This window comes from Triticum urartu, chromosome 7A, assembly GCF_056163025.1.
Source record: "Triticum urartu cultivar PI428250 chromosome 7A, HENAU_Tu73, whole genome shotgun sequence".
NCBI classification, from domain to species: domain Eukaryota; kingdom Viridiplantae; phylum Streptophyta; class Magnoliopsida; order Poales; family Poaceae; genus Triticum; species Triticum urartu.
This window is the reverse complement of record NC_141879.1, coordinates 268486045-268774402: the sequence shown is the minus strand read 5'-3', so window position 1 is coordinate 268774402 and position 288358 is coordinate 268486045. Positions and strand designations below refer to the sequence as shown.

Sequence of the window (288358 nt, the reverse complement as noted above, 5' to 3'; positions counted from 1 at the left end):
CCCTTTTAAGGGCAGTGTAGAGGAACCACATCGTGACGATGTGGAAGGGTTTATTGATACAATTGCTGTAGGGGAAACGAGGAAAGTTTCCGATGCAAGAATTACTAGCATACATTTTCCTGTTTTACGTTACTTTGCAATATTTGCTAGTAGATGCTTAATTGGTCGCGGAAACTGTGGCAACCTTAGTGCCCCTGATATTGTTATTTTGTGCCATGCCTTGTTCCGTGATGACACATTTAGTATAGGCGCTATTGTTGCAAAGCGGTTAAATCTTAACCGTACTAAAGGCTCCGTCCTTGGAGGCATCTTCGCCTCGCGCCTCGCTGCACACTTTAACATACCTATTAGGCATTATGAGAAGGAAGAGAAGTTGCTACCTCCTGTTTTCTAGACTATAAGAGTATGGTAGCACATGATTTTATCGTTAAGAATAAGGAAAAGATGCTTAAGTACAAGCTGATATTTGATAAAAATCACCCTGAGACTATTACTTTGCCTGCTCCTTCCTTGTTTGACTTATCTGCAGGCAAGTACCTTGTTCCGCCGGAGGCCATTCACGCCTACCGAAACCCCACACCAGCTACAGAGCCAGAGCCGGAACCACAATTTGATCCTCACCGGCAGTCTGTTTATCAGTGGAATCCGAAAGAGATCGCCAATCAGTGGCACCAGGGGGATTCTTCTCAGTACGAACCCAACTATTACTTTGGATATCCGCCAGGCCAACCGTGGCCATAGACCAACTTAGGCCAAAAGCCTAAGTTTGAGGGAGTACGTATTTCTCACTGACATTACATTCATGTTCACACACTCATGCTAGTTGTCGGTCCTCATACTTTTTCACTGTAATATCCATGCTAGTTTATTTTCCTTTTTATGCTTTCTTCTTGTGTGTTTGATAAACCTTAAGAAAAAACCAAAAAAAAATAGTTGTAGCTTTTAGTTAGTTTACTTTCCATGCATGTAGTAGTAATAATAAAAAGAAAACCCAAAAAGATTTCTCGTTCTTCTTTTGCTTGTTGGGAGCTTTCCCGTGTAAATAGTTTTATTTCTTTTCTTGCTCTTTGGGAGTCGAGAGGAGAAGACCATAATGAAAATGGTGAGTGGCTCTCATATGCATTATTGTTGATCTAACAAAGAGCCCATATTACCCTGTCTTCTCTCTTGAATTGAGTGCTTGCAGATTCCATCTTAGTCCAATGCACGTGCACTATTATTATTATCCACACTATTCGGTCGTGCGAGTGAGAGGCAATAATGATGATTATATGATGAACTTATTGAGATGAGAAAACCTGGTATGAACTCGACCTCTCTTGTTTTTGTAAATATGATTAGTCCATCGTTCCTGATTCAGCCTATTATGACAGAAACATATTTGCAATGACAATTAGAGATTGTAGTTGCTTATGCCATGCTTAATCATCTAGGAGCTTATAATGGTTTACCTTGCATGCCAACATGCTATTAAAATGGTTGTGATTTGGTATGATAGGGTGGTATCCTCTTTTGAACGATTCGAGTGGCTTGACTTAGCACATGTTTACGCATGTAGTTGAAACAAAATCAATATAGCCTATACGATATTTATGTTCATGGTGCATTATATCCTACTCATGCTTGCATTCAGTGTTGATTAATTTTAATGCATGTTCATGACTGTTGTCGCTCTCTAGCTGGTCGCTTCCCAGTCTTTTTCTAGCCTTCACTTGTACTAAGCGGGAATACTGCTTGTGCATCCAATTCCATAAACCTCAAAGTTATTCCATATGAGTCCACCATACCTACCTATATACGGTATCTACCTGCCGTTCCAAGTAAATTTGTATGTGCCAAACTCTAGACCTTCAAATAAACATCCTGTTTTGTATGCTCGAATAGCTCATGTATCAACTAGGGATGTCTGTATTTTCCATGCTAGGCGGGTTATTCTCAAGAGGAGTGGACTCTGCTCCTCACTCACGAGAAAATGGCTGGTCACCGGGATGCCCAGTCCCATGCTTTATGCAAATCAAATCAAAATAACTACAAACAAAACTCCCCCGAGACTTTTGTTAGTTGGAGGCACTCGTTGTTTCGAGCAAGCCATGGATTGATGCTTGTTGGTGGAGGGGGAGTATGAACTTAACCATTCTGTTTGGGAACCGCCTATAATGTGTGTAGCATGGAAGATATCGAGATCTCTCGGTTGTTATGTTGACAATGAAAGTATACCGCTCAAAATATTATTCATATCTATTTCAAAACCGAGCTCTGGCACCTCTACAAATCCCTGCTTCCCTCTGCGAAGGTCCTATCTATTTACTTTTATGTTGAGTCATCGTCCCCTTATTAAAAAGCACCAGTTGGAGAGCACCGCTGTCATTTGCATCCATTACTGTTAGTTTACATTGAGTATGACTTGAATGGATCTCTTTTACCATGAATTACAATGTCTAGTCAGTCCTTGATCTTTAAAGGTGCTCTGCATTTATGTTTTGCGGTCTCAGAAAGGGCTAGCCAGATACCATCTTGTCATATAATATCATGATTATTTTGAGAAAGTGTTGTCATCCAAGATTTATTATTATTGCTCGCTATCTGATTATGCCATTGATATGAGTAAACATGAGACCTAAATGTTATTGTGAATATGGTTAGTTCATAATCTTTGCTGAAAACTTGAATGCTGGCTTTACATTTTTACAACAACAAGAGCAAACAGAGTTGTAAAAGTCTTTCTTTATCACTTTTAGTTTATCAACTGAATTGCTTGAGGACAAGCAAATGTTTAAGCTTGGGGGAGTTGATACGTCTCCGTCGTATCTACTTTTCCAAACACTTTTGCCCTTGTTTTGGACTCTAACTTACATGATTTGAATGGAAGTAACCCGGACTGACGCTGTTTTCAGTAGAATTGCCATGGTGTTATTTTTTGCAGAAATAAAAGTTCTCAGAATGACCTGAAAATCAACGGAGAATTATTTTGGAATATATAAAAAAATACTAGAATAAAGATCCACGTCAGGGGGCCTCCACCTATCCACGAGGGTGGGGGCGCGCCCTACCCCCCTAGGCGCGCCCCCTGCCTCGTCGGCCCCCTGGTGCTCCACCGACCTCAACCTTGACCCCATATATTCACTTTCAGGGAGAAAAAATCCAGAGAACAGGATTCATCGCGTTTTACGATACGGAGCCGCCGCCAAGCCCTAAACTCTCTTTGGAGGGCTGATCTGGAGTCCGTTCGGGGATCCGGAGAGGGGAATCTGTCTCCATCATCATCATCAACCTTCCTCCATCACCAATTTCTTGATGCTCACCGCCGTGCGTGAGTAATTCCATTGTAGGCTTGCTGGACGGTGATGGGTTGGATGAGATTTATCATGTAATCAAGTTAGTTTTGTTAGGGTTTGATCCCTAGTATCCACTATGTTCTGAGATTGATGTTGCTATGACTTTGCTATGCTTAATGCTTGTCACTAGGGACCGAGTGCCATGATTTCAGATCTGAACATATTATGTTTTCATCAATATATGAGAGTTCTTGATCCTATCTTGCAAGTCTATAGTCACCTACTATGTGTTATGATCCGGCAACCCCGAAGTGACAATAATCGGGACCACTCCCGGCGTTGACTATGTGTTAATGCTTTGGTCCGGTACTCTATTAAAAGGAGGTCTTAATATCCCTTAGTTTCCATTAGGACTCCACTGCCACGGGAGGGTAGGACAAAAGATGTCATGCAAGTTCTTTTCCATAAGCACGTATGCCTATATTCGAAATACATGCCTACATTACATTGATGAACTGGAGCTAGTTCTGTGTCACCCTAGGTTATGACTGTTACATGATCGATCGCATCCGGCATAATTCTCCATCACCGATCCAATGCCTATGAGTTCTTCCTATATTGTTCTTCGCTTATTTACTTTTCCGCTGCTACTTTTACAATCACTATAAAACACCAAAAATATTACTTTTGCTACCGTTACCTTTTGCCACTGTTACCACTACTATCATATTACTTTGCTACTAAACACTTTGCTACAGATATTAAGTTTCCAGGTGTGGTTGAATTGGAAACTCAACTGCTAATACTTGAGAATATTCTTTGGCTCCCCTTGTGTCGAATCAATAAATTTGGGTTGAATACTCTACCCTCGAAAACTGTTGTGATCCCCTATACTTGTGGGTTATCAGTCCTCAACTGGATCAAGAGTTCGAGGGACATCATCAAGCTGAACGTGTGCTGAACACGGAGGTACCGTACGTTCGGTACTTGGATTGGTTGGATCAAGAAGACGTTCGACTACATCAACCGCGTTACTAAACGCTTCCGTTTCGGTCAACGAGGGTATCCCCATCTCATTGCTATGCATATCCTAGATAGATCTTGCATGGTCATAGGAATTTTTTGAATTACTACGTTCCCCAATAGTGGCATCCGAGCCAGGTCAATGCGTAGATGTTATATGCACGAGTAGAACACAATGAGTTGTGGGCGATAATAGTCATACTGCTTACCAGCATGTCTTACTTTGATTCAGCGGTATTGTTGGATGAAGCGGCCCAGACCGAATTTAAATGACCGCGTTCATGAGACTGGTTCTACCGACGTGCTTCGCACACAGGTGGCTAGTGGGTGTCTGTTTCTCCAGCTTTAGTTGAATCGAGTTTGGCTATGCCCAGTCCTCGTTGAAGGTTAAAACATCACACTTGACGAAAAATCGTTGTGGTTTTGATGCGTAGGTAGGAACGGTTCTTGCTAGAAGCCCGTAGCAGCCACGTAAAACTTGCAACAACAAAGTAGAGGACGTCAAACTTGTTTTTCAGGGTTTTCTATGATGTGATATGGTCAAGACGTGATGATATATAAATTGTTGTACGAGATTATCATGTTTTGTAACAGTTATCGGCAACTGGCGGGAGCCATATGGTTGTCTCTTTATTGTATGAAATGCAATCACCATGTAATTGCTTTATTTTATCACTAAGCGGTAGCGATAGTCATAGTAGCAATAGTTGGCGAGACGACAACGATGCTTCGATGGAGATCAAGGTGTCAAGCCGGTGACAATGGTGATCATGACGGTGCTTTGAAGATGGAGATCAAAAGCACAAGATGATGATGGCCATATCATATCACTTATTTGATTGCATGTGATGTTTATCCTTTATGCATCTTATTTTGCTTAGTTCGGCGGTAGCATTATAAGATGATCTCTCACTAAATTTCAATGTACAAGTGTTCTCCCTGAGTATGCACCATTGCTACAGTTCGTCGTGCCGAGACACCACGTGATGATCAGGTATGATAAGCTCTACGTTCACATACAACGGGTGCAAGCCAGTTTTGCACATGCAGAATACTCGGGTTAAACTTGACGAGCCTAGCATATGCAGTTATGGCCTCAGAACACTGAGACCGAAAGTTCGAGCGTGAATCATATAGTAGATATGATCAACATAGTGATGTTCACCATTGAAAACTTCTCCATCTCACGTGATGATCGGACATGGTTTAGTTGATATGGATCACGTGATCATTTAGATGACTAGAGAGATGTCTATCTAAGTGGGAGTTCTTAAGTAATATGATTAATTGAACTTTAATGTATCATGAACTTAGTACTTGATAGTTTTTGCATATCTATGTTGTAGATCAATAGCTCGCGTATAGCTCCCCGTTTAATTTTTGATATGTTCCTAGAGAAAATAAGTTGAAAGATGATAGTAGCAATGATACGGACTTGGTCCATGATCTGAGGATTATCCTCATTGCTGCACAGAATAATTATGTCCGTGATGCACCGCTAGGTGACTGACCTATTGCAGGAGGAGATGTAGACGTTATGAACGTTTAACAAAGCTCGGTATGATAACTACTTGATAGTTTAAGTGCACCATGCTTTACGGCTTAGAACCAGGACTTCAAAAACATTTTGAACGCCACGGAGCATATGAGATGTTCCAAGAGATGAAATTGGTATTTCAGTCTCATGCCCATGTTAAGAGGTATCATACCTCTGACAAGTACTTTGCCTACAAGATGGAGGAGAATTTATCAACTAGTGAGCATGTGCTCAGAATGTCTGGGCACTACAATCACTTGAATCAAGTGGGAGTTAATCTTCCAGATAAGATAGTGATTGACAGAGTTCTCTAGTCACTATCACCAAGTTACTAGAACTTCGCGATGAACTATAATATGCAAGGGGTGACAAAAACGATTCCCGAGCTATTCGCGATGTTGAAATCGACGAAGGTAGAAATCAAGAAAGAGCATCAAGTGTTGATGGTTAACAAGACCACTAGTTTCAAGAAAAGGGCAAAGGAAAGAAAGGGAACTTTAAGAAGAATGGCAAGCAAGTCGCCACTCCCGTAAAGAAGCCCAAAACTGAACCTAAGCCTGAAACTGAGTGCTTCTACTTCAAAGGGAATGGTCACTGGAAGCGGAACTACCCCAAATACTTGGCGGATACGAAGGATGGCAAAGTGAACAAAGGTATATTTGATATACATGTTATTGATGTGTACTTTACTAGTGTTCATAGTAACCCTAGGGTATTTGATACCGGTTTAGTTGCTAAGATTAGTAACTCGAAACGGGAGTTGCAGAATGAACATAGACTAGTTAAGAATGAAGTGACGATGTGTGTTGGAAGTGGTTCCAAGATTGATATGATCATCATCGTACACTCCCTATACTTTCGAGATTAGTGTTGGACCAAAATAAATGTTATTTGGTGTTTGTGTTGAGCATGAATATGATTGGATCATGTTTATTGCAATACGGTTATTCATTTAAGTCAAAGAATAATTGTTGTTCTATTTACATGAATAAAACCTTCTATGGTCATACACTTGATATAAATGGTTTATTGAATCTCGATTGTAATGATACACATATTCATAATATTGATGCCAAAAGATGCAAAGTTGATAATGATAGTGCAACATATTTGTGGCATTGCCGTGTAGGTCATATTGGTGTAAAAGCGCATGAAGAAACTCCATGCGAACGGATTTTTGGAATCACTTGATTATGAATTATTTGATGCTTGCGAACCATGCCTCATGGGCAAGATGACTAAGACTTCGTTCTCCGGAACAATGGAGCGAACCACTGACTTATTGAAAATAATACATACTGATGTATATGGTCCGATGAGTGTTAAGGCTCACGGCGGGTATCGTTATTATCTGACCTTCACAGATGATTCGAGCAGATATGGGTATATCTACTTAATGAAACACAAGTCTGAAACATTTGGAAAGTTCAAAGAATTTCAGCGAGAAGTGGAAAATCATCGTAACAAGAAAATAAAGTTTCTACGATCTGATCGCAGAGACGAATATTTGAGTTACGAGTTTGGTCTTCATTTGAAACAATGTGGAATCATTTCGCAACTCACGCCACTTGGAACACCACAACATAATGGTGTGTCCGAACGTCGTAACCGTACTTTATTAGATATGGTGCAATCTATGATGTCTCTTGCCGATTTACCACTATCATTTTGGGGTTATGCATTAGAGACAGTTGCATTCACGTTAAATAGGGCACCATCTAAATCCGTTGAGATGACACCATATGAACTGTGGTTTGGCAAGAAACCTAAGCTGTCGTTTCTTAAAGTTTGGGGTTGCAATGCTTATGTGAAAAAGCTTCAACCTGATAAGCTCGAACCTAAATCGGAGAAATGTGTCTTGATAGGATACTCAAAGGAGACCGTTGGGTAAACCTTCTATCACAGATCCGAAGAAAAGATATTCGTTGCTAAGAATGGATCCTTTCTAGAGAAGGAGTTTCTCTCGAAAGAAGTGAGTGGGAGGAAAGTAGAACTTGATGGGGTAATTGTACCTTTTCCCAAATTGGAAAGTAGTTCATCACAGAAATCAGTTCCAGTGATGCCTACACCAATTAGTGAGGAAGTTAATGATGATGATCATGAAACTTCGGATCAAGTTACTACCGAACCTCGTAGGTAAACCAGAGTACATTCCGCACCAGAGTGGTACGGTAATCCCGTTCTGGAAGTCATGTCACTAGACCATGAAGAACCTACGAACTATGAGGAAGCGATGATGAGCCCAGATTCTGCGAAATGGCTTGAGGCCATGAAATCTGAGATAGGATCCATGTATGAGAACAAAGTATGGACTTTGGTTGACTTGCCCGATGATCGGCAAGCCATAGAGAATAAATGGATCTTCAAGAGGAAGACATACACTGATAGTAGTGTTACTATCTACAAAGCTAGACTTGTCGAAAAAGGTTTTTGACAAGTTCAAGGTGCTGACTATGATGAGATTTTCTCACTCGTAGCGATGCTTAAGTCTGTCTAAATCATGTTAGCAATTGCCACATTTTATGAAATCTGGCAAATGGATGTCAAAACTGCATTCCTTATGGGATTTCTTAAGGAAGAGTTGTATATGGTGCAACCAGAAGGTTTTGTCGATCCTAAAGGTGCTAACAAAATGTGCAAGCTCCAGCGATCCATCTATGGACTGGTGCAAGCATCTCGGAGTTGTAATATATGCTTTGATGAGTTGATCAAAGCATATAGTTTTATACAGACTTGGAGTGAAGCCTGTATTTACAAGAAAGTGAGTGGGAGCACTACAACCTTTCTGATAAGTATATGTGAATGACATATTGTTGATTAGAAATGATGTAGAATTTTCTGGAATGCATAAAGAAGTATTTGAAAGGAGTCTTTTCAAAGAAAGACTTCAGTGAAGCTGCTTACATATTGGGCATCAAGATCTATAGAGATAGATCAAGACGCTTGATAAGATTTCTTAATGAGTAGATACCTTGACAAGATTTTGAAGTAGTTCAAAAAATGGAACAGTCAAAGAAGGAGTTCTTGTCTGTATTGCAAGGTGTAAAGTTGAGTAAGACTCAAAGCCCGACCACGGCAGAAAATAGAAAAAGAGAATGAAAGTCATTCCCTATCACTACTGCAGGATGCTGCTAACGCGACACTACGATCAGAGACCCTTCGAGAAACTGTGTGCGATGCAATAATCGCAAGCGGAGGTGTATGACAACCGTCAAAAAAGGTGCAAAACATTTGTGATGGAGGATGCATCAAACACGGGTCGGATTTTAGTTGCGTGTGCAATGAAGGGCATACGGTTCAGTTCAATTAACTGTTTGCGATGAGGAGGAACAAAAGAAACGGGCAGCCAGATGAAGGCGTGTGCGATACACACCATACGGTTCACTCGGATGAACTGTTTGTGATTAGGAAAAACAAAAGAAATGGGCAGCCAGATGAAGGTGTGTGCGATATACAACATACGGTTCACTCGGATGAACTGTTTGTGATTAGGCAACACAAAAGAAACGGTCAGCCAGATCAAGGTGTGTGCGATATACGTCATGCAGTTCACTCGGATGAACTGTTTGCATTGACACAAGGTGTGTGCGATATATATAGACACACACACACACACTCACTTATAAGGACATGCTTGCATAACAAAATTAAACATCCACTTACATAGGTGGCTACTACAACCATGGCATTTGCACACACCAAAGTAAACTATTACATGCATAATTACATAGGTGGCTACTACACACATGACATTTCCACACACCAACAATAAAGTAAACTATATATTACATGCATGATTAACTAGCATAAACGATCATCTGATCATCATCTACTTCTTGTGACGCTTGCTCTGCTTGTGGCTCGATCCGGGCTCGTCGATTTTGGTAATGAGGCACTTCCTCATGTCAACGATCCGCCTGTGCATCTCGTAGCATGTGTACATGCTCTTGGGCGCGAACCTGAGGTGAGGTTCATCCAGTTGCCGCATCCAGGCCCCGTGCTAGGATACAAGACTTGTTCTCTGGGCATCTTGCTTCATCTTTTCGTAGTGGGGGTCAATGATGGCCAAGGCGAGTTCGACCAGGGAGTCCTTCTTCGTGCTGCCCCAGACCCTGTAGGTCACGGATTTCGACAAGGTTCTTGCAGGCCAAGCCCGTAACACTGAGCGCTTTTACATCGTTGGTGGTATCCACCGTGGCGAACTTGTAGTCAGTGCTGTTGACAAGCCTGTTGAAACGGTCGCAAGGCTCTATGGCCATGTAGTAGTGGTAGATGAGGACATGATGGTGCACGCACAACTGGGCAACGACAACCTTCTGATCTGTGCCGGGACAACCGGCGGTGTACTGGAGGTCGATGCCGACCACCTTATACTTGTCTCTAGCAAGCAACTGCTCAACGATGTTGATGTAGTCGTCCACCACGGCCGGGTTGATGGTGTATACCACCAAGAGATCCGTCTCCCTCGCGTGGGTCTCCACTCTATGCTCGCCGAACTCCATTGGAGCGCCGCCGGACATGCCCTCTCTATGTGTCGTCGTGGGTGTGCTTGTTGTGTTGTGGGGCGCGATCGAAAGGTTGAAGAGACTAAGGTTATAATGGCCGCGAGAATTAAAGGGGAAGCCGAGCGGCCAGGAATATCGACAGGCCCTGATGGCAGTTCTAATTTGCAGCGCGTAACTCCAACGTGCTGCACGTAACTGCATCGCGTGGCAATGTGTGCGGCGCAACCGCATGCATATGGGCCCCCTGACGTGATCGTGTGCACACCCAACCGCTGGCAGAGCGCGCGCGGAGGGACGTGAGAAGAGCGCTCCGCATATAGCAGTCGAACACACAAGGAAAAGCTGTCCACAAGCCGAGCGCGCCGACGGACGCAAGCAGAGCGCGCCACGGCACCTAACGGCGAGCACAGCGCACTGCGGCGCCTAACGGCGGGATAGACCTTTACTCAAGCCAATCAAAATAATACTGGAACGGACATGTCTGTATTGAGCAAAGGGATCGCACATGTCTGTATTGACTGGAATGAGAATGCAATAGCAAAATAAGAATTAAGGCCACGATGATGCGATCGCAGTGGTGGTTACAGGAGGCGAGAAGAAAGATGCATCCATCAACGTACGACCTCCTCCTCCTCAACTCAGCGCGCCGGCCGGGCTACCGACCGGCGGCTAAGGAGTGGCGGCTTTTGTGGTGAGGTCAAGGTGCTTCTCAACAAAGGCATCCAAGGCTTCTAGCCGGCTGAAGAAGGCCAACATCGTAGCGTCCTCACTGGCCTTGTAGATACCTATGTACACGATTCGCTCATACACTTGGATGTCTAGGTTAACGGTTTCTTGCAGGGTGAGGCACCTCACGACGAGAGCGACCTCCCGGTGGACATTCTTCATGGAGTTGGCGGGCAGTCGCACGACCACCAGTGCTTGAAAGAGGTTCTGACCATGGAAGCCGATTAGGGTGGTAGGCAATGAGGAGCCTGGGCACGCGGGCTGGAGGAGTACGGCGATGTCGTCCGTGAGCTTCTTGACGACGGCGAACCTGTTAGTGGTGTGAAGGATCATCTGGTCCAACTGAGAGTCGTAGCTGGCGTCGATGGCGGCCATCCACCAGCCAGTCGCCAACACCGTATGGAGACGATCCACGGTGCCATGCCGCAGGCCGGCATCATGGACCATCTGGCACAGCCGCTGGCTGCTCGCGCGCATCGCCACCATGGGTCTGGAGTGGGAACTTTTGCGCTTATTAGTGTAGGTGCTTAGGCAAATGCTTAGGTGCGTACGATGTGGTAGATGCATTGGAATGGAGGGGCGCCTTTATACGATTGCAAACTACGTTGCATTCACATCATGTTGCCTCTCTTTTCCCGGTCCTCCCATTACTTCCCTCATGCATTCACACGATGCTAATTGAAGGAGGATGCATCATTGGCCGTTCAACATTTCGGGAACAGCTACCCTCTCCCTCGTCTGCATTAAAGCCATTTCGGGAACTGCGCCGCCCGCTGTCAAATCAAATAGTACTGCGCCGCCCGCTGCACACCTGGCTGAACACGCCTCTTCGCCTCCATCTATGCTTAATTACTGAATTTTAGTTGCAAAAATTAGATACTGCTAGTGATTTTTAGCTTCATATTTTGACAAATCGCAGTGTTACAAGGTTGACAAATGGCAATGTTACTAGATCAACAAATGTCAATCTTTCTAGTTTGACAAATGGCAACATACCCAATATGACAGATGCAAATCACACCAAATTGTTTGTCAGTGGTTCACACGGGTCATCCAAAAGAATTAGTGTTCAAGAGATGCACAAATCCTGCTCTCACTTTGCATATGGGTGTTCTATCTGAAACCATCATGCTTGTTGTGAGAAGCTCTGGATTGTGAGAAGCATATACCCAAACCTGCCCCAAATGTCGTGTAATGTGGTGTTCAACTAACTTCTTGGTTCAATTCTGCAAATGTGATGTTCAATTCTTTAGGGTGCAATATTTCCAAGTTGTTAAGCGGTTTGGTTAACTGTCTGATCTTCTATTAGGAGTATGTTATATTGTTTAATTGGTGTTTAGTTAACTTCTTGGTTCATTTGTTGTGGCTTGGTTCACTTGCTGTGGTGTTTAGTTAATAGCTTGGTTCAATTCTGCAATGCGATGTTCAATTGTTGTGGCTGCATTCTGTTATTGTATACCATGTGAGGAATAAATCAAATTTGGCTGTACTAAATACATGAGAAAAAAATACGATTGCTATATTTCCAAGTTGTTAAGCATGCTTGGTTTGGTTAACTGTGTGATCTTCTATTAGGAGTATTGTTATATTGTGCAATGTGGTGCTCAGTTAACATTTGGTTCATTTGTTGTGGTCTTTAGTTAACTGCTTGGTTCAATTCTGCAATGCGATGTTCAATTTGTTGTAGCTGCATTGTGTTATTGTATACCATGTGAGGAATAAATCGAATTTGGTTGTACTAAATACATGAGAAACAAATACAATTGCTATATTTCCAAGTTGTTAAGCATGCTTGGTTTGGTTAACTGTCTGATCTTCTATTAGGAGTATGTTATATTGTGCAATGTGGTGCTCAGTTAACGTTTGGTTCATTTGTTGTGGTGTTTAGTTAACTGCTTGGTTCAATTCTGCAATGCGATGTTCAATTGTTGTGGCTGCATTCTGTTATTGTATACCATGTGAGGAATAAATCTAATTTGGCTGCACTTAATACATGAGAAACATATACAAGTGTTATATTTCCTAGTTCTTAATCATGCTTGGTTTGGATAAATGGGTTTTCCATGTGGCTTGAATTAATCTGATGAATCTGCAATGTGCTTATTTTTCATCAACATATTTTACTGATAGCATGCGAATCCTTACTTAACCTGATGACTAACTACCTTATATGTGTTGTAGGGAAACAATGGGAAGCACTAAGGTTTACAAGATGGTACTAACTACTATACCTTGCCTTTTTTATTCTTTTGCCCCGTTTCCAATACAGAGAAGATATTTATGCACATCCTTGTTTTCAGTGTTCACTGATGATTACCTCTCAAACCACCTCTGTGGTCGGGAGGCGAGGAAAGTTTCCATACAACACCCATGATTCAATATTGAAGTGTTCCTAAAGAGGTCGGAGGATGGACGGTCAATCATCCACAGGCACTGGCCTAAAGTTGCAAATACCTTCAACATGAATGAAGGCTCAATATTCGCCTTCCGCTTCAGCAGTTTTCCAGATGAGATGCATCTCTCTATGTACCATCTATGATGCTAATTTCGAAAGGTTCTAGATGTTGCATGTGAAACTTGCTGCTGGTGCAGTTGTGTAATGGGGTAGCCGAGTGCTGAAGCTATATCATGATGTACTCCGATGTATTTCAATTATGAAATCCTGCTTCCTTAATATGGAAATGGAATATATTATGTGCTTAATATGAATGTCAATTAGATTAGTAAATGGATTACTAATAATAGGGCAATTAGCCCGCTAATTGGCTAATTAGCTTGCTAATTGGGTTTTCCTATTGCAAACGGTTAATGAGAAAACACCGTGAGCAATGACCTCAGGCAACACACACAGTTTCTAGGAATAAACCGTGTTGGATCAATGATCAATCACACACGACATTCTTTTTAAAACTGTTTGCGTTACGCCACCTTGCGCAATGTTTTCCTTGTATCAACTGTGTGGGATGTATATACGAACGGAAACATTTAGCGGGGACTGACTGTGTGGGATGTACTTGCGACCGGAAACAATTTCGCCGTATAATTGTATTTTTTTAGCACCACTGTACGTATTTCTGTATTTGAGCGCTCGTCGGTCGCACACGACCTCATTTTGCCAAGCGTGTGTGCCAGGAGGGCATATCCCCAACGGTTTCTGGGTCGTGTGGGAAGGACCCCCCTATTGCCCACACTCACTTGGCGACAGTTTCGAATGCCGTCGTGAAAAGGGGTTAAAAACCGTTTGTTTAGGACCGACGCGTACCAGCGTATGCCTCAGCGATAGGTTCTATAAAATATGCTATACTGTGTACCAGACCTATTGTGTACCTTGCCATGAGTTTGGCAAGGGGTACGATAGTGATCCAGGAGTGGATCACTAGACAACGGTCAAAGTTATCCTTAGTTACCTAAGAGGACTAAGGAAATATTTCTCGGTTATGGAGGTGACAAAGAATTTGTCGTAAAGAGTTACGTCGATGCAAGCTTTTTACACCGATCCGGATGACTCTGAGTCACAATCTGGATACATATTGAAAGTGGGAGCAATTAGCTAGAGTAGCTCTATGCAGAGCATTGTAGACATAGAAAATTTGCAAAAATACATACGACTCTGAATGTGATAGACTCGTTGACTAAACTTCTGTCACAAGAAAAACATGATCACACCTTAGTACTCTTTGGGTGTTAATCACATAGCGATGTGAACTAGATTATTGACTCTAGTAAACCCTTTTGGTGTTAGTCACATGGTTATGTGTACTAATCACATAAAGATGTGAACTATTGGTGTTAAATCACATGACGATGTGAACTAGATTATTGACTCTAGTGCAAGTGGGAGACTGATGGAAATATGCCCTAGAGACAATACTAAAGTTGTTATTTATATTTCCTTATATCACGATAAATGTTTATTATTCATGCTATAATTGTATTAACCGGAAACTTAGTACATGTGTAAAATACATAGACAAACAGAGTGTCCCTAGTATGCCTCTACTTGACTAGTTTGTTTATCAAAGATGGTTATGTTTCCTGACCATAGACATGTGTTGTCATTTGATGAACGAGATCACATCATTAGAGAATGATGTGATGAACAAGACCCATCCGTTAGCTTAACATTATGATCGTTTAGTTTTATTGCTATTGCTTTCTTCATGACTTATACATGTTCCTTTGACTATGAGATTATGCAACTCCCGAATACCGTAAGAACACCTTGTGTACTATCAAACGTCACAACGTAACTGGGTGATTATAAAGATGCTCTATAGGTGTCTCCGAAGGTGTTTGTTGAGTTGGCATAGATCGAGATTAGGATTTGTCACTCCGCGTATCGAAGAGGTATCTCTGGGCCCTCTCGGTAATGCACATCACTATAAGCCTTGCAAGCAATGTGACTAATGAGTTAGTTGCGGGATGATGCATTATGTAACGAGTAAAGAGACTTGTCGTAACGAGATTGAACTAGGTATGAGGATACCGACGATCAAATCTCGGGCAAGTAACATACCGATGACAAAGGGAATAACGTATGCTATTATGCGGTTTGACCGGTAAAGATCTTCATACAATATGTAGGAGACAATATGAGAATCCAAGTTCCGCTATTGGTTATTGACTGGAGATGTTTCTCGATCATGTCTACATAGTTCTCGAACCCGTAGGGTCCGCACGCTTAACGTTTGATGAAGATTTGTATTATGAGTTATGTGATTTGATGACCGAAGTTTGTTCGGAGTCCCGGATGAGATCACAGACATCATGAGGAGTCTCGAAATGGTTGAGAGGTAAAGATTCATATATTGAAAGCTATATTCGGACATCAGAATAGTTCCGAGTGATTCGTGTATTTTTCAGCGAACGGGGGAGTTACGAGAATTCACCAGGGGGAGTATTGGGCCTTATTGGGCTTTAGTGGAAAGGAGAGAGGGGCCACAAGGGGAGGTAGCGCGCCCCCATGCTGGTCCGAATTGGACTAGGAGTGGGCGGCGCCCCCAATTTCCTTCTCCCTCTCCTCCTCCTTCCCTCTCTCCACCTCTTGGAAAAGGAAGGGGGGTCCAACTAGGATTGGGAATCCTAGTTGGACTCCCCCTATAGGCGCACCCCTCCTAGGCCTGCCTCCTCCTCCTCCCTCCTTTATATACGGGGGAGGGGGAACCCCAAGGACACACCAAAGTTTCTCTTAGCCGTGTGCGGTGCCCCCCTCCACAATTACACACCTCGGTCATATCGTCGTAGTGCTTAGGCGAAGCCCTGCGCCGGTAACTTCACCATCATCGTCGCCATGTCATCATGCTGACAGAACTCTCCCTCTTCCTCAACTGGATCAAGAGTTCGAGGGACGTCATCGAGCTGAACGTGGAGGTACCGTACGTTCGGTACTTGGATCGGTTGGATCGAGAAGGCGTTCGACTACATTAACCGTGTTACTAAACGCTTCCTCTTTTGGTCTACAAGGGTACGTGGACACACTCTCCCCATCTCATTGCTATGCATCTCCTAGATAGATCTTGCGTGATCATAGTAATTTTTTTGAATTACTACTTTCCCCAACAAGTTCATACGGTGTCGTCTCAACGGATTTAGATGGTGCCCTATTTAACGTGAATGCAGCTGTCTCTAATGCATAACCCCCAAAATGATACCGGTAAACCGGAAAGAGACATCCTAGATCGCACCATATCTAATAAAGTACGGTTACACGGACACACCATTAAGCTGTGGTGTTCCAGGTGGTGTGAGTTGTGAAACTATTCCACATTGTTTTAAATGAAGGCCAAACTCATAACTTAAATATTCGCCTCTGCGGTCAGATCATAAAAACTTTATTTTCTTGTTACGATGATTCTCAACTTCACTCTGAAATTCTTTGAACTTTTCAAATGTTTCAGACTTGTGTTTCATTAAGTAGATATACCCATATCTGCTTAAATGATCTGTGAAGGTCAGAAAATAATGATACCCGTCGTGAGCCTCAACACTCACCGGACCGCATACATCGGTATGTATTATTTTCAATAAGTCAGTGGCTCGGTCCATTGTTCCGGAGAACAGAGTCTTAGTCATCTTTCCCATGAGGCTTGGTTCGCAAGCATCAAATGATTCATAATCAAGTGATTCCAAAAGTCCATCCGCATGGAGTTTCCTCATGCGCTTTGATACGTCTCCAACGTATCTATAATTTTTTATTGCTCCATGCTATATTATCTACTGTTTTGGACATTATTGGGCTTTATTATCCACTTTTATATTTTTTTTGGGACTAACCTATTAACTGGAGGCCCAGCCCAGAATTGTTGTTTTTTGCCTGTTTTAGGGTTTCGAAGAAAAGGAATATCAAACGGAGTCCAAACGGAATGAAACCTTCGGGAACGTGATTTTCTCATCGAATACAACTTAGGAGACTTGGACCCTACGTCAAGCCATGTAACAGGAGGCCACAAGGTAGGGGGGCGCGTCTACCCCCCCAGGCGCGCCCTCCACCCTCGTGGGCCCCTTATTGCTCCACCGACGTACTTCTTCCTCCTATATATACCCACGTACCCTCAAACGATCAGATACGGAGCCAAAACCCTAATTCCACCGCCATAACTTTCTGTATCCACGAGATCCCATCTTGGGGCTTGTTCCAGAGCTCTGCCGGAGGGGGCATCGATCACGGAGGGCTTCTACATCAACACCATAGCCTCTCCGATGAAGTGTGAGTAGTTTACTTCAGACCTACGGGTCCATAGTTAGTAGCTAGATGGCTTCTTCTCTCTTTTTGGATCTCAATACAATGTTCTCCCCCTCTCTTGTGGAGATCTATTCGATGTAATCTTCTTTTTGCGGTGTGTTTGTTGAGACCGATGAATTGTGGGTTTATGATCAAGTCTATCTATGAATAATATTTGAATCTTCTCTGAATTCTTTTATGTATGATTGGTTATCTTTGCAAGTCTCTTTGAATTATTAGTTTGGTTTGGCCTACTAGATTGATCTTTCTTGCAATGGGAGAAGTGCTTAGCTTTGGGTTCAATCTTGCGGTGTCCTTTCCCGGTGGCAGTAAGGGCAGCAAGGCACGTATTGTATTGTTGCCATCGAGGATAACAAGATGGGGTTTTCTTCATATTGCATGAGTCTATCCCTCTACATCATGTCATCTTGCTTAAGGCGTTACTCTGTTTTTAACTTAATACTCTAGATGCATGCTGGATAGCGGTTGATGAGTGGAGTAATAGTAGTAGATGCAGGCAGGAGTCGGTCTACTTGTCTCGGACGTGATGCCTATATACATGATCATACCTAGATATTCTCATAACTATGCTCAGTTCTGTCAATTGCTCAACAGTAATTTGTTCACCCACCGTAGAATACTTATGCTCTCGAGAGAAGCCACTAGTGAAACCTATGGCCCCCGGGTCTATCTTTATCATATCAATCTCCTACTACTTAGTTATTTACTTTGCCATTTACTTTGCCTTTATTTTACTTTTCATCTTTATCATAAAAATACCAAAAATATTATCTTATCATATCTATCAGATCTCACTCTCGTAAGTGGCCCTATAGGGATTGACAACCCCTATTTGTGTTGGTTGCGAGGATTTATTTGTTTTGTGCAGGTGCGAGGGACTCGCGCTTAGCCTCCTACTGGATTGATACCTTGGTTCTCAAAAACTGAGGGAAATACTTACGCTACTTTGCTGCATCATCCCTTCCTCTTCGGGGAAAACCAACGCAGTGCTAAAAGAGGTAGCACGCTTTGCACCAATATGACCTAAACGACAGTGCTACTAGTATGTTGCACTATCATTATCTACTTTGCATATTTTGGCATCAATATTATGAATATGTGTATCACTATGATCGAGATTCAATAAACCATTCACCTTGGGTGTATGACCACAGAAGGTTTTATTCATGTAAACAGAATAACAATTATTCTTCAACCTAAATGAATAACCGTATTGCAATAAACATGATCCAATCATATTCATGCTCAACGGAAACACCAATTAACATTTATTTAAGGTTCAACACTAATCCCTAGGGTTAAAGGGAGTGTGCGATGGTGATCTTATCTACCTTGGAATCATTTCCAACACACACCATCACCTTGCCCTTAACTAGTCTCTGTTCATTTTGCAACTCCTGTTTCGAGTTACTAATGTTAGCAACTGAACCGGTATCAAATACCCTAGGGTTGCTATGAACACTAGTAAATTACACATCAATAACATGTATATCAAATATACTTTTCTTCACTTTTCCACCCTTCTTATCTGCCAAGTATTTGGGGTAGTTCCGCTTCCAGTGACCATTCCCTTTGCAGTAGAAGCACTCAATTTCAGGCTTAGGTCTATCTTTGGGCTTCTTCACGGGAGTGGCAACTTGCTTGCCATTCTTCTTGAAGTTCCCTTTCTTTCCCTTGCCCTTTTACTTGAAACTAGTGGCCTTGTCAACCATCAACACTTGATGCTTTTTCTTGATTTCTACCTTCGCCGATTTCAGCATCACGAAGAGCTTGGGAATCGTTTCCGTTATCCCTTGCTTATTATAGTTCATCACAAAGTTCTAGTAACTTGGTGATAGTGACTAGAGAACTCTGTCAATCACTATCTTATCTAGAAGATTAACTCCCACTTGATTCAAGTGATTGTAGTACTCAGACATTCTTGGCACATGCTCACTAGCTGAGATATTCTCCTCCATCTTTTAGGCAAAGTACTTGTCAGAGGTCTCATACCTGTTAACACGAGCATGAGTCTGAAATATCATTTCAGCTCTTGGAACATCTCATATGCTCATTCAAAACATTTTTGAAGTCCCGGTTCTAATCCGTAAATCATGATGCACTAAACTATCAAGTAGTCATCATACCGAGCTTGTCAAACGTTCATAACGTCTGCATCTGCTCCTGCAATAGGTCTGTCACCTAGCGGTGCATCAAGGACATAATTCTTCTATGCAGCAATGAGGACAATCCTCAGATCACGGACTCAGTCTGCATCATTGCTACTATCATCTTTCAACTTAGTTTTCTCTAGGAATATATCAAAAATAACACAGGGAGCTACATCGCAAGCTATTGATCTACAACATAGATATGCAAATACTATCAGGACTAAGTTCATGATAAATTAAGTTCAATTAATCATATTACTTAAGAACTCCCACTTAGATAGACATCCCTCGAGTCATCTAAATGATCACGTGATCCATATCAACTAAACCATGTCCGATCATCACTTGAGATGGAGTAGTTTTCAATGGTGAACATCTCTATGTTGATCATATCTACTATATGATTCACGTTCCTTTCGGTCTCAGTGTTCCGAGGCCATATCTGCATATGCTAGGCTCGTCAAGTTTAACTCGAGTATTCTGCATGTGCAAAACTGGCTTGCACCCGTTGTATGTGAATGTAGAGCTTATCACACCCGATCATCACGTGGTGTCTCAGTACGACGAACTGTAGCAACGGTGCATACTCAGGGAGAACACTTATACCTTGAAATTTAGTGAGGGATCATCTTATAATGCTACCGCCGTACTAAGCAAAATAAGATACATAAAGGATAAACATCACATGCAATCAAAATATGTGACATGATATGGCCGTCATCATCTTGTGCCTTTGATCTCCATCTCCAAAGCACCGTCATGATCTCCATCGTCACGGGCTTGACACCTTGATCTCCATCGTAGCATCGTTGTCGTCTCGCCAACTATTGCTTCTATGAATATCGCTACCGCTTAGTGATAAAGTAAAGCAATTACATGGCGATTGCATTTCATACAATAAAGCGACAACTATAAGGCTCCTGCTAGTTGCTGATAACTTTTACAAAACATGATCATCTCATACAACAATTTATATCTCGTCACGTCTTGACCATATCACATCACAACATGCCCTGCAAAAACAAGTTAGGCGTCCTCTACTTTGTTGTTGCAAGTTTTATGTGGCTGCTACGAGCTTCTAGCAAGAACCGTTCTTACCTACGTATGAAAACCACAATGATTTTTCATCAAGTGTGTTGTTTTAACCTTCAACAAGGACCGGCCGTAGTCAAACTCGATTTAACTAAAGTTGGACAAACTGACACCCGCCAGCCACCTGTGTGCGAAACACGTCGGTAGAACCAGTCTCATGAACACAGTCATGTAATGTCGGTCCGGGCCGCTTCATCCAACAATACCGCCGAATCAAAGTAAGACGTTGGTGGTAAGCAGTATGACTATTATCGCCCACAACTCTTTGTGTTTTACTCATGCATATATCATCTACGTAAAGACCTGGCTCGGATGCCACTGTTGGGGAACGTAGTAATTCAAAATATTTCCTACAATCACGCAAGATCTATCTAGGAGAAGTATAGCAATGAGACGGGAGAGTGTGGCCACGTACCCTCGTTGCGGAAGCGTTTAGTAACGCGGTTGATGTAGTCGAACGTCTTCACGATCCAACCGATCCAAGTACCGAACGTACGACACCTCCGTGTTCAGCACATGTTCAGCACGATGACGTCCCTCGAGCTCTTGATCCAGTAGAAGATCGAGGGAGATTTCCGTCAGCATGACGGTGTGGCGACGTTGATGATGAAGTTACCAGCGCACGGCTTCACCTAAGCACTACGACGATATGACCGAGGTGTCAAACTGTGGAGGGGGGCACCGCACATGGCTAAGAAATTGTCTGTTGTGCTTTGGGGTGCCCCTAGCCATGTATATAAAGGAGGGGGAGAGAGGCCGGCGGCCATGAGGGGTGCGCCATGGGGGGAGTCCTACTTGGACTCCTAGTCCAAGCAATAGCAATAAAACTAAACGATCATAATGCTAAGCTAACGGATGGGTCTTGTCCATCACATCATTCTCCTAATGATGTGATCCTGATAATCAAATGACAACACATGTCTATGGTCAGGAAATATAACCATCTTTGATAAACGAGCTAGTCAAGTAGAGGCATACTAGGGACACTTTGTTTTGTCTATGTATTCACACATGATCAAGTTTCCGGTTAATACAATTCTAGCATGAATAATAAACATTTATCATGATATAAGGAAATATAAATAACAACTTTATTATTGCCTCCAGGGCATATTTCCTTCACCAAGCCCCACTACCTTGTCTGGGAACTCTGGAAGGCATCCTTGAGAAACCCTACCGAAGTACTTGGACTCAGACGTCCAGAATAGGCCGCACTTCGGTTGTCTGCTCCACCTCCGACCACACACCACCGTGCCTCGATCTCCCGCTCCAGCGAATCTTCGTTCCTTGAATCTAGTCTGTGGGCTTCGACATGTCCTCTTGATGCCTCCGTCGCCAACACGGACAAGCCGCGGGTCCTCAAGCCGCCTTCCCCGCCTCGCCGTGCTCCGTTGGCCGGTGGTGCTGATGAGGACGTCGCTCCAGTGCTACCTCGTCACATCCGAGCATGCATACATGGTCAAGGTGAGGCCCGCACCCCTTCCCCGCGTGGTCACATCCTGGCTCGACCAGCCCACTGCCCGCACCACCGTGTACGCCAGCTTCCGCAAGGTGGTCACCGTCTTGGTAGGAGGACAGGAAGAGCTCGCGTAGCTGGGATGAGGGCGCTTTCTCACCCATGTCGGGTGGGCTTCAGTGCTGAAGCGTGTGTCTGACGGCGTGCCACTATGTGTTGGCCTTTTTTAGTGACCAAAAGATGAACACACAGAAGGTGCTCGATGGAATGCCCCATAGATAGATTGTTGTGAAGAAGATGACCCTCTAATCATTGATGAGTGGGCCCACATCTTATTTGTCACATGAGGCGGTTAAAGTTTTTGGTCTTCGCCACGTCAACCTGACAAGTGGGGTCAACTTTCCTTGTTGTTTTTGTGTGCTTATCAGACAATCAGTGCTTCGCGTTAATGCTAGGCGCAGTTTTGATGATTTTTTGTGCCCTAACCCAAATATGATACCAAGTTGTTACCCTAGCCCCAACTATGATGGTTTTGGGTAAATAAACTCGAGGCGGACGAAATCACTTGAAAGATCGCATTGTGTAAAGAGGGTGCAAGCTACAAATTCTAACACCGAAATAGGAACTCCAGTAGCAAATGGAACTCCTAAGAAACTACTCTACACACGATATTCACACGCCCGATGTGTAGACGACAGTCGATAGGTAATCAAATGATTGTGCTGCACCTTGATCTTGTCATGGACAGTTTGATGACCTGTGTCGTCCAAGAGTCGGCCAAAAAATGTCGTCTGCCTAGCAACGCACAACTCCTAACGCGCCTCTTAAACTCATTCTGATTGCATTGACTCGTTGGCTGGGCAGCTGGATTAGCTGCCAGCCCGCCCGTGTTTGAGCCTCGGCTCTAGCGTGTGGTGCTCGCGGTGGTGGCGGCATGATCATGTCCAGTCTGGGGGGCCAAGGCGATCAGGGATTTTGGCAGAGCACAATAGAAGCACGCGGCTAGATGTGAATTGGTGTGTTGATCTCTCTCTCTCCTAGGCACGTAGCCGGGCTAATTGATTCTTCATGTAAAGTAGGTGTGCGTGGTCACTATTATGATTACATATTTTTTCGAAAATGAGGATTACCCCGGCCTCTGCATCAGCATGATGCACACGTTCTTCTTTATTAATTATTCACCAGAGCCTGACAAAATGAATACAAGGATCAACCTAAATCCTCCTTCTAGGCGGATAGAGTCGCTACACCAACAAGCAGCGGCGTATCCAGGCCTCAGCCAGGCAGGGCAGTGGCCTGGGGCATGAAGGTAAAACTCTTCGCGTACTATAGCTACAGTAGCGCACCATAGCTATAGTACATACTATAGCAACATGGCTGGCCCGTGGCGTAGCCATTTCCTGGCTACCGCACTGCCTACAAGTATACATATGTGCGTTTTCCGCATAACATACACAATCTAATCTAGTGGCCCTAAGACCATCAGGTCTAGGCGTCCCATATTGTCCACTGTCTGCGCACGTTGTAGGATCCGCCGCCATCATCTTCCGACATTCCGTTTTCAGGAGGAAACACTGCATAGATCTTGCCAACCACCGACGTCGCCACAACAACAGACACCGCCACCAATCTGTGCGCGTCGATCAAACCGTGTCAAACTCTAAGATTCCACTACTCCACACCATCAAGACCCATTGTCTTCATTGCGGTTGATGTAACACCACTCCACTTGCTGGCCTCTCTAGTGAACCTCTGCTCCAAGATGATGCCCCCGGGAGGGAGAACGACACAAAGTCTCCATCATCATCCGATCTGGGAGACCCAAATCTAGGGTTTCCCAGAACAATTGCTACTTGGAGGAAGAGTGGCACGCCATCTACAACTGCCCACGCACCCAAGCGGTGCCCACCGCCACATAGCTCTCATGATGTCGCCTTCAAGAAGGACACGACGCCATGAGTGTCGTTGCCGCCCTATGGTTTTCACCTGAGAGACCGTGGGGTGGGAAAAGGTAGGACGGACCCGAACGATGTCTCCAAGAAGAAAAACGGCACCCTCGGGTGTCATCGCCGGCGTAGCCGGCAGGAGACGACCTGGGAATTATCCTAATCCAGATCCCCACCTCTCGCTCCATCCCAACCCGGTAACTGGCTAGCAGCACGACCATGTAAGACAGGGTGCATGCAACATGGGTTGGAGGAAGGAGCAGCTCGGTGCCGTTGGCCGCTGGAGCAGCAAGCCGCGGCTCCAACCCGATGGTGAATCGCCGGTCACTTGGTTCGATCCCTGTCACTAGACACAAGGTTCATCCTAGGGGCCGCCGCCCCTAATCCAGGGCCCTCCACCCCCAGATCAGGAAGGCCTACACCAGCCCTGCCACCAAGGCCATTGTTGGTACGTCGGCTGGCCGCCACACCGTTGTTGTCCATCAGGGCGCCTTGGACCAAATTGGCGCCGCCACGATCTAGATCGGGATTACACCCTCGAGTTAAGGCGTCCGCGCCACCTATGGCCCAACAGGAGCGGCAGTACCTTCGCCGCCGCAGTCGAACGTACGGGCTTTGCCCGGCGCCGAGCACCAACGGTGGCAGAGGGGAGGGAGGGGAAGGGGGACCGGCGGCTGGGGTTGGTTCCCCTCGGTCGCAAACGTAATTATTACATGGACTGTCATGAGTTGGTTAGTATTATAGAATCCATTTGATTTAAGAATCAACAGTTATATATGCTTACGTATAATTTTTTGAGCATCTACTGGCTACTATGTTCGCCTCGGTCAGAAATGTCCAGCACACACCAATTCATGTGAAAAATATGTGAAACAGTGCACCAAGATAAACGTGAAACAGTGCACCAAGAAAAATATGTGAAACAGTGCATCTGAAAAATATGTGAAATAGTGGCTCTGATACCAAGATGATGTAGGGTGGAACCCTAGATGGCCGACCTTTCATGAAAGGAGCGTATGCCACGATGAACATGAAGAACACGAGGGGAAAACAAGAGGGGAAATCACAAAGGGGCACAAAGAGGATCACTCAAACCAACAAGAACGATCACACATGTGCTAGATCCTTGAAACACGAGAGGAGATACAAGATCCAAAGTCAACAGCGGACGATACAAGAGGTAACCGGTCTTCTCCATGAGGAGGTCTCGAAGTTCTTCTCCACAAGGAGGTCTTGAATCTAAAGGGATCTTCTCCGTAGAGGCCGCGGTCTCTCTTGTGGAGTAAATCCGATGTGGATGAGCAATGCTCTATCTCTAAATAGGAGCTAAACCAATGTTAAGCCTAACTAGAAGGAGGTGGGGGAGTATATATAGTCTAAGCCACGAAGGGGTAAGTGGGAAAGAGGGATACATGGGCCCTTGGCCCGTTCACTGTGCGCAGATAGGCGCCGGATGTCCGGGTTGGGGGCCGGATGTCCGGCTGTTCGCGGGTGGCCGGATGTCCGGGCTGGCGAGGCCGGCCTCGGTACTCTCTGGATAGGGGGCGCTGGATTTCCGGGCAGGCACTGGATGTCCGGCCCGTTGTGGGGCCATGGATGTCCGGGGGTCGGCCGGATGTCCGGCCGCTGTAGAGTCGCCTAGCATCGGTCTCTCTCTGGTCTTCTTCTGGTTGGTGGCGCCGGATGTCTGGCCGTTGTAGCTCCACGGCGACTCCACTTGAGGCACTTCTCGATCCGCTTCCGTGTGGACTTGTCCTATGCTTCGAGCATCTCCATGGTCGTCTCCTCGATTCCTGAGCACACGTAGTGTCTTTACATTAGGTAGCAACCATGTCTTGTACGAGTGGGAAGGGGACGCATTTAGGAACGGGTTCACCTTGTGTCCAATGGCGTATGCTTGAGTGTACATGGGGATGATCGTAGGATGCTCCGCATCATCTCCCCTCCCTTGGGGAAGATCCGACCTCAGATCGAAAGCCTCATCACCATGGAAACGGTTGTCGTGGACGGACTTGTAGTTGGACGAAGAGGAAGACATGGCGCAATCCAAGTACTCCAAAGTGTCGCCGGATGAGTATACATGCAAAAAGAGCAAACACAAACAACACTCAGAAATACAGTGGTTAGCGCACACAACGGGTCCATCATGTAAGAATGAGTTCGTTCGGCAAGATTGTTCGTGACAAAGCGCATGAAGCTTATGAAGATGATATAGAATGATATTCAAAGCATTCATGGGAACAATAGGATTTGTAGTATGCACAAAGGTGTGGTGAATGTGATCAAAGCAACCATTGTGAAAAATGATGTCATAATGGGATGGTTTATCAAAAGCATGAACATGGCAATTGATGCTCAATGTGATGTGATCATGCAATCGATGGTGGGCAATATGATCATCATGTATGAATATACCATCAAGGAAGATCACAACAAATTTGCTAAGGAAATGCACAAGCTCATATATCATGGATGACATGGGAATACAAGATGCAACAAGGCAATCATAATGTGAGTCAATCCATGCATAAGATGCAAATTTGTCATGTGTATGACATGTCCATTGAGCATGACATGTGCGAGCACAATCAACAAATATGGAGGTGTTGGTGTACCAATGCTCAATGTCGTGGCATGAGTGGAGGTTCAAAGGTGCATCCAATAAGTCCGAGCGCTCCTCAACTTGAAGGTCCAACGAGCCAATCTCCAATGTCGCTCCTCCGTTCGCGAGATGTATCATGTAGACAACAAGAAGGAGACAACAATGAAAGAGTGACCCATCCAATATGTGTATTTGAGGATGGCGCAAAGGGAATGCGTACACCTTTATGAGGATGTCGAAAATGTTGGTGTTGTGCAACATGTACGCCTTCACATGACCAATGTGTTTCATGACGGTGCCACCTTGTGAATCCTTTCAAATGAAAGAACATGACAAACACTCGGAAAAACAAATGAGGTTAGTGCAAATGCAACACCTATCATTCGAATGGTGAGATACCCAACAAGTGTATGTTGGGGAACGTAGCAGAATTTTAAAATTTTCTACGCATCACCAAGATCAATCTATGGAGTCATCTAGCAACGAGGGAGAGGGGAGTGCATCTACATACCCTTGTAGATCGCGCGCGAAAGCGTTCAAGAGAACGGGGTTGATGGAGTCGTACTCGACGTGATCCAAATCACCGATGACCTAGTGACGAACGGATGGCACCTCCGTGTTCAACACACGTACGGTTGGGAAGACGTCCCCTCCTTGATCCAGCAAGGGGGAAGGAGAGGTTGATGAAGATCCAGCAGCACAACGGCGTGGTGGTGGATGCAGCAGGATCCCGGCAGGGCTTTGCCAAGCGCAAGCGGCGAGGAGAGGTGTTACGGAGGGAGAGGGAGGCGCCAAGAGCAAGGGGTTGCCGCTGCCCTCCCTCCCCCCTCTTTATATAGGGGCCTTGGGGGGGCAGCGGCCAAGGGGTGGCTTCCCCCCCAAGCCAAGTGGGGGGCGCCCCCACCCCTAGGGTTTCCCAACCCTAGGCGTAGGGGAGGCCCAAGGGGGGGGCGCACCAGCCCACTAGGGGCTGGTTTCCCTCCAAATTCAGCCCATGGGGCCCTCCGGGATAGGTAGCCCCACCCGGTGGACCCCCGGGACCCTTCCGGTGGTCCCGGTACAATACCGGCGACCCCCGAAACCTTCCCGATGGCCGAAACTGGACTTCCTATATATAAATCTTTACCTCCGGACCATTCCGGAACTCCTCGTGACATCCGGGATCTCATCCGGGACTCCAAACAACTTTCGGGTTACTGCATACTAATATCTCTACAACCCTAGCGTCACCGAACCTTAAGTGTGTAGACCCTACGGGTTCGGGAGACATGCAGACATGACCGAGATGCCTCTCCGGTCAATAACCAACAGCGGGATCTGGATACCCATGTTGGCTCCCACATGCTCCACGATGATCTCATCAGATGAACCACGATGTCGAGGATTCAATCAATCCGTATACAATTCCCTTTGTCAATCGGTACGTTACTTGCCCGAGACTCGATCGTCGGTATCCCAATACCTCGTTCAATCTCGTTACCGGCAAGTCACTTTACTCGTGCCGTAATGCATGATCCCGTGATCAACCACTTGGTCACATTGAGCTCATTATGATGATGCATTACTGAGTGGGCCCAGAGATACCTCTCCGTCATACAGAGTGACAAATCCCAGTCTCGATTCGTGCCAACCCAACAGACACTTTTGGAGATACCTGTAGTGTACCTTTATAGTCACCCAGTTACGTTGTGACGTTTGGCACACCCAAGGCACTCCTACGGTATCCGGGAGTTGCACAATCTCATGGTCTAAGGAAATGATACTTGACATTCGGAAAAGCTACAGCAAACGAACTACACGATCTTTGAGCTATGCTTAGGATTGGGTCTTGTCCATCACAGCATTCTCCTAATGATGTGATCCCGTTATCAATGACATCCAATGTCCATAGTCAGTAAACCATGACTATCTTTTGATCAACGAGCTAGTCAACTAGAGGCTCACTAGGGACGTGTTGTGGTCTATGTATTCACACATGTATTACGATTTCCGGATAACACAATTATAGCATGAACAATAGACAATTATCATGAACAAAGAAATATAATAATAACCATTTTATTATTGCCTCTAGGGCATATTTCCAATAGTCTCCCACTTGCACTAGAGTCAATAGTCTAGTTACATTGTGATGAATCGAACACCCATGCAGTTCTGGTGTTGATCATGTTTTGCTCTAGGGAGAGGTTTAGTCAACGGATCTGCCACATTCAGGTCCGTATGTACTTTACAAATCTCTATGTCTCCATTTTGAACACTTTCACGAATGGAGTTGAAGCGACGCTTGATATGCCTGGTCTTCCTGTGAAACCTGGGCTCCTTGGCAAGGGCAATAGCTCCAGTGTTTTCACAGAAGAGAGTCATCGGGCCCGACGCATTGGGTATGACTCCTAGGTCGGTAATGAACTCCTTCACCCAGACTGCTTCTTGTGCTGCCTCCGAGGCTGCGATGTACTCCGCTTCACATATAGATCTCGCCACAACGCTTTGCTTGCAACTGCACCAGCTTACTGCCCCACCATTCAAAATATACACGTATCCGGTTTGTGACTTACAGTCATCCAGATCTGTGTCGAAGCTAGCATCGACGTAACCCTTTACGACGAGCTCTTCGTCACCTCCATAAACGAGAAACATATCCTTAGTCCTTTTCAGGTATTTCAGGATATTCTTGACTGCTGTCCAGTGTACCATGCCGGGATTACTTTGGTACCTTCCTACCAAACTTACGGCAAGGTTTACATCAGGTCTGGTACACAGCATAGCATACATGATAGACCCTATGGCCGAGGCATAGGGGACGACACTCATCTTTTCTCTATCTTCTGCCGTGGTCGGGCATTGAGCCGTGCTCAATCTTGTACCTTGCAATACAGGCAAGAACCCCTTCTTTGACTGATCCATTTTGAACTTCTTCAATATCTTGTCAAGGTACGTACTTTGTGAAAGACCAATGAGGCGTCTCGATCTATCTCTATAGATCTTGATGCCTAATATATAAACAGCTTCTCCAAGGTCCTTCATTGAAAAACACTTGTTCAAGTAGGCCTTTATGCTTTCCAAGAATTCTATATCATTTCCCATCAACAGTATGTCATCCACATACAATATGAGAAATGCTACAGAGCTCCCACTCACTTTCTTGTAAATGCAGGCTTCTCCATAAGTCTGCGTAAACCCAAACGCTTTGATCATCTCATCAAAACGAATGTGCCAACTCCGAGACGCTTGCACCAGCCCATAAATCGAGCGTTAGAGATTGCACACCTTGTCAGCATTCTTAGGATCGACAAAACCTTCCGGCTGCATCATATACAATTCTTCCTTAAGGAAACCATTAAGGAATGCCGTTTTGACGTCCATTTGCCATATCGCATAGTCATAGAATGCGGCAATTGCGAACATGATTCGAACGGACTTCAGCTTCGCTACGGGTGAGAAAGTCTCATCGTAGTCAACCCCTTGAACTTGTCGATAACCCTTAGCGACAAGCCGAGCTTTATAGATGGTTACGTTACCATCCGCGTCTGTCTTCTTCTTAAAGATCCATTTATTTTCTATGGCTCGCCAATCATCGGGCAAGTCAGTCAAAGTCCATACTTCATTTTCATACATGGATCCTATCTCGGATTTCATGGCTTCCATCCATTTGTCGGAATCCGGGCCCGCCATCGCTTCTTCATAGTTCGAAGGTTCACCGTTGTCTAACAACATGATTTCCAAGACAGGGTTGCCGTACCACTCTGGTGCGGAACGTGTCCTTGTGGACCTATGAAGTTCAGTAGCAACTTGATCTGAAGTTTCATGATCATCATCATTAACTTCCTCTCTAGTCGGTGCAGGCACCTCAGGAACATTTTCTTGAGCTGCGCTACTTACCGGTTCAAGAGGTAATACTTCATCAAGTTCTACTTTCCTCCCACTTATTTCTTTTGAGAGAAACTCTTTCTCTAGAAAGGACCCATTCTTGGCAACAAAGATCTTGCCTTAGGATCTGAGGTAGAAAATATACCCAATAGTTTCTTTAGGGTATCCTATGAAGACGCATTTTTCCGATTTGGGTTCGAGCTTTTCAGGTTGAAGTTTCTTGACATAAGCATCGCATCCCCAAACTTTTAGAAACGACAGCTTAGGTTTCTTCCCAAACCATAATTCATACGGTGTCGTCTCAACGGATTTCGACGGAGCCCTATTTAAAGTGAATGTGGCAGTCTCTAAAGCATAGCCCCAAAATGACAGCGGTAAATCGGTAAGAGACATCATAGATTGCACCATATCCAATAGAGTGCGATTACGACGTTCGGACACACCATTACACTGAGGTGTTCCAGGCGGCGTGAGTTGTGAAACTATTCCACATTTTCTTAAGTGTGTGCCAAATTCGTGACTCAAGTATTCTCCCCCACGATCTGATCGCAAGAACTTGATTTTCCTGTCATGTTGATTCTCAACCTCACTCTGAAATTCCTTGAACTTTTCAAAGGTCTTAGACTTGTGTTTCATTAAGTAGACATACCCATATCTACTCAAGTCATCAGTGAGGGTGAGAACATAAGGATAGCCACCGCGAGCCTCAACACTCATTGGACCGCGCACATCAGTATGTATGATTTCCAATAAGTTGGTTGCTCGCTCCATTGTTCCTGAGAACGGAGTCTTGGTCATTTTACCCATGAGGCATGGTTCGCACGTGTCAAATGATTCGTAATCAAGAGACTCCAAAAGCCCATCTGCATGGAGCTTCTTCATGCGTTTGACACCTATGTGACCAAGGTGGCAGTGCCACAAGTATGTGGGACTATCATTATCAACCTTACATCTTTTGGTATTCACACTATGAATATGTGTAGCATTAAGCTCGAGATTCATTAAGAATAAACCATTCACCATCGGAGCATGACCATAAAACATATCTCTCATATAAATAGAACAACCATTATTCTCGGATTTAAATGAGTAGCCATCTCGAATTAAACAAGATCCTGATACAATGTTCATGCTCAAAGCTGGCACTAAATAACAATTATTGAGGTTTAAAACTAATCCCGTAGGTAAATGTAGAGGTAGCGTGCCGACGGTGATCACATCGACCTTGGAACCATTCCCGACGTGCATCGTCACCTCGTCCTTCGCCAGTCTCCGCTTATTCCGCAGCTCCTGCTTTGAGTTACAAATGTGAGCAACCGCACCGGTATCAAATACCCAGGAGCTACTACGAGTACTAGTAAGGTACACATCAATTACATGTATATCACATATACCTTTGGTGTTGCCGGCCCTCTTGTCCGCTAAGTATTTGGGGCAGTTCTGCTTCCAGTGACCACTTCCCTTGCAATAAAAATACTCAGTCTCGGGCTTGGTTCCATTCTTTGGCTTCTTCCCGGCAGCTTGCTTACCGGGCGCGGCAACTCCCTTGCCGTCCTTCTTGAAGTTCTTCTTACCCTTGCCTTTCTTGAACTTAGTGGTTTTATTCACCATCAACACTTGATGTTCCTTTTTGATTTCCACCTCTGCTGATTTCAGCATTGAATATACCTCAGGAATGGTCTTTTCCATCCCCTGCATATTGAAGTTCATCACAAAGCTCTTGTAGCTCGGTGGAAGCGACTGAAGGATTTTGTCAATGACCGCGTCATCCGGGAGAATAACTCCCAGCTGAGTCAAGCGGTTATGCAACCCAGACATTTTGAGTATGTGCTCACTGATAGAACTATTTTCCTCCATCTTACAACTGGAGAACTTGTCAGAGACTTCATATCTCTCGACCCGGGCATGAGCTTGGAAAACCATTTTCAGCTCTTCGAACATCTCATATGCTCCGTGTCTCTCAAAATGCTTTTGGAGCCCCGGTTCTAAGCTGTAAAGCATGCCGCACTGAACGAGGGAGTAATCATCAGCATGTGACTGCCAAGCGTTCATAACGTCTTGGTTCTCTGGGACAGGTGCGTTACCTAGCGGTGCTTCTAGTACATAATCTTTCTTGGCAGCTATGAGGATGATGCACAGGTTCCGGACCCAGTCCGTATAGTTGCCGCCATCATCTTTCAGCTTGGTTTTCTCTAGGAACGCGTTGAAGTTGAGGACAATGTGGGCCATTTGATCTACAAGACATATTGTAAAGATTTTAGACTAAGTTCATGATAATTAAGTTCATCTAATCAAATTACTCAATGAACTTCCACTTAGATAGACATCCCTCCAGTCATCTAAGTGAAACATGATCCGAGTTAACTAGGCCGTGTCCGATCATCACGTGAGACGGACTAGCCAACATCAGTGAACATCTACATGTTGATCGTATCTTCTATACGACTCATGCTCGACCTTTCGGTCTTCCGTGTTCCGAGGCCATGTCTATACATGCTAGGCTCGTCAAGTCAACCTAAGTGTATTGCGTGTGTAAATCTGGCTTACACCCGTTGTATTCGAACGTTAGAATCTATCACACCCGATCATCACGTGGTGCTTCGAAACAACGAACCTTCGCAATGGTGCACAGTTAGGGGGAATACTTTCTTGAAATTATTACGAGGGATCATCTTATTTAAGCTACCGTTGTTCTAAGCAAATAAGATGTAAAACATGATAAACATCACATGTAATCAAATAGTGACATGATATGGCCAATATCATTTGCTCCTTTTGATCTCCATCTTCGGGGCTCCATGATCATCGTTGTCACCGGCATGACACCATGATCTCCATCATCGTGTCTTCTTGAAGTTGTCTCATCATCTATTACTTCTACTACTATGGCTAACTGTTTAGCAATAAAGTAAAGTAATTACATGACGTTATATGTTGACACGCAGGTCACAAATAAATTAAGACAACTCCTATGGCTCCTGCCGGTTGTCATACTCATCGACATGCAAGTCGTGATTCCTATTACAAGAACATGATCATCTCATACATCACATATATCATTCATCGCATCCTTTGGCCATATCACGTCACAAAACACTTGCTGCAAAAACAAGTTAGACGTCCTCTAATTGTTGTTGCAAGTTTTTACGTGCCTGCTATAGGATTCTAGCAAGAACGTTTCTTACCTACGCCAAAACCACAACGTGAATTGCCAATTTCTATTTACCCTTCATACGGACCCTGTTCATCGAATCCAATCCGACTAAAGTGGGAGAGACAGACACCCGCCAGCCACCTTATGCAACTAGTGCATGTCAGTCGGTGGAACCAGTCTCACGTAAGCGTACGTGTAAGGTCAGTCCAGGCCGCTTCATCCCACAATGCCGCCGAATCAAGATAAGAGTAGTAACGGCAAGATAATTGACAATATCGACGCCCACAACTACTTTGTGTTCTACTCGTGCATAGAAACTACGCATAGACCTAGCTCTGATACCACTGTTGGGGAACGTAGCAGAATTTTAAAATTTTCTACGCATCACCAAGATCAATCTATGGATTCATCTAGCAACGAGGGAGAGAGGAGTGCATCTACATACCCTTGTAGATCGCGCGTGGAAACGTTCAAGAAAACGGGGTTGATGGAGTCGTACTCGACGTGATCCAAATCACCGATGATCTAGTGCCGAACGGACGGCACCTCCGCGTTCAACACACGTACGGTTGGGAAGACGTCTCCTCCTTCTTGATCCAGCAAGGGGGAAGGAGAGGTTGATGAAGATCCAGCAGCACGACGGTGTGGTGGTGGATGCAGCAGGATCCCGACAGGGCTTCGCCAAGCGCAAGCGGGGAGGAGAGGTGTTACGGAGGAAGAGGGAGGCGCCAAGAGCAAGGGGTTGCCGCTGCTCTCCCTCCCCCCTCTTTATATAGGGGCCTTGGGGGGCGTCGGCCCTAGGAGATGGATCTCCAAGGGGGCGGCGGCCAAGGGGTGGCTTCCCCCCCAAGCCAAGTGGGGGGCGCCCCCACCCCTAGGGTTTCCCAACCCTAGGCGCAGGGGAGGCCCAAGGGGGGGGCACCAGCCCACTAGGGGCTGGTTTCCCTCCCAATTCAGCCCATGGGGCCCTCCGGGATAGGTGGCCCCACCCAGTGGACCCCCGGGACCCTTTCGGTGGTCCCGGTACAATACCGGCGACCCCCGAAACCTTCCCGATGGCCGAAACTGGACTTCCTATATACAATTTTTACCTCCGGACCATTCCGGAACTCCTCGTGACGTCCGGGATCTCATTTGGGACTCCGAACAACTTTCAGGTTACTGCATACTAATATCTCTACAACCCTAGCGTCACCGAACCTTAAGTGTGTAGACCCTACGGGTTCGGGAGACATGCAGACATGACCGAGACGCCTCTCCGGTCAATAACCAACAGCGGGATCTGGATACCCATGTTGGCTCCCACATGCTCCACGATGATCTCATTGGATGAACCATGATGTCGAGGATTCAATCAATCCGTATACAATTCCCTTTGTCAATCGGTACGTTACTTGCCCGAGACTCGATCGTCGGTATCCCAATACCTCGTTCAATCTCGTTACCGGCAAGTCACTTTACTCGTGTCGTAATGCATGATCCCGTGATCAACCACTTGGTCACATTAAGCTCATTATGATGATGCATTACCGAGTGGGCCCAGAGATACCTCTCCGTCATACGGAGTGACAAATCCCAGTCTCGATTCGTGCCAACCCAACAGACACTTTCGGAGATACCTGTAGTGTACCTTTATAGTCACCCAGTTACGTTGTGACATTTGGCGCACCCAAGGCACTCCTACGGTATCCGGGAGTTGCACAATCTTATGGTCTAAGAAAATGATACTTGACATTCGGAAAAGCTACAGCAAACGAACTACACGATCTTTGAGCTATGCTTAGGATTGGGTCTTGTCCATCACAGCATTCTCCTAATGATGTGATCCCATTATCAATGACATCCAATGTCCATAGTCAGGAAACCATGACTATCTTTTGATCAACGAGCTAGTCAACTAGAGACTCACTAGGGACGTGTTGTGGTCTATGTATTCACACATGTATTACGATTTCCGGATAACACAATTATAGCATGAACAATAGACAATTATCATGAACAAAGAAATATAATAATAACCATTTTATTATTGCCTCTAGGGCATATTTCCAACAGTGTATGCATCATGCTCATCATAAGAAAGGACAAGGGAGCATTTCATTGTATGGAGGCATATGATATGAGAACAACCAAATACAATAGGCGCAATCAAACAAGCATGCATCACAACTAAGATGTCCAAGTCTCCATGATCAATAAGCATAGCAAGTTGGCACTAAATACAAGTGGATATGAGAGATGCCACTAATGGAAAGAAGAGACAATGATCAAGACAAATCAAGTGAGAGGCAGGAACATATACGTCATCAACCCAAGAAAGCAAGTAGTAATGGAACATGGGTGATGCGACAAAGCAAGCAATCATATGAATCAAGGCAAGCAAGCTAGTAGTGCAAAGATGCAACGTACTAGAAGGAATCATGTCAAGTATGTCATGTGTGCAAATGGTGGGCATGAATAATGCACGTGACATATCACAAGCATGAAGGCAAGATATGAGCAAAATAGCATCAATAGCATGAGGCACATGATAATCATGGAAATAGCAACAAGGATCTCCACCAAGCATGCAAATACACATAGGATTAGTAAAATGGTGAATCATGGGTAGATGCAAGCAAGGGTCACAATTGCATGGCAAAGGCATAGAAGCAAGCATAGCATGCAAAGTGAACACGGTAAAATGAGCATGAAGCGACAAGCGGTATATAGCCCATAGCCGTGTGAGAGACAAGTGAGAGAGATGCGCGTAGTTGTTGCGCAAAGAGAGCAGTGGGAAGGATAGTTCACGGGATCCCAAGTCATCTTTGCTCTCAAGAGCTCGTTTCGTTAATTCTTGGGATTGAGAGGTTGACGAGTATACGTGAGTACCTACACAAAACAAAGACAAAGGAAAAATTGTTTGTGCATGGTATATGTACACATCATCCATCATGATGCGCACGTGCTTGTGTCGGTTAGTACGAGATATCCAATGCTCAAATAAATGATATGCGTGATATAGAAACATGTCATCCATCATGATAGGTTTGTTGTTATGTATGGCATAATGGAGACTCAAAGGATGTAATGCATCACTCGCAATATCTAGAGCATTGTGAGGAATGGTATGCATATGGTTCACACAAGGGATGTAATCATGCGATAGACAATAATTTTCATGGAATGGCATATGAGATGAATTATGCAAATTTTGCAAAGGAAGCATAGCAATATCATCGCAAGAGAAACAAAAGCCAATGACCATCATCTTGTCATCTATGCCATAAGTGCAAATGGGATTTATTGTAATGGGGCATGCATAGTCACTATGTTGAGATTGAAAAGATGCAATATGGGATATCTCACTCATAGCATATGACAAGGTTAATGGATTGTCAAACATGATGTGACCAAAAGAATTTTCACATGATATCCTCTGGAGTATAGCATCACAACTAGGCAAATCAACATGCTCATCATCATATTCATCATAAATTGGTAGGTCATGACATGAAGAATTCGCACTAGCATGAAGCATGGGAATAGGTGGATCAACATCATGCAAGCAATCATTGGTGAGATAGTCCACTAATGGGACAAGAGAAGCACCATCACCTATGTTACCTTTGGAGCATCGCTCATGTGTTGTAGCTGAGGTGTCGAAGACCAAGTCGTTGTCATCTTCATCTTGATGGAACCATGTGGGGGGTGCATCATCGTCCACCATGACCATCATCGTCTCCATTGGAGGTATGGACTCATCGAGGATAGGCGTGTCATCATGTAGGAGACCTAGCACCAAAGAAGAAAACACACTCGGAGTAGAGGTTAAGTCGTTAGAAATCAAAGGGGCCTCACATGTCGTCTCAACTACCTCACTCACTCCTTCTTGGATGCTCTCACTTATATGGTTGGTGGAGTCACTCAAATGGCTCTCAACCTCACATAGAATGTGTGGCATGCTCTCAAGTGTGGGGCTAGTGGTGGTCACACTCGTCCTCTCATAGGAAATGCTTTCAATGTCACGTATGATGGAGTCACTCATGTCACTCATGGTGGGGTGGCTCTCCTCACATGGAAATTGGGGCATCTCTTTATATGTGGGTGTCGGAGAGATGTTGGTGCAAATGTCTCCATGCTCAATCATGTCGTAGTTGTAGCCGTGGATGAAGGCCGAAGATGGCACATCATCACTCTCCTCTAAGACCAAAGATAAGGTCTCATGTCCGGTCTCATAGCTTGACTCGGAGTATGAGTCCAATATGGGCGCCGTCTTCATGTTGCTGAAGAGGTTCATGCTCGTCGCCGTGGTCGAAGGGGATGGCCCTTGCTCGACCTTCTTGTCGCCGTCTTGTTGTAGGAGGTCCTTATGATGTGGCACCTTGTAGCTTGTCTCCATGACCGAAGGAAAATTCCCATGCTCGGCCATCTTCCTTGAGGGGCTTCCAAAGATGGAAGTGTCGCCCTCGCTCGTAGGTGGTCGCCTTGTACTTGAAGATGTCGATGTAGGCGAACTCATGGGAAGTAGGCGAAGATGCCGTACGTCCAAAGGCGAAGATGCCTTGAGAACACTTGGTGAAGATGCCGAAGTGGTGGTGGTAGTAGCCGTATCGTGCTCTTGGTGGTGCTTGTCTCGCGGTCTTCTCTTGTGGTCATGAAGTTTGGACTTGGCGTGAAGTAGGGCTTGTTGGGATTTGTAGGTAGGCGCATCTCGAGCATCTTCATGTTGATGGTGTTGTTGTCATGCTTGAGCTCGATGGCGTTCGTCGTCGTCGTGCACATGATGCTTGGAGTTGACTTACCCTTCATGACGATGTGGATCACGAACATGATGGTGGTCTCCATGGAGATGTGGACGTGGACGACTTGCGCTTGCGTCTCTTGGGCGCTCCGAAGACGATTGACTTGTTCGTCGCCGCCTTGAGGATGATGAAGAGGAAGAACGTTTGGCCAACAAAGTCCGAATCTCCCCCATCCGTGCATCTTGCTCCTCTTTTGTGCGGAAAGCTTATTGTCGATGTAGTCCCTTTTCCTCGATTCGGAGTGGCGAATGTCAATGGAGAGGTTCTTGATGCGCTCTCGCAATCTTGATTGTGCGCCTTGCATTTGTCGTTGTAGATCGAAGATTGACGCTTTGGTGATGTAGTTGTTCACGCCGTCGTTGTTGTGGAAGACCGGAGATGAAATGCCTTGCCTATCCATCACTCCAAGAGAAAAATGTGAGTGGTAGAAAGAGAAGAACGAATACTAAATGTACCTTGACCGAAGTTGAAAGTGGATTAATGATCACTCCAATGTGGACAAGGAAATAGCACAATTGGTACCAATTATTGTCGGTTTCTCATACCTACACAAATAAGGCTTATGGTGGAGCTCAGTGAGGATAGTGGCACAAAAATTTGATGCGAAATGTTAGCAAGAGTCAATAATGTTGAAAGAGATTCACAAATTCGCAAGTGTAACAAGTAGACCAATAGCAATATATGGCACATGAAAACACACACACGGATAGATAAATGGGGTTGGGAAACCAAGGATGAGCACAAAATATGGAATCCATGGAAAACGCTCGTGTTGCACAACTCAAGAGAGACGCTAGCACGATTGCTCAATAGACGGATACGACACTTGTGCACAACCTATAAGATGCAAAATGTAACAACGTATATCCCAAATGTGCTATGTATGATGTTCCGATGGTATGATCCAAGATGATCGGATATGACAATCTTATGCAATGTGGTATGATGCTATGGCACTTGCTTACAAACTCTTTGTTCACTCTTTTGCTTAAAAGCTTATTCTTTTTTTATGTATGGCCACAATGCGAAATGCACAAACCAAGATAGCAATTGGGTATATACGGGAACAATCTTGTGACACAAGGGATGATATGATACCAATATGATATAATATGTATGCAATGTATGATGTAGATCACTAATGTGTACAAGTAACGTTAAATGGGTTAGGGGTTATCAATGCAATAGCAAGGGGATATATAATAAAGTGATACCACGATACCAAGATGATATGAAGGTTACTGTCCTTGATATCACGAGTCACGTTGATCTAGGATTCCATCTAGGATGGAACCCTAGATGAATTGGTGCTTCGTCACACACTCACCGCCTCCTCCGCGTCACCAACCTGAAGCACCGTCGCCACGGCCGCTAGCTGCCGACCATGACGAGGTCGAGCAGCACCACGCATTCTCGAGTGTTCGCCCTTGCCCACCGTATACAAGTCACAGCCGAGTAGATAGAACAGTATAGAAAGATGATTTTGTTGTCGGCGTGATTTCGGTAAAACGATAGCGTTTTTCTACTTTTTGCTATGTTTCCCTATCACCCTCATGAACAAACAGCACGTCCTTAATAAACCTACAAGTGAGAAATACGATGTATGAAGACGACACTGGAAGTTGAAGGTCACAAAAAAAGAAAAAGAAAAAACTACATATAAAGCCACATATAAAAACATTAGCTATAGTGGACAATAAGTGACAAAAATATGATTATACACAAAAACGTAACAAGTCAAAATTGTTAGGAATATGTTTTATACATAAAATAAGGGGTTGTCTATTTGACAGCCGGATGAAAACCAATTAGGTGTCATCCGTTTTTTCAACCAATTACAACTCGACAAGAGTTCCTGTCCACTGTACGTCCCTCTCCTGAATGTATGTCCGTTTCCTGAATGTATGTACGTTGTCTCCGTCAGTTACAATATCAAGTCTCTCCATTATAACAACATCATGAGGCCCAAATACAAAAGCGAAAGGAAGACTACAGTAAAAGCGAACACCTGAACTAAACTAGGAAGTGCAGCCAATGTAAAAAATACAGCTGAAACGACCAGTCTAATTAGTTTACACAATGGAATAATCACATGTCAGGTGCCCTCCCTAAATCACCTATCTTCCGGATGCTTCTGTCAAGTACATCAGTCCAACTGCAGCATTCCCTCATATCAACATGATGCTTATGAATCCTTTAACTTCTTTTACAATTTACAAAAAAAAGGAGAACATACAATAGTTAGAGACTGCAGCCGAATATAATAGAAGCACTTCTAACAGCTAGTATACACCAGAAACACATGTAGATCAAAATTGCATTGAACTTTAGAGAAAAAAAGGAGTACTGCATACCATATCTGGCCATGTACATGAGCCTACCAGACCTTGTAACTCATGTAAAAAACTACAGTGACAAACAACTACCCTGATTTATGAAGATAGAAAGAGAAAACATGAAATGCTTCTCCAAATTGAAAGAAAGGAACCAAGACAAGTGTACATCAGGAAACAGATTATACTAAGATTACAGGGAAAATAAAACTACTAGAGAATTGTAAATCATATATACATTAGAACTTTCAAACAGGAATGGCATAGAAAAGTAGAAATTATACTGATAAATGCAGCAGAAATATAAGACCTCGCTACAGGAAACTATCACATAGTTGGACTATAAGCAAAGTAAATGGAAACAGTAAATCATGTTATTCCAGTAACAATTACAGAAAAAAAGGGAACAACTACAGTAAACTTTTAAGATAAAAACCTAACCATCACACATGATGAACTGAACTCACACAGTTAAGTCACTCTGAAACAATACATTCAGAGTTGAATTAGAGTAGAAGACTGATTTACAGTTTGAATTACACTGTATTTTACAGTAGAATTGCAGTGTTAAATACAGTATAAACACAGTACAATTACAATGTAATTTACAATAGAATTACAGTGTAATTTACAAATAGAATTACAGTGTTTCAAATACAGTAGAAGTATGGCATAATTGTAGTAACTTAAAAAGTGTGATTTACACTGTAATTTCAGAAGATTTACAGTGTAATTTATAGTAGATTTACAGTGTAATTTACAATGAAATTACAATGTAACAAATACAGTAGAATTGCAGTGTAACCAGTAGATTAATCGTGTGATTTACAATGTAATTTCAATAGATTTACAGTCTAATTTATAGTGGAAATACAACTAGAGTAGAAATGTTGTGAGTTTTACAGTGTAACTGCAACAGATTTACAGTGTAGTGTAATATACAATCTAATCAAATCATAAATATAGTGACATTTTACATTAGATTTACAGAGTAAAAGGCAGTAGTATTATAGAGCAAATTACAGTTGAATTACAGTGAGATTTACAGTATACTTGCAGTTGAATTACAATGCGATTTACAGTGAACTTACATGTAAAACTGCTATAATTCCTCTGTAAATGTCACTGAGAATTTCAACAACTCTCTCTTCCTAACAACGTAAACTAGCACTAGCTGAACCACTAACTGAAAGAACACAAAACTGATAAGCATAGGCAACCCACTAGAAAATATAGAATGTAAAGGGTTCCCTGCTGCCTTGCTCATATGAAATGCATATTTAACAAGCACACAGGCAGACACAATGTTTTTTAGTTAAAATACTACTCCCTCCGTCCGAAAAAGCTTGTCCCTTAAAAGGATGTATCTAGCATCAAGTTAGTGCTGGATACATCCATTTGAAAGACAAGCTTGGGACAAACTTTTCCGGACCGAGGGAGTACATGCCAAACACTCGTAAGAGGAGAGGATCACATTTACACTGCAGCCACGTAGATAAAGGCTGCTTCTTAATTACTACTACTAGTGTTTCCAAACCCATTGCAAACACACATCAATCCACACAAGCAAGCGTTCAGGTGGATGCAAGCCACACTTCACACACCTATTAGCAAGGTCTGGGCATGTAGACACAGGCTCATATCAGTCATCTTCTTATTTCAGAGCTACAAAGGCGAGCGAGAGCCACCAAAAAGCTCACACCTAACACCCCTGAAGCTTTTCCTTCCATGTCCGAATTGAACAGCTAGCCAACAACCTGTAAGTGTCTAGCTATCCACGAGAACACAGTAGCAACTGTGAGTATTGCTCACAAAATGAATAGCTACTGTAAATAAAAAGTATCAGCTGAGAACATATTACTACATAGTACACCGATGAGCTACATAATACAGAAATGCACTGTAACAAAAAACAGTTAAAACTTGGTGGGATATTGAAAACTACAATAGCCTTTGCTGGAGAAATATAATAATGTGACAGTGTAATTATGCTTAATGCAAGAAAAATAGTTAAACGACCAACTAGAGCATGCAGAGGTAATGCAAGCAATAACCACCTCTACTCATAAAACAAAGTAACACTAAGTAACCACCTAATTTATCAAGGATTAAGAGCTACTCTCAGACTGCAATTCATTCATGAGGTACAACAAAATAACTTTTAAATGTTGTGGAAATTAACCTAAACATAACCTACAGAGACAACTCACTCAATTTACGGCAAAATAACAGAAAAAATTACGGAACAACCACTAAAAGATTCAATATGAGAAGTAAAATATAAGAACTAATAATAACCTTATAAAGTTAAATCAAACTCTTCAAAGACAGATATTACAGACAATACTCTAGAATTGCCCCAACATTACACATGCACAAGCACAAAGCCTGACGCAAACACAAGGATGGGAACAGCAAAAAGCAACACAACGTAGATGAACAACCTAGAATTCGAGGACCATAGCTCACAGATTCAACAGAGCACAGCCATCATCGGGCTCACGGAATTGTAGGACCATATCTCGCAGATCTAGAAAATAGAGTAATTGATGAAGAACAACAACAGGCCGTTGGGAAGAGAAAATTCCAACCAGCAGCTAGCCGACCGCAGCAATCTAAACTTCAAGCAAGGGATCCTTCCAGTGGATTTGAAGAGCTGCAAATTAAGCAAAAACATGAACAACCTAGGATTGGACGAGTGAGAGCTCACAAAATCCACGAATCGCGTCGGCGGAGATCTAGATAAAGAACAACGAATGGAGGGGAGAGAGAACAGATGCAAACCAGTTGGAGGAGCACTTCTAACCACCAGCGGGCGAAAAAACAACAACCGAACACCTGAAGCAACAAGAGAAGGAGAGCTGTGAATGGAAATAATCGCCGTCTCTCTCTCTCCCCTGCTCTCGAAATCTCTGTTTGAACGTCTGATGAAACAGCTACAGAGCGAACAGGACATTTCAAAGTCAAGAGGAAAAACAGGCAGCGACACGGGTTAACGGGCAGACCATAAGCAGAAGAGCGAACCCGATATAAACCAATAACGAGACGACCATTCACGAATCGGAGGGGCTAAAAATCAGTCGACTGATTTTTTACCAAGTCTCAGTCGATCCCCCACCCCCCGCATTAGATCACTAGGGGCTTCAAAATCTGTGCATGCTGTTTGTTTCTTGTGAAATAGGCCCGTGCAGGGATACAGCCGGCCTGTTTAGTGCTTTTTTTTGTTTGTGAAAGGTGCAGGTATGCGTGGTGGGCTTGGCATCTTCCACATTCCCCATTCCAGTGTGTGTCTCTTTCACCTGGCTACATTCGAAACCAAGCAATCCAACCTTTTTTTTACTCGTCTCCATTTTTTGTTAGTTTCTTTTGCCGGGTTATTTGGCATTTTTATGTGGCGTTTTCCTTTTTTTAGGGGAATGTGGCATTTTCCTTGATTCATTTGTTTGTCCCTTTTTATTTTATAGTTTTGTTTTCCTTCATCTTTTCTCGTAATATTATTTCCTTGTTTATTTATTTTATTTTCAGTTTTTCTATCGCATATTATTATAATTTTATGAAAAATAATATATCTCATTCACGTCCTTCTCTGCCTGACAAAAACACATTGCAATTCTTGGATTTGGTCACGTAACACTTAGTTCCATCGTGCGAGTAGTGCAGATAGGCATCATAAGCCGTCTTCTCTCTTTTTTAACACGGGTGGGATAAGGTTGTAGGCTTCTTATGTTGCATCCCGGTTATTTTTGCAGTGCAGCCTTTTTGTCCTCTTTATCCTGTTTTTATGGGAGATTTTGAGTCATCGGGTGTTTGTTGCCCTTATTTTTATTTTATTTTCTTTCTTTCTTATTTTCATTCTGTTTATTTTTTCTTTTTTTCAATTTTTTTGTTTATTTTATTTTTTAGATAGTTCTCTTTTTTTTCTTGGGCTATTTCTTATTTGTCATTTTCTCGATCGACAGAGAATTAGTTAGATCTCATTTGTTTTGGTAGCTATGGATTTTGGACATCAAGTTTTGTGTGTGGTTGACATGTGTGTTGTGTCGATGGCCTAGTACGTGTTGCCTGATTTTTTTTCACTCTCTAGTCAACTAGAAATCATATTATTTACATAGACCGTAAGGTTGTGGTGTTTTATTAGGGGAATGGGGCCTTTGCATGCTCGCCAATAGGCATGAACTTCAAAGTGTCACTCCAACTTCAATTGCATGTTCTTAACGCGACTTCAATTAAGTGGTGTTTTGTCGATAGAACGATGATTGCATGTCTACCACTAGGCACACAACTGCAAGTGTCACTCCTGATTGCACCTCGGTGATGTGTTGTTAGGGAAAGGTTGCAATAGCATGTATGCCAGTACGCCGCAATTTCAAATGCCCCTTCCCCCGATTTCAACTACATGTCTTCGAGGCAGTTGTAACTATGTGATGTTTTGTTCGGTTAGGGGTGAGCTGCATGTCTCCCACTAGGCCACAGCTAGAAGTGTCGCCCCGACAGCAATTGCATGTCTTCAACAAAAGTACAACTATGTGGTGTTTTTGTCCGACAGTGGTGTGTTGCATGTCTCCCATGAGTCCGCAACTGCAACTGTCACCCCCAACTTCAACTACATGTCCTCGACACAACTGCAACTATGTGGTGCTTTGTCCGGTCAAGGGAGAGTTGCATGTCTCCCACTAGGCAGCAACTGCAAGTGTCGGCCCGGCTGCAATTGCATGTCTTCGACGCAACTGCAACTATGTGGTATTTTGTTCAGTCAGGGGTGAGTTGCATGTCTCGCACTAGGTCGTAACTAGAAGTGTTGCCCACGGCTACAACTGCATGTCTTCGATGCAACTACAACTATGTGGTGTTTTGTCTGGTAGCGGTGAGTTGCATGTCTCCCATAAGGCCGCAACTACAAGTGTCGCCCCTGGTCAAGGGTGAGTTGTATGTCTCCCACTAAGCCGCAACTGCAAGTGTCACCCCGCCCGCAACTTCATGTCTTCGACACAATTGCAACTATGTGGTGTTTTGTTCAGTCAGGGGTGAGTTGCATGTCTCCCACTAGGTCGCAACTGCAGGTGTCGCCCCCGACTGCAACTGCATGTCTTCGACACAAGTACAACTATGTAGTTTTTTGTCCGGTAGTGGTGAGTTGCATGTCTCCCATGAGGTCGCAACTGCAAGTGCCGCCCCTAGTCAGGGGTGAGTTGCATGTCTCCCACTAGGCCGCAACTGCAAGTGTCGTCCCCGATTGCAACTGCATGTCTTCGATGCAACTGCAACTATATGATGTTTTTGTCTGGTCAGGGGTGAGTTGCATGTCTCCCAATAGGCCGCAATTGCAAGTGTCGCCCCAACTGCAACGACAAGTCTTCCATGCAACTACAACTATATGGTGTTTTCGGTCAGGGGTGAGTTGCATGTCTCCCACGAGGTCGCAACTGCAAGTGTCTTCCCCGACCGCAACCGCATATCTTTGATGCAACTACAACTTTGTGATGCTTTGTCAGGGAAGAGGCGACAATTGCATGTTTGCCCCTAGTCCGCAACTGCAAGTGTTGCCCCTGACTGCAACTACATTTCTTCAACGCAACTACAACCATGTGGTATTTTAACGGGGGCAGGGTGAGTTGCATGCCTCCCACTAGGCCGCAACTATAAGAGGCAATTGCATGTCTTCAACACTACCGCAACTCTGTTGTGTTTTGTCCCAGCATGGGTGAGTTGCATGTCTACACAGGCATGCAACTGCAAGCAGAGGCGGAGGATGGAAAAAAATTAAGGTGTGGCGAATCGATGAAGAAGTGTGATCACACTGCGCCCTGCTGGTCGTGGTGTGAAGGATGCGAAGTAGCCGCCGCTCGCTGCACCACTGCGCCTTGCGCGGGAGCGCCCTATCTCCCCACTGGCTCGACGCCCACCAAAGGTCACAGCCGCCGTCGTCCGCCACTCTGCCTCGTCCTGGCCAGCTGCTGCGCACTAGGGTTGCTGCGTGCCACTTGCGTGTGCGTCTCTATATCTGAGCTGGGGAGCTGGTTCTTGATCAGTTCGCTGAGAGAGAGCATTTTTTTAGAAGATTGAGAGCGGGAGCTCTTTTTGTTTTAGACAATTGAGAGCGAGAGCTTTTTTTGTTTTTTTAGACAATTGAGAGCGAGAGCTAGCCACCGTGAAGTGTAAATGGGCCAACTGCTTCTGGATGCCGTGTCTATATGTGGCCCAAATTTCAACTATGTCTAATCGGTCCATCCAACGAACGACCTCTCCCTTTATCCATTTTTTCAGCGACGAGATTCAGCATAGCCAACCGCGAGAAGTGTGGTATAAAAGTATTTTTGCACCGAAACAAGGTATGGCGGCTGCCAGACCTTGCCCACTGAGGTCCACCGCCAGTGACTGCAAGTGTTGGTCACGACTGAAACTGCATGTTTTCAACGCGACGAAAACTCTATGATGCTTTGTCGGGGAAGGGGGCAGTTGCAAACCCGTGTCTAGTGATGTTTTACCGGAGAGGGGTGGTTTCTTTGTATTTTTTTGCTTTTTTATTCCTTTGTTTTATATAATAGTTTTTTAAGATAATACGAAATGATTTGTTAAATTAAAAAAAAATTTAAAGCAAGCAAGAGGACAAAAGAGAACAGAAGGAACGACACATCACGAGCAATACGAACGAGCCAAAACAATGGGCTGATTCCAGGTCCATGTAGCGATCCTCGTGTAGCTGTGCACGTAAAAATAATCCTAGGTTCAAGTTCCAGCCAAAAAAGAAAAATTATATGATGACGTCAGCCGACTTAGTCTAAGTTGACTGAGACCTAGACAAACCCTTCACAAATCGTTGCGCAACGATTGAACGGACACAAAATCTGACCGAAAACAAATTGTTTTCAGCCGGATGAAAATTAGCAAAACCGTAAAATAATGTGCAATAAACCTAATCACAGTTTGAATGAAAAAAGATCACTACCAATGCCAAGTCAAAATTCTCTCAATATATTCTACAAAAAAAACTATAGTATGTATGTATAAATAAAGGCGTGCAAGGATTTTATATTTAATTAATTACAACAGTAAGGCCTCTTTTGGTTCATAGGATAGGATTATCATAGAAATAGGAATCTTGTAGGAAATGAAATGACATGTATCTCAAATCTTATGAGTAGGAATAGGAAACAAGATGTCATTTGGTTGACACCAAAGGAATTTTTTCATTGAGTCTAGGCTCTTTTTTATTTTCCTATGAAATGTGGGGGATAGGAACCAATTCTATGTAGGAATAGGAATCCATTCCTATGAACCAAAGGGCTCTAAAAGAAAAAGTCCTATAAAAATCCTATCCTCTAGAATCCTATGAAATTCCTCTAAACCAAAGGAGGCCTTGATACATATAATGCAATATTGCTATGGATTTTGGCCATGTAGTGAAACGACTGGAAATGACAAAAATGGATGGAAAAGCTAAAAATAATATAGAGAATAACCAAAACACAAAGCAAGAGTTTGTAATCCAACAAGGATAAACTGTCATACAATATCAACAAAAGAACCAAATAATTAAACAATGACTCAACTTTGCCATGCTTAAAATCCAAACATTTCGGATTTATCATTTCGGTAAAAAGAGCCAACAAGGTTAGCCTCGGGTTGGTCTTATTTTTGTTTTGAACTCCGAACGCGGAACACCGCCTCTTCGACGGCATGATGCCAGCACGCCGGCCGGATGCGTGGACGCCATGCATCGCCGCTACGACGATTAGGCTCCTTGACACGGCATCATCGCCGCGCTTTATCCTAATCACACGAAGAGGACACGTGTGGGCGCTCTCCTGCAAACCCTGCGCCCGCCCGCCCGGTTTCAGACGTCGTCGTCAAACGCGACAGGACAGGAAAGGAATGGCGACCCCACCAGAACGAGAGGTCAGCATCGCCCGTAGGGGATGGCCCACATCGTCTTCCTCCGCGCGGCAGCCGCCGACCTCACCGCCGGCAAGCCGTCGCTCGCGGGCGTGCCGTCCTCCGCGCCGCTCTCCGCGGCCGCCGCGGCCATCCCGTCGTCGCCGGAGGCCGCCGTGGCCGTCTGGCGCGACGGCGCCTCCCCGTTGGCGCCCCTCGCCGCCACCGTCGTCGGGCTGCTCAGCTCCCTCGACGTCGTCGCCTTCGTAGCCTCCCATGCCAGAGGAGGAGGCGCCGAGGCGGACGCAATGAGAACTCCGGTCGGTGAGGTGGTGCCGCGGGAGCCGGCGCTGGTCCGCGAGGTCGAGCCCGACGCCAGGTTGATAGAGATAATGGACCTGATGAAGCAGGGGGCGAGGCGAGTCCTCGTCCGCAAGAACTTCACGGAAGGATGCCCCATCAACAAGCAGCCCTTCGCGCCCTTCTACAAGGCCGCGCCCAAGATCACCGGCACGCCGCGCGCCGCCGCGACCCAAACGGTCAGCCGGTCGTGGTCGTCCACGTTCGGCTGCGACAAGTACTGCTGCCTGACGCGGGAAGACATCGTCCGCTTCCTCATCAACTGCCTGGGCGCCCTCGCGCCGATCCCGCTGCAGTCGATCTCCTCCCTCGGAGCCATCAGCCGCGGCTACTGCCACGTCGACGCCTCCTCGCCTGCCATGGAGGTCGTCTGGAAGATACCCTCCGACCCGCGCGCGGTGGCCGTCGTGCGGACGAACCGCGACGGGTCGCATGTGATTCTCGGGGAGATATCCGCTCACAAGCTGTGGAAGCGCGACCATGTGGCCGCTGCCGACGCGATGGCGAGGCTGTCGGCGCTGCACTTCGCCACCGGCATTGACGAGAACGGGGCGGCACCAGCTGCAGCTAATGGCGTCGGTGCCGGCGCACGACGGGGTGAGGTGGAGAATGATATCGTGCCTTCTCCAAGGTCTATGAGGTTCAGCAGCAGGAGAATCGGGTTCTCGGCGTGCCTTGCCAGCCAAATGGTCCCGAGTCACCGGGAGAACACGGTGCTCACCTGCAAGACCACGAGCTCTCTCGCCGCCGTCATGGCGCAGATGCTGGCGCACAGGGCCACGCACCTCTGGGTCGTCCAAGGTGACGACACGGAGGAAGCCATCTTGGTTGGCATGGTTGGCTACATGGACATCTTCAACGCAGTCACCAGCGGTGTTCTTGTTCTTCCTGCTTGATCGCGGGCAAATTTTGCAGAAGGAATCCGCTGCTTTCTTGATTGATTTCTGTTAAGATCGAGGAGGGAAACTTAGAGCAAAACAGGTAGGAGCAGAGCTGTTGGCACTGAGTAGGAAGGAACTCAAAACTCAACCACTATTGGCTGGTGAGAGTACATTGCAATTTGCAAGTCAGGGTATGTTTGGATTGTAGCCAAAATGAACATTACCAATTTTTTACACATGTCCAAATTTTTTGTCATTGTTTGGATGGTGGCCAGTTTTTTTGGCATGCCAATGCCTCCTCTGCTCCTCACTAGTTCAATTTCCTTGGCAATGTTGACCAACTCATGGGCCAATCTTCATTGGTTAGAGGCCAATGTTTTTCATACTAAAGTCAGCTCTTTGAAAATACAAAGGTGAACATATCACAAAATCCGCGTCCCTCTGCTCTCCCTCCATCTTTTTAACAGAGGAAGTAGTAGTGGTGTATAATATTATGACAAAATACATTGTCCATCTAACCAGCCTTGCAGCAGTGAGCAAACAGGTAGTGAAATGCATCTGACAGAAGAAAACTATAATTATCGTTCTGCTTGTGAAGGAGGCATGTGGCAAAGTAATGTTTTGTTGTAAACTTGTAATAATAGAGTGATGGCAAAGTTGTTTCAATGCCACTAAACTTTCCTTAGATCAATGTCATATCAATTAAATAATACTCCCTTCGTCCGAAAAAACTTGTCCGTCAAATAGATGTATCTAGCACCAAGTTTCCATTTGAGACACAAGTTTAGGACAAGTTTTTCCGGACGGAGGGAGTAACATGTTTAGGTATGGAGGCAATCTAGCAGCTACATTGCCATTGCACTCGTGATGGAACTGAACAAAGAAGGACAATCTAAGAATAGACAATCTTCAACCTCTTTTTAATGTCAGCTTTAAAATTTTCACCAAGGTGGGAACTAACAGGCTTACGCAGATTGCGCATTCTGTGATGCAGCCATCTCAAACTGCTTTCACACCGGACATAAACATTCTAGAAGGGGTTGTGGTCCTACATGAAACGCTTCATGAAATCCACACGAAAAAACTAGATGGGGTGATTTTTAAGATGGATTTTGAGAAAGCGTACAATAAGGTTAAATGACCATTTCTTCAGCAAGCCTTGCGGATGAAAGGATTCATCAGTCCTGGAGAAGCCAGGTAGATTCTTTCACGCAAAAAGGGAGTGTCGGAATCAAAGTGAATGATGACATATGTCATTATTTCCAGACACACAAGGATGTGAGGCAAGGAGACCCGATGTCACATATTCTGTTCAACATAGTGGTAAACATGTTGACTATCCTAATAGAAGAGCTCAGGACAATGGCCAGGTAGGCGGGCTCATCCCGCATCTAGTGGATGGAGGAGTGTCCATCTTACAATATGCTGATGATACTATCATCTTTATGGAGCATGATTTGGCAAAAGCAAGAAACATGAAGCTTGTGTTATGCTTATTCGAACAGTTGTCGGGATTAAAGATTAACTTCCATAAAAGTAAGGTGTTCTGCTTTGGAAGAGCTAAAGACGAACAAGAAGCTTACAAACAATTGCTCGGGTGTGAATTAGGTTCATTGCCTTTACGTATTTGGGTATACCAATTCACCATCGCAAGCTTTCCAACAAAGAATGGAAGTGCATTGAGAATCGATTTGAAAAGAAACTAAGCTGCTAGAAGGGCAAGCTTATGTCATATGGAGGCCGACTAATTCTCATTAATTCGGTACTCACGAGTATGACAATGTTTATCTTGTCCTTTTTAAGGTACCAGTTGGAGTTCGGAAAAGACTGGACTTCTATCGATCGCGCTTCTTCTGGCAGAGCGATGAGTTAAAACGAAAGTACAGACTCGCTAAATGTGATATAATCTATAGGCCAAAAGACCAAGGGGGTCTTGGCATTGAAAATTTAGAGGTGAAGAACAGATGTCTTCTCAGCAAGTGGTTGTATAAGCTATCTATAGAGACCGATGCCACATAGGCCCATATTCTGCGTAATAAGTACCTACATTCCAAAACCTTATCCCAGGTGATGGTCAGACCGGCTGATTCACCATTTTGGAAGGGACCGATGAGAGTGAAATCAGTCTTATTCAACATGACAAAATTTATCGTTGAAAATGGTACTACCACGAGATTCTGGAAGGATACATGGTTAGGGGAGACGCACCTCGGAATCCAATATCCTTCTCTCTATAATATTGTTCAGCGAAGAGACGCTTACGTTGCATCAGTATTACAGTCCAACCCTCTCAATATTCAATTTAGGAGGACTTTAGTGGGAAACCGTTGGGAAGCTTGGCCCCATCTTGTGAGAAGATTGATGGATGTTCACATTTCTCAACAGCCAGACCAGTTGCACTAGAAACTAACCAAGAATGGAGAGTTTTCGGTTAAATCCATGCAGTTGGATATTATCAACACTGGCTTTATACCTCGATCGAAGCATGTTTGGAAAGTCAAAGTGCCCTTAAAAATTAAATTTGTTCATAAACAAGTCATTCTAACTAAGGATAATTTGGCAAAACACAACTGGACAGGATCTAGAAGATGTAACTTCTGTGATCATGATGAATCTATCAAACACCTCTTTCTTGATTGCCCGATGGCAAAAAAACTATGGCGGTCTATCCACATAGCGTTTAACATTACTCCTCTGAATACCATCCACACGTTACTTGGGACGTGGCTAGATGGAGTAGAGTCAGAAACGGTGAGACATATCCGTGTAGGAGTATGTGCTTTACTATGGGCAATATGGAACTGCAAGAACGATTTGGTTTTTAATAGAACAACACATATTCATTTCTTGTAGGTTATTTTTTGGGCCACTGCACTGATCCGTATGTAGTCGCTACTCACTCCGACGGATGCCAGGGAGCATATGGTTACTGGGTCTATCCGGTGGGAGATGGTAGCCCGGGATATCTTCAACCGGTTTGGGTGGCGGTCATGTAATAGGATAGGTGTTTAGTTTCCTATCTACTTTTGTCTGCCGGTTGTGGCTATCCTGTTTTTTGTGTTATCGCTCTTTGTGAGCATTTTTACCTTTTTGAGACATGGAGACTTTGTTGAACCTTTTGCTTATTAATAATATGGCCATATGCATCGTTCTGATGCAGAGGCCGGGGGATAACCTCTTTTTCGAAAGAAAAAGTTAACACAATAGCAGTGCTCCATGTCTCCGTAATGGTGATTGATACGTCTCCGTCGTATCTACTTTTCCAAACACTTTTGCCCTTGTTTTGGATTCTAACTTGCATGATTTGAATGGAACTAACCCGGACTGACACTGTTTTCAGCAGAATTGCCATGGTGTTATTTTTGTGCAGAAATAAAAGTTCTTGAAATGACCTGAAAATCAACGAAGAATTATTTTGGAATATATAATGAATATTGGAAGCAAGATCCACGTCAGGGGGTGCCCCACCTGTCCATGAGGGTGGGGGGCGCGCCTGCCCCCCTTGGCGCGCCCCCTGCCTCGTGGGCCCCCTGACGCTCCACCGGCCTCAACCTGGACTCCATATATTCACTTTCATGGAGAAAAAACCAGAGGAGAAGGATTCATCGTGTTTTACGATACGGAGCCGCCGCCAAGCCCTAAACTCTCTCGGGAGGGCTGATCTGGAGTTCGTTCGGGGCCCCGAGGAGGGCAATCCATCGCCATCGTCATCATCAACCATCTTCCATCACCAATTTCATGATGCTCACCGCCGTGCGTGAGTAATTCCATCGTAGGCCTGCTGGGCGGTGATGGGTTGGATGAGATTTATCATGTAATCGAGTTAGTTTTGTTAGGGTTTGATCCCTAGTGTCCACTATGTTCTGAGATTGATGTTGCTATGACTTTGCTATGCTTAATGCTTGTCACTAGGGTCCGAGTGCCATGATTTCAGATCTGAACCTATTATGTTTTCATCAATATATGAGAGTTTTTGATCCTATCTTGCAAGTCTATAGTCACCTATTATGTGTTATGATCCGTTAACCCCGAAGTGACATGTAACACCCTGGATGTAACTTTCCCAATTTGTACTCCAACTCTTGCCGTTTTCGGCGTTAAGTTAATTTATATTCTCGGGTTTGGGTCTTTCTCTCCGTGTGTTGTTGTCATTGTCATGCATCTCATATCATGTCATCATGTGCATTGCATTTGCATACGTGTTCGTCTCATGCATTTGAGCATTTTCCCCGTTGTCCGTTTTGTATTCCGGCGCTTCGTTCTCCTCCGGTGGTCATTTCTAGCTTTCTTTCGTGTGTGGGGATTAAACATTTCCAGATTGGACCGAGACTTGCCAAGCGGCCTTGGTTTACTACCGGTAGACCGCCTGTCAAGTTTCGTACCATTGGTCTTCGTTTGATACTCCAACGGTTAACCGAGGGACCAAAAAGGCCTCGTGTGTGTTGCAGCCCAACACCCCTTCAATTTGGCCCAAAACCCACCTAACTCTGCTCCATCATCTAGAGCGTTCGATCACGATCGTGTGGCCGAAAACCGCACCTCATTTGGACTCTCCTAGCTCCCTCTATGCCTATATATACACCCCCTCCCGAAAATCCGGACGAAACCCTAGATCTACTCATCCTCGCACGCGCCGGACAAAATTCCTGCCGACGGACATTGTCCGGTCCGCCTCCCTGCCGCCACGTGGCACTCCGCCGTTCGCCGCCGCCGGATCCCGCCGCACCGGCCCACAGGCCCGCGCGAGGCCCTCCCCGGCCCGCGCGCCGCCGCCGCCTCCCTTTCTCCTCCTCCCGCACCGCTCGCCGGCCCCGCCGCCTCCTCCGAGCAGTCGCCGGCTGTCGCGCCTCCCCGCCACCTCCGCCCGGCCGCCGCCTCGACCGCACCGCCCGGCCGCCGACGCCGCCTTCCGCCGCCGCCTCGCCGTCCTCTCCCGGGCCGGCAAGCCCTCCGGCCATCTCCCTCCTCCGGCGATCCTCGTCTTCCGCGCTCGGCCGATCTAGATCCAAGTCCTCGGGTTAACTTTTCCCTCAGAAACCCTAGCTCATGTTGCATACTTTGACCTGCCGTAACTTTGCATCCGTAGCTCCGATTCATGCATATAGCATATCAAAATGTTCATCTCAGAGAGTACATCATTTCATTCCATTGCGTCATTTTCATTTGAGTTCATTTTGATGCCCGAAATGCTGTTAGAAGAGGGCTACTTGAGTTAATTGTCAGATCTGCTACTCCATTTAGGTTTTTGTCATTTTTGCCATGATTAATGTGTGCATGATATGCCCTGATGCTCTACATATGTTTTGTTAGGGGTTTTGTCATCTCTCCAGAGGTGCAACCCATGTATTTTTGTGATGTGTGTGGTGACTAGTGCAAGCTTGCAAAGTGGTGCACTTGCTAATTCTGTTTTCAGGGACTTAGCATTTCCACTAAGTCCTTGAACTGTTTATCTCATATGGCCATATGTTCATGTTGTTTCCTAGTGATCCGTGCCTCTTTTGAGGATGATCAGTAGGGGAGTTTTATTAATCTTGTAGTGCTCTATCCATCCATGCCTTTGTTTGCAATTATGGAGCACCCTAGCTTGATTCAATCGAGTTCTACTTTTGCTACTTTGTGAATCTGGGCAGATTGTCAACTTGTTTGCAATTTTGCCGATGATATTGTAGTTGATCCGTGCATGCTATGCTATTGTTCTTGCCATGTCTAGCTTGTATTTTGTGTATTCTTGATGGGTGTATGCTTGTCTTGCCATGGCTTGCACCGTAGCGAGTGCATCGAGCTCGTGAACATGCCTACTTGATATCTGTTTCAGCATGTGCCAGTTTTTCACTAAGTCTGAAAACTGATTATGTTTTTGCGATGTTCACGTGCTTGTTAGTATATTTTCTGATCCCTTTTGGCTCAAGGTCACTAAGGGACTTTTGTTAAGATATTTGAGTAGCTCCATGCCATGTTTCACTTTGCCATGTTCAGGTCCTGTAGCATGTAGTTTTGTTGCTCCGAAGAGTGCTACCTGATCTGAAATTCCAGACAAGTGTTAATTTCACTAAGTCTGAGATCTGTTTGCCATATGCATTTTTGCCATGCTTGTTTGAACCTGTTAATGGATGAATTGGCCGTAGCTCAGTGCTAGACTTTTGTTAAGCATCTTGAATGCATCCCTGCCATGTATTTTGTTGTCATGTTTGGGTGCTGTAGCATGTTCATCTCATTGCATTTAGATGCCTACTTGCTGTAAATCGCAGACCGGTGTCATTTTTGAATCGCTTGCCATTTCCAAACCGTAACTCCGATTCCGGCGTTATTTATATCGTTTTCAAGCGATTTCATCTCATCTTTCCAGTGGCATACTTGGATTTCCAAGTTGAGGTCAGGTTCATGCATTACTTGTCACATCTTGCATATGCATCCCGCATCGCATCCCGCATAGCATATCATCTTTGCATCATTTTGTTTGAGCTTGCACGTGGTTGATTGTGTCCCTGTTGCTTGTTTGTATTGTTTGGGTAGAGCCGGGAGACGAGTTCGCTAACGAGGAGCCCGTTGAGTTTGCTTTCGAGGATCCAGTCAACTATGACAACTGTGCAGGCAAGATGATCATACCCTCGAAATCACTACTATCTTTGCTATGCTAGTTTGCTCGCTCTTTTGCTATGCCAATGCTACGATGCCTACCACTTGCTTTCAAGCCTCCCAAATTGCCATGTCAACCTCTAACCCACCTTGTCCTAGCAAACCGTTGTTTGGCTATGTCACCGCTTTGCTCAGCCCCTCTTATAGCGTTGCTAGTTGCAGGTGAAGATTGGAGGCCGTTCCTTGTTGGAACATTTATTTACTTGTTGGGATATCATTATATTGCTATGTTATCTTAATGCATCTATATACTTGGTAAAGGGTGGAAGGCTCGGCCTCTCGCCTAGTGTTTTGTTCCACTCTTGCCGCCCTAGTTTCCGTCATATCGGTGTTATGTTCCCGGATTTTGCGTTCCTTACGCGGTTGGGTTATAATGGGAACCCCTTGATAGTTCGCCTTGATTAAAGCTTTTCCAGCAATGCCCAACCTTGGTTTTACCATTTGCCACCTAGCCTTTTCTTTCCCTTGGGTTCTGCAGACTCAAGGGTCATCATTATTTTAACCCCCCGGGCCAGTGCTCCTCTGAGTGTTGGTCCAAACCGTCAGCCGCCGGTGGCTACCAGGGGCAACTCTGGGCTGGCCTACCGGAAGTTTGGACAATCTGAGTGTGCCCTGAGAAAGAGATATGTGCAGCTCCTATCGGGATTTGTCGGCACATTCGGGCGGTGTTGCTGGTCTTGTTTTAACCTGTCGAAATGTCTTGAAGAACCGAGATACCGAGTCTGATCGGAACGTCTTGGGAGGAGGTCTATTCCTTCGTTGACCGTGAGAGCTTGTCATGGGCTAAGTTGGAACTCCCCTGCAGGGATTTGAACTTTCGAAAGCCATGCCCGCGGTTATGGGCAGATGGGAATTTGTTAATGTCCGGTTGTAGATAATTTGAACTTTAACTTAATTAAAATGAATCAACTGAGTGTGTTACCGTGATGGCCTCTTCTCGGCAGAGTCTGGGAAGTGGACACGGTGTTGGAGTAATGTTTGCGCAGGTTGTTCTCTAGTTTCTTGCTCGCGCTTTGCCTCCTCTTCTCGCTCTCTTTTGCGAATAAGTTAGCCACCTTACTTGCTAGTTGCTTGCTGCAGCTCCACATATTAACCTTGCCATACCTTTAAGCTTAAATAGTCTTGATCGCGAGGGTGCGAGATTGCCGAGTCCCTGTGGCTCATAGATTACTATTACACCAGATGCAGGGCCTGATGATTCCGCTCCAGGAGACGCGTTTGAGCTCAAGTGGGAGTACGACAAAGACTCTCAACGTTACTATGTTTCCTTTCCTGATGATCAGTAGTGGTGCCCAGTTGGGGGTGATCGGGACCGTGTCGCTTGTTGGGTTATCTTTTATTTTGGCGCCATAGTCGGGCCATGAGTGTTTGGATGATGTAATGTTATTTATGTACTTGATTGACGTGGCGAGTGTAAGCCAACTATGTTATCTCCCCTTTATGATTTATATTACCTGGGATGATGTGAAGATTGCCTAACTTGTGACATATGCCTTCAATGCGATTATGCCTCTAAGTCGTGCCTCGACACGTGGGAGATATAGTCGCATCGAGGGTGTTACAAGTTGGTAATCAGAGCCTTCCCCGATCTTAGGAGCCCCATTGCTTGATCGTTTTTAGCGGCCGAGTTGTGTCTAGAAAAATGTTTTGAGTCATTTAGGAATTATATATCGGAGAGTTTAGGAATTCTTTTTACTTCCCAGTCTCCTCATCGCTCTAGTAAGGCTTCCTGACGTAGAGTTTTGACTCTTCTCTTCTCAAATTTCACTAAATTTTTTTTAGGATCACGCGGGTATCTTGGAATCGTTCCGATGGTTTTATGATGAGAACATTGTCTTGGTGCCTCCTGTCAGGGGTTTAGTGGAAGTGTCTCGGGGAGTTGAGCTCTGAGGTGTTGTCATCATAATTTTATCGTTGCAGTTCTGGAATACCTGAGCTTAGTACGCCGACATCGAAAATCTCTTTTATGCAGTTCGTTGGTGAGATAACCTCGACGCCACCCAGTACTGGGGCGGGAGTTCGGGAGTATCGCCATAACTTGTATAACGGATGCTTTTCGAAGGTTGAGGTAGATGGTTTCCGAAGTTTTTTATTGATTATGTGTTGAAGGATGGATACAACTGGATGTAGGATTTGCTAGATTTGGGTGAGATATTATGCTTCCCCTGTATCCCCAACACCTGATTGCATAACCGGAAAGGTTCGGGAGTTTCATAAGTGGGAATTCTAGTAGCTCTAGTTCTTCTTCCACGGATATTGGTTTGAGATTGGGATTTCTTACCGATTATTCGTTCTTGATCCGTACCTTGTTGATTTATTTCTCTACCTTAATTCTAAGTGGCTTCTCAATTTATGGATATGTGACCATTTCAAGAGGAATGCATTCGTTCATTGTGTTCGGATGAGAAGACTATATGTTGCAATTTTCATTCCGTTGGATTCAGCTTCAATATTTATCTGTCAATGTGCTAATGGTGGTCAACCTCTTCAGGATGGCTCCTCCAACGCGCACGACTCCGAATCCTAATCCGCCACCACCTCCACCTCCTCCGGAGGCATGGCAAGCTGTGATGGCCGCAACCAATGCAAACACACAGTTGATCATGCAAATTCTTCAAGAGCGCAATCAAGGCAACCAAGGTAATCAAGGCAACAATCAGAATCACTTTGCTACACTCAACCAGTTCCTTGCTAATGGGCCAAAGACTTTCAGCAATTGTGTTGAGGCAACCGATGCTGACGATTGGCTTGTGGATCTGTGCAAGCATTTCGAGTGCAGTAATGTCAGGCCTGAGAACTTTGTCAAATTCGCTTCCTTCCAACTCAAGATCAAGCTGCAGAATGGTTCCAATAGTACAAAGATTCCCGAGGTGGACGTGTTATCACTTGGGACGATTTCCGTCGAGATTTCCGAGCTCATCATATTCCTCAGAGCGTGGTTGAAAGCAAGCATGAGGAATTCTGCAACCTGAAGCAAGGCTCTTTGTCTGTCTATGACTACAACAAGTTGTTCCAGAAGCTCGCCCGCTTTGCCAAGCAGGACGTACCTGATGAGAAGAGCATGGTATACCAGTTCAGGGGTGGTCTCAGAGAAGAAATTCAGCTAGCTCTTGTTCTCTTTGAGCCCTTGAGGTACGATGAGTTCTACAACATGGCGCTGAAGCAAGAGGCTGCTCAGTTGAGGTGTGATGCTTCCAAGAAGCGAGTCAGAGATGTTACTCCTTCTTCCTCTACTCAAGTGGCCAAGCAGCAGAAGTATTGGCTTCCTCCTCCTCCGTTCCGTCAGCCGTATCAGCAGAAGAGCAAAGGTGGCAGTGGTTCTTCCCACCCACCCAACCCTGGCTTTCAGAACAAGACTTCGTCTCAAGCTCCAAGATCGAGTGCTCCGTATCACCGTCCGCTTTCAGAGGTCACGTGCAACAAGTGCCAACAGAAGGGTCACTATGCCAACAAGTGTTTCAACCAGAGGCGTCTTCCTCCTCCTCCTCCTGTCAGATCGGCAAGTACAGCTGTGGTCAAGCATAACCCCAAGCACGCTAAGGTCAACTTGATGAATGCAGCTCAGACAGAGGATTCGTCAGATGTCATCATGGGTAACCTTCCTGTTAACGATGTCCCTGCAAAAGTACTTTTTGACTCTGGTGCATCGCATTGCTTCATCTCGAAACCTTTTGCATCTAAGCATGAGTTGACTTCAAAAGTTATGCATAAACCGTTAGCAGTTGTCTCTCCGGGTAAATGTTTGCTTGCTAACCATGAGATTCCGGATATTTCTATCATGATGGGTGATTTCAAGTTTCTGGCTTCTCCAATGATCCTTGGTAACTCGGATATTGATCTTATTCTCGGAATGGATTGGCTTTCTAAGCACAAGGCTCAGCTTGATTGTGCAGCCAGGCAGATTCAATTGACTCATTCGTCTGAGGATGTAATTGTGCTTGCCGCTCGGGATAATACCATTCGCCTGTTTTCTCTCAATGAGAAGGGTGAATTGGATGCCATCTCTCAAATTCCAGTCGTTTGCGAATATCAAGACGTCTTTCCAGAAGAGCTCCCAGGAATGCCTCCGCACCGGCCAGTTGAATTCATTATTGATCTTGAGCCTGGCACGGAACCTGTGTGCAAACGTCCTTACAAGCTCGGACCTGAAGAGTTGAAGGAGCTAAAGAAGCAACTCGATATTCAAGAGAAAATGGGTCTCATCCGGCCTAGTTCTTCTCCGTGGGGTTGTGGTGTTATTTTTGTGAAGAAGAAGGATGGAACGGACCGACTTTGTGTTGATTACCGTCCATTGAACAAGAAGACCATCAAGAACAAATACCCACTTCCCAACATCAATGATCTGTTCGAACAACTCAAAGGTGCCCAAGTATTCTCCAAGCTTGATCTCGGTATGGGTTATCATCAGATTCGTATCCGTGAGCAAGATATTCCCAAGACGGTTTTCAGGACAAGCTTTGGTTCATATGAATACACTGTCATGTCTTTTGGCCTCGTCAACACTCCTCTGACATTCTCTCGCATGATGAACTTCATCTTTAACGCCTACACCAATGACTTCGTTTTGGTCTATCTCGACGACATTCTAGTTTTCTCCAAGAACAAGGAAGATCATGCCAAGCACTTGCGATTGGTACTCGATAAGCTAAGGGAACATCAGTTCTATGCCAAGTTCTCCAAGTGTGAATTTTGGCTCGATGAGGTTCTTTATCTTGGTCATATCATCTCTGCCAAGGGCATTGCCATGAATCCTGAGAAGGTGTCTGCAATTGTGAATTGGGAACCTCCTCAGAACGTGAAGCAACTCCGTAGCTTCCTCGGTCTCGCAAGCTACTGCCGAAGATTCGTTGAGAACTTTTCCAAGATCGCGAAGCCTCTCTCTAATCTTCTCCAGAAGCACGTCAAGTACGTTTGGTCTCCGGAGTGTGATATTGCTTTCAACACTTTGAAAGAGAAATTGATCACTGCTCCAGTTCTGACTCCGCCTGATGAATCCAAGCCGTACGAGGTCTTTTGTGATGCCTCTCTCCAAGGTCTTGGCGCAGTATTGATGCAAGAGAATAAAGTTGTTGCTTATACCTCTCGCCAGGTGAAGCCTAATGAGAAGAACTACCCCACTCATGATCTCGAGTTGGCGGCAGTTGTGCATGCTCTTTTGACTTGGAGACATCTTCTATTGGGAAGAAAAGTGGACATTTTCACCAATCACAAGAGTCTCAAGTACATCTTCACTCAGCCTAATCTCAACCTCAGGCAAACTCGATGGGTCGAAATGATTCAAGAGTATAATCCGAGTATCGAGTATACTCCAGGCAAGGCCAATGTGATTGCTGACGCATTGAGTAGGAATGCTTACTGCAACAGTCTGATTCTCAAGCCTTATCAACCCGAGCTTTGTGAAGCTTTCCGCAAACTTAATCTGCAAGTTGTTCCTCAAGGTTTCCTCGCCAACCTTCAAGTCTCTCCTACCTTGGAAGACCAGATTCGCCAAGCCCAGCTTCTTGATGCTATGGTGAAAAAGGTGAAGATTGGGATTGCCAAGAATCAACCCAAGTACAAGTGCTACCGCCTTGATGACAAGGACACTCTCTTCTTTGAGGATCGTATTGTTGTACCCAAAGGTGAACTTCGTAAAGTGATCATGAACGAGGCTCACAATTCTCTCCTCTCCATCCACCCTGGGAGCACGAAGATGTATCAGGACCTTAAGCAGGCTTATTGGTGGACTCGAATGAAGCGCGCGATTGCTCAATTCGTGAATGAATGTGATGTCTGCAGAAGAGTGAAGGCAGAACATCAAAGGCCAGCAGGTCTCCTCCAACCTCTTGCCATTCCAGAATGGAAGTTTGACCACATTGAAATGGACTTCGTGACTGGGTTTCCTAAGTCCAAGCGTGGCAATGATGCTATATTCGTTGTCATCGACAAACTCACCAAAGTGGCTCACTTTCTACCTATAAAAGAGTCGACCACTGCAGCTCAATTGGCGGAACTCTATACCTCTCGAATTGTCTCTCTGCACGGTATTCCTCAAGTGATCTCTTCAGACCGTGGCAGCATCTTTACCTCAAAGTTTTGGGATTCTTTTCAGAAGGCCATGGGCACCAACATCCGCTTCAGCACAGCTTTCCATCCTCAAACTAGCGGTCAAGTCGAGCGTGTCAACCAGATTCTTGAAGATATGCTCAGGGCTTGTGTGATCTCCTTCGGCATGAAGTGGGAGGATTGTCTTCCTTATGCTGAATTCTCCTACAACAACATTTTTCAAGCAAGTTCGGGCAAGGCCCCATTTGAAATTCTGTATGGCAGGAAGTGCCGTACCCCTCTCAACTGGTCTGAAACTGGTGAACGTCAGCTGCTGGGTAATGACTTAATCACAGAGGAAGAGGAAATGTGCAAAGTCATTCGTGATAACCTCAAAGCAGCCCAATCCCGCCAGAAGAGCTACTATGATAGTAAGCACCGTGATTTGGCTTTCGAGATCGGAGATCATGTTTACCTCCGCGTCTCTCCTATGAAAGGTACTCGTCGCTTCGGTATCAAAGGGAAGCTTGCCCCTAGATACGTGGGACCTTTCAAGATTGTCAGCAAGAGAGGCGACCTCGCCTATCAACTCGAGCTTCCTTCAAACTTTGCAAATGTTCATGACGTGTTCCATGTCTCTCAGCTCTGAAAGTGCTTCAAGACTCCTGACTGCACCATCAACTTCGAGGACATTGAGCTCCAAGAAGATCTCTCTTATCGTGAGCACCTAGTTGCTATTCTTGAAGAGACTGAATGCAAGACTCGCAACAAGTCAATCAAATTTCTCAAAGTCAAGTGGTCACATCATTCCGACTGTGAAGCTACCTGGGAACGCGAGGATCACCTCCGTTCTGAGTACCCGGCGTTCTTTCAGTCCTAGATCTCGGGACGAGATCCTTTCGTAGTGGTAGAGTGTTGTAACACCCCGGATGTAACTTTCCCAATTTGTACTCCAACTCTTGCCGTTTCCGGCGTTAAGTTAATTTATATTCTCGGGTTCGGGTCTTTGTCTCCGTGTGTTGTTGTCGTTGCCATGCATCTCATATCATGTCATCATGTGCATTGCATTTGCATACGTGTTCGTCTCATGCATTTGAGCATTTTCCCCGCTGTCCGTTTTGTATTCCGGTGCTTCGTTCTCCTCCGGTGGTCATTTCTAGCTTTCTTTCGTGTGTGGGGATTAAACATTTCCGGATTGGATCGAGATTTGCCAAGCGGCCTTGGTTTACTACCGGTAGACCGCCTGTCAAGTTTCGTACCATTGGTCTTCGTTTGATACTCCAACGGTTAACCGAGGGACCGAAAAGGCCTCGTGTGTGTTGCAGCCCAACACCCCTCCAATTTGGCCCAAAACCCACCTAACTCTGCTCCATCATCTAGAGCGTTCGATCACGACCGCGTGGCCGAAAACCGCACCTCATTTGGACTCTCCTAGCTCCCTCTATGCCTATATATACACCCCCTCCCGAAAATCCGGACGAAACCCTAGATCCACTCATCCTCGCACGCGCCGGACAAAATTCCTGCCGACGGACATTGTCCGGTCCGCCTCCCCGCCGCCACGTGGCACTCCGCCGTTCGCCGCCGCCGGATCCCACCGCACCGGCCCGCAGGCCCGCGCGGGGCCCTCCCCGGCCCGCGCGCCGCCGCCGCCACCCTTTCTCCTCCTCCCGCGCCTCCCCGCCACCTCCGCCCGGCTGCCGCCTCGACTGCGCCGCCCCGGCAGCTCCGGTGGCCGCGCCGCCCGGCCGCCGACACCGCCTTCCGCCGCCGCCTCGCTATCCTCTCCCGGGCCGGCAAGCCCTCCGGTGATCCTCGTCTTCCGCGCTCGGCCGATCTAGATCTAAGTCCTCGGGTTGACTTTTCCCTCAGAAACCCTAGCTCATGTTGCATACTTTGACATGCCGTAACTTTGCATCCGTAGCTCCGATTTATGCATATAGCATATCAAAATGTTCATCTCAGAGAGTACATCATTTCATTCCATTGCATCATTTTCATTTGAGTTCATCTTGATGCCCGAAATGCTGTTAGAAGAGAGCTACTTGAGTTAATTGTCAGATCTGCTACTCCATTTAGGTTTTTGTCATTTTTGCCATGATTAATGTGTGCATGATATGCCCTGATGCTCTACATATGTTTTGTTAGGGGTTTTGTCATCTCTCCAGAGGTGCAACCCATGTATTTTTGTGATGTGTGTGGTGACTAGTACAAGCTTGCAAAGTGATGCACTTGCTAATTATGTTTTCAGGGACTTAGTATTTCCACTAAGTCCTTGAACTATTTATCTCATATGGCCATATGTTCATGTTGTTTCCTAGTGATCCGTGCCTCTTTTGAGGATGATCAGTAGGGGAGTTTTATTAATCTTGTAGTTCTCTATCCATCCATGCCTTTGTTTGTAATTATGGAGCACCCTAGCTTGAGTCAATCGAGCTCTACTTTTGCTACTTTGTGAATCTGGGCAGATTGTCAACTTGTTTGCAATTTTGCCGATGATATTGTAGTTGATCCGTGCATGCTATGCTATTGTTCTTGCCATGTCTAGCTTGCATTTTGTGTATTCTTGATGGGTGTATGCTTGTCTTGCCATGGCTTGCACCGTAGCGAGTGCATCGAGCTCGTGAACATGCCTACTTGATATCTGTTTCAGCATGTGCCAGTTTTTCACTAAGTCTGAAAACTGATTATGTTTTTGTGATGTTCACGTGCTTGTTAGTATATTTTTTGATCCCTTTTGGCTCAAGGTCACTAAGGGACTTTTGTTAAGCTATTTGAGTAGCTCCATGCCATGTTTCACTTTGCCATGTTCAGGTCCTGTAGCATGTAGTTTTGTTGCTCCAAAGAGTGCTACCTGATCTGAAATTCCAGACAAGTGTTAATTTCACTAAGTCTGAGATCTGTTTGCCATATGCATTTTTGCCATGCTTGTTTGAACCTGTTAATGGATGAATTGGCCATAGCTAAGTGCTAGACTTTTGTTAAGCATCTTGAATGCATCCCTGCCATGTATTTTGTTGTCATGTTTGGGTGGTGTAGCATGTTCATCTCATTGCATTTAGATGCCTACTTGCTGTAAATCGCAGACCGGTGTCATTTTTGAATCGCTTGCCATTTCCAAACCGTAACTCCGATTCCGGCGTTCTTTATATCGTTTTCAAGCGATTTCATCTCATCTTTCCAGTGGCATACTTGGATTTCCATGTTGAGTCCAGGTTCATGCATTACTTGTCACATCTTGCATATGCATCCCGCATCGCATCCCGCATAGCATATCATCTTTGCATCATTTTGTTTGAGCTTGCACGTGGTTGATTGTGTCCCTGTTGCTTGTTTGTATTGTTTGGGTAGAGCTGGGAGACGAGTTTGCTAACGAGGAGCCCATTGAGTTTGCTTTCGAGGATCCAGTCAACTATGACAACTGTGCAGGCAAGATGATCATACCCTCGAAATCACTACTATCTTTGCTATGCTAGTTTGCTCGCTCTTTTGCTATGCCAATGCTACGATGCCTACCACTTGCTTTCAAGCCTCCCAAATTGCCATGTCAACCTCTAACCCACCTTGCCCTAGCAAACCGTTGTTTGGCTATGTCACCGCTTTGCTCAGCCCCTCTTATAGCGTTGCTAGTTGCAGGTGAAGATTGGAGGCCGTTCCTTGTTGGAACATTTATTTACTTGTTGGGATATCATTATATTGCTATGTTATCTTAATGCATCTATATACTTGGTAAAGGGTGGAAGGCTTGGCCTCTCGCCTAGTGTTTTGTTCCACTCTTGCCGCCCTAGTTTCCGTCATATCGGTGTTATGTTCCCGGATTTTGCGTTCCTTACGCGGTTGGGTTATAATGGGAACCCCTTGATAGTTCGCCTTGATTAAAGCTTTTCCAGCAATGCCCAACCTTGGTTTTACCATTTGCCACCTAGCCTTTTCTTTCCCTTGGGTTCTGCAGACTCAAGGGTCATCATTATTTTAACCCCCCCGGGCCAGTGCTCCTCTGAGTGTTGGTCCAAACCGTCAGCCGCCGGTGGCTACCAGGGGCAACTCTGGGCTGGCCTACCGGAAGTTTAGACAATCTGAGTGTGCCTTGAGAAAGAGATATGTGCAGCTCCTATCGGGATTTGTCGGCACATTCGGGCGGTGTTGTTGGTCTTGTTTTAACCTGTCGAAATGTCTTGAAGAACCGAGATACCGAGTCTGATCGGAACGTCTTGGGAGGAGGTCTATTCCTTCGTTGACCATGAGAGCTTGTCATGGGCTAAGTTGGAACTCCCCTGCAGGGATTTGAACTTTCGAAAGCCGTGCCCACGGTTATGGGCAGATGGGAATTTGTTAATGTCCGGTTGTAGATAATTTGAACTTTAACTTAATTAAAATGAATCAACTGAGTGTGTTACCATGATGGCCTCTTCTCGGCGGAGTCCGGGAAGTGGACATGGTGTTGGAGTAATGTTTGTGCAGGTTGTTCTCTAGTTTCTCGCTCGCGCTTTGCCTCCTCTTCTCGCTCTCTTTTGCGAATAAGTTAGCCACCTTACTTTCTAGTCGCTTGCTGCAGCTCCACATATTAACCTTGTCATACCTTTAAGCTTAAATAGTCTTGATCGCGAGGGTGCGAGATTGCTGAGTCCCTGTGGCTCACAGATTACTATTACACCAGATGCATGGCCTGATGATTCCGCTCCAGGAGACGCGTTTGAGCTCAAGTGGGAGTACGACGAAGACTCTCAACGTTACTATGTTTCCTTTCCTGATGATCAGTAGTGGTGCCCAGTTGGGGGTGATCGGGACCGTGTCGCTTGTTGGGTTCTCTTTTATTTTGGCGCCGTAGTCGGGCCATGAGTGTTTGGATGATGTAATGTTATTTATGTACTTGATTGACGTGGCGAGTGTAAGCCAACTATGTTATCTCCCCTTTATGATTTATATTACCTGGGATGATGTGAAGATTGCCTAACTTGCGACATATGCCTTCAATGCGATTATGCCTCTAAGTCGTGCCTCGACACATGGGAGATATAGTCACATCGAGGGTGTTACATGACAATAATCGGGATACTTACCGGTGATGACCGTAGTTTGAGGAGTTCATGTATTCACTATGTGTTAATGCTTTGGTCCGGTACTCTATTAAAAGGAGGCCTTAATATCCCTTAGTTTCCAATAGAACCCTGCTGCCACGGGAGGGTAGGACAAAAGATGTCATGCAAGTTCTTTTCCATAAGCATGTATGACTATATTCGGAATACATGCCTACATTACATTGATGAACTGGAGCTAGTTCTGTGTCACCCTAGGTTATGACTGTTACATGATGAATCGCATCCGACATAATTCTCCATCACCGATCCATTGCCTACGAGCTTTCCATATATTGTTCTTCGCTTATTTAGTTTTCCATTGCTGTTGTTATCATCACTACAAAATACCAAAAACATTACTTTTGCTACCGTTACTTTTGCTATCTTTACCACTACTACCATATTACTTTGCTACTGAATACCTTGCTGCAGATATTAAGTTTCTAGGTGTGGTTGAATTGACAACTCAGCTGCTAATACTTTAGAATATTCTTTGGCTCCCCTTGTGTCGAATCAATAAATTTGGGTTGAATACTCTACCCTCGAAAACTGTTGCGATCCCCTATACTTGTGGGTTATCAAGACTATTTTCTGGCACCGTTTCCGGGGAGCATAGCCCTATTCTTTGAGTTACTTAGGATTTATATATGCTTATCATTATGAAGAACTTGAAAGATCCAAGAACCAAGATTTATCCCTCGACTACGAGGGGAGGTAAGGAATTGCCATCTAGCTCTACACTAGATTCATCTTCTGTTTTGAGTAAGCTTGCGACACCTATATCTACTTCTACTATTAATTCTGATATATCACATGTTATTGATGATGCCACTTCTGCTATGCATGATACTTATGATGAAACTACTTCTATGCTTGATACTACTGTGCCACTTGGTGAATTTCTTGATGAACAACTTGCTAGGGCTAGAGAGAATGAAATTATTGAAACTGATAATATTGATGAAAGTGATGATGATGATTCTCCCCCTAGATATGAATTACCTGTTGTGCCAGAGGGCTATGTTATGGATGAAGAAACTGCTAGAGATTTTCTTGCTTGCAATGATATGAGTGATCTGAAGAAATTATTAGCTAAGCTGAAACAAAAACTCTGAATGCTAGAATGAAATATGATCCTGCTTATGCTACTTCACTTATCTTTGTTACTGATAAGGATTATGAATTCTCCGTCGACTCTGAGATAATTACTTTAGTTGAATCTGATCCTTTCTATGGCTATGAATCTGAAACTGTTGTGGCACATCTTACTAAATTAAATGATATAGCCACCCTGTTCACTAATGATGAGAAAACTCGCTACTATTATATCCTTAAATTATTTCCATTCTCATTAAAGGGTGATGCTAAGACATTGTTTAATTCTCTTGATCCTAGTTGTGTGTGTAGTCCCCAGGATATGATTTATTACTTCTCTGCTAAATATTTCTCCGCTCATAAGAAACAAGCTATCTTAAGGGAAATATGTAATTTTGTGCAAATTGAAGAAGAGAGTCTCCCACAAGATTGGGGGAGGCTTCTCCAATTACTTAATGCTTTGCCTGATTATCCTCTTAATAAAAATGAAATACTTGATATCTTTTATAATGGACTAATCGATGCTTCCAGAGACCACCTGGATAGTTGTGCTGGTTGTGTTTTCAGGGAAAGAACACCAGATGAAGCTGAAATTCTATTGAATAATATGTTGACTAATGAAAATAATTGGACACTTCCTGATCCAATTCCTGATCCAACTCCTAAGCCAACTCCGAAGAAAAGGGGTATTCTATTTCTTAGTCCTGAAGATATGCAAGAGGCAAAGAAATCTATGAAAGAAAAAGGTATTAAAGCTGAAGATGTTAAGAATTTATCTCCTATTGAAGAAATACATGGTATTAACTTACCGCCTATTGAAGAAATACATGGTTTTAATCCATCACCTATTGAAGAAACACATGGTCTTGATAACCCGACACACGTAGTAAATGTAAATTCTCTCTATAGATTTGATGAAGGCGATATTCCTCGTTATAAGTCTGTTGGCCAATGCTTAGATGAGTTTGATAATTTTATTGTGAAATAAGAGAACTTCAATGCTTATGTTGGTAGACAATTGAAACATAATGCTTATATGCTTGAACGCTTAGGTGATTATATGGCTAATGTTAAAGGTGAACTTAAACTTATTAGTAAACATGCTTCTATGGTTACCACTCAAGTAGAACAAGTACTTAAAGCTCAGAATGATTTGCTCAATGAACTAAATAATTAAAATGGTAATCCTATTAGAGTTATGACTAGAGGTGGTAAAATGGCTCAGGAACCTTTGTATCCTGAGGGCCATCCTAAGAGAATTGAGCAAGATTCTCAGAGAAATATTATTGATGCACCTTGTCCTTCTAAAAGGAAGAGAAAGAAAAATGATAGGACTTTGCATGCTTCTAGTGAACCTGTTGACGACACACCTGAGAATCCCAATGATATTTCTATTTCTGATGTTGAAACACAATCTGGTAATGAACATGAACCTAGTGATAATGTTAATAATGACGATCATGTTGATGCTCAACCTAGTAATGATAATGAAGTAGAGATTGAACCTGCTGTTGATCTTGATAACCCACAATCAAAGAATCAACGTTATGATAAGAGAGACTTTGTTGCTAGGAAGCATGGTAAAGAAATAGAACCATGGGTTCAGAAACCCATGCCTTTTCCTCCTAAACCATCCAAGAAAAAGGATGGTGAGGATTTTGAGCACTTTACCGAAATGATTAGACCTATCTTTTTGCGTATGCGTTTGACTGATATGCTTAAAATGAATCCTTATGCTAAGTACATGAAAGATATTGTTACAAATAAAAGAAAGATACCAGAAGCTGTAATTTCCACCATGCTGGCTAATTATACTTTTAAAGATGGAATACCTAAGAAACTTGGAGATCCAGGAGTACCCACTATACCATGCTCCATTAAAAGAAACTATGTTAAAACTGCTTTATGTAATCTTGGAGCCGGTGTTAGAGTTATGCCACTCTCTTTATATCGTAGACTTGATTTGAATAAGTGGACACCTACTGAAATATCTTTGCAAATGGCTAATAAATCAACTTCTATACATGTCGGTATTTGTGAGGATGTTCCTGTTGTGGTTGCAAACGTTACTATTTTAACGGACTTTGTTATTCTTGATATTCCCGAGGACGATAGTATGTCTATTATTCTTGGAAGACCCTTTTTGGATACTGCAGGGGCTGTTATTGATTGCACCAAAGGCAATGCCACTTTTCATGTTAGTGGAAATGAGCATACGGTACACTTTTCGAGGAAACAACCTCAAGTCCACAGTATCAATTCTATTGGAAAAATTTCAACAATCACTATTGGAGGTTTTGAATTTCCTCTACCTACTGTCAAGAAGAAATATAACATTCTTATGGGATAATTAGATTTATGCCCCTAGTTGTGTCCCACTCGTCTGTTTTACCCCTAATTCTCAAAAGTCACTGGTTCTGTCCAAGTCACTTTGCTCCTATTATGCTTTTGCCCTTTTGACCGTTTGACCATCAGTTTGAAAACTTCATAACTAATTCATACTAAATCAGAAAAATGCAAATAAGATACCAAAATGTTCAGAAAAACATCACCTATATGTCAGTGTCATTTGCATTCATGAAAAAAGTGTTGGAAAGTGCCCATCCGAGTTTTAGCTCTTATGCTAGCACCATGAATAGTAAAATCTAAAAAATTTCAAAAAAAATAAAAAAAATTGGTGGCAAAGAATGAAAAATGTTTTAAGTGCCTGCAAAGTTTCATCAAGGAATAACATTCGTGGGTGCCGCGGCAAAAAAAAACAATCAGCACTCCAAAATAGATTATTTTTTTGCCACGACTTCCATGAATGCCGTTCCCTAATGAAACTTGGCAAGCACTTAGAACATTTGTTGTTCTTCGCCACCATATTTTTTTTGAATTTTTTTGATTTTTTTAGAGTTCACTATTCATGATGGTACCAAAAGAGCTAAAACTCAGATGTGCACTTTCCAACACTTTTTTCATGAATGCAAATGACACTGACTTATAGGTGATGTTTTTCTGAACATTTTGGTATCTTATTTGCATTTTTTGATTCAGTATGAATTAGTTATGAAGTTTTCAAACTGACGGTCAAACGGTCAAAGGGCAAAAGCATAAGAGGAGCAAAGTGACTTGGACAGAACTGGTGACTTTTGGGAATTAGGAGTAAAACAGACGAGTGGGACACAACCAGGGGCATAAATCTAATTATCCATATTCTTAGTGTTGGGGATGTGCATATCTCCGTTGAGGTAACCTAGTGTTACTCGAAAATTCTCTGGTTCCATGTTACTCGGAATGAGTTTGTTAACAAGACCTGATCAACCTTGTTAGTGGATTCCTTTTGATGAGCATGAGATGGATGAATTTAGAAAACACAACTCTCTGTACCATCTTTTTACTTTCTGTTATTTATATTAAATAACACAAAAATAGTAATTTCGGTCTGTTTTCTGAATTATCAATGCAATAAAAAATACCTCGAAAATAAAAGTTCTCCAAATGCCCTGAAATTTAAATATGATTTTTCCTAGAATATTTGAGAATATCTGGCACTGAAAACACAGCAGGGGGAGAAAGCACCTGGCCACGAGGGTGGAGGGCGCGCCCTACCCCATGGGCGCGCCCCCTGTCTCCTGGGCCCACGGTGGCTCCCCTCCACTTATTCCAGCTACTACACACTCCTTCCTCCCACAAACACCACCAACTAGCTCAAACCCGAGCCCAAACTCATTTTGCTGCCATTTTCGATCTCCTTGCTCAAAGCACCTCTCACAAAACTGCTTTGGGGGATTGTTCCTTGGTATGTGACTCCTCCAATGTTCCAATTAGTTTTTGTTCTAGTGCTTTATTCATTGCATATTTTTGCTGCTTAGGTGACCCTATTCTTGAGCTTGCATGTCAAATTTATATGGTCAAAAGTAGTTTTGATGCATGATATTGCCTCTAGGCACTTGTGGGAGTAGTTGCTTTCAATATTGTTGAGTTTGGTTCACTTTTATTTTGAAGTTACTAAAATTTCAGAAATTTTTCAGAGGAAAAAATATGCTTAGGAAAATGTACCAAGGTGGTCCTTCAAGGAAGCAAGGACCCAGGCTCGCAATGCCCGATGCTGACGAAGAACCACCGAGGGAAGCTCAAGTGCGGGCTTGTGAATGGCCTTCAGAGGACTTTATGGATTGAGCAGGAATCAAGGAAGAATTCAATGCATATGTGCGTAATGCTGATCTTGAGAGCTTCGAGGTAGAAAAATGCCGCCAGTACCACTATCTCACCGATTCCTTTGTGAGGAGGTTTGAATTTTCATCATCACGCAATTCTCGAACTGTCCTGTTTGATCTCTATGAAAATTCTTAAACTATGGACTTAGAGGATTTTAACACTGCTTGCAAACTTCCACAATGGGGTAGTCCTAATGAACCTCGCAAATCTGAATTTACAGATTTTCTTGCTAGTATAACTATGGGGGAATCTAGAGACATAACGCAAGCTACCATAGGGAGCATTCATTTTCTTGCTATACATTATTTTGTTCTCTTCATAGGTAGGTGCATAAATGGTAAGGATGAAGCATGTCACATGTGCGTTCTAGATCTTAGTGTTCTCAAGAGTGCTGTATTAGGAGATAGACAATATAAGTTGGGAGTCATTGTTGCATGTAGGTTGCATAATAATAGATTTAATGGAGATTTCTTTGGTGGAATTTATGCAACCCGTCTAGCTAATTTTCTTGATATACCCATACGCGGTTATGATATTGAGTTGCCTCCTGTTTATTTAGATTATGAGGCTATGGTTCGTCATCAGTTTGTTGAGAGGAACGATCAGTTCCTCCAGTACCAACTAATCTTTGACAGACGACGCACCTATCACGTCGCTCTCCCTGCTCCCGCTTTCTTTGACTCCCAGGCAAAAGGGAGATATGTTATAACCAGGAAGGAGGCAGACGAGTATAAGAGGAGGGCGGAGACGGCTCGCCTCCGAGCGGCAGCTCATGAGGCAATACCTGCTACATCTCAGTATGACCCCAACTATTACTATGGATATCCGCTAGGTCAGCCGTGGCCATAGACTAACTTAGGCCAAAAGCCTAAGCTTGGGGGAGTACATATCTCTCACCGACATTACATTCATGTTCACACACTCATTGCTAGTTGTCGGTGCTCATACTTTTTCATTGTATCATCCTTGCTAGTTTATTTTCCTTTTTATGCTTTCTTCTTGTGTGTTTAATAAACCTTAAGAAAAAACAAAAAAAATACTTGTAGCTTTTAATTAGTTTACTTTCCATGCCCGTTGTAGTAGTAATTAAAAAGAAAACTCAAAAATATTTCTCATTCTTCTTTTGCTTGTTGGGAGCTTTCCCATGTAAATAGTTTTATTTCTTTTCTTTCCTTTGGGGGTCTATAGGAGAAGACCATAACTAAAATGTTAAAGTGGCTCTTATAGGCTTTATTGTTGATCTAACAAAGAGCCCATATTACCTTGTCTTCTCTCTTTAATTGAATGCTTGCAGATTCTAGCTTAGTCCAATGCACGCGCACTATTATTATTATCCACACTATTCGGTCGTGCAAGTGAAAGGCAATAATGATGATTATATGATGAACTTATTGAGATGAGAAAAGCTGGTATGAACTCAACCTCTCTTGTTTTTGTAAACATGATTAATTCATCATTCCTGATTCAGCCTATTATGAATAAACATGTTTGCAATGACAATTAGAGATTATAGTTGCTTATGCCATGCTTAATTAGCTAGGAACTTATAATGGTTTACCTTGCGTGCCAACATGCTATTAAAATGGTTGTGATGTGGTATGATAGGATGGTATCCTCTTTTGAACGATTCGAGTGGCTTGACTTGGCACATGTTCATGCATGTAGTTGAAACAAAATCAACATAGCCTCTACAGTATTTATGTTCATGGTGCATTATATCCTACTCATGCTTGCGTTCGGTGTTGATTAATTTTAATGCATGTTCATGACTGTTGTCGCTCTCTAGTTGGTCGCTTCCCAGTCTTTTGCTAGCCTTCACCTATACTAAGTGGGAATACTGCTTGTGCATCCAATTCCATAAACCCCAAAGTTATTCCATATGAGTCCACCATACCTACCTATATACAATATCTACCAGCCGTTCCAAGTAAATTTGTATGTGCCAAACTCTAAACCTTCAAATAAATATCCTGTTTTGTATGCTTGAATAGCTCATGTATCAACTAGGGCTGTCCGTATCTTCCATGTTAGGCGGGTTATTCTCAAGAGGAGTGGACTCCGCTCCTCACTCACGAGAAAATGGCTGGTCACCGAGATGCCCAGTCCCATGCTTTATGCAAATCAAATCAAAATAATTGCAAACAAAACTCCCCCGGGACTCTTGTTAGTTGGAGGCACTCGTTGTTTCGAGCAAGCCACGGATTGATGCTTGTTGGTGGAGGGGGAGTATAAACTTTACCATTCTGTTTGGGAACCACCTATAATATGTGTAGCATGGAAGATATCGCCATGTCTTGGTTGTTATGTTGACAATGAAAGTATACCGCTCAAAATATTATTCATATCTATTTCAAACCGAGCTCTGGCACCTCTACAAATCCCTACTTCCCTCTGCGAAGGGCCTATCTATTTACTTTTATGTTGAGTCACCATCCTCTTATTAAAAAGCACCAGTTGGAGAGCACCACTGTCATTTGCATTCACTACTGTTAGTTTACATTGAGTATGACTTGACTGGATCTCTTTTACCATGAATTACAATGTCTAGTCAGTCCTTGATCTTTAAAGGTGCTCTGCATTTATGTTTTGCGGTCTCAGAAAGGGCTAGCGAGATACCACCTTGTTATATCATACCATGATTGTTTTGAGAAAGTATTGTCATCCGAGATTTATTATTATTGCTCGCTAGTTGATTATGTAATTGATATGAGTAAACATGAGACCTAAATGTTATTGCGAATATGGTCAGTTCATAATCTTTGCTGAAAACTTGAATGTTGGCTTTACATATTTACAACAACAAGAGCAAACAGAGTTTGTAAAAGTTTTTCTTTATCACTTTCAGTTTATCAACTGAATTGCTTGAGGACAAGCAAAGGTTTAAGCTTGAGGGAGTTGATACATCTCCGTCGTATCTACTTTTCCAAACACTTTTGCCCTTATTTTGGACTCTAATTTCCATGGTTTGAATGGAACTAACCCGGACTGACGCTGTTTTCAGCAGAATTGCCATGGTGTTATTTTTGTGCAGAAATAAAAGTTCTCGGAATGACCTGGAAATCAACGGAGAATTATTTTGGAATGTATAATGAATATTGGAAGGAAGATCCATGTCAGGGGGTGCCCCACCTATTCATGAGGGTGGGGGCGCGCCTGTCCCCCTGGGCACGCCCCTGCCTCGTGGGCCCCCTGACGCTCCACTGACCTCAACCTGGACTCCATATATTCACTTTTGGGGAGAAAAAACCAGAGGAGAAGGATTCATCACGTTTTATGATACGGAGCCGCCGCCAAGCCCTAAACTCTCTCGGGAGGGCTGCTCTAGAGTCCGTTCGAGGCTCCGGAGAGGGGAATCCGTCGCCATCGTCATCATCAACCATCCTCCATCACCAATTTCATGATGCTCACCGCCGTGCGTGAGTAATTCCATCGTAGGCTTGCTGGACGGTGATGGGTTGGATGAGATTTATCATGTAATCGAGTTAGTCTTGTTAGGGTTTGATCCCTAGTATCCACTATGTTCTGAGATTGATGTTGCTATGACTTTGCTATGCTTAATGCTTGTCACTAGGGCCCGAGTGCCATGATTTCAGATCTGAACCTATTATGTTTTCAACAATATATGAGAGTTTTTGATCCTATCTTGCAAGTCCATAGTCACCTATTATGTGTTATGATCCGTTAACCCACAAGTGACAATAATCGGGATACTTACCGGTGATGACCGTAGTTTGAGGAGTTCATGTATTCACTATGTGTTAATGCTTTGGTCCGGTACTCTATTAAAAGGAGGCCTTAATATCCCTTAGTTTCCAATAGGACCCCGCTGCCACGGGAGGGCAGGACAAAAGATGTCATGCAAGTTCTTTTCCATAAGCACGTATGACTATATTCGGAATACATGCCTACATTACATTGATGAACTGGAGCTATTTCTGTGTCACCCTAGGTTATGACTGTTACATGATGAAGCGCATCCGGCATAATTCTCCATCACCGATCCATTGCCTACGAGCTTTCCATATATTGTTCTTCGCTTATTTACTTTTCCGTTGTTATTGTTATCATCACTACAAAATACCAAAAACATTACTTTTGCTACCGTTACTGTTGCTATCTTTACCACTACTATCATATTACTTTGGCACTGAATACCTTGCTGCAGATATTAAGTTTCCAGGTGTGGTTGAATTGACAACTTAGCTGCTAATACTTGATAATATTCTTTGGCTCCCCTTGTGTCGAATCAATAAATTTGGGTTGAATACTCTACCCTCAAAAACTGTTGCGACCCCCTATACATGTGGGTTATCAGTGATAGTTTTTCATTTACTCGAAACCTGCTGATAATAGCCATACATAGAAATAACTGTTGTAATTAATTCTGAAAGAGCTCAAAAAAATTGATTTCCAAATGCTTAGGAAAAAAGGTTAATTTTACTCCAAATGAATTTTGGAGGGGCGCAACCCTATTAGGAAAAACCCTATAGACAGTCACCTAATAGCAGTGTCGAGTAAAGGGCCCGTGCTACTGGTAAGTAGCAGTAGCGCAGGGTGAAACTCCATGATGTAGGTAGAGTTTAGCAGCAGCGCTAATGGAGTGACCCCAGCTACCGCTAAGTGATCCCCACAGTGCCCCCGGTATAGGCCACGACAACAACGTTGGGTCTAAAACGCACGCTACAGCTAATAAGATAGTAGCAGCACGGGACATATGACCGGCGCTACTACTACGGATACATGGGGGACAGCTGGTGGGCCCCACTTAGTAGCAGTGCTGGCTATGGGCTTAGTAATAGCGCTAGCCCGTGCCTCGCGCTACTACTAATCCTAGCACCCTATTATCCTCTCACCGCCCGTTTCTCAACCCCTCTCCTCACTCTTGCTCTCTCGTCGTGGCTCTTCCTCCCACTGCTAGCCGTCGCCTGCCACCGCTCCTCCTCCCGCTGATGTTGTGGCCCGTCGTTGCGCCTCCTCTCGCTGTCGCCCCCTCCTCCCCCTTCCTCCTTCCTCCACTTCCTCCCCTTCATCCACTCCTCCTGTCGGCACTCCCTCCCATATTGCCATCGTCGCCCTCTCCATCCCTCCCACGCTGCCTCTACCCTATCCTTCCCTCACATCGACGCCGCCCGGTCCCTCCCTCCCACGTCGGCACCAATGAAGCAAGGTGAGGAGCAGCTTCACTTTGTTTCTTCAAATGTTGGCTTGTAGTATTGATTTTTTTTCAAATGTTGGCTTGCAGTATTGATTTTTCCCCAAATGTTGGCATTTAGTAGTATTAATATGTGACCATAGCATGTGAATTCATTGCTAAACATGACCATGGAAGAAAGCACTGCCAAATATGTGAGTTTGAATATAGTACATATACTTCATACACTAGTGCGTACAATTCATTAAAACAATGTGTGCCTGAGGTGCGATTCGGTTGGCTAGTCGTTTGTTAGGTAGGTTGTGTTGCATGCATGGGTACTGTCGGCTACCCACAAGTTGAAGTGAGCTTTGGTGGCAATAAAGACATCATGGTTCGGCCGGGCCAAGATGTGTTGCGATGAATGTGTGTGGTCATTGATGTAGCGATGAATGTGTGTGCCCACGATACATGATTTTGCAGGGAACACCTTCGAGTGGCCTATATTTTGCCAGAATATTGATTCATTCTCGTTCCGGCAAATTTCAGGCGCTCGATATGTTCTATTTTAGCAAAGGTCATGCTTGAATTTTTCGTCGATTTTGGCATGACTTGTGCTAGAAAGTAGGATATATCGAGTGCCCTACCCTGGGAGTAACTAGGAGTAGTTCTAGTATGGCTAGGAGTACCTATACTAGGAAAACGATAATAGAAAGAAAACGTTGCCACAGCAGTGAAAAATGATGATCCATGAAAACGCTGCCACATGTACGAAAAATGATGGTCCATTTGTTTTGTGTGCATTCTGTTATATGTAATGTTGATCGATCCTTAGGGTTGACTTTCAGTCTGATGGGGCTCCCTGTGTGATAGATTGATGTTCTTGGAGGAAGGATCCCGACTGTTGTCGTGGGGGTTGCTTCTCCTTCTTTTCATTGTGCTAGACCTTTTGGTAATGCACTAGGGAAAGGAGGAGTAGAGACCATCACCAATGGTCGAAATATCAATGAGAGAGTGTCCACCATATATACCATCACTTGAGAGATGAGAGTTGTTCAAGGGAGACTCGATAGACCGAAAGTCAACCCATGCTGAATAGTGATCCGTGTGTTCACTTTTAATCTTTCAGTTATGGACATAGCAAATGGATGACGACTTTAGGATCCCCGAGTGTGATGACCGTACCGACGATGCGTGTATGTGTGACAATCCTCACTTTGAAAATGATAAGTGCTTCTCCCTCGCGCTTAAGGAGCCCTTCGAATATTTTATGATATGTAACTTCTGCGGCACAAATTTATTCTTAATTAAGCATGGCTTAATATTTTTGCTTTAATGTGCAATTTTTTTATAATTCAACTAGTGCATCCAATGCTATGCAAGATGTTATGTCCTAGAGAAGCTCTCTTAGGATGACTAGGAAGAGGTGGATACGAAAAACTTACCTTACGAGGAAGCATGGTTTCATTTTTTTAGGTTAAGGTCTTAAATGAAGTAGGTCACACACATTTTGGTTGTGCAAATTGGATAGGATTATGCAAGGCTTACGGATTTGAGGAGGGTATGAGAGTAACCTTCGATATTGGCATTCATCAATATGATCCAGTCACCGGTCCTCAGCATGATAAAGACATTTAGCTGGATCTGGACATGATTCCAATTCTACCTCCGTGTGAGTTTGTTAAAAAATTGTTAAATAGTCTATATTGCTTATTTAAAAATTGTTGTTATTGACCCCTACTTATATTTATAATCGACAGCTTATTTCCTTTCTTCGAGAGATACACGGAATATAGTAGATGAGACCTATTACACCGCTGGCTCAGAGCTAACTTGGGAGGAGAAGAATTCATGATGCGGAGCCTCCTTCGGTCATCCCCATGGACACCACACCGACTCATCAAGCACCAAGTGGACCAATGACAAGAGTTCGCGCACGTGCCACCGAAAGCGATGTGAACTCACCCCTTTTCGAGCTTGACATGAATATGAATGGGACTTGGAACATTGTGTATCATTAGGTACGAGGAAAACCCCCACCATGGAGCTAAGGAGCCTCACCAAGTCCAAGAAGAAGGACGAGAATACTGCATGGAAGACAGAGGCCAATGGCAAGAAGAAGAAGTCACACCCAGATGACCCCATGCGCACGACCTCTATTGGACCCTATGCACATGGCCTATCAAGAGAGTTTCTGGATACCCCGTGCACACAGGCCTCCAGGACGCCATGCCCATGGGCCCTCCACTACTGCAGGATGGTCCAAACGTGACACTACGATCAGAGACCCTTCGACGAAACTGTGTGCGATGCCATAATCGCAAACGGTGGTGTAAAAACCGTCAAAAAAGGTGCAAAACATTTGCGATGATAGATGCATCAAACACGGTTCAGATTTTAGTTGTGTGTGCAATGCAGGGCATACGGTTCAGTTCAATTAACTGTTTGCGATGAGGAGGAACAAAAGAAACAGGAAGCCAGATGAAGGTGTATGTGATATACAACATATGGTTCACTAGGATGAACTGTGTGTGATTAGGAAACTCAATGGGAATAGTTCAACTGAACAAGAAGTGCGTGATACGCGGCACACAGGTCTGTAATCAGAAATGTGTGCGAAGACCAGTAATAACACAGACGATTGCTACTAATAAGCCGTGTGATTTGCTCTGTCTACAGAAGAATAACATGTATATATAACTGAAATAAACATCCAATTACATAAGTGACTATAGAGATCATTTGCACAGACCTCAATAAACAATTGGGTGCATTCTAAAGTAGGAGAAACGATCGTCTAGTCATCTACTTCTTGTGATGCTCCCGCCACTGCTCTATGGCTCGATCCCTCGTCTTGGGCAGGAAGAAGACAGTTCCTCATGTCAACGATCCGCCTGTACATCTCGTAGCTTGTGTATGCGTCCATGGCCACGTACTTGACATGTTGTTCATCTAGTCTCTCATGCCACACACTGTGCCAGGCGTTCTTGTCCTTATTGCTCTCATTCTTCATCTTCTTGTAGTAGGGGTCGATGATGGCCGAGGCGAGGTCAACCAGGGAGTTCAGTTTGTTTTTGTCGCTGTCCCAGACCTTGTAGTGGCGCTGGATGTTGACAAGATTCAGGCATTTCAAGCCCGAAACCTTTAGCGCTTTTACATCATTGGTGGTGTCCACCGTAGAGAAACTATAGTCGGGGATGTTGATAAACCTAGAGAAACGCTCGCAAGGCCTTGTGGCCAGGTGGTAGTGGTAGACGAGGACATAATGTCGCATGCACAACTGGGCGGCGACAACCTTCTGATCGTGCCCGACACGACCCATGGTGTACTCGAGGTCGAAGCCGACCACTTGGTACTTGTCCTCGGCAAGGAACTGCTCCATAGTTTGGATGGAGCTCTCCACCGAGACCAGATCATTTGTGTACACCACCGAGAGAGCCTTCCCCCTCACGTGGGTGTCCACGACGTGTTGCATGGTGAACTGCACGACATTGTCATCGTCGGCCGCTGGGAGCACCATTGGAGCCATGGGGAGCGCCATTGGAATCGCTAGATGTCCTCTCTGTATGTGTCCTCGTGGGTGTGATTATTGTGTCGTGTGAGACGAGAGATGAAGGTAAATGGCCGGAGGAATAAAAGGGGGCCAGGCGGCGTGCATTCTCGGCGCATCCGCATGGTAGTTTTTGCAGCGGGTAACTGCATCATCGCGCCACGCCCGGCGCAACCGCATGCACACGAACATGCGGATCGTGCGCCAGCCCCAAACACTGACACCGCGTGCGGAGGGATGAGGGCAGAGCACCCGGAGGGACGCGAGAGCAGGGCACGCATGGCGAGACGCGAGCAGAGCGCGCGGCGGCTGCCTGAACCGCAAGCAACCACACACACAGAGCAGTTGAACACGCAGGAAATCATCGCCTACAAGCCGGACGACAGTTTCATCGCTACGTAGAGAGCGGCCATGTGCTACTACCTCCGTCTAGTCTATAGTCCCCTTTATATTCTGTGCCATACTTTGCCCTCAAATTTAACCAACAAAATGTTAATGCATGTTATAAAAATTATATAATTGGAAAGTATGTTCAAATATGAATCCAACTATATAATCTTTGGCGACATGCATTCGTATTTTATTAGTTAAATCATACTTATAAACCATGACGGGGGTATAGTAGGTCACTAAATCGCAAACGTTTTTTTATTAACCGTGTGTGTACGTGGCCTTTCGGCCTCCTCTCGCATGTTTTGTCACCCGCTGCCGCAGACGGCTTACAGCGCAAGCTCGCACAACGCGCGGGAGCGTTCTTTTGGCCAAACATTGGCGCCAATGAATCGTCGGTGAGCCCGTTCCCGCGCAACCTTCCCGCCCGACTCGATGAAATCCCCCAAAATCCCAATGCTTACCGGCCTGCTATATATACCCTCATGACCGGCGAGTCCTGTGTCGCATTTTCCCCTTCCTCCCTGTAGCTTATCTTGTCTGCTTCTCCCACAATCGCCGATGGCATCAGTCCATCATACTACTCAGCCACTTCGCCGTCATCAGAGGACATCTCCAGCTGGGAGGCTACACCTTGGCGGCGGCACAGTCCCCGGCGTAGTGTAGTGCGTGTGGCGTCCCTGTTGGGTGTGCGTGGAACACCCACCACACACTCCTCTGCCGCCACCCGTCGGCAGCTGTTGCCGGCCGCTGTTGCCTCCACACCACCATCGAAAGCCAGGGCCATCTCCCGCTCCGCCGCCACAGCCCGAAGGCGGGAGGTGGCCGTCATGGCCGCCACCCCACTGCCGGCCATCGTGGCCATCACGTGCTCCGCCACCGCGGCCCGAATGCGGGAGGTGGTGGTCGTGGCCGCCACCCTATCGTCGGCCGCCGTGGCCGCCAGCCCATCGTCGGCAGCCGTGGCTGCCAGCCCACCGTCGACGGCCGGGGTCATCACCCGCTCCGCCACCACCATCCGAAGGCGGGAGGCGGAGGTGGATGCCCGCACGTGCGTCAGCAACCTTGCGCGCTACACCGAGTTCCTGTGAGAGGAGGAGGAACGCCTCGTCGAGCACGCAAAGAGCCTTACTGCCGCCGTGGCCGCGGCACACGCCGCCTCAGAGGCGAGGAATCAGGAGATCTACAAGGAGAACCATCGCTTCGAGAGGGGTCGTCTGGAGCGGCAAAGGGCGTTCGACGTGAGCGTTGCTAAAGCTGCAGCAGCTAGCACCGTATTGCAGTTGTCCAGCTCATCGGTAGGCTCCTCGTCCTCTGCCTCTTACTGAGCGCGCTTGGCAGAGGAGAGGCAGCCGGAAGTAGTACAAAGCCCCTTCGTAGTAGTATTTAGGGGCTAAATTGTTCAGTTCATCTGACTATAGATGTGGTGGAACTGTACAACATACTTAAAATTAGCTAGTATATATAGTTGAACTAGCTATTTCAGTACGTGGTTGGCAACAATTGGGAAAAAGTTTGGTCGGTTCAGCTGTCGAGTTGAACTGTTTGTATAAATTAAGAACGACTGCTTAATCTATGAATGAAATCTATGCTTAATTACTAAATTTTAGTTGCAAAAATTAGATACTGTTAGTATTTTTTAGCTTCATATTTTGACAAATCGCAGTGTTACAAGGTAGACAAATGGCAATGTTACTAGATCAACAAATGTCAATCTTTCCAGTTTGACAAATGGCAACATACCCAATATGACAGATGCAAATCTTACCAAATTATTTGTAAGTGGTTGCACACGGGTCATCCAAAAGAACCATTTGCTTTGAAGAGCTGCATAAATCCTGCTCTCACTTTGCATACGGGTGTTCTATCTAAAACGTTTGTGATCAACTACTGCACAAATCCTGCTCGACACATTTCCCCTTGGCTTCCTGGGGAAGCTGTCGGTTTGCATATGGGTGTTCTAAGTAAAACATTTGCGATGAGTGTTTTATATTTAAAAACCATCGACATTTTTTTCAAAAGGAAATTGTCTGATAAGTCTGCACATTAAGAGAGAACGCTCAAACCATATCTTTCATTCAGTCATACTGCGGATTTATATTCATATGATTGAGATACAGTATTAAACCAAGAAAAAATATTTCTGGCGGCGGTGAGGCGGCGTGCCGCGCCGTTGCTGTCGTCCTCCGGGACGCCGTTTTAGAAGTCTTCAATGCGGCGCTGAGAGGTAGCGTTCGACGGTGGCGTCTTGATACGTCTCCAACGTATCTATAATTTTTGATTGTTCCATGCTATTATATATATTCTATTTTGGATGTTTAATGGACTTATTTATACACTTTTATATTATTTTTGGGACTAACCTATTAACCGGAGGCCCAGCCCAAATTGCTGTTTTTTTTTGCCTATTTTAGTGTTTCGCGGAAAAAGAATATCAAACGGAGTCCATGGAATGAAACCTTCGGGAGTGTGATTTTTGGAACAAACATGATCCAGAGGACTTGGAGTGGACGTCAAGCAATCAACGAGGAGGCCAAAAGGCAGGGGGCGCGCCTACCCCCTGGGCGCGCCCTCCACCCTCATGGGCCCCTCGTGGCTCCACTGACTTACTTCTTCCTCCTATATATACCTACGTACCCCCAAACCATCGAGGAGCACCACGAAAACCTAATTCACTACAAAAAAAAGACACATCTGTGATATTTTGGGCCGAACGAATTTTTTTTCTGTCATACATATGACACTTCTATGACGATAATTGTGACAAAACCCGGTATCATCATAGATGTGGTGGGCTCCTACTTGTATGACAAAAAATCATGACAGAAAATGAGCTTTTCGTCCTGGGTGGGCCGGAGACGCAGCTGCATGACATTCTTTGGGCCGTCCATGACATAAAAAAATGTGGTAGAAGTGAGGGCGAGGAAAATTTCAGGGAGTTCCCGGTTATGGTGGGAGGTCGGGGGCCGAGCGATGCGCGTTTCTCTCGTACACGTACGCGCGTGTGTGCGAGGCGTTGGCTCTAACTGAACCCGAGCGAGGCGTTGGGCTCTAACTGAACCCGAGCGATTGCACTGCAGGCTACGCGTTACTGAACCCGAGTGATCGATCGATGGCTGTTAACTGAACCCGATCGAGCGATTCCTTCGCTTCTGGTGCTAACTGAAGCCGATCAATTGGATGAACAGTGAGCGTTGCGGGAGGGGGGGGGGGTTGGATGAACAGTGAGCGGTGGCGTTGCCTCTGGATGAACAGGACCCCGTGGTGTGGATGGATGGATGAACAGTAGACGGTGGAGGGGTGCCCGTGGAGGGGTGGTTGAACAGGACCCCGTGGTGTGGAGGGCTGGATGAACAGTAGACGGTGGAGGGGTGGTTGAACAGTAGCCGGTGGAGTAGTGCGTGGTGGAGGCTGGATGAACAGGAGCCCGTGGAGGCTGGAGGAGGTCGACGGTAGCCCGTGGAGGCTGGAGGAGGTCGACGGTGGAGATGAACAGTATCCTGTGGAGTCCCGTTTTGCGGTACGCCACACCCCTCCCAATGAACAGGACCCCTGTTTCGACCGTAGGAGGTCCGTTTTGTCCGTTTTGTGGTATGCCACACCCCTCTCGATCAACAGGACCCCTATCAGTGTCAAAACCGGCGGATCTCGGGTAGGGGGTCCCGAACTGTGCGTCAAGGCCGGATGGTAACAGGAGACAAGGGACACGATGTTTTTACCCAGGTTCGGGCCCTCTCGATGGAGGTAATACCCTACTCCTGCTTGATTAATATTGATGATATGGGTAGTACAAGAGTAGATCTACCACGAGATCAAGGAGGCTAAACCCTAGAAGCTAGCCTATGGTATGATTGTTGTATATGGAGTATATGTCCTACGGACTACAACCCTCCAGTTTATATAGACACCGGATAGGGTTAGGGTTACACAGAGTCGGTTACAATGGTAGGAGATCTTGAATATCCGCATCGCCAAGCTTGCCTTCCATGCCAAGGAAAGTCCCATCCGGACACGGGAAGAAGTCTTCAATCTTGTATCTTCATAGTCCTGGAGTCCGGCTGAAGGTATAGTCCGGCTACCGGAACACCCCCTAATCCAGGACTCCCTCAGTAGCCCCTGAACCAGGCTTCAATGACGACGAGTCCGGCGTGCAGATTGTCTTCGGCATTGCAAGGCGGGTTCCTCCTCCAAGTCCTTCATAGAAGATTGTAGACACCAAGAGTAGTGTCCAGCTCTGCAAAATAAGTTTCCACATATTGCCATAGAGAGAATGATATAAACACAAATCAAATCTGCTGACGTATTCCGCAGTGCGTCATCACACTACGGCCAAGTCCTTTACTCGAATCGTTTTTACTTTTCCACCTCAGCACGTTTTGCGAGGCGGTTTCCTTGGCACGTCTTGTCAAAGCAGAGATCGTGTACCCCCTTTACAGGATTCTCATCAATACGGACGTGGGTAACCCAACCGCACTAGATATCACGACGCTTGGGAGGCAAGCGAGTTTTACTAGGCTGGTGGGGATGCACAACAGCATCCGCCCATATAAGGGGATAAGGATCCACCTTTTTACCTATGCCTTCTTCCTCCTTTGCCTATCCATCTCCTGCGCACTCGAGCTCCAGCGCCCAAGCCCGCACTTCCCACCTCAACCTTCTCCAGCAATGTCCGGAGCGGGAGGCAAGTGGATGGTCTCCTCCTCTACGGAGGGCCAAGTCAAGAAGCTAAGGAAGGCCGGATACCTGTCTAAGGACATCGCGCACCGGCTTCCCAAAAAGGGACAGCTTCTCCCCACCCCAAGGCCCCATGAGAGGGTAGTATTTCTTCCCCACTTCCTCCGCGGACTGGGTTTTCCACTCCACCCATTTGTCCGGGGGCTCATGTTCTACTACGGCCTGGATTTCCACGATCTGGCCCCGAACTTCATCCTCAACATCTCGGCGTTTACTGTCGTGTGCGAGGCTTTCCTCCGCGTCCGCCCTCATTTCGGCCTCTGGCTCAAGACCTTCAACGTCAAGCCCAAGGTGGTGCGCGGCAGCCAGGCGGAGTGCGGAGGCGCCATGGCGGGCAACATGGCCAACGTCCTATGGTTCGAGGGCTCTTTTGTGGAGACCCTAAAGGGGTGGCAATCCGGGTGGTTTTACATCACCGAGCCACGTGCTCTGAACTGGATCGCAGCCCCCGAGATCCGATCCGGACCCCCCACACGGCTTATGTCCTGGAAAGAGACGGGCCTGTCGTGGGGTGACGAAAAAGAGGTGACCGGATTGCAAACATGCATCCAGTCCCTGGTGAACAAGCCAATCCGGCTTGTTAATGTAATCCAGGTTATGCTCGTCCGCCGGATCCTCCCGTGCCAACAACGGGATTTTAATCTGTGGGAGTTCGACCCGGCGCAGCACCAAACCCTTAGCAGGCTCTTTGACACGACGTACGAAGATGCCTGGAAGGTGCTATTCAAGGGCGCCGAGGCTCCCGCATCCGCTTCCGAGGACCGCGGATACAGCTCGTAGCGTCACGCTAGCGAGGTATGCTATCTTCACCTTTTACAGGATGTTAAGCTTTTTTCATAGTTTGATTCTATGCAGGATCTAAACTCCCTTACCTTTGACACGCTTGGCGAGCGATATCCGGACCGATTAACTGTCCGGCTCCGCTGCCCAAAGACCCAGCCCCAGCTCTACTAGTGAAGCTGCTGGTTCCGGCGCCTTATGTGGTGCCGGAGAAGAAGGCCAAGAGGAAGACCACGGGGGCTCGAAAGAGTGCCCGTAACGTGGTGGTGTCGGACTCGTCATCCGACGAGTCTGAGACGCCCTCTTCTCGTGAAAACGAGGAGGAGGAAGAAGAAAACTCTCCCCCCCCCAGCGGAGGGAGGAGAGAAGAGGAAGGCCGCCCCAACGGGGGAGGCCAAGGGGTCTAGGAAAAGGAAGACCCCTCCGCCAGACTACTCCCCTGACGCCGAAGAGGGCGGAGAGGAGTGGCCAAACAGGGCCAAGTGTCCGGCGAAATCGTAAGTTCGGATATCAGAGTAACTCATGATGTTCCTTTGTTGCACAGCTTTCCCTAATGTCGAACGTAATTATGCAGCCCGCCCCGGGCCGAATTCAACGAATCGTCGGGCGGCTCCCTGGACTCATCGATCGTGAACTCAGTTCCGCCCGCTGTCTCCCCCCGCACTGCAGACGCCGAAGTGGCGTCACGACAAGCTCCAGGGCAGGAGGTGGTGGTCCCGGAGGAGCCGCAAGGCAACCTCCCAGACTCTAGGAGTGAAGGGGATAAGGCCCCCCAGGGCTCCAAGTCCGGCTTTGTGCCGGACACCGCGCCGGAATCTTACACAGTTCCGGACCGCGGTAGGCGAACTCCTTCCAAGAGGAGCAAGCCTTCTGAGCCGGCGGCCTCCGTCCAACCGGAGGTGCCGGACAATCTGCTGGAGGTGCTCGACGGCGCCTCCATCGACGAGGGGCACCGTACTATTATGAGTACGGTGATCCAGAAGGTTCAGTCCGTCAAGAGCGGACTGACTGAAGCTTGCGCTAGCCTTCTAACAGGCTTCGAGGTAAGTAAAAATATGTAAAAATATTACCGCATAGACAGTAGCCCCTGATGCTCTGTTTGGCGTTCGGAAAGAAAAGCCGAATAGAGGATCTATTAAATATAGCAGGAGTCTAACAAAAAAGAGTCAATATGCGTATGCAGGCTTCGCTGCTATCTACCGCCGCACTGACTGCGGAGGTGGGTGTCTTGAAGCAGGACCTCGAGCGGACCGAGCAAGAGCTCGGCCTTGCCAAGCGGCGGCTTGAGGAGAAAGAAGGTAAGAAATACCTTACAGAAAAAGTGCCTATAAAAAGGCAGGATTGCAAAAAGATAATAGGATTGTACTGCTTATTGTAGGGGCCACGACTGAGGTGGCGACCCTTAAGCAGGCGCTGTCTGAGGCCGAAAAGAACACGGCCGTGGAGCGCACCGAGCGAGACAGACCTGGGGCTCAGCTCGGCGAGGTTCAGCAAGAGCTTCAGGCTCTCATGAAAAAACATGAGAGTTTGGAGCTTGAGTCAAAGGTGCAAGCATCCGAGCTCGCAACGGCCCTTGAGACTGCCAAGTCTGCCAATGCTGAAGCCCAAAAGGCCCTCCAAGAGTTGGAGGAGATGAGGAAGATAGCAGCGGGTAAGGCATTCTTTATGCAAAGCAGAAATATAAAAGTAAACTACTTGTTACTTACCCGAATCCGGAGCTCTCCAGGGGCATTCACAGATCTTCCCCGCAGCGTATCTGACGCCGCCGCATTCTACCGAGCTGAAGAGGGCAGCTCGACGGAGAAGGTGTTCTGGTCTCAGTATTCTGAGGCCGGACACCCTGTGCCCTTGAGCGACCAGCTAAAACAGCTGGTCGAGCTCCACAAGGCGGCCGAACAGGCCATGAAGGGCTTCATAGTTCGGCTGTGGCCCGGAGAGGCCCTGTCTGGGAGCTATTTCGGGCTGGTGCGGCGGCTGGTGGAGGCCTATCCGAGGCTCGAGGTCATCAAGCGCTCCGTCTGCATCGAAGGTGCCCGTCGGGCCCTTGCCCGTGCAAAGGTGCATTGGGGTAAGCTGGACGCTGAGAAGCTTGTGAAGGACGGGCCGCCGCCGGGGAAGGAGCATCGCAAGCCCGAGAACTACTACAAGGATGTTTTGCAGGTGCCCGCCTTGTGGCGGATGAACGTACCAAGGATGTGATTTTTGAATGAACTCGCTCGTGTTTATCCTGTGCGCTGAAAACTTGTTCATATGCGCTAAGCAATGCTTATTGAATTTAAAATATTACTTTCTGTGCGGCCGTTTATCAAAAAATTGAGAGATGGCCAGTCATTGGCTTCTGCCCCCATGCCACTAGTGCTGGGGTGTTTGGGATAAACCTGAGCGCTCTCTTTCCCATAGTTGGGTCCTTCGAGGGAGGCGCTCAGCACAACGAACCAGGCAATCGGACTATAATACTTGAACACTCTCACTTAGCCATAGAACTCTATAATTTTAAATTTCGGCGAAGCCCCTAGTTCGGAAGACCGAGTTCGGGGCGCTATCCACGCCTTGGACGGACAAAGCCAGCTCCTCGCTCAAAGCGGCATAAGTCTTTAGGGACTCAAAAAACCTCTCGAACAGCGACCGGTCTCTCGCCTCATCATGACAGTCAGTTTTAGCTTTCTCCACTGAGGTGCTTAACCCAGCTAAACCGGGGCACAATCGCAGTGGTTCTCCTAGTGCTACCTTAGCCGATATAGCGGAACGTAAGGAACCAAAACATAGGAGCCGGGCAAACCCAACTATTGACCCAAATCATGATTCGGAGCCGATGCATATAGTGCTATAAGTTCGGGGTGCCGCACTTGTGAAAGTGTATGGACTTCTCACACCATAATGAGGGGTACTGAAGCCCCTGGCGTGTTTTCCGTACCATGGTGTACGGGTGCAATCATGTCATTTAATAAACATATATGTGAAAAGAGGATAATGCGAAAAATAGACAAAAAACTATGCATTGTTTATAGAGAGGCTATTTATCAAAGCCAAACGATACAAATAGTGCGATAAGAAAAAAGATATTGGACTATTTAACATGTCCTGACCAGGGGCAGGCCGCGGAATTGTATTCAAAACAGGTATACCGCTCGTAACAGAGACCACCTGGGAGTTCCATAATGCGGCATGGCTTGTCTGCCTCCTTGGATCTTGCATCGTTTGTGCAGCAGTCGAATTGCCGAACAGGTCGTCCGAAGTATGGAGTCCTGAAAGTAAGAAAACATTAAAAAAAGAATCCGGCAGCCCCTAGTACGTTTTAAGCCGTATTTTGGGCGTGCCGTTATTGTGCCCCTTCCCCTGTGCCCATGGTATTTCGAGGGCGTAGTTATGTACGCGAGGCACTGGTTTCGCTATGTCGCGAGAGCTGGGGTTGGGGCCGCATTGCTACGCTTGCTCAGAACGTGCCAGGCGGTCCTGCTGTGGGTTACTCCGGGCGCGCTTGGCGGTGTCTGGCTTTTTAACGGCCGGATTGGAGAATTGCCTAAGAAGGCTACTTTGTACTTCCGCTGTGAGAGCCGCCGTGTGCTCCTTTGTACGGAGGGAGTGTTCGGTGTTTCGATTCATCGTGATTACTCCTCGAGGGCCTGGCATCTTGAGCTTGAGATATGCGTAGTGCGGCACCACATTGAACTTTGCGAATGCGGTTCGTCCGAGCAGGGCGTGATAGCCACTGCGAAATGGGACTATATCGAAGATTAACTCTTTGCTTTAGAAATTGTCTGGGGATCCGAAGACCACGTCAAGTGTTACTGAGCCTATACAGTTGGCTTCTACACCTGGTATAACGCCTTTAAAGGTCGTTTTTGTGGGCCTGATCCTTGGGGGATCTATGCCCATTTTCCGCACTGTATCCTGGTAAAGCAGGTTCAGGCTACTGCCGCCGTCCGTGAGGACTCTTGTGAGATGAAATCCGTCGATGATTGGGTCGAGAACCAATGCGGCGAAGCCGCCATGACGGATGCTAGTGGGATGGTCCCTTCGATCAAAAGTGATCGGGCAGGAGGACCATGGGTTGAACTTTGGGGCGACTGGCTCCATCGCGTATACGTCCCGTAGCGCATGCTTCCGCTCCCTCTTTGGAATGTGGGTTGCGTATATCATGTTCACCGTCCGCACTTGTGGGGGAAAGCCCTTCTGTCCATTGTTGTTCGGCGGCCTGGGCTCCTCCTCGTCGTCGCTGTGCAGCCCCTTGTCTTTGTTTTCGGCTCTTAACTTGCCTGCCTGCTTGAACACCCAACAATCCCTGTTAGTGTGATTGGCTGGCCTTTCGGGGGTGCCATGTATCTGGCACAAGCGGTCGAGTATTCGGTCCAAACTGGACGGGCCCTGAGTATTCTTTTTGGATGGCTTTTTCCGCTGACCGGATTTATAGCCTCTGAATCCGGCATTGACTGCCGTGTCTTCATTGCTGTCGCTGCTAACGCAGCGTTTTTGCTTATTCCAACGTGCCCTGCCACTTTTGTCCTTGGTATCCGAATTACCAGGGTTCTTTGATAAGTTGTTACTGCGAGCTAGCCAGCTGTCTTCTCCCGCGCAAAAGCGGGTCATGAGTGTCGTGAGGGCTGCCATAGATTTCGGCTTTTCCTGTCCCAGGTGCCGGGCAAGCCACTCGTCGCGGATGTTATGCTTGAAGGCTGCTAGGGCCTCTGCGTCCGGACAGTCGACTATCTGGTTTTTCTTTGTTAGGAACCGTGTCCAGAATTGCCTGGCCGATTCCTCTTGGCTGCTGAATTATGTGGCTTAAGTCATCGGCATCCGGTGGTCGCACGTAAGTGCCCTGGAAGTTGTCGAGGAATGTGGCTTCCAGGTCCTCCCAAGAACCGATTGAGTCCGCTGGCAAGCTGTTAAGCCAATGCCGGGCCGGTCCTTTAAGTTTGAGCGGGAGGTATTTGATGGCGTGTAGATCATCGCCGCGTGCCATGTGGATGTGAAGGAGATAATCCTCGATCCATACCGTCGGATCTGTTGTGCCATCGTATGATTCGATGTTTACGGGTTTGAAACCCTCTGGGATTTTTTGATCCATTACTTCACCCGTGAAGCATAGCGGGTGTGCGGCGCCTCTGTACTGGGCTATATCACAACTCATCTCGGAAGAGCTATGTCTGTTGTGTTCAGCCCGGCCGGATTTGTTGTATCCGGAGTGAAGATCCTCGTCACGTGCCGTAGGGCGCCTGCGCGATCCGTAGATCGATCTTGTTTGTCTTGCCTTATCCTCCAGTACGTCTCGCAGGTCTGGCGCATTTTCCCGTGCCTTAGTTGAGCGGCGTCGGGACATGGCTTGGGTGGAGGGCCGAGAGGCCTCTCTGTCGCGGCCGCGAGGTGGCCGGTCTGTCATGTCGTGCGCTGGTGATGTAGGTGCTTCCTCCTCTGATCGGGGTAGCGGCCTGTGCTTTGGGTAACTCTTGGAGGGGCGTTCAAGTTCGTACTCTTCGGCTGCAAGGACTTCAGTTCATCTGTCAGCTAGCAAATCTTGGTCAGCTCTAAGCTGTTGCTGCTTTTTCTTGAGGCTGCTTGCCGTGGCTAAAAGCCTGTGTTTGAAACGCTTTTGTTCGGCGGGGTCTGATGGTACGACGAATTCGTCGTCATCGAGGCTTGCCTTGTCTTCGGAGGGAGGCATATAGTTATCATCCTCGACCTCTCGGTCTGCCGCTCTCTCATGAGGGCTGGCTTCTCCATCTTCCTGTGCCGAATTTTGTTGTGGTGGGTGTTCTTCGGCGCTATCCGGGGTAGTATTATCTCCCGTGCCGGAATCACCGTTTTTGCTTTGGCGGGATTTAGAGCAGCGCCGCTGACGCTGGCGCTTTGGCTGTTTCTTGGAGGTGTCATCCCCCGCTATTCCATCGCCATCTCCATCTTTTGGAGTATCCACCATATATATGTCATATGACGAGGTGGCCTTCCAGCGCCCTACAGGTGTTGGTTCCTGTTCGTCTCCTACATCGTCGTCCATACCGTCGATGTCTTCGGAGCCGAAGTCAAGCATGTCGGTTAAATCGTCGACAGTGGCTACAAAGTGGGTGGTGGGTGGGCTTTGAACTTCTTCATCGTCCGTATCCCATCCTCGCTGACCGTAATCTGGCCAGGGCTCTCCAGATAAAGAGAGAGACTTGAGAGAATTCAGGATGTCGCCAAAAGGCGAGGGCTGAAAGATGTCCGTGGCGGTGAACTCCATTATTGGCACCCAATCGGATTCGATCGGTAGGGGCACGGGGGGTTCGGAGTCCGGAGAGGAGTCCGGACCCTCGGAGTCATGAGTCACGCGGAGTGTGGGGCCGGCGTTCGGCTCGATCACCTTTGAGATCGTAGCCCCTGAGGTGACGTGCATCCGCTCATCCTCGACTGACACAACTGGCTCCGAATTAAGGGTCAGAGTTGGTGCGTTTGCGGCCTCCGGGATACTGTTCGGTGACAGAGCTAGATCATGCCCCGCGAGACAGTGCGGCGCACTTGGTTGTGGCTCGAATCTGTCGAAGATCAAATCTCCGTAGATGTCTGCCATGTAATTTAGGCTTCCAAACCTGACTTGATGGCCAGGGGCGTAGCTTTCGATCTGCTCCAGGTGGCCAAGCGAATTGGCCCGCAGTGCGAAGCCGCCGAAGACGAAGATCTGTCCGGGGAGAAAAGTCTCACCCTGGACTGCATCGTTGTTGATGATCAAAGGAGCCATCGGGCCTAAAGGCGACGACACAGAGGAACTCTCAATGAAAGCACCAATGTCGGTGTCAAAACCGGCGGATCTCGGGTAGGGGGTCCCGAACTGTGCGTCAAGGCCAGATGGTAACAGGAGACAAGGGACACGATGTTTTTACCCAGGTTCAGGCCCTCTCGATGGAGGTAATACCCTACTCCTGCTTGATTAATATTGATGATATGGGTAGTACAAGAGTAGATCTACCACGAGATCAAGGAGGCTAAACCCTAGAAGCTAGCCTATGGTATGATTGTTGTATATGGAGTTGATGTCCTACGGACTACAACCCTCCGGTTTATATAGACACCAGATAGGGTTAGGGTTACACAGATTCGGTTACAATGGTAGGAGATCTTGAATATCCGCATCGCGAAGCTTGCCTTCCACGCCAAGGAAAGTCCCATCCGGACACGGGACGAAGTCTTCAATCTTGTATCTTCATAGTCCCGGAGTCCGGCTGAAGGTATAGTCCGGCTACCCAAACACCCCCTAATCCAGGACTCCCTCAACCCCCGTTTCGACCGTAGGAGGTCCGTTTCCTTCGTTTTGCGGTACGCCACACCCCTCCCAATCAATAGGACCCCCGTTTCGACCGTAGGAGGTCCATTTCCTCCGTTCTGCGGTACGCCAGGCCACGTTTCCATCGCCTATTCTGTCCAAGCCCTCCCGATGAACACGACCACGCATTCCGTTCCGACCCAGCCGGTTGGCTCCCATGCGTTCCATTGCCTCCCAATGAACACGACGCATTCCGTTGCCTCCCGATGAACACGACGCATTCAGTTGCCTCCCCATGAACACGACGCATTCCGTTGCCTCCCCATGAACACTATGCATTCCGTTGCCTCCCTATGAACACGACGACAACGCTGTTTCTCTGTTCCGACCCAGCCATGTACACGAGCCCTGGCCGTACGTCTGCGCGAGTAGGCGTTCGAGACCCTGCCCGTATGTACACATACATGGCCGTATTTTCTTTCTTGCACCCTGGCCGCTGTACATACGTGTACATGCTACGTGCACGCCTCTACTACGACACGTGCACGCCTCTACTACGACATGTGCACGCCTCTACATCGACCAGTATGTACGTACACGTTCACGACCAAAATGACAATGCTACGTACGCTTCGACCAGGTGGGTCCCGACTGTCAGGCACTTCCTTGCCTGCGAAGATGTAGTTGGTGGGTCCCAGCTGTCAGGGGGGCGAATCGTTTTGTTTTTTTGCCTGGACGCACTTCCTTGCGTGCGAAGGTGTAGCTGTTGGGTCCCAGCAGTCAGGGGGGCGAATCGTTTTTTTTGCTCGGACGCACTTCCTTACGTGCGAAGGTGTAGCTGGTGGGTCCCAGCAGTCGAGGGCGAATCGTTTTTTTCCGGACGCACTTCCTTGCATGAGAAGATGTAGCTGGTGGGTCCCAGCAGTCAGGGGGGCGAATCGTTTTTTTCCGGACGCACTTCCTTGTGTGCGAAGATGTAGATCGTGGGTCCCAGCAGTCAAGGGGCGAATCATTTTTTTCGCGAAATACGGTGGCCCGTCCGGTGGGTTCCCGCTGTCAGGTGGAGGAATAATTATTTTGCGCGTAATAAGGAGGCACTTCCTTGCGGCTACCGTGGACCCAGCTGTCAGCCTCTCCACGTACGGTCCACATCCGATGGAAGTCATTCCTTGACCACGTTGACCACGCCGCGCCGAGAGCACCAGGGTGGTGGACGACGGCGAGGCCTAAGAAGGGGACGACGCAGAGCCGGGGAAGACGCGGCAGTGGATGCACATGCGGAGAGGAGTATGAGGGTTCACTGGTTCGGCTGCGCTGCCGTCGCTGCAGAATAACAGGGGGTGTGGGTGAGTGGAGGGATGGCCTGGCCAGCGGTGGGAGTAGTAGGGGGCGGTGAGGCCTCCGTGGCGGCACAGCCGGCCACGGGAGGCAGGAGCAGGCGGCACGACCGGCGCTGCTTTGGGCGGCTGGAGCAAGAAGACCAGAGGTTGAAGAAGCACGACGACCGTTGGATGGACATCGTACGGTCACTGCAGTTAGAATCATTTATATTGACTAAGTTGACAAAGCCCTTGGTACGTCAACTTAGTAGGCCCACAGGTCAGCTTCCGAAACGGTGCACCCCAGATGTCAGGGGGAGGAATCATTTTTGGGCGGATGAAGCTAGAATATCCGAGATTGAAAAAGAAGCACGGCATCTGTTGGATGGACATCCAACGGCCACTGCTGCTAGAACCGTGTGTTGACTATAAGTTGACAAAGCCTTGCATACGCGTCAACTCTGTTTTTTAGGGGACACGTCAACTTAGTAAGGCCAGAAGTGTGTGGCAGAGAACTTATAGCCCATTTGAGATTTGTAAGAATGTGTAGCCCATTTTTGAATTCTAATGGAATTTACTACAGCCCATTTACAGTTTGTTAAAAGTACAGCCCATTTCAACCAACCAGTCAAAACAGAATTCAATAAAATTTCCCACATTTTGATGGGATCCGAAATATTTTTATCCTGAATTTCTAGTCAGATTAAATACAATTTCAATATAAATTTATATTATGTAAAAATCCAACAAAACATTGCGCTCGCAACAATTAATGAAATTAAAATTTTCAATATCCAAAAATAATATTTTATAAAGTAATCACGTGTTTGGTGCATTTTTTATAGTTACTGCCCAGTTTTTATAATTACATCCCATTTATTATTTCTTAAAGCCCATTTTCTTGTTAAGCCTAATGCATCCCTCCTAGGAAAGATTTGCAGCCCAGCGGGGCGGAGAATAACAACTTGACCTTGCCTGGGTATTCCTAAAAAAAGTATAGCTGGGCTAGCCATTTTCACACCACTACTGTCCACCATGGCTTCCTCGCGCTCCAGCGCTCTTCGGGACGGGCGGACGACAGACCACAAGGAGATGCAGCCATTGCTGCCGACCGGATGGCCGGCAGGCAGCCGAAGGACGACGACGTCCCAATGGAGAACATGGTAGTCGACGATCCGGCGCCAACCCCCTCCTCCGCGCCATCCTCATCGGTGCATTGCACCATGACCATCGGCGAGGCCCGTACCCAATATATGGACCGGGTGAGGCAGATGCATGAGGAGCAGTTCTGGGAGGCGCAGGCCGACGCCGCCTACAACCACCATCTCCTCAAGGAGCACCTGCAGGCGGAGGAGCAGATCATCGCGGAGCGGGTGGAGCAGGAGGCGCTGCTCGACTCGTACCGCTCCGTCCGCAAGGGCTGCCTCGAGCACTAGCGGTACCGCATGCAGGTGGCGGAGGCTGCGGCCGCCTACATAGAGGCTAGCAAAGAGGGCGATGAAGCGGGCGAGGCGTTGTTTGGCGAGACCGAGGACGAGGCAGAGGACAATGCCGGCTCCGACGAGTCCCCGCTCCGCTGGCGTCGACGAGGCCCTGCGGCGCCAACAACGAGGCAGAGGACACGGCCAGCTCCGCCGAGGCCTCGCCTCGCCAACAACGAGGCAAAGAACACCGCCGGCTCTGCCGAGGCCCCGCCCCGCCAACAATGAGGCAGAGGACATCGCCGGCTCCACCGAGGCCCCGCCCCACTGCCAACGAGGCCGCGCCACACAGAAAACGAGGAAGAGTAGAACACGATAGGTCACCGCCGCTCGGGTCCAAGTAAGGCCACCGCTGCTACCCTCTGGTTGAAGCCAAGCTAGGCGGGTTGACCATTGATGGCCGGTTAGCTTCTTGGCGGCGACGTGGAGTTGGAGAGCTGCGCTGGAGAAGAACGCTGTTTCTACTTAACTGCTGGTGCAGTTGGCTGACTGACACGTGGGCCCAACAGGCCACATGTCAGTTACGCAACTGCACCTGCAGTTAAGTCAGTGAAGCTTCTGTTCGGCTCAGCGGGACATAGGTGGGTAGCTTCAATTAATTAATTATACCTCTAGCGCACCCCTTTTTAGTTGAAGAATGTATGAAATGTAATGAAATCCGGCATGTTTATATGAAATCCGACCATGTATGAATGAATTTATTTCGATTAGTTTGAATTCATGTGTCACTAGCATTGGATGAATATGCAAAACAATACGTACTAGCATTATTCCCAGGGTGATCACCTCGTTTGCAGCAGTTTCACATGTACTCCCTCCGGTCCTTTCTAGTCTGCATACAAGTTTTGTCTGCAGTCAAAGTATCTCTACTTTGACCAATCTTATACCAAAAAGTATGCACTTTCACAATGTGCGAAGTAAAAAGGAATAGAAGGAGTACAAGGAGTTTGAGCAGCTTTTTAGCGTTTCTGTACATTGCAATCAAACACACAGGCCTGGCAATTCATAGAGAACATTCAAAACAATTGATGATTATGCATCTCAGCGACTCACACGTCAGAGGCAATATTTACTTCACAACTAAAGAATAAATAAAAAATTGATCGGCGCTGCTGATAGCAAAGGGCGCCCCATTCGAAAATATCAAACGCATGTCTTGCTAAAATCAATGAGCAAAATTTGACAAGGTTGTCCCATTCCAAAATATCAAATGCCTACGATTGTGGAATGGGCAGGGTTTGCCATCAGTTCGGACATTGACATGGCACCTCGTGCTAAATAAACCAGCTGTTCTTTTTGTGCAGTTCCACCAAAATCAACCAAATTCACGAGTAGCTTGTATGATTTCGCCGTTATATGTTGCAATGCCTTGAACTTATCAACACCTCCTTTCTTGTGGTGGAAATGAATGATTCGATGTATTCATGAACATTTTGTGCAGTTCCCATTGAAATCAAGCTGAGCACCCCTGTTTGCACAAATACAAAAAAGCGATTAGTATAAAGCAAACTATACTATGAATTGACAGTTTCAACAGGAACATACATGGTCCATGTAGAGCACACTTTTAGAAAAATAGAACTCACTAGAAAGAATCCTAGAACAACATTGTACTCGCGCATCACAGCAAAAATATGGAGATTTGTCAGTCCTTCTGAGCTGAAGTTAGTTTGGTCTTGTGGGGAGTAATGTAACCATCCTTCAACTACTCCTTCTGATGAGAAGATAGACAGGGCTTCTTCATCCTGGCATAATTGGAACTAGTCACTTCATGTACTCCATATTCTTCTTCAGAGGAAGATGATCCTGTTATGCAAAGACAAGAGGACTACTAAATGCTAGCATCCCTGTTTGCTCGAAAAAAGGAAAGGAAATATTTAAAACAGCATAGATGAAGCACTTCTCAAGGACAATACCACTTTTTCATGACAGTATCTAAACAGTAGCACAACACCAATAGAGATGACAAAGCTCAATCATATGGATGAAATCAGTGGGCGAGTACCAACCTTTGTCAGGAGGCTTATTGTGTAGAGCATACAGATGAAGCACTTCTCCGGAACCATCTGTTGCTATCTACGGTGGTGGCCATGCTTACTATATACTCCTTGATTAGTTTAATGTTTCCAACATCTAATTGTGCAGTTCCACTAAAATATATGGTATCTCCAAAGAAGATCCCTATTTGCACAAGTTGAGATAATTACATATTACATTAAGAGTGGCATCAAATCAGTGGCAAAACAATTGCTCATTCCAGCCATAGCAATAAATTAATATGAAAAACAATATCATTACTTGTGTCATCACAGTTCCAGTGCTTCATTACAGCACCGAGAGTTGATTTTTGTTTTTCTTCCGCTTGTTCTTCCCCTTCATCACTTGGTTCAATAACAGACAAGCTTCGCCTTCAATGTAAGATTTGGCATGTCAATTAGGGAGCACAAGTATAGTACTAAACTTAATTTCTTTGATGAAAGTGGCAAAATACAGGCCAGCAGTTGTGAAATATCCTTATCTTACCTCAATGGGATATTACGGTGCACATACAAATTGGAAGTCTTGTCTCCATTTGTGCAGTTCACTAAAATCAAGCAACATTATCGTACAAGTAGCACAACATATGAAAGCACACTGCAGAATCATGTGAAAGAAGGCTAGTACTGACCTCTTATGATGCGGAATTCAAACAACTCACAAGAAGAAGATATGAACCAAATTCGCCTTAACGGATAGGAAGTAAGATCTCCTCTTGTGCAGTTCCACTAAGATCAAGCAATCAAGCAACGTTGTCTGCGTGACATTTTGGTTGAACTGCACAAAACACTCTTAAAACAAAAGTGTTTTGTATAGTGCAACAAAATGTCACAATGGCATCGAGGTGAAGTAGATAACCCTATTTACACAGAGGTGCAAATGAAACAATTAGTGGTCAATAACAGTGGATGACACAGAAGCCAACAAAAAGAAGCATCTACCTTATCTAAATGGGAAAGAAAGCAAGACAGTAGCATTTCTCAAACGGTGGCATTGATTAATATTAACATAGAGATTATATTAACAATAAAATTCGTTAAACATGTAATTTGCTTTTAACTGTGGCATTACATCAATTTTCTAGCGGCATTATTAGAGGGTGTTTGTTTACAAGGACATTTTGGTGTAGGGACTAAAAAAACTCCATGTCAGTCCCATCTGAACCAAACAGGAGGGACTTTTAGGGACTAAAAGTGGGCATTTGGGACTAAAGAAAGAAGACCCTGAGGGAATCTTTTTGGGACTTTTTCCAACAGTTGTCCCTGCCACGCATCGCACCTTGTCTCTATTAGTTCATTACTAGGGGTAACATGGTCTTTTAGCATGTCATTTAATAACCTCTAGTCCATGTTTAGTCCCTGGAACCAAGCAGGTGGGGACTAGGGAGTTTTTAACCAAACATGGCCTTAGATTAACAACAGCTAATGAGTTGCACGGGACAGTGGACGCACCAGCACCATGTGCATCTACCGATGTACTGTGGTCATGCACAGTCTGTTGCAACAAAGAACAAACAACTAAGGAGTATATTTGTGTTGGTCCCAGTTTTGTTATCTTTAGACACCTTTCCCTATGTGAGCACATCAAATCTAGTCCTGCTCAAACTCTACAGCCTTGTCCCTTCCTTTCCTTTTTGAACTAGTACTTTCGCCCCTTCCTTTCCTCTTTGAACCACGTCCTAGATTTATGCGATACAACATTCCCCACTACTTTCCCCATTCCTTTCCTCTTTGAACCACATCCTAGATTCATGCTATACAACTTTCCCCCTTCATTTCCTCTTTGAACCACGTCCTAGATTCATGCTATATACAACTTTTCCCACTACTTTCCCCCACTCCTTTCCTCTTTGAACCAGGTCCTAGATTCATGGTATACATGCAGCTAGAGCAATGCATGTGGAGTAAGTAAATTATACCTTAAGGTTCTTGGGGCGTGGTTCGGTGGGCGACGGGACAGCGACGAAGAAGAAGGGGTCGGAGGCCCTCCCGCGCCGCCGCTGGGTGGAAAGTGAACAGCTGCGCCGGTAGTCCCTCGCTGACGGCGACAACGTTAAGCCTCCTTCCCTTCCCGATGGATGGATCCTGCCGGCTCTTTGAGCAGCAGTGAGGGGAGAGAGAGGCCAACGTAGTCTTGTTTAGATCTGGAGAGGGCAAGAGAGTGTGAAGAGAGCAACTACTCCCTCCATTCCAAATTACTCGTCGAATAAATGGATGTATCTAGAACTAAAATACATCTAGATACATCCATACCCGCGACAAGTAATTCGGAACGGAGGGAGAGGGCGGGAGAGTGTGAAGAGAGCAACTACAAGCGTTGAGGCTCCAGTGTGTATATATATACTGGAGAGAGAGTGTGAAGCGTGCAAACCCTAGAAAACATTTTGACCAGTCAAAGAATCCTCCTGGCACAAATTATGCTCAAGTGTAGTTATCGAACCCGAGACCTCAAGTTAGAAGGTGCAACAGGACCAAGGTGCGTGTGTGTGTGTGTGTGTGTTTAACAACATGTGTGTGTTAGAGAGAGCGACAGATCGACCTACTCCTACAGAGAGATGTTGTGTAGTGTACGATTTTAGCCGCGAGAGTCGGTGCATCCTCTCGTTTCTGGGCGTGTCCGGTACGAACATGCGGAAAGCTGCCACGCCCGCTCCTGACTAGCCTGGCCCACCCAAAGCCCCTCCATCGCTCGCGCGCGCTTCCCGCCCGAAACGGTCAGCGCCGCTCCAAAGAATCGGTGTCGCATTCATGCCCGGGCAGAGCGGACGCGACCTCTCACTGGCGCAAGAGTGATGGTTACTGCTGGGTCTATGTGATTTGACGGCTCATTGGTCTTTATTACTGAGGTGGTAGGACTGCTGGATGTCCCACGCTTTCGGTGAAAGGAGGTACTACTACTAGATTACAATTTTCTCCATTCTTACAGCGGAGGCGTGCAAGAGCAGTGAAAACACGCAGGCTCAGTGATTACATGGCCCACCTCACACTATCACCATGCGACACCTAACTCTTTACATAGTACTCCCTCCGTTCCTAAATATTACTAGATGAGTCCCCGCGCGTTGCCGCAGAACAGCGGTATATCTCTCTGCGCAAAATTATCGATTTCATATAACTAAAAAAAACTCTATAACCGCATGACAAATGTGGTAGCCAAACTAAATAAACTCCCATCATCATTTAGATCATCGCACGCAAGGAAAAAAGATCAGCCAACTCCTACTGCATAATGGGATTATATTTTTCTTTTTGACATGTTAATGGGACTTAAAAGCTCACTTACATGCATGCTACCGGTGCATGCTTGCATGCAGACATGTTGATGTGATTTAAAACCCACTCACATGCATGTGCCACGGTATTTCTGCATGCTTGCATGTGGCTTAGTGCAGAGCCTCTCAACGTCTAGATCAGACGGCTATTATGGACTGATTTACTTCATCTAACGGCTACATCAGTTTTGATGATGTGGCTCAAGGAGAGGATAGAGAATTCCTAGTAGTGGGGGCTAGCTATTACTAGTAGATAAGTCTTTGTAGAGATTCCACTACATACAGAGCAAAATGAATGAATCTACACTTAAAATGCATCTATATACATCTGCATGTGGTTCATGGTGAAATCTCTACAAAGACTTATATTTAGGAATGAGGGAGACGACGTACTAAGCAAGCTTCTCCTCGTTCTGCGAGTTGACGGGACACATCAAAAGTACTCCAGTGTATAGAGCCTTGCCTCTAAGGTAGGCCCCACATGGTTTGCCTCTTTTTTTAACATAACACGTCAAGTCGCAATTTGTTTGTTCACCCGTGGTAGACGATCCTCCCTCCACCAAGTGGACAACCAGTACACGTGCCAAATTACCATGTGGGCTGCCTTTTTCGTACAGAAATGAGCTCCACAGTGTACCCGCGCGGGTGTGGTTGGGAAAGAGACGGGAGTACGTGCGCCGTGCATGCACCTCTTCTCTTCGTGCACGTCCCCCACCTACGTGGGTGTGTGAGAGAGATACAAACCGCGTTCGTGAGTGTTTTTTGTTTTGGGGTGGAGGTGGGGTCGGGGGTTGATTTCGTGAATTATTTGTGGGAATATGTGTCGATGACATCTCAAACAAAATTTTGCATGCAATTTGTGTGAAATGGAGGCCTATCCATATCATACATAGAGGGTCGGGCATTCCACGAGAAGAGAGGGAGGGGTCATAGCTATCGATAGAGTCGAAGAGAGGATCAAGTGGGTGGGTGCGAGATTGATGAAGAGAGCCATCGAAATTGTGTGTGTGTGTGTGTGCAAGTCAAAGATATAGGGCGACTGGCCTACCGGAACGTTAGAGGGCACATGTCAAGTTTGTGTGTGGTAGGGAGACATGACTAGAGCGCTCGATGTATCGGTGTGTGTGGGGGGAGGGGGGTGGGGGAGGGGTAGGCAGAGGCCTAACTATAGAGGTAGAACGACTCGTATATGTGTTGAGAAGGAGAGACCCAGCTATGTCTTGAGGGAGATCGGTCGACATCCATACATAACTGAAGGACGGGAAATATGATGGGACAAAGAGAGAGAGGAGAGAGAGAGGGAGGGAGATGGAGGGAGAGGGGTAGAGTGCTGGATGGGTGATGGAGTTGCTTCTCGAAGATGGTGGGAGAGGCCTACTAGACAAACTGAGGGTGGAACTGCAATGTTATCAATAAGAGTGGGGATGTGTTTCTGTGTGTGCCTGTGTGTGATAGATCTGTCGGGACGCACCCATGGATGATGAAGGGAACCATGTGTTTGGTAAGCAAACCTAACTAGATCGGTAGATCAATTGTTGTTTGTCGGAGGAAGGGAGAGACACAACTAATGAGGTAGATCGATTGACATGTGGGTAAAAATGAGTTATAAGGACCTAGCTAGCTATATGTATAGCGAGAGATCGGTCGGTGTACGTCCATTTGTTAGAGGCAAATAAGGCCCAACGAGACGGATAGACAGAGAGAATGGAGCTAGGAGGTGGTGCGAGAGGCCCAACTACTAGCTAGATACGGGGAGAAGTGTGCGGTTGTGAGATCGATGAAAAGAGGGGCGAGAGTTTACATGTGTGTCTGACCGTATGAGAGACACGAGGCAAGGACACATAAAGGAGGAGATTGAAGGTGTGTGTGTATGTTGTAGGCAGGCATCGCTGGAGAGGTTTATCGATCGGTGTGTGTCGGAAAGGAGTTGTGGAGACTCTGGGAGAACGACCTAAAGAAAAAAAAATGAATGTGCCCGGTGTATAGAATGCCGAGGGAGGGGGAGGGCGAGGAGGGCGTGTGCATGCACGAGAGAAAGTTAGTGGTAGCTACAAAGGTTAGAGGATTGTGTGGGTGTAAGAGACTAACAAAGATCATAATTTGATATGAAAGCGGATTCATATATTTGAATAGGAGATCATAGTGTTTTAAACATTGCATGCATGAATATAGCGGTGATACACGTGTTGTGCACATGTTATACCATAATGTGATAATGCATGGCGTTTGCAACTCACAGCTAAATGTCGAACAATCTAAACCATACTATACATCAAACAATCTCACATTTTATTTGAATTTGTGATAATGTGTGGCGTTTGCAGCTTACAACTAAATATCGAACAATCTAAACAATACTATATATCGAACATTCTCACATTTTATTTGAATTTGTGGTAATGTGTGGTGTTTGCAACTCACATCTAAATACTTGTAGGCGTAGGGGGCGGGGCACCATACATAATGTGATAAACACATTATACATATGAGACATGGTTTAGATTATGAAGATCTAGCTAGAGGTAGAAATGTAATGTGACTTGAAATCAAAATAAAGTGGATTCAAAAAATCTAGTTCGAGTTCATATAGTACACATAGTTCATATGTAACTCGAGACTAATCATGTGGTGTGCTGTGAAGATAATACACAAACGATGGTTTAACTTGACAATAATGATGATTGTAGATCTTATTAAAACAGAGAAACGAATTCAAATGCTTTGACTTCACAACAATCATTACTGTAGATCTTATTCAAATAGAGAAACGAATTCAAATTTAGTTCATATTGAAGCGGTAGTACATACGTTTGGAATGCACTAAAACGTTCATTTGAGTAGTAGGTTGCATGCATTATACACGTAGCGAAATATTTTAATTGAACATAACATGAATTCAAAGTTTTGAATGACATTTGTAGTGCGCATTGATTTGGTACAGTACACGTTAGGCTTGTCCGGAAATTTCAACCCGCGCCTTGTTAGCCCGAAATATTTAAGATATATCTTTGTCTCGTTGTGCTCCGACAACTCCCTCCATCTCAACCCGCGCCTTGCTATTCCGAAATTACAACGCGCGCGAAAACTTCCACCTCCTGTGAAATCCTGACACGCGAAATTCCCGTGGTACCCCTAAACGAAAGAACCGCCTCAAATCGGTGGGGGTACTTTCGTAACTTACCCCACATTTCAGACAAGCGCGTCTCTAAGCCATGGTTCCCCACTGCCATCCCATCCGCCCACCCATTCGTACACCGAGGCCGCGAAAACACGTGACGAAACCCCACACCTTGCTCCGTCTGCCACCCAGCCGGAGCCTCTTCCCCGACGATGTCGTCCACAACAACACCTCGACGTCCCTCATCCACCGTACCGGATGAGGATCCGTCGTCGATCTCATCGTCCCGCCGGTTCAGCCACCCCGTCCTCCACCTCCAAGGAGCTGCCCTGACGTTCCCCTCGTCTTTCGCACCACCTCCATTCCCATACCGCCGTCTTCACCTGCACCACCGGAAGAGCATCATCATCACCGTTTCCTCGGATGAAGCTGCGGCCTAATCGGCGCCACCAAAGAGGTTGTACACTAATCGCCGCATTTTCTTCTTGATTCGATCTCACGGTGCTGCCGGCGCTCGGTCCCGAGTCGACACAACGCGGCTCCATCCACGGCGGCGTCACCGGCCACTTCCTCCACGGTGTCGCTCCCTCGGCGGCGACGTCCACATCAGTAGGAGCTGCTGCTACTTTAGCTCTCGCTCGCGCTGCTGCTCTGCTCTTGCTCTTGGTCCCCTGCCTGGTCTGCTCTTGCTCGTGCTACTGCTCTCGCTCTTGCTCTTGTTTGCGATGCTGCTCTGATTTAGCTACACTTCAGTCGACTGAATCGACTTTTAGGTCAGTCAATTTTTAGGGGGTGGGGGGCTCGCCGGGGTGAAGGAAGAACCAGCTGCAGCGGGGAGGGGGGCTCGCCGGAGAGGTACCCCACTATCTATCTTAGGGTTCAGGATGGGGGTGGTGGTCGCCGGCGGTGGTGGGGCGTTGGCGGGGCGGTGGCGTGGGGATCGCCGGAGAAAAAGCTCGGCACAGGGGGGCCTAGAGGGATGGCCGGGGCGGCAGCGGACCAGCGGTGGGGAGTGTTTTCGGGGCGGGCGGGGTGCTGCTGTTTGGCCGGTGGTGGCTGGCGGCTCAGGGGGGTGGAGGTTGAAGATGAACCGCAGGCCCTTGATTTCATATCCAACGGCTGCAAAATCGACTGACCAGAGATGAAAAGTCAGTCGACCGACGTGTAGCCTCACCTTGCTAGTGCGTTCAGTTTCGATAGCAAAATTCAGTTTCGACAGCAAAATTCAGTTTCGACAATTAAGTTCAGTTTTGACAGTTAAGTTCAGTTTCAATAGTTAAGTTCAGTTTCGACAGTTAAGTTCAGAGATGAGCGGTTGATGTATTTTACATCTAGCACTTTGTGGTTATGTATTTTACGTCATGTATTGGAGATGCTATTAGAATTCCACTCAGGTTAACGTTGTTCGTTGTCTCTCTTGTCTTGCTTCAGCCTCGGCGTCGTACAACTCACCAGAGCTGCTCCAACGACGAAACCCTCCATCACAGCAGAGCAGTACCTCGGGCTCTATCTCTAGACGCCTAAGATCTTCTTCCCCTCCTCCGACAGCAAAGTCAGCCAGAGCATCCTCACCGGCCAACCCAATCACGCTGAGATCGACATGGCTTCGCCAAAGAGGTTGTACACTTGTTGCATCTCTTTTTTACTCTACATGTTATATATATTGTCCACTGAGCACACGGATTTGTTCCTTTAGTGTCTCCTTGCAAGAAAAAACGTAGGAATTTTAATTTTCACTTGTCCTCCTTTTCAAATTCCTATTCATGAAGCATAGGACTAAGAGATAGTAGCATAATAGCATTATAAAGGTACATTTCCTTGTGGTTTGATTTAATCTCACCATGCTTCTTTGCATCCTGTGATCTTCGAATTGTTGTGAATCAAACACCCAGATTGGTAGAAATCCTGTGTTTTTAAATTATCTGTTTTGCACGTGCATTCCTATCATATTCCTGTCTATTTCCTATCCCTGCATTGTTGGAATCCTCCAATTCAAACGAGCCCTTACAGAATTACTTCTCTTACAGATAGTTGTCAAAGAAAACATTGTGTGGTTTGTCCCGCTCCTGCCGCGCTATCGTCCACCCCAGCTCAGCTGCTCCAACGACAGAAGGGTCCAGCACAGCAGGGATCCGGCCTCCAGACTGTCTCTCACCGCCTCAGATCTTCTTCCCCGCCGCTGGCAGCCATGAAAACTGCATTACCATCATCAACCGAGCAGATGACCTCGAGGACTACACGGGTCCGCAAGAGAGGTCGCACTCTTTCGTGTCTGCTTACGTTATGCATCGCTTAATATTACATGCTACTTTATCGTCCTGTTCATCGATTAGACTCTGAGTCAGCTCCAAACTAATGGTCAAACTTGAGTTTTTAAATGGTTGTGGGGTACATATAGGGGCCGCTATCAATAGTATTTATCTACTATCTGGTTAATCTCCGGTGTCTACTATGAGTTTCATGTTGGGTGGGAAACAAACAGTAAAGAAGCCATTATCTGTATTTTTTAACTGAAGCCATTATCTGCCTGCTATTATTGGTTTTGGGTCTATCCACAAGTTGCTACCATCACTCTGGATTTCTGCATGCACTCCTTACATAATCTCACTATGTTTTATTCCTATGCATGACAGTTATTGTAAACAATGGATCTGAACATGTAGAGCAAAAGAGACGAGCCTTGCGTGGCAATAAAATTTCATGCAGACGTCGCTCCATGGTAGGTGCAAAGGCAGCCCCCCTCCACACATTTTGGATTGTAATCGAGAGGAAGATATCTGTTCTGAGGGGGATTAGAAGGAGAAGACAACTCTTGTTTACCCCCTGAGGTCTTCGCTCTAACTTGGCATGCTGATGTTGGTTATATCATGCATATGGTGTCTTGCATTGCTTACTTTATACATCAATATGTCATCTGCTTAGTTTAGACATCCTTTGTGTGAATGCCATCTGTTTAGTTTATTCATCGTTTATGTGAATTATGCAACGCCATCTTGTTTAGCCAGGCATCATATATGTGAATTTTGCAATGTCATCCTGCTTAGCCAGTCATCTTATATGTAAATTATATCAGGCCATCCTTTTTTTGTTACATATTACATTTGTCAATAATGTTAGTACATTCAACTACTCTTCGTGTGCATCAGCCATTTGACACGGTGATGGCAAATTCTGGAGTGAAAACAAGGTCTTCAGAGCAGACTATGCTATCTGACGAAGCGCATATCTCGCTGGTTACGGATAGATCCTCAGAGGAGGATTCAGAGACAGATGACCAGTCCTATTCCCCCCGAGGTGTATGCTCTAACTTGGCAGGGTTATGTTGCTCATATTGTGCGTATGGTGTCTCGCATTGCTATGTCATTTGATTAGTTTAGACATGCTTTGTGTGAATGCCACCTGTTCAGTGTCTAATTACCATATATGTGAATTATGCATTAACATCTAGTTGCAAGACATTATATACGTGAATTATACAATGCTATCTTGTTGCAAAGGCATTATATATGTGAATTATGCAATGCCATGCTGTTTAGCCAATCATCATGTATGTGAATTATATCATGCTATCATTTTTTTGTATTACGTGTTCCATTTGTCGACAACATTTGTATATTCAACTACTCTTCCTGTGCATCAGCCATTTGAAGCGGTGATGGAAGTATCTGGAGTGAAAACAAGGTATTCAGAGCAGACAATGCTACCTGCTGAAGCAGACATCTTGCTGGTTACAGAGAGCTCCTCAGAGGAGGATTCAGAGACGGATGACCAGTCCTATTTCCCCCCTGAGGTCTATGCTCAAACTTGGCAGGGTTATATTACCCATGTCATGCATGTTGTCTTGCATTGCTTAGTTTTTACATCATATATGGATTGTCATCTGCTTACTTGCTTACTATATAAATCATATATTTGAATTATATCATGCCATCATGTTTACATAGTACATACACATCATCTATCTGAATTATGGCATGGCAACCCATTTAATAAAGACATCATATAGTTATATCATCTGATCCTGTTTAGTGTTTACAGTCATCATATTTTGAATTATGACATTCTATCCATGAATGTATGTGAATTATCGCATGCCAACCTATTTAATAAACACATTATATAGTTATGTCATGCCATCCTTTTTACATAGTCTCATATTGTGAACCATGCCTTTCCATCTTGTTTAGTTAGCCATCATAATGTGAAATTGTGTCATGCTATCCTGTTTAGTTAGCCATCATATATGTGAAATTGTGTCATGCTATCCTGTTTGGTTAGACAACATAAATATGAATTATTTCATGCCCTCTTTTAATCCCCACTATCCATTGCACCTGTCTATCATACAATGTCTATACTTTCAATTACTTTTCTTGTTTATCAGCCATTTGAATTGGAGAGCGTGATGGCAGTATCTAAGGGAGTAACAACACGGTCTTCAGAAAAGATAGTGCCACCAGTTGATGCAGATAGAACCACGGTTGTACTTGCCCAAGGACCAGATCCACCACACATAACCCAGACTCTCGTAGATTGTACCCCTACCCAGTTGGACAGAGAACCAGCTACACCCCTTCTAACCCCGACCCCAGCAGATAGTAACCCAGTTCTAGTTGACACAGCACCGTCTCCACCACGGAGCACCCAAACACGAGCAGTTAGTAAGGGAACTGCAGTGCCCAAAGCACGAGGACCACCACTCCGAATCCCAACTCAACGCTTAAAGGAGAAGAAGATTTGTTCTCAGGTCAGGTTCTGTAGCTATGGTTAATACTCCTTTGCTCTTTCATTACTGTATTTTCTCATACCAACTATTTTCGAATTTGAAGGATGGAATTGAAACTCCAATGGCGCAACAGGCATGTTTTAAACCTATTTCTTTAACTGGTTTGCTGTTGTAACCTGCTCTATGTTGATTTCAGTTTCAATTGAATAAATAGTTATGTTCTCATGTCATGCACATTACAAGTGTTGTTATTGCTCTATAGTTACCCACACTTATATTCTGTCTATTCTGCTTTGTCTTGAACAAATATTATTTGAACTGTGTCTCTATCTTGATTTGGCAACAAAAACTAGAATGATATAGACCATAAAGTGACCATGGTACATAGATATATGTTTGTTTCATGCTGTTATCCTGTCCACTTTACTACTGAACTCATTTACCAAAATGAGTTTCATATACAACATGGTAAACATGTGATGTGTCTGCTTGTTTCTCTTTTAGAATGAGGACAAAATATTGAACAATACCGCGTTATCCAATGGTAAAGGAAGTAATGCAGATAAGGTTCAAGATAGATAGACATCCCTGTTGGTCTCCAAGAAAGCTAATAAAAACTATCTTGACGACAGTGAGGGAATCCAAAAGTCATGTCTTGATGTAGTGTTCAAGTTACTGGCCACTACTGCTGGCACAAGCTCTTCGAACTCGCTGCCTGAATCAGTTCGTCTTCTTGAGTCTCAACTTCAAGTTGAAAGACATCGATCAGATGTGCTGCGACAGGAAGCTGAAGGACTGAGGAAGTCCCTGCAGAATTCAGATGCATATTTTCTGGTGCAACAGCAAGCGCTGGAGGATTTAAGCGCCAAACAAGAGAAAGTTAATAAGCTTGCTAAGCATCTTGCCAGCATTATGGGTACCCAGGATATTGTTTCTTGAGATCTTCTGAAGTGGTTTCAGTTCTGGATTTGTTTTCCTGCGGCGTTTATTTGTGCTGGTCGCCAACTTTGACAACCAGTGTATATGATGCTGCTTTGTTCCCTATATTTGCACTGGTGGCGAACTTTGATGCCCAGTGGATGTAATATGTGTTATAGCCGTGATATCCTAGTGTTAGTTGCTTGCTTATTTATTTCCTTGTTGTCTTGTTTATTTGTTTGCTTGTAGTCATTGCAGTTCTTTTTCCACGGTAAGCTAGTGGCTGAAATAACCTATTTTTAAAAACTAGGCCACAATAAACATGGGCTAATATTTACTGTAGTGACACTGGGCCTCCTACTGGCCATAGAAACAGTGGGCCTTCTACGAGCCATAGAAACAATGGGCCTTCTACGGGCCGTATCATCAATGGGCCTTATACGGGCGGTATGATCGATTGACCAAACATGGGCCAAACAGACCGCATTATGGTCATAAATGGGCTAGAGTTGGAATCGTCCGTTCTTGGGCCGACCATAACGGGCCATCGTTAATAGTCCGTATTTGATGACGCTATGAAAATGGCCCAACGTATCAACGGACCACAAACGGGCCGACTGTAACCACGGACTGAATTTGGCCCACAAGCAGAAAATGACAGTAACGGGCCGTAAGTAAACGAATGTTGGAAATGAGCCCAAGAATAAATGGGCTCTGAGAAGGCCGAAAGATAACATGGGCTGGAAACGGCCCAACGGAATAACGGGCCGTTAATAGGAATAAAGTGATACACTGTTCATTACGGGCCAGTTTCACCACGGGCCGTTAATGGGTGTAAAGTGATACACTGTTCATTACGGGCCAGTTTCACCACGGGCCGTTAATAGGCCAAGAGTTACAGAGGGCCTCATATGGGCCGAAAGACGTCATGGGCCATACATGGGCCAGAAGTGAAAACGGACTGGAATCACATTGGGTGGCCCATATGACGCTACTGGGCCTAATTCAGATAGGGCATAACGGGCCTTGGGTTAGCGGGCTGTAAATGGGCTATATGCGAACATGCCGTTAACAGGCTTTACATGGGCCGGCTCGCCACCTTTTGACCAAGTCAAATGGGCTGGCCTTTTCACATGAATGGGCCTCTATTGGGCCGTGCCATGTGTCAATGTATCATAGGTGTTTTCTGTCCAATGAGTGGATGACATCTGTCCCAACGATAAGCCGACACGTGTTTCCTCCAGCCAATGATGATTTTACATGTGGAAAATCCCCATTGGTCGGGGCTGTTAATGGGTTACCGGATCCAAAACCAGACCCGATAGCTTAACGGCATTCCGTTATGGTGGATGCCACATGTCGGTCACCCTTGACGAAAGCACTTCTGTCACGTGCGATTTATCATCATGGAAGTGGACACTTCCGTGATGATAATTTTGGTAATGTCATGGAACACTTCTACGATAGCACAGGTATGACTATCTTGATTCTGTCATAAAATCATCATGGATGTACATGCATGATAGAAAATGCGACCTACTGTGACAAACACGTATCATCACGGAAGTGTATTTTTTTGTAGTGATTCCACCACCGCAACCTTCTATACCTGTGAGATCCCATCTTGGGGCCTTTTCCGGCGCTCCGCCGGAGGGGGCATTGATCACGGAGGGCTTCTACATCAACACCATAGCCTCTCCGATGATGTGTGAGTAGTTTACCTCAGACCTTCGGGTCCATAGTTATTAGCTAGATGGCTTCTTCTCTCTCTTTGGATCTCAATACAAAGTTCTCCTTGATTCTCTTGGAGATCTGTTCGATGTAATCTTCTTTTGCGGTGTGTTTATCGAGATCCGATGAATTGTGGGTTTATGATCAAGATTATCTATGAACAATATTTGAATCTTCTCTGAATTCTTTTATGTATGATTGGTTATCTTTGCAAGTCTCTTCGAATTATCAGTTTGGATTGGCCTACTAGATTGATCTTTCTTGCAATGGGAGAAGTGCTTAGCTTTGGGTTCAATCTTGCGGTGCTTGATCCCAGTGACAGTAGGGGAAACGACACGTATTGTATTGTTGCCATCGAGGATAAAAATATGGGGTTTATATCATATTGCATGAGTTTATCCCTCTACATCATGTCATCTTGCTTAACGTGTTACTTAGTTCTTATGAACTTAATACTCTAGATGCATGCTGGATAGCGGTCGATGTGTGAAGTAATAGTAGTAGATGCAGGCAGGAGTCGGTCTACTTTTCATGGATGTGATGCCTATATACATGATCATACCTAGATATTCTCATAACTATGCTCAATTCTATCAATTCCTCGACAGTAATTTGTTTTATTTGCCCTTTTTCCATTCGCCTTCTTCACGTATGTATCTTTCTTTTGTTTCCATGCGCCTTCTATTTGCTTGCATCTTTGCTCGCTAAAAATCTATTGATATGGATCCACTTAAAGTGTTCTACTTGGATCATATTTGATCCTTATGCACTCGTGCTGAAACCCCAACTAGCCTAGTTGATGGGAAATCTTTAGATGAGCATGCTCATTTTGTGCGTCACCGTTTGTTTGAAAAAGGGAGACTCTTATGGGAGCAAATAAATAGATTGATGTGTTATGCTTGGAATCTTTGTGAAATTTGTGATTTTACTTGTTGCTCTAAGAACCCTAAAAAACACCTCCCCTACCTATGTGAGTTTAATGATAATGAAATCTTATCTTCTTATGCAAAGGGTGTTTATAGTTACTATGATATCGAACAAAATGAAGAATTTGTTGCTTTTAAGGGTGCTTATGAAGTTGCTTCTTTGATTGAAAAGTATGATATTACTCTCTACGAATCTGAAAATTTTGACATACTTAAATATTGCTATGAAAACTATGCTCATAATGTCTATGTCAAAGAATTTATTGAAAGAATGTCCGTTGCTTCGGAAGAAAATAATGATATGCATGAATCTATAGATAATTATGATTCCGATGATTTGATTGAAATATCCCTTGATGAACATGATTCTTTCTATTCTTGTGGCCATGATGCCAATATTTATGAAGATGAATTTGCTATAGTTCCTTATGTTAAACATGAGATCGTTGCTATTGCACCCATACTTGATAGTTCCTTCAATGAAAAGCATGATTGCAATCATGTTATTATAAATTCTATTAATGTCAATTGTGCTAATAATATGCAAAACCCTAAGCTTGGTGATGTCTACTACACAACCTTCTTCTTGTAGACGTTGTTGGGCCTCCAAGTGCAGAGGTTTGTAGGACAGTAGCAAATTTCCCTCAAGTGGATGACCTAAGGTTTATCAATCCATAGGAGGCGTAGGATGAAGATGGTCTCTCTCAAGCAACCCTGCAACCAAATAACAAAGAGACTCTTGGGTCCCCAACACACCCAATACAATGGTAAATTGTATAGGTGCACTAGTTCGGCGAAGAAATGGTGATACAAGTGGTATATGGATGGTAGATAAAGGTTTTTGTAATCTGAAAATATAAAAACAGCAAGGTAACTAATGATAAAAGTGAGCGTAAACGGTATTGCAATGCTAGGAAACAAGGCCTGGGGTTCATACTTTCACTAGTGCAAGTCCTCTCAACAATAATAACATAATTGGATCATATAACTATCCCTCAACATGCAACAAAGAGTCACTCTAAAGTCACTAATAGCGGAGAACAAACAAAGAGATTATGGTAGGGTACGAAACCACCTCAAAGTTATTCTTTCCAATCAATCCGTCGGGCTATTCCTATAAGTGTAACAAACAGCCCTAGAGTTCGTACTAGAATAACACCTTAAGACACAAATCAGCCAAAACCCTAATGTCACCTAGATACTCCAATGTCACCTCAAGTATCCGTGGGTATGATTATACGATATGCATCACACAATGTCAGATTCATCTATATAACCAACACATAGAACCTCAAAGAGTGCCCCAAAGTTTCTACCGGAGAATCATGACGAAAACGTGTGCCAACCCCTATGCATAGGTTCATGGGCGGAACCCGCAAGTTGATCAAAAAAATATACATGAAGTGAATCACGTGATATCCCATTGTCACCACAGATACGCACGGCAAGACATACATCAAGTGTTCTCAAATCTTTAAAGACTCAATCCGATAAGATAACTTCAAAGGGAAAATCAATCCATTACAAGAGAGAGAGGGGGAGGAGAAACATCATAGGATCCAAATATAATAGCAAAGCTCGCGATACATCAAGATCGTATCACCTTAAGAACACGAGAGAGAGAGAGAGATCAAACACATAGCTACTGGTACATACCCTCAGCCCCGAGGGAGAACTACTCCCTCCTCATCATGGAGAGCACCGGGATGATGAAGATGGCCACCGGAGAGGGATTGCCCCCTCCGACAGGGTGCCAGAACGGGTCTAGATTGGTTTTCGGTGGCTACGGAGGCTTCTGGCGGCGGAACTCCCGATCTGTTGTGCTCCCTGATCATTTTAGGGTATATGGAGATATATAGGCAGAAGAAGTACGTTAGGTGGGACACGAGGGGCCCACGAGGGTGGAGGGCGCGCCCAGGGGGGTGGGCGCGCCCCCCTGCCTTGTGGCTTCCTCGTTGCTCCCCTTACGTGGACTCCAAGTCTCCCGGGTTGCTTTCCTTCCAAAAATAAGTTCCGTGAAGTTTCAGGTCAATTGGACTCCGTTTGATTTTCCTTTTCTGCAATACTCTAAAACAAGGAAAAAATAGAAACTGGCACAGGGCTCTAGGTTAATAGGTTAGTCCCAAAAATAATATAAAAGTGTATAATAAATCCCATAAACATCCAAAGTTGATAATATAATAGCATGGAACAATCAAAAATTATAGATACGTTGGAGACGTATCAGCATCCCCAACCTTAATTCCTGCTCGTCCTCGAGTAGGTAAATGATAAAAACAGAATTTTTGATGTGGAATGCTACCTAACACATTTATCCATGTAATCTTCTTTATTGTAGCAAGAATATTCAGATCCATAAGATTCAAGACAAAAGTTCATATTGACATAAAAATAATAATACTTCAAGCATACTAACTGAGCAATTATGTCTTCTCAAAATAACATGGCCGAAGAAAGTTCATCCCTACAAAATCATATAGTTTAGTCATGGTCCATTTTCGTCACACAAGAATGCTCTCATCATGAACAACCCCGATGACAAGCCAAGCAATTGTTTCATACTTTAGTAATCTCAAACTCATAAACCTTCACGCAATACATGAGCGCGAGCCATGGATATAACACTATAGGTGGAATAGAATATAATGAGGGGGTTATGTGGAGAAGACAAAAAGGATAAAGTCTCACATAAATGAGGCTAATCAATGGGCTATGGAGATGCCCATCGATTGATGTTAATGCAAGGAGTAGGGATTGCCATGCAACGGATGCACTAGAGCTATAAATGTATGAAAGCTCAACAAAAGAAACTAAGTGGGTGTGCATCCAACTTGCTTGCTAACGAAGACCTAGGGCAATTTGAGGAAGCCCATCATTGGAATATACAAGCCAAGTTCTATAATGAAAATTTCCCACTAGTAAATGAAAGTGACAAAACAAGAGACTCTCTATCATGAGGATTATGGTGCTACTTTGAAGCACAAGTGTGGCAAAGGATAGTAGCATTGTCCCTTCTCACTTTTTCTCTCATTTTTTGTGGCCTTCTCCCTTTTTATGGCCTTTCTCTCTTTTTTTATTTTTTTTGTTTTGGGCCTTTTTTTATTCCTCACTGGGGACAATGCTCTAGAAAATGATGATCATCACACTTCTATTTATTTACAACTCAATGATTACAACTCGATACTAGAACAAAGTATGACTCTATATGAATGCCTCCGGCGGTGTACCGGGATATGCAATGAAGCATGAGTGACATGTATGGAAGATTTATGAATGGTGACTTTGCCACATATACAATGTCAACTACATGATCATGCTAAGCAATATGACAATGGTGATGCATGTCATAATAAACGGAGCAGTGGAAAGTTGCATGGCAATATATCTCGGAATGGCTATGGAAATGCCATAATAGGTAGGTATGGTGGCTGTTTTGAGGAAGATATAAGGAGGTTTATGTGTGAAAGAGTGTATCATATCACGGGGCTTGGATGCACCGGCGAAGTTTGCACCAACTCTCAATGTGAGAAAGGGCAATGCATGGTATCGAAGAGGCTAGCAATTATGGAAGGATAAGAGTGCGTATAATCCATGGACTCAACATTAGTCATAAAGAGCTCACATACTTATTGCAAAAATCTACAAGTCATAAAAAACCAAGCATTACGCGCATGCTCCTAGGGGGATAGATTGGTAGGAAAAGACCATCGCTCATCCCCGACCACCACTCATAAGGAAGACAATCAAATAACACCTCATGTTTCAAATTTGTTACACAACGTTTACCATACGTGCATGCTACGGGACTTGCAAACTTCAACACAAGTATTTCTCAAATTCACAACTACTCAACTAGCACGACTTTGATATTATTACCTCCATATCTCAAAACAATCATCAAGTATCAAACTTCTCATAGTATTCAATGCACTTTATATGAAAGTTTTTATTATATCCGTCTTGGATGCCCATCATATTAGGACTAGTTTCATAACCAAAGCAAAATACCATGCTGTTATAAAGACTCTCAAAATAATATAAGTGAAGCATGAGAGATCAATTATTTCTTCAAAATAAAACCACCACCGTGCTCTAAAAAGATATAAGTGAAGCACTAGAGAAAATGACAAACTACTCCGAAAGATATAAGTGAAGATCAATGAGTAGTCGAATAATTATGCAACTATGTGAAGACTCTCTAACATTTAAGAATTTAAGATCTTGGTATTATATTCAAATATCAAGCAAAACTAAATAAAATAACATTGACACTCCAAGCAAAACACATATCATGTGGCGAATAAAAATATAGCTCCATGTAAAGTTACCGATGAACGAAGATGAAAGAGGGGATACCTTCCGGGGCATCCCCAAGCATAGGCTTTTGGTTGTCCTTGAATATTACCTTGGGGTGCCATGTACATCCCCAAGCTTAGTCTCTTGCCACTCATTATTCCATAATCCATCGAATCTTTACCCAAAACTTGAAAACTTCACAACACAAAACTTAACAGAAAACGCGTAAGCTCCGTTAGCGATAGAAAACAAAACACCACTTCAAGGTACTGTAATGAACTCATTCTTTATTTATATTGGTGTTAAACCTACTGTATTACAACTTCTCTATGGTTTATAAACTCTTTTACTAGCCATAGATTCATCAAAATATGTAAACAACACGTGAAAAACAGAATCTGTCAAAAACAGAACAGTCTGTAGTAATCTGTAACTAACGCAAACTTCTGGAACCCCAAAAATTCTAAAATAAATTGATGGACGTGAGGAATTTATCTATTAATCATCTTCAAAAATAATTAACTAAATAGCACTCTCCAATAAAAACTGGCAGCAATTCTCGTGAGCGCTAAAGTTTCTGTTTTTTTACAGCAAGATGAACAAGACTTTCCCCAAGTCTTCCCAATGGTTCTACTTGGCACAAACACTAATTAAAAGCATAAAACCACATCTAACCAGAGGCTATATATATTATTTATTATTAAACAGGAACAAAAAGCAAGGAACAAAAATAAAATTGTGTTGCCTCCCAACAAGCGCTATCGTTTAACGCCCCTAGCTAGGCATGATGATTTCAATGGTGCTCACATAAGACATAAGAATTGAAACATAAAGAGAGAATCATGAAGCATATGGCAAGCACATTTAAGTCTAACCCTCTTCCTATGAATATTGATTTTGTGAGCAAACAACTTATGGGAACAATAATCAACTAGCATAGAAGGCAAAACAAGCATAACTTCAAAGTTTTAAGCACATAGAGAGGAAACTTGATATTATTGCAATTCCTACAAGCATATATTCCTCCCTCATAATAATTTTCAGTAGCATCATGAATGAATTCAACAATATAACTATCACATAAAGCATTCTTTTCATGATCTACAAGCATATAAATGTTATTACTCTCCACACAAGCAAAATTCTTCTCATGAATAATAGTGGGAGCAAACTCAACAAAATAATTATCATGTGAGGCATAATTCAATTGAAAATTAAAATCGTGATGACAAGTTTCATGGTTATCATTATTCTTAATAGCATACAAGTCATCACAATAATCATCATAGATAGCAACTTTGTTCTCATAATCAATTGGAACCTCTTCCGGAATAGTGGATTCATTACAAAATAAAGTCATGACCTCTCCAAATCCACTTTCATCAATATAATCATCATAAATAGGAGGCATGCTTTCATCATAATAAATTTGCTCATCAAAACTTGGGGGACAAAAAATATCATCTTCATCAAACATAGCTTCCCCAAGCTTGTGGCTTTGCATATCATTAGCATCATGGATATTCAAGGAATTCATACTAACAACATTGCAATCATGCTCATCATTCAAATATTTAGTGCCAAACATTTTAATGCATTCTTCTTCTAACATTTTGGCACAATTTTCCTTTCCATCATACTCACAAAAGATATTAAAAAGATGAAGCGTATGAGGCAAACTTAATTCCATATTTTTTGTAGTTTTTTAAACTAAACTAGTGCTAAAACAAGAAACAAAAAGATTCGATTGCAAGATCTAAAGATATACCTTCAAGCACTCACCTCCCCGGCAACGGAGCCAGACAAGAGCTTGATGTCTACTACACAACCTTCTTCTTGTAGACGTTGTTGGGGCCTCCAAGTGCAGAGGTTTGTAGGACAGTAGCAAATTTCCCTCAAGTGGATGACCTAAGGTTTATCAATCTGTAGGAGGCATAGGATGAAGATGGTCTCTCTCAAGCAACCCTGCAACCAAATAACAAAGGGTCTCTTGTGTCCCCAACACACCCAATACAATGGTAAATTGTATAGGTGCACTAGTTCGGCGAAGAGATGGTGATACAAGTGGTATATGGATGGTAGATAAAGGTTTTTGTAATCTGAAAATATAAAAATAGCAAGGTAACTAATGATAAAAGTGAGCGTAAAAGGTATTGCAATGCTAGGAAACAAGGCCTAGGGTTCATACTTTTACTAGTGCAAGTCCTCTCAACAATAATAACATAGTTGGATCATATAACTATCCCTCAACATGCAACAAAGAGTCACTCCAAAGTCACTAATAGCAGAGAACAAACGAAGAGATTATGGTAGGGTACGAAACCACCTCAAAGTTATTCTTTCCAATCAATCCGTTGGTCTATTCCTATAAGTTTCACAAACAGCCCTAGAGTTCGTACTAGAATAACACCTTAAGACACAAATCAACCAAAACCCTAATGTCACCTAGATACTCCAATGTCACCTCAAGTATCCGTGGGTATGATTATACGATATGCATCACACAATCTCAGATTCATCTATTCAACCAACACATAGAACCTCAAAGAGTGCCCCAAAGTTTCTACCGGAGAATCACGATGAAAACATGTGCCAACCCCTATGCATAGGTTCATGGGCGGAACCCACAAGTTGATCACCAAAACATACATCAAGTGAATCACGTGATATCCCATTGTCACCATAGATATGCACGGCAAGACATACATCAAGTGTTCTCAAATCTTTAAAGACTCAATCCGATAAGATAACTTCAAAGGGGAAACTCAATCCATTACAAGAGAGAGAGGGGAAGGAGAAACATCATAGGATCCAAATATAATAGCAAAGCTCGCGATACATCAAGATCATATCACCTCAAGAACACGAGAGAGAGAGAGAGATCAAACACATAGCTACTGGTACATACCCTCAGCCCTGAGGGAGAACTGTAAGTGCATCTAGTGCCACCCCTAGTTGGTTTTGGAGTATTGACGACAAACCTAGTTGAGGGACTAATGTGTTTGTGAGAATTGCAGGATAACACAGGTAGAAGTCCCTCATTGATTCGGTTTTCCTACCAGAGATGACCCCTAAAAATGTATGAAGACATTGAAGTCAAAGGTGGTATATGAAGATATTCACATTGAAGACTATGACAAGAGAAGACACCACATGAAGCCTATGGAGCTCGAAGACTTAGATCTTTCGTAGTTCTCTTTCTTTTGTGTTGAGTCATAGGAACCACCGTACTGTTAAGTGGGGTCCAAGAGAACCAGTCAGAATGACTGAAGTGATGCTTAAACAAAACTTATGTCTTCGAGTGAAGACTTTGAGAGCGAATCTTGTCTAGAGTCGGGCAAGTCAGCTTTGCTTGGAGCCCAAGTAAAGTTGTCGTGTGAGTTTGAAATCTAACCGTTGGAACACGTGTCAGTTCCTTAGTGACCCAGGGTCATTTCGGACAAATCAGGTCGGGTTGCCAAGTGGCTATAAATAGCCCACCCCCTACAACCATAAACGCGGGGCTGCTCAGATTCAGAGTACGGCTTTTGTCGTTAGAGAGCAACCCACCTCGAAGCCTTTGAGAGAGAATTCCTTGCGAGGATAAAGCCCTAACCACCCAGAGCCAAAGAGAATTAGGCATCACTTAAGTCTTCTTGTCTGTGTGATCTGAATACTTATTACACTTGAGGACTGTGCATCCTCCAGCCGGTTAGGCGTCGCGTTCTGAGCATCCAAGAGACATTGTGGATTGCCGGTGAACAAAGTCTGTGAAGGTTTGGGAGTCTACCTTGAAGACTTACCAGAGTGATTGGGCGAGGTCTGTGTGACCTTAGCTCAAGGGGAATACGGTGAGGACTGGGTGTCCTGAGCTGCGTCTTCAGGACTGGGTGTCCGGGACTGTGTGTCCTAAGGTTTAAATACCTAGCCGCCCTAACCAGACGTACAGTTGTCACAGCAACTGGAACTAGTCCAACAAATCATTGTCTTCAGCAAGTCACTGGTTTCATCTTCCCTTCCCTTTACTTACGTTTACTCCTTGTGAAGTCATTGTATGTTTGCACTATCTTTTGTCTTCACTGAGTGACTGCGTGGTCTGTGTGGCTTCACAATATCTTCCTACCTGATCCTTACTACATTGCTGCTATTAGTCATTGTGCTTTTACTCTATTGAATACTTGACTATGGCTTGCCTAGTGTAGTCTACCTTCCGCTGCAGGGTAATAGGTTCACTTCTATCGTTTGTCTTCATAACTTCCACGTTTTGAAGACTTTCATAAAAATCGCCTATTCACCCCCCTCTAGTCGATATAACGCACTTTCAATTGGTATCAAAGCAAGGTGCTCCCTTGTTCTGTGTGATTCGGTTTAACCACCTGGAGTTTTAGCTATGTCGACTGCAGGGATAATTAAATTCTCCGCTGCGTGCCCCGTCTTCGATGGAACTGAATATCCTTACTGGAAGAATAAGATGCGCATGCATCTTGAAGCCATTGACGTCGACCTATGGTATGTCGTCAAGAACGGTGTTCCCAAGGCTGGAGAAGGTGTCACTGCTGTTGATGTCAAGAAGTTCATTCAACTGGACTCTACTGCCAAGAATATCATCTGTGGTCATCTGACCAAAGGACAGTATAGCCGCGTGAGTGCTTTGGAAACATCTAAGCTGGTCTGGGACTGGCTCTCCAAGGTCAATGAAGGCGTCTCAACCCAGAGAGATCAGAGAATCAGTGTCCTTCGCAACCTCTTCAACCGCTTCAAGCGAAATGACAATGAGAATGTCCAGATCACATTTGACCGACTCACCGACATCACAAATGAGCTTCAAGCCCTTGGCGCTACTGAGATCACCAAGCATGAAGTCGTCAAGACACTACTGAGATCACTTGACAGTTCGTTTGACACCCTAGCCCTGATGATTCAAGAACGTCCTGATTTCAAGACACTCGAGCCGTCTGACTTACTTGAGAGGCTCAAGACACATGAGTTTCAGCTTTCTGAGAAAAGAGATATCTACGGTCCAAACTATGGGCGAACTCGTGCCTTGAAGGCAAAAGCTGTCTCCTCATCTGAAGAAGAATCTGACAACAATTCTAATGATCCTGAAGACATTGGAAGGGAACTTGCTATGCTTGTCAAGAAGTTCCAAAAATTCACCAAGAAGAAAGGCTTCAGAAAGTCTTCCCGATCAAGCTCAAGGAATGATGAAGCTTCTGCTCACGACTACAAGAAGAAAACATGTCACAAGTGCAAGAAACTTGGCCACTTCATCTCTGAGTGTCCACAGTGGGACAATGAGAACAAAAAGAAGAAGAAGAGCAAGGAATATGACTCTGACGACAAGAAGAAGAAGAAATACTCAAAGTCTTCTTCCAAGTCTTCCTCGAAGTCTTCATCACACAAGAAGAGCTCATCTGGCAAGGCACGTGCGTTTGTTGGCAAGGAATTGGATTCAGAGGAGGAGTCCGCTTCTGAGGAGGCGGAGGTGGAGTCTGAGGAGGAGTCCGATTCAGGCGTCGCAAGTCTGGCTACAGCATACGTTGCCAAGTCCATCTTCAACACTGAAGACAATGACTTCATCACCGACACCAATGCACATGACAAGGACTACTCCACTTCTACCTACTACTTCATGGCACGTGGTGCCAAAGTAAACACACGCACTACTCACTATCAAACATCTAGTGACGATGACTCTGATTGTGGTTCAAAACCCAGCTACAAAACACTTGCTAAAATTGCAACTGAACAACAGAAAGCTATGGAACATATTCAAAAACTGTTAGACAGAAGCGATGATCTGTTAGGTGCTGAAATGACTCGATCTGAATCCTTAATTGAAGACATAAAAAATCTTCACGTTAAGTATGAGGAACTTGAAATTCGTCATGAAACTCTCTCAACAACTCATGAAAAGCTTTCCTATGATTATCTTCAAAGGAAGCAAGATCTTGAGAAATTGAGAGCGGCTCATGAAGATCTTCAAAAGGAAAATGAGTCACTTCGCGCCAAACAGATCAGTTCCGCTCAGGAAGGATTTGAACCACCATGTCTTAAATGCATTGAGCGTGATAATGCTACTTCTGTTGCTGAGTGTTCTACTGCTACTACTGTTGCAATATCTTCAACTGTTGATGTGGTAACTAACCCCTCTGTTGAGGATACCACTGCTATTGCTGATGAGAATGCTAGGTTGAAGACATTGCTTGAAAAAGGGATGTACAAAAGTCTTAAAGGGCATCATACACTATGTGATGTCCTCAAAAAGCAGATTCTGAACCGAAACCCGAGGAAAGAGGGTGTTGGGTTCGTAAGGAAAATGAATGTTGATGGCTCTTACTAGAAACCTGAGCAGTACCCCAAAACCACGTGGGTTGCTGCAAAGGAACCTTCAGCAGATCCATCCAATCTATCTGGCTTCACTTGTGCTAACACCATTATCATTGATGAATCCCTTGATGCAAACTATAAACTGTTTAGGAATCAGAATGGTGAAGTGTTTGCCAGGTACATTGGTACTAACTACAGGAATGGACCGCCTATGAAGAAGATCTGGGTTCCGAAAAGGTGTCTAGAGAATCTTCCTATGAATGTCATCATGACACCTCACGTGAAGAAGACAAACCTCAGACCAAAGGCTTCATACGGTCCAAAGGCTTCATACAGACAGAGGACTCACCTGATTCGCACTAACGCAAATGTTTTGCAGGGAAACCATACTCAGGCATATGAATATGAGAGCGGTTCATCAAACCGCCATGTTCATAAGACCAAGAACTATTCTGCTTATTCTTATGAGTACTATTGTCCGCCTGCAAGACTGTTTGCTAGGGCTCTAAAGCCAAAGTTCTCAGATGCTGCACTTAGACTTATTGCTTCTAAGCCACCCTTGAAGATGTGGGTGGCTAAGAAAGCTTAACTCTTTTTTGCAGGGAAGGGTCTCCAGCAGAAAACCAAAATCGTCTGATGCTATTGCTGGGGACCTTAAACATCTTGTAGGGCGCAAGATCAAATGCCCGAATGGTCTTACTATGTACTTCGTTCCTAAATCACTTGCTACTCTCCCTATTAGTCCTAATCTGGATCTAAGCTTTCATAACCCACTGGTTCGTCAAATGTTTTTGCTTCACAATGCTCCTGGTGAATCCTATCCCCCTAACTGCACTGTAGGGTACGACACCAGCGTCTACAGAATGGATTATTGATAGTGGGTGTACAAATCACATGACTGGCAAAAGAAGCCTTCTTATGGACTCAACCTTACGTCCATCCGACAAGAGCCACATCACATTTGCTGACACTGGTAAAAGTAAGGTATTGGGTCTAGGTAGAGTTGCAATCTCAAGGGATCAACACATAGATAAAGTCATGCTTGTTGAATCCCTTGGCTTCAACTTAATGTCTGTCTCAATGCTTTGCGATTTAAACATGATCGTAATATTTGGAAAATATCGTTGCCTTGTTCTAATGGAATTTGACAAGTCTCTAGTATTTGAAGGGTATCGAAAAGATGATTTGTACGTGGTAGATTTCTCAGCAGGACCACAACTTGCCGTATGTCTTCTAGCAAAAGCTTCAGAATGCTGGCTCTGGCATCGGAGGCTTGGGCATGCTGGCATGAGGAACCTCCACACCCTGGCAAAGATGAAGCATGTCATAGGCATCGAGGGCATCAAGTTCAAGAAAGATCACTTATGCGGTGCCTGTGAGGCAGGAAAGATGACGAGGGCCAAACATCCCTCGAAGACAATCATGACCACTACTCGACCCTTCGAACTGCTTCACATGGATCTTTTCGGTCCCACTCATTACTCAACTCTTACTACTACTGCTTGTCTCTATGGCTTTGTCAGTGTTGATGATTATTCTAGATATACTTGGGTGCACATAATCCTTTACAAGACTAAAGTGTAGGATGTCTTCAGACGCTTCGCCAATCGAGCAATGAACAACTATGGCGCCAAGATAAAGCATATCAGAAGTGACAATGGCACTGAATTCAAGAACACAGGCCTTGATACATATCTTGATACCTTGGGCATCACACATGAATTCTCAGCCCCGTACACGCCACAGCAGAATGGGGTCATCGAACGCAAGAACAGAACACTCATTGAGATGGCCAGAATGATGCTAGATGAATACAAGACTCCAAGAAAATTCTGGCCTGAAGCTATTGATACTGCATGCCATACAATCAATCGTGTTTATCTTCACAAGCTTCTGAACAAGACATCTTATGAGCTCCTTACTGGCAAGAAGCCAAATGTCAGTTACTTCAGAGTATTTGGCGCCAGGTGCTGGATCAAGGACCCACATCACACCTCAAAGTTTGCACCAAAAGCACATGAGGGTTTTATGCTTGGATATGGAAAGGATTCACACTCCTACAGAGTCTTCAATCTCTTTCATTACAAAGTGGTTGAAACAGTGGATGTGCGGTTCGATGAGACCAACGGTTCACAAAGAGAGCAACTGCCAAATGTGCTAGATGAAGTTCCATCCAGTGAATCAATCAAGCTAATGGGAACTTGAGAAATTATACCTTCTGAAGCTCATCCTGAAGAAGAACTTATCATCTCAGCACCTGATCAACATGAAGACAATGCTCAGCCTGAAGACATTCCTTCTAACAACGACAATGATCAACAAGAGCAAAATCTTCGCCCTGTACACCCTCGCGTTGCCAATGAAGTGCAGATTGAAAGAATAATTGATAGCATCAATGCACCCGGTCCACTCACTCGTTCAAGGGCAATTCAGCTGGCAAATTTCTATGGGCACTTCGCATTCGTCTTAATAACAGAACCCAAGAAAGTTGAAGAAGCCTTCATGGAACCTGAATGGATTCAAGCTATGCAAGAAGAGCTTCAACAGTTTGAGCTGAATAATGTATGGGAACTGGTTAAGCGTCCTGATCCACGGAAGCACAATATAATAGGCACCAAATGGATATACCACAACAAGCAAGATGAGCATGGTCAAGTTGTCAGAAACAAAGCTCGTCTCGTTGCTCAAGGATATACTCAAGTGGAAGGCATTGACTTCGATGAAACATTTGCTCCTGTGGCTAGACTTGAAGCCATATGCATACTGCTGGCCTATGCAAATCATCATAACATACTTCTATATCAAATGGATGTGAAGAGTGCTTTTCTCAATGGCAAGATTGAAGAAGAAGTGTATGTTGCACAACCGCCTGGCTTTAAAGATCCAAAACATCCTGACATGGTATACAAGCTCAACAAGGCACTGTATGGCCTCAAACAAGCCCCTCGGGCCTGGTATGACACACTCAAATACTTCCTGAAGAGTAAAGGCTTCATACCTGGTTCTCTTGACCCCACTCTCTTCACGAAGACATATGATGGTGAACTGTTTGTGTGCCAAATATATGTGGATGACATTATCTTCGGCTGCACCAATCAGAAGTACAGTGAAGAGTTTGGATATATGATGCAAGAGCAATATCAAATGTCTATGATGGGAGATCTGAAGTTCTTTCTCGGTCTTCAAATATGACAGCAACGCAACGGCATCTTCATATCTCAAGAGAAGTATCTCAAAGATTGCCTGAAGAAGTTCGGTATGCAAGACTGCAAAGGCTTCACGATGCCAATGCCAGCCAAGCATCATCTGGGTCCTGACGACAATGGTAAAGAGTTCGATCAAAAGGTATACCGCTCCATGATTGGTTCTTTACTTTATCTATGTGCATCTAGGCCAGATATTATGCTTAGTGTTTGCATGTGTGCTCGATTTCAAGCGGCACCAAAGGAGTCGCATCACTTAGCTGTGAAGCGAATTCTTCGATATTTGGCTCACACCCCAACTCTAGGATTATGGTGTCCAAAGGGCTCAGAGTTTGATCTGGTTGGATTCTCGGATGCTGATTATGCTGGTGACAAAGTTGATCGCAAGTCTACATCAGGCACATGTCTCTTTCTGGGACGATCACTTGTATGTTGGTCTTCAAAGAAGCAGAACTGTGTATCTCTCTCCACTGCTGAATCTGAATACATTGCTGCTGGATCTTGCTGCGCTCAGCTTCTGTGGATGAAGCAAACACTCAAGGACTATGGCATTCATATGAAGCAAGTGCCACTCTACTGCGACAACGAAAGCGCCATCAAGATTGCCAACAACCCAGTTCAGCACTCGAAGACAAAGCACATTGAAATTCGTCATCACTTTCTCAAAGATCATGTTGTGAAGGAAGATATTGATATCATACACGTCAACACTGAAGAGCAATTGGCAGATATCTTCACCAAGCCCTTGGATGACAAGAGATTTTGCAAGTTACGGTGTGAGCTAAATATCTTGGAATCCTCAAATGTCCTGTGATCAGGCACACATCCTAACCCTTATGCATATTGATGACTTAGATGTGCAACACACGAAGTAAAGTATATCTTCAATCAATGAAGACATACATTCTAAGTGTGAAAACATTAATGTGGAATTTGGCTTCGGAGCGGCACGATAATTGTGCGCCGTGTCTGGGTCTAATACTTCCTATACGGTGGGTAACGCCACCACCAAATGTTCTGTTTGAAGTGTTTCACTCATGGCGTTACATTTGCTATGTCTTCACATTTGGTTTGGCTTCAATCTCAACATATCTTCATGATTATCTTCACTATGTTGATTATATAGATATATATATACTAGTGTTCTGTCCTCTACAGCATTCACTTATAGCTATGTCTTCTTGTTGAATCTTTTGAACTAAGTGAATGTGATCGGACCCTAACCTCTCTATGCTTTCTATCTCAAATTCTATCTCTCCAAATCATATGCATTCTATTGAAACTGTCGAATGTCTTCTCTGCGTCCTTGTCAGCAGAAGATACAGAGACAACCATTAAGTCCGTTTTCAATGCTCATTCCTCCACATGAAACCCGGAGAAGTAGGAACGACCACCCGACAATCCAGGCGTGCGTGGGACGTGGAACAAACCCCAAAATTCCGCATAATGACCACGTGTTCCTCAGATGCGAATCGGCAGGGGCTCCTATGTAATAACGTAGTGCCGCCCCTGTACCTATAAATACACACTTCACAACGGTCATTATCTCTTCTTCCACTCTCGCACGAACCCTAGCGCCACCGCTAGCCCTCGACGACGCCGGCGACGAAGCGCTTCGCTGCCGCAACCTCTCCGACGCTGTCTTCACGCCGACCGCGGACATCGTCCTCTCCGCCGTTGCCGTAGGTGTCCTCCATCGCCAAGTTAGGGAACGGAAGATCGAACTGCTCGGCCTCATCTTCCACTCCGTCTAGCAGTTCTTAGTGTGGTAAATAAAACTTCCTTTTTACGGCACCGTTGATCCTATAGCTTTGTCACTTTCCACCACAAGCAGTTTCTATTCACACAAGTTAGATCTCTCTCATACTGCATCTCATAACATGCCTAGTATATTCACTTATGCTTCACAAAGTAGTTAGATTCCTCACTTGTACTGATCTGTGGATTCGTACAAATCTGGAACCAACTCCTTATCTATGAGTGAATGTGTTCGCACGATGAGGTCAATGTCTTCTAAACTGATTTATCTTCAAAATCTTCTGAGAATGCATATGACCTCTTCCCCTTCCCTCGCACCTTAGTGCTGTCACAGGTACATGTCCGTGGGAGAATCCTTTGGTTCTCATAGTCTGCATTCATTTGCAGAATTCTTACAGCATCACATAAATTCTCCCGAAGCTAGTTCATGTTTGTCCAGCAAGCGAAAACCTTTGAAGCCTCTGAACGTATTGAAGCCTTTCAGATTAAGGTTCATGGCTTCAGAAAAATCAGCAAGGAAGGGTGGCAGAAAGCGTCGTGGAGAAACATCTAGAGATCTGCCAGATGACCTCTCAGAACTGTACAAGACAGATCCTGAAGAGGATTACAATCAGCGCAAGACCCGAATCCAATGGATTGGAAGATATTGGGCAGAACAATGGTTCAAATACCGATTTGTAACCCAGGAATATGCTGAGAAAAATGCCATCAAGAGACCGTGGGGAGACATCCTATACAAGAATCTTCAACCCAGGTCCAGAGATGAAGCCATTGGACAAGGCTTCTATCCTTGCATGGTCTGTGGGCCACAGCCTGCTGATGCACACCCATCGTCACTACTATGGTGTCGTGACGACAATCTGTTTAAGCGCAACTTCCTGTTTGCCCAGAACTCAGCGAAGCAGAACAAGAAGACTTTGGGGTTAGATTTCAACCCTGGTCCCTCAGCTCCAAGGGCTGATGGCACACGAGATGCAGAACCCAATGTCGTCGGTCCTTTCTACAACCTTGAAGGCCTCATCACCCATATCTTGGTTCAAGGGACTGTAGTGAATGAGCCTGTAGCTGACGCTGAATCAGATGAAGCGCCTGCAGCGCCGAAGCAAAGAAGTTGAAGAAGCCTAAAGCTTCAAAGCCTGCCCCTTCACCAAAAATCTCACGGGCGAAGCCACTGGCAACTGCACCTCCTGAAGACAGTGTGCAGTCCAAAGATTTATCACGCATCTCCAAGCCCCAGAAGGTCAAGATGCCTCTGCCACACACTGGCCAAGAGCTAACAGCTGCTGCCATTCTGCGCAATGATGCCATTGATCTGTCAAGTGATGAAGATCTTGCAGATGACGCTCTTGAGCAACTCATCAAGAGCAAAGAAGAAGCAGAAATCTTCAATGATCTGCCTCTCTTTGATGTAACAATCATCCACAACTTCATTGATGAGTGGTTTGACACGCCAAACATCAGCTTCGAAGATCTGCAACTACCCATTGGCCTCAGTGTCGCCTTCCATGGCACCATTGCTTCAGAACTAGCTATCGCCCAACGCATTGTTGAACTGAAGCAGAAGATTGACTATGAAAAGGCTCAGTTCAAGAAGCATATGGCCAAGATCAGCGTGCAAGAGGTGAAGAACTTCAAGATTATGCTGCACGAGCTCAAGGAAGCCTTTCTCAAGAAACGTGCAGAAGCTCAAGGTTCTCGTGAGCGCATGAAGGTTCTGGCTGACAGATGTGTGCAAGCCTACAATGAGGCTGAGAAGCGCAAGGCCCTTGGGCGTCCTGGCATCGACCCCAGGATGGCCGCAAAGAAGATGAAGAAGCCCGCTACGGCTGAACCTGACGCACCAAGGCAGGAAGCAGATCCCATTGTCTTCCCAACTAGAATGACTGGCTCGAAGCCAAAAAGCCGGTCAACCGCTTCAGAGCTCAAGAAGACGAGGACTGCTGCAGCTGAAGCCAGGAAGAGGAAACATCCTGAAGCCTCTCCTATTGCCCCCTCCAAGAAGAAGAGGAAGACCAAGAAAGATCGGGCTGCTCCCACAGAGCCTTTGATAGTTGAACCCATTTCCATGGTTCGTCCTGATGCTGAACACCAACTGACAATCCATGAGCCTGCTTTCATAGAGGCTCATGAAGCTGAAGACTTTCCAGCAGCTGATCCCATCGCTGCTGAAGACATTGGTCACCATGACCATGTTGAAGATGATGCAGCCCTTCCTCAGCTAGAGCACCAACAGGTATCATCGCCTGTGCTCACGCACAGCAAACTCACCAGCATTGGTCGTCCACTGACGCCAATTGCACAGGATGCTTCATGGGCGGATCGCCCACAAGAGGAAGAAGACTTTCAGGCCCCGCCAACAGCAACTCCACAGGCGTCACCCACGTTGCGCAGGCTTCGCAGAGGTCCAAGGCCTCAAGTCTCTGCTGAAGACAATCCGGCTGCATCAGCCGCCGAAGAAGAAGTCCCACAAGTTGCCACTCCCCTATCCCACCAAGAAGCGGTTCTCGAGGAGAACGTGATCGTGACCGACCCTCCTGCTTGTCAAGTGGAGGTTGAACATCTTGAGGCTGCCACCACCAACACCACTGAAGCCACTGACGCTGTCATGGCTGAAGCTAATGTGGAGCCCTCACCAACAAAAGCACCAGAAGTCAGCGAAGCCACCGATCCCGCCACTTCTGTTCTTGAGTCTGCTACCGGTCCCCAATTCGACTATCATGTTGAGCACAGGCCTCAGGTACAGAAGCCAATCCCAAGATTGCCAAGGTTCCCAGGTCCTACATCAGCACCTGGCTCCTTCAATATCAATGGCTTCAGAGCAGACAACACATTCTTTAATAGCTCCAGGAACCCCTACTCAAGGGAAAGGATATCATCTGATAGGTTCTGGAGCTATCCACAGTGAAGCTATTACTCCTGCATTCTATACAATCAAGGTCGCATCTTCCGCCACAAGCGTCTTGACATTGAAGCTATAGCTGGTCTGCCCTGTCTGGAAGAAGCTCTGGATTGCTTCAAAGAAGTTGGATTGCTGCCGTTCGTCATTGACCAAGAGCATTGGAATGAAGAGTTACTGCTCCAATTCTATGCCACACTTCACATCCGCGGGTATAGCAGAGATCCGAAGACTTGGGTCCTGGAGTGGACGACAGGAAACGTTCATCACGAAGCCAAAGCCTTTGACATCATTGAGCTCACTGGTTTGCCCACTCCTGGCGATCTCTACGAGCATGGCTGTCAGCTTCATAGTGAAGCTATTGAGAGCATCTTTCAGAAGACTAAACCTGATATGAGTCAGATGCTCAGTATGATGAAGCCATTGCCCCAAGATACTGCTTATCCCACGGAGTTCTTCGTTGAAGACCTTGAGTATCTGCCAAGGACTATTTATCACATCATAAGGCGAACTCTCTGGCCCATCAAAGGGCACTCTCCACATGCCAAGCTTGAAGGTGCAATGAAGACTTTGGTCTTTTATATTCTTCATGGAAAATGCTTCAATGCACAGGACTTGTTCATTCGCCAACTTGCTGCATCAGGCTCTGATCTGTTTGGCTTGAAGTTCTACACCCCATGGGTAATGCGACTGATCAAACTTCACTCCGCTATCTCTTATCAGCCATCTGCTCGCAATCATCGGATTTTTCTGCCTGATGTGGATATGTCTATTAAAGCCTTCTATCCTGAGCCTGCTAAGGAACCTCTAAGTCTTCAGAATGCAGAGCATCAGAGTTTTTCTCGGAACATTGAAGGAGTTGAAGCAGTCACTCGTGTGTATCCTTTGGCTGGCACTACACGTGCACCACATCCTGCTCTCACTGAAGCCACTGACAGTACAACTGCTCCACGACCCAAGAAGCGCACTCGTGTTCTCAACGACCGAGAGCTTCTTGTGGCTCTTCATTAGAAACAGGATAGGCATCATGACTGGCTGAAGCATTAGATGCAAAGCCTCTTGGTGGATGTTAATCGCATTCGCAATCTTGCCACCAAGAATTCTTTTGTTGCCCATGAAACCTCTCACCGCACATGGAAAGGGCTAACGCTGATGTGTTCTGAAGATGATCTTCAAGAGGATGGCTTCACTGAGCGTTTCAAGTTTGACTCCACACCTCCTCGAAGGGCAGTGCTGCGACGAACTCCATCCATTGAAGACTCTGAGTTCTCTTCCTCTACTGCAACTGTGACTGCCAGAGTTATCGAGGATGAAGACGATGCTACTTCACCGCCACCTCCTTCAGCACGCTTCGACTCTGCTCCAAGCTCTTCAGCACCGCCAAACACCACCAACGACCTTGCTACTTCACCTACTCCTCATGGGAACGAGTAGATGCTCTATGTCTTCAAACCTTTTTGGTCCTTACTGACAAAAGGGGGAGAAGCATATGAGGTTGATAGTCTTCAAGCGGGTCCATATGGGCGGGTGCTTTATATTTTGCTTCGTGCTTACAACTCTCGTTTTGCTACATTTGGTTCTTTGAGTTGTAACACTTAAACTTGATGGTCGTCTGCTACTTATCTGCCACCTTGTTTTGCGATGATAAATTCCGCATGTGCGACGATAAATTCCGCACTTAGATCATTCTGCAGACGTCCATTTTCCATTATGCATGTCATTATCTTCTTATACTTTCACATGCATAGTGGATTGTCATCATAAGTTGAAGTGGATCTCCACAAGTACAACCTGCCATGTGCATTTGCATTCCAAAAGCAAATTACTTATATGCACATCTTCAGGGGGAGCCCTTGCAACTTATGAAGACAATTCCTTATCCTTTACAATTTCACAGATTATATTCCCCGTTGAAAACTTCAACTAGTTTGTCATCAATCACCAAAAAGGGGGAGATTGTAAGTGCATCTAGTGCCACCCCTAGTTGGTTTTGGAGTATTGACGACAAACCTAGTTGAGGGACTAATGTGTTTGCGAGAATTGCAGGATAACACAGGTAGAAGTCCCTCATTGATTCGGTTTTCCTACCAGAGATGACCCCTAAAAATGTATGAAGACATTGAAGTCAAAGGTGGTATATGAAGATATTCGCATTGAAGACTATGACAAGAGAAGACACCACATGAAGCCTATGGAGCTCGAAGACTTAGATCTTTCGTAGTTCTCTTTCTTTTGTGTTGAGTCATATGAACCACTGTACTGTTAAGTGGGGTCCAAGAGAACCAGTCAGAATGACTGAAGTGATGCTTAAACAAAACTTATGTCTTCGAGTGAAGACTTTGAGAGCGAATCTTGTCCAGAGTCGGGTAAGTCAGCTTTGCTTGGAGCCCAAGTAAAGTTGCCGTGTGAGTTTGAAATCTGACTGTTGGAACACGTGTCAGTTCCTTAGTGACCCATGGTCATTTCGGACAAATCAGGTCGGGTTGCCAAGTGGCTATAAATAGCCCATCCCCTACAACCATAAACGCGAGGCTGCTCAGATTCAGAGTACGGCTTTTGTCATTTGAGAGCAACCCACCTCGAAGCCTTTGAGAGAGAATTCCTTGCGAGGATAAAGCCCTAACCACCCAGAGCCAAAGAGAATTAGGCATCACTTAAGTCTTCTTGTCTGTGTGATCTGAAGACTTATTACACTTGAGGACTGTGCATCCTCCAGCCGGTTAGGCGTCGCATTCTGAGCATCCAAGAGACATTGTGGATTGCCGCTGAACGAAGTCTGTGAAGGTTTGGGAGTCTACCTTGAAGACTTACCAGAGTGATTGGGCGAGGTCTGTGTGACCTTAGCTCAAGGGGAATACGGTGAGGACTAGGTGTCCTGAGCTGCGTGTTCAGGACTGGGTGTCCGGGACTGTGTGTCCTAAGGTTTAAATACCTAGCCGCCCTAACCAGACGTACAGTTGTCACAGCAACTGGAACTGGTCCAACAAATCATTGTCTTCAGCAAGTCACTGGTTTCATCTTCCCTTCCCTTTACTTACTGTTACTCCTTGTGAAGTCATTGTATGTTTGCACTATCTTTTGTCTTCACTGAGTGACTGCGTGTTCTGTGTGGCTTCACAATATCTTCCTACCTGATCCTTACTACATTGCTGCTATTAGTCATTGTGCTTTTACTCTATTGAATACTTGACTATGGCTTGCCTAGTGTAGTCTACCTTCCGCTGCAGGGTAATAGGTTCACTTCTATCGTTTGTCTTCATAACTTCCACGTTTTGAAGACTTTCATAAAAATCGCCTATTCACCCCCCCTCTAGTCGATATAACGCACTTTCAAGAACTACTCCCTCCTCGTCATGGAGAGCACCGGGATGATGAAGATGGCCATCGAAGAGGGATTGCCCCCTCTTGCAGGGTGCCGGAACGGGTCTAGATTGGTTTTCGGTGGCTACAGAGGCTTCTGGCGGCGGAACTCCCGATATATTGTGCTCCCCGATCGTTTTAGGGTATATGGAGATATATATATAGGCGGAAGAAGTACGTCAGGGGGGCCACGAGGGGCCCACAAGGGTGGAGGGCGCGCCCCCTGCCTCGTGGCTTCCCTTACGTGGACTCCAAGTCTCTCGGGTTGCTTTCCTTCCAAAAATAAGTTCCATGAAGTTTCAGGTAAATTGGACTCCGTTTGATTTTCCTTTTCTGCGATACTCTAAAACAAGGAAAAAAATAGAAACTGGCACTGGGCTCTAGGTTAATAGGTTAGTCCCAAAAATAATATAAAAGTGTACAATAAAGCCCATAAACATCCAAAGTTGATAATATAATAGCATGGAACAATCAAAAATTATAGATACGTTGGAGACGTATCACTTGGGGATGCTAGTTTTGCTATGTCCTCTACTTGTTTCAATGATCATGATTGGGGTGATTCTTCTTATGATCTTGAAAATTTATTTAAACCCCATGATGAATATGAGATTGATAATAGTGTTTGCAATATTATTGAAAGTGGGTTTGGAAGAGTGTCAACTTTAGATCCCAGATATCTGGAGAATTTTCAATCTTATGAAATTTTTGATAAAAGTGGGTTTGGAGAGGTCATGACTTTAGTTAATGTTAATCCCACTATTTTGGAAGAGTGTCAACTTTGCATACATGTGGATCGTGTTAAGAATATGTTTTGTGATAGCTATATTGTTGAATTTGATTATGATCCTACATGTAATTATTATGAGAGGGGGAAATATGATGGTAGAAATTTTCATGTTACTAAATTACCTCTCGTTATGTTGAGATTGCTATTGTTTCCTTCCGCTTCCTTGCACATGCTAGTTTTTGCTTGCCTTGATAATTTGTTTGACTATAACATTCCTATGCATAGGAAGTATGTTAGAATTATATGTGTTTGTCATGTGTTTTATGATACTCTCTTTGTGCTTCAGTTCTTGTCTTTCATGTGAGCATCGTTGAAATCTTATGCCTAGCTAGGGGCTTTAAAGAATAGCGTTTGTTGGGAGCCAACCCAATTTTATTTTTGTTTCTTGCTTTTTGATTCTGTTTAGTATAAATAATCCATCTAGCCTCTGTTTAGATGTGGTTTTATGCTTTTAATTAGTGTTTGTGCCAAGTAGAACCTTTGGGAAGACTTGGGAAAGTCTTTGCGATCTTGCTGTAAAAAACAGAAACTTTAGCGCTCGCGAGAATTGCTGCCATTTTTATTGGGGAGTGCTATTTAGTTAATTCTTTTGGAAGATGATTAATAGATAAATTCCTCACGTCCAGAAATTTATTTTAGAATTGTTGGGGTTCCAGAAGTATTCGAAACCTACATATTACTACAGACTGTTCTATTTTTGACAGATTCTGTTTTTCGTGTGTTGTTTGCTTATTTTGATGAATCTATGGCTAGTAATAGAGTTTATGAACCATAGAAAAGTTGGAATATAGTAGGTTTAACACCAATATAAGTAAATAATGAGTTCATTACAGTACCTTGAAGTGGTGGTTTGTTTTCTTTTACTAACGGAGCTCACGAGATTTTCTGTTAAGTTTTGTGTTGTGAAGTTTTGGGTAAAAATTTGATGGATTATGGAACAAGGATTGGCAAGAGCCTAAGATTTGGGATGCCCAATGCACCCCAAGGTAAAATCCAAGGACAACCAAAAGCTTAAGCTTGGGGATGCCCCGGAAGGCAACCCCTCTTTCATCTTCGTCTATCGGTAACTTTTGGGGCTATATTTCTATTCACCACATGATATGTGTTTTGCTTGGAGCGTCTTGTATGATTTGAGTCTTTGATTTTTAGTTTATCACAATCATCCTTTCTGTACACACCTTTTGAGAAAGACACACATAATTCAGAATTTGTTAGAATACTCTATGTGCTTTACTTATATCTTTTGAGCTATATAGTTTTTGCTCTAGTGCTTCACTTATATCTTTTAGAGCACGGTGGTGGTTTTATTTTATAGAAATTATTGATCTCTCATGCTTTACTTATATTATTTTGAGAGTCTTAAACAGCATGGTAATTTGCTTTAATTGTGAAATTAATCCGAAGGTGATAGGCATCTAAGATGAGCATAATAAAAACTTCCATATTGAGTTCATTGAATATCATGAGAAGTTTGATACTTGATAAGTGTTTTGAGATATAAAGGTGATAATATTAGAGTGTGCTAGTTGAGTAATTGTGAAATTGAGAAATACTTCTGTTAAGGTTGGCAAGTCCCGTAGCATGCACATATGGTAAAAGTCGTGTGACAATTTTGACACATAAGGTGTTCTTTTATTGCTTTCCTTATGACTGACGGTCGGAGACGAGCGATGGTCTTTTCCTATCAATCTATCCCTCTAGGGGCATGCGTAGTAGTACTTTGCTTCGAGGGCTAATAAATTTTTGCAATAAGTATATGAGTTCTTAATGACTAATGTGAGTCCATGGATTATACGCACTCTCAACCTTCCACAATTTTCTAGCCTCTACGGTACCATGCATTGCCCTTTCTCGCCTTGAGAGTTGGGCAAACTTCGCCGGTGCATCCAAACCCCGTGATATGACACGCTCTATCACACATAAACCTCCTTATATCTTCCTCAAAACAACCACCATACCTACCTATCATGGCATTTCCATAGCCATTCTGTGATATATTATCATGCAACTTTCCACCGTTTCGTTTATTATGACACACTCCATCATTGTCATATTGCTTTGCATAATCATGTAGTTGACATCGTATTTGTGGCAAAGCCACCATTCATAATTTTTCATACATGTCACTCTTGATTCATGGCATATCCCGGTACACCGCCGGAGGCATTCACATAGAGTCATATTTTGTTCTAAGTATTGAGTTGTAATTCTTGAGTTGTAAGTAATAAAAGTATGATGATCATCATTATTGGAGCATTGTCCGCTGTGAGGAAAGGATTATGGAGACTATGATTCCCCTCAAGTTGGGATGAGATTCCGTACTAAATAAAAAAAGGCCAAAGAAAAAAAAGAAAAGGCCCAAGAAAAAAATGAGAGAAAAAGAGAGAAGGGACAATGTTACTATCCTTTTTCCACACTTGTGCTTCAAAGTAGCACCGTGAACTTCATGATAGAGAGTCTCCTATGTTGTCACTTTCATATACTAGTGGGAATTTTTCATTATAGAACTTGGCTTGTATATTCCAATGATGGGCTTCCTCAAAATGCCCTAGGTCTTCGTAAGCAAGCAAGTTGGATGCACACCCACTTAGTTTATTTTGTTGAGCTTTCATACATTTATAGTTCTAGTGCATCCGTTGCATGGCAATCCCTACTCCTCTCATTGACATCAATTGATGGGCATCTCCATAGCCTATTGATTAGTCGCGTCAATGTGAGACTTTCTACCTTTTTGTCTTCTCATAACCCCAATCATTATACTTTATTCCACCCATAGTGCTATATCCATGGCTTGCGCTCATGTATTGCGTAAAGGTTGAAAAGGCTGAAGCGCGTTAAAAAAATATGAACCAATTGCTCGGCTTGTCATCGGGGTTATGCATGATGAGAACATTTTGTGTGACGAAATTGAAACATAGCCTAACTTTATGATTTTGTAGGGATAAGCTTTCTTTGGCTATGTTATTTTGATAAGACATAACTGCTTGGTTAGCATGTTTGAAGTATTATTGTTTTTATGTCAACATTAAACTTTTATCTTGAATCTTTCAGATCTAAATATTCATGCCACAATAAAAATAATTACATTGAAAATTATGCTAAGAAGCATTCCACATCAAAAATTCTTTTTTATCATTTACCTACTCGAGGACGAGCAGGAATTAAGCTTGGGGATGCTTGATATGTCTCCAACGTATCTATAATTTTTTATTGTTCCATGCTGTAGGATCGAAAGTATGTCTAGAGGGGGGTGATTAGACTACTTGACCAATTAAAAACTTAACCTTTTCCCAATTTTAGTTCATGGCAGATTTTAACTATTTTAGGACAAGTCAAGCAATCATCACACAATTCAAGCAAGCATGCAAAGAGTATATTGGCAGCGGAAAGTAAAGCATGCAACTTGCAAGAATGTAAAGGGAAGGGTTTGGAGAATTCAAACGCAATTGGAGACACGGATGTTTTTCCCGTGGTTCGGATAGGTGGTGCTATCCTACATCCATGTTGATGGAGACTTCAACCCACAAAGGGTAACGGTTGCGCGAGTCCACACAGGGCTCCACCCACGAAGGGTAACGGTTGCGCGAGTCCACACAGGGCTCCACCCACGAAGGGTCCACAAAGAAGCAACCACCCACAAAGGGTCCACGAAGAAGCAACCTTGTCTATCCCACCATGGCCATCGCCCACATAGGACTTGCCTCACTAGCGGTAGATCTTCATGAAGTAGGCGATCTCCTTGCCCTTACAAACTCCTTGGTTCAACTCCACAATCTTGTCGGAGGCTCCCAAGTGACACCTAGCCAATCTAGGAGACACCACTCTCCAAGAAGTAACAAATGGTGTGTAGGTAATGAACTCCTTGCTCTTGTGCTTCGAATGATAGTCTCTCCAACACTCAACTCTCTCTCATAGGATTTGGATTTTGTGGAAAGAGGATTTTAGTGGAAAGCAACTTGGAGAGGCTAGAGATCAAGATTCATATGGTAGGAATGGAATATCTTGGTCTCAACACATGAGTAGGTGGTTCTCTCTCAGAACATATGAGTTGGAATGGTGTATGTGTTCTGAAGGCTCTCTCTTCGAATGAAGAGGAGGTGGAGGGGTATATATAGCCTCCACACAAAATCCAACCGTTACACACAGTTTTCCAATCTCAGTGGGACCGAATCAACAAACTCGGTCGGACCGAAAATGTAAACCTAGTGACCGTTAGAGATTTTCGGTGGGACTGACATGCAACTCGGTGGGACCGATATGGTTAGGGTTTGGGACCGATTACACAAACTCGGTGAGACCGAATTTGGTAATTAGCTAACCAGAGAGTTGGTCAGGCAAACTCGGTGGGACCGATTTGCTCTTTCGGTGGGACCGATATGGTTAACGTAATCTCGGTGAGACCGATTACACAAACTCGGTGAGACCGAATTTGGTAATTAGCTAACCAGAGAGTTGGTCAGGCAAACTCGGTGGGACCGATTTGCTCTTTCGGTGAGACCGAAAAGTTACAAAGGGGAAACACTGAATTTACATTGCAATCTCGTTGGGACCGATTTGCTCTTTCGGTGAGACCGAAAAGTTACGAAAGGGAAACAGAGAGTTTGCAATCCCATCTCGGTGAGACCGAGATCCCTATCGGTAGAACCGAATTGCTAGGGTTTGGCAGTGGCTTATGACAAGTGAAACTCGGTGGCACCGGATAGGAAGAATCGATAGGACCGAGTTTGGCTTAGGGTTTAGGTCATATGTGGATATGGGAAAGTAGTTGAGGGTTTTGGAGCATATCACTAAGCACATGAAGCAAGAGGCTCATTAAGCAACACCTCATCCCTCCTTGATAGTATTGGCTTTTCCTAAAGACTCAATGTGATCTTGGATCACTAAAATATAAAATGAAGAGTCTTGAGCTTTTGAGCTTGAGCCAATCCTTTGTCCTTAGCATTTTGAGGGTTCCACTTTCACATCCATGCCATGCCAATCATTGAGCTTTCCTGAAATAATCATCTTGGAATAGCATTAGCTCAATGAGCTATATGTTGTTATGAATTACCAAAACCACCTAGGGATAGTTGCACTTTCAATATCCCCCTTTTTGGTAATTGATGACAACATATAGATCAAAGCTTCGACAAATGATAATGAGCATGAAATATATCATCGCTTTGAGAAGTATGTGATAAGTAAGAGCTCCCCTTAAGTTTGTGCATATTTAAAATTTGCTTTGGACTGCAAATGCACAAGGAGTTAGAGTCATGGGTTACTCTTCCATGTCACATACATCTTGGTGGAGCACTTAAAATGATAAGAATGAAATACATGCACTCATCACCAAGAATAGTGAATGATCACATAAGATAGATAAGATAATAGCATTAAACAAGCATTAAGTGTAGCTTATGATCAAACACATGATCATCAATGTCTCACAAGCAATGACATAGTATCTCAAGCACTCAAAAGCAAACAAGTTCGAAAAACCACCAAATAAAGCAAGAGAGAAAAGCAACACACTCTCTCTCGAAGCCTATGATCTATACATCTTCTCCCCCTTTGGCAACAAGTTACCAAAAAGTTCCTAGAAAATGCATAGTGCTAGATCGACGCTCAGGCTTGATCTTCTGGTGGTGGTGGAGTCCGGATCACTCCAAGGACAAAGGCTTCTGTAGATGCTGAAGTAGACGCTGGAGTTGGAGCTGAAGTAGATGCTGGAACTGGTGGAACTGAGGCTGTAGCTGGTGCTGAGGTGGTGGCTCTGGTGGCAGCAACTGGCACGGCAGACGACCTCGGACGTCGTGGCACTCTGGCAAAGGCATTAGTGGTAGTCCTGCCTCTCCTCTCCTGCATGTCATCCTGGAGCTGCTCCACTGCAGTCTGAATCTCTGTCACCTTGACATCCAAGTCATAGAACTTTTGTTCCATGATTCTCTCTAGGATTGCCTGGTTTTGAGTTAGGGTGGCTAGTCCTTTCTCAATCCGTAGGGTGGATGCAATCAGGTAACCAAGCTGCTCTTATTTAGTTTTCAAGAAATACTCAGATGCCTCCTCTTGGGTTGGTATCTTGGCAGCTTTCTCCTTCCTTGCCTTCTCCTTCTTTGCTTGTGCTTGGGCAGACGATGGCTCATTCTCAGTCATGACAACTTGATTGTCCTCAAAATCTGGACGGATGGGCAGGTGTTCCTTGTCCAATAAATATATGCCCGTGCCCATCTTAGAGTTGATGAGCTCATGAATTTGAGGTGCATATCCACAGCTTCTCTTCTGATCTGCTGCAGTCCTCTTGATAGTATCTACTATGAGGCTCATGACCTTGAACTCCTGTGGCACATCAAAGACGTGAAGCAAGTTGATTGCATGGCCTCTGAACATCTTGTGATCTCCAGACTTGGGCAATAAGGTGTGCCTCAATATCCAATTGATGGTTGGCAGCCCTGACAGAAGATAATGCACTGATCCAAATTTGAAAGTGTCAAGAGCTTCATTTGGAATTTCCTTGTACATGTTGGACATTGAGTTGTGGTCCATCTTCTTCTTGGCATAAATGTCCAAGTCATCTGCTTGCTCCTCTGGGGCATTGATCAACTTTGCCCATTCCTCAACAGTTGATTGGTACCTCGTACCTTCAGACATCCATGTGATCCTTCCATCTGGGTAAAAGTGTGCCGTGGAGTAGAATTGCATGATAAGCTCCTTGTTCCACTTTGTGAGCTTCTGCCCAACAAAGTCAGCAACTCCACAAGCACTAAAGCTGTCATACACTCCAGGGTAGTGTTCCTCATTTTCCTTCATGTAGGTCCAGTCGACCCATCTCATGTCACAAACAATGGGCTTCTTATCTAGCAGCACTGTCTCATAGAAGTCCTGTTGTTCCTTGGTGTGAAATCTGTAATCCACAGCAGTCCTTCTCCTTGATCATATGGATCTGCTTCTCTCCACTTCCTCAGCCCTGAATCTCTCCTGAGCTTCATGTCCTCAGCCACAGGATGAGCATCGTTGTGGTCTGGGATCTTGGGCTTGAGCTTTCTAAGAACTTGCTCTTCATCCTCTTCTTCAGCAATAGTCTCAGGCACTGGGGCCTTGTTCTTCTTAGCTGCAGGAATGCTCCTTGTATTCCTCTTTGGTTTTGGCTTGGAGGCAGCTTTGGGCTTAGATGCAGTAGCCCCTGATCTTATGGCATCACCCATCAGCTTGGGTGCCTTAGGTGCTGGTGCAGCTACCTCATCTTCCTCTTCCTCTTCCATGATGGAAGCCTTTCCTAGCACTCTGGCTACGGTCTTCTTGACCCTTTCCTTCCTCTTCTTGCCTTCTGCAGCAACTGGCTCTTTGGGAGCAGGCTTCTTAGTTGAGGCTCTAGCCTTTGACATAGGCTGCCTGCCTGCTGGCCTTTTGATCTTCAGTCCTGGCTTTGTGCCTTGAGCTGGCTCAACTCTCTTTGATGTGGCCTCTTCCTCTGCCACATAATCTTCATCTTCGGAGTCTGAAGTTCTCTTCTTCCTCTGTCTGGTGGCAGCTTTTGGCAGATTGCTTGGGGTACTTCTGCTGCCATCATCTGAAGAGCTGGAGGGACTAGTGCCCTCACTCATCTGCACTTGCTGCTCTAACAAGTTCTGGCTGTCACTCTGATCAGACATGCTGCAAGCTCTGACTGCTGACCCTGTGAATAGTTTATAGATGAGGTAGAATAGATGAGCATCACAAAATGCAGAGATTTTTGCAAAAGAATGATCCAAAAATTTAGTTTTAGTTTCCCACTGAAATCATCTCGGATCTACCGATTTTTAAACTCGGTGATACCCAAGAAGTTTTGGAACCTAAACTAGTGAACTCGGTTGGACCGAGTCACAGTTCGGTGGCATCGAGACTGCTAGGGTTTCATAGAGTTCCAGAATCGGTCACACCGATAAGTAATTCTCGGTCAGACCGAGTCTCACTTGTGCAATGGCATAAGCCAAATCGGTGGGATCGAGTTTTTCAACTCGGTGGGTCCGAGATGGTTTTGGCAGAAACCTAACCCTAAAATTTTCGAATCAAAGCTAATCTACGGGCGTATTGACTGGATAGGAGTGTTTCAATCGTGGCAAGAATCATGATGATCACAATGTGCTGAGAATTGGATTGGAGAATAGCACAAAGATCGAGTACATACCCTAGCTCGGCGGAGACTCGCTACGACGGCAACGGCGGGGCAGAATTCCCGTTGACGGCGACGGAGACCAGCGACTGGAGGCGGCTGGCGGCGAGAAGACGATCCGGAGACCACGTTGGCAGAGCAGGCTATCGCGCGGGCGAAGGGGTTCGGAGAAATTTCCAAATTTTGCCCGTGACTATATATAGCCCGACCCTGTCGGTGTGACCGAGTGGAACAACTCGGTGGCACCGAGATTCATAACTGCATGCAGTTACTGAAACTCGGTGTGACCGAAATGTTCAAATCGGTTGCACCGAGATCGAAAACCTAGATCAACTTAATGATCTCGGTAGGACCGAAAGTGGGGTATCGGTCAGACCGAGAATCATAAAGAGGTTTTGGAAGTTTAAGTCTATGACGAATCGGGGACTCCGAGCGCTCCTCACACAGAGTGGTTCGAATCTGACTTGATCAAATTTGTGATGCAGCATGAATAGAGTTTGAGACGAGAAAAGGATAGATAGCTAGAGGAGGTTCTTAGGCATTCTTGTCCATCCACTTGGCAAAGGAAATAAACCCAAACAATCAAAACAACAAGTGGATGTCCTCGAATGAGTAAAATATGCAACCAGCATGCTCACACAATAAGATGGCAAATGAAATATGTGGCAAGGCATGCACAACCAATTCTAGCATCTATCAAGCAATTTGCGATGACAAGGTCATCTATATATGAGTATATTGACTTAGGAGTCAAGTGAGAACACTTGATCATAGGTCATACTCATCGTTTAAGCTCAAGTGGGGTTACCACTTTTACATAAAGCATTGTTGTGTTCACATCTTTAGAGTTGCTTTAGCTCAAGTCTTAGAGTAAAGCTCCCCCTAGATGTGATATCCCCCCTTGGAGGGATGAACTAACCTTGGGTTTCGTCGATGATGACTTAATGTAGATGTTGAAGATGTGGATGCTCAATGTTGATGTAGATCACTTGGAGCTATCCATTTGAGTGAATTGCACTTTCAATACCTACATGGGTTAGTCCCACAAGGAACAAACAAGGATATCCATAGACATAGAGTGATGCACACACAAGATGATGTCCATGAAAACTTTTAGGTTACCTTGTCCCTTGTCTTATCAACAAGAGGGTTTGTGACTCCTTGAACTAGTGCAGGATGTGGAAGTTGATTGCACTTGTTCTTGCCAAAATGATAAGAGTGAAGTATGTTGGCGGAGTCACCCTCAAGGACTCTCTAGTTCTTCTTCTTTTGGATCCACATCATCTTGATGGGAATCCTTGGAGTTGTAGTCGTACTTGATGAAGTGGAACTTGAAGTAGTCTTGGGAATCCACTTGACTAAGGTCTTAGGAGCTTCTTCAAATGCGTCAATTTCCTCTTGAAGCTTGTCCTTGCCTTTTTGCTTGTAGTCTTGTGGTGGAAGATCATCTTGAGCTTGTGTCCCCTTGAAAGAAGTATCATACTTCTCTTGTTGAGGAACAAACTTTGTCTTGGGGTATTGATCTTCTTCCCACTCAACTCCATTGGCATTGAACTTTCGTTCAAAACCAACGCCTTGATTCTTCCGGTGCATTCCTTGCTTGCGCACAATTTCCTCGAATTGCTTGCTCCCGGCAAGGCTTTTGTACACTCCTTTCTCTATAATTCCCTTCAATAAGCTATTTTCTTGCTCAAGTGTAACTTGGCTAAGAGAGTCATTAGTGGAATCAAGAGAACTACTAGAAGCAACAATATTGGATTTAGCATGATCATTGTTACTGCTAGAGGAAGAATCTTTCTTGTTCTTGTTACTAGACTTGACTTGAGGCATGTAAGTGGATAAGAGTAAACGCTTGGCAATGTAAGAAGAACTTTTCTTGTGGAGATCATCATTGATTGCTTTTAAGAACTCATGCTCTTGCTCAAGATTGAGATTTTCAAAGCGTAATTTTTCATGAGCTCTTAAAAGTTCTCGATGATCTTCGAAGATAGTTTCATGAGCTAACTTAAGAGTGTTTAGTTCTTTAGTTAGAGCTCAATCTTTTCCTTATCATTGTCATTCGTTTTATCTTGATTAGCATGATTAATTGACATTTCATCATAGTATTCATCACTAGAGTTGTCAACAAGCAAATCATCACCTAACAAGTCATCTTCATCACTATTGAAATCAACATACTCGGGGTGTGTTACCTTAGGACCTTTGGCCATGAAGCATCTTCCAATTCCTTCATTTGGTGAGTCAATTATGTCGTAGGAGTTGGTTGACACAAGTGCTAGACCGGCAACACCTTCATCTTGAGTATCTTCGGAGTCGGAGTGATAACTTCTCTCGGAGTGGCTGTCGGAGTCGGAGCCGGATACCCATTCACCAACATGAGCTTGATGTCTTCGTCTTGTGTAGCTCCTTGATGATTTTTCCTTCCTTTCCGAATCCTTGCTTCTCCGCGAGTATCTTCGTTCATAACGATCATCTCTACTCCTTCTCTCTCTTGGTGGTGATTCTTTGCTTCTTATTTTTGGACAATCTTCTCTTCTCTTCTAGGGAGCCGTACACTCATTGGAATAGTGTCCGGGTCTTCCACAACTGTAGCAGTTTCGCTCTCGACTAGAAGATCTTTTGTCATTGTAGGACCTTGACTTGAAGCTTCTATCTTTGCTTCTACTCTTGTAGAACTTGTTGAAGTTCTTCACCATTAAGCTCAATTCTTCATTGAAGTCTTGTTTCTCACTTGATGATGTAGGGGCTTCACATGAGGCTTTATAGGCACCACTTGATTTGTTGTGAAGTTCCTCTTTATCCTTAAGTGACATCTCATGAGCAACAATTCTTCCAATCACTTCCGTTGGCTTGAGATCTTTGTAATTGGGAATCATTTGGATCAATGTGCACACGGTATCATATTTTCCATCCAAGGCTCTTAGAATCTTCTTGATGATGAATCTATTGGTCATCTCTTCACTTCCTAAGCCGGCAATCTCATTTGTGATGAGAGCAAGCCTAGAGTACATTTCAGCGACACCTTCACCATCCTTCGTCTTGAACTTGTCAAGTTGGCTTTGAAGCACGTCCAACTTGGATTCCTTGACGGAGTCGGTACCTTCATGCATATCAATCAAAGTGTCCCAAATTTCCTTCGCATTCTCAAGACGGCTGATTTTGTTGAATTCTTCGGGGCACAATCCGTTGAAGAGAATATCACAAGCTTGAGCATTGTATTGCAACATCTTCAACTCATCCGCGGTAGCTTCACGGTTTGGTTCTCTCCCATCAAAGAAGTCACCTTGCAAACCAACACACACAATAGCCCAAACGGTGGGCTTATGTCCAAGAATATGCATTTTCATTTTATGCTTCCAACTATCAAAATTAGTACCATCAAAGTAGGGACCTCTACGGTGATAATTTCCCTCGCTAGACGCCATACTCTCCTAGGTTGTGAAACCAAGGCTATGACCACCAAAAGCTATGGAGATCAAAGCAAATGGAGACTAAAGCTCTGATACCACTTGTAGGATCGAAAGTATGTCTAGAGGGGGGTGATTAGACTACTTGACCAATTAAAAACTTAACCTTTTCCCAATTTTAGTTCTTGGCAGATTTTAGCTATTTTAGGACAAGTCAAGCAATCATCACACAATTCAAGCAAGCATGCAAAGAGTATATTGGCAGCGGAAAGTAAAGCATGCAACTTGCAAGAATGTAAAGGGAAGGGTTTGGAGAATTCAAACGCAATTGGAGACACGGATGTTTTTCCCGTGGTTCAGATAGGTGGTGCTATCCTACATCCATGTTGATGGAGACTTCAACCCACAAAGGGTAACGGTTGCGCGAGTCCACACAGGGCTCCACCCACGAAGGGTAACGGTTGCGCGAGTCCACACAGGGCTCCACCCACGAAGGGTCCACGAAGAAGCAACCATCCATAAAGGGTCCACGAAGAAGCAACCTTGTCTATCCCACCATGACCATCGCCCACACAGGACTTGCCTCACTAGCGGTAGATCTTCACGAAGTAGGCAATCTCCTTGCCCTTACAAACTCCTTGGTTCAACTCCACAATCTTGTCGGAGGCTCCCAAGTGACACCTAGCCAATCTAGGAGACACCACTCTCTAAGAAGTAACAAATGGTGTGTAGGTAATGAACTCCTTGCTCTTGTGCTTCAGATGATAGTCTCTCCAACACTCAACTCTCTCGTATAGGATTTGGATTTTGTGGAAAGAGGATTTTAGTGGAAAGCAACTTGGAGAGGCTAGAGATCAAGATTCATATGGTAGGAATGGAATATCTTGGTCTCAACACATGAGTAGGTGGTTCTCTCTCAGAACATATGAGTTGGAATGGTGTATGTGTTCTGAAGGCTCTCTCTTCGAATGAAGAGGAGGTGGAGGGGTATATATAGCCTCCACACAAAATCCAACCGTTACACACAGTTTTCCAATCTCGGTGGGACCGAATCAACAAACTCGGTCGGACCGAAAATGTAAACCTAGTGACCGTTAGAGATTTTCGGTGGGACTGACATGCAACTCGATGGGACCGATATGGTTAGGGTTTGGGCATAACGTAATCTCGGTGAGACCGATTACACAAACTCGGTGAGACCGAATTTGGTAATTAGCTAACCAGAGAGTTGGTCAGGCAAACTCGGTGGGACCGATTTGCTCTTTCGGTGAGACCGAAAAGTTACAAAGGGGAAACACTGAATTTACATTGCAATCTCGGTGGGACCGATTCGCTCTTTCGGTGAGACCAAAAAGTTACGAAAGGGAAATAGAGAGTTTGCAATCCCATCTCGGTGAGACCGAGATCCCTATCGGTAGAACCGAATTGCTAGGGTTTGGCAGTGGCTTATGACAAGTGAAACTCGGTGGCGCCGGATAGGAAGAATCGGTAGGACCGAGTTTGGCTTAGGGTTTAGGTCATATGTGGATATGGGAAAGTAGTTGAGGGTTTTGGAGCATATCACTAAGCACATGAAGCAAGAGGCTCATTAAGCAACACCTCATCCCTCCTTGATAGTATTGGCTTTTCCTAAAGACTCAATGTGATCTTGGATCACTAAAATATAAAATGAAGAGTCTTGAGCTTTTGAGCTTGAGCCAATCCTTTTTCCTTAGCATTTTGAGGGTTCCACTTTCACATCCATGCCATGCCAATCATTGAGCTTTCCTGAAATAATCATCTTGGAATAGCATTAGCTCAATGAGCTATATGTTGTTATGAATTACCAAAACCAGCTAGGGATAGTTGCAATTTCACATGCTATTATATATATTCTGTCTTGGATGTTTAATGGGCTTATTTATACACTTTTATATTACTAGCAGATATGCATGTGTGTTGCAACGGGAGATACTTTTTGCGGAAGCATCAAGAAAGATAATTGATGTGTCCATCAAAACGGTCTCCATAACGGTGAGGCGACATAGCCGGGAGCTGCGGTGTTCTCGCAGGTCATGTTTGGCCCACGAGATCTAGATAGTGGTGGGTTGGTCGGACTCGCGGCCACAACCCAACTCGTACCTTTTTTTCTCCAGGTCCGCCTCCATGTTAAGGTTTTGGTTGCCTCCTCACTTTGTGGTTGCATGACGACCTTCAGGTCATAGTTGCTTCGACCACTCTCTCCTACGATGGCATAACCAGATAGATTACTAATTGCAGCGAATCGCATTTCATTGGCATAATCATCGCATAACCAAGTAATCCTTACTTTACCATGGTGTATTATCTTTAATTATTTTAGCGCACACTTGCCCACATTTTTTTATATGAGCCAAACCAACATATTCTCTTTTATTGGCTTATGCCCATAATTATTTTTAATTCCAGCCAACCAACATATTCTCTCTTATCGTCAAGTAGCACATGTAATGCACAACAGTTCACGTTTGGGCTAGGCCACTGGCAGGCACTAAAATGACCTACGTTTGTAAGGCGAAAATAAAAAACAATGAATTGAAGGATCAAACTCATGACCTCAAAAACTTGACCACGTGTTGCTAGCCACTTGAACAAACAGCTCCTGCTAACCAATGGCCAGCGCGAATGTTTAAGAACATACTACAACATCACATTCAAAATATTTTTTGATTTTTGATATTTTTCAGAAATCTTAAGAATTGCCGAATATTCTTTGAAAACGAGCAATTTTTGAAACCCATTTTTTAAACGCGAGCATTTTTTAGATAATTTCATTATTTTTTTAAAAATATACACAAAACTTGAAACGGAAAGATTTTTTGAAATTGAGAATTTCCTTTAATAACATGCACATTTCATAAAAAAGGAACATTTTTGAATTTTTTGAATTTTTTAAAAAACAGAAACATGTTTTGAACATTCATTTTTTTTTGAAAATATGTTGCTTTTCAACACGAACATTATTTTGAATTTTGGAATATTTTAAGAAAACATGAATATTTTTCTAATTTGTAATATCTTTCAAAATGCATTTTTAAGTCTTTAATAATTTTGGAAAATTAAAACATTTTTTGACAAAATACGAACATTTCGTGAATTTTGGCCAAATTTTGGAACGAGAAGAAAAATTAAATGTTTCCTACCTTTTTCAACGTGGGACCAAAATATTGAAATTCTTAAGATTTGTGAAAATTTGAAGAAAAATGAAAATTATGAAAAAACTGAAATTTTGAAAAAAAGCAAAATAAACTTGGAATGGAAAAATAAAAAGCAAAGAGAAAGAAAAATAAATAGGAAAAAGAGAAATGGAACACAAAAAAGAACGAGAACGGGCCAACCCAATGTTGGGCGCCCTATACAAAAGTTTGACTATATTGCACACTGTGTGACAAAAGGCTTTGCAGCTGCATGGGCAGGAACTAAATGGGCTGGTGTCGCTGGCTCATAGCACGCATGACCTATGTACGAACTTCTGGACAAAATTGTTTTTTAGCAGATGAAGGCAGATTTTTTTCTATTTTTTTGGACATTAAAAAATTGGCGAATATTCTTGGAAACATGAAATAAACTTTAAACCCCGAACAATTTAAAAAAACGCTAGCAATTGTTTTTTGAATATTCAATATTTTTGGAAAAATATGAACGAAATAAAAAACATTAATATTTTTTAAATTCATAGCCAATATTTTTAAAACATGAAAATTTTATTAAAATAGAAATATTTTTGAATTTTAATTTTAAAAGGGTAACATTCAAAATAAATTGAGAAAATATTTTCTTAGACGAAAATTATTTTTGGATTTGTGAACATGTCACTAAAATAGGAATATGTTAAAATATGGAACCTTTCCTAAAATGCAATTCTTATTAATAAATCTCAAAGGTTTTTGAAAAAACATAAAAATGAGAAAATTTCAAAACAAGAATTTTTTAGAAGTTCGAACATTTTGCAAAGCAAGAACCAAAAAATTGAATTGTGACCGTTTTTTTAAATTATGCATATTTTCATAAATTTTTAGTTGATAGAAAAAATAAAATAAATATGAAAGAAATGAGAAGGAAATATAAAAGAGAAAGAGAAAGGATCATAAAAACAAAAATAAAAATGGAACATCGCAAACGGAAAATGGATGGCCCAGTCTTAGGTGCCCTGTGGGCAGGTTCAACTATTTATCGCGTGACGCGACAAATAAGGTCTTCCCAACTGTGTGGGCAATAATAAGTGGGCTGGCAACTTGGGCCGGAGAGCGCATGGCCCAATTACGAAATTCTGGGTAACCTTTTTTTTTCTAGTGGATAGACGCAGAAAAGTTTAGTACCACCTCGGATAGAAAAAATTATTTTCGACGGTGAACGGATGAAAAAATTGGAGAAACGCACCTTGTTTTATTAGTAGGTATAGATTTTTGAGACTAACGTATTAACCGGAGGCCCAGCCCAAATTGCTGTTTTTTTTCCTATTTCAGTGTTTCGCAGAAAAAGAATATCAAACGGAGTCCAAACGGAATGAAACCTTCGGGAACGTGATTTTTGGAACAAACGTGATCCAGAGGACTTGGAGTGGACGTCAAGCCATCAATGAGGAGGCCACGAGACAAGGGCGCGCCTACCCCCCTGGGCGTGCCCTCCACCCCTGTGGGCCCCTCGTGGCTCCACGGACCTACTTCTTCCTCCTATATATACCTACGTACCCCCAAACCATCGAGGGGCACCACGGAAACCTAATTCCACTGCCGCAACCTTCTGTACCCGTGAGATCCCATCTTGGGGCCTTTTTCGGCGCTCCGCCGGAGGGGGCATTGATCACAGAGGGCTTCTACATCAACACCATAGCCTCTCCGATGATGTGTGAGTAGTTTACCTCAGACCTTCGGGTCCATAGTTATTAGCTAGATGGCTTCTTCTCTCTCTTTGGATCTCAATACAAAGTTCTCCTCGATTCTCTTGGAGATCTATTCGATGTAATCTTCTTTTGCGGTGTGTTTGTCGAGATCCGATGAATTGTGGGTTTATGATCAAGATTATCTATGAACAATATTTGAATCTTCTTTGAATTCTTTTGTGTATGATTGGTTATCTTTGCAAGTCTCTTCGAATTATCAGTTTGGTTTGGCCTACTAGATTGATCTTTCTTGCAATGGGAGAAGTTCTTAGCTTTGGGTTCAATCTTGCGATGCTCGATCCATGTGACAGTAGGGGAAACGACACGTATTGCATTGTTGCCATCGAGGATAAAAAGATGGGGTTTATATCCTATTGCATGAGTTTATCCCTCTAAATCATGTCATCTTGCTTAAAGTGTTACTCCGTTCTTATGAACTTAATACTCTAGATTCATGCTGGATAGCGGTCGATGTGTGGAGTAATAGTAGTAGATGCAGGCAGGAGTTGGTCTACTTGTCACGGACGTGATGCCTATATGCATGATCATACCTAGATATTCTCATAACTATGCTCAATTCTATCAATTGCTCGACAGTAATTTGTTTACCCATCGTAATACTTATGCTATCTTGAGAGAAGCCACTAGTGAAACCTATGGCCCCCGGGTCTATTTTCCATCATATTAATCTCCCGTCAACAAGCTATTTCTTGCACTGTTTATTTTGCTTTCTTTACTTTTAGTCTTTATCATAAAAATACCAAAAATATTATCTTATCTTCTCTATCAGATCTCACTTTTGCAAGTGGCCGTGAAGGGATTGACAATCCCTTTATCACGTTGGTTGCAAGGTTCTTATTTGTTTGTGTAGGTGCAAGGGACTTGAGTGTGGCCTCCTACTGGATTGATACCTTGGTTCTCAAAAACTGACGGAAATACTTACGCTACTTTGCTGCATCACCCTTTCCTCTTCAAGGGAAAACCAATGCAGTGCTCAAGAGGTAGCACGTCCCATGCCGCTGAGGGGAGCGCACACACGGAGAGGAAGGCGGGCAGCCATGGAAGTCAAAGGGCTCGCTTCCCAATGAGCCTGCGCAGCGTACAACTCTCATGCTTCCCGGTGAGCCTGCACATTCGAGGACAGCTTGCACGCCTCTCGGTCAGCCTATGCACCGGATTGCGCTCGCACGCCTCCCGCTCAGTCAAGGTTAAGGAGCTGTCCGCACGGCACCTCCTACAACCATTAAAACCAAGAAACATTGTTGGGGAACGTAGTATTTCAAAAAAATCTACGATCACGCAAGATCTATCTAGGAGAAGCATAGCAACGAGCGGGGAGAGTGTGTCCACGTAACCTCATAGACAGAAAGCGGAAGCGTTTAGTAACGCGGTTGATGTAGTCGAACGTCTTCACGATCCAAGTACCGAACATACGGCACCTCCGTGTTCAGCACACGTTCAACATGATGACGTCCAACGAGCTCTTGATCCAGCAGATGCTCGAGGGAGAGTTCCGTCAACACGAGGGCGTGGTGACGGTGTTGGTGATGTGATCCACGCAGGGCTTCGCCTAAGCACCACGACTATATAATCTGAGGTGTAATCTATGGAGGGGGTCACCGCACACGGTTAAGAGAAACTTGTGTGGCCTAGGTGCCCCCTCTCCCTACATATATATAGGATGGAGGGTGGGAAGAGGCAGCCTTAGGGCGCCCCAAGTAGGCCGAATCCTACTTGGGGTGCAAGCCCAATTCGGCCCCTTCCTTATTTCAGCATATGGGAAGGAAAGAGAAGGGGGAAGAGAAGGAAAGGGTGGAGGGCGAACCCTCCTCCTTCCTTTCTTCTTCCCCTTCATTTCCTCCTACTCCTATTTGGCCTAGGAGGGGCGCACCAGCCCACCAGGGGCTGGTATGTCCCTCACTTGGCCCAATAGGCCCATAACTTTGGCGGGGCGGTGCCCGGAACCCCTTTTGGTGACTCGATATCACCCGGAACACTTCCGGTGTCCAAATATCATTGTCCTATATATGAATCTTTACCTCTCGACCATTTCGAGACTCCTTGTCATGTCCGTGATCTCATCCGGGACTCCGAACAAACTTCGGTCACCAAAAACACATAACTCATAATACAAATCGTCATCGAACGTTAAGCGTGCGGACCCTACGGGTTCGAGAACTATGTAGACATGACCGAGACACATCGCCGGTCAATAATCAATAGCGGGACCTGGATGCTCATATTGGCTCATACATATTCTATGAAGATCTTTATCGGTCAAACTGCATAACAACATACGTCACTCCCTTTGTCATCGGTATGTTACTTGCCCGAGATTCGATCGTCGGTATCATCATATATACTGGAACACCCCGGTGTAATGATGCTACAGTAATCCCAGAGATCAAGCTAATCTTTTTGCTATAACAGTGCTTAGCCACTTTAATCAATATTCCATTTCAAATTCCAGTTGAATTCAATCTCAAATTTTGTGTGAATTTCAAAATGCTCAAACATGAAAACTAAAATGTTCATCATGTGTAAAATATTCTCCTGGTAATATTGGTGGTGAACCAACATTTTTGCAAAATGCCTATGTGGCCTAAAATAGCTAAAGCAGAAAAGCTTAAAAAAAGAAAAAGAAAAGGAGAGAAGGGAGAGGAAGGAGAAAGGCCCCCTCCCCCACTAATTCCCCTGGGCCTCGGCCCACCCCTCCACCCGGGCCAGCCCACCTAACCCCCCACGGCCCAACTCCCTGCACCGGTTGCCTCCCCCTCCTTCCTGTTCCTCGGACTCGGCCGCTACAGGGTGCTCCCGCCCACGGTCGGCGCCGCACCACCTCATCGACGACGCAGGAGAGGACAAGGCCGCCCCGACACCTCGGCCTCCACCCATCTCTCCCACTTGCTCCCTCTCTCTTTGCCTCTCCCTCTCCCCACCAGCTCCCCTCTCCTCTCGCTCGCTCGCTCCTCTCCCCCTCTGCCCGAGCGCGCCCGCCGCCGTGCCTCGCCCGGCCTCGCGGCCACCAAGCCCCGTTTGCCTCGGCGTCGTGCCCATCGTCTCTGCCGTTGTCGTGTACCCCGTCCACGTCCATGAGCGCGAGCCGGGAGCCACTGCAGCGAGCCCGACAACCTCTTCTTCCCCTACGGCCGTCGTCGCCTTCGTCGCCGATTCGTCGCGGTCGATCTTCCCCGAGCCCACCTGAGCACACCTACAGGGCCAACGTGAGCACGCGCCTCTTTCCCCTCTCTTCCCCGCGCGTTTTCGGCGCCATAGCTCCTCCTCCCCATCGTGCCCAAACGCGGCTCCGCGCGAGCTCATCATCGGCATAGCCACGGCGACCCAAGGGTCCCGTGCGTGACACCATCACGCTCACCGCACCGTGTAGGCCTCGCCTAGCCGCTTGGGTTACCCGCAAATGCACCCCAGCCCCGTTCCCGACGATGACCGAAGTCCGGCGTCCGCCTCGCCGCTCGCCGTCGACGTTCCCGACCACCGCAGCGTCTGCCACCACCCCAGATCGCCTCGCCATCGTCTTCTCGTTCGAACGAGCCCGACCGCACTAAAAACGGTGTCCCGTAGCACCATCCTCGTCGTCGCCCGAGCGCGACCGCCGCCCTCGCTGCTCGTCGGCGCCGCTCTGGCCAACTCCGGCGACGCCACCGCCCCTAGTCGACCCGCCGTCATGCGCGTGTTCGAACGGTGCCAACCGCACACGAAACGGCCGCCCCTAGCATGTTTCCGACGAGGCCCAGGTGCCCCTGCCGCGTTCTGACGTCGCTGGCGGCGAAATGCCGGCCGCCGCCTACGTGGTTAGCCTGGGGCCACCCCAGTGCCACTGCCAGGGGGCCCTGCGGGTCCTAGTTGACTGGGTTGACCCAGTCAACTGCTGATCAGGCAGCCAGTGCCACAGACACATGGGCCCCACCGCCTATTTTAATTAATTAAAATGTTTTAAATATCTAAAAGCTAATTAGAGACTAACATGTGGGGCCCAGTAGCTATTTAACCTTAGTTTAGTTTAATATAAACTGTTAATTATAGTGGCTGACATGTGGGCACCACCTGTCTGGTTTGACTGGTCAGCCGACCTGTTGACCTGCTGATATCAGCATTGCATCATGTTGATGTCATATTTCCCATTCTGTTAATTTAAATAATTCCAGGATATTGTTTAAAGCTTTAGAAATTCGTAGAAATTAAACCGTAGCTTGGATGGAAATGTTTTCTATATGAAAGTTGCTCAGAACAATCCAACGAATCCAAATGCGCGGTCCATTCACCTGTCACATGCCCCTAGCGTGCTGAACATGGAACCGTCCCCTCTCTTTCATCTGTCTGGAATCCGCCTAACGCCGGGAATTCATCCTCGAATGTTTATCCCCTCCGTCTGCAACGTGTAGTACTACGTTAGGGCAACCCTAGCTCTACCCGTCGTCATGTTATGCCTTGTGATGCATTGTTTGCTCTGTATTTACTGTTTCTTCCCCCTCTTCTCTCCGGTAGACCCCAAGACCGATGATGCCGCTGTGATCGACTACGTCACCGACGACCCCTCCTTCTTGTATGAGCAACCAGGCAAGAAAACCCCCCCTTGAGCATTCCGATATCTCCCATTTCTTCCCTCTCATGCTTTCATTAGAACTGTTACTGCTTTCTGTATGATCCTACTCTGATGCATAGCCTGTTGTTGTTACCTGCTTCCATACCTTACCTGCTTATCCTAAACTGCTTACTATAGGTTGGTTAGAGATCCATCAGTGACCCCACCTTGTCCCAGTTGCCTCGCTTTATGTTCGATGACTCGATCACGTGATCGATGTCCAGGCCCCGACACCGCACATCACCCCCCTAGTTGTACGACTCTGCAGAGTTACTATCGAGTGCCAAGGGTGGAACCTCCTACATCACTCCTGATGAGATCTCTGTAGTGTAGCTATACGGTCGAGGTCATCGAGGGTGATTTCCTCCTTAACCACTTCCGTTACGGCTCTGTCGTGCAACTCATCAAATGTGAACCTCGAGGGTGGATCCTCTTACATTCACCTAGATGATAACATTGAGTGGAATTCACCGGGGGTGATTCCTCGGGTTTTCCCCTTGGTGTTAGACACACAATTACTATGGTTACTATGACTTTGCACTGAGCCATGTTACTGAAGACGGGTCGGCCCTGAGAGGTACCCGCGTGAGCTTAATAGCAAGTGATGTGGAGTCGGGTTGACCTGGAAGGTGCCCGCGAGATACTTACGAGGTGTGGTCGGGCATTCTTAGTCCTAGCCGCAAGTACTCGAGATGGGGTGACAGGGTCACATCGATCGTGAGTCTCTGCTCGTTACCGCGTGCTCCTAATCCACTACGGTTTGGATATTTGATCCGAGGGGCCTCTGGCTTGATAGCACTAACCATCACGTGGGCATTGTATGGGCGTTCTGCGTCGTATACATCAGCCGAAGCTTAATAGACGTCAGCGACTAAGCGGCGTGCGCCGGGTTGGACTGCGTAAGCTCCTGCCTTGTTGAAGGAGGTAGCTAGGTCTGCTCACCGGCCGCCCACGCAATGTGCAGGAGTTCCCGGGGCGATGGCCCATGACCCCTGGGGGCATAGGTTTAGTCCGGCGTGCTGGCCTCTCTATTAAGCCTAGGTCGGGTTGCGGCATATTGTTTGGCCGAGGCCAGGCATGACCCAGGAAAGTGTGTCCGGCCAAAGTTAATCGAGCGTGGTGGGTAAGTTGGCGCACCCCTGCAGGGAAGAAAACATCTATCGATCGCTTGTCCTACGGTAACAGACACTTGGAGTTGTATCCCGATCGATACAACTAGAACTGGATACTTGAGATGAGGAATGGATATGAGAAATGGATGGTGATGAGGAATTGATTCTGATGAGAAATGGATAGTTTGGCTCTGGGATTGCTTTCTCGCAAGGAGTCGGGAAAGGATCTCTGGCCAAGGTTGATAACACTACCTACTTTACATTATGTTGATCTGTACTCTTCTATATGTTGCAAGATGCTTGAAGATGCTAGTCTTCGATAGGCTAGGCTTTCCCCTTCTCTTCTGGCATTCTGCAGTTTAGTTCACAGATACAACCCATTCCTTTGATACAGATGCATACTTAGTTTAGATCTGATGTAAGTCTTGCATGTACTTTGGATGAGTACTCATGGCTGCTTTGCTATCTCTTTTCCCCCATACCCGATTGTTGCGACTAGATGACGGATCCCAGGAGCCAGACGACACCAATGATGATTACTTCTACCCAGAGGGTGCCTACTACTATGTGACAGCCGCTGACGACTTGGAGTAGTTAGGAGGCTCCCAGGCAGGAGGCCTTGCCTTTTTTATCGTTGTTGATTTTGTGCTAGCCTTCTTAAGGCAAACTTGTCTAACCTATGTCTTACTCAGATATTGTTGCTTTCGCTGACTCTTGTGTATTCGAGCCCTCGAGGCCCCTGGCTTGTAATATAAAGCTTGTATTATTTTAATTTGTGTCTAGAGTTGTCTTGTGATATCTTCCCGTGAGTCCTTGATCTTGATCGTACACATTTGTGTGTATGATTAGTGTACGATTGAATCGAGGGCGTCACAAGTTGGTATCAGAGCCGACTGCCTGTAGGTAGCCCCCTTTCCAACTCCTTGGCCGAAGTTGAGTCTAGTCACCGAAAAACTTTTACTAACATTGGTTGTGTGTCTTACGGGCCCACGTCGCCATATGGGTGGTATTAGGATCTTTTATTCCTCATATATACTCTGGGACTCTGATCTCTCTGCTATTCGGGTTAAAATGTTTTTACTAACTCTAACATTAGGATCCCGTGACCACATTCACCACAAAGCTGGATAAGCCATAGTTTTTCCTTAGAATAGTATTCTGGATAGTACACACACTATCGTGATGACAACGAAGTGGTATCCATCGTACCCCTTTCATTATGCATGTTTCATCATGAATGATCCTTGTTTTTACAAATGCTCAATGCTGAACTACCCCCTGTTATATGTTAGCAGGATGGTTAGACCCGCTGGTCGTGGCCATGGTGCCAACGATCCACCATCGCCCGAATTCTTTGCTGGAATGATGCAACAATTTGAGCTGAACCGCCAGTTCATGGAAGGAATGATGGCTCAGTTTCCTCGTCCAAACATGAATCAACAGCCAACCCCAGTAACTCTGCAGGACTTCATGCGTCTCAACCCAACTATTTACCGCAGCTCAACTCAAACCCTTGATGCTGATGACTGGCTCCGCGACATCACATATGAAATGGAGTCCTCTAGTGTGGCCCCTGCTAGCTATGTCACCTTTGCATCTTTCTTTCTGAAGGGTCCCGTTGCTCAATGGTGGGACAACCATAGGCATACCTTGCCTACTGGAACGGTCATCACCTGGCCGGATTTCCAAGATGCTTTCCGTGCCCTCTTCATTCCTCAAGGAATCATGGACAAGAAGAAGCGCGAGTTCCGCAACCTCACCCAAGGCAACAATACTGTAGATGCTTATCAACGGGAATTTCTAGACTTGTCTTGTTATGCTGAAGAAGACATTGCAACTAATGCTCGTAGGCAAGAAAAGTTCTGTGATGGACTTCACCCTGATATTAAGCTAGCACTGCTCGCTCATGACTTTGTCGACTTCGCCACCTTGGTGAACAAGGCTATTCAAGTTGAGACTGGTCTTCAGGAACACCAGGGATCCCTTAGGCGAGCCGTGACGCTGGCTCATCTTCGGGCCCGTCAGCGCAGAAGCGTCGGATATGGATTCCCCACAACATGTATCGTCCAGCTGCACCTGCACTAAGACAGACCTATGCCGCACCTCATCTGCCTCCTCCACCGCAGAGGCAGCCTCTTCGAGATGTACCACCCCAAGCTTTTGCTCCCAATCCCAATGATGGTCTGTGCTTCAAGTGTGGCCTTCCAGGTCATCGTTCCAGGAACTGCCCTCAGAATCAGAATCAGCTGGCTCTGCCTTCTAATGCTCGTGGTATCAATCAACCCCGCAACCACAATGCCAGACCATATGGTCGTGGTCAGGCTAATCATGTTGATCTGAATGAAGCTCAAGACTAACCTGTCACTGTGATGGGTACGCTTCTCGTTAATTCAGTACCAGCATCTGTTTTATTTGATTCAGGGGCATCACATTCATTCATGTCAGAAAATTTTGCATATGCACATGACATTCGATGCGATCCCATGAACACTCCGATAGTGGTACGCACCCCTGCGGGTCAGTGTCGAACTACCATGATTGGTCGCGACGTCCCCGTTGAAATTGAGGGGTTGGAATTTCATGTTTCTCCCATTATTCTGGAGTCTTCCAATATTGACCTCATTCTGGGAATTGAATGGTTGAAAGCACATACCGCCTCCATCGTTTGTGCCACCAAAGTCGTTCATCTCCTACATCCTTCCGAGGAGATAGTAAGCTACCATGCTCAGATTGTTCAATACGTTGAAGCACGACTTTATGCTTTGAATGCGTTGAATGCAGCACCTCTTGAGGGAATTGAAAAGATTCCAGTTGTTCACGACTTCCTAGATGTCTTCCCAAAAGAACTTCCAGGAATACCTCCTACTCGGGCTGTCGAGTTCTTCATCGACTTGAAACCAGGCACCATTCCTATTGCCAAATGACCCTACAAGATGCCGCCTCATGAACTCCTTAAACTTAAGGAGGAAATCGACAAATCTCTTCGCAGGGGTTTCATTCGTCCAAGTTCCTCAGCTTGGGGAGCACCTTCTCTCTTTGTAAAGAAGAAGGATGGAACGAATCGTTTGGTCCAAGACTATCGTCCTATCAACCAAGCTACAATTCAGAACAAATATACCCTTCCTCGGATCAATGATTTGTATGATCAACTTGCTGGTTCATCAATATTCTCTAAACTCGACTTGAGTTGGGTTACCACCAGATCCGTGTTCGTGAAGAGGATATTCCAAAGACCGCATTCGTCACTCGTTATGGTTCTTACGAGTACACCGTCATGTCTTTTGGCTTGACCAATGCTCCAGCCACATTCTCTCGTCTGATGAACTACATATTCATGGATTACCTCGACAAGTTCGTCGTAGTCTATCTGGATGATATCCTGGTATATTCGAAGAACAAAGAAGAACATGTTGAACATCTTCGACTTGTTCTAGAGAAGCTTTGAGAACATCAACTTTATGCCAAGTATTCCAAGTGCGAATTTTGGTTACCCGAAGTCACCTACATTGGTCATGTCATCTCCAAGGATGGTATTGCCGTCAACCCAGAGCGAGTTCATGCTATTCTTGACTGGACACCTCTGAAGACTGTCAAGCAAGTCAGAAGCTTTCTCGGTCTAGCCAGCTATTGTCGCCGCTTTGTCGAGAACTTCTCCAAGATCGCCAAGCCACTGACCAATCTGCTTCACAAAGGCATTAAGTTTGATTGGACAGACAAATGTCAGGAACGTTTCCAGGCACTCAAAGACAATCTGACATCTGCCCCAGTGCTTGCTCCCCCTGATTCTCGCAAGGACTTTGTCATCTATTGCGACGCTTCACGTCAAGGATTAGGCTGTGTCCTAATGCAAGAGTGCAGAGTGATTGCTTATGCCTCTCATCAAGTGCGTCCTCATGAAGAGAACTACCCAGTTCATGACCTTGAGCTTGCTGCGGTTATCTATGCATTGAAGCTATGGCGACAGTACCTTCTCGGTAATCATTGCGAGATCTTCACTGATCATCAGAGTCTGAAGTATTTGTTTACTCAGCCAGATCTGAACCTCCGTCAGCAATGATGGATGGAAGCTATTGCTGACTATAACTGTGGTATATCTTATACACCTGGCAAGGCTAATGTAATGGCCGATGCCCTGAGCCGTAAGTCTTATTGCAACAATCACATGGTCTTCAAAGCTCAACCCCACCTTTATGAAGAGCTATGCAAGCTGAACCTTCAACTAGTTCCACAAGGTTCTCTGAATAACCTTGTCCTGGAACCAACTCCGCTGAAAGCAATTAAGTTTGCTCAAGCCAAAGATGCTCACGTGGATTTGATGAAAAAGGATCTTGCCTAAGAGAAATCCAGAGATTTCTCACTTGGTGAAGATGGAACCTTATACTTCAGAGATCGCATTGTCGTACCCCGGTTCGAGCTTATGACAGAGAAGGTGATGAAAGAAGCACATGATACCCCTCTCTCTATTCATCCGGGAAGTACCAAGATGTATCTAGACATCCGTCAGAAGTACTAGTGGTCTAACATGAAGCAAGACATTGCTCGATATATTGAAGAATGTGACGTTTGTCGTCGCGTCAAAGCACAACATCAGAAACCGGCTGGATTTCTACAACCGCTTCCGGTTCCTGAATGGAAGTGGGATAAGATCCAAATGGACTTCGTCACTGGCCTTCCCAAGTCTCAGAAAGGTAACGATGCTATCTTTGTCGTCATCGACCAATTCTCGAAGGTTGGTCACTTTCTGCCAGTCAAGGAGACTATCACTGCTAGTCAATTAGCAAACTAGTATATCTCCAGAATTGTGTCACTCCACGGCATTCCGAAGGAGATCAGTTCAGATCGCGGTAGTTTATTCACTTAGAAATTCTGGGATAGTTTCCAAGAGGCAATGGGAACTCATATTACCTGGAGCACTGCTTATCATCCCCAATCCCAAGGCCAAGTCGAGTGATTCAATCAAATTCTTGAAGACATGCTTCAGGCTTGTGTTATTTCTTTCAGTAAGAAGTGGGAAGAATCTCTCCCTTATGCGGAGTTCTCTTATAACAACAGCTATCAAGCCAGCTTGAAGATGGCACCCTTCGAAGTGATTTATGGACGTAAGTGCCGAACCCCTCTGAATTAGTTAGAAATTGGGGAACGGATGCTCATTGGTCCATACATTCAACAAGCTGCAGAGTAGGTTCGCATTGTCCGGGATAATCTCAAGGCGGCCCAGTCCCGCCAGAAGAGCAACTATGACCGGAACCACCAGGGTTCAACTCATCAACCTGGTGAACAAGCTTATCTGCGTGTCACTCCTTTGAGAGGCACTCATCGGTTCGGAGTCAAGCACAAGCGAGCTCCGCGCTACATTGGTCCCTTCCGCATCCTCACCCGTCGTGGACTGGTGGCTTATCAACTGGAGTTCCCACCTCAGTTCTCTCATGTTCATGATGTCTTCCACGTGTCGCAACTTCGTCGATGCTTCAAGGATCCGAAACGTGAAGTGGATCCAGAATTGATTGAAGTTCAAGATGATCTCACATACAAAGAGCATCCTATCCGCATTCTTGAGTAAGCTGAACGTCAAACCCGCCAGAAGTTTACCAAGTTTCTCAAGGTGCAATGGTCGAATCATACTAAAGATGAAGCCACTTGGGAACGCGAAGATAACCTCTGGGCTGAATACCCCGACCTGTTCCCTTCTACCTCTTAATTCTCGGGACGAGAATTATTTTAGAGGGGGAGAGTTGTAACACCCCGGTGTAATGATGCTACAGTAATCCCAGAGATCAAGCTAATCTTTTTGCTATAACAGTGCTTAGCCACTTTAATCAATATCCCATTTCAAATTCCAATTGAATTCAATCTCAAATTGTGTGTGAATTTCAAAATGCTCAAACATGAAAACTAAAATGTTCATCATGTGTAAAATATTCTCCTGGTAATATTGGTGGTGAACCAACATTTTTGCAAAATGCCTATGTGGCCTAAAATAGCTAAAGCAGAAAATCTTAGAAAAAAAAAAGAAAAGGAGAAAAGGGAGAGGAAGGAGAAAGGCCCCCTCCCCCACTAATTCCCCTGGGCCTCGGCCCACCCCTCCACCCGAGCCAGCCCACCTAACCCCCACGGCCCAACTCCCTGCACCGTTTGCCTCCCCCTCCTTCCTGTTCCTCGGACTCGGCCGCTACAGGGTGCTCCCGCCCACGGTCGGCGCCGCACCACCTCGTCGACGACGCGGGAGAGGACAAGGCCACCCCGACGCCTCGGCCTCCACCCATCTCTCCCACTTGCTCCCTCTCTCTCTGCCTCTCCCTCTCCCCACCAGCTCCCCTCTCCTCTCACTCGCTCGCTCCTCTCCCCCTCTGTCCGAGCGTGCCCGCCGCCGTGCCTCGCCCGGCCTCACGGCCACCAAGCCCCGTTCGCCTCGGCATCGTGCCCATCGTCTTCGCCGTCGTCGTCTACTCTGTCCACGTCTATGAGCGTGAGCCGGGAGCCACAGCAGTGAGCCTGACAACCTCTTATTCCCCTAAGGCCGTCTTTGCCTTTGTCACCGATTCATCGCCGTCGATCTTCCCCGAGCCCACCTGAGCACACCTATAGGGCCAACGTGAGCACGTGCCTCTTTCCCCTCTCTTCCCCGCGCGTTTCCAGCGCCATAGCTCCTCCTCCCCGTTGTGCCCGAACGCGGCTCCGCGCGAGCTCGTCGCCAGCGTAGCCACAGCGACCCAAGGGTCCCGTGCGTGCCACCATCACGCTCACCGCACCGCGTAGGCCTCGTCTAGCCGCTTGGGTTGCCCGCAAATGCACCCCAGCCCCGTTCCTGACGACGACCAAAGTCTGGCGTCTGCCTCGCCGCTTGCCGTCGACGTTCCCGACCACCGCAGCCTCTGCCACCACCCCAGATTGCCTCGCTATCGTCTTCTCGTTCGAACGAGCCCGACCGCGCTAAAAACGGTGTCCCATAGCACCATCCTCGTCGTCGCCCGAGCGCGACCGCCGCCCTCGCTGCTTGTCGGCGCCACTCCAGCCAACTCCAGCGACGCCACCGCCCCCAGTCGACGCGCCATCGTGCGCGTGTTCGAACGATGCCAACCGCACGCGAAACGGCCGCCCCTAGCACGTTTCCGACGAGGCCCGGGTGCCCCCGCCGCGTTCTGACATCGCCGGTGGCGAAACGCCGGCCGCCGCCTACGTGGTTGGCCTGGGGCCACCCTAGTGCCACTGCCAATGGGCCCCGCGGGTCCCAGTTGAGTGGGTAGACCCAGTCAACTGCTGACCAGGCAGCCAGTGCCACTGACACGTGGGCCCCACCGCCTATTTTAATGAATTAATATGGTTTAAATATCTAAAACCTAATTAGTTACTAATTAGAGACTGACATGTGGGGCCTAGTAGCTATTTAACCTTAGTTTAGTTTAATATAAACTCTGTTAATTACAGTGGCTGACATGTGGGCACCACCTGTCTGGTTTGACTGGTCAGCCGACCTATTGACCTGCTGACATCAACACTGCATCATGCTGATGTCATATTTCCCTTTTTGTTAATTTAAATAATTCCAGGATATTATTTAAATCTTTAGAAATTCGTAGAAATTAAACCGTAGCTCGAATGGAAATGTTTTCTATATGAAAGTTGCTCAGAAAAATCCAACAAATCCAAATGCACGATCCATTCACCTGTCGCAGGCCCCTAGCATGCTGAACATGGAACCGTCCCCTCTCTTTCATCTGTCCGAAATCCGCCTAACGCCGGGAATTCATCCTCGGATGTTTATCCCCTCCGTCTTCAACATGTAGTACTACATTAGGGCAACCCTAGCTCTGCCCATCGTCATGTTATGCCTTGTGATGCATTGTTTGCTCTGTATTTACTATTCCTTCCCCCTCTTCTCTCCGGTAGACCCCGAGACAGATGATGCCGCTGTGATCGACTACGTCACCGACGACCCCTCCTTGTTGTTTGAGCTACCAGGCAAGCAAACCCCCCTTGAGCATTCCGATATCGCCCATTTTCTTCCCTCTCATGCTTGCATTAGAACTGCTACTGCTTTCTGTATGATCCTACTCTGATCCATAGCCTGTTGTTGTTACCTACTTTCATACCTTACCTGCTTATCCTAAACTGCTTAGTATAGGTTGGTTAGAGATCCATCAGTGACCCCACCTTGTCCCAGTTGCCTTGCTTTATGTTCGATGACTCGATCACATGATCGATGTCCAGGCCCCGACACCGCACATCACCCCCCTAGTTGTACGACTCTGCAGAGTTACTATCGAGTGCCGAGGGTGGAACCTCTTACATCACTCCTGGTGAGATCTCTGTAGTGTAGCTATACGGTCGAGGTCATCGAGGGTGATTTCCTCCTTAACCACTTCCGTTACGGCTCTGTCGTGCAACTCATCAAATTTGAACCTCGAGGGTGGATCCTCTTACGTTCACCTTGATGATAACATCGAGTGGAATTCACCGGGGGTGATTCCTCGGGTTTTCCCCTTGGTGTTTGAGGGAGTCCTGGATTAGGGGGTCTCCGGACAGCCGGACTATCTCCATTGGTCGGACTGTTAGACTATGAAGATACAAGATTGAAGACTTCATCTCGTGTCCGGATGGGACTCTACTTGGCGTGGAAGGCAAGCTAGGCAATACGGATATGGATATCTCCTCCTTTGTAACCGACCTTGTGTAACCCTAACCCTCTCCGGTGTCTATATAAACCGAAGGGTTTTAGTCTGTAGGACAACAACCACAACATACAATCATACCATAGGCTAGCTTCTAGGGTTTAGCCTCTCCGATCTCATGGTAGATTTACTCTTGTATTACCCATATCATCAATATTAATCAAGCAGGATGTAGGGTTTTACCTCCATCAAGATGGCCCGAACCTGGGTAAAACATTGTGTCCCCTGCCTCCTGTTACCATCCGCCTTAGACGCACAGTTCGGGACCCCCTACCCGAGATCCGCCGGTTTTGACACCGACATTGGTGCTTTCATTGAGAGTTCCTCTGTGTCGTCGCCATTAGGCTTGATGGATCCTACTATCATCGATAGCGATGTGGTCCAGGGTGAGACTTTTCTCCCCGGACAGATCTTCGTATTCGGCGGCTTTGCACTACGAGCTAATTCGCTTGGCCATCTGGAGTAGATTGAAAGCTACGGCCCTGGCCATCAGGTCAGATTTGGAAGTTTGAACTACACGGCCGAAATCCGCGGAGACTTGATATTCGACGGATTCGAGCCACAGCCGGACGCGCCGCACTGTCATAATGGGTATGACCTAGCTCTGCCGCCGAACAGTACCCCGGAGGCCGCGCCCGCATTAGCTCCGACCCTTAGCTCGGAGCCAACTGCGCCGATCTAGGACGGGTGGTTAGACACCGTCTCAGGGGCTGCAGTCTCAACGGCGATCGAGCCGAACACCAGCCTAATCCTCTGCGCAGCCCGTGACTCCAAGGTGCCGGACTCTTTTTCTGACTCCGAACCGCCCGCACCCCTGCCAATCGAATCCAATTGGGCGCCGATCATGGAATTCACCGCTGCGGATATCTTTCAGCACTCGCCCTTCGGCGACATTCTGAATTCACTAAGGTCTCTCTCTTTGTCAGGAGAGCCCTGGCCGGATTATGGCCAACAGGATTGGGATGCGGATGACGAAGAAATTCGATGCCCACCCACCACCCACTTCATAGTCACTGTCGATGATTTAACCGACATGCTCGACTTCGACTCCGAAGATATCAATGGTATGGACGATGATGTAGGAGACGAACATGAACCAGCGCCTATAGGGCACTGGAAAGCCACCTCGTCATATGACATATACATGGTGGATACACCCAAAGAAGGCGATGACGACGAGATAGCGGAGGATGACCCCTCCAAGAAACAACCCAAGCGCCGACTTCAGCGGCGTCGCTCTAAGTCCCGCCAAAGCAAAAGTGGTGATACCGACACAGGAGATAATAACACTCCAGATAGTGCCGAAGACAACAACAATCCCCTCCAGCATGATTTAGAGCAGGAGGATGGAGGAGCCAGCTCTCCTGAGAGAGCGGCAGACGGAGAGGAGGAGGATGACAATTACATGCCCCCCTCCGAAGACGAGGCAAGCCTCGATGACGGTGAATTCGCCGTACCAGAGGATCCCGTCGAAGAAGAGCGCTTCAAGCACCGGCTTATGGCCACAGCAAATAGCCTAAAGAAAAAGCAGCAGCAGCTTCAAGCTGATCAAGATCTGCTAGCTGACAGATGGACTGAAGTCCTCGCGGCCGAGGAATATAAACTTGAGCGCCCCTCCAAGAATTACCCAAAGTGCAGGTTACTACCCCGACTGGAGGAAGAAGCGTATGATACGGCTGATCGGCCACCTCATGGCCGCGATAGAGAGGCATTCCAGCCAAAAGCTCAGCCTCCACCCCAACACCATTCAAATAAAAAGGCATGGGGAGATACGCCAGACCTGCAAGACATATTGGAGGACAAACCAAAGCATGCAAGATCGATCTATGGATCACGACGGTGCACCACTCCGCGAGACGATAAACGTCACACCGGATACAGTAAAAGCAAATCCGGTCGGGCCGAACACAGCGGGCAAGACCCATTCGAGCTGCGTCGCGATATAGCCCAATATAGAGGCGCCGCACACCCCTTATGCTTCACGGACAAAGTAATGGAACATGAATTCCCAGAAGGTTTCAAACTTGTAAATATTGAATCATACGATGGCACAACAGATCCCGCAGTATGGATTGAGGATTTCCTCCACATCCACATGGCCCGTGGTGATGACTTAGACGCCATCAAATACCTCCCACTAAAGCTTAAAGGACCAGCGTGGTATTGGATTAACAGCTTGCCAGCGGACTCCATTAGCTGTTGGGAAGATCTGGAAGCCGCATACCTCGACAACTTTCAGGGCACTTATGTGCGACCCCCAGACGCCGATGATTTGAGCCATATAACTCAGCAGCCAGAAGAGTCGGCCAGGCAATTCTGGACTCGGTTCCTTACAAAGAAAAATCAAATCGTCGACTGTACGGATGCGGAGGCCTTAGAGGCTTTCAAGCACAACATCCGAGACGAGTGGCTAGCCCAGCACCTTGGTCAGGAAAAGCCGAAATCTATGGCAGCTCTCACGACGCTCATGACCCGCTTTTGTGTGGGAGAAGACAGCTGACTGGCTCGCAGTAATAACATATCAAAGAACCATGGTACCTCAGATACCAAGGATGGCAATAGCAGGTCACATCGCAACAAACATAAGCGCCGCATTAACAGCGAAAATACTGAGGATACGGCAGTCAATGCCAAATTCAAAGGCTCTAAACCCGGTCAGCGGAAAAAGCCATTCAAACAAAGTACGCCGGGTCCGTCCAGCTTGGACTGTATACTCGATCGCTCGTGTCAAATACACGGCACCCTAGACAAGCCAGCCAATCACACCAACAGGGATTGTTGGGTGTTCAAGCAGGCCGGCAAGTTAATTGCCAAAAACAAGGACAAGGGGCCGCATAGCGATGACGAGGAGGAGCCCCGGCAGCCGCACACTGGAGGACAGAAGTGTTTTCCCCTACAAGTGCAGACGGTGAACATGATATACGCAACCCACATCCCCAAGAGGGAGCAGAAGCGTGCGCTCAGGGACGTATATGCGTTGGAGCCAGTCACCCCAAAGTTCAACCCTTGGTCCTCCTGTCCGATCACCTTCGATCATAGGGACCACCCCACTAGTATCCATCATGGCGGATTCGCCGCACTGGTCCTAGACCCAATCATTGACGGATTTCACCTCACTCGAGTCCTTATGGATGGCGGCAGCAGCCCGAACCTGCTTTATTAGGACACAATGCGCAAAATGGGTATAGACCCCTCAAGGATCAAGCCCACAAAAACGACCTTTAAGGGCGTCATTCCAGGTGCAGAGGCCCATTGCACAGGCTCAATTACACTGGAAGTGGTCTTCGGATCCCCAGATAACTTCCGAAGCAAAGAGTTAATCTTCGATATAGTCCCGTTCCGCAGTGGTTATCACGCGCTGCTCGGGTGAACCGCATTTGCTAGATTCAATGCGGTACCGCATTATGCATACCTCAAGCTCAAGATGCCAGGACCTCACAGAGTTATTACAGTCAATGGAAACCCAGAGCGCTCTCTCCGAACAGAGGAGCACACCGCAGCCCTCGCAGCAGAAACGCAAAGCAGCCTCTCAAGGCAATCAACAAGTTCGGCGCTTCACAGCCCGGACACCTTCAAGCGCGCTCGGGGCAATCGGCAAATAGACCGCCTGGCGCTATCTGAGCTCGCGTAGCAATACGGTGGCCACCCTAATCCCAGCCCAGCGGCGAAACTCGTGCCGCGCGTACATAATTACGCATTAAAAATACCATGGGCACAGGTGGGGAGGGGGGCACAATTGCGGCACGCCCCAAGACGCGGCCTAAACCGCACTAGGGGCTTCCCGTTTGGTTATTTTTCTTTTTCTTTTAGGACCTTAATCTCTAGAAACACTGTCCGGCAGCACTATTGTCGAACACATGATGCAGCAACCAAGGAGGCAGACAGCTACGTTATACCATGAAATTCCCAGGTTGATTACAGTAACGAGTGAAATATTCAATTTAATATCATTCCTTAGCTTGCCCTTGGAAGGGACATAGTCCTACTCTTTGCTTATCGCACTATCTGTATCACTGTGCTTTAACGCAATTTTTTAATAAACAATGCATGACATTACGACTATGTGTTCATTAATGACGCCTTGCAACTGTACACTATGGTACGGCCAATACACCAGGGGCTTACGTACCCCACAATGCGGTGTGAAAAGTCCGAACACTTTCACAAGTACGGCACCCCGAACTTATATCATTATATGCATCAGCTCTGAATCATGTCTTTGGTCAAATGTTGGGTTTGCCCAGCTCCTATGTTCTGGTACCTTATGCTCCGCTCTATCGGCTAAGGTAGCGCTAGGAGAACTACTGTGATTGTGCCCCGGTTCTGCTGGGTTCAGCACCTCAGTAGAGAAAGCTAAAACTGACTGTCATGATAAGGCGAGAGACTGGTCGTTGTTCGGTGAGGTTTTCAAGTCCCTAAATACTTATGCCGCTTAGAGCGAGGGGCCGGCCCTGTCCGGCTTAAAGGCGTGTATCGCGCCCCGAATTTGGCCTTCCGAATACCAGGGGCTTCGCCGAAATGTAAAATTATAGAATTCTATGGCTAAGTGAGAGTGATAAAGCATTATTAGTCCGGTTGCCTTGTTCGCCTTGCTGAGCACCTCCCTCGAAGGACCCAAACATGGGAACAAGAGTGCTCAGGTTTATCCCGAACACCCCAGCACTCGTGGCATGGGGGCAGAAGCCGAGGACTAGCCATCTCTCAGATTGGATAAACAGCCAAATAGAAGGTAATATTTTAAATTCCAACAAGCGCTGCATAGCGCATATGAAACAAGTTTTCATACATACAGGATACAACGAGCAAGTCTCATTAAAATATTACATCTTTTGAACACTCGTCCGCGATGAGACGGGCACCCGGCAGAACACCCTTGTAGTACATCTCGGGGTGGCGGTGCTCCTTGCCCTCCGGCAGCCCCTCCTTGATCAGCTTCACGGCGTCTAGCTTGACCCACTGCAATTTCACATGGGCGAAAGCCCGGCGTGCACCTTCAATGCAGACAGATCGCTTGACGACCTCCAGCCGCGGGCAGGCATCCACAAGCCGCCTCACCAGGCCGAAGAAGCTGTTCGGAAGGGTGTTGCCAGGCCACAGCCGGACTATAAAGCTCTTCATGGCCTGACCGGCCGCCTTATGTAGCTTGACCATCTGCTTCAGCTGGTCGCTCATTAGCACCGGATGTCCGGCCTCAGCATACTAAGACCAGAACAGCTTCTCCGTCAAGCTTCCGTCCTTGGCCTGGTAAAATTGTGCGGCATCGGACACACTGCGGGGCAAATCTGCGAATGCTCCTGAAGAGCTCCGGATCCGGGTAAGTAATCGATAATTTACTTTTACATGCTTGCTTTGCATATAGAAAGCCTTACCCGCTGTTATCTTCTTCATCGCGTCGACCTCTTGGAGGGCCTCTTGGGCTTGGGCCTTGGCACTTTTTACACTCTCGAGGGCCATGGCAAGCTCAGACTCCCGCGTCTTTGAGTCAAGCTCCAACACCTCGTGCTTCGCCACGAGAGCCTGGAGCTCTTGCTGCACCTCGCCCACCCGAGCCTCGTGCTTCTCTCGCTCGGTGCGCTCCTTGGCCGCTTTATCTTCGGCCTTGGTTAGCGCTTGCTTCAGGGTCGCCACCTTGGTTGTGGCCCCTGGCAAACATACGATGATCCTGTCATTTTCCAATCGCGTCCTATTTTATATATACATATCTATAGACATGGTATTACTTACCCTTGTTCTCCTCGAGATGCCTCTTGGCAAGGCCGAGCTCTTTCCTGGACCCCTCAAGGTCCTGCTTCAGTACGGCGACCTCCGCAGTCAGTGCGGCGGACGCCAGCAACGAAGCCTGCATATGCATATTGACACACTTATGTTAGACTCCTGCGATATTATTTGATCCTCTGTTCGGCTTTTCTTTGTGAACACCGAACAAAGCATCAGGGGCTACTGTCTATGCGGTAATATTTCTACTACATTTTAAAACACTTACCTCGAAGCCTGTTAGAAGGCTGGCACAGGCTTCAGTCAATCCGCTCTTGGTGGACTGAACCTTCTGGATCACCGCACTCATGATAGTGTGGTGCTCCTCGTCGATGGAAGCGCTGCGAAGGGCTTCCAGCAGATTGTCCGGCGCCTCTGGATGGACAGAGGTCACCGGCACAGGCGTCTTGCCCCTCTTAGAAGGAGGTTGCCTGCCCGAGCCTGGAACCGCTGGAGGTTCCGGCGCGGTGTTCGGCTGAGGGCCGAACTCGGAGCTCTCAGGGGCCCCGTCCCCTCGGCTCCCGGATTCCGGAAGGTCGACTTGAGGCACCTCCGGGAATGTCTCCCCTCGATCCGGTGCCTCTTGAGACAACACCTCGACGTCGTCGGCAGGATGAGGGGAGGTGGCGGTCGGGACTGGATCGCTATCCATGTCCGACAAGCCCAAGGAGCCGTCCGACGATACATCGATACTGGCTCGTGGCGGCCTGCATAATTGTGTTCGGCGTTAGGGAAAGCAGTGTGACAAAGGGATCCTATGGGTTACTCTGGTATCCAAATACTTACGATCTCCCCGGGGGCTTGGCCCTGGGCAACCGCTCGTCTTCACCTTCGTTGGCGGTGGTGGAGCTGTCCTGAAGGAGAGTCCTTCCCTTCTTGGACCATTCGGCCCCCCAGTTGGGGTGGCCTTTCTTTTCCTGTCTCCCCCAGTCGGTGGGGGAGCATCTTCTTCTTCTTCTTCCTCATCTTCAGGGGAAGAGTGCGCCGCAGAGTCATCGGACGGTGAGTCCGACGACGCCTGGCGTCGGGAACTCTTTCCGGTTCCCTTGGCCTTCTTGGTCTTCTCCGGCACCGTATAAGGGGCCGGAGTCAACATCTTTGCCAGAAGAGCGTCTGCGGGGCCTTCGGGCAAAGGAGCCGGACAGTCGATCTGTCCGGCCATCTTCTGCCAGTCCTGTCAAATGTACGGGAGTTTAGATCCCGCATAGAGTCAATCTATAAAAAAATAAGTATCCTATGAAAGGTAAAGCAGCTTACCGCACTGGCTTGGCGCTTCGCGCTGAATCCGCGATCCTCAGTAATAGGAGGGGGGACCTCGGCACTTTTGAACAGCACCCTCCAGGCATCTTCATGAGTCGTGTCGAAGAGCCTGTTCAGAGTTTGGTGCTGCGCCGGGTCGAACTCCCACAAGTTGAACTCCCGTTGTTGGCACGGGAGGATCCGGCGGATGAGCATAACTTGGACTATGTTGACAAGCTTGAGCTTCTTGTTCACCATGTTTTGAATACATGTTTGGAGTCCGGTCAGCTCTTCCGAACTACCCCAGGACAGGCCCTTCTCTTTCCAGGAGGTGAGCCGCGTGGGGATGCCAGATCGGAACTCGGGGGCCGCTGCCCATACAGGGTCGCGCGGCTCGGTGATGTAGAAGCACCCCGATTGCCACCCCTTTATGGTTTCCACAAAGGAGCCCTCGAGCCATGTTACGTTGGGCATCTTGCCCACCATGGCGCCTCCGCACTCCGCCTGGCGGCCGCCCACCACCTTCGGCTTCACATTGAAGGTCTTCAGCCATAAGCCGAAGTGGGGCTTGATGCGGAGGAAGGCCTCGCACACGACGATAAACGCCGAGATGTTGAGGATCAAGTTCGGGGCCAGATCATGGAAATCCAGGACGTAATAGAACATGAGCCCCCGGACAAATGGATGGAGAGGGAATCCCATTCCGCAGATGAAATGGGTGAGGTATACTACCCTCTCATGGGGCCTGGGGGTGGGGATGAGCTGCCCCTCATCTGGGAGCCGGTGCGCGATGTCGTCGGGCAGGTATCTGGCTCTCCTCAGTTTCTTGATGTCTCCCTCCATGATGGAGGAGACCATCCACCTGCCTCCCGCTCCAGACATGGTTGGAGAAGGTTGAGGTGGGAAGTGTGGACTTGGGCGCTAGAGCTCGAGTGTGCGAGAATGGATGAGCAAAGGAGGAAGAAGGCGTGGATAGAAAGGTGAATCCTTATCCCTTTATATGGGCGGACTAAGCTAAGCGTCCCCACTTGCCTGGTAAAACTCGCTTATCCCACAGGCGCCGCAATTGATGGCGCGGTTGGCTTACTCACGCCCGTATGGATGAGAATCCCGTAATAAGGGGACATGATCTCTGCTTTGACAATATGTGTCGAAAAACTGCCTCGCGTTATGTGCGGGGCTGGTTAAAGGGAATGGTTCGAATAATCACCGGGCCATGACATGACGTCATACTGTTAAGACAAGTCAGCAAATTAGATCTGCGAAAATATTATTCTCTCTACGGTGGAATGTGGAACTTATTTTGCAGGGTCGGACACTATCCTCGTATTCAAATTCTTCTGTGATGTATTCGGAGAAGGAACCCGCCTTGCAATGCTGAAGACAATACTGCACGCCGGACTCATCGTCATTGAAGCCTGGTTCAGGGGCTACTGAGGGAGTCCTGGATTAGGGGGTCTCCGGACAGCCGGACTATCTCCATTGGCCGGATTGTTAGACTATGAAGATAGAAGATTGAAGACTTCGTCTCGTGTCCGGATGGGACTCTACTTGGCGTGGAAGGCAAGCTAGGCAATACGGATATGGATATCTCCTCCTTTGTAACCGACCTTGTGTAGCCCTAACGCTCTCCGGTGTCTATATAAACCGAAGGGTTTTAGTCCGTAGGACAACAACCACAACATACAATCATACCATAGGCTAGCTTCTAGGGTTTAGCCTCTCCGATCTCGTGGTAGATCTACTCTTGTATTATCCATATCATCAATATTAATCAAGTAGGACGTAGGGTTTTACCTCCATCAAGAGGGCCCGAACCTGGGTAAAACATTGTGTCCCCTGCCTCCTGTTACCATCCGGCGTAGACGCACAGTTCGGGACCCCCTACCTGAGATCCGCCGGTTTTGACACCGATAGTGTTAGACACATAGTTACTATGGTTACTATGACTTTGCACTGAGCCATGTTACTAAAGACGGGTCAGCCATGAGAGGTACCCGCGCGAGCTTAATAGCGAGTGATGTGGAGTCGGGTTGACCTGGAAGGTGCCCGCGAGATACTTACGAGGCGTGGCCGGCATTCTTAGCCCTTGCCGCAAGTACTCGAGACAGGGCAACGAGGTCACATCGATCGTGAGTCTCTGCTTGTTACCGCATGCTCCTAATCCACTACGGTTTGGATATTTAATTCGAGGGGCCTCTGGCCTGATAGCACTAACCATCACGTGGGCATTGTATGGGCGTTCTACATTGTATACATCAGCCAAAGCTTAATAGACGTCAGCGATTGAGTGGCGCGCACCGGGTTGGACTGCGTAAGCTCCTGCCTTGTTGAAGGGGGTAGCTAGGTCTGCTCACTGGCTGCCCACGCAACGTGTAAGAGTTCCCGGGGCGATGGCCCATGACCCCTGGGGGCATAGGTTTAGTCCGGCGTGCTGGCCTCTCTATTAAGCCTAGGTCGGGTTGCAGCGTATTGTTTGGCCGAGGCCGGGCATGACCCAGGAAAGTGTGTCCGGCTGGAGTTAATCAAGCATGGTGGGTAAGTTGGCGCACCCCTACAGGGAAGAAAACATCTATCAATAGCCTGTCCTACGGTAACAGACACTTGGAGTTGTATCTCGATCGATACAACTAGAATTGTATACTTGAGATGAGGAATGGATATGAGAAATGGATGGTGATGAGGAATTGATTATGATGAGAAATGGATAGTTTGGCTCTGGGATTGCTTTCTCGCAAGGAGTCGAGAAAGGATCTCTGGCCGAGGTTGATAACACTACCTACTTTACATTATGTTGATCTGTACTCTTCTATATGCTGCAAGATGCTTGAAGATGCTAGTCTTTGATAGGCTAGGATTTCCCCTTCTCTTCTGGTATTCGACAGTTTAGTCCACATATACAACCCATTCCTTTGATACATATGCATACTTAGTTTAGATCTGATGTAAGTCTTGTGAGTACTTTGGATGAGTACTCACGGCTGCTTTGCTATCTCTTTTCCCCCATACCCGATTGTTGTGACCAGATGACGGATCCCAGGAGCCAGACGACACCACTGATGAGTACTGCTACCCCGAGGGTTCCTACTACTACGTGACGGCCGCTGACGACTTGGAGTAGTTAGGAGGCTCCCAGGCAGGAGGCCTTGCCTTTTCGATCGTTGTTGATTTTGTGCTAGCCTTCTTAAGGCAAACTTGTCTAACCTATGTCTTACTCAGATATTGTTTCTTCCACTGACTCTTGTGTATTCGAGCCCTCTAGGCCCCTGGCTTGTAATATAAAGCTTGTATTATTTTAATTTGTGTCTAGAGTTGTGTTCTGATATCTTCCTGTGAGTCCTTGATCTTGATCGTACACATTTGCGTGTATGATTAGTGTATGATTGAATCGAGGGTGTCACATATACCTAGTTCAATCTCGTTACCGGCACGTCTCTTTACTCGTTCCGTAATGCATCATCCCGCAGCTAACTCATTTGTCACATTGCTTGCAAGGCTTATAGTGGTGAGCATTACCGAGAGGGCCCAGAGATACCTCTCTGATACACGAAGTGACAAATCCTAATCTCGATATATGCCAACCCAACAAACACCTCCGTAGACATCTGTAGAGCATCTTTACAATCACTCAGTTACGTTGTGACGTTTGATAGCACACAAGGTGTTCCTCCGATATTCGGGAGTTGCATAATCTCATAGTTAGAGGAACATGTATAAGTCATGATGAAAGAAATAGCAATAAAACTAAACGATCATTATGCTGAGCTAACGGATGGGTCTTGTCCATCACATCATTCTGTAATGATGTGATCCCGTTCATCAAATGACAACACATGTCTACGGTCAGGAAACATAACCATTTTGATTAACGAGCTAGTCAAGTAGAGGCATACTAGGGACACTCTGTTTGTCTATGTATTCACACATGTACTAAGTTTTCGGTTAATACAATTCTAGCATGAATAATAAACATTTATCATGATATAACGAAATATAAATAACAACTTTATTATTGCCTCTAGGGCATATTTTCTTCAGTCTCCCACTTGTAGTAGAGTCAATAATCTAGTTCACATCATCATGTGATTTAACACCAATAGTTCACATCCTTATGTGATTAGTTCACTTCTCCATGTGACTAATACCCAAAGGGTTTCCTAGAGTCAATAATCTAGTTCACATCGCTATGTGATTAACACCCAAAGAATGATCATGCTTTGCTTTGTGAGAGAAGTTTAGTCAACGGGTCTGCCACATTCAGAGCCGTATGTATTTTGCAAATTTCTATGTCTACAATGCTCTGCACGGAGCTACTCTAGCTAATCTCTCCCACTTTCAATATGTATCCATATTGAGACTTAGAGTCATCTGGATTAGTGTCAAAGTTTGCATCGACGCAACTCTTTACGACGAACTCTTTATCACCTCCATAACTGAGAAATATCTCCTTAGTCTTCTAAGGATAATTTTGACCACTGTCCAGTGATCCACTCTTGGATCAATATCATACCCCCTTGTCAAATTCATGGCAAGGTACACAATAGGTTTGGTACACAGCATAACATACTTTATAGAACCTATGGCTAAGGCATACACTACAAAAAAAGACACATCCGTGAAATTTTGGGCTGAACGAAATTTTTTGTCATACTTATGACACTTCTATGACGATAATTGTGACAAAACCTGGTATCATCATAGATGTGGTGGGGTCCTACTTCTATGACAAAAATCATGATAGAAAATGGGCTTTTCGTCCTGGGCGGGCCTGATACGTCTCCAACGTATCTATAATTTTTGATTGCTCCATGCTATATTATCTTTTGTTTTGGACATTATTGGGCTTTATTATCCACTTTTATATTATTTTTGGGACTAACCTATTGACCTAGAGCCCAGTGCCAGTTCTTGTTTTTTCCCTTGTTTCTGTGTTTCGAAGAAAAGGAATATCAAATGGAGTCGAAACGGAATGAAACCTTCTAGAGAAGTTATTTTTGGAAGGAAAGCAACCCGGGAGACTTGGAGTCCACGTCAAGAAAGCAACGAGGAAGCCAAAAGGTAGGGGGGCACGCCCAACCCCCTAGGGTGCGCCCTCCACCCTCGTGGGCCCTCGTTGCTCCCCTGACATACCTCTTCCTCCTATATATCTTCATATACCCTAAAACAATGGGGGAGCAGAATAGATCGGGAGTTCCGCCGCTAGAAGCCTCCGTAGCCACCGAAAGCCAATCTAGACCCGTTCCGGCACCCTGCCGGAGGGGGAAATACCTCTCCGGTGGCCATCTTCATCATACCGGTGCTCTCCATGACGAGGAGGGAGTAGTTCTCCCTCGGGGCTGAGGGTATGTACCAGTAGCTATGTGTTTGATCTCTCTCTTGTGTTCTTGATTTGGCACAATCTTGATGTATCGCGAGCTTTGCTATTATAGTTGGATCTTATGTTTCTTCTCCCCCTCTACTCTCTTGTAATGGATTGAGTTTCCCCTTCGAAGTTATCTTATCAGATTGAGTCTTTAAAGATTTGAGAACACTTGATGTATGTCTTGCCGTGCGTATCTGTGGTGACAATGGGATATCACGTGATTCACTTGATGTATGTTTTGGTGATCAACTTGCGGGTTTTGCCCATGAACCTATGCATACACGTTTTCGTCGTGATTCTCCGATAGAAACTTTGGGGCACTGTCGGTGTCAAAACCGGCGGATCTCGGGTAGGGGGTCCCGAACTGTGCGTCTAGGCGGATGGTAACAGGAGGCAGGGGACACGATGTTTTACCCAGGTTCGGGCCCTCTTGATGGAGGTAAAACTCTACATCCTGCTTGATTAATATTGATGATATGGGTAGTACAAGAGTAGATCTACCACGAGATCAGAGAGGCTAAACCCTAGAAGCTAGCCTATGGTATGATTGTTGTTCGTCCTACGGACTAAAACCCTCTGGTTTATATAGACACCGTAGAGGGCTAGGGTTACACAGAGTCGGTTACAATGGTAGGAGATCTACATATCCGTATCACCAAGCTTGCCTTCCACGCCAAGGAAAGTCCCTTCCGGATACGGGACGAAGTCTTCAATCTTGTATCTTCATAGTCCAGCAGTCCGGCCGAAGGCATAGTCCGGCTATCCGGACACCCCCTAATCCAGGACTCCCTCATTAGCCCCTGAACTAGGCTTCAATGACGACGAGGTAGTGTCCTCCTCCAAGTACTTCATAGAAGATTTTGAACACTAAGGTAGTGTCCGGCTCTACAAAATAAGTTTCCACATATTGCCATAGAGAGAATAATATTTACACAAATCTAATCTGCTGACATATTCCGTAGCATGACATCACACCACGGCCAAGTCTTTATTCGAGTCGTTTTACTGTCCCGTCTCAGCGCGTTTAGCGAGGCGGCTTCCTTGGCACGTCTTGTCAAAGCAGAGATCGTGTCCCCTTATTCCGGGATTCTCGTCAATACGGGCGTGGGTAACCCAACCGTACCCATTGGTATGTTTTCTCGATCAAATGCGAGTCCCAAACGATCACGGGGAGGGCCCTTGGTATTCATCCTCTTATAAAGAGACCAAGGCCCTACTCCTTTCTTTCGATCTCAAACGAGTTCGCCCTTCGCCTTGAGTTCCAACACCCAAGGCTCCAGATTTCAGGTGCTTCGAACCTTCGACAATGTCCGGTTCTGACCTTCGAGGCCAATGGATGCCCTCCTCAGTCACGGAGGAGGACATGCTGAAGTTGAGAGAGGCCAGGTTCTTGACCGGCGAAATCTCGCATAGGCTGCCTGCTCAAGGGCAGGTCATTCCCACTCCCAAGCCTGGTGAGAGTGTGGTGTTCGTGTCTCACTTCCTTCGGGGGCTAGGCTTCCCGACGGATCCCTTTGTGAGGTGGCTCATGTTTTATTATGGGCTGGAATTTCACGACTTAGCTCCGGAGTCCATCCTCCATATTTCCTCATTCATCGTCGTGTGTGAAGCCTTCCTCCGTATTACTCCTCACTTCGGACTATGGCTCAAGACCTTCAAAGTAGAGCCGAAGATGATCGAGGGGTGGCACGCGGAGTGCGGAGGTGCTTTTATAAGCAAGAATGCTGGAGCTCCATGGCCCGAGGGCTCTTTTCAAGGAGAGTCCAGCTTATGGCAACGAGAGTGGTTTTATACCACAGCTCCCAGGAGCACCAAGTGGGTGGCGCTGCCTGCTTTCCGCTCGGGTCCCCCGCCACGACTGGCGTCATGGGCCAATAAGGGGCTGGACTAGGGGCCGGCAAAGGACGTGCCCCTATTGCCGGGCCACATTCGAGATCTCCTAGAAAGAGACATCATTCTGGTCGTGGTGACGTAGGTTATGTTAATTCGTCGAGTTCTGCCCTACAAACATCGCCCCCTTCGCCTGTGGGAGTTCAACCTGGAGGGACCACGAGTTCTCCAACATTTTCTTGGCATGACGCCCGTGGAGATGTACAAATTGTTCTTCGGACCACAAGTAGTGTGTCCGGATTCTACGGAGGACGCAGGTCTGAGCTGCAATCGTCCGGATACTCAAGTAAGTAGCCTTGTGCCCGGACTCGCTATCCGTATATTTATCATAAAATTGCCCCTAAAAGAGTTGTCCTTCAAACAGGAGTGGATAGCGAAAGCAAAGCTAATCAGGTGTCCGGCCCCCCTTCCCGAGACCACGCCGGGTCCCGTGCTAGTCAGGATGTTGGAGGTTGTGCCTTCGGAGGAAAGCGAGGGAGGGGACAAGGAAGCTACAGCCTCCTCGAAGAAGGTTGTCCGGAAGGGAGGAATCGAAAATTCCTCTCCTCAGGGGAAGAAGAGGACCGCCTCTGACGACCCGGAGACCATGGCCTCAAAGCGGGGGAAGAAATCTTCGTCAGAGGGTCCTGCGCCGGGGGATACTTCGGCCGAATTATGCCCTCAAGGGGATCATCCCTCCATCGAGCCGTAAGTAGAGAGGAGTTTTCTTTTTATGAAACGAGAGAAATCCTTGCTTTAAATCTGAGAAAAGTAATCGGAAATTTACCTTGTAGCTCGGACCTTAGCCCTTCTCAGCAGAGCTCGTCTTCGGGGGATCTTCTTCCGAAGATGATAGAGAGCGGAACGCCTCCCCCTGCCGTACCACCTTGCGAGGCGGGCGACCCTGAGGTATTGCCGCGGAGGGTTTCTCCGAATCTAGCAGGGCCAGAAGGTAGTCATATGGCCCCCAAAGCCCTCTACGTCCGGCCTTCGAAAAGGGCCATCGGACGAGTCCGGCACCATCTGATGCGCGGTCGGAGGAGCTGAAGGATCTGCTAGGGCGAGCATCTATCTCAGAGGAGCACCGTGCATTGATGGGTATGGTGATTGAGAGGATTTCATCCACGGAGAGCGGATTGCACGAGGCCGTCAGGAGTTTACTGACAGGTTTTGAGGTACGCGAAATAATGTACCCTTTTTGGACAGTTGCGCATAAATAAGATGCGCCCTGTGTAGATAGTAGCCCCTAAGACTCTGTGCGTTGTCAAAAGTGACGGCGCGCAGAGGATCATAATCCCAGGTCTAATATGCCGCCTTCATACGTAGGTGGTGAAGTGTCCGGTGGCCAGCCGGACTGATAAATTTGCCGAGCTAAAGCGGCAACTTGACGTGGCAGATGCCGACATCACGCTTGTCAACAAGCGGCTTGACGAGGCACAAGATATGTAATTCCTCCGGCGGCACCTGGTAAAGAGGAGCTTTATGCCAGCATCTTACAATGTGTGCGCTTGATGCAGATGGTGCTGCTGCCATGGAGAATCTTCAGGCGGAACTGGCCCGAGCCAAAGAGCAAGCCAGGAAAAGTGATGCGGCTGCCGGAAAGGCAATTGAAGAGCTGAAAGCCGAACATGCTGCTCACTGCCGAAGCAAGAAGAAAATGGCCGAGATGGTTGTGAAGCTGAAGGGCGCTGCTGACCGTTGCAAGCTTCTTGAAAAAGAAGATCAGGCGGCATAGACGAACTTGGAGAAGGCCGTTGCCAATGCCAGGGATGCTCGCTCTGCGATGAGAGCTATGAAGGAGGAGCTGCGTCAGGCCGGAGAGATTGCGGCTGGAAAGCCCTTTATGCTGCGGAGGAAGTTCTGTGATCCTAAACATGATCCGTTGGACCGGATGTGGAGTACGGCAGACACCTATCTGGATTTGGCAGCGAGTGTCGCAGATGCGGCCGAACACTTCCGAGATCAAGAAGATCGCGAAGTGGAAAAGCTCTTTTGGTCGCAGTTCCACAATCCAGAGTGTCCACTGTCATTAGCCGATCGTTTGGCCGAATGGGCCGAGCTAAATCGGTTGTCCGGACTCGCCATGAAGTATGTCATGAGTCATATGTGGCCAGAGAGGCCAGAGCCGACAAGTTATTTCAACTTGGTGCAGCAGTTCCTTGGTGCGGCGCCGCATATCAATGCGATGAAGAGGTCAGCGTGGATAGAGGGTGCGCGGATGGCTCTTGCCCGTGTCAAGACATACTGGGCGGAAATGGAAGCCACCGCTGGTGCATCCCCAGACTCAGGTGGAAGCCGAGTACCCGCCGAGCACTATTTTCAGGAAGTTCTGCAAGGCGCTCGTTTAATAGAGATGCAGTGCTCGAAGGATACTATATTCGAATAGCATATATTATTGTAAAACAATATTGTGATAAATTGTGGAAACTTTTTTATACTTGAGCCTGCAAGTATTATAACACCTCCTGTGCGGCCGTTTAACATATATGTATATATAATCTGAAAGATGGCAGTCGTCGGCTTCAGCCCCCACGCACATAATGCGGGGGTGTTCGCAGAAGGCACATTTTCACACTTGATCCAACATCTTGGTCCTACAAAGGAGGTGATAGCGCAGCGAACTAGGCAATCGAACTATGATGCTTTATCACTTTCACTTAGCCATAGGAGTTTGACAGTGAGGCTACTTATATAGCCCCTGGTGGCACCTGCGCTCGCCCGAACTCGGGGCGCGTATGTGCCTGGCCGGGAAACGGCCCTTTGTTAATGTGGAGGAATCCTAAAGATTCCGGTAAGTCATCGAGTGGTTGACCAGTCTCACGCTATATCATGGCAGTCAGTTTTCGGCTTTCTCTACTGAGGTGCTCGCCTGGCCGAACCGGGGCACAATCGCAGTAGTTCTCCTGGTGCTGCCTTAGCTGATAGAGCGGAATGTAAGGCAGCAAAACGTAGGAGCCGTTCAAATCCAACATTTGACCAAAGACATGATTCGGAGCTGATGCATATAAGGCCAAACTCGCGACGCCGAACACTCCCTAAGGTATTCAGTCTTTATGAGGGCGGGCGGAATAACGCCCTTAGTAATAAGCCCCTAGTGTTCGCGTATGCGCAAAACTCTGACATGGCCACATGCCAAAACGCTAGCCTTCTCCTTGGTTATACCAAGAAACCAGGGGATGTGTATCAACAAGAGACAGTAAAAAAGGTTTACGCAGGGTCTTAATATGAAAAGAATCCTTGGAACGGGTCCCTGCTGCACGTCTGCGCCGGTGTCTCCGTTGTGCCGTATCCTGGACGGGCGTAGCACGGTGTTCATCTGTAAAAGAGAGGAACTTAGTTAAAGAAAGATCATGCCGAACATGAGTTATACTAAATAAACAAAGTATAAATTGAAATGGGTAAAATTGAGCTTTATTGTCTCTTGTTTTATATGCGCGGAGCCCCTAGTACAGGGGTATACGGCTATTAAGCCTTTATCAATTGTATGTTTATGAGGGACTCGTCTAGCCGTGTCCGTGGTCTTGACGACCTGTTTTAGGTGCTTTGGCTGGTGAAGCCGCTTTATTGTGGGGCTGTCGAGGCAGCCGCACTGTCTTCCGCGCGGGAGGAACACTCAATGTTTTCCCTTTAATGAGATGATGCCTCGTGGACCGGGCATCTTAATCGTAAGAGATGCATAATGTGGTATTGCGTTAAAGCGGGCGAAAGCTTCGCGCCCCAGCAGTGCTTGATAGCTACTTGAGAATGGGGCGATGTGGAAAGTTAGCTGTTCGCGACGGAAGTTATCGGGGGAGCCGAACATAACTTCTAGCCGGAGAGAACCCATACAACGGGCATCCGGGCCTGGCGTTACCCCTTGAAAGGAGGTTTTGCTATGGCGAATTTTTGTTGGGTCTATCCCCATGTTGCGGATTGTGTCCTGGTATAACAGGTTTAGACCACTGCCGCCGTCCATCAGGACATTTGTAAAGTGGAGTCCGCCGATTATTGGATCTAATACCAAGGCAGTCCAGCCTGCATTCCGGATACTTCTAGAGTAATCCTGATGGTCAAAGGTGATCGGTTTTAACTACCATTGGCGAGATTCCTTTGGGATATGCCGTATGGCGCGTATCTCTGTTGGCGCCATTCTGTTCGTCACGTGAAGTAAGTTTACTGTTTCGACTTCTTGTGGGAAATCCTTTTGTTTCCTGGTGCTATGCTTGTGGGGTTCGTCATCGTCCTCACTTGGTGTGTCGAGCCCCTTGTGTTCGGGGTTAAGTTTGCCGGATTGCTTGAAAACCCAACAGTCTCTGTGGGTATGGTTCGCAGGCTTCCCAGGAGTACTGTGTATTTGACATATCTTGTCCAAGATTTTGTTTAAGTTGGATAGCTCGTCCCTGTTATCCTTGGTGGGCGGCTTTCTCTGATTCTGCCGCGAGCTTTTGAATCCGGCGTTGACCGCCGTGCTCTTTGGGCTGTTTCTCTTATTCTGGCGCTGGTCCTTGCTGCGTCGGGGTTTTCCGTTTCCATCCCTAACTTCGGATGTACTTGGGTCGCTGGTGCTACATCTTGCCAACCAACTGTCCTCTCCTGCGCAAAAGCGGGTCATGAGGCTTGTTAATGCGGCCATTGTTCTTGGCTTTTCTTGACCGAGGTGTCTGGTGAGCCATTCGTCTCGAACGTTATACTTAAAAGCTGCTAGGGCTTCGGCGTCCGGACAGTCGACTATCTGATTCTTTTTAGTAAGAAATCTGTTCCAGAATTTCCGGGCTGACTCTCCGGGCTGCTGAGTTATGTGACTGAGATCGTCTGCATCCGGAGGGCGGACATAGGTCCCTTAAAAATTTTCCCGGAAAGCATCCTCAAGCTCTTCCCAACTTCCAATGGTGTTTTCGGGAAGGCTTTTGAGCCAATGCCAGGCTGGCCCTTTAAGCTTGAGGGGTAAGTATTTTATGGCGTGGAGGTCATCTCCTCTGGCCATGTGTATGTGGAGGATATAATCCTCGATCCAGATCCCAGGGTCTGTTGTTCCATCGTACGCCTCTATGTTTACGGGCTTGAACCCCGCTGGAAATTCATGGTCCAGCACCTCATCGGTGAAACATAGGGGTGTGCGGCACCCCTTTATTTGGGTGTGTCGTGATGTTCGGATATTTGTTGTGTTGCATTGCTTACTAGAGCTTGCTTTCTTGGCCCGTAGATAGATTTGGCTGGGCCATCTTTTTGATGCGGATCCTTTAGTGGATCGCGTGCCGGCTTGTGTGCAGCGCCGCTTGCCGCTCCATGCTGGCCATGCGGTCGTCTATCCGACCGAGTGGCTTTCCTACTTTTTGACTGCGGGGGCTCTAAGGCCTCCTTGTCAAATTCAGGCAGTAGCTTTCGCTTTGGATAGCTTTTTGTGCGGCGACTGCCGCCATATTTGTCTGCGGTGCTGTGTATTTTGCTCCATCTGATTCTGAGTGCATCTTCCGCAGTTTTGAGCTCCCGCTTCTGCTTTTTCAGGCTACACGCAGTGGCGACGAGCCTTTTATGGAGGTTCTTCTGCTCCATAAGCTTATCCGGCGTAAGGTCGACCGGACTGTCTTTTTTGCCGGGGACGGGGTGTTCGGTTTGTTTATCCAAGTTGTCCTGTTCGGATGGTTGCTCGAAGGCATGTTCGTCGTCCACCGGCTCGTCCTGCTCTATTGCTGGGTCTGTATGGCTGCTGTCTCTGTCGAGGCGGGGCTTGGAGTGGCGCTTACGTCGCTGCTTTGATTGCTTTTCGAGTGGACGATCCCTCATTGCATCCCCGTGTTCCTCGTCGTTGCTTCCTTTGGGTGTGTCCACCATGTATACATCATGAGATGAGGTGGCTGTCCAGTGCCTTATAGGCGTTGGTTCATGTTCATCTCCTACATCGTCGTCCATACCGTCGATGTCTTCGGAGTTGAAGTCGAGCACGTCGTTTAAATTATCGACAGTGGCTACGAAGTGGGTGGTGGGTGGGCTTTGAATTTCTTCATCATCCGCATCCCAAACTTGTTGACCATAGTCCGGCTAGGGCTCTCCTGATAAAGAGAGAGACTTTAGTGAATTCAGAATATCGCCGAAGGGTGAGTGCTGAAAGATGTCCACGGCGGTGAACTCCATGATCTGCGCCCAATCGGGTTCGATCGGTAGGGGCGCGGAGGGCTCGGAGTTTGGAGAGGAGTCTGGCTCCTTGGAGTCATGGGCTTCGCAGAGAATAGGGCTGGTGTTCGGCTCGATCGCCGTAGAGATTGCAGCCCCCGAGGCAGTGTCCAACCACCCATCCTTGATTGGTGCAGTTGGCTCCGAATTAAGGGTTGGAGCTAGTGCGGGTGCGACCTCTAGGGCACTGTTCGGCGGGAGAGCTAGATCATGCCCATCGTGACAGTGCGACGCGCTCAGCTGTGGCTCGAATCCGTCGAAGATCAAGTCTCCGCGGATGTCGGCCGTGTAGTTCAAACTTCCAAATCTGACCTGATGGCCAGGGGCGTAGCTTTCGATCTGCTCCAGATGACATAGCAAATTGGCCCGCAGTGCATAGCCGCCGAATACGAAGACCTGGCTGGGGAGAAAAGTCTCACCCTGGATCGCATCGCTGTTGATGATCGGAGAAGCCATCGGGCCTAAAAGTGACGACACAGAGGAACTCTCAATGAAAGCACCAATGTCGGTGTCAAAACCGGCGGATCTCGGGTAGGGGGTCCCGAACTGTGCGTCTAGGCGGATGGTAACAGGAGGCAGGGGACATGATGTTTTACCCAGGTTCGGGCCCTCTTGATGGAGGTAAAACCCTACGTCTTGCTTGATTAATATTGATGATATGGGTAGTACAAGAGTAGAACTACCACTAGATCAGAGAGGCTAAACCCTAGAAGCTACCCTATGGTATGATTGTTGTTCGTCCTACGGACTAAAACCCTCCGGTTTATATAGACACCGGAGAGGGCTAGGGTTACACAGAGTCGGTTACAACGGTAGGAGATCTACATATCCATATCGCCAAGCTTGCCTTCCACGCCAAGGAAAGTCCCTTCCGCACACGGGACGAAGTCTTCAATCTTGTATCTTCATAGTCCAGGAGTCCGGCCGAAGGCATAGTCCGGCTATCCGGACACCCCCTAATCCAGCACTCCCTCAGGCACTCTTTGAGGTTCTATGTGTTGGTTGAATAGATGAATTTGAGATTGTGTGATGCATATCGTATAATCATACCCATGGATACTTGAGGTATCATTGGAGTATCTAGGTGACATTAGGGTTTTGGTTGATTTGTGTCTTAAGGTGTTATTCTAGTACGAACTCTAGGGTTGTTTGTGACACTTATAGGAATAGCCCAACGGATTGATTGGAAAGAATAACTTTGAGGTGGTTTCGTACCCTACCATAATCTCTTCGTTTGTTCTCCGCTGTTAGTGACTTTGGAGTGGCTCTTTGTTGCTTGTTGAGGGATAGTTATGTGATCCAATTATGTTATTATTGTTGAGAGGACTTGCACTAGTGAAAGTATGAACCCTAGGCCTTGTTTCCTAGCATTGCAATACCGTTTGTGCTCACTTTTATCATTAGTTATCTTGCTGTTTTTATAATTTCAGATTACAAAAACCTTTATCTACCATCCATATACTACTTGTATCACAATCTCTTCGCCGAAATAGTGCACCTATACAATTTACCATTGTATTGGGTGTGTTGGGGACACAAGAGACTCTTTGTTATTTGGTTGCAGGGTTGCTTGAGAGAGACCATCTTCATCCTACGCCTCCTACGGATTGATAAACCTTAGGTCATCCACTTGAGGGAAATTTGCTACTGTCCTACAAACCTCTGCACTTGGAGGCCCAACAACATCTACAAGAAGAAGGTTGTGTAGTAGACATCAAGCTCTTTTCTGGCGCCGCTGCCGGGGAGGTGAGTGCTTGAAGGTATATCTTTAGATCTTGCAATCGAGTCTTTTAGTTTCTTGTTTTATCACTAGTTTAGTTTATAAAAGAAAATTAAAAAATGGAATTAAGTTTGCCTCATATGCTTTATCTTTTTAATATCTATCGTGAGAATAAGGATTTCGATAATTGTGCTAAAGTGCTAGAAGAAGAATGCATTAGAATGTTTGGCACTAAATATTTGAATGATGAGCATGATTGCAATGTTGTTAGTATAAATTCCTTGAATATCCATGATGCTAATGATATGCAAAGCCACAAGCTTGGGGAAGCTATGTTTGATGAAGATGATATTTTTTCTCCCCCAAGTTTTGATGAGCAAATTTATTATGATGAAAGCATGCCTCCTATTTATGATGATTATATTGATGAAAGTGGATTTGGAGAGGTCATGACTTTATTTAGTAATGATTCCACTATTCCGGAAGAGGTTCCAATTGATTATGAGAACAAAGTTTCTATCTATGATGATTATTGTGATGACTTGTATGCTATAAAGACTAATGATATCCATGAAACTTGTCATCATGATTTTAGTTTTCAATTGGATTATGCCTCACATGATAATTATTTTGTTGAGTTTGCTCCCACTATTATTCATGAGAAAAAATTTGTTTGTGTGGAGAGTAATAAAATTTTTATGCTTGTAGATCATGAAAAGAATGCTTTAGGTTCTGGTTATATTTTTGAATTCATTCATGATGATACTGAAAATTATTATGAGGGAGGAATATATGCATGTTGGAATTGCAATAATATCAAGTTTCCTCTCTATGTGCTTAAAGTTTTAAAGTTATCCTTGTTTTACCTTCCTATGCAAGTTGATTCTTGTTCCCATAAGTTGTTTGATCACAAAATCCCTATGCATAGGAAGTGGGTTAGACTTAAATGTGCTAGTCATATTCCTCATGATGCTCTCTTTATGTTTCAATTCTTATCTTTTATGTGAGCAACATTGAAATCATCATGCCTAGCTAGGGGCGTTAAACGATAGCGCTTGTTGGGAGGCAACCCAACTTTATTTTTTGTTCCTTGCTTTTTGTTCATGTTTAGTAATAAATTAATCATCTATCCTATGTTATGATTGAGTTTCTATGTTTCAATTAGTGTTTGTGCCAAGTAGAACCTTTGGGAAGACTTGGGGAAAGTCTTTGCGATCATGCTGTAAAAAAGAGAAACTTTAGCGCTCACGAGAATTGCTGCCAGTTTTTATTGGAGAGTGCTATTTAGTTAATTATTTTTGCAGATGATTAATAGATAAATTCCTCATGTCCAGCAATTTATTTGAGAATTTTAGGAGTTCCAGAAGTATACGTTTGATTCAGATTACATCAGACTGTTCTGTTTTTGACAGATTCTGTTTTTCGTGTGTTGTTTGCTTATTATGATGAATCTATGGCTAGTAAAAGAGTTTATAAACCATATAGAAGTTGTAATACAGTAGGTTTAACACCAATATAAATAAAGAATGAGTTCATTACAGTACCTTGAAGTGGTGTTTTGTTTTCTTTCGCTAACGGAGCTTACGAGTTTTCTGTTAAGTTTTGTGTTGTGAAGTTTTCAAGTTTTGGGTAAAGATTCGATGGACTATGGAATAAGGAGTGGCAAGAGCCTGAGCTTGGGGATGCCCAAGACACCCCAAGGTAATATTCAAGGACAACCAAGAGCCTAAGCTTGGGGACGCCCTAGATGGCATCCCCTCTTTCGTCTTCGTTCATCGGTAACTTTACTTGGAGCTATATTTTTATTCGCCACATGATATGTGTTTTGCTTGGAGCATCATTTTATTTTCTTTTGTTTTGCTTGATGTTTGAATAAAATAACAAGATCTGAAATTATTAATGTTAGAGAGTCTTCACATATTTGCATAATTATTCGACTACTTATTGAGCTTCACTTATATCTTTCGGAGTAGTTTGTTGTTTGCTCTAGTACTTCACTTATATCTTTTAGAGCATGGTGGTAGTTTTATTTTGAAGAAATAGATGAACTCTCGTGCTTCACTTATATTATTTTGAGAGTATTTAGAACAGCATGGTAGTTTGCTTTGGTTATGAATCTAGTCCTAATAGGATAGGCATCCAAGATGGGTATAGTAAAAACTTTCATATAGAGTGCATTGAATACTAAGAGAAGTTTGATACTTCATGATTGTTTTGAGATATGGAGATAGTGATATCAAATTTGTGCTAGTTGGGTAGTGGTGAATTTGAGGAATACTTGTGTTGAAGTTTGCAAGTCCTGTAGCATGCACGTATGGTAAACATTGTGTAACAAATTTGAAACATGAGGTGTTATTTCATTGTCTTCCTTATGAGTGGCGGTCGGGGACGAGCGATGGTCTTTTCCTACCAATCTATCCCCCTAGGAGCATGCGCATAATTCTTGGTTTTTGATGACTTGTAGATTTTTGCAATAAGTATGTGAGTTCTTTATGACTAATGTTGAGTCCATGGATTATACGCACTCTTACCCTTCCATCATTGCTAGCCTCGTTGGTATCGTGCATTGCCCTTTCTCACATTGAGAGTTGGTGCAAACTTCACCGGTGCATCCAAACCCCGTGATATGATACGCTCTTTCACACATAAACCTCCTTATATCTTCCTCAAAACAGCCACCATACCTACCTATTATGGCATTTCCATAGCCATTCCGAGATATATTGCAATGCAACTCTCTACCATTCCGTTTATCATGACACATTCATCATTGTCATATTGCTTAGCATGATCATGTAGTTGACATAGTATTTGTGGCAAAGCCACCATTCATAATTCTTTCATACATGTCACTCTTGGTTCATTGCATATCTCGGTACACCACCGGAGGCATTCATATAGAGTCATCTTTTGTTCTAGTATCGAGTTGTAATCATTGAGTTGTAAATAAATAGAAGTGTGATGATCATCATTAATAGAGCATTGTCCCAAAAAAGGCCAAATAAAAAAAGAAATGCCAAATAAAAAAAGAAAAAAATAGAGAAAGGCAAAAAAAAAGGCCAAATAAAAAAAAATAAAAAAAATAAAAGGGGCAATGCTACTATCCTTTTTTCCACACTTGTGCTTCAAAGTAGCACCATGATCTTCATGATAGAGAGTCTCTTGTTTTGTCACTTTCATTTACTAGTGGGAAATTTTTATTATAGAACTTGGCTTGTATATTCCAACAATGGGCCTCCTCAAGTGCCCTAGGTCTTCGTGAGCAAGCAAGTTGGATGCACATCTACTCAGTTTCTTTTGTTGAGCTTTCATACATTTATAGCTCTAGTGCATCCGTTGCATGGCAATCCCTACTCCTTGCATTGACATCAATTGATGGGCATCTCCCTAGCCCATTGATTAGCCGCATCGATGTGAGACTTTCTCCTTTTTGTCTTCTCCACATAACCCCCTCATTATATTCTATTCCACCCATAGTGCTATATCCATGGCTCACGCTCATGTATTGCGTGAAAGTTGAAAAAAGTTTGAGATTACTAAAGTATGAAACAATTGATTGGCTTGTCATCGGGGTTGTGCATGATGAGAGCATTCTTGTGTGACGAAAATGGAGCATGAGTAAACTATATGATTTTGTAGGGATGGACTTTCTTTGGACATGTTATTTTGAGAGGACATAATTGCTTAGTTAGTATGCTTGAAGTATTATTATTTCTGTGTCAATATGAACTTTTATCTTGAATATTTCGGATCTGAATATTCATACCACAATTAAGAAGAATTACATTGAAATTATGCCAAGTAGCACTCCGCATCAAAAATTCTATTTTTATCATTTACCTACTCGAGGATGAGCAGGAATTAAGCTTGGGGATGCTGATACGTCTCCAACGTATCTATAATTTTTGATTGCTCCATGCTATATTATCTTCTGTTTTGGACATTATTGGGCTTTATTATCCACTTTTATATTATTTTTGGGACTAACCTATTGACCCAGAGCCCAGTGCCAGTTCCTGTTTTTCCCTTGTTTCAGTGTTTCGAAGAAAAGGAATATCAAACGAAGTCAAAACGGAATGAAACCTTCTAGAGAAGTTATTTTTGGAAGGAAAGCAACCCGGGAGACTTGGAGTCCACGCCAAGAAAGCAACGAGGAAGCCACGAGGTAGGGGGACGCGCCCTCCACCCTCGTGGGCCCCTCGTGGCTCCCCTGACGTACCTCTTCCTCCTATATATCTCCATATACCCTCAAACGATCGGGGAGTAGAATAGATCGGGAGTTCCGCCGCCAGAAGCCTCCGTAGCCACCGAAAGCCAATCTAGACCCGTTTCGGCACCCTACCGGAGGGGGAAATCCCTCTCCGGTGGCCATTTTCATCATCCCGGTGCTCCCCATGACGAGGAGGGAGTAGTTCTCCCTCGGGGCTGATGGTATGTACCCATAGCTATGTGTTTGATCTCTCTCTCTCTCTCTCATGTTCTTGATTTGGCACGATCTTGATGTATCGCGAGCTTTGCTATTATAGTTGGACCTTATGTTTCTTCTCCCCCTCTACTCTCTTGTAATGGATTGAATTTCCCCGCTGAAGTTATCTTATCGGATTGAGTCTTTAAAGATTTGAGAACACTTGATGTATGGCTTTCCCTGCGTATCTGTGGTGACAATGGGATATCACGTGATTCACTTGATGTATGTTTTGGTGATCAACTTGCGGGTTCCGCCCATGAACCTATGCACAGGGGTTGGCACACATTTTCGTTGTGATTCTCCAGATGAATCTTTGGGGAACTCTTTGAGGTTCTATGTGTTGGTTGAATAGATGAATCTGAGATTGTGTGATGCATATCGTATAATCATACCCACGGATACTTGAGGTGACATTGGAGTATCTAGGTGACATTAGGGTTTTGGTTGATTTGTGTCTTACGGTGTTATTCTAGTACGAACTCTAGGGCTATTTGTGACACTTATAGGAATAGCCCAACGGATTGATTGGAAAGAATAACTTTGAGGTGGTTTCGTACCCTAACATAATCTCTTCGTTTGTTCTCTGCTATTAGTGAATTTGGAGTGACTCTTTGTTGCATGTTGAGGGATAGTTATGTGATCCAATTATGTTATTATTGTTGAGAGGACTTGCACTAGTGAAAGTATGAACCCTAGGCCTTGTTTCCTAGCATTGCAATACCGTTTGTGCTCACTTTTATCATTAGTTACCTTGCTGTTTCTATAATTTCAGATTACAAAAACCTTTATTTACCATCCATATACTACTTGTATCACAATCTCTTCGCCGAACTAGTGCACCTATACAATTTACCATTATATTGGGTGTGTTGGGGACACAAGAGACTCTTTGTTATTTGGTTGCAGGGTTGCTTGAGAGAGACCATCTTCATCCTACGCCTCCTACGGATTGATAAAACTTAGCTCATCCACTTGAGGGAAATTTGCTACTGTCCTACAAACCTCTACACTTGGAGGCCCAACAACGTCTACAAGAATAAGGTTGTGTAGTAGACATTAGGGCCGGAGACGCAGCTGCATGACATTCTTTGGGCCGTCCATGACGGAAAAAACCGTGGTAGAAGTGAGGGCGAGGAAAATATCTAGGTGTGGGTGTGAGGCGTTGGGCTCTAACTGAACCCAAGCGAGGTGTTGGGCTCTAACTGAACCCGAGCGATTGCACTACAGGCTACGCGTTACTGAACACGAGCGATCGATTGATGGCTGTTAACTGAACCCGATCGAGCGATTCCTTCGCTACTGCTGCTAACTGAAGCTGATTGATGCTACCTCTAGATGAACAGTGAGTGTTGCTGGGGTGTTTGGATGAATAGTTCCCGGTGGGGGTGGATGAACAGGACCCCGTGGTGTTGCCTCTGGATGAACAGTGAGCATTGCTGGGGGGTTTGGATGAACAGTTCCGGGTGGGGTGGATGAACAGGACCCCATGGTGTTGCCTCTGGATGAACAGGATCCTGCTCGATCGAGCCGGTTGGGGCTGGATGAACAGGACCCCGTGGAGGGCTGGATGAACAGGACCACCCCATGGAGGGGTGGTTGAACAGTAGACGGTGGAGGCCTGGATGAACAGTAGCCAGTGGAGTAGCGCGCAGTGGAGGCTGAATGAACAGTCGGAGGTGGAGGCTGGAGGAGGTTGACGGTGGATGAACAGTAGCCTGTGGAGGCTGGAGGGCGTCGACAGTGGAGATGAACAATATCCCGTGGAGTCCCGTTTTGCGGTACGCGACACCCCTCCCGATGAACATGACCCCCGTTTCGACCGTAGCGCTCCAACACAAGTCTGTTTCCTCCATTTTGCGGTACGCCACACCCCTCCCGATCAACAGGACCCCCGTTTCGACCCTAGGAGGTCCTTTTCCTCCGTTTTGCGGTATGCCAGACCCCTCCCGATGAACAGGATCCTATTTCGAACGTGGCCGGTCGAACACAAGGCCGTTTCCTCCATTCTGCGGTACGCCTGGCCTCGTTTCCATCGTCTGTTCCGTCCAAGCCGGATGGCTCCCACGCATTCCGTTGCCTCCCGATGAACATGACGCATTTCGTTGCCTCCCCATGAACACAATGACGAAGCAGTTTCTCCGTTCCGACACAGCCATGTACATGAGCACTGGCCGTACGTACGCTCGAGTAGGTGTTCGAGACCCCGCCCATATGTACGTACGTGGCCGTATTTACTTTCTTGCACGCTAGCCGCTGTACGTACGTGTACATGCTACGTGCGCGCCTCTACATCGACCAGTATGTACGTACACGTTCGCGACCAGAATGACAACGCTACGTACACTTCGACCAGGTGGGTCCCGACTGTCAGGCACTTCCTTGCGTGCGAAGATGTAGCTGGTGGGTCCTAGCAGTCACGGGGGCGAATCGATTTTTTTGCCCGGACGCACTTCCTTGCGTGCGAAGGTGTAGCTGGTGGGTCCCAGCAGTCAGGGGGAAACGTTTTTTTGCGAAATACGATGGCCCGTCCGGTGGGTCCCTGCTGTCAGGTGGATGAATAATTATTTTGCGTGTAATAAGGACGCACTTCCCTTCTGCTGCCGTGGACCCGGTTGTCAGCCTCTCCACGTACAGTACTCTTCCGATGGAAGTCGTTCCTTGACCACGTTGACCACGCCGCGCCGGGAGCATCATGGCGGTGGACGACGGTGAGGCCTAGGAAGGGGACGACACGGAGCCGGGGAAGACGCGGCAGTGGAAGCCCGCGTGGAGAGGAGTACGAGGGTTCACTCGTTCGGCTGCGGTGTAAGGCTGCCGTCGCCGTAGGGCCTGGCTAGCGGTGGGAATAGTAAGGGGCGGTGAGGACTCCGCGGCAGCACAGCCGGCCACGGGACGCAGGAGCATGCGGCACGACCGGCACTGTTTTGGGCGGCTAGAGCAAGAAGACCAGAGGTCGAAGAAGCACTATGGCCGTTGGATGGACATCGTACGGTCACTGGAGCTAGAATCGTTCATATTGACTAAGTTGACAACGCACTCCGTCCCCGTCAACTTAGTAGGCCCACAAGTCAGCCATCCACCAAGGTGGGTCCCAACTAGCAGGGGAGTATTCATTTTTTGTGCGTAATAAGGCGGCACTTTCGGTGGGTCCGAGCTGACAGCGGGGGGAACGTTTTTTTTGCGAAATACGTGGCCCGTCCGGTGGGTCCCAACAGTCAGGGGGTAAACTTTTTTTTGCCAAATATGGTGGCCCATCTGGTGGGTCCCTGCTGTCAGGTGGAGGAATAATTAATTTCCACGTAATAAGGAGGCACTTCCTTGCGGCTGCCGTGGACCCAGCTGTTAGCCTCTCCACATACAGTACTCTTCCGATGGAAGTCATTCCTTGATCATGTTGACCACGCCGCGCCGAGAGCACCAGGGCGGCGGATGACGGCGAGGCCTAGGAAGGGGACGACGCGGAGCCGGGGAAGACGCGACAGTGGATGCCCACACGTAGAGGAGTATGAGGGTTCACTGGTTCGCTGCGGTGTGAGGCTGCCGGCGCCGCAGAATAACGGGGGTGTGGGTGAGTAGAGGGATGGCATGGCCAGCGGTGGGAGTAGTATGGGGCGGTGAGGCCTCCACCGCATCGCAGCTGGCCACGGGAGGCAGGAGCACGAGGCACGACCGGTGCTGGTTTGGGCGGCTGGAGCAAGAAGACCAGAGGTTGAAGAAGCACTACGGCTGTTGGGTGGACATCATACGGTCACTGGAGCTAGAATCATGCATATTGACTAAGTTGACAAAGCCCTCCGTCCCCGTCAACTTAGTAGGCCCACAAGTCAGCCTCCCACTATACTGGGTCCCAGCTAGCAGGGGAGTATTCATTTTTTTCTGCGTAATAAGGATGCACTTCCTTGCGTGCAAAGATATAGCTGGCAGGTCCGAGCTGTCAGTGGCGGTAACGTTTTTTTTTCGTGAAATACAAAGGCCCTATCGGTGGGTCCCAGATGTCAGGTGGAGGAATCATTTTTTGCACGTAATAAGGAGGCATTTCCTTGCGTGCGGCCGTGGACCCAGCTGTCAGGCTCTCCACGTACAGTCCACTTCACATGCATGTCGGTCGTTGACCACGTTGACCAGGCCGTGCCGAGAGCACCAGGGCGGTGGATGACGGTGACGCCTAGGAAGGGAACGACACGGAGGAAGGGAAGACTCGACAGTTGTTTCCCACGCGAAGGGGAGTACGACTGTACGAGGGTTTACTACTTCGTCTTCCGTCACCGAAGAATAACAGCAGGTGTGGGTGAGTAGAGAGATGGGTAGGCCAGCGATGGGAGTACGGTGGGGTGGTGAGACCTGCGAGCCAGCACAGCCGGCCGCGGGGAGGAGGGAGCAGGCAGTCCCACCGGCGCTTGTTTGAGCGACTGGAGTAGGAAGACCAGAGATTGAAGAAGCATGACGGCCGTTGGATGGACATCCAACAGTCACTGCTTGTGTGTCAACCTTTTTAGGAAAGCCTCAAATCTATGGAAAACAGCATACAACCCATCTGCCATTATTTCTAATACAGCCCATTTGCTAATTCTTAAGGTTTTTTGGAGCCCATATTCTTTTTGTTAGCATTACAGCCAATATTGTGGCCACGGTTAAAAAATTATATGAAATTTTATATATTTGAGTGCGGTCCAAACTGTTTTTAATCACAAAATTTCGAGTCACATTCAAACTGATTTTAAAAATAAATGTATATCAATATAAAACCCAACAAACTGTCCACACATAAAAATTAATGCAATTTAAAATCTCGAAATGAAAAAAAAGAAATTTGAAACTAATTGCCGGTTTGATGTGTTTTAAAAATGTACAACCCATTTCTCATTACTGATAGGCCATTTTCTTGTCCAGCTGAATGAAGCTCTCCTCATCTTGAAAGATTTACAGTCTAACAGGCTTGACAAAGCGACTTACTTCGCAAATCACAGAAAAACTGGGCTAGCCATTTTCAGAAAGAAAAAAAACTACTGGGTTGGTCTGTGGTAAACATAAAAGAGAAGGCTATCTAGACAGGCCAGAGTGCCCTGCACAGCCCAGTTGACACCCTGCTTTTGTCTAAAAAACAAATTAGATAAAATGCCACTCCAATTATGGCGATTCATAAAAATTCCACTGCAATTTCCAAACATTGAAAAATGCCACTACAATTTTTGCAAACTTTGGAAAACGCCACTACAATTTGCAAACTTTGAAAAACGCCACTCCAGACTTCGAAAAATGCTACTGGAAATGGCATTTTTCAAAGTTTGGAAATTGCAGTGGCATTTCTCAGAAACACCAGATTTGGAGTGGCATTTATCAAATTAACCCAAAACAAAAATAACTGGGCGAGCTGCTGGGTCCCTAGTGTCAGCCGCTCGTTGTGCAATTCTCTCGTTTATTGACTACGTTGATAATGGCATGGGACCCAGATGTCACAAATCCATTAGGAGGAGCCATTTTTTTATTGGCTTGAAATAAGGAGGCACTTGCTTGCGTACTGCCATGACATTGGCGGGTCCCTGTTGTCATCCTCTCCACGTACAATCATCTCCTGATTGTGTACGCGTCAACTTGGTAGGCCCACAAGTCAGCCTTTAAACCCGTGGAGGACAAATACAACCCATTTAAAAAATAACAGCCCATTGCATACATTCAAACGGAAAGTTCAACATTCAGAGCAAAGTAACAAGTCTGATCCACATATAGAGTACTGAACTTCCACGTTGACAACCATCATAGCCAAGTTAACTATCTACTCCCACTAATACTCTAGTAGCGTACAAGTAGTAACTTACTCTCAGCTAACTAGACGACGCCTGCCGCCATCTGCGGTACACGCTAAACACCGGCACCGGCGTCCTCCGCCTCGCCTCGGACTTGCCAGAGGTGCGATAGGGCGCGTTGCTCGCGTGCATTGGCCCTTTCCATGCCAGCATGGTCCACCGAAGCTTCGGCTTTAAGCGGGAAACCCACTTGACGAGCTGGTAGTAAAAATCGGCGTCGCAAACGCGTCTGTGCCCGACAGCCTCTGGGGCTATTTGCCGGGCGCCGGCCTCCATGTAGCCGGCCCAGTTGCGGGCGCTCTACTCACGAGTCAGAGCGTCGGTGCGCTGCTGCTTCATGTCCCGCTGGCAGCGCAAATCGGCGATACGCTGCTCCTCCGCCAAGTGGTCGCGCTCCAACAACTCCTGCTCCTCCGCCAGGCAGTTGCGCTCCAACAAGTCCTCGATCTTTGCATTGCCATCTAAAGACCGATAGAGTGCCTCCTCCCTCCGTCTGCCTTCCGGTGAAAAACCAAACACTAGTTCCGGCGGTGACCGCCTCCGGCCTCGCCTATCACGGACGAGCAAGGGCATCGCGGACGTGGCGAGAGCGAGGATAAGTGGCGAGCGACGTCGGCCCGGTGGGGGCTTATGAGGATAGGGCGAGTTGGGTCACGATGCCACCATAGAAGGCCGGGAAACAGTACTTATAGGTGGAAGGTAGCACGACGGTCATCGGAATACAATGCATAATTAAGCAGGCATGGCTTAGCGCGCCAGCTTGCCATGGAAAACTAGAGAAACTAAAATTATGACTGTGCCGTCCCGTCCCGTCCGTGATGGGTCGGACGCCGGCATGACGGTCAAATGAGTGCACTCGAATCATCTCCCTCCTTGTCAATAATGATTCCACGGATTTAGAAGGCCCGCAACAATTAAAGCGCATCTTTTTTCGCACTAGTTAGCTGCCTTAATTACGGCCGGCTGCATGCAGGCACTCAAAATCGCTCATAGCCAGTACACGGAGCAGCATGCAACGAGTCGCAACCGAGGGCATTAGTTGATGAAATTTAGCTAGGAGATAATGCATTTGCGAACGTTTTCGCTGGCAGTTTCTTCAGATTCGCATGGCATTTTCTTCAGAGCAGCTTGTCAGTTTCTTCAGAGGTAGGCATTTTATTGAAAAAACTGCCACTTTGGATCTTGTGTCGCAACTAAAACTGCCAGGAGCGAATTAGTAGGCTAGCTAGTGATCGATCAGTAACTTGTAAACACCAAGCGAACATATATAAGGAACTGTTAATGCATCTCAATGATTCACAGATCATATACAAATATGTAGCTCCAAAAGCAAAGATCAGCCACAACTAAAACCAACTAGTACGATTCCCATACATAAGATCAACAATCTAATGCATCTCAATGATTCACAGATCATATACAAATATGTAGCTCCAAAAGCAAAGATCTAGAAAAAACATATGTTCTTCCTACTAACATGGATGCTTCTCTTGGCGAACATTCAGTATAGACTGAAAGACAAATTTGTTTGTGAAGTCTACAATTCCTCTTGCAAACGTAAGTGGTTTTACCAACAGCTGGAACCATGAGAATGAACCACACATGATGGAGGAACATCCACTGCAATATGATTTGGTCTTCTCTCGATCACACGGCGAGACTATTTTCGGAATACAAACTTTAACTTAGGCAAAATGATGCCCATTGTATAAGACCAAAGCAATGAAGCACCTAGTGTTGGCCAATAAATAGTATAGTATTACTTTTCTGCAGTCCATGAAGTGACTATCCAATCTTTCTGTGTCTATTTTCAAATGGCACTGTGTGCAGTGACTATACTATTATCTTGTGCAGTTCAACCAAAATTGCGGTCACTTTGTGTGTTTGCCAAATAGCAACGTGCAGACATCTCTATCTGCACAAATATCAAGCAGCTAAGAAACATATACCCCACCTTGTATTTTCGGTTTAAACATGTCTCTTTCGCTTAGCATCTGTCATGTTTTGCACTAGACAATTTGATACAGTCATGTTCAGAGCAGAAATATAGCGTCTATTCTTCATCAGACCAAGGATATCCATGTTCTCAGTGATGGAAGAGGTGAAATCAATACAACCGAAATTGAGCATCCAATCATTGAATCATGTCCTGCACCTCCAATGTAGGTCCACCCTGCCAATAAATTCACATGCAAACCACTAGTATTACTATCTAATGACAGTACAAAAAGAGTAGCAAAATAGTAGCAAACCATGTACCTTCTTAATGAACAGCTCATAGTGCCACCAATTGGATATAAAGGTTTGGAAGAAAACATGCTCCTAATGTTGAACCAGTTGGACTTTTTGTGCAGTTCCATTAAAATCGAGCATCTCTGTTTGCATATATATTGAAAGTGTGATTACTATATAAGTGGCACTAGTTGAATCATAGACTCACAAATATAAGCATTCCAATTTGTTAATGGGAAAAGGTAGCAAGACTGTTTCTAACCACCTATTTGAAGGAATAAATAAGGCAACAACGGCTGATGTCAGAAAGGCATATATAGTTCTTTTCTGAAAGAATGATCGATTCCTGACCTTTCCTCTTCTTTTAAGCATATTTTGTGCAGTTCAACTAAAATAAAATGCATCACCGCCTTGACAATTTAGTGACACTGTACAAAAGTAAATGACTTAACATTACATCATGATGTCAGGTATGTAGTCGACAGGAATTAGAGACAAACTTACAGACCTCCTCTGATAACATAATGAACATTAATTTTAACAAAGGTGTGACTAGATTTACCGGGATAATTTGAGTGAACTCTACACCCTCTGTTCCTTAATATAAGACATTTCCACGGTTCAGTTTAAAGTACCCAAACGTCTAGTATTTAGAAAAACAGGTAGTAGTTTTCTTAAGCACATATCTGGGAAAGCTTGCTACACTTTATTTATGTCCATACGCTAATGCAACACCATTCGAAATTTCGAATACTACAAATATACACTAATCCAGTGGCTAGTGCAACAGTAGAGTAGTTATTTTATTACAGGGTATAGTACAATGGTTTTACTGAACAGATTTCAATAAACTCTGGCACTGGAAGATTTCTATAAGAATTAACAATACAAAATGTAAAGGTAACACATTTCAGCATTGGTATACTAGCTGTGCAGGAGCATTAAACCAAATACAAAAGTCTGAAGGTAACTAGCATTATTAACTAATGACGGTATAAAAAAATTGCAAACCATGTACCTCCAAGGTAAATATCATTTCGAACTCGGGGGGGGGGGGGGGCGACCTTAAAAATTGCTATCCCAATCTTGATAATCCATCAAACATAAAAACTTGATCGAAAGAATCAAGAGAACAGAGGTGCCCACTCTTGACCTTTCCTCTTGTCTTCATAATTTTTTGTGCAGTTTAACCAAAATAAAATGACATCAGCGCCTTGGCATTTTGGTGACACTATACAAAAAAATTAACTTATCCCATGAAAGTGAGGTATGTAATCTATAAGCATTAATAGTGCAAAAATCTGAAGGTAGTAACAAGTTTCATCATTGGTATACTGGCTGTGCAACAGGATTAGAATGCCTTAGCCGAAAAATCTTTAATACATCCACAATCAACGGCTAACCCTGAAATAATCTAGTGACATTAAATAGCATTGCTTAAATTTATCGGCGGCATTAGACTGAGTGTGGAATTAGTTAAATGTGGCATCACTTTAGCAGTAACATTGCTTGACTTGACTGCTGGCGTTATACTAACAGCAAAAAAGTGACAATAAGAGCATGGGAGGCCCATTCGGACAGTGGGCGCACCAGTACAATGTACCTCCACGGACGCATAGAGTGGTGAGGGAGGTATGGTTGCCCAGTGCAACAAATATCCAGGTAGCATATGTGGATTACGTCCCACTTTTGTTATGTTTAGCTGCCTTTTTCCTATGTGAGGACAACAAACCGATCGACCTGGTCATTCTCTATTGCATTGTCATGCCTTTCTACCCTTCTTCAACCAAGATACACGAGACTCGTTCCTTATCTATTGATTTTCCCCTTTTCAACCTAGATGCGGGTTCGATGCCTACTCTCTTGGACAGTACAGTCTCCCTTCCTTTCGTTATTCAACCTAGACATGGATTAGTCTGCATGAAGTAGGGTTTCCTTTAATAGTGCAAATTAAGGTTTTTGTCTGCGTGACCAGCAGAGCAGGGGATAGCAAATTGGGAAGATGGTGGAGTGGAAAAAGATCCACATGCAGCGACATGGCAGATGGGGCAATAGAACAAGGTGTAAGTGCATCTAGTGCCACCCCTAGTTGGTTTTGGAGTATTGACGACAAACCTAGTTGAGGGACTAATGTGTTTGTGAGAATTGCAGGATAACACAGGTAGAAGTCCCTCATTGATTCGGTTTTCCTACCAGAGATGACCCCTAAAAATGTATGAAGACATTGAAGTCAAAGGTGGTATGTGAATACATTCACATTGAAGTCTATGACAAGAGAAGACATCGCATGAAGACTATGGAGTGCGAAGACTTAGACCTTTCATAGTTCTTTTTATTCTTTGTTGAGTCATAGGAACCACCGTAGTGTTAAGTGGGGTCCAAGAGAACCAGTCAGAATGACTGAAGTGATGCTTAATGAAAATCCTATGTCTTCGAGTGAAGACTATGAGAGCGAATCTTGTTCAGAGTTGGACAAGTCAGCTTTGCTTGTAGCCCAAGTAAAGTTGCCATGTGTGTTTGAAATCTGACCGTTGGAACACGTGTCAGTTCCTTAGTGACCCAGGGTCATTTCGAACAAATCAGGTTGGGTTGCCTAGTGGCTATAAATAGCCCACCCCCTACAACCGTAAACGGTTGGCTGCTCAGAGTTAAAGTACGGCTTTTGTCGTTCGAGAGCAACCCACCTTGAAGCCTTTGAGAGAGAATTCCTTGAGAGGATAAAGCCCTAACCACCCAGAGCCAAAGAGTGTTAGGCATCACTTAAGTCTTCTTGTCTGTGTGATCTGAAGACTTATTACACTTGAGGACTGTGAATCCTCCAGCCGGTTAGGCGTCGCGTTCTGAGCATCCAAGAGTCATTGTGGATCGCCGGTGAACGAAGTCTGTGAAGGTTTGGAAGTCTACCTTGAAGACTTACTAGAGTGATTGGGCGAGGACCGGGTGTCCTTAGCTCAAGGGGAATAAGGTGAAGACGAGGTCTTCTGAGTTGAATCTCAGCCTCCCTAACCAGACGTATAGTTGTCACAGCAACTGGAACTGGTCCAACAAATCATTGTCTTCAACGAGTCACTGGTTTCATCCTTCCCTTCCCTTTACTTACTGTTGGTTCTTGTGAAGTCATTGTACGATAGCATCACCATTCGACTTCACTAAGTGATTACGTGTACTGATTGGCTTCTCAATATCTTCCTACCCGATCCTTACTGCCTAGCTGCTATTAGTCATTGTGCTTTCACTTCATTGAATACATGACTATGGTTTCCCTAGTGTAGTCTACCTTCCGCTGCATGGTAATAGGTTTATTTCTACCGTTTGTCTTCGAAACTTACATGTTTTGAAGACTTTCATAAAAAACGCCTATTCACCCCCCTCTAGTCGATCACTAGCACTTTCAATTGGTATCAGAGCAAGGTACTCCTTTGTTCTGTGTGATTCGGTTTAACCACCTGGAGTTTTAGCTATGTCGACTGCAGGGATAATTAAAGTCTCCGCTGCGTGCCCCGTCTTCGATGGAACTGAATATCCCTACTGGAAGAATAAGATGCGCATGCATCTTGAAGCCATTGATGTCGACCTATGGTATGTCGTCAAGAACGGCGTTCCCAAGGCTGGAGAAGGTGTCACTGCCGTTGATGTCAAGAAGTTCGTTCAACTGGACTCTACTGCCAAGAATATCATCTGTGGTCATCTGACCAAAGGACGGTATGGCCGCGTGAGTGCTTTGGAAACATCTAAGGTAGTCTGAGACTGGCTATCCAAGGTCAACGAAGGCGTCTCAACCTAGAGAGATCAGAGAATCAGTGTCCTTCGCAACCTCTTCAACCGCTTCAAGAGAAATGACAATGAGAATGTCCAGCTCACGTTTGATCGACTCACTGACATCACAAACGAGCTTCAAGCCCTCGGCGCTACTAAGATCACCAAGCATGAAGTCGTCAAGACACTCCTGAGATCACTTGATAGTTCGTTTGACACCCTAGCCCTGATGATTCAAGAACATCCTGATTTCAAGACACTCGATCCGTCTGACATACTTGAGAGGCTCAACACACACGAATTTCAGCTTTCTGAGAAAAGAGACATCTACGGTCCCAACTATGGGCGAACTCGTGCCTTGAAGGCAAAGGCTATCTCCTCATCTGAAGAAGAATCTGACAGCAGTTCTGATGATCTTGAAGACATGGGAGCTTGCTATGCTTGTGAAGAAGTTCCAAAAATTCACCAAGAAGAAAGGTCTCAGAAAGTCTTCACGATCAAGCTCAAGGAATGATGAAGCTTCTGCTCATGACTACAAGAAGAGAACATGTCACAAGTGCAAGAAACCTGGCCACTACATCTCTGAGTGTCCATAGTGGGACAATGAGAACAACAAGAAGAAGAAGAGGAAGGAGTATGACTCTGACGACAAGAAGGAGAAGAAATACTCGAAATCTTCTTCCAAGTCTTCCTCCAAGTCTTCATCACACAAGAAGAGCTCATCTGGCAAGGCATGTGCGTTTGTTGGTAAGGAAATGGACTCTAAGGAGGAGTCCGCTTCTGAGGAGGCGGAGGTGGAGTCTGAGGAGGAGTCCGATTCTGGCGTTGCAAGTCTGGCTACAACATATGTTGCCAAGTCCATCTTCAACAATGAAGACAATGACTTCATCCCCGACACCGATGCAAATGACAAGGACTACTCCGCTCCTTCCTACTGCTTCATGGCATGCGGTGCCAAGGTAAACACACGCACTACTCACTATCAAACATCTTGTGACGATGACTCTGATTGTGGTTCCAAACCCAACTACAAAACACTTGCTAAAATTGCAACTGAACAACAGAAAGCTATGGAACACATTCAAAAACTGTTAGACAAAAGCGATGATCTGTTAGATGCTAAAATGACTCGATCTCAGTCCATAATTGAAGACATAAAAAATCTTCATGTTAAGTATGAGGAACTTGAAAGTCGTCATGAAACGCTCTCAACAACTCATGAAAGGCTTTCCTATGATTATCTTCAAAGGAAGCAAGATCTTGAGAAATTGAGAGCGGCTCATGAAGATCTTCAAAAGGAAAATGAGTCACTTCACGCCGAACAGATCAGTTCAGCTCAGGAAGGATTTGAACCACCATGTCTTAAATGCATTGAGCGTGATAACGCTACTTCTGTTGCTGAATGTTCTACTGCTGCTACTGTTGCAATATCTTCAACTGTTGATGTGGTAACTAACCCCTCTGCTGAGGATACCACTACTATTGTTGATGAGAATGCTAGGTTGAAGACACTGCTTGAAACAGGGATGTACAAAAGTCTCAAAGGGCATCAGACACTATGTGATGTCCTCAAAAGGCAGATCTTGAACCAAAACCCTAGGAAAGAGGGTGTTGGGTTCGAAAGGAAAATGAATGCTGATGGCTCTTACTGGAAACCTGAGCAGTACCCCAAAACCACATGGGTTGCTGCAAAGGAACCTTCAGCAGATCCATCCACCCTATCTGGCTTCACTTGTGCTAACCCCATTGTTATTGATGAATCCTTTGATGCAAACTTTAAACTTTTTAAGAATCAGAATGGTGAAGTGTTTGCAATGTATATTGGTACTAACTGTAGGAATGGACCGCCTATGAAGAAGATCTGGGTGCCGAAAAGGTATTTGGAGAATCTCCCTGTGAATGTCATCATGACACCACAAGTGAAGAAGACAAACCCCAGACCACAGGCTTCATACGGTCCAAAGGCTTCATACAGACAGAGGACTCACCTGAGTCTCACTAACGCAAATGTTTTGCAGGGAAGCCATACTCAGGCCTATGAATATGAGCGCGGTCCATCAAACCGCCATGTTCATAAGACCAAGAACTATTCTGCTTATTCTTATGAGTACTATTGTCCACCTGCAAGACTTTTTGCTAGGGCTCCAAAGCCAAAGTTCTCAGATGTTGCACTTAGACTTATTGCTTCGAAGCCACCCCTGAAGATGTGGGTGGATAAGAAAGCTTAACTCTCTTTTGCAGGGAAAGGTCTCCAGCCGAAAACCAAAATCGTCTGACACTATTGCTGGGGACCTTAAACATCTTGTAGGGAGCAAGATCAAATGCCCAAATGGTCTTATTATGTACTTTGTTCCTGAATCACTTGCAACTTGCCCTATCAGTCCTAATCTCGATCTAAGCTTTAATAATCCACCGGTTCATCAAATGTTTTTGCTTCACAATTCTCTTCGTGAAGCCTATCCCCCTAACTGCACTGTAGGGTACGACACCAACTGCTTCAGAATGGATTATTGATAGTGGGTGTACAAATCACATGACTGGCAAGCGAAGCCTTCTCATGAACTCAACTTTACGTCCATCTGACAAAATTCACATCAGATTTGCTGACACTGGTAAAAGCAAGGTATTGGGTCTAGGTAGAGTTGCAATCTCAAGGGATCAACACATGGATAAAGTCATGCTTGTTGAATCCCTTGGTTTCAACTTAATGTCTGTCTCAATGCTTTGCGATTTAAACATGATTGTGATGTTTGGAAAATATCGTTGCCTTGTACTAATGGAATCTGACAAGTCTCTAGTGTTTGAAGGGTATCGGAAAGATGATTTGTACGTGGTAGATTTCTCAGCAGGACCACAACTTGCAGTATGTCTTCTAGCAAAAGCTTCTGAATGCTGGCTCTGGCATCGAAGGCTAGGGCATGCTGGCATGAGGAACCTCCACACCCCTGCAAGGAAGAAGCATGTCATAGGCATCGAGGGCGTCAAGTTCAAGAAGGATCACTTATGTGGTGCCTGTGAAGCAAGAAAGATGACGAGGGCCAAGCATCCCTCGAAGACAATCATGACAATGACTCAACCGTTCGAACTGCTACACATGGATCTCTTTGGTCCCACTCATTACTCAATTCTTACTACTACTGCTTGTCTCTATGGCTTTGTCATTGTTGATGATTATTCAAGATATACTTGGGTGCATATAGTCCTTTACAAGACTGAAGTGCAGGATGTCTTCAGACGCTTCGCCAATCGACCAATGAACAACTATGGCGCCAAGATAAAGCACATCAGAAGTGACAATGGCACTGAATTCAAGAACACTGGCCTAGATACATATCTTGATACTTTGGGCATCACACATGAATTCTCAGCTCCGTACACGCCACAGCAGAATGGCATCGTCGAACGCAAGAACAGAACACTTATTGAGATGGCTCGGACGATGCTTGATGAATACAAGACTCCAAGAAAATTCTGGCCTGAAGCTATTGACACTGCATGCCATATCATCAACTGCGTTTATCTTCACAAGCTTCTGAACAAGACATCCTATGAGCTCCTTACCGGCAAGAAGCCAAATGTCAGTTACTTCAGAGTATTTGGCACCAGGTGCTGGATCAAGGATCCACATCACACTTCAAAATTTGCACCAAAAGCACATGAGGGTTTTATGCTTGGATATGAAAAGGATTCGCACTCCTACAGAGTCTTCAATCTCTTCCATTATAAAGTGGTTGAAACAGTGGATGTGCGGTTCGATGAGACTAACGGCTCACAAAGAGAGCACCTGCCAAATGTGCTAGATGAAGTTCCATCCAGTGAATCAATCAAACTTATGGGAACTGGAGAAATCATACCTTCTGAAGCTCAACCTGAAGAGGAACTTATCATCTCCGCACCTGATCAACCTGAAGACAATGCTCAGCCTGAAGACAATCCCTCTAACAATGACAATGATCAGCAAGAGCAAAATCTTCGTCCTGTACATCCCCGTGTTGCAAATGAAGTACAAATTGAGAGAATAATTGATAGCATCAATGCACCAGGTCCACTCACTCGTTCAAGGGCAACACAACTAGCAAATTTCTATGGGCACTTCGCATTCGTCTCAATAACTGAACCCAAGAAAGTTGAAGAAGCCTTCATGGAACCTGAATGGATTCAAGCTATGCAAGAAGAGCTTCAACAGTTTGAGCTGAATAATGTATGGGAACTGATTAAGCGTCCTGATCCTCGGAAGCACAATATAATAGGCACCAAATGGATATATCGTAACAAGCAAGATGAGCATGGTCAAGTTGTCAGAAACAAAGCTCGTCTCGTTGCTCAAGGATACACTCAAGTTGAAGGGATTGACTTCGATGAAACATTTGCTCCTGTGGCTAGACTTGAAGCCATACGCATACTGCTGGCCTATGCAAATCATCATAACATACTTCTATATCAAATGGATGTGAAGAGCACTTTTCTTAATGGCAAGATTGAAGAAGAAGTGTATGTTGCACAACCGCCTGGCTTTGAAGATCCAAAACATCCTGACATGGTGTACAAGCTCAACAAGGCACTGTATGGCCTCAAACAAGCCCCTCGGGCTTGGTATGACACACTCAAAGACTTCCTAAAGAGCAAAGGCTTCAAATCTGGTTCCCTCGACCCCACTCTCTTCACAAAGACATATGATGGTGAACTGTTTGTGTGCCAAATATATGTGGATGACATTATCTTCGGCTGCACCAATCAGAAATACATTGAAGAGTTTGGATATATGATGCAAGAGCAATATCAGATGTCCATGATGGGTGAGCTGAAGTTCTTCCTTGGTCTTCAAATACGTCAGCAAATCAACGACATCTTTATATCTCAAGAGAAGTATCTCAAAGATTGCCTGAAGAAGTTTGGTATGCAAGACTGCAAAGGCTTCATGACGCCAATGCCAGCCAAACATCATCTGGGTCCCGACGACAATGGTAAAGAGTTCGATCAAAAGGTATACCGCTCCATGATTGGTTCTGTACTTTATCTATGTGCATCTAGGCCAGATATTATGCTTAGTGTTTGCATGTGTGCTCGATTCCAAGCGACAGCAAAGGAATCGCATCACTTAGCTGTGAAGCGAATTCTTCGATATTTGGCTTACACCCCAACTCTAGGATTATGGTATCCAAAGGGCTCAGAGTTTGATCTGGTTGGATTCTCGGATGCTGATTATGCTGGTGACAAGGTGGATCGCAAGTCTACATCAGGCACATGTCATTTTCTGGGACGATCACTTGTATGTTGGTCTTCAAAGAAGCAGAACTGTGTATCTCTCTCCACTGCTGAATCTGAATAAATTACTGCTGGATCTTGCCGCGCTCAGCTTCTGTGGATGGAACAAACACTCAAAGACTATGGCATTCATCTAAAGCAAGTGCCACTCTACTGCGACAACGAAAGCGCCATCAAGATTGCCAACAACCCAGTTCAGCACTCGAAGACAAAGCACATTGAAATTCGTCATCACTTTCTCAGGGATCATGTTGTGAAGGAAGATATTGATATCATACACATCAACACTGAAGAGCAATTGGCAGATATCTTCACCAAGCCCTTGGATGAGAAGAGATTTTGCAAGTTACGGTGTGAGCTAAATATCTTGGAATCCTCAAATGTCGTGTGATCAGGCACAAATCCTAAAACTTATGCATATTGATGACTTAGATGTGCAACACACGAAGTAAAGTATATCTTCAATCAATGAAGACATACATTCTAAGTGTGAATACATTAGTGTGGAATTTGACTTCGGAGCGCCACGATAATTGTGCGCCGTGTCTGGGTCTAATACTTCCTATACGGTGGGTAACGCCACCACCAAATTCTTCTGTTTGAAGTGTTTTACCCATGGCGTTACATTTGATATGTCTTCACATTTTTTTGTCTTCATTCTCAACTTGTCCTCATGATTATCTTCACTATGTTGGTTTGATTGTCTTTTTCACATATATATATATACTAGTGTTCTGTCCTCTACATCATTCACTTATAGCTATGTCTTCTTGTTGAATCTTTTGAACTAAGTGAATGTGATCGGACCCTAACCTCTCTATGCTTTCTATCTCAAACTCTATCTCTCCAAATCATATGCATTCTCTTGAAACTGTCGAATGTCTTCTCTGCGTCCTTGTCAGCAGAAGATACAGAGACAAACATTAAGTCCGTTTTCAATGCTAATTCCTTCACATGAAACCCGAAGAAGTAGGAATGACCACCCGACAATCCAGGCGTGCATGGGAACGTGGAACAACCTCCGATATGTTGCATGATGGCCACGTGTCCTTCAGATGTGAAGCGCCAGGGGCACCTGTGTAATAACACTGTGTCATCCCTGTCCCTATAAATACACGCCTCACCACAGTCATTATCCTTTCTTCCACTCTCTCTCAAACCCTAGCGCCACCGCTAGCCCTCGACGACGCCGGCGACGAAGCGCTTAGCTGCCGCGACCTCTCCGACGTCGTCTTCACGCCGGCCGTGGACATCGTCTTCTCCGCTGCCGCCATAGGTGTCCTCCGTCGCCAAGTTAGGGCACGGACGGTCGAACTGCTCGGCCTCCTCTACCACTCCGTCTAACAGTTCTTCGTCTGGTAAATAAAACTTCCTTTTATGGCCCCTTTGATCCTATAGATTCGTCACTTTCTACCACGAGCAGTTTCTGTTCACACAAGTTGGATCTATTTCATACTGCATCTCATAATATGCCTAGTATGTTCACTTATGCTTCACAAAGTAGTTAGATTCCTCACTTGTACTGATCCGTGGATTCGTACAAATCTGGAACCAACTCCTTATCTATGAGTGAATGTCTTCGCACGATGAGGTCAATGTCTTCTAAACTGATTTATCTTCAAAATCTTCTGAGAATGCATATGACCTCTTCCCCTTCCCTCGCACCTTAATGCTGTCACAGGTACATGTCCGTGGGAGAATCCCTTGGTTCTCATAGTCTGCATTCATTTGCAGAATTCTTACAACATCATACAAATTCTCCCGAAGCCAGTTCCTGTTTGTCCAGCAAGCGAAAGCCTTTGAAGCCTTTGAACGTATTGAAGCCATTCAGTTTAAAGTTCATGGTTGCAGAGAAATCAGCAAGGAAGGGTGGCAGAAAGCGTCGAGATGAAACATCAAGAGATCTGCCCGATGACCTCTCAGAGCTGTACAAGACAGATTCAGAAGAGGATTACAATCAGCGCAAGACACGAATCCAATGGATTCGACGATATTGGGCAGAATAGTGGTTCAAGTACAGGTTTGTGACCAAGAAATATGCTGAGAAGAATGCCATCAAGCGACCATGGGGAGACATCCTATACAGAAATCTTCAACCCAGGTCCAGAGATGAAGCCATTGAACAAGGCTTCTATCCCTGCATGGTCCGTGGACCACATCCTGCGGATGCTGACCCATCGTCATTGCTATGGTGTAGTGACGACAATATGTTCAAGCGCAACTTCCAGTTTGCCCAGAATTCGGCGAAGCAGAACAAGAAGTCATTGGGACTAGACTTCAACCCTGGTCCCTCTGCTCCCCGTGCCGATGGCACCCGCGAAGCTGAACCCAATCTTGTTGGGCCCTTCTACAACCTAGACGGTCTTATCACTCATATCATGGTTCAAAGGACAGTCGTGGATGAGCCTGCAGATGACGCTGAATCTGATGAAGCGCCTGCACCGCCGAAGCCAGAGAAACTGAAGCAGCCTAAAGCTTCAAAGCCTGCCTCAGCACCAAAAATATCACGGGCGAAGCCACTAGCTACTGCACCTCCTGAAGACAGTGTGCAGTCTGAAGATTTGTCACGCATCTCCAAGCCCTCGAAAGTCAAGATGCCTCTGCAACACACCAGCCAAGAACTGACTGCTTCTGCTATTCTGCACAACGACACCATTGATCTGTCCAGCGATGAAGATCTAGCAGATGACGCTCTGGAGCAACTGATCAAGAGCAAAGAAGAAGCTGAAATCTTCAATGATTTGCCTCTCTTTCACGTGGCAATCATCCATAACTTCATTGATGAGTTGTTTGACACGCCCAACCTCAGCTTTGAAGATCTGCAACTTCTTATTGGCCTCAGTGTTGCCTTCCATGGCGCCATTGCTTCAGAGCTAGTTTTAGCTCAGTGCATCGTTGAACTGAAGCAAAAGATCGACTTTGAGAAAGCTCAGTTCAAGAAGCATATGGCCAAGCTCAGCGTGCAAGAGGTCAAGAACTTCAAGATCATGCTGCACGAGCTCAAAGAAGCCTTTCTCAAGAAGCGTGAAGAAGCTCAAGGTTCTCGTGAGCGCATGAAGAGCCTGGCTGACAAGTGTGTGCAAGCCTACAATGAGGCTGAGAAGCGCAAGGCCCTTGGTCGTCCTGGCATCGACCCCAGGATGGCTGCAAAGAAGAAGAAGAAGCCCGCTGTGGCTGAACCCGACGCACCAAGGCAGGAAGCACATCCCATTGTCTTCCCAGCCAGCATGACTGGCTCGAAGCCAAAGGCCAGGTCAACCACTTCAGAACTGAAGAAGACGAGGACTGCTGAGGCTGAAGCCAAAAAGAGGAAACATCCTGAAGCCTCTGATGCTGCTCCCTCCAAGAAGAAGCGGAAGACCAAGAAGGAACGGGCTGCTCCCACAGAGCCCTTAGTTGTTGAACCTATCTCAATGGTTCGCCCTGCATCTACACACCAAGAGTGCCAACTGATTGTCCATGAGCCTGCTTCCACAGAGGCTCATACAGCTGAAGACATTCCAGCAGTTGATCCCACTGCTGCTGAAGACATTGGTCACCATGACAATGTTGAAGATGATGTAGTTCTTCCTCAGATCGAGCACCAACAGGTATCATCGCCTGTGCTTACGCATAGCGAACTCATCAGCATTGGTCGTTCTCTGACGCCAATTGCTCAGGATGCATCATGGGCTGATCACCCACAACAACAAGTCGCACCACCCCGGCAGGAAGAAGAAGATGACTTTGAGGCCCAGCCAACTCCATCTCCAGAGGCGTCGCCAGCGTTACACAGGCTTCGCAAAGGACCAAGGTCTCAAGTCCCTCTTTCGAGCGTTCCAGAAGGAGAAGTGCCCCACTAATCTTTTGCACATCAAGTGTTTCCAGATGCCACTCCTACTGTGAATGTCTCCGAGTCTGAGGCTAAAGTTGCTGAAGACATTCCGGCTGCATCAGCCGATGATACCCAAGAAGAAGAACATGTCCCTACTCCCCCAACTACTGAAGAAGCTGTTCTCGAGGAGAATGTGTCTGTGCCCGACCCTCCAGCTCATCAAGTGGAGGTAGAAAATCTTGAGGCTTCCACCACCAACACAAATGAAGCCAATGACGTTGTCATGGCTGAAGCAAATGTAGAGCCTGCACCAATGCCAGAAGTCAATGAAGCCATTGATGCAACTGCTCCTGAAGCCTCTCTTGTGCAGCCCAACGCCTCTGCCACTGCTCCTGTTCCTACACCTGCTGCTGGTCCTCAGTTTGATTATCATGTTGAGCACAGGCCTCGGGTACAGAAGCCAATGCCAAGATTGCCCAGGTTTCCAGGTCCTGCATCAGCACCTGGATCCTTTAATGTCAACGGCTTCAAAGCAGACAACACCTTCTTCAATAGCTCCAAGAACCCCTACTCAAGGGAAAGAATATCTTCTGATCGGTTCTGGAGCTATCCGCAGCGAAGTTATTACTCATGCATTCTGTACAATCAAGGTCGCATCTTCCCTCATATGCGTCTTGACACCGAAGCAATAACTGGTCTGCCCTGCTTGGAAGAAGCTCTGGATTGCTTCAAAGAGGCTGGATTGTTGCCCTTCGTCACCGACCAAGAGCACTGGAACGAAGAGTTGCTGCTCCAATTTTATGCCACTCTTCACATATGAGGCTACAACAGAGATCCGAAGACTTGGGTCCTTGAGTGGATGACTGGACATGTTCATCACGAAGCCAAAGCCTTTGATATCATTGAGTTCACTGGTCTACCCACTCCTGGAGATCTCTATGAACCTGGCTGTCAGCTTCACAGTGAAGCTATGGAGAGCATCTTTCAGAAGCCTGAACCGAACATGAGTCAGATGCTCAGTATGATTAAGCCTTTGCCTCCAGATGCTGCATATCCTAAGGAGTTCTTTGTTGAAGACCTTGAGTATCTGCCACGGACTATCTATCACATTATAAGGCAAACTCTCTGGCCCATCAAAGGACATTCTCCACATGCAAAGCTGGAAGGTGCAATGAAGATTTGGTCTTCTATATTCTTCACGGCAAATGCTTCAACGCACAAGACTTCTTCATCTGCCAACTTGCTGCATCAGGATCTGATCTTTTTGGCTTGAAGTTCTACGCTCCATGGATAATGCGGCTGATTAAACTCCACTCAGCTATCTCATATCAGCCATCTGCTCACAATCATCAGATCTTTGTGCTTGACGTGGATATGTCTGTTGAAGCCATTTATCCAGAGCCTGCCAAGGAGCCTCTTAGTCTTCAGAATGCTAAGCATCAAAGTTTCTCTCAGAACATTGAAGGAGTTGAAGCAGTCACTCGTGTTTATCCTCTGGCTGGTACTACACATGCACCTCATCGTGCCCTCACTGAAGCCACTGAAAGCACCATTGCCCAACGGCCCAAGAAGCGATCTCGTGCTCTCAATGACCGAGAGCTTCTAGTAGCTCTTCATTAGAAACAGGATAGGCATCATGACTGGCTGAAGCGCCAAATGCAAAGCCTCTTGGTGGATGTCAACCGCATTCGAAATCTTGCCACCAAGAATCCTTTGTTGCCCATGAAACCTGTCGGCGTACATGGAAAGGGCTGACGCTTATGTGTTCTGAGGATGATCTTCAAGAGGATGGCTTCTCTGAACGTTTCAAGTTTGACTCCACACCTCCCCGAAGGACTGTGCTACGACGAACTCCATCTCGTGAAGACTCTGAGTTCTCTTCCTCTGTGGCAACTGTGAATGCCAGAGTGATCGAGGACGAAGATGATGCCACTTCACCGCCCCCTACTTCTGCACGCATCGACACTGCTCCGAGTTCTTCTGCACCGATGAACACCACCGACGACCTTGCTGCTTCATCTACTCCTCATGGGAACGAGTAGATGCTCTATGTCTTCAAACCTTTTTGGTCCTTACTGACAAAAGGGGAAGAAGCATATGAGTTTGATAGTCTTCAAGCGGGTCCATATGGGCGGTTATTTATGTTTTGCCTAGTGTTTACAACTCTCGTTTTGATACATTTGGTTCTTTGAGTTGTAACACTTAAACTCGATGGTCGTCTGCTACTTATTTGCTATTCTGCGATGCGATGATAAATTCCGCATGTGCGACGATAAATTCCGCACTTAGATCATTTTGCAGACATCCATTTTCCATTATGCATGTCATTATCTTCACATACTTTTCATGCATGATGAATTGTCATCATAAGTTGAAGAGGATCTCCACAAGTACAACCTGCCATGTGCATTTGCAATCCAAAAGCAAATTACTTATATGCACATCTTCAGGGGGAGCCCTTGCAACTTATGAAGACAATTCCTTATCCTTTACAATTTCACATATTATATTCCCCGTTGAAAACTTCAACTAGTTTGTCATCAATCACCAAAAAGGGGGAGATTGTAAGTGCATCTAGTGCCACCCCTAGTTGGTTTTGGAGTATTGATGACAAAACTAGTTGAGGGACTAATGTGTTTGTGAGAATTGCAGGATAACACAGGTAGAAGTCCCTCATTGATTCGGTTTTCCTACCAGAGATGACCCCTAAAAATGTATGAAGACATTGAAGTCAAAGGTGGTATGCGAAGACATTCACATTGAAGTCTATGACAAGAGAAGACATCGCATGAAGACTATGGAGTGCGAAGACTTAGACCTTTCGTAGTTCTTTTTCTTCTTTGTTGAGTCATAGGAACCACCGTACTGTTAAGTGGGGTCCAAGAGAACCAGTCAGAATGACTGAAGTGATGCTTAACCAAAATCCTATGTCTTCGAGTGAAGACTATGAGAGCGAATCTTGTTCAAAGTTGGACAAGTCGGCTTTGCTTGTAGCCCAAGTAAAGTTGCCATGTGTGTTTGAAATCTGACCATTGGAACACGTGTCAGTTCCTTAGTGACCCAGGGTCATTTCGGACAAATCAGGTCGGGTTGCCTAGTGGCTATAAATAGCCCACCCCCTACAACCATAAATGGTTGGCTGCTCAGAGTTAAAGTATGGCTTTTGTCGTTTGAGAGAAACCCACCTCGAAGCCTTTGAGAGAGAATTCCTTGAGAGGATAAAGCCCTGACCACCCAGAGCCAAAGAGTGTTAGGCATCACTTAAGTCTTCTTGTCTGTGTGATCTGAAGACTTATTACACTTGAGGACTGTGAATCCTCCAGCCGGTTAGGCGTCGCGTTCTGAGCATCCAAGAGTCATTGTGGATCACCGGTGAATGAAGTCTGTGAAGGTTTGGAAGTCTACCTTGAAGACTTACCAGAGTGATTGGGCGAGGACTGGGTGTCCTTAGCTCAAGGGGAATAAGGTGAAGACGAGGTCTTCTGAGTTGAATCTCGGCCTCCCTAACCAGACGTACAGTTGTCACAGCAACTGGAACTGGTCCAACAAATCATTGTCTTCAACGAGTCACTGGTTTCATCCTTCCCTTCCCTTTACTTACTGTTGGTTCTTGTGAAGTCATTGTACGATAGCATCACCATTCGACTTCACTAAGTAATTACGTGTACTGATTGGCTTCTCAATATCTTCCTACCTGATCCTTACTGCCTAGCTGCTATTAGTCATTGTCCTTTCACTTCATTGAATACGTGACTATGGTTTGCCTAGTGTAGTCTGCCTTCCGCTGCATGGTAATAGGTTTATTTCTATTGTTTGTCTACAAAACTTAAATGTTTTGAAGACTTTCATAAAAATCGCCTATTCACCCCCCTCTAGTCGAACACTAGCACTTTCACAAGGGTATGGTTCGAAAAGAGGTAGCATACCTAAGGGTCGGCGGGAAGTGGCTTCGCTCGTGGTCGTCGTCCTCCGCACGCACTATGGCAACGAGCTTGGGGATGGAGGCCATCCCGTGCGGGCGCTAGGTCTGAGAGGACGGCCTTGTCGTCAGTGCGTGACCTCGCTCGCCGATGATGAGTGCGTCAACGATGCACATCCTTTTCTTCCCCAGCGGATCTGTGACCACCGGTGAGGAGGGAGAGAGAGTCCGTCTTTTTTAGATCTGGAGAGAGGGTGATAGTGTGAGAAGCAAGTGGGCAGCCCTTAGCAAGAAAGCTCTAAAGCTCCAGTCTATATATCTTTTTTATACTACTAGTACTAGAGGTGGAGTAGTGGTAGAGTAGTTTATATTTTCTCTGCAAACAGTACCAGTTAGTCGTGCTTCAAAACTGAACGGAACACCATTAAAAAAATAAAGTTGAGAAATAATACGGCACTTTGGGCCAACGCGGCCAGATCAGATTTTGCACGATAAATTACACACCATGTTTTGTTGACATGTGGTCCCGTTCCAACATGTCAGTGAGACAACGGCGAGTCCTTTTGTACAATTTTTGAAAGGACGTGTAGGCCGGGGCGCCTCTTCGTGTATCGTGGAAAATTGGCAACCATCCACCGACCCTTTGCCTTTCCCTCTCGATTTGGAACTGCTGTCGCACGCTCTTCCTCCCTCCTCCATTTGCCTTCACCCTTCCTTCTGCCATTGTTCAATCGTCTTCTCCATGGAGGGAACAAGCCAGAAACGACCCTGTTATTCTTGCCCCGATCTGAAAGATGACGTGGTGGGGGAACTCATTGATCGGTGCGGCGTCATCACCTCGGCTAGCATGGCAGGTTCGTTCAAGAACATTCTCGACTCAACTAATAAGATCATTACAAGGAACCCAAGGGTCTAGGAGCGGTTTGATCTCCCTTATCTTCTTCGCTATAAGCCTGTTCGCATGGGCGTGGACGACGGAGGCCTCGCCTTGTGCAAGTTGTTGTTGCTTGATAACGATACGTGTGATGCCAAGATGCCATCACATTAGGGTAAGGCCTGAGCTGGCGTAAATGGAGATTGGGTTGTTTATATTGGGTACAATTGCGAGTGGGAACTTGCGAATGTGTACACTCCTCAGTGGATTCCACTTCCAAGAATCTCAGAGTGCCCTGAGGTTGAGCACACAGATGATCTACATGCGTTCAAATACGATCATGGTGACTGTCGTCTACGGAAGATAGCAATTTGTCGAGTTCCCAACCACTCTTGGAATTACAAGAACTATCAAGTTGTTGCTATCTTCGACAAGCTTGTTGCCTTCCTTACTGATTCCACGGTTCATCCATGGATATTGCTCAAAAATTAGTTTCTGTACACGGATGAGTACTTTGATGCACTTGAATATGAGGATCTTGTGTTTGCTGCCACCACCCGTGGCACTGTTTTTGCATGGGATCCTCGTACTTTCGATATGTTTTCCTTCCACCGTAATTATAATTGTTTCATCCACATGCATGCGGGTTAGCAAGTTTCCCTTTACTAATTAACCTTCTTCTTGTGTTTCCTAGGTCCTGTGAGCATTCCACCACCTATAGTTGAAAATTTTTATAACCAAGGGGGAGATGATGATGGTGATGATCACGAGCATGAGGACGAGCAGAACTTATATACTCAGTGGTGCCTGGCAACTAATTCCGATGAATCACCTCTTCTTGTCTGTATACAGTGCACTGTGATTATTACTACTGAGGTAGAAGGTGTTCTCTCCCATGGTCGCCCTCTCCGGACCTATTCCAACACCCGTTGCAGGGTATTCGGGATGGATACTAGTGTGCTAGCGCCAACACCTTCTCCCTTGTACATTATTGATAGTCTTGGAGAAAACTCGCTCTTCCTTGGACAAAACTATCCAATGATGGTGAAAGGCGATCTAGCTGCTGTTGACACAATGTTACTACCATTTATGAGAAGCAACTGTATCTATACCTCGGACATTGCGGTGGTTCCCTACCCTGGTCCTGATATGCCGCTTCAGCCTGGATGATCAGTCCTACGTTGCTCTCGATATTGACAATAGATGGCCCTTCGCAGAGCACCTATGGTTCAAAGCAAGCGTTTCCAACGCCGAGGATTGGTTGAGTTGAAGTTCATTTCATTGCTTGTTATTTGTTGTGTGATGAAAACTTCAGTATTTACTAGAATGTTTTGTTGGAAATAATCTATAATCCAGCATGTATCATTGTTGTCGTTGTGTGTTGATGACTTGTTGTATGTAATGAATGGTACATTTGCAAATGCGTGTCATAGACTCAATTTATGAATGGTTTTCGAATCACTTCTTGGAGTGTGAGTACCATAGTAGTATAGCCAGCATCCGGTTAGTATATGAAGTTGCCACATCACATAGAGCCAACCTAATATTGGAGTACCAGGTCTGAGATGCCACGTGTACCAGATGAATGACTCCAAGTTCGCCCACCGTGATGCTAGGTGCGAGCCGAGGAACACTGTTGGAGAGACCCCCCCCCCCCCTCATAATTTTCCTACATTGGCCGTTTGATTCATAGGATAGAATGTTATAGGATTTTTTTCCTATGTAATCATGTCTTAATTGGCAATCTAGCATCCACTCCAACTTTTGTTTCACTTCCTTTGATCCTATGAAGAGAGTACAATTGCTCTAAATGATGTGCCGCTGCAAGAGCCGCCTATATTAATTAACCATGCTCTAAAAAGGTGGACCAACTTTGGATATAGTAGTACTATACTAGGTTAGTAGGTGACCTTACGCTTGGCTCTTCTCCTCTTTCGGAAGTCAAACAATAATGATGGTACTACTTCTGGCAATCTGACACCAAATGAACTGCTGCACATCCACCGCTTGTAAGCAAAAGTTTATCCTCATGCTGCGAGCCACCGCGAACGCGTTGGCGAGGGAGAAGGCGTAGTAAGCAAGCTTCTCACCGTTCTGTGAGTTGACGGGACACATCAAAGTTACGTATTTATTAGTAATCTATTCAAAAAGGGCCGACCATGTCCATGGCTACCATCCCGTGCTCTGTCATTGAGTACGTGCACTATTCATGTGTCATCGAGGAGAAAAAATATTGCGCAGTACTAGGTGCCATCAAAGTGCACGACTCACTTATGCACTCCATATCTCCATTTTCTTGCATGACATGCCACCTTGATGCTAGATGTCCCGCGTGTCATGGAGGCATATAGTATGATTTTGTAAAATGGAGGCATATAGATGTCCCACATGCCGGCAACAAGATGAACAAAGCTCATGTCTTAAACGAAAGAGTGGAAGAACATATATTCCCGACGACCAAGAAGGAGCTACAAACCTCAGGGTGGAGCGTGTGCACTTATAATATTTTATATTATTCAGCGATATAAAATCAACCAAATCTCTCCATGTTCCTATACCATTCTATAGTACTATGAGAATAACTTTGAAGATAAGCCATTGATTCACTCTATCCAATGGTCATAGTTGGAAAATCCAAACAAAACCAAGCATTGGATCAACTCTTTTTACGAGATCAACTCTTTTAGCACTTAGACTGTTGCCGCCTGCCCACCTATATATCCGCTCACGTGTGATGACCACAGGACCTATCCACTCAGATTGTATGTTAAAAAATAAAGGTCGATAACTAATGCGGCACCTCGGGCCAACGTGGCCAAATCGCATTTTGCACGAGAAACTACACACCATGTTTTGTTGACATGTGGTCCCGTTCCAACATGTCAGTGAGACGACGGCGAGTCCTTTTGTACAATTTTCCAAAGGACGTGTAGGCCGGGCGCCTCTTCGTGTACTATGGCAAACTGGCAACCGTCCACAGACTCTTCGCCTTTCCCTCTTGATTTGGAAGTGCTGTCACACGCTCTTCCTCCCTCCTCCATTTGCCTTCACCCTTCCTTCTACCATTGTTCGATCATCTTCTCCATGGAGGGAACAAGCCGGAAACGACCCCGTTATTCTTGCCCCGATTTGAAAGATGATGTGGTGGGGGAACTCATTGATCGGTGCAACGTCATCACCTCGGCTAGCATGGCAGGTTCGTTCAAGAACATTCTTGACTCAACTAATAACATCATTACAAGGAACCCAAGGGTCCAGGAGCGGTTTGATATCCCCTATCTTCTTCGCCGTGACCCTGCTGACTGGCGCGGGGACGAGGGAAGCCTCGCGTTGTGCAAGTTGATGCCACTTGATAATGATATGTATGATGTTAAGATTCCATCGCTTGAGGGAAAGGCTTGGGAAGGCGCAAATGGAGATTGGGTTGTCTATATTGGGTACAATTGTGAGTGGGAGCTTGTGAATGTGTACACTCGTCAGCGGATTCCACTTCCAAAAATATCCGAGTGCCCTGAGGTTGAGCACACAGATGATCTATGCACGTTCAAATATGGTCATGGTGACTGTCGTCTATGGAATATAGCAATTTCTCGAGTTCCCAACCGCTCTTGTAATTACAAGAACTATCAAGTTGTTGCTATCTTCGACAAGTTTGTTGCCGTCCTTCGTGGTTCGACTGGATAGATATTGCTCAAAATCAGTTTCTATACACGGATGTGTACTGTGATGCAATTGAATATGAGGGTCTTGTGTTTGCTGCCACCACTCGTGGCACTGTTTTTGCATGGGATCCTTGTAGTTTCAGTACGTTTGTCTTCCATCATAATTATAATTGTTTCATCCACATGCACGCGAGTTAGCAAATTTCCCTTCTCTACTAATTAACCTTCTTCTTGTGTTTCCAAGGTCCTGCGGACATTCCACCACCTATACTTGAAAAAAAAATTATAACCAAGGGGGAGATGAGGACGAGGAGGGCTGATATACTCAGTGGCGCCTGGCAACTTCCGATGGATCACTTCTTGTCTGTATACAGCCCACTGCTGATGTTACTACTAAGGAAGCAGGTGTTGTCTCCCATGGTCGCACTCTCCGGACCTATTCCAACACCCGTTGTATGGTATTCAGGATGGATACTACTGTGCTAGCGCTAACACCTTCTCCCTGGTACAGTATTGATAGTCTTGGAGCAAACTCGCTCTTCCTTGGACAAAACTATCCAATGATGGTGAAAGGCGATCCAACTGCTGTTGACACAACGTTACTACCATTTATGAGAAGCAATTGTATCTATACGTCGGACATTGCGGTGGTTCCCTACCCTGGTTGTGATATAGTAGGTCGCTTCAGCCTAGATGATCAGTCCTGCGTTGGTCTCGAGATTGACAGTAGCTGGCCATTCCCAGAGAATCACTTGTGGTTCAAAGCAAGCGTTTCCAACACCGAGGATTGGTTGAGTTGAAGTTCATTTCATTGGTTGTTATTTGTTGTGTGATCAAAACTTTAGTATTTATAATGTATCCTCATTGTCGTTGTGGGTTGATGACCTGTCGTATGTAATAAAATGATATGCCTATGTTAAACTTACTAAATTTATGAATGGCTTTCGAGTCGCTTCTCTGAGTGGGTGCTGCGATGAGGCAAAAAAATATTTTTCGAATACATAATTGTACCTAGCACAGACTCCAGGAAATTTGGCCACAGTGTGAGGTGGGCCATATGTTAATGTGTTCATTGTACGTAACCAACACCTCGAATCCTCGATACTACTACTATAAGTAGTAGGAGTAGTAGGGTGGCATGGGCCAGAACAAGCATTCACATCCAGGAGTACGGCACACGCCACCAGCACAACTTCCATTTGACACCATATTTGTTGGAGTCCGTGCTACAGCAATCTCTTCAATCTCGTCGTTTCTCTAACTCAGCCATCACGCAGCGGGCGAGGTGGGGGTTTGCCGATAGTCGGTTTCCTCAACTGCGGTCCCACTTGTAAGGCCAACTCCAACGCACGACCCCAAACGTACCTCCATTTTGCCCAGATTCTGTCCGTTTGGGTAGGGCAATGGGGTCGTGTCCGGGCCATTTCTTGGATGCGGTGGCCGTGCGCCGAACGCGCGGACACATCCCGGCCGCGTACATTTTTCTTTGCAAACACATATCTTTTTTCATCATTGATGGTTTGGTACATGGAAATACATCACCAAAATTTTGACTAGAAAAACAAGAACCACAAGAATACATTTTAGAAGATATCCAACTTCCATAACTGCTCCTGTAAGTTGGATTAGTGCCTTCTCTATGCATTCATTGTTGATCTGCGGAGGCTCGATCCTGCATTCTTCTTTCTTCTTTGAGTGTAAAGAAGTAGACGTGTCTAGCCTCTATTCTATCAACAAGTGCACTGGTCTCATCTCTAGCCTCTATGCTAGCTAAAAGTGCTAGAACATCTACTAAATTGCGCTCTATCAATATATCATTGTACTCTTCTTCCCAATACCAAAACTTGCATCCATTGTACACAATAAAATTTTAAGTTAGCACAACTAGTCTAATCCGAGAGCACAACCGAAGATTTGGTCGAGCTCTTCCTCCTTTTGCCGACACGTGGGACATCCAACATCCAGGTAGTGTCATGCAAGAAAATAGAGTGGTAGTTGAAGCCACGCGATGTGCATCTTGGGTTAAACTATAAATAGAATCTTACTACTCTTGAGTAACTCCAAAAGCGGCCACCAAAGATCTTTATTGGATTTGTTTTTCATCACTAGCATGTCGAGGTGAAAGATGTGCAGGTTCAGTGGGTCCTCTTGCATTTTCACTGACATGTGGGACCACATATGAGCAAACAGACGATGGGCTCCGCGCGTCTATTGGTTGGCTAAGAAGAGAGCTAGAGGAGGGCTGAGCACGGACTCCAGGAAATTTGTTCTATGTAACCGGCACCTCGATATAGTGGGGTGGCATGGGCCATAACTAGCATTCATGTCTAGCAGTACAGCACATGCCACCCACACGAGTCCCATCCAACACCAATTTTCTTGGAGTCCGTGCTACAACCATCTCTTCTCCCTCCTGTTTTCTCAGCCATCGCACGGTGGGCGGGGTGGGGGTTTGCCGATAGTCGGTTTGCTCAACTGCGGTCCCACTTGTAAGTGAAAATGCAACACAACACGCATTCCCCCTTGAGCGGCGTGCCGGACCAACCGTGTGGGGGTGCGACGCGAACACGGCAGGCTTTTCCTTTTGAACTTGTTACTTGTAAAATTTGGTTCTACTCCATGGCGCGACCGATAGATAGAAATAACGATTTTCCCTAGAGTAATGAGAAGTTTGGTTCTGGCGCGATTCATGCATGGAGTATGTAGGAAAATTATGAAGTTGATGCGAAAGGTAAGATAATTACTAGTAGTACCATATACTACTACATGGATGTGATGGAAAGATAAAGATACATACGGATCCATCAACGACATCCTCACGCCCTAGTGCACCGCGTCACCAACCGACGTGTGAGGAGCAGCGACATTGGCGGCAAGCTCAATGTGCTTCTGAAAAATTCCGTCCAAGGTTGCCCTGCGGTCCAAGAAGGCCAACGTCCTATCATCCGCCTCTTGCACGTAGCAGTCCTTGTGGACGATTTGCGTGTAGACGTGGGTGATTATGTCGATGGTGTCTTTCTGTGCCAGGCGTTGCGTGGAGAGCACGACATCGAGGTGGACATTCTCCGGTGCGACGGCGGGCAGTCGCAGGGCCACCAGTGCGTCGAAGAGGATGTCACCATAGAGGCCGTTGAGGGTGGCAGGAATTGCAGAGCCTGGGCGCGTGGGATGGAGGCGTACGTCAAGGTCGTCCACGAGCTTCTTGACGATGGTGAACTTGTCGAGGAAGCCAACGAGGACCTCGTCGAACAAGGAGACGAAGCTGTCGTCCAAGCGGCCCCTCCCCCTGGCGGCCTCAAGCACTACCTGGAGACGTTCCTCGGTGCCGGGCCGCAAGTCGGCGTCGTTGACCATCTGGCACAGCCGGCTGATGCTCGCGCTCATCGCCTCCATGGGTCTAGCTTCTAGTCAACTGATCTTGCGATTGGAGTGATCACTCTCACCCTTGGGTGCGTAGGTGCGTAGGATTTCGTAGATTGGACTGGCGGCAGCCTTTATATGAGAAGTGCAGACTGCGTTGAATTCACGTGCGTGTTGGCCATCTACCCGTTGGTCAAATTATTACATGTTGCTCCTCACAATGAAGTGACAAGACCCTATGCCGGAGATAACACCTGAGTATAGGCGCTATGTTCGGCATACCATAGTCAGCCTCACCGTCTGCAATCACTATCATCATGGCTATAGACCTAGCCTGCTTACAACTAGCCGTGTTCGACATAATTTCCCGTGCATAGATGCCCATGCATTGCATGGAACACCAAGATTGGGGGGTGGATGGCGCCGGCAGCGGACATCGCGCCAGATTTTTCCATGGCCTTCTAGATGTGATGGGGAGGAGATAAGGCTGATTGTGAGAGACAAGGAGTTGTTTGTAAATAGGGAACAAGTGCGGGCATCTTTTTGCAAAACTGGAGAAGTTTGGTTTGTATGCGTCAGATCTAGATCCGACGGCTATTGGTGAAAGATGGCAGGCACAACATCATCACCAACTCAGGACCTGTTTGATTCGCAGGATTTTGAAAACGCGGGAATAGGACACGGCAATATTACAAGTTTCAAACTGATATTACAAATGTTAGGAGTAATGTTGCACCTACGAAGAGGGACTTACTAGGAAGTTTACGTAAGAACTTTCGTTACTTTAGGTGGATGCAACATTATCGTACAAACTAAAATCCACCCCCTTACAAGTCACTAATGGGCAAATAAGTTTTCGAGTCTCTAGCCACTTGATGTTTCAAAAAAAATTCAGCTTCTGCGGATACTTTATCATTTAGGCTTAGACGCTTGCGGTGATCAGCACGCTATTCATTGTTGCGCCAGAGAACGCCAAACCTCATTACCTTGAGCACACTTGCCTCCAGAACAAAGAACCTAGCCAATTTAATCTCAGATGTGCTGCCTCGATAGTCGATCAAATCAATTTCTGTAAGATGGAGATCAGGGCATTCGATGAGATTGTTATATTGCAACACATTTTTCACTTTCGGGTTTTTTTATCTGCAAAAGAAGAGAACATATTAGAGCAGCTGGATGTATAAGATTGCCGTGTCATCAAGAGGTACCAATATCATTCGCTCATACGATAGGGTTGGCCGGCTAGTGATATTTTTTCACTCACTCTCTCTCTCTCTCTCTCTTTCTCTTTCCTCTCATTTACCTAGGAGTACGTGAAGAGCTTGGGAATTTGTTGCCTTCCACTATGTCGCCGATGCGATACTTCGCAAAAGTATGCCACATAATACGCATCGATGTCAAATCAAAAGATTGTGGCACCGCTCTCGCGATGTGAGAGAGTTGGCACTGCTATGCACACAAACGCACATGTATAAACAAATCAATCAAACCAACTCCACCAGCCACTCACTCTCCCAAACAAGTGTTTTTTTATTGCCTCAGTCCTCTCTCTCTCCCACGCAAGTGTTTTTTCATTGCGTGAGTTATTAATTTGGCACCGGAGCAAAGTAGGTGATCCAGATTGGGGCACCAGGTGAGCAATGGAGGGGCATCCATGCCAAATGCATCACAAGTGAATTTGGCACGTCTTTTGCCCTACATAGTGGAGGGTCGTTATAGCCCACTTTTGTACTACCTCTTATTTAGTATAAAATTTTGACCATAGATTTACGTAAGAAAATGCCAATGCATGCCACTAAAAATTACACCCTTTGAAATTATGTTCAAATATGAATCCAACGATATAGTTCTTAGTGACATGCATTAACATTTTGTCAGTTAAATCTATGGTCAAATTTTGATACTACAAAATAGGAAGAGTAAACCAGGACGGAGGTAGTACTTGCTCTTAGGGTAACCATAGAGTTACTGGAGTAGTCTAAGTTACTTTCCACTATGACTAGCCTAGGCTACTATAGTAGTACAACAAAAAACTGATGCAGGTGATCACGTGAGAAAAAAATACTAAAAACATTTCTTTCGGTGCAATGCGTAGATGCAGTTTTGAACACTACACTTGTCATCGTAATTTGGGAAAATTACGAAAAATTTGAGCTACGTTGTGATTACCGTTTACTAATAGGAAAGAAGTTTCACCTCGACGAGTAGCTTCTCCGTGCACAGAAAGCATGTAAGGAATCCAACAACTTGATTCCAGATTGGGGCTGATAGATTTTATTGCCAGGATCTTAGCGCATAGACTGGGTCAAGCTTGTGGGAATCATTTTCTGGAAGACGGTCGTAAATACATCAAGAAGAAATTTAAAAAATGTGAATTTCAAGAAGACAGAGAATAAGATGAGTGTTGTACCTGAATGATTACGGATCCAATAAAGAGTTCGGAGAATTTGGCAGACGAGTGCACCAATGCTGTCAATGTCGGCGTGTCAATGACCCTCATTTTTGTTGGACCTTCTAGATCTGATACAAGCAATCTCTCAAGGAAAGGCACATTCTCAATGACCATAATGTGGAACAGCTGGAGTGATCTCTTCCAAATTGAAGTCTTGTTGTGGGGCCAGCAAGACACATAAATCCATTGGAGATTCGTCGAGGCGATGTGGAGGCTAATGAACCCATGGATCTGCTCAAGACGAAGGTACTCGAGCACAGTAGAGCTGTGGAGCAGGTGCTCCATAGCCTTCTTCGAGATGACAACGTCGAAGAGGTCAAGCTGCTTGAGTTGAGGGAGAAGAAGGGCAGGCGCGGCATTAATCTGGGGAAGATGGCATGAGCTGAAGCTGGCGCGGCGAAGCGTTGGCGCGAGGCACGGACGGCGGCAGAGAGCGACATCGTCCAACTTCAAAGCTGAGCTCCTCAAGCTGATCTAGGGCGGGGGATAAGAACCACTCGTCGAACTTGGGTTGGACCTTGCAGTTGGTACTGAACATGCGGATGTCAAGGCATCTGGCTGGCCCAGGATGCGATGAAAGGATCTTGGAGACTGCGGCCATGCGTTTGCAATCCCCGTCACAGAGGCAGATGTCGACGGTGAGGTTGAGGGGGACGCGGCGCCAGAGGGGGCGCCACCGCCGGGAGAGAAGGGCGGTCCGCACGGCAGATTGGTGGGGAGGAGGCCGATGATGACGAGCAGCATGCCGTCGGGGAGGCTGCTGATGAAGTCCAGGCTCGCCGGATGCGGTTTTGGCTCGAGCCGCCTCCGCTTGTTGGCTGCCTCTCCATCCATCTCAACCGGCGGCGACGCTGGTGTACACGTGTGCTGGTGTGTGTTGTGTGCTGGGTGTGCGCGAGTGCGTCCTTCTGTGCATGCCGCCGCGCAGTGGTGAATTGTGCGCGAGTGCATCCTCCACGCGGAAGAAATGTGTCCTCAATGCACCCTCAATTTACTAGCGTGGGGGGTGCTACCCTGAGTGGTTTCAACTTTGTTTACTTCACCGCGTGTTAGATGTGCGTCTAGTTTACTTATTTTCACCCACTGCCACATGGGCCAGCACACGAAGATACAGAACACGAGCTGACAAGGCATCATGTGGACTGGTTGACCGGTCAACTAAACAATATACGGAGCTATAAACTGACACAGTGAGCGTATAATCCGTCGGTATAGAGTGTTCGTGTGAGAGGGGAGGCCCGTGAGAGATAGTAGAGAGAGAGAGAAAGAGCTACTCCCTCCTTTCGATAATGTAGTTCCAACAATTTTTTAGAAGTCAAACTTTTGAAACTTTGACCAAGTTTATAAAGAAATTACTTATATCTACAATACCAAAGATAAATGATAGTATGAAGTAAGTACATGTTGTGATGAATCTAATGATCTTTCCAGATGTAAATGTTTTTATCCACATATACCTGGTCAAACTTTTCTGAGGTTTGACTTCTCAAAACATCCATATGCTTATGGATGTGAGAGAGTCTCTAACTAGAGAGAGAGAGTGTGTGTGAAATAGAAAGAGTGAGTGAAAAAATGTGTGTGCGTGTGTGAAAGAGACATGGACAACACTCGATAAAAGTCGAGAAAAAACATGTGTGTCTTATGCAAACATATCACACATGCATCTTCGACAACGGAAGCAAGGTGAGGAGATAGTGTGTGGTTGTTTGCAACCGAGAGAGCAAGACCCCTAGCACGTGGCCAAGAGGGGTCTCACAAACAAGGGAGAGAGGTCGAGAGAGACGTACGGAGAAAATGCAGACATGGGGAGGAGAGTGTATGTTTGTCATAGAGAGATCCCCTGGAGGTCGTGATGGGACTACATGGGTGGGAGATCGAGTGACAAGGTGTGTGCACGATAGAAGATACCCCGAGAGATATCGAGATAGACGTATGGATGGAAGGAGACAATACGTGTGTTCCCGATGGCTAGTGAGAGATAATCATACTTAGGGGGGGATTGCTTGTGCCTATGATGGAGTGAGGGATTATGGTACTTATTAGGGGGGTACGTGTCACATAGAGAGAGAACAAGAGCGGAGAGTGTTGGATGGGTCTATATGTACAGCGCGAGCGAGACATGTGTATGTGTGAACCAGGGAGATATAGAGTTTGAGAGAGATTGAGGAGCCCCGATAAGGCTGAGTGGTGCGTTAGATAGCTGAGAGGGGGAAAGAGATATTCCATCCGCTCGATAATGCAGTGCATGTAATTTTTTTAGAAGTCAAACTTTGCAAACTTTGATCAGGTTTACACAAGTGTTGTTTATATCTTCAATACCAAAGATACATCATACGAAACTACATCTCATGGTGAATCTAATGGTATATGTTTGCCGTTCCAGATGTAATTGTTTTTCTCCACGTACATGGTCAAACTTTGTGATGTTTGACTTTTCAATAAATCAATATGCTATGGACCAAGGAGAGTGCCTAAGTCGAGAGGGATCAAGTGCGTGTGAAGGAGAATGAGTAAGTGTGCAAAAAGAGTATGTGTGTGAAAGACAAAGTGACAACAAATGATAAATTAGAGAGAGTGTGTGTTTTTTTGTTTCCTAGGCGAACATATCACGCATGCATCTCCGAGATAGAAAAGCAAGGCGAGGAGATACATGAAGATAGCTAGTGTGTGATTGTTTGCAATGGAGAGAGACACCCCTATAGCACATGTCCAATAGAGGTCTGGCCAACAAGGGACAAAGGTCGAGAGGGACACATGGAGAACATGGACGCATGAGGAGGGCGAGAGGGTGTGTTTGTGATAGAGAGACCCCCTCGAGATCGTGAGGGGACTATATGGGTGGGAGATCGAGGGAGGTGCGTGCGCGATAGAAAGATGCCTCGAGAGAAATTGAGATAGACCATGCACATGTTTGTGATGGAGACTAAGATTAGCTAGTCATATAAATATAGGGGGGATTGTGTGTGCCTACAATTGAGTGAGAGACCATCATACTTGGCTAGCTAGGCATGTGTAGCGACCAGACCTCAAACAGTCTGATCTCTGTGCTCCGGTGTCATCCCTGGATCAGTAAGGCTGACACCACATAGTACTCGGAGGACTTATAACAGAGTAGCAATCACACACTTATTACATCGGGTGTCTCCATAGAGAACTTATTACAATAAATATGGCTTAAGGCCATCTAATAACGATAACAGCGGAAGGCTTGGAAGATAAGTGAGTCCATCAATTCCAACGGCATCACTGAGTATAGAATCACGACCTAAAACTCCTTAATCGTCATCTGAAAAGTCTGCAACATTAACATTGCAGCCCGAAACGGGTCAGCACATGGAATATGCTGGCAAGGTAACACGTAGAGAGTAATGGAATGAAACAGCTATACTATATGCATATTTGGCTGGTGGAAAGCTCTATTGTTACAGTTTTGCGTAAAGCCAATTTTTTCCTACTTCAAAGGAATAAATTTATTTAACTATCATGGTAGTTGTTAAACATTGAGAATGGTTGACAGCATTCTCAATCCCAATTAAGCATCATCATTAATCCAAAACGCAACAAAATTAATTTAGAGTAACATGTTGAGATTCACATGATAATCCATGTACTAGATACTCAAGATTGTCCATAACCGGGGACACGGCTAACCATGATTAGTTTATTACACTCTGCAGAGGTTTGCGCACTTTTCCCCACAAGACTCGATCGCCTCCGTTTGGTTTCTCGCACTACATGGTGTTTGAGAAGACGGATGACCGAGACATAGTCTTTCAGAAGCGCTAGCACCTTACGATCGGGTAGACCGTACCACCTACATCCCCTACATCTACTAGTCTACCACTGTAAGAGTTCGCACGACTTAGTCAACTATGCTAGATCCCATAATAGCTTGTGGCTGCACACGGAAGTTTCTAGTATGAATAGTCTCATGATCCCTTTGAGCCTGGGTGCGGTCCAAAAGAAAACAGGCAAGTCCTGGAATACCCAGGTGCCTCAATCCACCCAGATGTGTGTTTAAGTTGCCACCTTAGATAAACCATTAATTAACAAACTCACATCTGTCATGGATATCACTCACCCAATCCACGTCTACTAGCATAGCATGGCATAATAAGCAAACATAGAAGTAACTCCCAAAGGTTTGATAATAAACAGGTAATAAGTACTACCTCAACTACTTCCCATCCCACAATTTACTTAGATCCTAATCATGCAATGCGTGAGGATTGATCTAATGCAATAAAACTGGGTAGTAGGAAAGGTATGGTCAAAGTGTTACTTGCCTTGCTGATGATCCGAGAAACCTAGCGATTCGAAGTAACAAGCGGCGCACTCCGGGTACTCTATCGCAAACAAACAAACAAACAAGCATACAATAAGTACTCATCTAATTCATGGGTAAAACTCAAATAAGAGATCTAACCAGAAGGTTCAACTTAAGAACTCCGGTTTGCAAAAAGAATCAAATCGAACGAAGCAACGAAAGTCAAACGGCGAAAGAAAACAACTTCGTTCTACTAATCTGGATCTAAGGAAAATTTCACAGTAGCAAAAACTTGTTTAGTTGGTTAAACGGATAGAGGGTTTCGAGACGAACCTCCAGGCGCTTGAATCGCCTGATTCCGATAAACGAGCGAAAAGTTATACTAAAACGAAAATCGGATCAGGAATCGCGATCAGAAAAATCACGGATTTAATCCGAGAAAAAGAAAAACGATGAACGTTCGCTAGAACGAACGAACGGACAACACTCGCTATTTAAATAAACCGGAAAAACTGATCTATTTAAAAAACCGAAACTAAAAAAACCGACGGAAAAATCGGACGGTTTTTCGAAAAAAAATAAAAACAAAAACCGGCGTGGAAATCGAGGCGCGGCGAACCTCGGGCGGCGTGCGGCGGCGGCGGCGTCAGCGGCGGGCGGCGGGCGCTGGGGCAGCGGGGCGGCTCGACTAGGGTTTGGCTGGGGCTGGGCCTCTCCCCCGGCTTATAAAGCCTAGTCGGGCCGGAGTCCTAGTCGGACACGGCCCGTAGGTCGGTTCGTTTTTTTAAATATTACGCGCAGAAGAAAAATAAAAAGAAAATACTAAACGGACTCCAAAAATTCCGCAATAAATTTTCCCGGGCTTCTAAAATCAAGCCGCACAAGGTGAACATTTATTTGGGGCCTAAATGCAATTTTCAAAAACGCACATTTTTTCCTAAATTCAAATAAAATAACGAAAAACTCCGAAATAAAATCTTATTTGGTTTTATTATTAAATCCTCAATATTTCTTTATTTTGGGAAAGTCATTTTATTCCCTCTCTCATATTTTTGTAATAGAAATAATTGATGATAAAATAAATAAAATCAAATGCTCCTATTCTCAAAATTTGAGAGAACTCAAATATGAAAATAAAAATTTCCCAACTCTCTCCGTGGGTCCTTGAGTTGCGTAGAAATTTCTAGGATCAAACCAAAAGCAAATTAAAATATGATATGCAATGATGATCTAATGTATAACATTCCAAATTGAAAATTTGGGATGTTACAAACCTACCCCCCTTAAGATGAATCTCGCCCTCGAGATTCGGGTTGGCTAGAAAATAGGCGAGGGTGGTCATTGAGAAAATCTTACTCTCGCTCCTAGGTGGCTTCGTCCTTCGTGTGGTGGCTTCACTGAACCTTACAAAACTTGATAACCTTGCTGCGAGTGACTCGACTGGCAAACTCGAGAATCTTAACTGGTTTCTCCTCATAGGTCAAATTGTTATCCAACTGGATTGTTTCCGATGGCACTGTGTCTCTCAACGGTATGTCAGCCATGTCCGTGTGGCACTTCTTCAACTGAGAAACGTGGAACACATCATGAACTCCTGACAATCCTTCGGGCAATTCCAACTTGTAGGCCACTTCTCCCATACGCTCCAAAACTCGATATGGTCCTACAAATCGTGGTGCTAACTTTCCCTTAACTCCAAAACGCTTTGTTCCCTGAAGTGGTGATACTCGAAGATAAGCTCTATCTCCAACTTCGTAAACTGTCTCCTTCCGTTTGAATCTGCATAACTCTTCTGTCTGGACTGGGCTACCTTGAGCCTATCACGAATCAATTTCAACTTCTGTTCAGACTCTTTAATCAAGTTAGGTCCAAACAACTGGCGGTCTCCAACTTTGTCCCACGACAACGGTGTCCTGCACCTCCTTTCGTACAAAGCTTTGAAAGGGGCCATCTTTAAACTAGTTTGGTAACTGTTGTTATAAGAGAACTATGCATACGGTAAATTGTCGTCCCAACTAGATCCGTAATCTAGCACACAAGCTCTCAACATATCTTCCAAAATCTGATTGACTCTCTTGGTCTGTCCATCTGTCTGTGGATGAAAAGCTGTACTGAATTCTAGCCTAGTACCCAAAGTTTCATGCAACTGCTTCCAGAACTTTGAGGTAAACTGGGTTCCTCTATCCGATACGATACTCCTCGGAACTCCATGCAGACATACGATCCTGGTCATGTATATCTTTGCCAACTTAGCACTGGTGTAGGTAGTCTTTACCGGGATGAAGTGAGCTACTTTCGTCAACCGATCAACTACAAACCAAATCGAGTCATAGCCTGAACGTGTTCTGGCAATCCCGTGATAAAATCCATGCCTAACTTATCCCACTTCCATTCGGGTATCGGCAATGGCTGCAGCAATCCTGCTGGCTTCTGATGCTCTGCCTTCACTCTCTGACATACATCACAAACTACTACGTACTCCGCAATATCCTTCTTCATTCCGGTCCACCAGAAAATGTCTTTCAAATACAAATACATCTTGGTATTTCCTGGGTGAATTGAATATGGTGAATCGTGGGCCTCTTGCAGAATCAGCTTTCTAATCTCCAGATCATTTGGTACATAGACACGGTCTTCAAACCATAGGGTGTCATGTTCATCCTAACGAAATCCTTTAGCCTTTCCTTTGCTAAGTTTCTCCTTAATAGAGCAATCTCCTTGTCAGTCTTCTGAGCTTCTCTGATTCTATCCATCAAAGTTGACTGAATCTCCAATGCTGCTACATAGCCTCTCGGAACTATTTCCAAACATAGTTCACGAAGATTTTCTGCTAACTCCCTTGGTATTTCTTCCGTCATTATTGTATTGACATGGCTCTTATGGCTTAATGCGTCAGCTACTACATTAGCCTTTCCGGGATGGTAATGCAAACTCATATCATAATCTTTGATGAGCTCCAACCATCTCCTTTGTCTGAGGTTTAACTCCTTCTGCGTGAAAATGTATTTCAAACTCTTATGATCCGTGTACACCTCACAATGGTTTCCAATGAGGAAATGTCTCCATGTTTTCAATGCATGCACTACGGCTGCTAATTCCAAATCATGCGTAGCATAATTCAACTCATGAGGCTTCAGTTATCTTGAGGCATATGAAACAACTCTCCCTTCCTGCATAAGCACTGCTCCAAGTCCTCGACGTGAAGCATCGCAATATACCTCATAGTCCTTGGTTTGATCTGGCAAAATCAACACTGGTGAAGTAACCAAACGTTTCTTCAATTGCTGGAAACTAGCCTCACATTCCTCAGTCCAATTGAACTTGGTATCCTTCTTCAACAACTTAGTCATAGGCTTCGCAATCTTTGAGAAATTCTCAATAAATCTCCGGTAGTATTCTGCGAGTCCAAGAAAACTCCGGATCTCTCCAACCGTGGTTGGTGCTTCCCACTTGGTCATGGTATCAACTTTAGTGGGATCAACTGCTATACCTTCTCCAGATATAACGTGTCCGAGGAATCCTACTTCCTTCAGCCAAAACTCACATTTGTTGAACTTGGCATACAACTGATGTTCTCTGAGCTTCTCAAGTACCAATCGCAAATGTTCCTTATGCTCTTCTTCATTCTTCAAGTAAACCAGGATATCATCAATGAACACCACGACGAACTTATCCAGAAACTCCATAAATACTTTGTTCATCATGTTCATAAAATAGGCAGGTGCGTTAGTCAGACCAAATGACATAACGGTATACTGGTACAGCCCATACCTGGTGGTAAAAGCTGTCTTAGGTATATCCTGTTCTCGAATCTTCAACTGGTGGTATCCTGATCGCAGATCGATCTTGGAAAATACCTTAGCTCCTTGCAATCGATCAAACAGATCATTGATCATTGGTAGTGGGTACTTATTCTTGATTGTTACTTCATTCAATCCTCGATAATCTACAACCATCCTTAACGATCCATCCTTCTTTTCTACTAGAAGTACTGGCGATCCCCAAGGCGAAGAAGTTGGGCGAATATATCCTTTATCCAATAACTCCTTAATCTGCTTCTTAATTTCCACCAAATCCTTTGCTGGCATCCTATATGGTCTCTTTGATATTGGCCCGGTGCCTGGCAATAGCTCAATCAAAAACTCAATATCTCTATCCGGTGGCTTGCCTGGCAACTCTTCTGGAAATACTTCAGCGAAATCCTTCACTACTGGTACTTCCTCCTGCACAACTCCTGTTAAGCAATTTACTTGAGCCCTCTTTGGCACATGTCGGGATACATACTTGATCCTTCTCCCTTCTGGGGTGGTAAGAAAAATTGACTTACTAGCACATTCAATATTCCCTTCATACTTTGACAACCAATCCATGCCTAATATCACATCCAATCCTTGGGATTCCAATACTATTAGGTCTGAGGGGAAAACATAATTACCAATCCTTAATGGTAACCGATCACACCATCGACTAGCCAAATATTCTGCTCCAGGCGAGGTTACTAACATGGGTGACCTAAGGGCTTGGGTTAACAGGTTATACTTATCCACAAATCCCCTTGAGATGTATGAATGCGATGCACCAGTATCAAAAAGAACGAGTGCAGTAAATGACTTAACCAAAAACTTACCTATTACTGCATCAGGCTGAGCTTCAACCTCCTCCACGCTAACGTGGTTCACCTGTCCCCTATTGAAAGGGTTCGGCTTATTCCTAGAGCTTCCATTGCTATTTCCATTTTGTATTTTAGGGCATTCATTGGCATAATGTCCGGTCTTCGAACACTTAAAGCAAGTGACTTGGCTCAGGTCTTTCTTGGCTGGGGTTGATGGGTTGGTACGATTCTGGCCGTTGCTTCCTCCATTCCCATTACCATTCCTGGTGCCATTGTGATTGTGCGAGCTACCTCCTCCATGGGTATGCTGAAAATGTCCTCCTAGTCTAGGGGTAAAACGTGGCTTCTGATGAGCTCCTGAATTGTACTTTCCTTGTCCATACTTCCTTTTGCGATTCTCAATTTGCTGCTGCTTGCCTTCAATCATAAGAGCACGGTCTACCAACTCCTGGTAATTGTTGAAGGTTGCTACTAGCAACTGCATGCTCAACTCATCATTCAGTCCTTCCAGAAACTTCTCCTGCTTAGCTGCATCTGTAGCAACATCATCTGGGGCATAACGTGCTAACTTACTAAAGTCCTCCACATACTGGCCAATTGTCCGTCCTCCTTGGCGCAAGTTGCGAAACTCACGCTTCTTCATGGCCATAGCTCCTGCTGAAACGTGGGCAGTGCGAAAAGCCTGCTGAAACTGGTCCCATGTGACAGTGTCGACAGGGAAAGTGGCAGTGAAATTCTCCTACCATGATGCTGCGGGTCCTTCAAGCTGATGTGCGGCAAACTTCACCTTCTCCGCATCCATGCATCCTGCTGTGGTCAACTCTCTAGCTGTCTTGCGGAGCCAATCATCTGCTACTATCGACTCGGTGCTACTGGAAAACACCGGCGGATTCAGCCTAAGAAAACGGGCTAAGTGATCAACAGGTGGTGGTGGTGGTGGGTTGTTGTTGTTGTTCCCCTGGTTCTGATTCTGGACTAGCAACTGCATCAATGTGTTCTGCTGCTGGATCAACTGGGTGAGCTCTGGTGGAAAGGTAAATCCGGGGTCACGTCTCGAAGGCATCTGAGGGTTTAGAAAAGATGAGAGTTAAGAATAGAGGGGGTCTAAAGAGAAAACACTACCCATATGCACATGAGGCAAAAGGAAACAATTCACTTCATTCAATCAAACAAGGGCATACAATCGATCTAACTATCACAAAAGTGCTCGGACTACTACATTTACATGGTGGACTACTACTACTGATGAGGTGGTCTACTAGAAATATTATTCAGTTGCAGACTCCATGATATCTGCTCCAGCTTCATCAACATAATCATCATCGATATCATCTTGATCCGAATCGGTGTCGTCGATGGTGATGTAGTCTTCCGGGCGAATCTCCTTGGGTTCTTCATCTTCATCTACTGGTGTAGGGCCTCCCATAAATATCCCGATCTTCATTGTTAAGTTGGCATTCTTGTCCACCAATACTTCAATTTCCTCTTCATAATCTTCGCATGTAGCCTTGAGTTCTTCCTCCAGTTCCTTGATTCTTGTCTTAGCCTTCTTCAGATCTATCATGTCGGCGCACATCTGGTTCTCCTGTCGTCGAATGTGCTGGTTTAATTCCTGGATAAAAGCTGCAATTGATCTATCCTTTCGGGTACTGATCATCTCCCGGTGCTCATCTCGGCGCCCACAAATCTGGTAGATAGTATCCTTGAGATCATTGCGGTAGACTTCTTCAATGCATCCCATGGCGATGTGAGCTGCCATGCTCTTTCCAAGACTCCAAGTTGGTGCATCAAAAGAAAACTCTATGGGCTCAGTGATTGGCATGAACGTCCTTCCTGGAACTTGAACTTGAATCATCCAGCGCTCTTCTTCAGGTAAAGTGGCGTTGTAGGTTCCGGTGAAGCTTGGTACTCCTATGTTCAGGTATCAAGTGACTTCCTTCAAGTGACGTCCAAAGGATGTATTTTCATCTGGTTGCGTGAACTTGTTCCTTGCATCCGCCATCCTAAAAGAGTAGAAAAGATGAGGAGTCGGAGGAGAAGAGAGTGAATAGTGATCTAGGTCTTTAGCTTAGTGGTCGTGTCCTACAGTTAGCGTGTGCTCTGATACCATCTCTGTAGCGACCAGACCTCAAACAGTCTGATCTCTATGCTCCGGTGTCATCCCTGGATCAGTAATGCTGACACCACACAGTACTCGGAGGATTTATAACAGAGTAGCAATCACACACTTATTACATCGGGTGTCTCCATAGAGAACTTATTACAATAAATATGGCTTAAGGCCATCTAATAACGATAACAACGGAAGGCTTGGAAGATAAGTGAGTCCATCAACTCCAACGGCATCACTGAGTATAGAACCACGACCTAAAACTCCTTAGTCATCGTCTGAAAAGTCTGCAACATTAACGTTGCAGCCCGAAACGGGTCAGCACATGGAATATGCCGGAAGGTAACACATAGAGAGTAATGGAATGAAACAGCTATACTATATGCATATTTGGCTGGTGGAAAGCTCTATGGATACAGTTTTGCATAAAGCCAAGTTTTCCCTACTTCAAAGGAATAAATTTATTTAACTATCATGGTATTTGTTAAACATTGAGAATGGTTGACAGCATTCTCAATCCCAATTAAGCATCATCATTAATCCAAAACCCAACAAAATTAATTTAGAGTAACATGTTGAGATTCACATGATAATCCTGGTACTAGATACTCAAGATTGTCCATAACCGGGGACACGGCTAACCATGATTAGTTTATTACACTCTGCAGAGGTTTGCGCACTTTTCCCCACAAGACTCGATCGCCTCCGTTTGGTTTCTCGCACTACATGGTGTTTGAGAAGTCGGATGACCGAGACATAGTCTTTCAGAAGCGCTAGCACCTTACGATCGGGTAGACCGTACCACCTACATCCCCTACATCTACTAGTCTACCACTGTAAGAGTTCGCACGACTTAGTCAACTATGCTAGAGCCCATAATAGCTTGTGGCTGCACACGGAAGTTTCTAGTATGAATAGTCTCATGATCCCTTTGAGCCTGGGTGCGGTCCAAAAGAAAACAGGCAAGTCCTGGAATACCCAGGTGCCTCAATCCACCCAGATGTGTGTTTAAGTTGCCACCTTAGATAAACCATTAATTAACAAACTCACATCTGTCATGGATATCACTCACCCAATCCACGTCTACTAGCATAGCATGGCATAATAAGCAAACATAGAAGTAACTCCCAAAGGTTTGATAATAAACAGGTAATAGGTACTACCTCAACTACTTCCCATCCCACAATTTACTTAGATCCTAATCATGCAATGCGTGAGGATTGATCTAATGCAATAAAACTGGGTAGTAGGAAAGGTATGGTCAAAGTGTTACTTGCCTTGCTGATGATCCGAGAAACCTAGCGATTCGAAGTAACAAGCGGCGCACTCCGGGTACTCTATCGCAAACAAACAAACAAACAAGCATACAATAAGTACTCATCTAATTCATGGGTAAAACTCAAATAAGAGATCTAACCAGAAGGTTCAACTTAAGAACTCCGGTTTGCAAAAAGAATCAAATCGAACGAAGCAACGAAAGTCAAACGGCGAAAGAAAACAACTTTGTTCTACTAATATGGATCTAAGGCAAATTTTACAGTAGCAAAAACTGGTTTAAGTTGGTTAAACGGATAGAGGGTTTCGAGACGAACCTCCAGGCGCTTGAATCGCCTGATTCCGATAAACGAGCGAAAAGTTATACTAAAATGAAAATCGGATCAGGAATCACGATCAGAAAAATCGCGGATTTAATCCTTAAAAAAGAAAAACGACGAACATTCGCTAGAACGAACGAACGGACGAACGCTCGCTATTTAAACAAACCAGAAAAACCGATCTATTTAAAAAAAACTGAAACTAAAAAACCGACGGAAAAACCGATGGAAAAACTGGACGGTTTTTTGAAAAAAAACCGGCATGGAAATCGAGGCGCGGCGATCCTCGGGCGGCGTGTGGCGGCGGCGGCGGCAGCGGCGGGCGTTGGGGCGGCGGGGCGGCTCGGCTAGGGTTTGTCTGGGGCTGGGCCTCTCCCCCGGCTTATAAAGCCTAGTCGGGCCGGAGTCCTAGTCGGACACGGCCCGTAGGTCGGTTCTTTTTTTTTAAATATTATGTGCAGAAGAAAAATAAAAAGAAAATACTAAACGGACTCCAAAAATCCCGAAATAAATTTTCCCGGGCTTCTAAAGTCAAGCCGCACAAGGTGAACATTTATTTGGGGCCTAAATGCAATTTTGAAAAACGCACATTTTTCCTAAATTCAAATAAAATAACGAAAAACTCCGAAATAAAATCTTATTTGGTTTTATTATTAAATCCTCAATATTTCTTTATTTTGGGAAAGTCATTTTATCCCCTCTCTCATATTTTTGTAATAGAAATAATTGATGATAAAATAAATAAAATCAAATGATCCTATTCTCAAAATTTGAGAGAACTCAAATATGAAAATAAAAATTTCCCAACTCTCTCCGTGGGTCCTTGAGTTGCGTAGAAATTTCTAGGATCAAACCAAAAGCAAATTAAAATATGATATGCAATGATGATCTAATGTATAACATTCCAAATTGAAAATTTGGGATGTTACAGCATGAGATTGTGTGTGTGTGCGTGTGAGATGGAGAGAGAACGAGGGAGAGAGATAGAGTTTTAGATGGGCCTATCGAGTGCGAGTGAGATATGCATGTGTATGTATGACCCAGGTAGATGGAGAGTTTGTGAGAGAGGGGGAAGAGCTCCGAGACGACAGAGTGGTGCGTGAGAGAGTTACGGGCAACGAGCCAAAGAATTTGTGTGCGTACGATGAGTGCACCCAAGACATCTAGCTTGGAGTAGAGAATCATACATAGTGCGCGAGAGAGACCTATAGATGTAGTATATATGCATGCGAACTAGAAAGACCCCTCCACACGCACATACACACAGAGAGAGAGATGGAGAGAAAGAGAGAGGACCAACAAGGTTTGGGTGTTGGATGCGTGCGACATAATTGAAGATTGTCGGCGCGTGTGCGCGCACGCGCGCACGCGAGAGAGAGAGAGAGAGGGAGAGAGAGAGAGAGAGAGAGAGAGAGAGAGAGCAAGAGTCCAGGAGAGGGGGAGGTCACGTTTTATGCATCAAAGGCTGATATAAACCATGTTTCGATATAAACTTGCATTCAAATATTTAAATTGGAGAACATGTTGTCTGCAATCCACACATGAACGGATATATGCGTATATCAAACAAGTTCATTAATCTGACTTTCAACATGTTCATGGAGTACTATAATACTGTACAACATGCTATTCGATTGAGGTGTTCAATTTTGGATTTAGTTCACTATTTTGACCTAGTGAACGAGCTATTTCATTGAATCGAGATATTTCATTTTGGGTTTGATTCCTGTTTTTGAGTGGGTCAACTATTTGTCATATAGTAAATCGCTAGCAACGAGCATGTAAAAACACATTACTCCCGAGCATCATCTCTCCATCTAAAAAAGAAGTGGCAAGCTAATATTTCTAAATTTGATTTGATTCGAATCGACTGCTCGTTCTCCCAAATTTTGAATGAACCGTTAAACATCCTTTGCCCGGTGGAATTCGCCCGAGCAAATAAATGGGAGACGCGAAATTACCGTCCTATGTGGGAGACGCATTAATTGGCCCGTTGTGCATCGAGGGTAGGTTCGTAACTTCATCTAAGCGCGCCTTCTCCTAGGTCGAAATGACATGTGCCGAATAATTCATAAACCATGGTCGGCAAAACACGCTCTCCTCGCCCGAAATAGCTCATGCCCACTATTTCAAAACACGCTCTCCTCGCCCAAAATCGCTCGCGCCCACTATATTTCAAAACACGCCCTCCTCGCCTGAAATCGCTCCAGCCCACTATTTGGGGAGAAGCAAAGTTACTCTACTATCCCCGACCCTCAGTACACAGACCCAAGCCAAGAAGCCTAAAGGCAGGGGTAGAACTGTAACTCCCCATCACATTTCAGACAAATGCGTCCGTAAGACATGGTTCCACTCCCCTCCCAATTCCCCACATTCATACCTCGTGGGTGCCAAATCACCTTCTCCCCAGAAGCTCCCTTCTCCCGAGCCGCGAAATCTCAGCCCCTCCTCCATGGCGCCCCCACCGCACCAATTTCACAACCGCCCTCCTCCCTAATGTCGGAGACGCTGTCCATTTGCCGTCGTGCACTGGGTTGTGTGCCTCTTACTCCGTGCTGCTGGAGCTGCCTCGACGACGGTCGCGTGTACCGTACCGGAGCCGATTCACCCCCGCCGTTGTTCACGGCGCCGGAGCGGCTCCAACTTCGGATCCATCCAGAGTCCCAGCGCTGCTTCCCCGTAGCCGTCGAACGTCGCGACATCATTGTTTCCCTGCCACCAGTGGCCACCGCAACCGCGCCAGCCTCACCGACTTGGCAGCTGGACCTGCCTACTTCACCATGCCGCCAGATAGGTCGCACCCTCATCTCAAATCACTTTATTTAGGCGTCAGTTGTCTAGATTTTTATTCTAGGTGAATCGATTCTGAATGGGAAGCAGCACCCCTCGAGGCGGCGGAGCTCCTAGGCTGCCGGTTGGCTGGTGTCTAACGTAAGGGTGCGGGGCCGCAAGTTCACCACGGAAGCAGCGCTTAGATGGCTATCTTAGATTTGCGTGGGTTCAAGGTACTGCCGCCGCCGGATCTGGATGACGGAGAGTCTTTGTGGATTGGCCCGGGGGCGGCGCAACCACGGTAGTGCGGTGGGGTGGGGAGTGGGGTTTTGGCCGGGGCCACGGACGGCGGAGGCAAGCTGCTCTGCCGTTGGTCATTGGCTCTTCGGGGAAGATTCCTAATAGTGTCAGCCGGGAGGCACAAGACGTCCATCAAGCCATCGGCGTAGATCGGATAGTACCAAAATAAAATAAAATCGTGTGACCCCAATTTAGTCTCAGTCAACAGACGTGTGACCACTCTTGTACCTTGCTGTTGATCTCTTAGTGTATTTCTTCATATCAAAGAGATGTGTCGTTCTTAACATTATGTGTTATCTGCATCTTCAACCACACCATCTTCCGACTCACCGCAGCTGCTCCAACAAGGGAAGCATACACCAGAAGGGAGCTATGGTAGAATAAATCCGAGGCCACCGTCGATCTACCAAGGACCAAGCAATCACACAAGCACGACACCGAGATTTGTTAACGAAGTTCACCATCATGGCTACGTCCCCGGGGCCTGACTACGGGCGCTCCTCCCCATGACACCGTCACAATACCGCACCCCGGCCGCACGGGCGCTGGCACAGCCGCCGACTCCCCCGCGTGCCTGTGCTATTATGTTGGCATAGGTTACATCATGTGTCTACCCCCGATATATATGAGAGGCCTAGGATACAAGTGTCCTATTAGGACACAACTCCTACCCTGTCTACACACAGTCCAAAACCAAGTCCAACTGTAACCTACCTTGTACAATAATATTTGACACAACTCTAACAAACTCCACCTTGGCGAATATTCTCCACCACCTTGGATTCATCCATGCGTCGAACCTCCATGTACATTGGACTTGAGATACGCCATGAGCACCGCTGCTACTCCCAGACTCCATGTGACTCCACCTGCAACTGTAGTCTCTTCTCGTGTTCTTCACAGACAACACTCGAGCAAAATTAAGTTCCTCATTACTCTACTTTGTGCTTCCAACTTTCGGAGAATCCGTTCAACGCCATCACACACCGACTACTGTCTACGTGAAAATGAACAAATCGCATATTGGGCATCACATATAAGAGTTATCTGAACTCAACATCACTGCTCTTTCATGACCGTATGTCTGAAACATGAAGAAATTTCACCGTCAACCTGTGTCACCCTGAGTCAAAATTCACAGTTGTCTCACCCTTTTTCCGGATAGTCTATGGCATGTCCCACAGCTATAGCACTCCGCCTCCTTCTGTCTTGTCATCCGCACTTTGCCATGTGCACCGATCACCACATAATATACGACCATGTACTCTCTCTGTTTTGACAATTTCAGACTTTCCACCACTTTCTCGGATTCAACATGGTCAACTCCTGTCCATCAACCGGCACCGATAGACCCAGTCACCAACTTGAATCCGGTACTCATCAACACTGCTTCAGCACCCCCTGCACAATTTGGCTGACCACATGTCTGACAACCAGTGCCTTGGCCAATCGCTGTGTCCCGTGCTTACCGCACGCCTCGCCACTATCACTACAAAAAAGACACATCCATGACATTTTTGGCCGAATGAAATTTTTTTGTCATACATATGACACTTCTATGACGATAATTGTGACAAAACCCGGTATCATCATAGATGTGGTGGGCTCCTACTTCTTTGACAAAAAATCAGGACAGAAAATGGGCTTTTTGTCCTAGGCGGGCCGGAGACGCAGCTGCATGACATTCTTTGAGCCGTCCATGATGGAAAAAACCGTGGTAGAAGCAAGGGGGAGGAAAATTTCGGGGAGTTCCCGGTTACGGTGGGAGGTCGGGGGCCGAGCGATGCGCGTTTCTCTCGTACACGTACGCGCGTGTGTGTGAGGCGTTGGCTCTAACTGAACCCGAGCGAGGCGTTGGGCTCTAACTGAACCCGAGCGATTGCACTGCAGGCTACACGTTACTGAACCCGAGCGATCAATCGATGGCTGTTAACTGAACCCGATCTAGCGATTCCTTCGCTACTGCTGTTAACTGAAGCCGATCGATGGTATGAACAGTGAGCGTTGCGGGGGGGGGGGGGGGGGGTTGGATGAACAGTGACGGTGGCATTGCCTCTGGATGAACAGGACCCCGTGGTGTGGTGGAGGGCCGGATGAACAGTAGACGGTGGAGGGTGGATGAACAGGACCCCGTGGTGTGGAGGGCTGGATGAACAGTACACGGTGGAGGGGTGCCCGTGGAGGGGTGGTTGAACAGGACCCCGTGGTGTGGAGGGCTGGATGAATAGTAGACGATGGAGGGGTGCCTGTGGAGGGGTGGTTGAATAGGACCCCGTGGTGTGGAGGGCTGGATGAACAGTAGACGGTGGAGGGTGGTTGAACAGTAGCCAGTGGAGTAGCGCGCGGTGGAGGCTGGATGAACTGGAGCCCGTGGAGGCTGGAGGAGGTCGACGGTGGAGATGAACAGTATCCTGTGGAGTCCCGTTTTGCGGTACGCCACACCCCTCCCGATGAAAAGGACCCCCGTTCCGACCATAGCGCTCCAACACAAGTCCGTTTCCTCCGTTTTGTGGTACGCCACACCCCTCCCGATCAACAGGACCCTCGTTTCGACCGTAGGAGGTCCGTTTTGTCCGTTTTGCGGTACGCCACACCCCTCCCGATCAACAGGACCCCCGTTGCAACCGTAGGAGGTCCGTTTCCTCCGTTTTGCGGTACGCCACACCCCTCCCGATGAGCTGGATCCCGTTTCGAACGTGGCCGATCGAACACAGGGACGTTTCCTTCGTTCTACGGTACGCCATGCCTCGTTTCCATCGCCTGTTCCGTCCAAGCCCTCCCGATGAACATGACGCATTCCGTTGCCTCCCCATGAACACGATGCATTCCGTTGCCTCCCCATGAACACGACGCATTCTGTTGCCTCCCCATGAACACAACGACGACGCTGTTTCTCCGTTCCGACCCAGCCATGTACATGAGCCCTGGCCATACGTATGCACAAGTAGGCGTTCGAGACCCCACCCGTATGTACATATACGTGGCCGTATTTTATTTCTTGCACCCTGGCCGCTTTACGTACGTGTACATGCTACGTGCACGCCTCTACTACGACACGTGCGCGCCTCTACATCGACCAGTATGTACGTACACGTTCGCGACCAGAATGACAACGCTACGTACGCTTCGACCAGGTGGGTCCCGACTGTCACGCACTTCCTTGCCTGCGAAGATGTAGCTGGTGGGTCCCAGCAGTCAGGGGGCGAATCGTTTTGTTTTTTTGCCCGGACACACTTCCTTGCGTGCGAAGGTGTAGCTGGTGGGTCCCAGCAGTCGGGGGCCTGGTGGGTCCCAGTAGTCAGGAGGGCGAATCATTTTTTTTCGGACGCTCTTCCTTGCGTGCCAAGATGTAGCTCGTGGGTCCCAGCAGTCTAGGGGCGAATCATTTTTTTCACGAAATACGGTGGCCCGTCTGGTGGTCCCCGCTGTCAGGTGGAGGAATAATTATTTTGGGCGTAATAAGGAGGCACTTCCTTGCGGCTGCCGTGAACCCAGCTATCAGCCTCTCCACGTATAGTACTCTTCTGATGGAAGTCGGTCATTGACCACGTTGACCACGCCGCGTCGAGAACACCAGGGCGGTGGTCTGGACGACGGCGAGGCCTAGGAAGGGGACGACGCGGAGCTGGGGAAGACGCAGCAGTGGAAGCCCGCGCGGAGAGGAGTACGAGGGTTCACTGGTTCGGCTACGGTGTGAGGCTATCGTCGCCGCAGAATAACAGGGGGTGTGGGTGAGTAGAGGGGTGGCCTGGGCAGCGGTGGGAGTAGTACGGGGCGGTGAGGCCTCCGCGGCATCATAGTCGGCCACGGGAGGCAGGAGCACGCGACACGACCGGTACTGCTTTGGGCGGCTGGAGCAAGAAGACCAGAGGTTGAAGAAGCACTACGGCCGTTGGATGGACATCGTACAATCACTACAGCTAGAATCGTTTATATTGACTAAGTTGACAAAGCCCTTGGTACGCGTCAACTAAGTAGGCCCACAGCTCAGATTTGATAGAGACATATAGCCCATTTGCGATTTGTAAGAATGTACAACCCATTTTTTAATTCTAATGGAATTTACTACAGCCCATTTATAGTTTGTTAAAAGTACAGCCCAACTTCTAGCTAGGACAAGGATTAATAGTTTCAAACTACCGCTCAAAACAGAATTCAAAAAAATTCCCACATTTTGATGGGATCCAAAATATTTGTATCCGAAATTTCTAGTCAGGTTAAATATAATTTCAAAATAAAGTTATATTACGTTAAAATCCAAAGAAATATTGCGCGCGCAACAAGTAATGAAATTAAAATTTTCAAATTCCAAAAATAATATATTTTTCAAACTAATTACGTGTTTGGTGCATAGTAATTGGCCATTTATTATAATTACATCTCATTTATTATTTCTTAAAGTCCATTTTCTTGTTAAGCCTAATGCATACCTCCTAGGAAAGTATGCAGCCCAGCGGGGCGGAGAATAACAAGTTGACCCGGATATTGTGTACAACCGTCGGCCCAGTTGCATTGCTGATGTTGAAAGAAAAGCTATTTTTTATACACACATTAAAAAACTGTATAGATAAGGAACATTTTTTATACACACATTTAACAATTTTTAAATACATGCTTAACACTTTTAAAACATATTTTTATGTCAAATTTTTTGCGTATATATTGTACATTTTTTGTATACATCAGGAACATTTTTTTATACACGTTTAACATTTTTTAATTACACGATTAACTTTTTTTTAAATATATATTTTTTATGCCTACTTTTTTTGCAAAAACAATTAGCCCACAGCGAGCCAATTAGCTCCAGTCGGCCCACAGTGGGCTGATAGGACGCAATCAGCCCACAGTGGGCCGACAGGGGCCAGTCGGCCAGCTGTAGGCCGACTGGAATCCAATCGGCCTGCTGTGGGCCGACTAGGCCCAGTCGGCCTGCAGCGGGCCGACGGTGTATTATTTTCAATTTTTTTTATCCAGCGTAATATTTATGAAAATTAATTAAAAAATGTATTATTTTTTTAAAAAATAGCCCACTTGTGCGTGTGTGTGTGAGAGAGAGAGAGAGATAGAGAGAGAGACCCATCGGCCGATGCTCGTAAATACATCTTTCAGCCATATGCATTGCTGATGCTCAGTAATAACTTATATAGTTGACACAATCATATAGAACATCATAGCACACTGAACTTGCATACAAAAATTTCACGCAGGCAGCACAATCAGGATGGAAGCAGTGGATCGCTACGGGAAGGGCTATGTTGAAACCAACGAAGTCGTACATAACGGTTCATCGTCTTTATCAATGACGGGGAAATATCTTGAATGTTGTGCAAAGAAAACTGACAGACAACACAATAAGTTCTCCTAGCACATTAAGTTGACGTACAACCCTTTCTAAAAAAAGTTGAGGTACAAAATTAGAACATGTCACAATCAAATGTACTGGTATATCAGTGCTTCACACCCATAGCTCGGATTTAACTAGTATCTGACAAGATTCAGTTGTTACCTCAAATTAGAGCACATCCAGGCAGCCAGCCCTGCCTCTTCTCCCAAAGAAGCAGTGGCCTTCGCCGCGCGATGGAGTAGGCCCTGTGCCATCCATCGTTCCGACCAACACGGGGAAAGTCTGACGTTGACTCCTGTAATAGACGTCGTCGACGGACGCTGGCACCAGCGGCGGCGGCAGGACTTCGATTGATGGATTGACCACTTCCTCGACATGCACGAACACTCGATACATGTACATCCCTAACGTGGTCCGCGGTGGCCTTGGTGGCGACGAATAGTACAACCCCGGTTCCTGCACCGGTATCTCAACACCAATCACCTTCGGTATGGTGGACGGCTTCTTCATCCATGCCATAACCGTCAGAGCCCAGCTGTCTGGAGGAACAAACATACTTACGAGCTCACCTCCATGGTCGTTGATAAGCTCGTTCATGGACTCGTTGTTCCAAGCACGTCGAGGCATGCCGTCGAAGGTAAGCTTTGTTAAAAACTCAAGCCTAGAGGGCACCGAGCCCCATCCTGGGTGCCACCGATCAAAGCTCACCAGCGCGCCATCGCAGAACAAACGCCGGGAAGATTCGAACACACGACTGCAGTCGAAAGTTGTCCGGAACCTGACGAAGAAATCAGCCGGTGGCGGACAGACTTCGACGAGCAAGTCACTTGCGCAATGCCAAGAGCTTTGACAAGGTCATCCGGCGAGAGGGGAGGCCGGTCGCCGTTGATGGTTACCATCAGCACTTTTCCGGCAAACTGGTCGTCAAGCGCCGACATGCCACTGTTGAGGGACAGCACGCAGCGAACGAAGGCAAAACGGACCTCAGGATCTCCGGCTCGGAGATCCGCGTTGACTGGCGACATGATAGTGCGCTTGAGTACAGGGAGTACAAGAGGGGGATTTGGGGGAACTGGAGTAGGAATCGAGATTCCAGAGGTGGGGGAGGGGCGGGAGACTGCGGATGAAAAGGTAGCATGAATTTCGAGCACGCGCCAATATGCTCTTGGCGCGCAAGCGCACGAAAACACCGGTGGCGCCCACATGTCGGCCTAAGTCTTATTCATTCTTTTTTGGAGAGCCCGGCCTTTTTTTCAGGATCTTTTGAGAGCCCGGCCTGAGAGTCATAATTGACCTGTTTGGCATTGCGTTACTACTCGGCCCATATTCAACGACACCTCACTGGCCCAAACAAGTGTACATCATTGAAAAGACACTGAGCTCAAATTATATAACTTGAAAAAAGGAGATATACTCTGAACACTGGAGAATGGTGATGCCCTCATTTAGCCCACCAGTAGTTCGAGACAATAAACAATTCAAAACAACGATATATACAACATTCAAACACTGACTAGTGACTACTACTGACATAAACAGCAAGACATGATAGTTCATAAGAAGTCTTGCTACACCACCAAAACGCACCCATCTGCAGCGCTCAGACTCTCGTGATCCAGACGAGAATGACATTCTAACAGAAGCAACTATTACATAGTAAGAGTGACATAGACGAGGATGACCAAATGACAAGGAATATGCATAACAAAAGAAAGAACTACCCATCCAGAACCAGGAACAAAGACAACAAAGTCATTCAAAGATATGATCCAACACCATCATAATTTGCAGCCCCGCTTCAGCGACCAGTGATCTGGAGACACTAGTACTCCACCCTTTCGATGCAACAGCCCAATTACCTATCAACCTGAAGGCTCGAACCACATCGCTGCATGTCATAATTGAGACATCCAAGGATCAAAGTTAATCCGGATGCCTTTGTCATTCTCACCTTCTTTTGGCTGCAGGCTGTATCGTTGACAATCAGGGGAGTTTGCTCCCGAACTCCTAGGGCTCGCCGTGTAGACACAGTTTTCCATAGCAAATAGAGCCTCTCTGCCATCAAGGTCCTTGCCAACGGTGATCTCCTGGTTAATCGGATAATTGAGTCCGAGAAACAGAGAGTGTGAACCAAGGCTGTTTACCCGCCTCCAACTAAAAAATCCTAAAGGCCCCAACAAGCTGGTATCCTGCTCATAGACGTAACAGCCACTGTCCGGATACTCACGTATTACACGGTGCTTGTATACAGTGGGGTTTTTGCAATATAACTTTTCCGGCTCATGTGTCCGAATGATCATCAGTCTTTTGTCGTCGTCTGATCGAGCGAGGAACCAGTTATGCTTCCCTGTTTTTGGCAAAGGTGGTGTGATTACAAAGGGCAGTAACTGTAGGGACACTGCATCATATCAAAAAGGACAGGCATTGTTAATGTAAGATCATCATTGTTCAGAGTATGAGTAGGATAATGCAAGAAACAACATCGATATGTCCCTGTTGGAACTGTGAGGAAAATACAGGGAAATGTATACTGGGTTCGAAAATATAGAAGTGCCATGCATGGTTATACTCATGTTATCTGGCAATCGACTCTTCATAGGAAACTACCATGTCATGCATGTTATGTAATCATGTTCTGTCCTCACAAACAAATTCTTCAAGGTAACTAACAGACCATGCATTGTTATATACTCGTGTTCTGTGGGCAAAATTTTTGTGACGATATTATTCTAGCCATTGATTGCTGAAGGGCAAATATAGGTATGTACACATCGTAAGCATTGCAGGATTTCACTACTTCCAAATATAGAGTTCTCCATATGCACATTTACTTCCGTAATGTATGGTTAGATGAAACCAACAGTGTGGTGCATGTTTCTAGATCATGAAAATGAGGAAACTAACATGGCCATTGATACACACTCATATTTAGTAGTAGTATATAGATTACTATAAAATAAGGATAATATCCATATATTCCTAACCGTTTGATTATTCAGGGTACAAATTGGCCGTAATGACATTGTCACAATCGCATGAATTAACTCATTCCAAATATAGCTGATTTACGGCGTCTCTAATACATTGCCATAGTTCTACTCAAATTCTGCTCAAACAGAGATATGCCAATCATCACAAAAAGTTCAAATAGTGTCATGGCGTCATCATTAACATGAGAGGAAACAACTTACACGCGCCGTCCCAGCTATACGTGGTGCCATCTGCTTTGTCGATCGCGTAGATGATGCCATTGTGTTCAATAGCATCACAGAAGTGTGTATCAGCTTTGACGATGATCCACTGCGAGCCAAGTTGTCTCCAGCTAAAGAAGGCACCGACGTAAAGATAGGCGAGTCCACGGTCGAACAAGGCAATTAGCTTGAAGTCTGCGTAATTCGCATGTCATGTGGGCACTTGGCAGATTACAATCTTCTGCAAAACAAGGTCCGTCCAACTGACGTAGTAATCTAGATGACTTGGACCACGATGGTAATACTCTATATAATCCAATGGAGGAAGGATAATCTCATGGGAGGTTTGGAAGTTCACGAGCACCAACTTTTTACCGTCTTCTCTGAAGGCAGCCATCCAGTGGGAGTTCATGCCGACCCAGTACATACCTGCCAAGAAGTTTCGGGCGATGGTGATCGGATCGATGTCGAGGGAAATGATGTATGGCGGCCCACTACATACCTGCAAAGAAGTTTCGGCTAATGGAGATCGGATTGAAGTCAAGGGGCATCATGCACGCCTCCGTATCATGGTGAGTCAATCTCGCAAGACCAGATAGCAGCAAGCAGGGTGTCTTGAAAAGCTTAGGCCTCGCTTGAACGATGGCCGTGTGCATGTCCCTCGAGCATGCAGCCAGCTGCAGGGCGCTCAACATATCCATACACGAACAACAGAGGTCGAGGATGTCACTGGGGAGATTGCTCCAATCATGGCTCATATGGATGCTGCGCGGTTCGCGTTCGGCCATGGTGGAGTTTGGAAGGGGGCTTGATTTACGGGGAGAAGGATGTCGGTGCTGGAGCGGCTAGCGAGGGAATAGTGGTACTGGGGGAGGCGAGTGAGGCGACGGTACACGGGGGCACACTGAGATGGAGACGGAGAAGGAGATGGAGATGGAGTGGTGCTACGGGAGCGAAGAGGGAGACGAGGCGAGGCGCCAATGTGATGTACATCGGCGGTGACAGACTGCACTGTGCACAGGGTGAGGCTGACTTTGGTAACCCGAACACGCCGCCTGGACTAGTGTCAGGCGCAGGGTGTTGTCACTTCACTGTGAGGACCGGATGAATAGTATTTTGACCATCAAGTGTACCACAGTTGTACTACTACTACTAGTAGGTACATGAGTACTCCAGTATTGTATAGCATAAATAGGTCTCTCGTGCTAGCATGCCTGTTCACTTCATCATTCAGGTATCATCCATATTGCAAGAAGAACCAAATTCTCGTGCATGCCCAATGAACGCTCTGCCGCGATGCATGCAGTGTTCGTTCTGGTGCATCAAGGACGGCATGCAGGTCGTTCCACACTTGAGAAGAGGAAAAATGGAAAGGTAGAACGTGGCAGCAGAGGAAGAGAATGCTGGCTAACGAGGCTGGGAGGGGATCGAGCAGGAAGTTAAGGCTCCACGCCTAAAGGTTTTGGGAAAACCTGATTTTCATAAGGTGACTTATACTCACCTAAACGGAGGGAGTATTCCTTAACCAGAGAATGTTGTGTCTCCCACTCACTCACTCAAAAAAAAACTATGACACATTTTTTTATCTGTTTGCATAGGTCCCACCTATCAGGAAGGATGGGCACGTACACGAACAGGTACGACTCATCAGTCTACCTGCATAGCCTTTTCGTTTAGTCTACCTAGCCGTCTAATCAACTGCCTGCACGCCACTTCTCCCATTTACTTCTCCATCGGGAACCGATTCTCCTCGGCTTCTTCACCTCCCCTTCGTCTTCATTTGCATCCAAACCCCACTGTGTTCACATTGTTTTAACCTCTTTAAATAATCATCTACTACTTCAGTTAGACTAGCCATCTAATCCTAATCCTCCAAACCATAGCCCTCCATTCCAGCGGTTCCAAATGGCGATGGAGATCGAGATGCAGGTTTTTAGTGTCCAACATGTCCTCGTTGAAGGCTCGATGTGCATAGTTGCCACCGTCACCGTCCACCCAAGGGTTGTTTGGCAGTGGATCAACAATGTATCCAACTCCCTCAAAAAGGTAGAGACGAGGGTCATCGGTCTCGACGCAGAGTACACAGAGCATGCCCCTGGGAAGATCCAGCGCGCCGCCGTCCTTCAGTTGTGCCTCGAAGATGAAGTTTTGGTGTACCACATCATACACTCGCCCTCCATACCAGGTGAGCTTCACGATTTCTTGTCTCGGGAGGACGTATACTTCTGTGGGGCAGCCATCGAAGGGGACAAATAGAAGCTAGAGTCGTACAACCTTAATTTGAATAGCATCGCTGACCTACAAACCAGAATCAAAATTCCTCTAGAAGTTTGTGATAAATAGACACCATCCCTATTTGACATAGCAAATTTTGTGCTCGGTACAAATCTTCAGAAGGGTGACGAGACGGTGGCATTAAGGTCGTCTGGATGGGAGAATTATCCCTTGATGTATGAGCGGACAAAATATGCTGCCCTCGATGCCCGTGTGAGTTTCGAGATAGCTGCATGGTCCAAAGAGCTTGTTGCGAAGCCGTCTCCCACAGAGAATGAGAACAAGAAGAAGAAGAAGAAGAAGAAGAAAAGGCTGCACCAGCAGGAGGGCATTATGGATGGATGAACTATTTCCTCTCTTGTAAAAAAATTTATTCCCTCTCGGTGTATATTGATATAGATGGACTATTTCAATGGTGTGCATGACTTTGGAACAGAGTAGTAGCGTGGGTCCGCTTGACTATAAGGAACTATTTATCCGCATATATAGCTTTCTCTGCTACTCCTTCTAGTGATCGGTATACAGTGCATGTGTCCATAGACATGACAGCTTGTCCATGGAAGTTCAACTACAAGACCATCACGTTTCATCTCGCGATTCCCACGACGCCTCTCCAACCCACGGCACCACGCCCCCCGACGTGCGCCTCACCCCTCTCGGCCGCACCGCCCCTCTGCCTTTGTATGCATGACATGCGGGCCACCTAAAATGTGGCGAGCATCAAGTTTCTACCACAGCCACCCATGATTCCCACAACGCCGCTCGAACCCATGAAACCACACGTCCCCCGACCTGCGGCTCACCCCTCTTGGCCCCACTGCCCCTCTGCCTACGGGAGCATTACATGTGGACCAGTCACCTATCGGGTCCACATGTTATTGACTCAAAGGTAGGTGTAGTAAGGCGATGAAGCTCAGTCCCGACGGCCCTGAGAGGGAAATGTAACTCCTGCGCCAGGGCTTGTGGTGCTCCCGCAGCATGAACTCGTGCCAAACTCGAGATTTCTTTCTTTACTATACATGCACGCAACGATTTAATGGACATTGTAATCTCAACATGTGATGGGGAGCTCTAAATTTCAATTTGAAACTTATAAAACGAAAAGATTCAAAACAAATAAACTGGGAGAGAGGGAGTATATCGTAGGATGTGTCCCATACAAAATAAGTCCCCTGGTTTGTCACCACGAAGATGCGGTTAGAAAGGAGCACAACGTCTTCCTACTCGTACGGCAACAAATCGGCCGCAGACAGCATGGTCCGCCTTTGACCGCCATGTGCAAGGTTCATGCTATCTTATTCAATCTCACTATGGTTCCATCATACCAATTCATGCGGTGGCCCGTTGCATGGCTGATCCTAATGTTGGACAAAGGTTCTACGGGAACGGTTTCACCGTTGTGAATGTTGTGCAAATTGATGTTGGTACCCTCCCGTACATATGCAAGCCAATCTCCACTCGCACCGAGCCTAACCTGTGAAACAGTGGGCAGGGAGAGAATTAGGAAATGGACACGGAAGTAGTCTTTAGAATGCATTTACTATGTGATCAAACTCATCTTACCTTCTCATCGGAGGAAAGCTGAGTGCCCCTCAACGTCGGCATCTCAAGGGGCGTCAACTTGCAACTACGGCCACGCCGCGCTGGAGAGACCCCCAAGGAAACATCCTCGTGCGTTCCACGGAACATCAAGATGCATTTGTATGAGTAGTTTATCTTGTGAGAGAAAGGATGAACGAGGGAAGGCCTCTAGAGATAGAGATGGACACTACTCCTACCAATAGGCTGGCCCGTGCGTTGCAATGGATCCAAAGTAGTAGAATAATACTTGTTCATGTGCTTGAAATATAAACACTCTAGTTTTGATATACATGTGTCAGCAAACATGACAGCTTGTCCATGGAAGTTGAACCACGGCGACCATCACGTTTCTTGTTTCTACCACTAAGCCACTGAAGTTTGGTCCCGTGGGCCCCGGGAGGGAAATGTAACTCCTGCAGCAGGCCTTGTGGTGCTCCCGCAGTACGAGCTCGTGCCAAAACTGGAATTTGTTTCTTACTACTACCAACTAGTACTAGTAAAGTACACATGCATTGCACGCATGAGATTCTGGTGGTTTGTGCATTATGCTTCTACATGTGGAGCTTTCTGGATTCTAACATGTGGCAAAATCTAGTGGAATGTAAGGTTAGGCAAGTTTGATTAACTTAGGCGACTGTTTGATTCAAGCCACACCTTAGGCAAGCCACACTAAGGCCCCACATGACATACACACAAAAATGTGGCAAGATTCCCTTAGGCTTGCCAACTTGTTTCTCTCATTTTGAAGAACTAATAACTTTGCTTAAGCTTAGTTGTGGCAAAGTTAGGGTCAGTTTGATTCAAAGGATTTTCATAGGATCTTCCTAAGGATTAGAATCCTTAGGAATTTTTCCTATGTTGGTCAAAGATTGAATCATGTAGAATATTTTCCTAAGGATTCATTTGTACTACGTTTCACAGGAATTCTAACATGCACTCCAACCTCTTGAAAGAAATCCTTTGTTTTTCATGTGACGCAATAAAACAAACTCAAATCCTATAGGGATCCAATGAACATGCCATTCCAATCCTACTTTTTTCCTATTCATGTGTTTCTGCAATCCTATGAATCAAAGAGGCCCTTAGTCATGAATTAAGTTCAACCATGGAGTCTTCTAGGTTATACATGTGGCAGAATCTGGTGGATGATATCCAGCGGCCAGTAGTGCTCGGATTTGCCATCTTTGTACCGTCAGATTGGCTTCATCCAATGACCAACTTTCAAAGTTTTTCACACACTATATAGGGGGTATAGATATAGATGTGCCGGTCCGTTGCAATGGATCCAAAGTATATATATATATATATATATTTAGTGGAGTGCACTCTAAACACATTATCTATTTATTTTTCTCTAACCTTCCATAGCCATGCAACCAAGCCACATAAGCTTCATGGGTGCCCCCCACATCATATTATTCATACTACGTTGATTGAAAAAAAGATAAATCACCCAAAACAAGATTTACCCGTTTTTTGTTCCTACGATGTTGTGACGTGCACGTACCTACTAGTTGTATAGTGGTAGTACTAGTAATATAGTATTAGGGGTACAAACTTGGTACTAGTAGGAGTAGTACTAGTACGGAATGCTCCTACTCTATCAACGAGCCCCGTCTGACACCAAATTTCTTGTCTTCCATGCTACAGCTAGATCTTCCCCTCGTTTATTTTTTCCAACCCGGCGGCGGGCGGGGTGTCGGTTTGCTCAACGGCGGTCCCACATGAAAGTGAAAATGCAAGGAAACACGCCTTCCCTAAGCCATGTGTCGTGCCGGACGGGCCGTGTTGTACTCCCGATTCCCGGGCATGTGGGGGTGCGACGCGAACGCGGAAGGTCTTTTCCTTTTACCAGCAATGTGCTCGTGCGTTGCGACGGATCCAAAGTAGTAGAATAGTAGTATTTGTTCACAAATTTGAAAGAAATCACTATTGTTTTGATATACTCCTAATATATTACTCCCTCCGTACCTAAATATTTGTCTTTTTTGAGATTTCAAATGGACTATCACATACGGATTATATAGACATATTCTAGTGTTTCTAGCAAGATGCCCGCGCGTTGCACGAAGTTGATGGAAAAGGTAAGCACAGCTTATAAAGTGACGGATGGAGTACTAGTTACAGTGATGCATATAATTAAGTAAAGGGATCGCACATGTCGGTATTGACTGGAACGAGAATGCAACAGCACAATAAGAATTAAGGCCACGATGATGCGATCGTAGTGGTGGTTATAGAAGGCAAGAAGAAAGATGGATCCACGAACGTACGACCTCCTCCTCCTCAACTTAGTGCGCCGGGCCACCGACCAGCGGCTAAGGAGCGGCGGCTTTTGTGGCGAGGTCGAGGTGCTTCTCCGCAAAGGCATCCAAGGCTTCCAGCCGGTTGAGGAAGGCCAACGTCGTAGCATCCTCACTGGCCTTGTAGATACCTATGTACATGATTTCCTCGTAAATGTGGATGTGTAGGTCGACGAATTCTTGCAGGGCGAGGCGCCTCGCAACGAGCGCGACCTCCAGGTGGACATTCTTCATGGCGTCGGCGGGCAGTCGCAGGGCCACCGGTGCTTGAAAGAGGTTCCGGCCATGGAGGACGATTAGGGTGGCAGGCAATGAGGATCCCGGGCGCACGGGCTGGAGGAGTACGGCGATGTCGTCCGCGAGCTTCTTGAGGACGGTGAACTTGTTGCTGGTGGCAACGATCATCAGGTCCAACTGAGAGTCGTAGTTGGTGTCGAAGGGGGCCATCCACCAGCCGGTCTCCAACACCGCCTGGAGACGATCCTCGGCGCCATGCCGCAGGCCGGCGTCGTGGACCATCTGGCACAACCGCTGGCCGCTCACGAGCATCGCCGCCATGGGTCTGGAGTGAGCTCTTTTGCGCTTAGTGTAGGTGCTTAGGCAAATGCTTAGGTGCGTACGATGTGGTAGATGCATTGGAATGGAGGGGCGCCTTTATATGAGGGCAATGAGGGCAAACTGCGTTGCATTCACATCGTGCGGCCTCTTTTCCCGGACCTCCTCCCATTACTTCCCTCATGCATTAATTGAAGAAGGATGCATTGGCCGTTCAACATATCGGGAACCGCTACTCCCTCCCTCATCTGCATTAAAGCCGTCTCGGGAACTGCGCCACCCGCTGTCAAATCGAATACTCCCTCCGTCTAGGTCAGTATTAAGTCATCTTATGAAAACCAAATAGTAAACACATAGGCGTGGTGCATTAACTCTCACGTTGTTTCTTATTTTTTGACATAAATAGAGGGATCAACCAAGAAGAGATGTGGGGCTTGTATGCTTTTAATGACTTGAGACTATCAAACATGACATGCAGTGGTCAGTTCGTTGCACAAGAACAAATACAACCCACGTCAGCACACACGCATCTTATATAGAATCACATCCAATGGCTATAAAAGATGAATGAGACCAAATTATATCTCATCTAGATGAGTTCTAGCAAAACTGTATTAATAATACTTAGTACTCCTGCACCATGTATCATATATTAGTATCATGTAGTACTTTATTTATTTATGAGGTATCCAGATGGCACTGCACCGCCAAGAAAAGAGGGTAACATCAAAATTATGGACTACTTTTTTGAGTATGTTGGTAAGGTCCAGTCATAGTCACTTGTTGAAATCTCTAAAAAGACAAATACTCCCTCCATCCGGAAATACTTGTCATCAAAATGGATAAAAGGAAATGTATCTAGACGTATTTTAGTTTTAGATACATCTCTTTTTATCCATTTTGATGAGAAGTATTTTCGGACGGAGGGGGTAGAAAACAGAGTTGGTGATGATGGTGTGCGTGCCATCCTGCAATATAGGCCGTCCGATTTATATCTAACGGATAGGAAAGAAACTATGGAAATTTTTCAAAAATATACCCACACGTCTCTCCACATTCGCAAATAAGGCCTTCCCTCGTTCAACATTTTCTCTCACAAGATAAACTACTCATACAAATGCATCTTGATGTTCCGTGCAACGCACGGGCAGCTAGCTTATTTCTTTTAAAATAGTTGCTACGATAATTGGGTTGAAGTGATGTATTTTATGTCTGCCCCGAATGATTTCAGATTCACTAGTAGTAACAAAGAAAAGGTTGCCTTGTTAATTAACAGAAAACAGGGTGAAAACGTCACTACAGCTATGCGCGCGCGAGAAGTCTACATATCAAGGGGGCTACCGAGCGAGGCACTGAGACACAATGTTTGAGAGAGAAACCAATTGACAGATTATGATTAGATCGAGTTGTCACCCTTCTGCTGTCATTGTTGGGGGGAGGGAGACAAAGACGTATCGAGAGTGTGCACGGTAGGCATAGAGGCACAACTAGCGAGTGTGTGTGTGTGTGTGTGTGTGTTTGAAAGAGGAGTAGATAGATTATCATCAAGATTGATGTGCCACCCTACTCCTTCAGTGCCGGGTAGTGTGTGTGTATGTTTGAGAGAGAAGCCAGTCGATAGATTAGTATCAAGATCGAGGTGTCACCCTACTCCTTCGGTGTTGGGAAGTGTGGGTGTGTGTGGGGGGGGGGCAGTGACACTCACATATCTCTACTCTTATAAAAAATAGAGTTGGTGATGATGGTGTTCCTGCCATCCTGCAATATAGGCCGTCCAATTTATATCTGACGGACAGGAAGGAAATATGGCAATTTTGCAAAAAGATACCCACACCCCTCTCCGCATTTGCAAATAAGGCATTACCTCGTTCATCCTTTTCTCCCACAAGATAAACTTCTCATACAAATGCATCTTGATGTTCCGTGCAACGCATGGGCATCTTGCTAGTAGGGAGAAGAAGTTTGTGTGACACATATCTAGCTATATTAAGGGATAGGTAGATAGCATATGTGTGAGAGACATTAGTGGCTGTGGGTGGGCGGAATTAAAGGGGTGGGCGTGTTAGACATAGAGAGCGTGTGTGTTTCTATGTGAGAGACTTGTAGGATGGGGTAGAAAGATGAATTTAACCCTAAAGGAGGGAGAGAAATACACGAAGTGCGCGTGTGTGATTCCAATGCCCACAGGGAAATGAGATATGTATGCGTGTGAGAGAGATTGCACAATTCATTCACGTATCACTATCTAGCGATCGTGGACGTGCATCACTTGAACATAAGTCAATATCTACTTCGTATCGTGGCCAAAGGTACAATACCGATTCAACGCTATAAAGATTGGACACTCACATATCACTTTTTTCTATTTAAATAAGCCTTTTTAGTTGTGCATGCCAAAGTTACAGTGATGTTTCTTCAAACAACCAATGTAGCTATCATGAACATGCACCATTGTTACTCTTGCATTCAAATTCATTAGTCTTGGATGATTTAAGTTTCTGTTTTGAAGTAATATATGTAATATTCATATATGAATTCAACGGGTACACAATTTATGAAATGGAGGCTATGTAATCATATGAGGTAACACTTTTAAGTAGCTGACTACAATATCCATTTCTTTTTGTGCGCCTCTACACTAACACGCCAATTCATTATGTTTAAAGTAAATAACCAATGGCACTAAATTATCTATTTACACGAGAAATACATAGGCTGAGCATTTGATCCCTTTTTTTGTGAACGCGCCACTACACCTGTACGATTGGCCGCGCCCGTGTCAACGTCCAAGCTATCGGCGCATTATCCCGAGTTATTGTCTTTTTTCTGGGGTGGACTTCACACCAGTTATTAACTGCTGACGCATGCCCTGTGTACACAGTCTAGCATGACCTTCCCGCTAGCACGGTCCAAAATTAGTTGAAACTGGATACGAACAATCCTGCGGGCGGCAAAATCTCCCGCCTCCTTCTAAAATTTCCGCCACCTTAGTCTTTAGCATGCGAAATCCCCCTTTTTTTCCTTGGTGCACGGAGACCAACAGTTACAATACCTCCCTCATCTACATGATAGGTCGGGGCTGCTATGGTAACTTCCGGTTCCCCCACTACACGGCACCCCCATTTCCTCTCCCCCTCCCGCAAAAATGACTAACTCCACAGCACTAGAGCATCTTACATCACGCCGTCCGTACTTCATCGCCCTTTCTCCCCTCCCCTCTCGAAACCCTAGACTGCTCATCCACCGGCGTACCATAGCCCATTCACTGCCAGCGGCGTCCACCTCGCCGGATCTGCTTCTGTGGCCGCATCTACCCCTCCCACCTCCCCTAGAAACAAGTAGACTGCTCATCCACCACTGTACCACAGCCCATTCAGTGCCGGCCTTGTCCACGGCGCCGGATCTACTTTGCCGGTACTCTCGTCAACCGCCGCGCATCTGCAGCGGCTCATTCGTACTCCCCACCGGAAACGCTTCGTCCACACCCCCCGGAGCCGCCCCACCGACGCCCCCGTCGACGGCCTCTGATCCTCTTTGCCGACACCTTCCTCAACCCTACCGGAGCCGCTTGGCCGACACCTTCCTCAACCCTACCGGAGTAGCTTCGCCTATACCATTCTCAACCCTACTGGGGCCGCTTTGCCAACTCACAAGTCCATGCCCTCAGATCCGCTTCCTCGCACCCTCATCCAACCTACCGGAGCAGCTTCTGACGCCCCATCCACGGATGCAGATCCGCATCGTCGACACCACCCTTAACCCAACCACCGGAGCAGCTTCTGACACCCCGTCCACGGCCGCAGATCCGCATCGTCGACACCATCCTTAACCCAACCACCGGAGCAGCTTCACCTACGCCCTCGTCCATGGCCATAGATCTGCTTCGCCCACACCATAGTCCACCCTACCGGAGCCGCTCCACAAACACCCTACTCGATGGTTCTAGATCTCCTTACCGGACCCCGAGAGCCAGCGCAGCGTCATCACCCTCGACGTTTCTAAACTGATTCCAACAGTCTGGAGAGATGCCAAGCACCCGCCACGGGCTAGGTACTTGTCACCTTTAAACCCGTCCAGCATCACCTGCCCGATGTACTTCAAATATACTAACCGGTCGCTGTTACTTGTTATGCGGCTGGAAAACTACAAGGACGATGTTTCTTATGGATCTAACAGCTTGGCCAACCAAGATCCTGGACTGAGGCATTGCTATGATCTTGTAAGCGCGTCTCTCTCTCTTGTATTGTTCTGTGCCTGCCAGCGTGCTTTGCTAGGATTTTTGACCAGTAATCCCTTTGTGCAGACAATGATTTCTACTACTGGCTGCTAAATTAGATATGTAGATGTCATACATGATACTACCTCGTACCTCCGTTCCTAAATATAAGTCTTTCTAGAGATTCCACTATAGGCTACATACGGAGCAAAATGAGTGAATCTACACTCGAAAATGCATCTATATACATCTGTATGTGGTCCATACTGGAATTTCTACAAAGACATATATTTAGGAACAGGGGCAGTACATTACACAAAATCGTAGGTGGCATGTAGGAATTCCAGTGCACTACATTAGGCTCCCATAGAGTGCCTGCTAGTCCAGCATACAGAGTCATGGCTAGTTTATGGTACGCACACAATCGTTAATTGGTGGTTTAAATATGCGCAAGGGATATGCAATGTAGTATCATGTAGTGATGTCTGAAATTGGCCGTGTCAACTTGCAGATAGGGTTACACAATGAAAAAGTACAAGATGTATGTGGCAATTTCATGGAACATCACAAAAAAAGGAGAGGCAACAGTGAGCCTATACAGTGTGCCATGGTACGTCACTCCTCCATTGCAATCATCGTGACATGTTATTTGTATGCCAGTTCTATTAGCCAAGTTTCTTAGGGACAGTTATTACGAGTTATCCTAAGTAAATAAGCACATGTGAATATAAGCTCCATGTAATAAGCCAACCAGTTCTTTTCATTACGTTTTCAGCTTATCTTTGGTATGATTAGTGGAAAGTCTAGATTGCATTATATTTTTTTCCATTTTGCTGCCCATATGGAAATTAATTTGACTTGCAAACATTACAAATTGAACCCAGTGCAGTAATTAATATGATAGGAAAACAGACCATCACTATTTGCTCAAAATGCAAATACAAAGATACCATCTACTTGGCATAATCTACTTTGGTCAATGTTTTCCATAGAGATCCCATTGCCTAATTTAAACGAAGAACGCATGACCCACATTTAAATGAAGAACAATTATTTATTGAAATTCGATGGTCCAAGTGGCTGGTTATTATTGTATAGCAGCACCACCTGAAAGCATCATATAGCAGCAGCAGCTCATCATACAGCAGCAGCTCATAGCAATTCATCATATAGCAGCAGCAGGAGCAGCTCATAGCAATTCATCATATAGCAGCAGCAGGAGCATCTCATAGCAATTCATCATATAGCAGCAGCAGGAGCAGCTTGTAGCAACTCAGCATATAGCAGCAGCAGAAGCAGCTCATAGCAATTCATCGTATAGTGGATTAGAATGAAAATTTGGCAAAAAATCAGAGGAGATCCTCACCTTGTTGGATGAGCTCATCCTTCAACAACACCTCAAGGCCATGGCCTGGGAGGAGGGGAGGGGGAATAAGGTGCCTTCTACCGCAGTGTGGCATCAGCCGTAGTTGTGCAGCGCCCGCCGGAGTAGTGCGTTGGATGAACCACAGTGGAGCAGCTGCTGGAGACCATGAGAATGAGGGGCGGCGCCAGAGGGAGGAGAAGCCAGGGAGATTTGCCCCTACCCGCCGGCCATGTAGCCTAGCTGGACATAGCATCGTCGAGGACAAGGCCAGATGGGACCAGTGGCGACGACTTGCTGGAGGAACCCTAGTGCTGCAGGCTGGGGATCGAGGTAGAGGGAAAGGGGAGAGGAGATGCAAGTGGGCAGGGCAATGAATGCTTGCGTGTTTGTTTTTACTTGAGGGTCAGGTGTGACACGGGCGTCAGCAGTTGCATTTTGAGTGTAATATAGGCAGACAACAGAGTCATTTCACTATTCCCCTTCCCTTCAATTTTAGTGAGGTTCTACCCGAAACATCCCCCTCCAAAGCGAAATTAGTTAAGCCCAAGCCCATAACTCAAAAATGACTTCTTTACATCTTTTATGGCTTATTTTGACAATATGCCCTGAAAAGGCGGAATCGAACTGGCCCTTAACCTGCAATTCAATTGTGCGTGCAATGATGAATCACTCATGCCTGCTATCTGTACATTTAGGCATCATCATACATGGCATAACCTAATACATGTGAATTCCATTGTAGAATCTGGAATATGCAATGTTTATGTTAGTTCATACGTTGCACATGATGTTTAAATGCCCCTTAAATCTGGTCAGTCAAGTGATGGTCTTTAAGCCTCCTTCTTTGCTTCTTTTCTTGATATGTAAGATTTGCTCACACATCTGTTCAATTGCTTGTTTGCATCAGCCAGCCATACTAGGACTGTTTGCTTTGATTACTTGTTGTTCTTGACATAACACTCTAACAGAGCTTGTCAATGATTTAAACACTAAGGGCTGCTGTAGTGGGGTCTTGTCTAACTCATAGGTGACATAAAGGTTTGGTTGTACACTACAGTAAGCTCTCCAAGAGTACCTGGAGATCTAGTTCGAAGGTATGCCTAGTTTTTACATAGTGCAGACATAGTAAATGCTCATTTAATTGTGTGCAAGTGCAAGAGATGCGGCATGTTTCATTATGTGGTGTTGTTTTGTTACAATCTCATTCTTTTGTGTTCACAGACTAGAAAGTATGCATATTTATCTTCCAAGGAGACGAGTAACTAGTTTGTGTCACCTTGCAGAGGGGGTGCAATGAAGATAAGATTGAGGATTTCCAAGTACAAGATGTTAGGAAGGAGCCTTGCAAGAGAAGTAGGAGCTGCGCTGAGCCTCTTCAACCTGCTAAGGTAAGTCACTGTATGCAACTCAACAGTTCAATTCCTTGTTTGTTTCAGGCATAGTTAATCTTCTCTTTTCAATTGCTTTATTTGTCCTCAGTTAATGAGATGCCCAAATAATCATGCCTGATGTTCGGTACTTGTATCACTATTAGTTGACATAATTAAAGGCCTTACCATTTAATTACTCTGCCGAAGTGTGCCTGAAGCTTTGAAGTCTATTAACCAACTATTATTGCATGAGGCTCACAATCTAGTTTATACTACGCTAATGATTGCATAGTTTTGCCTGCTGTAGTATGTTTGTATGAAACCCTCTGCTGTTCATTATGCTCCCTAAGACTTTAATTGAGGCACAGAATGGCCAACTGCTTGCTTACTTATACGCAACGTGTTGTCTAAATTTGCAGCTTGTCTGTGTTTTCGATTGGGCCCCAACATCATGCTCATCTGGGGAGCTAAGAGGGATTTCTGTATGCAGGCTGCACAGACTATCTTTTTTATAATTTTTAAAATATCACCTGCTTATGCTTCATGACATGTAACATTTTTTTTGAAAGTGACGTGTAACATTATTGTTAGTCCTGTTTTGCCATCTAGTACAAAATAGTGTCTTGTTCGCTTCACTGTTGTAACTATATTTTTGCCTTAGTCATGTGTACTTATAGAAACATTTCAGGATGAAGTGACATCAACACAAAGATCTGCGAGCAGTGAGGCATGGCCATTACCGAATGATTATGGATTGGAATTGGAATGTGCTGATGTTCTCGAGCATCAACTAGAGGTGGCAAGACAACGTGTACATGATTGTCAACGTATAATCAACAAGTTGAGACTGGACATGCAGGTATTAGATGCAGGAGTCAAAAAATGAAACAAGACACTGAGGTAACCATGAAGGAATTGGAGATTTTGCAGGCTGAAATTTGTGCTATCTGAATCCAGCCAATCCTATTTTCTGAAGAGATTATAGTTCAAATGGAGTTAAGTTGATGTGCGTCCATGATGTATGAGCAGTATTTGCCTAGTGTATGTAATTTGATGTTTGTGTATGCTTTATTATCACCTGTGCCGAACCATAATGCCCAGTGGGTATAATCGGCTATAATTTCTTTATTGTATAGTGTAGGATTATTCTACCTTTCTATGCCTTGATCTCTTTGTTGTAATAGTGTAGGCTTTTTAGAGGTAATAGTATTGAGTAGGATAATTCTTTGAATATGCTATATCGTTCAAATGGGGGCCAATTCGCCCGACCATGGCCCTTCACGGGCTGTCGGATCCATGGGCCTTCTACATCTCGTAGGATCCATGGGCCTTGTACGTCTCGTAGGATCCATGGGCTTTCTACGTCTCGTATGATCCGTGGGCCTTGTACGTCTCGTCGGATCCATGGGCCGCCGGCTCATTTATGGGTCTTGTACGGGCCTTTAATGGTCCGTAGACGGGCCTTTAATGGAAATCGTACATTTTATGGGCTGACCATAATGGGCCGTTAATAGGCCGTATTTGGTGATGCTATGAAAATGGCCCAACAGACTAACGGTCCACAAACGGGCCGACTGTAACGACGGGCTGAATTTGGCCCACAAATAGAAAATGACAGTAACGGGCCGTAAGTAACCGAATGCTGCAAATGAGCCCAAGAATAAATGGGCCCTCAGAAGGCCGAAAGTTAACTTGGGCTGGAAACGGCCCAACGGAATAACGGGTCGTTAATGGGTATAAAGTGATACACTGTTCATTATGGGCCAGTTTCACCACGGGCCGTTAATGGGTGTAAAGTAATACACTGTTCATTACGGGCCAGTTTCAGCACAGGCCGCTAATGGGCCAAGAGTTACAAAGGGCCTCATATGGGCCGAAAGACGTCATGGGCTATACATGGGCCAGAAGTGAAAACGGGCTGGAATCATATTGGACGGCCCAGATGATGCTACTAGGTCTAATTCGGATAGGGCGTAACGGGCCTTGGGTTAGCGGGCTGTAAATGGGCTATATGTGAACATGCCGTTAACAGGCTTTCCATGGGCCAGCCCGCCAGCTTTTGACCGAGTCAAATGGGCCGGCCTTTTCACAGGAATGGGCCACTGTTGGGCTGTGCCACGTGTCGACGTATCATAGGCACCTTCTGTCCAGTGAGTGGATGACATCTGTCCCAACGATGAGCCGACACGTGTTTCCTCTAGCCAATGATGATTTTACACGTGGAAAATCCCCATTGGTCGGGGCTGTTAACGGGTTATCGGATCCAAAACCCGACCTGATAGCTTAACGGTGTTCCGTTACGGTGGATGCCACGTGTCGGTCACCCTTGACGAAAGCACTTCTGTGACACGCGATTTATTGTCATGGAAGTGGACACTTCCGTGATGATAATTTTGGTAATGTCATGGAACACTTCTACGACAACACATGTATGACTATCTTGATTCTGTCATAAATTTGTCATGGATGTACATGCATGACAAAAAAAGCGACCTACTGTGACAAACACGTATCATCATAGAAGTGTATTTTTTTGTAGTGTATCAATGCGTCAAGCCTCTGCTGTCCTGGTCGAGTCTCCCAAGGTCGCGAACCCACACCACTCAGACCCCTACTGCAGAGAACCATCGATCATCACCGACCAATGCTGAGTATCACGTCTCCTTCAAACCACTGGTACCCAGTCTGAAACCATGTGTCTCTCGCTATCCCGCTGAAGTAGGCTTCGACTCTCTGAATTCTTCCGTCGTAGCCCCTCCATCAGCACAAAGTGAAGTCTTCCACCGGACTCCAGCTCCACCATCAACATGACTCCATGGTGGTTGTACGTGCCACCTCCACGCCATGTCGACTTCAAGCTCATATGTGTACACAACCTTGAATCAACCCTGCGTCATTGTCTTGTCGAAGCCGCACAAGCCCTCAGGCCTGCACCACGTGTTTCCACGCCCCAGAAGTCGGCCACCATCAGCGTCACGCTCCTATGTCGTCGTCGCTGAAAACACCACCCTCTTCTACTTTGACCGACATCCATGTCAGTCCATCAGACTGTCCAGTCCGACCCAGCCGAAATAACCCGATTGCAACCATGCTCCACCCTGCGTCATGTCCGCCCTCACTCCGTGCCTTGCTTGACGCCCTGTGTATGCATGATCTGTACGACACACTGTCCTCATCTTCACATACTCTTCTAGCCCCCTCCGCAAACTTGACAAAGAAAAAAAAACTTCCATGCAAACCTGACCCGAAGAATTCTTTGCACAACTTATTTTCCTCGTCACTATTTGCCTGTGCTTCACCATGTACCTCTAGCAGCAAAGATATGAAGAATTCCATCTCCTGGTTGCCCACGTACACAAACACACTCATATCATGTGAAGCCTAAGACACTCGTGCCCCCTTTTTTCCAACAAATCTCACTCCATGATGATTCCCATCGCTAGGCACTGCTCCCAGTTTTTATTCCGCCTGTACGAAACCTCGTAAACAGCTAACTCGGACGACCTTCTCCTACTTGGACAACAGCCCACTAGACCACGCGCGCGCCAGCCCTGCTTGGGCCAGGCCTCGCTTGAACAGGCCTCAGCCTCACACCACCTGGGCCTTGCGCTGCCATGGCTTCATCTATTGCTGCCACGACCTGCAAGGCTGCACCTATACCCCAGCCGAGCGCCGCGTGCTGCCTGCAGCCAATCCGTGTGTGCTGTTGTAGGACGATTCATCCTCGATCTGCCTCCACGAGAGCTTCCACGTACACGCCTGACGCCAACTGCAATTCTGATATGCCGCACTCGCCGAATCCGATTACTTCTTAAAGAACTACAACAACCATAGAACTTATCGCTGCCTCCTGGTTGCAATTCATCAGCGACGACTCGCCGACTACTGCTCCTCCCATGGCTGCGATCGCTTTCCACACAACTGTCGATTCGTTCCTCCTCCTCTTAATCAATAATCCGTGAACTTCAAGCAACCTAGCTCATGATACCACTTTTTAGAATAAATCTGAGGCCACCATCGATCTACCAAGGACCAAGCAATCACACAAGCACGACACTGAGATTTGTTAACGAGGTTCACCATCATGGCTACGTCCCCGGGGCCTGACTACGGGCGCTCCTCCCCATGACACCGTCACAATACCGCACCCGGCCGCCCGGGCGCCGGCACAGCCGCCAGCTCCCCCGCGTGTCTGTGCTATTATGTTGGCATAGGTTACATCGTGTGTCTACCCCCGATATATATGAGAGGCCTAGGATACAAGTGTCCTATTAGGACACAACTCCTACCCTGTCTACACACAGTCCAAAACCAAGTCCAACTCTAACCTACCTTGTACAATAATATTTGACACAACTCTAACAAGCTAAAGTCCCCACTCAACAGTTCCCTGCATCGAATGCGCGTGCCCGACATGGACAGCCACAACAACTGCAGGGCCATCGACAAGTCGGCACATGATGCTCACTCCTATGGATGGCGGCCAGATAGGTTGTACCCTCATCTTACTTGTGTGCAACATTTCTGGCTTGGTTATTCATCTAAGCATGGAAAATAGATTATCACATTCCACTATATATTCATGCTGATCTCTTACGAGTCTTGTTCAGGAGTTAATGCTATTCCATAGTTCAGCTAAGATAATTTTTCTTTAGGTAACGTTGTTCCATAGTTATCATCCATCAGCCAATGCTATCCCACAGGCTGGTGATTATATTATTATACCACTTCTGGTATTACCTATGTTGTTCTTTAATACTTTTGTGTGCCATCTAGTTAATCTCGAGTACAAACGATACATATTCTATAGCTTTCATTTTTGTGTTCTCCCTTTAGTGTTTAAGACCTGTTGCTGCTAGTTAACCCCAGTCCTACTATTTATGTCGTCTCCTATAGGCACTCATTGCATAAATCTAACTACTAGTTGCCTTCCATGCATGTCAGATATAATTGCACACACTGATATATCCACAAGAACCTCACCGAGCAATGTAAAGGCCAATAAACTTGATGTCAATGATACCCAATATGATGGAACATGTAAAGGCAGTTCTTCAGAAGACTTGCAGAAAGATGTTGAATCCTCTTCACCCTACAAGTTCCTTGCTCTAACTTGGCCTGTGATATGGTTACAACATGCATATAATGTCCTGGAGTGTATCTACTCTATTGCAATGCCATGTGCTTAGCATGTTGATCAACATGTTTTCCTGTTTTTCAGAAGACTTGCAGAAATATGGCATGCCTTCATGTTTTTCAGTACCTATTCCATTCATGATAACATGTTTTCAAATTCAAGTATTGTCGTTCTACTCTATCGCAATGCCATCTTCTTAATTTGGACATCATGCTTCTGAATATCTTATGCATTGTTATTCATCAGTATGTACTTCATCTGTCTACCATACCATGTTTTTTTACATTGAAGTGTTGTTCTAGTGCTTTTTTGTGATGCCATCTTAGTTTCCCAATCATACACGTGTATGTTGCCTTAGTTTTTTCTGTACGTATTCCGCTAGCATACAGTTTTACATTCAACTAGTGTTTTTTACTGTGTTGTCCTGTCGTATCCCTAGCTCTTACACCATACTCCCTCAGTCCGGATTACATGTTGCCGAAATGGATAAAAAAGGATGTATCTAGAACTGAAATATGCCTAGACCCATCCATTTTTTCTGGATGGAGGGAATACATGTCAATATGTCATGCCTTTCTATTCTTCAGTACCTATTCCATCTCTCTGTTGTAGCATGTTTTATAATTGAAGCACCATTCTTCTATACAAGGCATGCAAGGGGAAGACGACTATGTAAGAATCTGAAGGGTTACAAACCAGGTCTTTGCAAAATATCCAAACGCCAGGAGATAATAAAACAACTCCAGTTTTTATAGATACTGCTCCAGCACAGAGAAACCCAACTCCTACTGATAATAAGCAGATTCCAGTGGCCAAAGAACTAGTCCACTCCAGTCCAGCAAAAATATGTCAATTCCATTCTAAGAAGCGCGTGCGTATCCTTGCATCATGAAATTTTATAGCATGCTGATCATATTTTCTACATGTTTCTTACCCATCTCTCTTTTAGAAAGTAAGCTTAACAGATAGAAGAATTTTGGCACTGGTATCGTCTGTGAGGAAAGATTCTTGCAGGAATTCTCTGTACTCCAATGCAGATGTAAGTACCTGTTGTATATCACTATATTTTTACATTAGCATGTATTTTGTTAATCGACGTGAATCCAACCTTTATCTGATCTAAATTTAGTTGTAGCAAAATGTATGATTAAAGGCCACAATGTTGATTTTTGTAAGGAAAACTGCATGGTAGTTTTGCATCCTGAGCTGCATGAGTGTACTATCTCATATCAGCGGGTTTGATTACTTTGGTTCTGCAGTGGGTTTTTAGTGTTTTTTTTACTGTGTTGTCCTATCGTATCCCTAGCTCTTACATCATACTCCCTCCCTCTGGATTACATGTCACAGAAATGGATAAAATTGGATGTATCTAGAACCGAAATACGCCTAGACCCATCCATTTATTTCCGGATGGAGGGAATACATGTCAATATGTCATGCCTTTCTATTCTTCGGTACCTATTCCATCTCTGTTGTAGCATGTTTTATAATTGAAGCACCATTCTTCTATATAAGGCATGCAAGGGGAAGATGGCTATGTTAGAATCTGAAGGGTTACAAACCAGGTCTTTGCAAATGATCCAAACGCCAGGAGATAACAAACCAACTCCATTTTTCATAGATACTGCTCCAGCACAAAGAAACCCAACTCCCACTAATAATAAGCAGATTCCAATGGCCAAAGAACTAGTCCGTTCTAGTCCAGCAATAGAATGTCAACTCCATTCTAAGAAGCGTGTGTGTATCCTCGCATCATGAAATTTTATAGCATTCTAATCAAATTTTCTATATGTTTCTTACCCATCTCTCTTTTAGAAAATAAGGTTAAATGATAGAAGATTTCCTTCATTGGGATTGTATTCGAGGAAAATATCTTGCAGGAATTCTCTGTGCTCCAATGCTGATGTAAGTACCTATTGTATATATTTTTACATCAGCATGTATTTTGTTAATCGGCGTGAATCCAACCTTTGTCTGATCTAAAATTAGTTGTGCAAAATGTTAAAGGTGCCAATGTTGATTTTTGTAAAGAAAACGGCCTAGTAGTTTTGCATACTGAGCTGCATGAGTGTACTATCTCATATCTTGCACATTACTGAATTGTAGTGCTGCTCTGGTTGCCCATTCATTCATTGTGTCAATGTTGCTTTCGTATTACCTTACCTGGCTGATGATAGCTGTGCCATATTGTGTTAATTTGGTGTTGGCTAGTTGCCCAAACGTTCGTTGTAACAATGTTGCTTTCATATTATCTGACTTGGCCAATGATAGCAATGCTAGTGTCTTAATTTGGTGCAGGCTGCTGAAGATAAGAAGACAAACTCTGAAAACAGCAAGGCAACACCATTGTTTCTTTCCAATAAATCTAGGACAGGTAATATGCCAATAACTCATGATTAATCTGTTTGGTTCCCCTCCTAATTCATGTTATGATGAAGTGGTCGAGACACTCTCCACTATCAATAATACAAGCCTGGCAAAATCGCCATCTGAATCTGTTCAGTATCCTCTGTCTCGAATGCAACAGAAAAAATGTATGTTTGTGAACCAATTAATGGCTGAAGGAATGATGGAAATGGTGGAGGAATCAGAGGTGCAGAGTTGTGCGACACAACAACTGATCAATGTTTTTAGAAACAGTGTAGCAAAGCAGCAAGAACTTGCCCACATGCTTATGGGCGTCATCCGTGCTGAGGTTGCAGATTGTGACATTGTAGATCGTTAGGTTCTGTTCATTTATTTGCACTGGCATCAATCTTTGATTGCCCAGTGGATGTAATTTCCTGTAATATATGCTGGATGTGCAACGTTTTCCCCTGTATGCCGTACCTTTGCTTGATCGGTTTTGGTCCTGTGCATAATTGCTCGTCGTAATGGGCTCAAATTATCTAATTGCTCGTCGTAACTTTAGTGGGCCCGTTAAGTTAATGGTCCGTTACCAGTCCGAAAGTTAATGGATGGCCCTCTTCACTCCCGGGTCATTAACAGGCTGACATCGAAGCGGGCAACAGGTGGGCCCAATTGATTTCACGGGCCATTAACATGCCGTTACTAAGTTCGGGCTACATATGGCCCAATTATACCGTGGGCCTTTAGCAGGACGAAAGAGACAGCGGGCTTGTACTGAACCATGAAGAGCATGGGCCGCTAAGAGGCCGAAAGTCAGGTCGTATTGTAAATGGCCCAACTGTGTTGTGGGCCTTTAGCAGGCCGAAAGAGAAATCGGGTTGGTATTGGACCATGAAGGGCATGGGCCATTAAAAGGCCAAAACTCAGGTCCGACTACAAATGGCCCAACTCATTTATGGTCCGTTAAGAGGCTGAAAGGCACACAGGGCCGGGAATTGGCCCAACACTTAAATGGGTTGCTAAAAGGCCAAAACTCAGGTCCGACTACAAATGGCCCAACAGATATATGGGCCGCCACCAGGCTGAAAGACACACCGGGCCGGAAATTGGCCCAACACTTAAATGGATCGCTAAAAGGCCGAAACTCAGGTCCGACTACAAATGGCTCAACTGATTTATGGGCCGTCAACAGGCTGAAAGACACACCGGGCCGGAAATTAGCCCAATATTTAAATGGGTCGCTAAAAGGCCAAAAGATGTACATCGTGAAAATTGGCCCATCCACTGAATGGGCCGTTAACAGGCCAAAATCTCATCGGGCAGATATTGAGCCCAAATATATAGCAGGCTGTTAACGGGCTCGAACTGACGATGGGCTGCAATGGTGTCAAATCTTTAACGGGTCATTGATGGGCCGAATTGGCACATCTTGTATGGGCCATGGGCTTAAATGGACCTGACACAAGTAGCCCTTATATGGGCCGGCCTGCTATTTTTTACTGGGCTGGCCTTTTTCATCAAAATGGGCCACTGTTAGGCCGTGCCACGTGTCGACCTATCATAGGCGCCTCCTGTCCAATGAGTGGATGACATCTGTCCCAACGGTGAGGCAACACGTGTTTCCTCCAGCCAATGATGATTTTACACGTGGAAAATCCCCATTGGTCCGGGCTGTTAACGAGTTATCGGATCCAAAACCGGACCTGATAGTTTAATGGCGTTCCGTTACGGTGGATGCCACGTGTCGGTCACCCTTGACGAAAGCAATTCTGTGACGCGCGATTTATCATCATGGAAGTGGACACTTCCGTGATGATAATTTTGGTAATGTCATGGAACACTTCTACGACAGCACATGTATGACTATCTTGATTCTGTCATAAATTTGTCATGGATGTACATGCATGACAGGAAACGTGACCTACTGTGACAAACACGTATCATCACGGAAGTGTATTTTTTTTGTAGTGATAGGGAATGACTTTCATTCTCTTTCTATTTTCTGCCGTGGTCACGTTTTGAGTCTTACTCAACTTTATACCTTGCAATATAGGCAAGAACTCCTTCTTTGACTGTTCCATTTTGAACTACTTCAAAATCTTGTCAAGGTATGTACTCATTGAAAAAACTTATCAAGCGTCTTGATCTATCTACAGATCTTGATGCTCAATATGTAAGCAGCTTCACCGAGGCCTTTCTTTGAAAAAACTCCTTTCAAACACCCCTTTATGCTTTCCAGAAAATTCTACATCATATTTGATCAACAATATGTCATTCACATATACTTATCAGAAAGGTTGTAGTGCTCCCACTCATTTTCTTGTAAATATAGGCTTTTCAAAAGTCTGTATAAAACTATATGCTTTGATCAACTCATCAAAGCGTATATTCCAACTCCGAGATGCTTGCACCATTCCATAGATGGATCGTTGGAGCTTGCACATTTTGTTAGCATCTTTAGGATTGACAAAACCTTCTGGTTGCATCATATACAACTCTTCTTTAATAAATCCATTAAGGAATGCAGTTTTGACATCCATTTGCCAGATTTCATAAAATGCGGAAATTGCTAACATGATTCAGACAGACTTAAGCATTGATACGAGTGAGAAGATCTCTATTCAACACCTTGAACTTGTCGAAAACCTTTTGCGACAATTCGAGCTTTGTAGACAGTAACACTACCATCAGCGTTCGTCTTCCTCTTGAAGATCCATTTATTCTCTATGGCTCGCCGATCATCGGGCAAGTCCACCAAAGTCCATACTTTGTTCTCACACATGGGTCCTGTCGGTGTCAAAACCGGCGGATCTCGGGTAGGGGATCCCGAACTGTGCGTCTAAGGAGGATGGTAACAGGAGGCAGGGGACACGATGTTTTACCCAGGTTCGGGCCCTCTTGATGGAGGTAAAACCCTACGTCCTGCTCGATTTATTCTTGATGATATGAGTATTACAAGAGTTGATCTACCACGAGATCGGGGAGGCTAAACCCTAGAAGCTAGGCTATGGTATGATTGTATGTTGTCCTACGGACAAAAACCCTCCGGTTTATATAGACACCGGAAAGGGTTAGGGTTACACAAGGTCGGTTACAAAGGAGGAGATATCCATATCCGTACTGCCTAGCTTGCCTTCTACGCCAAGTAGAGTCCCATCCGGACATGAGACGAAGTCTTCAATCTTGTATCTTCATAGTCCAACAGTCCGGTCAATGGATATAGTCCGGATGTCCGAAGACCCCCTAATCCAGGACTCCCTTAGTAGCCCCTGAACCAGGCTTCAATGACGATGAGTCCGGCACGCAGTGTTGTCTTTGGCATTGCAAGGCGGGTTCCTCCTCCGGGTACACCACAGAAGAGTTCGAATAAAAGGATAGTGTCCGACCCTGCAAAATAAGCTCCACATACCACCATAGAGAGAATAATATTTCCACAAATCTAATCTGCTGACACGTTTTGGAAACATGACATCATGCCATGGCTCGGCGATTATTCAAACCGTTTTTCTTTAACTAGCCCCGCACATAACGCGAGGCAGTTCCTTGACACATCTTGTCAAAGCAGAGATCGTGTCCCCCTTATTACGGGATTCTCATCAATACGGTCGTGGGTAACCCAACCACACCTAGGACTCCTAGATTTTAGGCAAGTCCCAAACGGCTACGAGGAGGACGCTTGATATTCACCCTCTTTATAAATGGACAAGGCTTTTACTTTTTCCCTCCCGTGCTCAATCGAATCCTTCCCCCCCTCGAGTTCTAACACCCAAAGCCCAAGTCAGGTGCTTCGGATCTCCAATCATGTTCGAATCCAGCCTCTAGGGCTGGTGGATGCCTTCCTCCATCACGGAAGAGGATATAAAGAAGTTGAGGGAGGCAAGATACCTGACCGCCGAAGTTTCGCATCGGCTACCTGCCCGAGGGCAGGTCGTCCCCACTCCCGAACCCAATGAAGACATCATGTTCATCTCCCACTTCCTCCGAGGACTAGGCCTCACTCTGGATCCCTTCGTTAGGGGTTTGATGTTCTATTACGGGATTGATTTCCACGATCTAGCCCCAGATTCCTTTCTCCACATCTCGGCATTTATTGTCGTATGTGAGGCCTTCCTCCGCATTACCCCTCACTTTGGCCTGTGGCTCAAGACCTTTGATGTGAGGCCGAAGACGGTTGAGGGGCAGCATGCAGCGTGTGGAGGGGCATTAATAAGCAAGATCGCTGGAGCTCCATGGCCAAAGGGTTCCTTTCCAGAGGTGTCCGGATTATGGCAACGGGAGTGGTTCTACGTCACCGCTCCCAGAAGTGCCAAGTGGGTAGCTTCCCCCGCCTTTCGCTCGGGCCCTCCACCACAACTGATGTCATGGATCAGCAAGGGGCTGAGCTGGGGTCCAGCCAAGGATGTGCCCATACTGCAGATCCGCATCCGAGATCTCTTCGAGGGAGATTTTAGTTTGGTTATGGTAGTGCAAGTCATGCTGGTTCGTCGAGTCCAGCCTTACAAACGCCGGTCCCTCCGCTTGTGGGAATTCAACCCAGAAGGACCGCGCGCTATTCAAAATTTCCTTGGCCTGAGGCACGAGGAGATGTACAAGTCGTTCTTAGGACCCCAAATAGAGTGTCCAGACACCTCCGAGGATGCGGGCCTGAGCAGCAATCGCACCGCGGCCCAAGTAAGTAATCCTCTAGTCGAACAAACTGTCTTTCATTTATCATGACATCATTCTGAAGAATCGCTTTTTGACCAGGACTGGATAACAAAGTCAGAGATGATCCGGTGTTCGGCCCCCCTTCCCGAAGGCTTGGACAATCCGGTGCTGGAAAAGATGCTCGAGCCAGCACCTTGCCCGGTGCCCTCAAAGGAAGATGAAGGGGGGAATAAAGAGGGCGAAAGTGGGCCTCCACCGCTACCTATTCCAACCGAGGGAACGAGCGCCTCCGTGAGGGAGGATAACCAAGGGAAGGAATCTGACATTCCCTCGCCCCGGAGGAGGAAGAGGACTACCTCTGATGATCCGGAAACCAAGGTTACCAAACGGGTGAAGAAAACTCCACCAGAGGGTCCCGCCTCGGAAGGTGCTCTTGCCGCACAAAGTCCGTGCGGGGATCAGCCCTCTAACGAGCTGTAAGTAATCAAAAAGTACTTAATAGTGAAGATATACTACCTTACTTCTAAGGAAGATAACCGAAGCATTTATCTTGCAGTTCGGATCTGAGCCCTTCTCAGCAGAGCTCGTCTTTGGGGGATCTTCTTCTGGAGATGATGGAGAGCGAAACGCCTCCCCCGGACTCCCCGGCTCAAGAAGCGGGCGACCTTGAAGTGTCATCACAGAGAGTTTCTCCGGATCCAGCAAGGCCAAAAGGTAATCCCATGGTCACCCGAAGCCCTCAGTATCCAGCTCTTGAAGAGAGCAATCAAAAGAGTCCGACACCATCTGGTATGCGGTCGGACGTACTGAAGGGTCTGCTAGAGCGAGCGACTATCGCAGAAGAGCACCGTACATTAATGTGTACGGTGATTGAAAGGATTTCGTCCGTCGAAAACGGGTTGCATGAAGCCTTTATGAGTCTATTGACGGGCTTTGAGGTACATGAAATGATATACATTTGTGATGGTACCGCACATTTTAGGTGTGCCCTATGTAGATAGTAGCCCCTGAGACTCTGGTTGTCGTCGAGAACAGCGGTGGACAGAGGATCATAGTCCCAGGTAATAACCAGATCGCCTTTATGTGCAGGTGTCTGAAGCTCCGGTGGCTAGCCGGACTCATGGGGTTGCCGAACTAAAGTGGCGACTAGATGCGGCGGATGCCGACATCAAGCTTGTTAACAAGAGGCTTGACAAGGCAAAGGGTAGGTGATATTTATAGAGGATGTCACATAGTAAGAGCAGTGTGATGCCAGTATCTTTAATATGTTGTGACTGCAGATGGAGCTGCCACCGTGGAGGCCTTGCGGGCGGAGCTTGCCTGAGCCAAGGAGCAAGCAAGGAGTAGTAATGCGGCCGCTTTGAAGGCGGCCGAAGAGTTAAGAGCCGAGAAGGCCGCTCATAGCGAGAGCAAAGAGAAAATGGCCAAAATGGCTGTGAAGTTAAAAGACACTGCCGACCGCTGCCAGTTTCTTGAAGAAGAAAACCGGGCGAAGGCTACGGACCTTGAAAAGGCCACAATGGCGAGCAAAGACACCCGTTCTGCAATGAGAGCGAAGAAGGAGGAACTGCGTGAAGATGGGGACATTGTGGCTGGGAAGCCCTTTATGTTGCAGAGGAAGTTCGGCGATCCGCGGTATGCCCCTCTGGATCGGCTGTGGAGTTCGGCCGACGCATATCTGGACTTAGCGACGAGCGCTGACGATGCGGCCGAATACTTCTGAGATCAAACAGATCATGAAGTGGACAAGCTGTTTTGGTCGCAATTTAACTTTCCAGAGTGTCCGCTTCCATTGACTGATCAGCTTGCCGAATGGGCCAAACTCAATAGATTGTCCGGACTCGCCATGAGGTCTGTCGTGGATCATCTGTGGCCGGAAAGGCCAAAGCCGAACAGCTATTTTAGCTTGGTGCAGCAGTTCCTTGGTGCGGTGCCACGCATTAATGCTATGAAGAGGTCGGCGTGCATAGAAGGCTCGCGGATGGCCCTTGCCCGTGTCAAAACATACTGGGCGGAGATGGATGCCACCACTGTCGCGGCGCAGGGTTCGGCCATAGGCCGAGTGGCTGCCGAGCACTATTTTGAAGAAGTTCTTGAGGGTGCTCATTCGATAGAGGCCCAGTGCTCGAAGAATGTTATGTTTGAGTGATATGTATTCCCATTGTAAAAACAACGCTTTATTGAATTTATCAAGGCTATATTTATACTTTTGCCCGAAAGTATTGTGATGCCTCCTGTGCGGCCGTTTATGTATACATGTATATAACCTGAAAGATTGCAGTCGTCGGCTTCAGCCCCCACGCATATAATGCGGGGGTGTTCGCAGAAGACGCGTATTCACACTTGATCCAACGCCTTGGTCCTATTAAGGAGGTGATAGCGCAGTGAACTAGGCAACTGGACTATAATGCTTTAACACTTTCACTTAGCTATAGGAGTTTGACAGTGGGGCTACTATATAGCCCCTGGTGGCTCCGCACTCATCCGGATTCGGGGTGCGTACATGCCTGGCCAGCAAACGGCCCTTCGTTAATGCGGAGGAATCCTGAAGATTCCAATAGGTCATCGAGTGGTTGACCAGTCTCACGTTATATCATGATAGTCGGTTTTCGTCTTTCTCTACTGAGGTGCTCATCCGGATGAACCAGGGCACAATCGCAGTAGTTCTCTTGGTGCCGCCTTAGCCGATAGAGCGGAACGTAAGGTAGCAAAACACAGGAGCCGGACAAACCCAACATTTGACCAAAGACATGATTCGGAGCTGATGCATATAGGGCCAAACTCGCGACGCCGAACACTCCCTAAGGTATTCGGTCTTTATGGTGTAAACCGGGTCTAAACAGTACCCTTTGTAATAAGCCCCTGGTGTCCAGGTACGTGCATTATTCTGGCGTGGCCACATGCCAAGACATCAGCATCCTTCTCGATTGTACTAAGAAACCAAGGGATGTAAATCAACAAGAGACAGTAAAAAAGGTTTACGTAGGGTCTTAATCTACAAACAATCCTTGGAACGGGTCCCTGCTGCACGTGTGCGCCTGTGTCTCCGTTGTGCCGTATCCTGGACGGGTGTAGCACGATGGTCATCTGAAAAAGAGAGAAACTTAATTGCCGTGCATAAGTTAAGTTATACTAAATAAACAATATATAGTTGAAATTGAGTAAAGGTGAGCCTTATTGCCACTTTTGCGCGCGCGTTGAGCCCCTTGTATTGTAATGGGGGTATAGCCGTCGAGCCTGTATTAATTATGTATAGCTGCGCTGGACTCGTCTAACCGCGTCCGTGGTCTTAACGACCTGTCAAATGCTTGAGTTGGTGAGGTCGTTTAGTGTGCGGCGGCCAAGGCGGCCGCACCGTCTTCGGCGCGCAAGGAGCGCTCAATATTTCCATTTACTGTAAGGATGCCGCGTGGACCGGGCATCTTGAGCTTGAGGGAAGCGTAATGCGGTATTGCGTTAAAGCGAGCAAAAGCTTCACGTCCGAGTAGTGCTTGATAGCCACTTTGGAACGGAGCGACATGGAAAGTTAAATTTTCGCTGCGGAAGTTATCGGGGAAGTCGAATATAACCTCTAGTAGCAGGGAGCCCCTGCAATGAGCCTCCGGGCCTGGCGTTACTCCGTTAAAGGTAGCCTTGCGGCAGCAAATTTTTGTTGGGTCTATCCCCATTTTGTGGACTGTGTCCTGATATATCAGATTTAAACTGCTGCCGCCGTCCATCGGGACTCGTGTGAAGTGGTATCCGTCAATTATTGGATCTAATACCAAGGCAGCCCATCCTGCACGTCGGATACTTGCCGAGTAATCCTGATGGTCGAAGGTGATCGGTTGGGACGACCAGTGGCGGAGCTTCACGGTGATAGGCCCTGGGGCATGTTTCTCTAAAGTTGCCGCTTTGTTTCTCCCTTTTATCACGTGTAACGTGTTGACTGTTTTGACTTCTGGTGGGAATTTCTTCTGTTCCCCTGTGCTTTGCTTGCGAGGCTCGTCCTCGTCTTCACTTGGTGTATCCTGCCCCTTGTGTTCAGCGTTGAGCTTGCCGGACTGTTTGAAGACCCAACATTCTCTGTGGGTATGATTTGCAGGTTTATCAGGGGTGCTATGGATGTGACATATTTGGTCCAGAATTTTGTTTAGGCTGGACAGTTCGTCTCTGTTGCCTTTGGAGGGCGGCTTCTGCTGGCCTGGCCGAGAGCTTCTAAATCCGGCGTTTACCGCCGTGCTCTTCGGGCTGTCTTCTTTATTCCGGCGCTTATTCTTGCTGCGTCGTGATTTCCCGTTTCCATCCCTGACTTAGGATGTTCTTGGGTCGCTGGTGCTGCATCGGGCTAACCAGCTGTCCTCGCCCATGCAAAAATGGGTCATGAGGCTTGTTAATGCTACCATTGTTCTCGGCTTTTCTTGACCGAGGTGTCTGGCAAGCCATTCGTCTCAAACGCTATGCTTGAAAGCTGCTAAGGCTTCAGCGTCCGGACAGTCAGCTATTTGGTTCTTTTTAGTGAGGAACCTGTTCCAAAGTTTTCGGGCCGACTCACCGGGCTGTTGAGTTATATGACTTCAATCGTCTGCATTCGGTGGTCGGACATATGTCCCTTGAAAATTTGCCCGAAAGGCGTCTTCGAGCTCTTCCCAGCTTCCGATAGAGTTTTTGGGGAGGCTTTTAAGCCAGTGCCGAGCTGGCCCTTTGAGCTTGAGGGGTAAGTATTTGATGGCGTGGAGATCATCTCCTCGAGCCATATGGATATGGAGGATGTAGTACTCAATCCAGACCCCAGAGTCTGTTGTTCCGTCGTACGCCTCTATGTTTATGGGTTTGAATCCCTCTGGAAATTCATGGTCTAGCACCTCGTCGATGAAACATAGGGGGTGTGCGGCACCCCAGTATTTGGGTGTACCATGGTGTTCGGATGTTTGTTGTGTTGCATTGTATGTTGGAGCGCGCTTGCGGGGTCCATAGATGGATCTGGTTGCGCCGTCCTTTTGATGCAAGCCCTTACGTGGATCGCGTACTGGTTTATGTGCGGCGTCATTTGCCGCTTTATGTTGGCTATGAGGTCGTCTATGCAACCGGATGGCCGTTTTATTTTTTAATTGTGGAGGATCTAAGGCCTCCTCATCAAATTTAGGTAGCAACTTTCGCTTTGGATAGCTCTTGGTGTGGCGATTACTGCCGTACTTTGCTGCAGTGTTGAGTACTTCGCTCCATTTGATTTTGAGTGTGTCTTGTGCAGCCTTGAGCCTTTGCTTCTGTTTTTTCAGACTCCTCACCGTGGCAACAAGCCTTTGGTGGGCATTATGTTGCTCCTGGCGCCTGTCCGGTGTGATGTCATCCAGACTGTTATCTTTGACGGAGTCGGGTTGTTTTGTTTGATTCCCCATGTTGCCCTGGTCGGGCGATGGTGCACCCTGCTCTATCGCTGGGTCTATATAATCGTTATTTATGCCGAGGCGGGATTTGGAGCGACGTTTACACCGCCGCTTTGACTGCTTCTCGAGGGAACAACTGTGTCCTCCCATTCCTCGTCGTTGTTTTCTTTGGGTGTGTCCACCATGTATACGTCATGTGATGAAGTGGGCGTCCAGTGCCCTGTGGGCAGTGGTTCCTGTTCATCTCCTGCATCGTCGTCCATACCGTCGATATCTTCGGAGTCGAAGTCGAGCATGTCGGTTAAGTCATCGATAGTGGCTACTAAGTGGGTGGTGGGTGGGCGGCGAATTTCTTCGTCATCCGCATCCCAATCCTGCCGGACATAGTTCGGCCAGGACTCTCCTAACAAGGAGAGAGACCTTAATGAGTTCAGTATGTCGCCGAAGGGCGAGTGCTGAAAAATATCCATGGAGGTAAATTCCATGATCGGCGCCCAATCGGATTCGACAGGAACGGGCGCAGGCGGTTCGGAGTCCGTGGCCGGAGAAGGATCCTACAGTTTGGCAACACGGCTCTCGTGAAGGGAAAGGTCGATATTTGGCTCGATCGCCGCTGAGGATACGGCCTCCGTGGCGGGGCCTATCCACCCGTCCATGGATGGCGCAACTGGCTCCGAATTTAGGGTCGGAGCGGCTGCTGGTGCAATTTCTTGAACACTGTCCGATGGTAGAGCTAAATCGTACTCATCGTGACCGCGTGGCGCACAAGGCAGGGGCTCGAATCCGTCGAAGATCAAGTCTCCGTGGATATCGGCCGTGTAGTTTAAGCTTCCAAACCTGACCTGGTGGCCAGGGGCGTAACTTTCGATCTGCTCCAGATGGCCAAGCGAGTTGGCCCGCAGTGCGAAGCCGCCGAACACAAAGATCTGTCCGAGGAGAAAAGTCTCACCCTGGACTGCATCGCTATCAATGATAGTAGGAGCCATCAAGCCTAACGGCGACGACACAGAGGAACTCTCAATGAAAGCACCAATGTCGGTGTCAAAACCAGCGGATCTCGGGTAGGGGGTCCCGAACTGTGCGTCTAAGGCGGATGGTAACAGGAGGCAGGGGACACAATGTTTTACCTAGGTTCGGGCCCTCTTGATGGAGGTAAAACCCTATGTCCTACTCGATTTATTCTTGATGATATGGGTATTACAAGAGTTGATCTACCATGAGATCGGAGAGGCTAAACCCTAGAAGCTAGCCTATACCCTATAGTATGATTGTACGTTGTCCTACGGACAAAAACCCTCTGGTTTATATAGACATCGGAAAGGGTTAGGGTTACACAAGGTCGGTTACAAAGGAGGAGATATCCATATCCGTACTGCCTAGCTTGCCTTCTACGCCAAGTAGAGTCCCATCCGGACACGAGACGAAGTCTTCAGTCTTGTATCTTCATAATCCAACAGTCCGGTCAATGGATATAGTCCGGCTGTCCGAAGACCCCCTAACCTAGGACTCCCTCAGATACCATCTCAGATTTCATGGCCTCAAGCCATTTCGCGGAATCTGGGCTCATCATCGCTTCCTCATAGTTCGTAGGTTTGTCATGGTCAAGTAATATGACTTCCAGAATAGGATTACCTTACCATTTTGGTGCGGATCTTACTCTGATTAACCTACGAGGTTCGATAGTAACTCGATTAGAAGTTTCATGATCATCATCATTAGCTTCCTCACTAACTGGTGTAGGAATCACCGGAACTGATTTCTGTGATGAACTACTTTCCAATAAGGGAGCAGGTACAATTACCTCATCAAGTTCTACTTTCCTCCCACTCACTTCTTTCGAGAGAAACTCCTTCTCTATAAAGGATCCATTCTTAGCAACAAAAATCTTGCCTTTGGATCTGTGATAGAAGGTGTACCCAACAATTTCCTTTTGGGTATCCTCTGAAGACGTACTTCTCCGATTTGGGTTCGAGCTTATCAGGTTGAAGCTTTTTCACATAAGCATCGCAACCCCAAACTTTAAGAAATGACAGCTTTGGTTTCTTGCCAAACCATAGTTCATACGGTGTCATCTCAATGGATTTAGATGGTGCCCTATTTAATGTGAATGCAGCTGTCTCTAATGCATAACCCCAATACGATAGTGGTAAATTGGTAAGAGACATCATAGATCGCACCATATCTAATAAAGTATGGTTACAATGTTCAGACACACCATTATGCTATGGTGTTCCAGGTGGCATGAGTTAACTATTCCACATTGTTTCAAATGAAGACCAAACTTGTAACTCAAATATTCACCTCTCCGATTAGATCGTAGAGACTTTAATTTCTTGTTACAATGATTTTCCACTTCACTCTGAAATTCTTTGAACTTTTCAAATGTTTTAGACTTGTATTTCATTAAGTAGATATACCCATATCTACTCAAATCATCTGTGAAGATCAGAAAATAATGATACCTGCCACGAGCCTCAACACTCATTGGATTGTATACATCGGTATGTGTTATTTCCAATAAGTCAGTGGTTCGCTCCATTATTCCGGAGAACGGAGTTTCAGTCATCTTGCCCATGAGGCATGGTTCGCAAGTATCAAATGGTTCATAATCAAGTGATTCCAAAAACCCATCTACATGGAGTTTATTCATGCGCTTTACACCAATATGACCTAAACGGCAGTGCCACAAACAAGTTGCACTATCATTATTAACTTTGCATCTTTTGGCATCAATATTATGAATATGTGTATCACTACGAACGAGATTCAATAAACCATTCACCTTGGGTGTATGACCACAGAAGGTTTTATTCATGGAAATAGAATAACAATTATTCTTTGACTTAAATGAATAACCGTATTGCAATAAACATGATCCAATCATATTATGCTCAACGCAAACATCAATTAACATGTATTTTAGGTTCGACATTAATCTCGAAGGTAAAGGGAGTGTGCGATGGTGATCTTATCAACCTTGGAATCACTTCCAACACACATCGTCACCTTGCCCTCAACTAGTCTCTGTTCATTTTGGAACTCCTATTTCAAGTTACTAATCATAGCAACTGAACCAGTATCAAATACCTAGGGGCTACTATGAATACTAGTAAAGTACATATCAATAACATGTATACCATATATACTTTGGTTCACTTTGCCATCCTTCTTCTCCGCCAAGTATT

At 45.8% G+C, this 288358-nt stretch overlaps 1 long non-coding RNA gene and 1 pseudogene across 2 annotated transcripts; one reads left to right on the top strand and one right to left on the bottom strand.

Annotated features, from left to right (window-relative positions):
* Nucleotides 1-40614: 40614 nt before the first annotated feature.
* On the bottom strand, nucleotides 40615-44344 carry LOC125520842 (uncharacterized). Of its 2 annotated transcripts, none has more exons than XR_007288878.2 (3): nucleotides 43977-44344; nucleotides 42797-43848; nucleotides 40615-41059 (listed from the first exon to the last, which is right to left on the bottom strand). It is a non-coding gene; the product is annotated as an uncharacterized LOC125520842 (long non-coding RNA). The 2 variants fall into 2 exon arrangements; XR_007288877.2 differs by having other exon boundaries at nucleotides 40615-41062; nucleotides 43977-44343.
* Nucleotides 44345-49005: 4661 nt separating this feature from the next.
* On the top strand, nucleotides 49006-50539 carry LOC147959278 (CBS domain-containing protein CBSX6 pseudogene; annotated as a pseudogene).
* Nucleotides 50540-288358: the final 237819 nt, after the last annotated feature.